We start from the raw sequence: 245,489 nt of genomic DNA, 5'->3' as shown, positions 1-245,489 counted from the left end.
ATGGAGTAATTGAGGCTGGCTGAGGTTAAAAAGACACCCCTAAGGCTACACAACAGTTTGGGGTTGCTACTGACTCACTTTTAGGCTCCTTAGGCCATGCTGGAAGTTTTCCAACGCTAATAAGACTATAACAGGAAGGGGGGGGGGGTATAATCAGTCTCAACAACTTTCTCAGAAACCTTTCCCCCTGGGGAGGGGGGGTGGAATTGGAGGCAGGTTCTGATCTTCCCAACCATTTAATTCTGAAGTCCTGGGTGGGCCAATGCCTGGAAAGAGGTGAGTAAACACTCCTGGGTTCTTGGCTTCCTAACCATTTCTCCTGTGAACTATCCCAGAAGCACAATCTCAGACTAAGCCACAGTTCCTGTTGTCCACCGAGCGCTTGTTCACCCTAAGTAAAAACCCAAACTTCCAGAATGACTTCAATCTGTTGTGATCTGTTTCCTCCAACCTTGGTCACACAGGCCTCCGACTCAAAGCCTTGCCACCAGGCCTTCAGCAGGGCTACCCTTCCCCCAAAGATCCCCCCCCTTTTTTTTTTTACAGATATCTTCTTAATAAGGCCATTTCTGAGATCCATTTAGACATCCTCTATCTATCCTGCCTTAGTTTTCTTCCTGTCACTGTCTAATCTGCTTGTTTGTTTGTTCCACTCACATTCCTAAGCACTAGTTTCAAGACCGGAAGGGTTCTTATCGGGGAAACTGCGTGCAAACTGCTGTGTTCCCCGGCTAGAACCACCACTTGATGGATAGGCCAACCTCAGACCCACTGAGTCCCTCTGGACACCACAATTTTCCTGGTTCCCATTCTTTCTGAAAGCTGGACCCAGGCTGAATGAATTTGTAAAATAAACGGCTCCCCGTGTTCTTGTCATTCAGGCCATCCTTCTGTGGAGCTCTGCCCACAAACTTACACAGGAAAGGATCATCTGGTCTCTCACCCAGCACAACCGCCTATGTCCGGGAAGAGCGTGCTCATACATACTGCACCCACGCATATATATCCCCACACAGGAACAGACACACACAAATCTTTTAAAGCTATTCTTTGGTATACACATAATTTTACTACGTATTAATGACAAAAACAAATTTACCTGCTACCTATGAGACAGATGTGCTTGTTGACTTTTACATAAATAATTAAACCCCTGCTGAACATCTGATATGATAGGACGTAGGGTAGCTTCATCATTTTCCAGAGTTGATTGATATTTTGATTTTATAATTGTCAGGGCCAAGAATGCCACATTGCATCATGGCATTGGACAAAATGACAGGAATGTGTGTCTTGGGACACTTAAGCAATTGTTGGGGATTCTGTCCTAATCCCAACCTAACATTAATTGCACAATTTTTTATGAAACTCAAGTCAACCACTCAAACAGCAATTTATTATGATTTTATATTGTGTGTGTGTGTGTGTGTGTGTGTGTAATCATGTACATATCACAGCCTGTCTGTGGAGATCACAAGGCAATTTATGGGAGTCCGTTCTCTCCTTCCCCTTGTAGATTTTGGGGTTCAAACTCAGTAGTCAGGTGTGGTGACAAAAGCCTAAATCTACCCAATGGATCCATCTTCCTGGCCCTTGGTTTTCGTTTTTGGAGAGAGGGTCTCACTGTATATCAAGGCTAGCCTTGAATTTGCAGACATTTGCCTGCCTCTGCCCCGCAAGAACTGAGATTACAGGCATAAGTCACCATACCTGGCTCTGCATAACCATGTTTCTATGTAAGAGTAACTGCATTCAATGCCCAATATTGAAAAAACAAGCAAACAGTAAGGCGCTAGTGCTTTGTTTCTATGCAGAATGTGGTAGCATCAGCAAATGTCACCAATTTAGCAGTCTTGAATATACCGTGTCCTAGTGAGAGGAGGCTGAAAAGCCACAGCTCCTGTGCTCCCCAAGGGCAGGGCAAGCCTCTTACTCACCCCAGGTTTCCTGCCAGCGTGGATCTGCTGCACAGTAGGTGTCGAGGATATGTTTTCACTCCACACAGCTTTGTTTGTATGCAGATAGAGAGTGGGTGCACTAGCGAGATATCTGTGAGGGCTGTCCCCGTTTGCTTTGTTATTGTATGTCCCCAGTTGTTGTCTAGGTCTACAGAGCAATGCCTACACAACACCAATGCTTTCAACCTCTCGGGGCACTGATTCCAAAGGCATGATTTAAAAGAAGAAAAGTTCTATGCATACAGCTACTTATGGCAAAATGCTCGGGCCGGCGAGTAACAAAAATGAGACTGTGTATTATGACCACATGATAAAATAGTGTGCAACATGAAAATGCTAGCCCTGAAGACTACCAAGAAAGTGTCCTCAAACTCTAGGGAGTGGTGGCTCTAGAGCACTTACCCAGCGCACAGGAGATCTCATAGTCACTCCTCAAAAAAAGTTTAAAGTATGTGAAATGAGTGGAATAAAATTATTTGTATACCATGAGTTTAAAAAAAAAAAAACCAAACCTGTATCTAGCTGGGGAAAAAAAAAAAAACTATGAGAAAACCCAGAAGAAAACTTTGCATTAGGGAGAATTTTCAAAGCTGGTTCCCTGGAGTGGTGATGCAGTTTTCAGGATCAACCAAATGGCTCCAGCTCCCAGGGTGTAGGACAAATGCTAGTCTTCCTCAGGATGAGGACTTACAATTTGATCTCCCCTTCCCTCCCTAAGCATCCACCGCTGAGCAAGAGGCACACATCAGAAAACATGGCTAGCTCTAAACTTGAGCCTTACCTTGGAAGCCATTACTTATTTATCCACAATTAACAGTTGCCTCAGACTGTTGTCTCCTGCCCCCAACACGGCCTCAAACAACCTCCGAACTTTAACCGCCTTGTTAATATAAAGCATTCCATAGAGTTTGTTGTCCTAAACACCCTTCAACAAACATCTGGGTATTGGGAAAAGAGGAGACTGCGGGAGGAATGGAATGAGGGGGAAGAGGAGGGCCAAAAGATTGTGCCCCAGGAACCCGAGTGAGGAAGGGAGCACAGTGGATCTTCCCACCCAAGCAGATTGGGCGGCTAGCAGAGGTTGTCGATTCTGCAGCCCTGGCCTCTGTTGAACTGGCCACGCCCACACTCGGGCGTGGGACAACACTTGAGTCAAAAGTCTCCGGGTAGACAGACAGAGGTTGTGTAGGGCTGTGCTTGGCTACAATCTATGCATAGTCTTTTCCTCTCCACAAGTTCTGGACTGGCCCAGGGAACTTGGCTAAGGTCAGGCTGTTTGTGACTAAACCAGGATTGACCCCGGAGCTCCGCGAGACTGTTGCTTGATCCCCTCCAGCCGAGCTGAGCACTTCCAGCCCAGAGGCGGGAGAAACGTATGGTCCGGGCTGGACCTGCGAGTCAACTCGGATACTAGCGAGGCCAGAGCAACCTGGGCAGCGACAGAACTCGTGGAAAGTCTGGACTTGGCTACGCACGGTGCCGGGTGCCCATATCTCCCTGGCCCAATACAAGTGCCACTACCTGTCACGGGACTCAGTCAAATAACATCTGAGGGACTGAAACATAAATTCCGAGTCTTGCAAAACCAACACAACTTTGCCCACTGGTCCTAACCCGCGCGAGTCAACACTGCTCCTTGGTTTACGTGGCTTTTGCTGGTACCCCACCAGCCGCTTGTCCTTCAGCCCCGCTGCTGACAGGCTTAGTTGACAGACAAAAGGGTGCGGATTCCGCGGGAGACCGAGCTCCAGATTTGTCTGTTCACTTGCTTCCTGTTCTCCTTAGGAGGGAATCTTGAAGTGGCCATTCAGGATTGGGCACCTCTCAGATTTCAATTGCATAGAGCATGCTCCTGGCACCTCTAACCATAAGGATACCTGCGAACCAAACCTGACTGCCACATCTTCCGGGCTGGTGAGGGTGTGAGCCTGTGAATTGGAAGGTCAGAGGACAGTGGCCATTTATACCTAGGAGAGGAAGAATTAAGCAGCCAGCCCCAAGGGCTCTGAGTGTGCTGTCCACCGGTCTTTTGGCCATCATCACACCCAGAGAGTTGTTTCATGAGGGAGAGAAAGGCGTGTGCCAAAAAGAAAGCAGGAAGGAAAAAAAGGAAGAAAAGAATGGAAGAAATTTAAGAAAAGATCACATTACTATTGTTCAGTCAAGTATGTGGTGGTACAAGCTTGTAATCCCAGCTGGTGAGAGATGAAGGCAGGAGGATTAGAAGTTCAAAACCAGTCTCCGATACATAATTCTAGGCTAGCCTAGGCTACATAAGACCCTGTCTCAAAAAATTAAGCAAAAACAAATCCCACAGTAAACAACAAAAGCACATTTTTCATATCTTGTATAAGTATTTCTGTGGCCACAAACAAATATACACACATACATTTATTGTGAAATATTAGTTGAAGACATGTTACATTCATTTATGCTGTAGAATATTTGTTTAATGATGCAAAGATGTGTTGCATTTGTTTAACTTTGTGAAGCTGTGTTACTTTGCCTGTCTTTATTTAGATTTTTAGATTGATCTAATAAAGAGTTGAATAGCCAATGGCAAGGCAGGAGAAAAGATAGGCAGGGCTGTCAGGCAGAAAGAATAAACAGAAGGGGAAATCTGGGAAGAAAGATCTAGGAGGAAGAACAAGAAAAAAAGGAGAGGAGGACCCAGTTACACAGCAAACCATGAAGAAGTAAAGAAAGAAATATATAATAGAGAGAGACAAAAGCCCAGAGGCAAAAGGTGGATAGAATAATTTAAGAAAAGCTGTCTAGAAACAAGCCAGGCTAAGGCCAGGCATTCTTAAGAAAGAATAAGCCCCAGTGTATTTATTTGGGAGCTGGGTGATCCCCCTCACCGAAAGAGTAAAGATCAAAGAAAAAAAAAAAACAAAATAAAACAACCAACTACACGTACATACATCCTTCACATCTCTTTGTATCTAGAGAAACTCCAGAACTCTAAACATGGACTTTATCAAACACGGAGCCACACGCTGACAGCCTCTCCAAGGAAGGGAAGATGCTTGGGGTCCGGGTTTCCCTTCAGGCTCTAGTCTAATGCTCAGGTAATAACAGCCCTCCTGCCGTAAAGCAGTGTCCTGAGCTGGAGCAGATGCTGGATGCTCGGCATATGCCAATACACTTCACGAAGGTTAGGACCCAGGAATGGAGGGGCAGAGGAGCTACAGAGTCCAGAGGAGGCAAAAGGTTACTCAGAGCACCCAGGGTCCCAGATAACCCCTCAAGCCCTCTTGTAACAGAGGGGAAAATGACTAGATCTCCCTGTGCCACTGGCAGAAACACAGGAGCGGCTGTTAAGGAACTTTGGCTTTTGAAGGCCGCTAGGGCAGGGACATGTCCCCTGATAGCTTGTCCGTGTTCCAGTGAACAACCCTACATTTTGGGGCCCCACTGATTGAATCCGTGGGTGCAGAAAAAGGACATGCGATGGAGGGGATGTGGCATGTGGTGTGTCTGGGAGGAGCTGGAGTGTTGGGCTGATTTGACAAAAATACACTGTGTATATGGATGAAGTCCTCAAATAATAATTTTGTTTTAAATATAAGCAAAAGCACCAGGTAATGATGATGCATGTCTTTAGTCCTGGTACTCAGTAAGGAGAAGCAGGCGTATCTCTGTGAGTTCAAAGCCAGTATCCTGATTCTAGGACAGCCAGGGATACACAAAGAAACCCATATCAAACACACATACACACATACATACATGCACACATACATCCGTACACACATACATATGTACATATGTATGAGCAAAAGTATGGAATGGGAGAGATGGCTCAGTGGTTAAGATCACCTGTTGTTCTACCAGATGGCTTGATTTCCAGCACCCACATGGCAGCTCACAACCATCTGTAACTCCAGATCCAGGAGATCCAGCACCCTCTTCTGGACTCTGTCAACACTAAACACACATAGACATACATGCAAGCCAAACATACTTACACATAAAATAAAAATAAATCTAAAATTTAAAAAATTTGAATCTCTTAAAGTATAAGCAAAAGCAAACAGGCCATTCTAGGGAACAGACAGAATAAGCAAGGTCATAAACAAGAGGGGTCGGAAGGGTCTTCTCAAATGGCACTGCTGGAGCAGGCTAGATATTTCAGCAGGAGGGCTCCAAGTGCCAGTGAGCCAATGGGCCATGAAGTGGGAACACGCAATGGCTTTCCTTTATTCTCTTCTCTGTGAATCCATTTTTCCCAGCCAAGTCCACTTCCTTTCAGTGTTGGCCTCTGCTGCTGGCCTGGTCTGGCTGTAGCTGATACTGAAGCTACCTATTTATAGAGTTTGAGGACAGACAGGGGACACTAGGGCAGTTTCCATGAGGTCAGGGCTCCTAGGAGTGGTTTCCAGTCTGCTGTGACCTACCTACTCTCTGTGGGTCTACCTTTTTTCTGTTCCTTCCAAAACTCGGTTCCTTTGTGCCTGGCCACGTTCAGGGAGATCAGAGCCAGAGGCCAGCTGGCAGTGACAATATTGATCCCAGGTACTGAGGCCTATTTCCCTCGTGTGAACCACATCCAGGAAGGAGAGAAGCTCATAGCTGTTGTTAAGCAATGTGCCCTTAAGGTTGTCTACTCTCACCTGCAGTCCTAGCCACTTAACCTTTAACACTTACCCACTGGCTAACCCAGTGAATTTATGAAGACCACAGGTAAGGAGAGAGGACTCAGACAGAGGTCTGGAGGTAAAGAGGACAGAAAAAAATATGGTGGGATAAGGACTGTGAAGATAGTCCCGGCTAAACATCAGCTCCCTGAGAACACAGAATAAAGACAATTGTGCCGTGGCCATGCACGTGGCATAGGCTTGTGATTCCAACACGTGGAATGTGGAGACAAAAGGATTTAAAGGCCAGCCTGGGCTAGAAGAACTTGAAAAAAAGGCGGGGGAGGCAAGGAAAAAGGGGGAAGATGTGGGTACTATCCAGGCTATTTTTCTTTTTTGTCTCAGTCAATACCTATTTATTTAATGATTCTCATTTTTTAAGTTTTTTTTAATATGTTCTGAGTTTCAAACCAAGACAAGAGTGGGAATTACTATGTTCTTAAAGCAGCAATGTCATAAAATAAAGAAATATTAAGAATAAACAGAGCAGCTGGGCTGTGGTGGCACACGCCTTTAATCCAAGCACTTGGGAGGCCAACAGACAGATCACTGAGAGCTCAAGGCCTCCTGGTCTACAAAGCAGTTCCAAAACTGCCAAGGCTACACACACACACAGAAACTTTGTCTCAAAAAAAAAAAAGAAAAGAAAAGAAACAAAATAACAAGTGGAAAAAGTCAAAAAAGATTAAAGAGAGTAGAGACAACCCATATGGGATAGCCGGTGCTAAACTCAAACTGTACTGGAAGCGAAAGCTGCCGACGAGGATGTCACTGAATCCATTGACAAAATCAGGTTCATCTGGTAGGTTAAAGGCATCAGTATCTAATTTGTTGGTTGACAGGAGTGACGAGAAAAGCCGTCTCCAGGAGACTGATGTGAGCCAAGACCTGTGCAAGGTGGGCGGTGACACCCTCTAGCATCTGGAGAGAGAGAGAACACTCCAGGTGAGTGGGTTAAAGGAGAAAACAAGGTTGGCCTGGTCACCAGCAAAGAAGCCAAGGGGCTTGGGCTGAGTCGGGGGGAAAAGCAGAGGGAACTGAAGTCAGAGAGATGGTAAGCCAGGTGGACAATCCAGGGAAAGAAGCATCTGAGAGCCACGGAGAAAGACAGGGCTTTGTGTAGAGGATGAATAAGATGGATGTGTTCTCCAGGGTCTGATTACTAAACTGAAAACAGATGGAAGGGCTCAGGTAGGTCAGTGTATAAGTGATTGACTTGCAAGCATGAAGACCTGAGTTCAAGCCCCAGAATCCATGTGAAAAAGCCAGGGGCAGTGGCATACATACCCTTGTAATCCCAGGTCTGGAGAGACAGAGGCAGGTCGATCCCTGGCTCACTCAAAAGTCAGCCTAACCTACTCGAGTAAGGGACCATGTCAAAAACTGAGCTAGATAGCTCCTGAGGAAAGACACCTGAAGTTGTCTTGACCGTCGTACATAAGCACGCACATGTTCACCTGTGCATACACACATATACACACACAAAAGCAAAAGCAAAGAAAATGGATGGATGAGCATCAAGACGCCAAGGGATCAATAAGTAAGCTGCTACAGTGGTTCTTAACATGCGGGTTGTGATCCCCTTGGAGCTGAACTGTAAGACTTTAAGACAATTCTGAAGCCATTTTTGACAATTCTGAATCCTCTCAGCCTCCGTGTCATAGTGCTTCCCCTCCTCCCCTGGGAACCAAGGACCTAACAGCTAAACTCACACGTACTCGGTTCCTGAACAATTACCCATATACGTATGTTTTGGTTTGGTCCCCTGGGAAATGGGTCAAAATGACCTCTTACCTCATCTGATCTGGCAACAGCTCTCCAGCCAATTATTGATAATAGCCCATTCGAATAAGCCAATCAGAATTGTCAAAGAACAACCCCCCTTGCTTCTGTGGCCCCTTTAAAAGTAGACTGTACCAGCTATTTGAGGTCTCTCGGCTTCCCAAATGCTGAGGGACCCTGTCATGACAGAATTAATAAAATCCTCATGCTTTTGCATCGGCTGTGGTGTGAGAGATGGTCTCTGGGGGCGACTCCTCCTCGGTGTTTGGACGCTAGAGTCCAACAGAACAACCCTTTCACAGAGCTCAACTAAAACCATCAGGAAACACAGATATTTACATTATGACTCATAACCATAGCAAAATTACAGTTAGGAGGTAGCAACGAAGATAATCTTATGGTTGGGGATCACCACAATGTGAGGAACAATGAGGGTCACAGCATTAGGAAGGTTGAGAACCTCAGTGTTAGAGTAACCGGGTGAGAGACTATCATTGGCTTGGACCCAGATCAGGGGCAGAGGCATCCGAATAGCGCCTAGATTCTGCCTTTATTTTAAAGTACTTCCTGATGGACAGGAGGTAAGGTGCAGGAGGCTCGGCAAGGGTGACTCAGTCCTTGGCCTGAATACCAGCTACAGGACGGAACTGCCATTCATTAGAAGGGTGGGTGGGTGGGAGGATGTGAGAGATGCAGCTTTTGAGAATCTATATTCTGAGGGAGATTTAGTTGCAGAGATATTGAAGTCTCAGACGCTCGTTAAATACTTCAGTTGAGATGCGGAGCAAAAAGTTAGAAGTAGGAGTTTGGACTTTCAAGGGAGAGGCCCGGGCAAGGGACCAGCACGTAGGGGAAATTGAAAGACCAGAGATAAGAAGGGCTCCAGGGAGAAGAGAAAGACTGCAGAGAGTGGGTGTGGGAAATGAGGAGCAGCTAACAAGAGGGCTGAGAAGGAACCAAGGAAGTACAGTAAGGTCAAGAGAGGGGTGGCCTGGACGGCAGTGAAGAGCATGCGTGGTGGACGAAGGAACCATGGCGTGTTCAGTGCTGCCCAAAGATAGACACAAAGATAGATAAGATTTAATGCTATGACAGTCACTGGGGTCTTAAAGAGAATCCTGACTGCACAGGGTTCAAGAGGGAGTGAGAAGGAAGAACTGTAGAAAACAAATGTAGACTGCTCTTTGGGAGACGTTTTTCGTAAAGGAATTAACAAAACGAGGAGAATGAGGTTAATAGATGTGGAGAACAGGTTTATATTTTGTTGCCCCTTCAAGTGAAAAGGGGGCTCAGCCACCTCTGTAGGGTCATGCAAGGTTGCTTTAATTGTCCAGGGGCCACTTCATTGTTCCTAGGCAAACAGGACACCATTGTTACTCTTCTTTCTCGGTCTGACCTTGCCCTGGGTTGACCCTTTAATGTCCCTGTGTTGGAGCCTAACTTCCTGTCTATCACATTTTAAAGCAACTGCCTTGAAAGCTCTATTCTATCTCCTGGGAGTCCTTTCTGCTCCTCTCATCTGACCTTCTTTTCCTTTAATTTCCTAGATGTCCTTTTCAGTTCAGTATCTACTGTGAACTCGCCCTCTCTCCCTCCCTCCTTTCTTCACTGACTCTCTCTCTCTCTCTCTCTCTCTCTCTCTCGTGCACACACACACACACACACACACACACACACACACGCACACACACTCATCCCATGGTTCCATCCTTGATTCTTGAACACTTTCTTCTTGATACTTTGGAAACTCTCAAAACCATACTCAAGCTCATTCAGCTACAACCAGCCTTCCAGGCTGAAGGTGAGGAAGACACCTCTCTAAACCCACAGTAATTTTATAGGTTGGAAACATTTTATCATAGGAAAGTCTAGAGGATGCATTCGGTTAAAGCAGGGCAGAGGGTCTTCCAGAGAGCAAGGAACAAAGCAAAGGTAATTCTGAAAGACTGACAGGTCCCGTATTGACTGACAGGAATGTGTTTCAAAATCCTCAACTTCACCTTAGGCTTTGATCTAGCGACTCTATTTCCAGGAATTTAGGGGAATGTAGTCATTCAGGAACTAACAGTATGTCAAAGGTGTTTATCACAGTTTCCCATAATTACAAAATCCTGGAAACATAGCAAATGTCGTTAATAGAGAATTGTTTAATAAATTCCAAGGAATTTCAGTCCTTATCAACCTGGTGACACAGAGACCAGAGATTGAATAGTGTCAAAAAGGAGCTTATTGTAGCACAAATAATAAAAGCCCTGACAATATTGGGATTCAAGATGAAGACCAGAAAAGCAAAAGAGCCAAGCCACTAGAGAAGTCTTAGCTCTACCAAGGCTGGGTGACTGCAGACTGAGCCTCTGTCTTCTGTCTTCTAGTCCCTCTAGTGCTGGGATTAAAGGCGTGAGCCACCACCACCTGGATCTGTTTCACCATTGATCTTGTGTAGCCCAGGGTGGCCTTGCTCTCACAGAGATCTGTCTGCCTCTGTCTCCCGAGTCCTGGGATTAAAAGTTTGTGCCACCACTGCCTGGCCTCTAGTGGCTTAGTTTTGCCCTCTTGTTTTCAGGCAAGCTTTATCTCTTAAAACATAAATAAAATGTCACTATGGTTGATGACACAGATGGTGAATAAAGATCACAGAATACAGGTATTGCATCTCTATAAAACACATAATTGAGGCATTATCAGAATTTTAATTGCATACACTTTCCATTTACTTCTTAAAGATGTTAACTAATACTTTGTACTCTTTAATTTTTATTTCTTTGTTTTTCATCAGGATCTCTTATATAGTCCTGGCTTGTCTCAGACTCACTACTTTTTACATTTTTGTTTGCTTTGGTTCAGTTTTAGGTTTTTTTTTTTTTTGTTGTTGTTGTTGTTGTTTTTTTTTAAACAGTCTCATATGACCCAGGCTGGCCTTGAACTCCTAATCCTCTGGTTTCTACCTCCTTCATGCTGGGATTAGAAGCCAGTGCTACCACCCTTGGTTTATTTTATTATTTTCTTTTATCCAGTGTTTTAGTCTATAGCTTAGACTAACCAGGAACTCACTATATAACCCAAGTTGGTCTTGAACTTATAGCAATCCTCTACATTTATAGATTACAGGACTGAGCTGTATTGTTTAACTTAGAAAGTACAAACAAGTAATTTGCCAAGGAGTACAGTGCAAACAAACAGATTAGATAGAGTTGCCCAGGCAACAGATGGAGGAAGGGGATCCCAAGCCTCTCACATTGTTTACCTCCAGGAAGCAACTTCTTGGCAACGCGGAGCAGGCACAGGATCGCTTCCAGCCAGTGAGGTGCCGGGGGGACTTCTGGAAACGATTTTCCTTCCTCAGACGGGGGAAGCACACAAAGAAAAATTGTATGTTCCATGTTGTATCCTACTTCATCATCTAGATGTCAGTATATCTGATGTGATGCTTAGAATTGCCGTGGCAACCAGATTGTCATCATGAGAAAATGGCCAAATGAATCAGAAATTTTAGCCAGAGTCCTGCCATCTGTGAAGTAATGATACCCATTGGGGTCACATGAGCTACCATTTGTTGGGTCATTTATCACTGGTTATTACAGCTAAGGTCTTTTTTGGTTTTTCAAGATAGGGTATCTCAGTAGCTGTAGAGCCAGTCCTGAAACTGTAGACCAGGCTGGCCTTGAACTCACAAAGACTGTGCCTCCTGAGTGCTGGGATTATAGGTGTGCACCACCACTGCCCAGCTAACAGCTAAGGTCGTTTTTAAAAACACAAATCTTTGGGACTTTCATATCATGTACCCCAATTCTTCTCACCTCCCAGTTCCTCCATATCTGCACTCACCCCTACATCATGTCTCCCACAAAATTAAATTAAAAACTAAACAACAAAGAAAAATCACCTCATTCCCTTTTTTTTTTTTTTTTTTGCAACACCTCTTCACTCATCCTAGTGGCATTGGGAGCTGCGGTGTGCCACACAGTGTACCCTGGTGTCCAATCGGCCACCTACAAAATGTCCATTGCAATGAGTCATTGGTCTGGCTCAAGGCCTCTGGCACACCACCATCATTGGACCCTCATCAAAATTCCTCTTGGATATCATGCTGTTGCCCCGAGTCACGGAGGTTCTGTGGGTATCATTCCTCAGGACTGGTCCCTTCACACACTCCATCAGGTCATAGATGGGGTAGATGCTAGGGCAGGCCAACTCAAGGCCCAAGATGTGGGTCTGGGCAGTCCAGGCCATTGGGACCGCCCCATCAGGCAAAGGACAGAGCAAGCTCTCCTAGGTCCATGACATCAGGGCCAGCTCTCCTACAACCATGGTGAGGGGTGAGACCATCTCTCTCAAGTGGTGGGGTGGGGGTGGGGCAGCCCTCCTGTGGCAGTGTCCAGCGAGGGGCAGGGCCAGCTATCCCAGGGCCAGTGAAGGGCAAGGGCTAGATCTGCTCAGATGGCCCCTTGATTTCAACATACATGGTTTCTAGTGCCCCTTGTGGTAAAATGGACCATGGAAATCATCACCGAGCCAGTGCAGTGGGAACATGGACCCAGGCATGCCCTCAGCAGCAGCTTGGGCACAGACATCATGGCCACCCAGATCAGTATGGCCCCAGCAGCAGCAAGGTCTTCAGAGACCAACAAGGTCTCAGGTGGCTGTCTAGACCCTGGGCATCTGCTCAGCCCTGGTGACAATAGAAGCCATGGACATCAGTCTAGACCCTGGCTGCTGCTGGGTAACGGACCCAGACATGGCCCACAGCAGCAACCTGGGCCTGGAAGCCACCATGGGCCCTTGTGGCAGTACAGCCCACCCAGATTGTTATGGCCTTGGGGATAGCACGGCCCTCAGACACCAATAGGTTGTGGCCCACACCCTGGATATCTATGTAGCCTTTGTTGGTACGATGGGCCACAGACATCAACACAGAACCCGTTTGTGCTAGGACCATGGACCCAGATATGGTCCTTGGGAGCAGCTAGGGCTTGGATGTCATCATGGCCACAGGTGGCATGCAGGCCACTCATATTGGCATGGCTCTCATGGCAGTGTGGCCCTTGAATACCATCATGGCCCCGGGGCAATAAAAGGCATTTTGTTTGTTTTTATTTTATGTGCATGAGTGTTTTGCCTGCATTATGTAAGTGTACTATGTGTGTGCTGTCTTTACAGAGGCCAGAAGAAGGCATCCAACCCCTTGGGATTGCAGTTATAGATGGTTGTGAGCCACCATGCGGGTACTGGGACCCAGGTCCTCTGGAAAAGCAGCCAGAGTTCTTAACCACTAAACCATATCTCCAGCACCTAAAGTCACTTTTACCTAAGAAAATAAGGGCAAAAGTTCTTGGTGACCTTAAACTATAGCACTGCACAAGGGGACCCAGCAAGAGGTGATAAAGAGTTAGTGTGGTAACAATGAAGAAGAGGCGTGAAGCTGAACCAAACTCGCAAGAGGCTGTGATGACAAAGATGGCATAGACTCAGTGGAGGTACAGAAGATTTCTTCTGTGCCATTACATTACTGTTGTGCCAGCCCTAGCAGGGGGTGACAGGGACCTTTCATCAAACTCTCAATGCTTAAGCATGGTAGGTGCTCAGCAAAGTGTTGTCCGTGTTATGCGTGTTTCATGATGTACTGGAGATGCTGTAGTCTTCTGGAAAACGTTAGATGATGCAGGTGCATGCCGCTCTATGCTCTGGTCTCAGCTGTCCTACGGAGGCAGCAGAATGTGCTCAAAGGAAAAGATGCCAGCTCTGGAGTCCAACAGAATCTACGTATTTTTTACATATCATATTCCACTGGTCTGCAGTTCTGGGAGTCTGACAGATATAAGGACACTTCCCTACAATACTGCAGCGGGAGGTAGGTGGTGTGTGGAATGCATGGTAGGCACCTGAAAGACTGCTGGGCTGATGTGGACCTTCCAAGTTGACTTCTAGATATCCTCTTTTCCCTCCTGCCTAAGAAGCTCACTTACTTGGATCCAGCCATTTTTGGCCCCCTCATGAGGAAATCAGGTCCAGAATGCTGAGTGGCATTCTGAGGTCTCCTAACAAGTGAGGCTCAGAGACACTCGTCATTTGAACTCAACATTTCATCTGATTGCTAGTGGATGACTTTTTTTTCTTTTTTGAGACAGATTTTCTCTGTGTATCCCTGGATGTCCTAGAACTAGTTCTGTAGAATAGGCTGGCCTCAAACTCACAGGGATCTGCTTGCCTCTGCCTCCCAAGTTCTAGGATTAAAGGTTTGTGCCACCATCACCTGGCTGTAGATGACTTTTTCCCCCCAAGACTTTTTTGTGGAGGTGTGTAGCACACTTATCTATCACAGAAAGATACCTGGAATCCTGAAGTTCTGAACTGTCTGCTTCCCCTCGAGGGGAGTGCTCCAAAAGACAGTAACTGCAAGTTTTTATGATCTTACCTCAGAAGTCACCTATCATCATTCCTACTACATTCTGTTAGTCACACAGACAACTGATGGGACAGAGGATCCACACCATTGAGGAGATGGTCTTGGAGGCTGAAGCACCTTACCATTAATGTGTAAATCACCCGATATTATGCATCCCTCAAAAGTGGGCTTTGTAGACAGAAGTTTCTGTCCCTCCTGGTCCCACAGACAGCCCAAAGAAACACACAGAGGTTTATATTAAGTATACATTGTTTGGCCTCTTAGTTGTGACTAGCTCTTACAACTTAAATTAACCCATAATTCTTATCCATGTTTAGCCAGATGGCTTGGTACCTTTTTCCAGTAAAGCATTTTCATCTTGCTTCCTTTGCGTCTGGTTGGTGACTGCATCTCTGCCTTTCCTCTTCCCAGAATTCTCTTATTCTGGTTGCCCCAACTACCCTTCCTGCCTGGCTACTGGCCAATTAGCATCTTACTAAACCAACAGAAGTGACAGATGTTTACAGAGTACAAGAGCAGATCCCACAGCAGGGCTTGGGGACTTTGATGTTAGTTTTGTCAAGCAGACACAACCTAGATTCACAAGGAATTTCAATGGGGGATTATCTTGCTAATGTTAATTGAGGTGGGGAAACCTCCTCACTGTGGGTGCCACCATTCTCTATGCCAGCTTTTGAAGGGTTTAAAAGAAAGGGAACTGAGCACTAACATACACACATCAAGTCACCGCTCTTTGCTCTTGACTGGATGTGAAGATGCGACAGTAACTTCAATTTCCTGCCATCTTGACTTCCCTGAAATGATGTAAATGACCAATAGGAGACAAATAAACCCTTCCTCTGCATGTTGCTTCTGTCAGAATGTCTTATCACAGGGACTGGAAACGAAGCTAAGTCAAGGGCCTAAGGGGACCAGGGATCTTGCTTCAAGGTCACCACAGCACACAATCTACACTGCCATTTGGAGCTGATTCATGGACCTACCTCCCTTCTGCACTTCTGCCTGTCAGATCTCTTTAGAGACAAGTCAGGAGGGGCCAGGCTATCTGCACCTACTCACTCTTTCGGGCCTGATGATGTCCTAAGAGAAGATGTGCATGAGGACAGACTCACCAGGAGCTGTGTGGCCACTCAGATCTGCTTATCATTTTGGCTTCTATCACTTTCTTCTAAAAACTGTTTGAATATAGTTATCTGTGGTTTCCCTTTCCACTGTTTCAGCTGCTTTTGGTTAAGAAGGGAGAGTAGAAGATATTCTGAGACTACACTCACATAACTTTATTCTTGACATGGGTACTGCTACGTAGCCAAAACTGGCCTTGAATTTTCCTGCCTGCAATTGTTCTGTTTGTGTTACCCACTATTATTTACTCACTGTACCTAACTTATAAATTAAACTTTATCATATGCATGGGCATATAAGTAATAACACTGACAATGTAGGGCTGTGGAATATTCCTTTACACTATATGTCATTGTGATTGGTTTAATAAAGAAGCTGACTGGCCAATAGCCAGACAGAAAGAAATTGGGCAGGAGAGCCAGACAAGGAGAATGCTGGAAAGAAGGGCAGAGAGAGAAGTCACCAGCTAGACAGAGAATAAGTAGGACACACAAAATGAGATAGAGGTAAAAGTCATAAACCTCAGGGCAGCACAAAGATTAATAGAAATAGGTTAAGTTGTAAGAGCTAGTCAGTGACAAGCCTGAGCATTTATAATTAATATTAAATCTCCGAGTCGGTTATTTGGGAAGTAGTTGCTAGGACAACAGTGTACAGCCTAAAGCGTAGAACTTCTTTTAATCCAAACCATTTTCTCACTAATTCATTTAGCAAATTACCTGAATCAAGTAGTTACTGTCTTTCATTTGTCCTGAAATCATTGACTCTACATGCTAAGACTTGGCAAATAAACCCATTTCTAGCTCATCCAAACATTTCTGCTTCCTTCCAGAGAGTGCTTTCACTTTTAGCAGGCATGCACTTTCTGCTGTGCCTTCATGGTCACATTGACTTCATCTACTGGGCGGATGTCATCCTCCACTGGGTTCCTCCCAAGGTCTGGATCTTCAGTATATTGTTTCCACTCATCCACACTGAAACTCTCATTGGGACAAGATAGTGGTGTTTCTTTCCAAAACATGCTGAATAATTCTCCAAGGCTAGATGCCATGAACTCCATGACCTAGGGACTGACCTACGTGGGGTGACTGAGAATGAAGAATATTCTGGCAGATACACATACAGAAAAGCTGGGATTGGGTGGGCCACGTGCACTGATGGAGATGCACCGGAAGTAGCCTGGAACTTGGTGTATTTGTTTTATACAGCACAGTTCAGGAGTCTGTTGAGCTAATCTCAATATGGGGTCTTTGTAAGGACACAATCTCAGGCTGAAGTCTCAGGGATGAGCAAGCTGTGGTTGGTCTTTATACACACACACATGCACACACACACACACACACACACACACACACACACACACATCAGTGGTTGGACCAGGGAATGGCCTTGACATTTTCGTGGTTCTGAGACATTGGAATCCTTCATGGCTATGCTGAGGTCAACAAAACACATTCACTCAGGACTTCCTCTACTCCCCATACCTAGGGGCCCGTTGACATCCAGTTCCTCCCCCTTTTTAGTTGTTATTGTTGTTGTTTTGAGCCTGGGTCTGTTATGTAGCCCTGGTTGTCCCAGAACTCTCTAGACCAGGCAGGCTTTGAAGTCACAGAAATTGGCTTGCCTCTGCCTCCCAGGTGCTGGGATTAAAGAAATCCTTTCTTAATGCAGTACACCAGTCTAACCTGTCCTGTCTCTTTCCACGGGAGGTTTCAGTGGTGCTGCCAATGTTTTTTGGTCAGTGACTACTTCAGAGAGGAATAAAACCCAGGAAGTAGGCTAGAGATGTAGCTCAGTTGATAGAGTACTTGCTCTGAGCATGCAGAAATAAGCCAGCACAGCATAGATGGCATGGTGGCGCACCACTATACTCCCAGAACTCCAAAGTTGGAGGAAGGAGGATTGGAAACTCAAGGTCATCCTCTGCTAATATAGGAAAGCTTGGGATACATGGGACCAGGTACCAAAATAAAATCCAGGAGGAATCTACCAAAGAGTCTGGAAATGTTTTCAGGAAAAGCCAGACAGAAGCACTTCTGCACCTAGAGTCGGAAAACTAAAAACGACGCTGCCCGCACCCCATAGCTGTAGTCAGTAATAGAAAATGCAGTCAAACAAGACCACAGAGCCAAGAATAAGATAAATACAGCAGAGACAGTTTGAGTTCCTGGATCCACTCCTGCCTGAGGCTACTTTGAATTCTTTTTGGTATGTCTCCACACAAGCCAATAGTGTTGGGTTTCTCACTCAAAGGGCCTTCATAGTGACTCTCTGGCTCATACTTGTACTGCGAAGAATCAGTCCCTGGGGTAGCAAGTGCTGAGAGAAAGCAATCAAGGGATGAGAAACACAGTGAAGATCTCTGAGTGCTGAGGAGCTGCTGCCCAAAGCCAGGCAACAGCCCTTCGGGGAGGCTGGCTGCGGTTTTAACTGAAAGGTGAGAAACACACTCTCTTGGACTTGGCAGGAGTAGAAGTTGGTACCTCAGGAAGGGAATGACATTCTCCAAAGGTCTGAAATATTCCTTCTCAGAATCAATAGCTCCTCTGAACAACATCGTTCTTTCACTGTGGTAAACAGCTGGCAAGAATCCCACACGTCTATCAACAATAGAGAACTGGATACACATCTTTTGGAGCTATGCGCAAGCTCTATTAAAGGAAAATCCTAAGACTGTAGGAAGCCACGCATGTTTAGTATGTAAGGAGAAACGAACCTACAACCATCAACAAAGAGGACAGAATGCTTGAGTGGGGACAATAGTTTCCATCCTATATAAGGTGATCAGAGGAAGCCTTAAGCAGAACAAAACGAAGGCCCAAAGAAAGAGAGGGAGTCAACAGCTTTCAGGGAAGGAGTCTTCTAAGCACAAGGCATGGCGAGCATGATGCTCTCGGAGTGCTGACCTTAGGGATACAGGTGAGAACAAGTCACCAGAAATCAGCAGATGGGATTGCGGGTCACCATGGAGAGGTAAGGGCAGGGCTTATGGATTCAGTCCACAACCAATAGAGTATATGGTCAATCTCACCATGAAGGCGTTGGCTGCCCTGTCATGGCTGGGGGGCAGGAGGCAAGGGAGAAACCAGCAGGCCAGCTACAGTTATTACAATGGTCTGGGCAAGAGAAAATGGCTTGGTTCACAAAAGTAAAAGCGGCCAGGCTCTAAATGGAGCTTGAAGAGACGGACAGAGGTACAAGAGGAAGGTTGGCAGTGCCTGTGAAACTGGACCAGGCTGGAGACCAGCAGACCCCAGAAATCAACCCTCTCCTGACCTGGCTGAGGCCCCACCTCACTGTCTTAGCAGTTGCAAACTACTACTTAGAGAAGGCAGAGGTCAGGGCAAGGGAGAGGAGGTCTGGACGAAGGCCATCGCCTGAGTGAGGTGGCAGCTCCGTCATGGAGTGGAGTGGCTGCAGGGGTGGTCGCAGAAGGGGGAAGGGGACTTGGATAGGGTGGAGTGTTTTAATATACTTGATGTGGGGAGAAAAGCCAAGCAACTCAGCACACCAGAAGAGTCACAGCCCACTTGAGAGTCGAAAACTAAACAGCCTATTTCCCCATGTTTTGAGGAGAAAACCGAGACATATATATTTCATAAGGTTTCATTTAAGACACCGTCTTAAGTCATTATTGTTGTTATCAGAACAAATAACGTACTTGTATCAATGTATCGATGATCAGAGTTATGCTACAGAGAAAAAGTAAGGGGAGGAGAAGAAATCTGGCGGTCAGGGACTAGGAACCGAGAGGCGGGCACGAGAATCTGAAGCAGCAGTGGGGCCTCCCTCACAGGAAGAAAGAACCAAGGAAGGACAAAAACACAGAGGTGCCACATAATTCTGAATAAAGTTTATTAAATAGTATGTACAGCAAAGTTGTAATTCAACATGTCTATCAAATCAATCCACTGCAATAAAGAAAAATAAATGAACAGAAAAATCTGTGTCTGCATAGTACATGCGCTTGGTGTGGAATTTAGATGCAACACCTTCGTAGGTTACATATGTCAGTTATTGTTTTCTGAATATAATCTTCTGTTTTTGTAGTAACCTTTTCCAGCAATAGGATTTAATACTACTGCAGAAAAACAGAACTGCAAAACGAAAACTGTAAATGATATTCTAGTTGTCATCTTTTCCCCAAAGAACAACTGTATATGTTAACAATTTCCAATGACTATTTTTTGTGCTAAAAGTCTGCAGGTGAATTATTTGAAATTCCTTCATTTAAATAAAAGTGGGAAAAAAACCAACCCTTCATGACTTCCTTATTTTACTCCATTTCTGCTCAAGTTTTAAAAATTATTTTCTATACAAGGTAGGTACATGGGCTACACAAAGTTAAATATACATTACATATTTACAGTCCCACTTCTCAAACGTGATGTTTTTTTTCTTTTACTGATTCCAGAGAGACTGCAAAAGGTGAGTAGTTTGGGGCGTGCATTTACCTGGGAAGCATGGCTAATATATCAAAACCGTGTTGTGAGGCATGCCGCCAGTTAGCTGCGCTTGCTGTTAGTAAACCTGTATAAACATTTCAGCATAAAAATAGGTACTTTATATTACTAAATGTCTGAAGACAAAGGATTAATTGGAAACCTTTGCTCTTTTCATTTCTTCTCATACACAGGAAGCTGGAAAGATTTTTATTAAAGATGGGCATACCTGGATTTTGGGAGATCATCTGTGTGACGCTGGCATTGGGTGCAAATGTGGCTTTTACAAAATGTTTTTTTTTTTTCTAGCTGTATTTAAAGGGGTGTTTGAAGTTACCTACTTAATCAAAAAGCACCCCTCAGGAAATTTAGATACAATTGCACTGTTCATGTTTGGCATCTAGGATAGAGCAAGGACTACATTCCAAACGAGTTAAAAAATGCACATATGCGTTTATTTATTTTTATTATTATATTTGTTGCTATATTCCCTTGAGAGGGGCAAAGAAAAAAAGAAAGAAAGCAGTGCTACCGACCAGTGAAGCAAAGCTTCCAAAGCAACAGGTCATGGAGTCACCAGGGCTTTTCTGCCCTCAGTTCCACACCCTTCGCCCTTGGGATTAAAGGCTCTGCTCTGTCAGTGAAAAACCACGCCCCCTGAAGGAGGCAACGCATTCCTCCTATCACCCACTTATTTTTCAGTGTGAATCAATCAGAGGCAGTGTCTTTCCTGAGAGCCTCCTTGGAGAACTGTGGCAGATGGATGGTGGGGGGAAGTGAGTGGGATCCTAGGCTATCTGGGACAGCCACTGAAAACAAATGTTTCCAACTTGTAAAGACTCCAGACTTTGGGATAGTGGTTAGCATGATTCTCAACTACATGCAGAGAGCCAGGGGTTCCAGTATATACCCCCATCACCTACAATTCCTGCTATCTGTGACCCTGTCCATGTATTTGGGGGTAGAATAAGAGGCTGAGAGTCTGGGGAAATTCCAAGTATCCCCAGACATAAATACCCTCAGACAAAGGTTCTCCCAGCATCCTCAGTGAGCTGAGGGAGATGCAAACCTGGCAATGTTTTCTAGGGTACCCACCCCAGGAGAAACTCATCCCTTCTCACACCCTCTGCACATATCACAGTCTCTCTAGATTGGGTTCCTTTTCCTATGTCGTCCACTCAGCTGAAACCCTGGCAAGTTGAGCTCTGGGGACAGGCCATACCTAGCTTTGTGTCAATTAGGGATCTAACAATTAGTGTGGTGACAGCACCCAGGGGTCCCTCTTCACGGCCAGGACCCACAGAGGACAGACTCCTGGTGGCCATCAGAAGGAGCGGAACTGCTGCTTCATACCAGTGTATGTATGACTTCGGCTCTGAATGGATGTTTCCCTATGTGCATCAGGACTCCCTGGCCTGGGGTGCTGTGGAGGAGGGGGACAAGGATCGGGAGAGACAACATTCCGAGTGGCCTTTGAACCCCTCCACGGGCAAAGCCGGGATCCCTCCAGGTCTGAGGGTGCCTTAGCATGGTGGCCCAGCAGCCAGCTTGTTCCTACACATGCTAAGAGAACTACTAGAGCCCCATCTGGATTCTGTGGGCTCAGGGGTATCGAGCTCATACTAAGCCAGAGAAGAAAGGCACATGCCATCCTGCCCAGCCAGTGGTGGTGACCAGGAAAGGAGTATACTCCGAGTGACCTCCAGAGCCGCAAGGTGACTGCCTCAGTCACGTGGAAACACAAATGTAACCCATCTGCCTGGCCACCTGCTCCCAAGCTCAGGACAAATATGGCATGCTTTCTGTCTGAATATCAGAGCAGTCAAGAGCAATGTCACCCAGCTGACTGAATGCCAGGGTACCCGGTCTGCCTCCATGTCTTTACCTAGACCTCATCAAGTCGAGGTGCTGAAGGAGAACCTCAGCAACCCAGACTGGCTTCTAGCAGCACTGGGGTTCTGCTGGCTGTGGGACAGCCAGGGATAGAGGCAGGCGTGGTCAGTGATGCTCAGGCTGGGCCTGTGGGACATGGCTAGGAATTGAGCTATCTGCCCCAGGGGGCCCCTTGGAAATGGGACTGGGCGAAGACTAAGCACAGTTTTGGCTAACGCTGCCCATGGACACTACTCCAGATCAGATTACCCGAACAGTGGGGCTGGAGCAGCTTCCAGAGCAGCCACGTAAATACCAGTTTCCTCAGCACACAGTCAAGCCCTGATACACAGTGGGTTTTAACACACTTCCTCGTTCCTCTCTTTGAATTCTTTACCAACTGCATTAAATTTCCTGCTGACTCAATATTTAAATAAAGAGACCAGTTCATGAATGATGCTTCATCCTCCGAGAAAAATAATCTCTGTGATTTTCAGTCTTCTTACAGATATAAAGGTTTTACATAGTTGCCCGGAAAAGTACCAAACTGCCTTGTCCTTCTTGAAGTGCCTGCAAGAAACATAACAAGGAAACAAAAACAGACGCAACATGAGAAGACATGCTGAGCTCAGAGAGAATTCTGGAGATTCTGCATGGTCCCTCGGTAACGATTTCACTCAGTGGTTTCCATAGCTACATCATTTGGGCTACAAAATGAAGAAGCAGGGTGGGGAGAGAGGGCAAGCAAGATACATTTTTTAGATGGAGGGACCCAGAGTGTAAGTATTACTTCTCAGGTCCCTGGGCTTCACCAATGTTGGAGGCCGAATCTGAACACAGGTCTACTGATGCCCACACCAGCCCCACTGGTCTTCCCAGCACTCTGTCCTCACTGACTAGAAATACTGGGCTGCTAAATGTGTACTCGGTTGTGCAAGGAAGATATTCATCCCAATGTATTCCCATCAACCAGGGCGCCTGCCTTCATGGGAGAACTGGTGTCCCTTCCCTATGGGTTGGAAATGGAAGCACTCCTAGAGGAACTTAGCAGCAACCCCATTCTCAACTTCTCCCTCTTTCTCTCAGTCCCCCTCCTGCCCCGCCATACCACCACACACACTTTTGGAGACACAGACTTGTGGTACAGCTCAAACTTGCCTAGAATATGACATTCTCCTGCCTCAGCCTCACTCTTTAGTAGGAAATCCACACACAGTAAGTAAGGATTGTGCTTCCAAAGACTTAGAATGAAAACAACATAAAATATACCACTAACATTGTTAATGTGTTCAAAAGATAGATCTGAATACTTCAGGCTTATAAAACATCAGAACTAATTTTATGTGTTCCTCTTTATTTTTTCAGTGTGACCTCTCTAAAAATCTTAAATTTTACACTTGGCATGCCTACTGCTACTGTGAAACTGTTGTTATATGCCTCTGGCTAACTGATAAGACTCTCTTTTGTAAAGAACCCCACAGGGAAGCCTGACTTCTGGGAGGACAAAGCGCTCTCTAGGAAGTGGTTCCCTGTCCTCCAACCTGTCTTCCCAGAGTTTCATGTTCTGACCACTCCAGTCCCAACACTGCTTTAGGAAGCTTCTTCCGGAGAGTCAGACAAGGGCTGGTGTTAGAAAGGAGGAAACTGAGGCCCAGAGTGAACCAGTGGCTCCCACTGTACTGACAGCCCAACAGACAGGATGCATGCTGGGAAGTAATGGGCGGTCTGGCATTTGCTATTGGAGAAACCTGCCCCTCACTTTTTGAATTTGTCAAGAGAGGCTAATTTTTGTCTTGCAGGGGTCCTTGTGAGAGAAGGCAGTGAAAGCGTAGCAAGCACACTGGGTTTGCAGTGGAATCTCTATGGATGTTGGCCTTTCTCTCCCTTTCCTGAAAAGGTAAATCTGGTATTGTCCCCCCCCCCCCCCCGTGTGTGTGTGGTCTGTGGTACTAAGGAACAAATCCGGGACCCCATGCTTTGAGCAAATGTTCTACCCCACTGAGCTTTATGCCCTTTTTTATTATTTGAGCTGATTGGTTTTGCTCAAGTTATTAATAGTCTAGAGTAAATAAAAGGGTGTTAGGACCATCCACACATGTGCTTCACGGTGGAGACCTAGTTTCAGTCAGATGTTTCTTATGTTGTTTCTTAAGAGCTTTAAAAATACAGTCTGTGAATGCTAAACATATACACAACAGAAATACAAACTGAACCCAATTAATAGCAATGATGAATTTGACACCCGCAGCCTGTGTCACAGACCCCAGCCTAGAGGGGCTTTAGGCTCCACTTAGTAACATTCATACCGCCCTGAGAATGAGAGGCCCGCATTCCTGCAGGGGCTGAGAGATCACGCTCTGTGCAAAGAAGACTGCTTTTGGCATGTCCCACCATCCCTCGCCCTTCCCTCCATACACCGCTGGGAAAACAGAATGACGGGGGTCTTACCAACAAACCATCCGTCGTCACATTTTTCCATGACGTCAACAATATCTCCATCTCGGAGTTCCAACTCATCATCATTCTGCGGCACATAGCTATACAGTGCTTGGTAGCTACATCAACAAATCAGAAAGAGGACCAGTGAGCGGCTCCGTTGCTGGCAGGATTTCACAACCATTTATAAATCCCGACATTTACATAATGTTTCCCGTCAGACGATAAAAACATTGTACTGATTATTACTCTAGCAGCTTAGCACTTGAAAAATGAAGACTGACAAGGGTGGGGAGTTACTGCATATCACGAATGATTAATCATTAACCTTAGTTTTCTTTCATTACAATGGCAGACCTTTATTGTCTTCATCCCTCTCTGTCCACTTTACTGCCTTTAAAGTTAACTACTCCCTTTTTGATAACAGGATGATACAGGTAAATTATTAAGAATAATTGACAGTTATTTAGCTCCATGGGCATTAAATTCTGGTCATATACATTAGTGAGCAAAAGGGAACTGTAAAGCCAGGTAACAGACATAGGCAGGTGGGAAGATGTTTTAATGGCTCATGTCTGTGATCTGAGCACGTAGGAGGTTAGGGCAGGAAGACTGTCATTGAGTTCATGCATACTCCGTGCTACGTGCTGAGCTCCTGGCCTACGGAGTGAGACTTTGTCTAAAAACAAAACAAAAGAACAATAATAATAAATCACATTTCCACTGTCACGCTGTTTAACACTGTCACGCTGTCTCAAGCGTTTGAAACCGTAGGGTTCCTTTTCAGGAGACCCCAAAAGCTTTCTAATTCTGCTCCACCCCAACGATAGCCGCAGATAAGGTTTTTATTGACTTGCTCTTTGGCCTAGGACATCTGGCTTGCACTGCTGTGTCCTGATAACAGTGAAGCTTGTTGTGAAACTGACATCAGCTTCGGCATCAAGGGCCAGCTTTGTTCTCACTCATTCCCTTAGCAAATGCTTCCAGGGACTCTCATGGGCACCAATGCCACAGCTCACTATTCATCGTTTCCAAACGCCACAGTAGCACCAGACTCTTGTAAATGAGCCCATCAAATGCCATTTCCAGTAATGTCAGTGAGTCCCAATGTGAGGGGAAGAGCGGCTAGAAACAATCCTGTGGCAATGTCTTCCAGAACCGAGAAGTTTGCTCTGAGTGGCACATCCTAAGACACCTGTTTCCGCTACCTTTCCCCGGCTGTGGAGACTTTGGTGGAAGGATCTGGCTGCCAGAGCAAAGGTCTCTGGTGAGGAATTAAAAGATGGAGGCAGATTTACAGTGGGTAAGTGAATACCTTTTCTCACGTTTCTGTCTTTATTTCCTACCTAACTTACATTCCTACAGCTAACTATCTAATGCATACCTGCACAAACACTTACACTGACCGTCCCCTGAATTTCCACCACGGCCACTTTGCTAGTCCACATTCTGGAAAATAACTCTGCTTGTTTGTAGGCAAACGGTGGAGATAGACTGGAGAAAATCTATACCCTTGTGGCCTTGGTCCCACTTAGGCCTAACGTCCCCAGCAGCTCAGAAACCCTCCAACTGAGATTCTCGGCTGGTGCTGGCACCCCGCTCTCAACAGAGTGCTTCAGATTCTTGTCCCCACTTTCCAAGATGGAAACTTGCTGTGACTAGACTTTAATCGTCCTCCCTGCCAGACCAGAGTCTGTCCCGACTTGCTGTCCTGCCCCTGTTACCCTGTGCAAGCACCCTGTCTCCTGGCCAGGCTGAACCCTCTTCTTCCACTTACAGCTTCTTACTTGTATCTTTTAGTTTTCTCAGCTCTTTCTTTGGCACAAATATGCCTAAGACTCTGCCCTGTCTCCAGTGTCCCTTGATCTCCAGTCCCTCACTCCACCCCATGCATCGTCAAACTTCCTCTTCAGCCTTTCTAAAGGAACATTCCTTATTGTTACACAATTGCCAGTCATTTTTCAAGTTGCCAGAGAGAATGCCGGGTGAGCCTTCTCAATTTGACTCCTGGTCTCGCAGAGGCGGGCAGCATGGCTGACCAGATGCTATGGGCTCTGCTCTATGAAAGGGAGCATTCCTAAGCCTAAGCCTGTTCCTGCTGCCCTTTCTTGTTCTCCTTCACCGTCGATCACTCTTTAGCCCGGCTCTGGGTTGGTCATCTTATAAATTTCCAAGGTTACAAAAAGCTCACTCTGTTCTAGCTAAGACCACATTGACCGACTTCATACCTCCTAACCAGCATCCCTGTCCCTTGTTTCTGAATCCCATCCTCCTCCTGTTACCAGAGTTATTTCCCTAGAATAAAGATGATCAACACACACCTCACTTTAAAGCCTTCAGCGGCTTCCTGGTGTCTGGAGAAGAAAATCCAAACCGATTTCAGCTGCAATCTAGAATCTGGTCCCACCCTAACATCCTAACTTTCATCTCTATCCTCAGCTCCATGAACCATCTGCTAGTCACACAGGCCTTCTTCAGGCTCTCCCATCCACTCCATGCCTTTTACTCAGAGCTGAGCTCAAATTATTTTTCATCTTCTATGGACAGAATTTTCTCCCATTTGTATAAACGATAAGATGTATCCAATATTTTTTTGGATGAATGAGTAAATAAATCAACACTGTTAATTCATTTCAGCTTAGAATTAACTGTTCCTTTTTCTTTGTTCTCCATAGCATTGACATTGAAATTCATTAGCACAACTCTCATTTCCCCTTGTATTAATTCTTTTTTTTCTTTTCTAAGGTTTTGCGAGACAGGGTTTCTCTGTAGCTTTGGAACCTGTCCTGGAACTAGCTCTTGTAGATCAGGCTGGCCTCAAACTCACAGAGATTCACCTGCTTCTGCCTCCCCAGTGCTGGGACTAAAGGCATGAGCCACCACTACCCAGCATGGTCATTAATTCTTTACCCATCTCTCTCCCAGTTGCTCGTGACCTCTTTCATTCACCTACCACCTGTCTTCATTGGCTGACAGGAAATATGGTCTTCCCTAGAAATCCCCAAAGAGGCGGGAATCAATTAGCTCATTTCCCCCAAAGAGCTGCTACGGAGTTGGCCAACCATTTTCCAAAGCAGACAGTCCAACAAGATAAGAACCAAAGTTCTCAGACTGTACTTACAAATCCTGTGAGGGCTGACTCCTGTCTGGGGTGACTCTCCGCTGCTGGGCTTGAGGTTGCTGAGAAACGATTAAAGATGATTTACTGTCAGAGGGGGGTACCTTGTGATGGAAGTCAAGGGGATGAGAGACAGTGCTGCAGTAATGGACAGATTTCTCGGCAATGTTTATGATCTCATTGCAAACTGCTTCCTGTGAGGTGGCCCCGCGATATCCAGAAACCCCCATAAAACAGTCAATGTGGGGACACAAAAAAAAAAAAAAAGAGAAAGGAAGAGATGTGACATTCCAGACGAAGCACGTAAGTCCAGGGAGAAAAACAGAGTTGAAGATCCAGGTTAAAAAAAACAACAACAGAGATTCCAGTAGCGGAGTGCAGGAGGGATCCAGGTAAGCATGGAAAGACAGGTAAGACAGGAATTCGGCATTTAGTATGACTGTTTCTAGGGAAGAGCAGCATAAAAGCCTGTCATTAGTGAGTAACTGCTACAGCTGGAATAATCTCAGGCTAGAAATACAGGAATGAACCCCCGAGTCATGCACTAGAACATTCCTGAATCCCATCTGCAGGCAGAGTGCGACTGTCTCTAAATTCCTCCGCTCCTTTAGAGGCGGAGAGGGTGGCCGAATCCCTGGCTCTACGACAGCAGTGGTGGGCTCTTGAAAACCACAGCGGGATGTTTACCAGGCGTTACTCTGGTCTACACGCTGCAGTCAGTAAGGGTTCTCTTTAGGAAAGCCGCAGTCTTATTCAACAGGCATCTTACCACATAGTTCTTTTCAGATTCTGTGAGATCAGGTCCTGCGCTCAGTGAATGATGAGAAGGCTGTGATCACCAAGCAAATCATAAGGGAGACATTTTAGCAGATGTCACATTGGAAAGGATTCAAAATAAAAGCGTGAGCAAATACACGTACCACACCACCACATTCAGATGACACCAGGAATTTGTGGCCCGTGGCCACTGAGTTTCCATGACAACGTGGAAGATGCACAGGAGAAAATGCAGATGTACAGAGTTAGAAGCAAGCATCCAGCAATGAGATGGGAAATGGGACACATGAGGTGAAAAGGAAAACACAGGGTCCTTAGACTGGCAGGAGAGACACTGAGAAGGGCTGCCTTTAAAAACAGACCTGCTGCCCCCCCCCCTTTGAACCCTTTGATCTTAGTGAGCACGTTTCAAGGGGTGGGGCTGCTGTGTCAAAGGTGGATTCCGATTTTGGGTGACAGGACCGTGAGGGAACCATCAGGACCCACATTGGGGCATTCACAAGGACTACAGTGCTACTGAGATATCCCTGCGTAACTGATGAAGTCTCAAACAAGATCATATGCCTCCAAAGAATCTGCACATGACACAGTCAGGTGAGCTATGGAATGAATCCCAGCTTGTTTCTAGATGCAGAGCAAAGTGTCATCGCCAGCCCAGGTGACATGTGGTGTTGCTATGGAATTGAGGCCACGCAGACCTTTCTTTGAAGCTGGGCTCTCACAAAGAGGTCAAGTCTCTGTTGGAAGACAGATAGGAAACACTTTCTCCAGAGAGGGTTCAATTCTAAGCTCTAGGAAGTCTCTCTGAATAAACACTTGGAAGTCCACCTCTGGAGATGCCCTCCAGGTAACGTTTAATAACCGCAGCAGCTGACTGCAGCCCCACAATCTTTCAGAAGGGCACCCGGAAATCTTCTGTGCAGCACACACTTGCTTCAGAGAGACAGTGGGGTCACACGGGCCATGCAGCGTCTCCTGGCCTCGGCCTCTATCCTGCTTGGCCTCTTCCACCTTCACACCGCCACCCTCCCCTATCCTGGTAAAGGTGTGCCAAATGACATAGTCACCCGTGACTGCACCCCCAAACCAGGAGGCAGCAGGGTGTGCTAACCATACTGCTCTCTAGAAAAGCATGCTCAGAGAGAAACAGGGCAGCCCAGCCTCAGGACCACAGCTGGGGAGAGGTGAACTGCTTAGCTGCTCTATCGGTTCTACCACACCACCTCTCTTGCTCATCTCCGCCGTAGATGTCTTCACCCTGCAGTGGGCCCAGCAGAACGACAGCTATACCAGGCATCACTCTCTTACACTTGGTGTTGTTTGTTTTAGCGTCAGATTTTTTTTTTAGCTTTATTTACTTTTATGGTATATGCATGCATGTTTTGCCTGCATGTATGTCTGTTTACCATGTACATTCGATGGACATGGCAGCCGGAAAAGGTCATCAGATTTCCTTGGAATTGGAGTTAGAGACAGCTGTTAGCCATGATCTGGGCGCTGGCAACTGAGTCAAGGTCCTTTGGAAGAGCAGTCAGTGTTCTTAACTGCTGAGTCATGTCTCTAGCCACCCCCCACCCCACGCCTGTTTTTGAGAAGCCCTACAACTTCTCTAAAATCCTTCCTAGCCTCAACCATTCAAACCTCCTCCTTGGACTCTACTCCAGCAGCACAGAAATGGCAGACAAAACTACAGGGCCCTTCAGGCTGCTCCTTTGATGTCTCGGGACCTGCTGGCCTTTGCCAGGGGCTGGAGTCGACTTTGTGCTTCAATCACCATCCCCCTGCCTCTGCACCAAGGCTTCCAGGTCACAGGAAAGGAATGGACATTTCCAAACACTTGCTATGTGGGCATTCAGAACAATGCCGCTAACTCTGGGCGCCTTGTGTGGGGGATACTGATAGATTGTGACTTGACAGAAGGGGCAGGTTTTTAAAGTGAGCGTCATCCAACCACAGAAATGACTGTCTGAGAGACGGTGGCATCATCTCCATGAGCTAGCCAGGGTGTTGATGAGCAGTTTGTCTAAAATCCCGCTGGATGTTGGTTTCCCCCAGGACCCTACTGAAGCACAGACTCTGACTTTGTCATCTGGCTGTGTCAGGCACTGGCCACTGCTAGCTGCTGGTGCGGATCGTTCTGGTTCTCAGCCTGACTTTGCAAAGCAAGGTTGTAGAGGACCTCAAGTGAGATTCTCTGGCCTCGGTGTGACAAGACTGGTCTGGGTCATACCTCATGAAAAACAAAAGTTCTCATTAAAACCAAAAGTCCAAAATCCTGTTAGTGGTCTGATAACCTCAGGCCAGACGCAGAGAACTCTTGGGTTGGTGACCACAGCTTAGAAAAGCCCCTAGCATCTTTCGGTCAACCCAGTCCCAAAGCTGTAGCTGGAATCAATCACCTGGCCAACAGTGCTGCTCCAAAGAGGATCTTGGAACCAAATGCCAACAGAGCTGCTCTTTTATAAACACATGGAGGTCCAACAGCTCACACCTCACTTCTTACCTTTACTAACTTTTGACTAGGAGGGAATTTTACGACCCAGTGAAGACTGGGGCCTTATACAAAGCCTGTGAACACAAGAGCTGAGCCCCTGTATGGCTCACATGCCACCCCCTCATTCAGGCTGAGAAGGCTGACATTACCTTATCAACACCCAAATCCTACCTTTTCTCAAAATGGACACTGACCTCTCTCCCCGCTTGTGTAAAGCGATCTGGGCACCATAAAAGACAGCATCTGACAGTAACCCAAGGGACCACAGTACGAGAGGGCTATCAGTATCTCAGTTAGCAGCTCCTCTCGTCTCTAGCCATACCCAAAGCAGAGCATAGTCACCATCTGAGCTTTAACATCCGGAGAGTAGAGACAACACCATTCCCGAGAGGTAGGGAGGACGGGGCTCCCCACTTAGTGTTGGATAAATGAAGGAAGTAGTCAAGGTAAACACGATCAGGTTCGGTTTCCCTGTTTAGATTTAATGGAGCATCTCACACAGCTGGAATGTAAACGGCTGGGGAGAGAGGGAGCTCTCACGGAGCTGGAAACCACTGATACCCATTACCTGGACCAGCCCTTCACTTGGAAAGCTGTTTATCCTCAGAGGACATTTTCCCCTCTAGGTACAAGGTCGTACCTTTCCTGTTCCACCTCCCACAGTCCTCCTCAGCCTGGGCTGTCAGTGAGGCACCAACAGTCGGAAGTGGCTGTGAGCGCAGGAGACACAGTGGGAGGGAAAATGCTACGGATGCAAAAGTAGACACTGGCTTCCAAAAATCTTGTGAATATACTGGGTTAAAGGGTATAGGCTATTAAACTAACTCGTTCACTGCGTTTCACTACGGCTGCTAGGAAATCTTGGACTGCATATGAGCTTCACATTCCTTCCGCTGGCAGCGCCCTCCCTCAGGGCGTCAGTCTGGCCTTCCGTAAGCCTAAGAGTAGATACATGTTCTCATCAGGACCCAGCCGGTGCTAAGAATAAAGAGAGCATTAGCTCATGCTATGTACATCTTGGATTCTGAAGTCACATTCCGGCTTTCCATCTGCTTGGAAAAACAGCAACCAGTCCAACGTGCAAGGTGTGTGCGTGCACACACTCAAGCAGGCACACACTGCACTCCTTCCACCTCCTCACCAAGCATAAGCAGGAACTAGTTGCTGAGCCAGAAACTGCTTTCTCTGGACTCCCATAAGCTGCCTCCAAGCTAGGGTGCTCTTTCCGTTCTCCCCAAGAATGTTGTGTGTGGCCTTGCTCTGCTTCCCTGTTGTCTGTCTTTAGCCGGTAGTCTGTCAGAAACCTGACCTTAGCTTCTCTGGAGCTGATAATCCCCTGTGGACCCAGAAAGCACCTGGTGCTCGGGCAGTTACTTAGCATCCTGTTCCAGCTCTGGGGTGTGTGCCAAAGACTAAAGTCCAAAATAAGCTACACACACACTAGAGAACCCTGAAGGAATAGATGGGAGAGACACGCATCTGCTGTGTGGCCTGGGTCCCCACACGAACATTAGGAATCTGCTGTTCTGTTGACCGGCCACTGGACCTGAGTCTCTGAGATGGCACTGCTCTATTATGCCCTGTGTCTCCTCAGATTCCACCCTACATCATGACAACCTACACTGGCCTCCTAATGGGACAGCAAACAACCTGAGCTCGCAGACACTGACCATCTTTTGAGTAAAGACTTCAAATTCCAAAATAAAACAATAGGGCTGTGCATGATTCATAGTGTTGGTTTGGGCTCTAGCTCTGTGACTGGGGTGTGCCCATCGCATCAATTAATAATTAGGAATGGGCAGCAGTACTGGCATGCTCAGAGGAGGCAGTCCTTTTATTAGATCACAGCCTCTAGACCTAGATCAAGAGCTCACGTCTGTAAATGCGGAAGGTGAGGTGTTGACCCAGGAATGCGATACAAGACTCATGGAACATGGGCAACTCTGTCAGCGGAGTGGGGAGGCCTGCCAGACTCAAGCTCCTGGGTTTCTGTCCCAGGAAACCTCCAGAGAACCAGCCAAGAGGCTTCTGGCTTCACGGAGTCCTCCTACAACATCACACGAGAAAAAGATGGTAATTTCACTATAAATTGACAATTTATAGCTAGCTATTGACAATTACTGGGGCTCCTCACGGCTTAGACAATCTCCTTGCAGACTACCCATGGGACAGCACACCGACTTCTTGGAATCTGAATCTGTTTCTAAGGCTCAGCGGTACTCAGTCTTCTCAGCCAAACTTAGTCTGCCTTCCCCATTTCTGTCATATGAGGGGAGATGGCAGGCATATAGCTCAGGTATGAGGAACTGGAAGGCAGTCCCAAAACACCTCATGCCTTTTCCTTCACCACACAAGAGAATAGAGGGAGGCATTAATGTGCCAAGTACAAACCCCATGTTTTCTAACTCTTTTTTTTTAATTAAAATTACACGGTGTTATGTGAAAGAGGGCAAGTGTCAAGAGCCAGTTCTCTTTCCACCCCATGGTCCAGGGGATCGAACTTAGCTTATCGGGCTGAGTGAGTCAAAGAAAAACATTTCCCATCTTTGTGTGGTGTGTGTGCGCGTATGTGTGTGTGTGAGCATGATCTTAATGTTTCTAACTGCCCTTTGATCTTACAAGTCACATCTCGAGTTTCCCGTCCGTTTCTGATTTCCATTCTCCAGCCAGGCCCCTGCCTTTGTTCTTAGCCTTCTGGGGACAGACTTAGTTCCCAGTGGTTACCATTGCACATCTTTCTGTCTCCAGCTAAGTTGGTACTCTCCTTTCTGTAATCCTCCTGCCTCTACTTCCTGAGTTCTGGGATCACAGGGATGTGGGGATTGATTTAGAGATTCGGTGAGGTTTTTCAGAAACATCAAGCACTCTTATACACAAATCCAGATTCCAGTCACCAAACTGCTTCTCGCGTGGGGATGGCCGAGATTTCCCACATGACCTCCACCTTGACTTTCTAGACTGGTTGTTCTACACGATAATTAGCCAAAATTACACTGAACAGAATTCAAGAACATGCCAGTTAAGGCTGAGCTGCTGGGTGTTTTCTGTGTGTACCTATGTGTGTGTACCTTTGAGTGACAAAGTTGTCACTCAAAAACCAATAAAAGGAAAGTATTTCCCGGTGGTGAAGCCATACAGATCTATAATGAAGCCCAGACGTAGCATTTTATATGGTCTTTCTCATTTCAACTGAGATTCACTTGGGATCCCATCACAGAATACCAGCTGAAAGGAAGTTCAGTTCCCACGCTGCATCTTTTGTTTATAGACAGGGAAGTTGTCCGGGAAGGAGGTGTGACTCACCCACAGACACTCAGCCGACTAATGGCAGAGCCAGAACCAGAGCCTGGAGACCAATGCTCTTCCCTGCTTCCCCTGAAGTCCCTGGCACTGATTTATCCCTTCTGTTGCTCAGAGACAACAAACCTAAAACATAAGTAGCCAGCCCAAAGAGAAAACATTCTGACAGTATAAACGACCAAGACGTCAGAGCACCTTCCGCAAGAGTACACACATCCGGACAGTTGGGATGGGGGCAGGTGACCCAGGGGAAGGAAAGCAGCAGAACAGGGACTGACTGGCAATGGTCAAGGGACAGCAAGGAAGATGGCTTCTGTACTATTCAGAGTGTGGTGACTGCTGGAGGCACAGACAGACATAGGCCAAGCTACGGTCACAGTCTCCTTGGCAAGATCCCATTGATCTATTACCTGCAGGTACACCCAAAGCTTGCTGAATCTAGGAACATACCCTTCTTTATATATACTTTGTACTTCCCACCTCTGGGCCTTTGGCCGTCAATCATCATCCCATTGTATCTATGGGAAAACTCCCTATTCTTTAAAGCCCACAACCAATGCTACTTACAATCACCTGGCTCCTCCTAAGCTTATCATGTCTACCCATCTTGAGCTTCCGGGTTAGACCTCTGCGTCTCTCTCTTCTGCAGTGTAAGTACTTGTGAGCAGGGCTGAGTCCCAGTCAACAGCATAAACTCTTCTAGTTCTGCTCAACTAGTTTTTAATCTGTTCTTTCATTTAACGAATATTAACTGAGCACATTCCCTATATCAAGTGTCGTGGTCCCTGGCTGTAGGGCCTTAATGCTCACAGGGACACAGGCCTGCAAGGGCATTTGAGCAACGGCATGCTCACGGGGATAAGGCTCAGCGCTCTTTAGCCAGCCGTGCTCACGGGGATAAGGCTCAGCACTCTTTAGCCAGCCGTGCAGAAGTAGCCAGAAAAGCTTCCTGGGAAAGGTAGGGTCTCTAGGAAGCTGAGAAGGACAAGCAGGAACACATCCAGGCACTAAAGCTGGGGAGACTTTGGAAGATGAGGCTGCCTTGTGGTCTAAACGGCCATTTCACGAGGGAGCCTTCCAAGCCTGGGAGGAAAGACTTCCCTGAGGGGATGTCTGCAGTGACGTCCAAGGCTTTCAGCTCCCGTGGCACTCAGCACACTGCTGGATACCAGACAGTTAAAGAAAGAGTAAATGACCACAACACCTTGGGCTGCCTTTTCACTTATCGCTCTGTTTACTGGTCAGATGCTCAGTCAAGTCCCTTAGTCCAATAAAAGTGCAAACGGAACCCAGGGCTCATTAAGGGGAAGAACGGCTGGCAAGTTTCTCGATACTGGAATGTATTTACCCAAACAAGTAACACAGACTGAGGTCATGTCCTGACAGGGCCACCAGAGAACAGATGATGAAGTCATCTTTAGCATGCCTGTCAGTCAAACAGGCCCCAAGAGGATGGAGTCTCTTATGAAGGACCCATCCCCAGAGCTGCCTTGCGTGAAGTGAGGCTGAAAAGAACTTGCCTACATAACTGTCCTTTGTGAGTCCATCAGTTCTGAAAAGGAGCCAACCAGACCATGGCTCCCACACACCCAGAGGGAAAGGGCTTGTGCCAGGATGCAGGAGGAAGGGAGGGAGCAGGAAGTGATACACCTGGTGTCCAGAGACTCGCCAGGAAGGGAGAACCAGTCCTCAACAAGCCTGGCCTTCCAATCAACACAATCTTTGGTGTTGCCGGCAACTCCATTCCTGCCCTTGGTAGGAAGCAGGAAGTGTGCACCCTGAACCTTATTGGTGCTTCAGGACTGTGCGCACTTCCTGTACACACTGAGTCCTGGACCAGGCTGCGGTGATGACTCACCCCTGGCAACCAGGAGGGCTCCACACACCTTAGGTTGATCTGGGGCCCACTCCTCTGTCAACATTTCATTCTTTATAGCCAGTGACTTCACAACCTCTTCCAGTGAGCTAGTCGTTTCTCTGAATCAGACAGACACTTTTCTTTAGGGTACACAGCTCAGGAACACCTGCCCCAGAGCCCTGTGCTTACTAAGAGATGGAGCGATCATGTACAGCAGCCATAGCAGGAAACCCTTGTCCAAGAGACTGACCATATGCCAAGTACCCTATTGATGGTCGCTATTTTATTAATCATCATAACAGCCTTTCAGGGAGGGATGGACTGTCTGTTTCTACCCCTACTTTATACATGAGCAACTATGGCAAGGGCAGGGTGGGGGTGCAGTGTTAACTTTCTGTAGTCTAAGTCCAGTCCATATAAAAGCTAGCACACACTTGATTACCCTTGATGATCTCCACTCCAGACACACCGGCACATGGAGGTCTGACCTGGTATGTCTTATGCCTCTGTGTTTCCATTATTAGTCTGGTAACAGAACTATGTCTGCCACTGTCGCTGGGTATGTGCTCCACAGGAAAGGGATTTAACAACCTCTGAACCCTACCCATAAACCATACAATTCAAGTAGCTCAATAAGCAAACAGAGCTACAAGGGGAAACAGGACCGAAGGTGTGAAGGAGCAGCACAGTCAGCTGTAGATACTATATACAACAGATGATCAACAGCTTGCAGACAGCTTTAGGACAGCACTTAGTTCTATTGAGCGTCTATAATGCCCAGTCTTAGATCACCTAAGACAGTAGTTCTCTCTTCTTTTTACAAAGTTCTTGTGCTTAACTTGTATGCATTATTTCAAGGAATTTTCTGGACCAAGCTAGGAGAGGTTATCTTCATATCAGAAGTCAGAAACTGAGTCTCTAAGAGGGTGAACAATTTCCATAATGGTAATTAGATGGAGCTGATACTCAAATCTGGTTACTATGGAAATGTTGTTCAAAGTCCTTGACTCTCTGGGCACTAAAAAACATAAGCAAAAATGAATAATGATCTGTCTAGTTATCAAATTAATGTCCCTTCAAAACACTCTAAGTCTCCCTCAGCTTATATGCTGAAATCTTTGTAGTTCACTTAGAAGAACCATCATTCAATCAAAACCTCAGTGACCCCCCAGCACATCAGAAGCCCCTCCATCCTGCATCCTCCCATCTCTGAAGAACCAAAATGTCCCTGCTCACTGTAAACACGGCCCTTTGGTCCCACACAAACACAAAACGAGACACAGACCTGACAAAACTGAGCACCATGAGTTATGGAAACAGTGCATCTCACAAGAAAAGCACACCACATCACACCGAAGCCTGGTGTTCTCAGCTGTGTTAGTCAAAGCAAACCAACGACAATCTCTAGGACGTGAATGAGACACAAGGAAGGCGTTCCTGCTCGTGGGGCTTTTGTGCCAGGGTAGCAGGTGTCAATGGAGGAATACTTTCAAATCACCTCAAGAAGCTAGACTACGTTTTCCTGAATGATCCCCAACCAACACCCTAGTCCACAGCTCCTCCATTCCCTCTTGGCCATCCCTTTATTTCTAAGGCAAGCAAACAGATCTCTCAAGCACCCACTTGGCCTCGGTTAATGGACCAGGGGTGAGATATCTGGTATGTTCCACCATGCCAAGCAAGAGGCCAAGGCACCAACCGGTCATGCTTCAGGCCTACCTGGCTTACACCACTCTGAGCAGCCTTCCTGTCAGCCTCGACACCTCTGTGAAGCTCTGGTGGCCCAGCCTCCCATGTTGGGAAAGGGCTACCCAGAGGCTTGAAGGATTGGCTGTCACCAGGAGTGTGGAACTCTGAGAGTCTCTGCTCAGAACTCAGGCACCTGACCACGTCTGAAGGTTTCAAGCAGCTCTTCTTAGAGATCTTGGGTCCACCAGGGCATCTCTCACCTGCCTCGCTCTCTGCTTTCCTCTCATAAGGTCCATCTTCTCGCCAGGTCTGTCTCTTGCTCTGGCTGCTAAAGGCATCACTAAGCTCTGAGATGACCCTATCAGAGTTTCCAAGTGGTGGCTGAGAGAAGCCATCTGGGTGGATGTGAATACCACCATCTCCATTGACGTGAAGAGGAGCCTGGGTACTGGGTGCCAGGGAGGAGGCTCTGTGGGGTGGAGGCAGGGCCAGTGGGGAAAGCACTGAGCGCAATGTGGAGTGATCTGACAGACTTGAATAGGGGAGGCTGAGTGGCAAGGAGGGACGGGCCCTTGCTGACAAGGCCAAGTGGTCCGTGTCATATACAGAAGCCTCAGGCAGAGGAGGCAAGGGTGGTGTCATGGCCAGAGAACGCCTGCCCGGGACCCCAACAGTCAGCGAGATCCACTCAGAGGTGATGGCGTGCATCTCAGGGGACAGGGCTCGGCGGGAGTGGGGCAGTGATGAAGGGGCTGGCATGATGAGCTTGCTGTGACTAGTACACTTGAAAAGAAAGAAGCAAAGGTAAGAGTGTCAGCATAAAGGAGAAGGGAGGAACCACAAGCGGCATAAAGAAGAACGAAACAGAGAGGATGAGCAGGACACCCCAGTGTCCAAAACAGAAACCTGGTGAGGCTGGGAGAGAAACCTCCTAGTGGCTGAGTGTGTACATGAGTGCGTGCAAGCAGGGTGGAGAGGAAAGGCAAGTGGCAGAGAGATGGGACAGTTGTGGGTAGTGCTGGCCTGCTTTGCAGAGTCCCATTCCAGAGGAAAGCACTGGAAGTGCCCCACCCCAGCCAACTAAACCATTTCTGCAGCCACCGCCCTGACCCAGAACTGCAGGCTTAGAGGGACAGCCTCTGTCCAGGCCCCTTCTTCAGCTCTGCAGGGTTCTACAGATAGAAGCATGAATTGTGTGGTCATTTTGTATTACAATTACTCTTGGCCACAGTCGAGTGAAAATTCCCCATGCTCTTACAGAGCAGAATGCCCGCTCCAGTCTCACAGTTTCTCATGGGAGAAGGCAGAACGCATTTCCCACCGTTTAGGAAAGCCCCTCTAGTGCTTTAAACCAAGGGCTCTCTGTTGTGTCAGTGACCAGTATGTGGAGGGAAGGAAGTGAGAGAGGACCAGAGAAAAGAGACACCATGGCTTCACCGAGTCCCACAGTTTCCAGCCATCCTCCGATTTCATTCCACAGGATGCCACCCTACCGTATTTCTCTTGAACTCAGAGTTCTTGTTTTCCTTGGTTTGGACAAAGTGGGCATCATTTAGGATTACATTTCCAACCACTATGCTCATAATTAATGTTCAGAAAAAAAACATGCTACTAAGGCTATAAACTACTCACTCCCTTTTGACCTGCAGAGACTGATACATTGAAGGTTTCTTTCTCAACTTGGGTCCAGTGAACGCATGCAAAGGCACTCTGAATCTGGTCTACATGTCTAAGATGAGAACATGGAATTATCTCCCAACCCCTCATCTGTAAGCCAATCCTGATGGTCAGACAACACTGCAAAGAGAAACACGCTGGCCATACAGGGGCAGCCATCCACACCGCCAGCTTCACAGGGATGCACAAAATGATGTCTCTTGTTTTTTGTTTTTTTTTTCCCCCTCTCGCCTCACCCCCACAGTAATTATCTTAAACTCTTCCCTTCCATTCAGATACTTAAGAGTGCTAGGAAAATTTCATAAGCATGTATGAAAATAACCCCCACACTGCCCTGATCAAGGCGGTTCCTTTTTAGAGCCATCTGAGAGTCATCCCCAAGGGGGCGGCTGTGTGCCATCGACACAGCTGAAGATGAAAACTCCAAAGCTGAGGATGTAAGCTTAGATACCTGTGGGCTCGCAGTGGCACTGCGACTTGGGGAGGAAGAATAAGGCAGGTCGATGTAATCCACCGGGTTTTTCACCAACGGCCTCTTAAGCACATCCACATAGGTGATGGGGAAGATGCCTTGGCGGGACGTCCCAGGAATCCTCCCTTCGTACCAGTTCTCATCCACCTGTCGGAGCAGTGTAACCCTCTCACCCTGTAAGACACAGCCAAGCAAGAGTCCCTGCACCACCACACCACAGCCTGGATGAGGTCCCTGCCTGCATCCTACACTACCCTGTATCCTTCATCACACTCTATCCTCAGGAGAGCCATCTCTATTGGCCATGGATGAAGTACTCGGGTGGGAATGCTAACACTGTAGCGCTCCCTTAACCAGGGAGGTTAAGCATTTCAGTAAAGAGCTCAGAAGTATGCCCTCAAGCAGGAAGGCAACTGTAGTGTCTTAGGCTCCTTTAGAACAAAGCAGTCACACACAGTCTTCATCTGCAAGGCAAAGGCTTCAGAGGGTTGTATTTGGGGCTGTTCTTTAGCATTACACAGCTAATATATGATGTCTAAGATACCATAAATACTGGTTTGAATGGGTGAGATCAGTGTGGTTAAACTCTGACTTGTGTTATTTAAAAACACAAAACCAACTGAACAAACAAAAATATGGGAACCAACTGAACAAACAAAAATATGGGGGATGGAGAGATGGCTCAGCAGTTTAGAGCACTGACTGCTCCTCCAGAGGACCTGGGTTTGGTTTTCTCAGAATCCACATGGTGGCTCTCAACCCTGTGTAACTCCAGTTCTAGAGAAACCAATAGCCTCTTCTAGCCTTCACAGGGACTTCACCTATGTGGTACACATGCAGGCAAAACACCCATATACTTAAAATAAAAATAAATAAAACCTCATCTCAGAAGAGCTTCTGATTCCCCTTATTACAAATTTTGATCAATTCACTGTGTTCTTAAGGCTACAGATTGGCACTCTATAGCAACACCATATTCCCTAGATAACAGCACCATTCAAAGGCCCCAAAGCCAGGATGAAACATGTAGCTTACCTTTCGGAAGGACATTTCTACTTGTGTATCACCATTAAAATTAAACTTAGCAATGGCTTCTCCATATTCCAAAACCTGCACAGGTGCCAACTTCCTGGGCTGAGCCTTCTCAGCTGGAGGAAGAAGCTGAGAACAGAAAGAAAGCGAAAAAGAAGGGCAAGGAGAGGAATGGAAGGGAAGAAAACACAAGGGCACGGTGAGAAAATGGCATCTTAGCTGTGGCTGGGCTCTTTGTGAGAATGGAGCTGCAGGCTACAATACCTCGATGTAGGTGCGTGGGAAGATTCCCACCCGGCCATGGTGTTCACCTTCGTACCAGTTCTGATCAATCTGTTTGTAGATGTAAACAATGTCTCCCTTCTGCAGAGGCAGCTCCCTGTTGACAGAAGGTCATTGCCTTTTAGCAGGTGTTTCAAAATGTGCACTTGGTGAAGATACTTCAGTTTTACTGAGTAAAATAAGACTTGGCAAAGAGTCAAAGGGGATGTGGTGATTTGAATAGAAATGGCTCCCCATAGACTCATGTGTTTGAATGCCTGTTCCATAGGGAGTGGTACTATCAGGAGGTGTGGCCTTGTTGGAGGAAGTGTGTCACTACTGAAACAGGCTTTGAGGTCTCATATGCTCAAGCTACGCCTAGTGTTGTTCATAGTCTCCTGCTGCTTGTGGATCAAGATGTAGAACTCTAAGCTCCTTTTCTAGCACCATGTCTGCCTGCATGCTGCCATGTTTCTCACCACGACAACAATGAACTAAACCTCTGGAACTGTAAGCCAGCCCCAATTAAATATTTTCCTTTATAAAAGCTGCCATGGTCATGGTGTCTCTTTACAGCACTAAAACTCTAACTAAGGCAAGGGATAAAGTTACAGAAGGTGGAAGGCTCCATACTTGGAAGTGAGAACTCCAATTGTCAAGAAATTATATCATACTGGGCATTTTTCTAATCTTTTGTGGGATGAGTGTCAACATACAAACTTACTAGCACTAGAAAGTGCTCAGAGGCCTTATTAGTTTGCTGTAATTTTCTTAATACATTTTTTTTGGGGGGGGGGATTCTGGAGCCCAGCAGTCTTGACTGACATTTATTCAATAGTGAAATGTCTGCCTTTGGATACTTTCACTGCCTCAGCTAGACGCGCCTGAACCATTTCAGGCTATGACATTCTGGCATCCAATCACTCACCCATTCAGCCTTCTGGCCCCTACTTCACCATCCCATCTCCATCAGCCTACGCTAGACAGCTCTGAAGTCAGGCAGAGCTGAGTTCAAAGATCTACTAGTTCTGGGACAAGAGGCTCGAGCTCTCAGTGACACTGCTCCTTTGTCTGACCACAGCACCTAAACCAAAGCTGGAGACTGCAACTGTAAACTGTAGACGGAACACCCAACACAGTGCATGTTCTGTAGTCATGCCTTCCTTCTCAACGTGGAAAACGGGAAATAAAAATGGATGCCCTTTTCAAAAGCTGTCTGTATCTTTCCCAACTAGTTCCCACACATCTCCTCATTTGCCTCAGCTGTGATAGTATTCATATCTAATAAAGACTTCTTTTGTTTCCCGGAGGAAAAAAATAAAATTATATCATTATATATTATATCAATATATATTATCATTATAAACAAAATGAAACAACAAAATTATAACTTGACATTTTCTTGAATTAAAAAGAAAAATGTCTAAATAATTTTCATTTTTGCACCACGCCAACATCACGAGAAGGTCTCTCACTGGAACTGGAGGGGACGTGCCAGTTTTGCAGTATGACAGGGAGCCAGCCCCACATGAGGGATGCTACCTAAACATTTGGGAAACCTATAAAATGTTGGCTGTGATCTGGAGAAAAGCATCTGAGGAGGCTTTTGTGGATCTTGTGTTGGAAGACTGGTTCTAATCCTGAATAAGTCCACGAAAAGGATTTCATCTTCGTGAAAAGGAATGGCTCTGGATGCACTTTGTCAAAGCCTTCTCCCTGTCTAAGTATCCTGCAGTGTGGCAGAGGCGAGATCTGATGGCCCCGCTGTTAAGCAGAGAACCACCACCCTGAGACAGATGAACATAGGTAAGTCTGTACTTGTGACCGACAGAGACAACAGGGCTCCTGTGGCTCATGTCCTCCCTATCCTACCTGCAAGGTGACAGATTCAGGCTTCAAACCCGGCACCTTGGTACCCAGGTACCTATTGCACCTGACCTCTTCCCACAGAAGGGCTCTGTTTGCTTATTTAGGTGGAGCTTGGTCTGATGCAGCTCTTCGATGGAAAGAACCAGGCACTCGTCCCTAGGAAAGTGGTTCACCAGTGCCTTCCCTCGGCTCCCACAGATCCACATGCTAGTGAAGAGTGCTGGGATTAGCAGCACAAGACGCTTTCAAACATGTACAATCTTTTGTTGCTGCAGTGCAACCTCGTCACCTGCAAACTTCCAGGTCCTCCCCCATCATACAACCGTCTCATAATGTCTTATGCTTATGGATGGGAACATATTCATAACTATCTATCCTGGGCTATACACAAAACACTACAGATGGGACATAAAGATGTTTTCTAGAAGGTTGTCATATGTGTGGCCCCAAGTATAGGGAGACAAAACCTGGTTGACTTTGTTGAATCAAATAGCCCCAGAGCAGAGTTTGTTTTTTAAAGGAACACACTGAAAATAATCCTGTCTGTGAATCTGGAATTTACTCTTTCTACTAAGTTCTATTGATTTTATTATAAAAACAGCATATCATGATGAGAACACGAGCCGGGAGAAAGGAACTGCTCTCTGGCATTAGCAGTATTAATAAATGGTGACAATCTTGTGGACCTCAAGTCTTCTTACATCTTCTATCTAATAGGGGGGACACCAAACTTTTAAAATGGAATCTATGAAACAATATCACCCAAAGTCTCAATCTAAAGAAAAAATATTATCTCTTTGATTAATCTGCAAATTAATTCATATATCTTCATCATTCCCTTTGGCTGAAAAATGAGGATGGAGAACAATCTACACTGAGTATTGACTTCTGCTTCATTGTGTAAAACATCTTACTGGTCTTACCCTGGCTAGTCTCTTGGCAGGGGAGGAATTTCTAGTCTCATCTTAGCAATGAGAGAAGCTGAGGGTGAAAACCTGTATAACTTCGCCACGGTTACAGAGATGTGAGTGGCAGAGCCAGGACTTCCTGAATCTAAAGCCCTCAAGGCTGTCTCTCTTAGTAAACTCAGGGAATGGAGTAATACAATCAAATCCAACCACATCAGATTCATGTCTGCATTCTTGAGACTTGGTCTGGCCACTCCTTTTGTGTTGAAGGAAATGGAAAACAGGGTTGAGGAGCCTTGAGGCAGAGTTTGCCATCACTCATGAATGGAAGCTCTCCTCCTATCCCCTGGTGTCTCCTGTCAGCCAGACAAGGGGATGTGGCTGGCCACGTTATCCTCAGCTGCCAAGGAAAACTCATGGTCTGTTTTCATCCATACTTAGCTATAAGGCTCGCAAGACCTTCTGGAATCTGTTTTTGGTAGCATTTCCCAAACTGTGTTCCATAGAAAACAGAAAGGTTTCCAGGTCACCTAAATTTAGAGAACACTTGGGCCAAATAAGCAGATGAAGTTTTGTCTCTGAGAGAGTTCCACGGCCACAAACATGCCAACAACAGCTCATCTCCCCCAGGGGTCGGGGCCTAAATATAGTGGTTTTCTGACTCATTTCCACTACACTAGTTTTTTGGTTTTGTTTTTTAGAACACCTTGCAGGATGAACATTCCGAGGAACACACTCAGATAAATGCTAGCTAGCATCCTGTAGACATTCTCTTTAGGGAATGCCATAGTAAAATGGGCCAAGTTCTATTCCTAGACACTGGTTCTGATTGCTTCCACAAAAGGCTGGGTCAGAACATGCTGCAATCTAATCAAGCAGAGCACCGAGTCAGGCAAGAGGTAGCTTCAGACACCAAGTTGCTGGGTTTGAACGCTGGCTCTATAACCTCTCAAGTGGGCTAAGCTCCTTCATATTGGTTCCCTAATTTTGGAAGTGGGAATGATAGCACTCACCCCACAGGACACAGGCCTTTTTCACGAGAGCCGAATGAGTTAATATAGGCAGTGTAACAGTGCCTGGCATCGAGTCTACACTTTATTATTTTCATTTCTGTCTTAGTTGTTTCTCCCAACTCTTTGCCCTAAGCCAACAGTATTTTCAAAGCGCAGCGAAGAAGACAAACATGGCAGGACTTACTTCAGTGTCTGTGCTTTAAAGTCGAACTTGGCTCGGGCAGGTCTCATCTAAACACAAGAAACAATGCGGCGTTAAAAGTTGTGAAAGTGGAACAATGAAAAGGAGACATGTTCACGAGGTTCTAGGAAGCAAAGCAGAGAAACCCAATCTAACCAGTTCATTTCGGTTTAGAAATCTGGACCAAATCGCAGCACCTGACCTCATCAGAATGACAGACGGATGTTTAGTCAGCTGCGTCATGCATGAAAATTCCCCTTCAAGAAGGCCACACTTAGGTAAGAGATGGTTTGCAAAGCCCCTCAGGCATGCTGTCAGCCAGCAGGCTTCAGACAACCCTTTCCTACTGTCTTCTCCTTGTGGGTCAGCTCCTGTTTGCCTAGTGTAAGCTACGAATTGAAAGCAGACCAAACTCTTATCACTTATCACGACATCTGCTATTCCACATGCCCCTACGGTCTGTGACATCATTCGAAAAGCCAGCTAGGGGAACCCTGACTCTATCTCTACATCCTGGAACTCCACCCTGGCTGTGGCAACCCCTTTCTCCTAGACACTCGAGCCTGGAAAGCCAGACCTAGCCGTCTCCACGTTCTCATTAAGTTTGTCAGCAGTCACGCCTGCGTCTGCATGCCCTCAGTGGAGAACCCTGTTGCTCTGGGTCTGACCTCTGGTTCCCACAGACACAGAGCTTCCTTTGATTTTTACCTTCTCCTCACTCTAATCTACTGTCACCCAGGAGCACAAATAACATTCTTCAAATTCTTCCTCACATGGGGTGGGGTGGGGGTGTTGCTTTGATGTTGGCTTGGGCTCTGGACTGTGGAGCAGATCAAATCTCTATCTCTAACCTGGGTGGAGGCTTGTGGGTCACAACCCCCTCACACTTAAATGTCTCTCTGCGTCATAGTCTCCTGTGCACGTGCTAAGCCTCAGTCTCGAATTCTTTGGCCCCATCTCCAAAGAATTTATCTGCTTGCAAATCTTTCTCCTCTGCCCTTAAACATTCTTTAAAAAGGGACGTGTGAAATTGCTAGAATCATGTGCACAAGCTATTTCTACAGGCGTAGCTCTGACCTTGTCAGCAGCTGTGGCCTCTGTCTAAGGGAACAGCAAGAAGGAAAGGAATGGTAGGCCCTCTACCAGTCTGGAAGACAAGGGCAGAGGAGAAGGGGGAAGTAGAGCCCTTGAGGTGAGAAAAGGCACCTAAAAGCATCATTGGGCTATTCTAGTTGCTGTCCTTTGGTCATATGTCCTACATTTTCAGGCTTCTCGAGTTGGCTTTCACAGAGATCTTCTAGGGTTCATATTGCACCACAGGAGTTTCTGTGTCTTTACTGGCGCCCAGGCTGGCCTTGAGCTTTGGATCATCTTCCCTCGTCCTCCCAAGCTGAGATCACAGGCACGTGTTGAGACTGGTTCTCCATAGGAATTTTTCATCCTGTATTTTCATGCTCCTGTTCCCTTCTATCTGTATACATATGCATTAGGGGACAACCGAACAACCACCTGATAATCAAGAAAATATCATATAATCCTAATGCCTATATTTATGGCATACTTTAACAGTTGTAGGTAAACATGAGCAGAATGGATGTGAGAATAAGACCCGAAGACCAAACTGTAAGAATAAAAACTTCATAGAAATCACAATGAAAAAGGTGTCGGGAGAGAGATGGCTCACCCATGACATCCAGCTAGTGGCCGTGTGAGCATTATAAAATGTTTAAGACAGCAGCACATAGCCGTTGTTTGGATAACTTTGAACTCTGATTTTCCTAACTCCATATCCCAGGTGCTGGGATTAAGGTATGTGCCACCTTACCTGCCTGACATAATGATGTATGAAGGTGATTTCTGCATAAGACAGGAATTGTGTTGTTTCTGCTCTACACGGAGAGAGTGCTATACAGAATTAGCAGCTGCTGACTCTGCCATCTACAGGGCACAGGGCAAGCATTTGCTGATGTCACTGTCTCAACTGTCCATCAACTAAAGGACAGTGATTCTTTAAACGTGGACCTTAATACATCAAAGCACCATACCACTTGCAAATTCTTAGACCCCACCCCAGATCAAAACATCAGTGGTGGGATGCAGGAGTCTGCATTTTGGTTTCTGCATTTAGCAGTTCTCACACGATTTGGGAAATACCACTTGGGAGGGGATTCAGGTCCAGCAAGAAGAGTGCGCCTGCCTGTCACAGCTCCTCCAGTTGAGCCGCCCTGGCAAGCCCATGTATCCCTACGGCAGTTCTGTGGCTCCTTCCTCACACACAGGCAGGCCTGCTCTTGGGTCCAAATCGTCAGCAGAGCCTTCGGAGCAGGGCTGTGCTGAGAAGGATTCCTCACACCAAGCGCCACGAGGCTGCCTGTCACTCACAAGTGAACAGAGACTCGCCACCATTTGCTTCCTCTACATTTCTTCTTTTTCTCCATACTTTAGAATCTACCTTGTCCCCCAAATTTCCTTCAAGTCAGATTCTCTCTCTTTTTTCCTTTATCACTTCTTCCCAGGATCCTTTCATTTCTTAAAAAAAAAAAATAAGCTAACGATGCCCATTACTGGAAAGACAGAAACGTCAGTTATACCAAAAGGTAATAAAACTAGGTCTAGTGTCACTTTCTCTGGACCCACTAAGCTCAACCCATACACTTTTTGGAGAAGACCTGAGCCTCAGCGGGACCACATAAGGTTATACAGCAGGGCATAAACTCCCATTCAAGAAGCAGCCGTTGATCTACCACACTGGCCTTGTGAGAAGCAAGACCTGGGTAAAATCACTACACTCTTGCTTCTCATTCCTGGCATAGTATTAAACTCCTGAAGTCTAAGCTTAGAAATGAGAAACTTAAGGTGGCAGATGAAGTGTCTCTTTGCAGGGCTCTTATCACCTCCACGGTTTATCCTTGCTGCAGAAGTCAGAGTTCCAAACTTCAGTGCAATCCTTCAGCACCACTGAGCAATCGGTACTGCTCTCTGAGTTTTCAGCAGCAATGTCACTAAGTTTGTTGCCAATGCTATAAAAGGTCATTAGGGAACTTTAATCAGGAAAGCTTCATTAACCATCTCTTTACAGAAGACTCTTGGGTTGTTCATACCCGAGCTTCTGAGACACATGGCCAAAGGGACACAGCTTCTAAGCAGAACACAATGCAACATGGTACCACGGTCAAATGCAAGATGGAGAGAACTGGACTCATGAGGCAGCCAATGCTCTAAGCATGCAGCAGGAGTGTGCACCAGCAGATCCCAGTCCCACAGCCAGGCATGCTTAACATATAGGGCACAGGACATAGTGGGGCTCATTCATGTCTATTCACCAGCCACAAGAGAGCCAAAGCAAGGCTAGGGAAGCCAGGATGACAGACGCTGTTTGGAGAACTAAATAGGCCTATGGAGAGCAATGCCAAAGGAAGGCAAATATTGCTTTGGGTCAAGCAGCAGTTGGCGGCGACCAGAACAGACCTCTAACCCAGATTTCCTTTTTGCAGTATCATCTATATTGAGGAGGTCCCCAAAGCGCTCATTAGTGATAAACTGATGATGCGTCGGGATGACACCCGTGTGGCGTCGAGCTGCAATATCGGCCTCTTCTTGCTCACGCTTAAGTCGTCTCTGGTCCGCTAAAAGTTTCTGCCATGAAATTGTATAAAATGGGCAGTAAATTATCTAGTCCAGCTTAATGGGAAAATAGCCATAGAAGCAACAAAGGAATAAGGTATGGGTGAATAGGGAGAAGACATTAAGGGTCGGTGCCAAAAGGATTCATGACTATAACTTTTATGTTCCCTTGGTAATTATCTACTGTGTATTTTGTAGGAAGGAGAGAGTACTTCCCAGAAGAAAGTGGGGACATTGGGATATGGGGACAAGTGATTCTATATTCTATAGTGTCTGACTATCCTTGGGCTCAGCCCAAAGCCTGCGCCTTCTGGCAACGAAGGCCAGGTGACCCAAGGGTACATATATAGCCTAGGCACTATTATCATGTTGAGTAGGTAGCTGCCATCTCTATCTGCCTTAGGCAATTATACAGTCATACAGTGTTTCTAAGACTGTTATTTTCCCTTAACTATACCAGGCCTCTCAGGCTATGGGTCTGGACTATCCAGTAATTAGGTTATTTTTTGCTTCTTTTATCAGTTACACTATCATCTTCTGCACATAGCTGCGCCACCCCTTTCACGGAATGTGGCACCTCTTCTCCTAGGTCAGCCACCTCTTCCCCTGGGCGTAAGCTTCAGGAGGCCTCAGGATATACAGAGAAGGTTCTCCATGTGGCTGACGGGGAGTCTTGTTACTGTCTCACTGGCTTGTTTCTACACTAGGTGAAATGAAGTTGAGTTTCAGGAATGCTGTAGACACAGTAGAGAAAACAATGGCATCTGGGGTTAGAAGAAAACAGATACCCCTACTAAGGAAATAAAGGTTGGGAGGGAGAGTTGGGGGAGGGGTATGGGATGAATTAGAGTAGAGGGAGTGGGGGAGGGATTTGATTCAAACATTTGTATATTTGCATGAAATTCTCAAATAGTAAATAATAAAAGTATTTTTAAAAGAAATAACCATCTATTTTTCTTCAAGACTTTTTCAAATAATCCATGTTGCTTTTCACCAAATACCATTCATGGCCTATTCCAATGGCCCAATAGAAAAGAATGTTAATGCCTTTTCTTATACCACTGCAATTTTCATTCCTGGATTAATACTCCTTGTGGGAAAGTATTTATTAGAACCAGTACTTCTTAACATGCTCAGTTAGACATAAGTCTTCGTCCAGCAAACAATGAAATGACTCATGTGACATTCAGCTCCAAAAGATAATGGCCCAGTGTTCCTCTGGGATCTACAAAAACAACTCAGCAAATGGCTATGGGTCATCCAGCACTCCAAAAACTATCATAAAGAGTAAGCAAGATGACAGCGTGGTTTGCAAAGCATGGTGTCATAGAAAAAGTGCTGTTATAGGAAGGCAGGGCTTTAGTTCCTGGCTAAGTACTTTCCAGGTGTCCCTGTTCAAGCCACACCCTTGTTGAATAAAACAAGAGGGTTGGCTTGAAGGACCTTCAAGAACAGATAAGTTCTCCTTTTCTGAAAGGCTGTTATCATCAGTATCAACCATAACAGATTTGCATAAAAGGGTGCAGACTAACACCCTCCTGACTGTTTCTACAGCAGTGGATTAGACATGCTCAAGGCCGTGTTCAAGAGCCCTGGTGCTTTGGCTGGTGGGTCATTATCTGTGGGGCAAATATCAAAGGGAAAAGGTTTAAACCAGGTACTTAAACCCGACTCAGGAAATCCACCAGGTCTGTGGTTCAACTACATGAGCCCATGTCCATGAAGAAAGACAAACCATTTCAAGATCTGTCCATCAACATCTCCAAGGATGCAAACCTCTCACGTTGAGTGTGCAGCTTTCAAGGGATTAAACCAAGTCAGGAAACTATGCCTCTTAGTAAGACTCACCCACCGAACCTTCCACATTGAATACTAACGTTTTATTACTAAAATAGATTTTTAACTTTCCTCTCATGGCATGAGAACTTTGTCTCGCTGATAGAACAAGTACAGAAAAGCCTGGAAAGGAACCTGCTCTAAGTCCTGACAGATACTCATCATTTATGAGTCTTAGATGTGGTAATTTAAACAATTCTAGGCACCAAACACCTCCCCTGGCTTCTGAGAGATAAGCACAGAGTCTACAGGAGAGACATGTTGGTTTTACACCACCCAACAGCAACGGTTATCATCAGAGCCCTCAAAGTCAGCCTTGCCTTAAACCCTTAAGGAAACTCCACCTAAACTCTGGGACCACTCAAGCCGGACTGACAGAGAAAAGGGGGATGGGAACAGATGTGATATTTGAACACCATCCTGCACCGCTAGCAGTTCAGAGTATCCACGCATCTCTTAACAAAAGGCAGGAAAGTGGACACTGGACTTATCTAATCTACGAGACTCCCTTTTCCTTGGGATGTGCAGCCGGAACAAGTATATTGTAAGGCTTTATCACAGCAGAAGTGAAGATGCTGCCCTCTCAGGCGATCTACGGGATGGCTTTTTCATTCACTCCCAGGACAGCTCTATTCCAGGCCCTGAAAGTCATCCCACACGGAGACATTTCAGTGGACCCAAGGAAACGTCCAGACTCTGACAGTCTCGTGTGGAGCTTGCCAGCACTAAACTAACATCTCCTTTCTGCGGTAAAGCCAGCAGAATTACAAGCAACTTCTTCAAATTGCTTCTAAAGTGTAATGTGGTCAGTACTGCCATTCTATTTTTCCGATGGCAATCCTCTCCCATTTGAGGTATGCTCTGTGCTGATTCTGAGTACCCGAGAAACAGAAGGGTGGATTTCCTTAAATAACAACACGGGGTGTATTGTTTGGGGGAAGGATGAGAAACCTGAGCTCTCGCTTCTAAGCCTCCAAGGCATTAAGTACAATACAGGCCACGTCATCTACCTGCAACAGACTGGAGGGAGGTGGCACTTAGAAGCCAGTGGCCATAGTGGACAGTCGGTCCTGCTGTCCGGGAGAGCAGACTACAGAAGAATGAATGGAGCCCTTATCTTAAAGCCACCACTGCTCTTGGTCAATGCACCATAACCTTTCTGACAGATGTCTAGAAAGTTCAGTTCCTTCACTTTTCTTTTACCCCCAAACAAGAGCAAAAAGGTTAAGATAGGAGAATTACCTCTTTATCATCATGCCGTCTCCGGATAAATTCTTCCGCAGACTCCAAGTAATCAGCTGGTATAAAATGTCTTGGTGACTCTGAATCTTCAAAACAATAGAGCAGAGTTAAAACGGGCCAAGGTTTGGTGGGAAGCCAGGTTTTTTCTATTATTAAGGTCAAGTTTATAAACATTGTTGAAAAAACACTTAATGACAAATTCTGAAGAAAAAACCCTAAGCCCCAACCCCACCGGCTTTTTTGATTTACTTACAAACCAGTTTAATACAAAGACAACTCACCAGAAGGCCAAAGGTGAGCAAAGAAAGGGACATTCTCTTAAGCGTCCCCACAAAGAGGCGTGCAGGCTCTAACAGGGACAGACCATACACTCACACACATGGGGCCACGGAGAGAGGCTGCCTCTCAAAAAACCACAGGGAGACTGGGGATTGATGCCAACAGGGGTTTGAGAGTTCAAATGAACCCAGTTCTTGGATATAAGCTAAACGGCCAATTTTTCTTTCGAAACAGTTTGGTGGTTAGTCTAAATGAAGTGGGGGGTTTGTTTTTTAAAGAAGTGCAGCCACTACAAGCCATGGTTAATTGCCAAGCAAAACAAACAGAAGCAAAAGACAAGGCAAAAGATGAGCATTGAGGGCACACAGAGGGAGGGACAGAGCAAGCCAAGTGGAGACAGGGGAGGTGAGACCGGTCAAACACACAAAATGCCACCTCCATGGGCCGCTGCCAGTTCCCTTTGTGGATTGTTGTTCCTGTCCATGCCATGGTCTGAGTAGGGCACGGGGTTCCCGTTATTAACGGCCCCTGTGCAATCCTCCAGGCCTGCAGATCTGTCCAGAGAGGGCTCTGAGTTGTGGCTAAGCCTTGCCATGGTGTGTCGGGAAGATAGGCGGGTGGGGACCATGGGTTTCCCCTCAGAGTGGGGCTGGTCTTGAGGGCCCTGACTGGGGACATCTGCCTTCTGGCTGGCAGGGGGGCCTGAGGAGTCATTGGGGGGAGGCTGTCTGGGGTGGTGTTGCAGGGGCTTTTTCAACCGAAAAGGGAGGGGGCTCATCAGGTAGATGTTTCTGAGGAGACTGTTCCTGTCGCCCCTGGAATCGGAGCGCCAGTCTGGCTGCCTGGAGGACTGCTGCTGCTCGTGCTTCCGGATCGTGGTGAAGCGGGTGTACGAGGCCGGGCAGGTGCCCTTGCACTTGTTGAGGCGATGCTTGGGGAAGTCTCCATGGACACTGCCCCCGCTGCCCTCCCTGCTGTCATTAGAAACATTGGAACAGTGGTCTAGCTCATCTGAACAGATAGAAAGGGGCTCAGAAGGCTCAAGGCTCCTGAAGCTCAAGGCATGGTCCGCCATATTGCTACACGTGGGGGATGCATAGACCCCTCCAGAGTTCATCCCATCCATCTCTCTTGGACGGAGCTTGGTAGACTCGAGGAGGGACTCGGCTGAACGAGCTGAAGTCAGGCCGCTTCTAGACAGCACGGGTGTGGGGGACTTGCTGAGCCTGCCAGAGAAGTCCAGGGATGGCATGGACCGGGACCGCTGAATGAGTTGCTCAAAGGCTGTGATACGGGAAGACACAGTGTGCTTGGGGATATGCTCTGAGCCTTCCTGGCTAGCACCCAGCTCACCCCTGGCTAATGCCAGGCTGCTCCTTTCAAAGTGGGAGGCGAGATCCCGCACACTTGAGGAGGAGATGGAGCCTAAGGAGAGGCCAGCTCGATTGATCTGGTGCATGTCCCGGTAGAACATGGAGAAGTGCAGTCCGGCCTTTCTGGAAAGAGGGCAGGGCCTCCTGGCGCTGGTGCCGTACTCCTGGAGGCTCATGGTGCTACTGGACCTGCTGTCGTAATCCCGCCGCGAGCGCATCAGCAGGTTCTCGATGCTCCCCCCAACTCGGAGTGGGAGGCCTCTTTTGGGATCATTCAAAGAAACACAAAGGTTCTCACAGCTCTGAGCCTTCTCTGAGGGCAACAGGACACTCTTCTGTTCCTGCAAGAGAGCGCTGGGAGCAGAGAGCCTGGGTTTGAATTTAGAAGGAAGGATCTCCGAAATGCAGGCTTTCGCAGCCGACAGGGGTTTCTTGGGCTTACACCCAGGGCCTAAGGCATTGCTAGTGTGAAACGTTCGGCTATGGACTGATGATGAAGAAATCATGTGAGCATTCCCGCCTTTACGATCCACTGGTAAGCATGCAGAATAAAATAAACACACCCATTAGGTTAAAGCTGAAAGCTGCCTTAAAGAAGAAGAAAAAAAAAAGGGAGAGGAAAAAAAAAGGAGAGGTAACATGCTCATTTGTCATAAGGGCTTTAAAAAGTCTCCAGTTGATGTCCAGAAGCAAAATAATTTGTGCTGCAAAGCAGGTGCGAAGATGCAACGAAAGAAATGGCTACCCCACGAGTTAAGGAAGGCTAAAGCTCGGCTAACTCTAGGAAAACAGTATTAGAACAACAAAAAAGAGAGAGATGTTTCAGAGAGAACAAGGTTGGGGTTGGTGGTGGGGACCGTTAATACCAGAAAGAAAAATGGCCGGCAAGGAAATAGGTGAGGGGGCACAAGAAGACTCCAAGGCCTGGACGTGGACCTGAACAGGCAGAGCTGTCCCCTGCTGCTGGAGGTCCATCCGCTGCCAACACTCAGGTGACAGGCATGTAGGAGACAGACGCCTGCAGTCTTCAGCCTATCCGTTACCTTTAGTGGAAGCTGAGCTGGAGGGTCGTTTGAGCCCACTCAGGCCCTGAAGAGGGATGTCGCCACCTTCCAAGACACTTTTATAAATCTGCCTCTCGTTCTCCAAGCTAGCAAGAACCCCGGGGGTCCCATCTGATTCTCTCTTCACTGCATGGAAGTTGGAAGAATATATACTACAAACAAAGTCATTTTAAAAGAGAAAAGGAGAGGGAGGAAAAACATATAAAGTTAGTTTGTTCAGCATTCTTCTAGAAAGCCCCTTTGTCACCAGCTGAGAAGAAAGCTAATCTTTCTGGCTTCCTCCTCAGGCCCTGGGCTTTCTCAGGGCTTGTTCATTTAGACATAGATTTCTGTGGACAGGTAGGCCACCATGGCTTGGGAGCACAGGAACACTACCTAAGCAACAAAGCTCCCGAAGTTGTAATGTCTACATTTGTCTAAATTATAAATAAGGAGCCGAGGGGTGGTGATGCACACCTTTAATCCCAGCACTCAGGAGGCAGAGGCAGGTGGATCTCTAAGTTTGAGGCCAGCCTAGTCTACGAGAGCTAGTTCTAGGACAGGCTCCAAAGCTATACAGAGAAACCCTGTCTCAGACCCTTCCCCATCCCCCCAAAAAAGAATAAAAGAAATAAATAAGGGTTGTGATTCCAGTACCTGGGAGACTGGGGCACGAGGAGTTTAAGTTTGGGGCCAACCTGATCTACACAGTGAGATCCTATCTTAAAAAAATGGGGGTGGATAGGATAACAAGGAGCCAAGTGGCCAGACACAAGATGGTACATCCAGGGATGTGAGCAGAGGATGCAGAGGCCAGAGGTATGGCCAGCACATTCAAGCCCATGGCCCAGATCATGTTTTTCTAGGTTACCTTGCATGAGAGCTTTGGCTGACAGAACCATCAAAATCACCAGCTAAAGGAAGACAGCCCTAGCATTCTGTGGCCTCGGGGAAATGAACAACCGAGCCAAGTCAGAACCTGGAACTCTAGGTGCCCTTATCACAGCTAGAGTTTTGGTTTGAGATTTTGGCTCAGGTGATCTGGTCTCAGCCTCATAGTGGCATAAACCACCACACCCAATATCAGAGCCACATCTTGCATTCATTTCCTTCAAAGCTGTTGTCAGAACCTGACACCGTTTCTCATCTACACACCATTGCCCACTTATTTGCTTCATTTGTTATTTTTAAAGTATAAACTTTATTCTGATTATATATATATATATATATATATATATATATATATATATATGTGAATGCTTTGCCCACAAGTATGCATGTACCACATATATGTCCGGTATCTACACAGGTTAAAAGAAGGCACTGGACACCTAAGAACTACAGTTATATTTGGTTGTGAGCCATCATGTGGGTGCTGAGGACTGAACTTGGATCCTCTACAAGCCCTACAAGTGGTCTTAACTGCTGAGCCATCATTCCAACCTCTGATTCATTTATGTGTTTAAAGGTCTATTTATTTTTATTTTATGTGTATGAGTGTGTGCCTGCGTGTGCATATATGTGCACCACATGGCTGAAGTGCCCAGAGAATGCAGAAGAAGGCATCAGATCCCCTGGAGTTAAAGTCACAGACAATCGTGAGCTGCTAGAAACCAACCTGGTTCCCCTGCAAGACCAGTAAGAGCTCCCAAGCACTGAGCCATTTCTCTAGGCCTTCATTTATTTTTATCTTCTTTGAAATCTAGGTATTTTTCAAGTTATTACAAATTCTTTTTGGAATGAGGTGTGGTACAGGAAAAAAACCCCAAAGTATTTACTCACTGAGCTGCCTTTGCATATCTGCTTTTCCTGTGCTCTAACCTGCTGAAGCATTAACATGACACATATTTGGTCTCGTTCTACCTCTACTCCATATACCTCCTCATTCTTCCAGAAGAGAACAATGTCTTTCTCATAAAAGTATATAGGCTTCTGTTATATACTTTTGATCCTAATGAGATCATTTTCCTGTTATCATAAGATTTGTCAACTTTAAAGACCAACAGCCTCATGGAATTCATTCACTCTAATATTTTATTGTATTATCAGATATATAGAAAAGTTTAAAGAATGGGAAGAGTGGCCACTCATATCAATCCCACCGAGGTTCTCCAGGGAACATAGAAAGGTACTTACTAATCATATGTCTATCCATTTGTCTTTGTGTCTACCCACTGATGGAACTTTCCATAGTCCACAAACCCAGCCCTTCATTCAGCTTGAGTCCCAATAATTACAGATAACAATGGCAAAAAAAAGTATGACATAAAAGGCACACACACACACGCACACACACACACCTCTCTTCCTTTGGTTTTTAGATAAGGAAATGAAGCCCTGATAGATTAGATAGCCTGTCAAGGTAGGCAAGATCAGCAGATTGCAGAGCCAGAACCCTAGCTGGATGGAGGTTGCATTCTCTGATGGTGTCTTAGACTATTTCCATCTGGCCAATGAGGCAGTGCTTCACACACTGCCCGAGTCAAGGGTATCTGAGTTTCATTTTCATTATCACCAAGCATCATCTGCCAAGACTCCAGCCTGGGAACAAGTGGTACCCGAACGCAGGACTCAAGGAAGAGAGGAGCCCCGGAGATGCAGTGGTGCCTACACCTTACAGGCCCTAAGTGCCTCCAGCACGAGCATCAGCCCTCATAGCTGTTGCCACTAACTAGCCGTACCTCATGCTCACTGAAGGCTCAGAGCTTTACCACCATTGCAGAGGACCTGCCCGAGGCTACACGGGCTTCTTACTCCCTAGAGCCTGGATGAAGGGATTTTTTTTCCTATTATCTGAAATGGGGGGAAAAGACTGGAACCCCAAAGACAAGAAAATTAAGTCTCAAAGCTGAAAACCATGCGAACAAAGTAAGCACCAAGCGGTATTCTCGGTTCATCTCTCACGCGGATAAAAATGAAGCAAGCACCAAGCAATTCATCTCTCACTTGGGAGGAAACGCAAAATCAGGATGGGCTGACCTTTTCCTCAAGGCTTTGCCTTGTTTCCCACAGCCCCCTAGACCACACTGCCCATGAGGGCACCAGGTGAAGATTCTGAATGAATAAAAGGCTACATAGTTTCTAAGTGTAAAACTTGGCAAACTTGGGCTGAGGTATGTAAAACCATGAATTGAGATATTCTTCCTTTAAAAAAAAGTGATTTAGAGATGCTGACCCCTGGTATCTGTCATCACAGGTATCCCGCAAATCTGCCTGAAAGTACCACCCATACCTCAGAGAAAGGGGTTTGGCTTTCCTGGGCTCAGAGGTCAGCCTGAAGACACTGGCTCTGCCCATGTAGCTTCTGACCTATAGGGTTTGCAAAAAAAAAAAAAAAAAAACAAACCTCCACCCTTCCATCCCAAGATTATGATAAAAAAAATCATAGACTCCTGTTTAAAAAGGGGGACCCTAGGATGGGTCTATAGATCCTGCCTCCAGAAAGTACAAGTTCATCTAAAGCAGTTTTTTCACTTGATTGGGTTTCCTAATTAAAGATCAACACAACACCGTATTCAACTGCAAAACTATCCACATATCTGGTCCTTTGACTTTGTCAACCCCCAGCTAGGGGGACTTAGGGCTCTGATATGAGGGTCCTGTCCAGCCCGTGGTGCTGGAGAGTAGCTCGGACAACTTCTACCAGCCACCTTTTCGTTCTGAATGACCTCAGGCTCAGTCAGACCTCCTACCTACCTTTCCTTTCCTTTCTCACAGCTGCCTGACCTAGGGCCTCTACCTCAGCAGCCCTCGGTACTCCCCCACCCAGCCTGCCTTTCGGTGTCCCACTCATTTCTTCCTGCTTCTCACAGAATGACAAGCCAGCACTCGGGAAACCTCTGGGAATGCAGTTGCTACGGCCAAATGTTTTCTTTCTGATACCAAAGTTAACAAAAGAATGTTTTTCCCAGGTGCCCGAGGTACAACCGAGGCACCTTATTTAAGAGCAGTGTGTAAGGGTCTCAGGACATGTTTTTAAACACACCATCTTCAACGGCCTTCCTAATGTAGGGTCATTTGTTCCATTGCTCAAAAGAGGAAACTGAGGACCAGAGTGGTGCCTGCCTTTGCTTAAGGTCACAGAGTTGCTAGGACTTTGCTATATCCAAAAAGATGAGAGCTGAGAGAAGTCACGCTGGCCTGCAGGCTGAGTGAAGGAGCTACAGCCAGAGTAAGCAGCTACTGACATTAAACAAAACCAGGCAAGTTCGGAAGCTCAGCTCTGTCTGAGAAGCCGGTACTGAGTCAGATCTGGGTTCCGACTGAGAGAGCCGGGAGACAGGGCAGAGAACTGAGACTCTGGCTGAGATGCAGAGCTGGCCATGGGATTTAAAGAGGTTTCAACAGAAACACACTCACTGGAAGAATAAAGTGAGAGAGCAGAGTGACCACTCTGTGTCTCTTGCGTCACGTGCAGCGACCACTCTGCGTCAGCTGCGTCCACTCTGCGTCAGCTGCGTCCAGGTGCACTAACAGAGCGGTCTGGGGCAGTGGACAGGGTGTGAAAAGCCAGATTCCAACAAGGAATTCCAGCTGAGAAGTGCTGATGCTTAGGTTGTTTGAAAGCTTGCAAACAAGATGGTTTTCTTGGCTTCAGTTTCTTTCATTTGCTAAACTAACACTGATAGTGAGGTTGTCTAGCAAATCCACCAGCGAACCTGTAAGCCCTTCTTTCAGACTCCACGCTGACTGCCAGACACATCAGCTGGATGCTCTTGAGACATCTCCAGCCCAGCACATCCCACCCCATACCTGGCTTGTTCCACCACCTGCCCATACTCAAGCAGAAAGCCTAGGGAATCAGCCCCTTCCTCTCTTTCCTCCCCAAACCCTATCAGCCACCACGTCCAGCTTTCAAGCTAGCCTACATTAACCGCCTTCCTCTCTTCTACCAAGCTGTCGTTTCACTATCATTATCTATGATCCTGCTACATGAAACCCCTCCCAGCCTCCAGTCCCAACTCCCTGCAATCACTGTTGGTATTATCTCCAGGAAAGATGTGTGGCAACACAGCATGTGCTAATTTACTAAACAAGTACTTATCGAACACCTTCTACCTATCAGTCACTCTCCAAGGTGCAAGAGATAACAAAACTGACCAAAGTTTCTAGCCTAGGAGAGATGGCTTGGCAGTTACGAACACACCCTGCTCTTACAGAAGACAAGTTCAGCTCCCAGCACTTCAGCCTGCTCACAACTGCCTCTAACTCCAGCTCCAGGGGATCCAACACCCTCTTCTCATCTTCAAGAACACTGAACTCTGGTGCACATGCCCTCACACAGACATATGTACACATACATAATTTAAAAGAAAATAAACCTTAAATCCTTCTTGTTCAAAAACAACTGACAACTTCAGAAAGAATACCAGGCAATTGTGGTTAATGTAGTTTTGTGGGAGGCGGTCCATACAGTCTTCTAAGTCATTTATTTTTTGATTTTCATTATTGTTTTGTTCTCCCCCCCTGCCCCCCCCAGCTCTAAAAAGCCTTCCTTTGATCTCTTACCCTCTGCACAGTAAGAGGTGCCCACTCCCTTCTGGATCCCAGCATTACACCAGCCTCGCTGGATTCAAGTCACTGCTAAGCAATCTGTTTCCCATTACACAGTGAGCCCTGGCAGACTGTTGACTGCATTAATCTTCCTAAACCTGGTGCCATGTAGGCCTTCTAACAAATGCTGATGGAATGAATGATGCCAAACTCAAATACCTACACACAGAGAAGCTTCTAGTGTATGGCCAGGAACCGGGGAATCATCAGTGTTTTATACAGTTCTTTAGCGTGTGTTTTGCTTTCAGATTAAGGAAACTGCTCTCTCTGCTGGTTCAGAAAGAGCAGCTTTTCCTCGACTGCCACCTTCTGGCTAAATAGCGCAAAGAGTTTTTGGTTAAGCAAAGACAGTTTTAATAGGCTGAAAAGATAAGCAATGGTTAGATGAAAATTACAAACTTAAAGATCCAGAAACACTTGGGGAATAAAATATAAAGCCAGGCATATGCTATGACAGTAACTATAACAAAAGGAATTGGGGGAAAGGACTGGTCAGTTAGAATGCTGGGACATTGACTGACCATGAACACAAGATGGTTGACACTGTTCCCACCCCCCCGCCCCCCCGACCCCCTGCCCTGTCGCCGCCGCCATCATCATCATCATCATCATCATCATCATCATCACCATCATTTGCTTATTTGCTTGTCTTTTGAGTCAATGTTTCCCATTCCCCCAGGCTGGCTTTGAACTGTCAGTCATCTGGCGTGCTGCCGAATCCAGCTCTGTTAAAATTGTGAGATAACAAGTGCTCATGAACAAAATTCTGAATTTCAGTCTGCCCAAGAAAGTGTGGCTTTAAAACTAATTCTGTAGGCTCCACAAAGCTGCAAGCCTCTCCTCATCCCTTGGCAATGCTCCCCTCAACGTGTCACCCCAGTACCTCCATCAAGAGCTCCAGGTTCAGTGTGCAAACGGCCTGCCTCTGTGCTTAGCAAGCTGGGGTCCGGTAAATTGTGATTTATGGGCCCAATAAATGCATGCTTCCCTTTATTTCAGGTACCATGCTTGGGCTGGTTCCCCGCCAGCTCCAGATAGCTTACGTATTTGATCCAGTTTGTCCTACTAAGTATTTCAGATGAGCTACCCCCCACACACACCAAAACAAAAGTGAGGTCTTTGGAGACTTATTTCAGTAATATAAATAAGACTGGAAGCCTGGTGTGGTGTGGTGCACACTGTCAACCCCAGCACTCAGGAAGTAGAGGCAGGCAGATCTCTGTGAGTTTTGAGATCAGTCTGATCTACAAAGAGAGATCCAGGAAAGCCAAGGCTAAACAGTGAGACCTCATCAAAAGAAAAACGAGAGGGAGGCCAGGAGGGAGAAAGGGAGGAAGACTGGCTGGGATAACATCACATCAAGTATCATCACAAAGGCTCAGGGGGTCTGAGAAAAGGGGACTCTGTGAAGCACTTTAGATTCGCCACCTCTAATCCTGCTAGGCCAGTGCTGCAAAGAGTTGCTTACAATGAATTTAACAGCTCAAAATTCAGCTACATTCTTACCAAGTTAGAATCAGTACAGTTTAGATGAGGTTCTGCTATCAACATCTGGTCCAGAGCATCACTACTTCTCCTCTGGGCAGAACACTCCCACAGCAGCTGTGGAACTGTAGGCAGGACACGGTCCTAGAGCGCCCATTTCCTCACCAGGACACTGGAGACTGATGGTTACACCTGCTCCTGGGGTGCTCAGTGAACAGCAACGAAGTATGGGGAGACCTGTGTTCTTAGCCCTGACTGAGCACAGTAGTGATGTCCACTTTTAACCCTTATACACGTTATTCCTCTGCCGTTCTGTCTCTCATTTGTTATGCTCATTTTGTGGGGGTGAGGGAATCTCCCAGATAATCAAGGAACCATTCCAAAATTCCTACTGTGATAAGCAGCATAGTGCCAGCTGACCTAAGGAATTTACTGAGCTGGGCACTCAGTGCAGCAGGCTTCTCTGTCCGTTGTAGTTCAAGATGAGAGGCAGCGAGCAGGCCAGGCAGCACCATTAACTCCAGCCAACCCTGAAGCAAGGCGGGCAGAGAGTCCTGGTTAAAATGCTCACTGCAATCAAAACCAGCATCTCAATTCTTGGCAGGTCTACCTGGCACCCTGGAGGTGGAAGGCCTTGCCCTCAGGGGGTTTATAATCAGCAATTAGGAAAGTCTACACAAATAACTCAAGATAGCTGGCAGTGAAGGCGGAGGCCAGAAGCACTAATATAGCCTGGGCATAAGCAAGTTCAGTTAGTACGTGTTTACATAGCAGAAGAGTTTGCTATCTACTACAGATCTACTGGGGTAAGATAAGGGGAGCCCTGGAAATACTCAGCCAGGATAACAGCTGCATGGAAAAGCCCTGGGAAAAGCATGCTGGGAGAGGAGTTAGGTCTCTGATTATGTGAAGAATGGGATCGACCTGTAGGTGGAGACATGCCCTTGTCTGCTCCTATAAAGATGAATCCAATGGGGCTGGTCAGTGGCTTGGGTCATCTCTAGTTAGACAGGTTTATCTTACGATAATGTACTTTTCCTTTCCAGAATTCCCACCTCCACGTGCAGTCCTTGTGAATCTAGCCAGCACGAGGTTCAGCTAGATGTGCAAGTCTTTCTGAAGCCTGATGCAGAAAAATGTAACTATTTTTTTCTCCTTTTCTTTTTTTTTTTTTTCCCCCCCAGCTGCTGGCCAGAACTTAAGAATGCCTTTAAGCTCCCTAATTCACATTTTGGGCTTCCTTACTTTTTCAAAATCTCCCATACCGACCACGGGCTGCCTGCTGCCAGGTGACTGTCCTGTAAAGGCCTATCTCAAGCAAGGTGGCTTTTGTTCATTCTCCATCCTCTTCCTTCCTTCCAGGCAGCTAAGGGACTGACGCCTTGGGGTTCTCCTTTTCCATTCTAGTAAGATGTCCTCAAGCTTTTATGTATACCCATTCTTAAATTCTTGAATTAATAAAACTAAAAAACAAAAGGGGACCCCAATTTCCCACATATCATATGGTAGCTCTGTTGGGACACCCCAAGATTTCCATTTCTCTCCTGTCTTTCAATTAATTGTCGGAGAAAATAAAACCATTCCTGCACCCCTAGACAGTATCAGTTACTTCATGAAGAAGTGAATGAGAGGTACATGTTATTGTGCAGCCAAAATATTAAAAACTGACAGAAGGGGGAAAATCCATGTCCATATGAAAATCTAGGCTCTAGCTTTTCATCCTACAAGCCAGGACTGGCCATAGGACCTAATCCCACTATCTGCCCCTCTATCTTTATTCCAGGTCTGGTACATCCTAGCTACACGCCCTTCCCTCAAAGATCCACTAAGGGCAATTTTGACTCGAATGTAGACAAACAGGTCAATAAGACGGCTCAGCAGAGAGAAGCAACTGGTATGTAAGCCTGGTGACCCAGTTAGATTCCCAGAGTTCACAGTAAAAAGAGAAGTGACTCCAAAAGCTTGTCCTCTGACTTCCACAGCCACACCAACACACACACACACACACCCCACACACCCACACCCAAAGCCACACCCACACACACACACATGTACACGCACACACACCCACACCAACACAGCCACACACAGCCACAGCCACACCCTCACACCCCCCACATCCACATTCACACACACATACACGCATACCCTCAAACACACGTGAAATAAATAAAATTAAAATAAACATAGACAAATAATTTCACATTCCTGAGGTAAAGGTATCAACCTGGGGAAAAGCTAGTAGAAGGCAACATGAGTCATTGTAACAATAATTCCGAGAAAAAGAGAACAAAATAAAACTAATTTGAAAACTACAATACCATCAAACTACTGAATGACAAGGTCCAAAGCACAGGACTCCCACTGCCCTGAGCCCTTCTCAGGACCGAAGCCTTTGTTGCTTCCCACCAGACACCACCAGACAGACACAGATGAACACCGTGTCCAAACCACCAGGCTTTCTCACCCTGTCTAGCCCTGAAAACACCGAGTGGCTACTTACTATCCAGGAGGCTCTGAGGTAACGTCTGGAGTCGGGCTGACTGCTGAGCTCTGTAAAAGTCAAACAGAAAAAGGAATAATGTAAAAAGGAACCGTGATTTGGGTGGACTTACAGGTTGCAAAGCAAAGGAAAGGAGACAAGCCACTTCAGTTCGGTCAAGTAGATGGTGCCCCTGAGGGACAAGAGGCTTGGACACAAAGACTGGGGGGTGCCGGGCTCTCGTCTTTTGCCTCAAAGGAGATGAAGCCACCAACACAGATGGGCCTGGAGGTGGACTTCAGCTCACATTTATCCTCAGCCGCAACCCCAGGAAGCAGAAGCCCCTTCATCTGTGCCTCCCCAGTCCTCAGACACCCCGCCAAGTCCACCGTGGGTCCTTTCATGCACCCCAAATGCCACCACATCCAGGAGGGTCACACAACACTCTAGGTAGAGACTGCATTTTAAATGCATTTAAGATGATCACACCATGTTTACACAATCCATTTATGCCTGGAGACTGAGAAGTGTGAAGACGAGACACAGTTTCACAAAATCCAGTAACAGCACTGTCAGTATGGGTTGGGGGGATGCTTCATAAAACTACAGGCCACTAACAAAAGGAAGAAGTCAGCCAAGAGCTCCTAGAAAGTGAAAGCAACCGAATCTGTAATTTAGAGGTGCTTTGGTTGTATTGGAGAAAAAAAAAATGCCAAGGGTTCAATATATTTGTATGAAGTAAATCAATGGAGAAGCCAACATTCACAGCTATTCCTATTTAATAACGACTATCATCATCCTGTCTGCTAATAACCGTCTGAAGGAAAACAAACTGCCTGGAGAGAGACACTCAGAGAAAAGGAGGGTACAGAAAGGGGAGGAAGGGACTGTGGGTCAGAGGAGACTACAGGGAGGAGCGGTGGCTTCATTGGTGGTTCCTCACTCAAGTCTTCAGCTCCAGCCTGTCAGTCTGGGTCCTTTTCCCTTCGAGGCACTGCTGTGAGGTTTGCCTCTCCTCCCCCACAGCCATTACTTCCCAGAGCTCTGCTCATCCCCCTCCCCCATCATCCTCTAACCCTTCCGGCTATATTGATGCCACCTGTCCACCTCCTGCCACAAAGGGCCTACTTCTTGGCATTTGCCCCATTCGGGATTATACTTTCGAAGACCTTGTCAGTATGTCCATCATGAAAAACTTTGACATGGCCCTGTTAAGTCCTTCGGGGTCATTACCACCCCTCCCTGTCTTCTCCCTCCCCGATCCACATGTTTCTTCCCCACATGTCCTCAATAATGACATCCCTGCAGGACTCCGGTTCCTTTCCACAAACTCTAATACCCAGAAACCAAAGTCTATAAATTTCTACAACCCATTCCACGGACCTATCCTGGGGGTTTATCTTTTTTAACTTGTTTGTTTATTACTGTGTTGGGGAAGGTATGTGTGCCACGGTGCATTCACGGAGGCCAGGGAGCAACTCTCAGTTCTTTCCTTCCACCTGCTCCATCCAGTTTCAGGAAGGGGACCCAGTTGTCAAACTTAAGACAGCAAGCAACTGCACTCGTCATCTTGCTACTCAGAATTCCTTTTGATCTCTCTGAGCAGCTGGGTAGTTCTGTCTCTCTCCTCTTGCTCCATCATACAACCCGCCATCTCTCTGAACTGTCCTTCCTGTCCCTTGTCTTGTCAATGCCATCCAACATCTGAGTGGTAGCTGTTGGTCCCTACCTCTTTCAGTCTTTCACTTGCTGACTGGTGGACATCTTCACTGACTCCCAAGACCCCCCCCCCCCCCCCCACAGGCAACTCCGATAGGCCTTTTAAGCCCTTGCCTGCTTCCTAAGATCTAGTATTATAGTTCCTATCACCTTCTGGATATCTCTACCTGATCTCCAGCCAGCACCCCAGAAGCCAAATGCCTGAAGCCAACACCATAACGTTACCTCTGCATTGATTCTCTTTCTGGCTTCTTCAACATATTGATATCCGTACTTTACCAGCTTTCTGACCCAAACCCTAAGGTTATCCATCTCTTCCCTTTCCTCAGCTCACCATCCTCATGCCAGCTACACAAACTAGCCCACTGCAACTCCCTTGGCAGCCTCTCTCCATCTAGCCTTCCCTCCTCCCTCTCGGTGCCTCCACTGTGTGGACTCCTACCGCTGTCTACTTGGACCATTGCAGCTGCCTCCTCACTGAGCCTCTGACATTCCCATGTCCTGCCTTCAATTCGACTTCTAAGGGAATGGTGCTCTCACTCAAACACCTCTTTCGCTACATCAATGGTCTGAAGGAACCCCAACATCTCCTCAGTCACACACCTGAGTCTATAATCTTTCCCAAACCTGTCCAGTCCCCCCATTCCCACCAGAGATTTCTCATCTAGCTGGTTTGTGTATAGAGCCCCTGCAAGCATGCCTCACATATGTTCAAGACTAACAGCACCAAATAACCAATGGAAATGGTTTGTGGATACGTCAGACACCACGGTTTCCCTGGCAGGGTTTGTGCCCTCACAGAGGTAGCTATTGGCTATAGCTGTGCCCCCATCTCTGCATGAGTTGCAGGAGTTCCTTGTTACATTTGACTACTCTGAAAGCGTCTCTTGATTCACTTGGGCCAGCCTATTACTATAGACCTCTCACCCAGCATGTCAGTCATTGTTATTATTACCCACAGCCAGAACGCATCAGAGAACAAGCTGGATAATACTTCCTTGAATCTTCAACCCCACAGTAATTATACCAGGTCCCAGCTTCCACCGTATTAGAAACCCAGAATCCCACTCTATCTTCACCTCAATTACCTGCCTGTCTCAACTGAGTGTGTGACAGCTTAACTCTCTGCCTCTTACAGTTCTGATGGAGGAGAAGGGCCTAGCGACCACTGTCTTCTTCATCCACTGGTGTCTCAACGGACCCCAAGGAAGCAGCCATGACTGCCACAGCTCACTGGCTTCCCACTCTTTTACCCCAGACTCACAGGGAGGCCACCATCAAACAGTGGTTTCTCTGCCCCTTCCTGGGTTTGAGCCTCTAGCCTTCACCTGACTTTCGTGCCCAACTCCCTCGCACTGGTGTTCCGACTCTTCTCAACAATGCCTACATGTGGTACAGGTCCATTATCAACTGCACTTTTCCTCCTTCCTGGCCACTGCAGCAGTGTCTGTCTACGTTACTTTTTTTATAAATTTCTTCTAAAGCCATTATTTTCTCCTATGAATCTCTTCAATTTTGTCAGGGAACCTAAAGCCCACTTCAGCAAACATTCAGCTTCTCCCTACAAGTCTGTTTACCTTGGACTGGCTCTCTCCTTACCCCTTCCTACCTCTTAACACAGACATTTTATCACAGGCCCAGTTTCAAACGTGTGTTTCTGGGCTATTTGATATCTGGAGTGTGTTTTCTATTGGGAACTTGCTGACCTCCACAATGACAAACACCATTGCTATTTCTGTTGCCTTGAACCCAGTTACTGCTGCCGTGTCTCTCAAAATGACCTCTGAGGTTGGCATCTCCCAGGGCTACAAAGAGAAAAAAAAACTGCCCCCCCCCCCCAATAGCACTCTGGAAACGCAAAGAAGACAAAGGAAATCACTTTAAAAGGTCATCAAAGAAGTAGTCCGGGGCATGGTGAGTAGGGGAGAAGCCAAATTATCAGCTATCCTGTATTTGAAAAGCCCCTTTAAGGAAGATGCCAAGCTCTAAAGGAATCCAAACAAAAACTGACTCTGTGTGTGTGTATGTGTGTGTGTATTTGTGTGTGAGTGTGTGTGTATGAGTGTGCATATGTATGTGAGTGTGTTTGTGTGTATGTATGTGTGTGTGAGTGTGCATGTGTGTGTGTGAGTGTGTATGAGTGTGCATGTGTGTGAGTGTATGTTTGTGTGTATGTTTGAGTGTGTGTTTGTGTGTATGTGTGTGAGTGTGTGTATGAGTGTGCATGTGTGTGTGTTTGTGTGTATGTGTGTGAGTGTGTGTTTGTGTGTATGTGTATGAGTGTGCATGTGTGTGTGTGTTTGTGTGTATGTGTGTGAGTGTGTGTATGTGTGTGAGTGTGTGTGTGTATGTGTGAGTGTGTGTATGAGTGTGCATGTGTGTGTGTTTGTGTGTATGTGTGTGTTTGTGTGTATGTGAGTGTGTGTTTGTGTGTGTGAGTGTGTTTGTGTGTGAGAGTGTGTGCGTGTGAGTATGTGAACAGCATTCAGAAAGCCATGCATTTAAAGCTAGCAGCATCGCCCCCTATCATCTCCACAACATAAAGCCAAAGGACAGAGAACAAAGCAAAGCAGGGCTTGAAAAGGAACCGACATGGAGAGAAAAACTGGGAAATACCTGTGGCGAGTTTGCACTGGGTGACTTATTAACCGTCTCCACTTTGTCTAAATCTGCCTCTAACTCTGCTTGGCAGAAGTTGAGATCTTTTTCTAGATTAGTCTGGTTCAAGAAAGAAAAGATGAGAAAGAAGGTTTTAGTTTAGAGAAAAGGAAAAGGAATGGAAGGTTAAGTTTGAAAATGAGGTATGTTTCTTTTAAAGAGTCATATTTTAATAGGGTCACGAAGACCTAACGCAATCACAAGAGCTCACTAGAAATTAGTCTAAAGACGTGTAAACAGAGAAAGCAACATTAGGCATGTTCAGTGAAATCCCGAGTCTCAGAGCTTCGGACATCTATTCTACTTGGAATGAGAACTACAAATGCCACAAAAAACCTACCTGTGAGGAAAGGCCTGCTTCCTCTGTGTCAGAGTACAGCGACCATGACAAGGGTTGTTTAAAAAACCTCTAAACATTAGTATGTCTCACAGACTTTGTTAAATAGTTTCATCACCAGGCCAAACAAGTTACTAAGTTAAAAAAAAGAAAGATTTAAGAAAAGAGCAGAAACCCACAGCACACTCACGGCACCCAAAGCTAGAGGTCTAGCGCACAGTCCGCGGAGAAGCACGGGATTACCTTTCTATCCTCTCTAGGAAGGATAGAGCAGTCTCCAGGAGTATAGTCCCATATCTTTTTGGGAGGCTGACGGGAAGCAGAGGAGGAAATGTAGAAATGAGCATAAAGACATAAAGACAAACATGGGGGCTCAAACAAAGAGGGGCACGCTAGGAACCGACCGACACAGAGAGGTGAGCTCAAAGCAAAGGGCTGGGGTCCTGCCCGAGGACACACAGCTGTCTGTCCTGGGGCGGGGATGGGACAGAAAGCACTAAGTAGGCAATGTATTTAAGTCTCAAGAGTATATCAACCCAGATCCTCAGCAATGAAAATTTAAAATTAAAAGGGGGAGAAAAGCATCAATACCAATTTGAACAAATTAGAAACTTTTTTTTCCCAAAGACTGACACTGGAGAGTTTATATTTTGGAAATAGTCTCACCTACTGTAAAAACAAAATTATTTCATGTCAATAGATGTATAAATCTACAGATCTGACCCATGGGAGGGTGGCCTGAACTAAAGGGGAGTCCGGTTTGTAGCGAGAGCATCCAGAGTGGGGGTTCACACCAGCAGCTTAACTGGTAAGTGAGCAGAATTCACTGTTAACACTACCACTAGAGGTACACCCACCCTCCTCAGCAGATCGGAGGTACTCTGCTTGCTCCTGCACGCTTCATAGACAATCAGAGAGGTAGGAATCTGCGAGGAGGATGCTGTAGGCTTAACAAGAGTGTGTGTGGATGAGAGCTGAGCACACTTCCAGAGACTGCTAACTCTGAACTTCTCTCACAGACGGGGTTTTCTGACTGTGTCTATGCACATGTGAGATCTCCCATACTATGACCTCTGGGGAGATCAGAAACGGAGATGGTCAAGAACTCCTAAGATAGCCCACAAGCTTCATGTCAATTCGCCCTACAAAAACATTTCGAAGGCCTTAACACTGAGAAACAGTGTCCTGAATTTGTGGACAGAGATCAAATCGATTTCTGTAGAAATTGGAGGGGCAGGGAGAAGAAAGGCAGGCCCTCATGTTTCTGGTAAGGCCTCTCCAAGAGAAAAGCAAACTGACTCTGGCTGTTTTGCCGACAGCAGCAGTGCCTGTGTGTGGGCCCTGTGCTGAGGTCAGTGATAAGGCAGCTACCATTCCTTCTCAGTGCTTTCCACACTCGGGGGCTGTCTGGGCAGGTGGCCTTTCTACATGTGCTATCCTGTACCTTTCGACTTTCTCTGTCACGAACGGCCATAAGCAAGTGTCTAGAAATCACCAGCCCACCCTACCCCAGCCGGCCCTGGAGCCTTGAATTATCCATCATTTCGGGGCAACTTATTGAGGTCAACAATCAGGATCTTGTTGCAATTTTCAGTTCTTCTTGAGTGGCTTTAGGGGAGGCTGGGAAAGAAAAAGCAGCCCAGCAACTGTCGGCAGCCAAGTTCTAGTGGGTTTTTACCCGGGAGTAATGGCCCTAAGTTGGCGTGAGAGCAACAAAAAGAGTAGAGAGGATGCCTTCCTCTCATGAATGGCTAATGCATCTTCCAAAGCAGCATCCACGGTGCATGCCCGCATCACAGTGGTGCACCCTGTGCTTCATCATAATGCAACAAGGAGAAGGAAAACGTCCTCGCCCTCCTGCTCCTTTCTCAACTCTGCTGGCTCACCTAGATAACAAGTCCACCCTAAGGACGGCTCGAACCACATGTAAATGTTCTCTTGCTGGGGCTCCTGGGGATCATGGCCCGTGTTCTTAGGACAAGTCTTTGAAAGTTAAGGCTACATGAAAAGGACCCCTCCTCCCTACCCTGCCAAAGAGAAGGCATTATTTGACGAATGGCCTGTATCCTCCATGTTTATATGAGGTAAGTTACAGTTTTTGGTAGAACTGTTAATTTATCAAGTTATTCTCAGGACCTGTTTACTAAAGGCTGGGGTTGAACTACTACTGTCTAATATCAATGAAAGTCGTCTGCAATGATAGACTTATAAAAACATATTACTAGTATTAATTTAGTAAAGAAAGTTCCCCTAGCTTTTGCTAGAAAGTAATATTTCAGATTAAACTAGTTCAGTTATTTGGTAGATGGGGAGATGGTAGCTCCTGAAAGGGATTTCAAAAATCACTGGCAATGGATTCTGGAAAAAGTAATTGAAAATGAATATCTCCTGTCTTCTGCCAGTACAGCATGACACCGCTGCTCTGTACATCAATCATAGTGTTTTGGAGTGGACTACACCTAACTGAGCAGCTTTTAAGGAAGAGGATTAGGATACTGCTCAGTATTTGCAAGTGGAAAAGACTGTGTGCATTAAATTTAGTGTCCAAATGGTGGGCAGCAGAAAAGAAGAGAGAGAAAGGAGAAGAAATGAGCTGTGCACTCAGCACAGCAGCTCTGAGGAGGGGAAAGCTCAGTGCAGTTGGGCTAGATGCTTCCTCTCCACTGTCCCTAGGTGGCGCTCTTCATCAACAACAGGTGAAGGTAGGGGCATGCATGGAGGAAGGTCCAGAAGAGAGGACTACTGGCTACTACAAGCAGAATGTTGGAAACTGGGCACTCCTAACTCAGAAGATAACCTGAACTTTCAAGTTCAGCATCTTTAAGCCAAACCAGCAACTCCAAAGCACAGCCTGACTTGCCGTTGTCTTCTTCATGAAAAATACACAGCATGGAATTTAACATTTTACTGAACTACAAAATCAGTTCCTCTCTGCAAACAAAGCAATCATCCAAGACCGAAACCAATGGTTAGAGTCTTGTCCATATGTCTAATGTTTCATTTTTATATGCTCAACTCTTCCACCTATAAATTCCTTTTACAGTTCTCATTGGGAAATCAAAGTAGACTACAGGTTAAAAGTCCATCACCCTGAGTGGAGGGATGAGCTCAGATTATCCTCGTGCTCAAAACTCATCTGGGCGCAGGACTAAGGAACTCCCTCCCTAAGGGCCAGACTCAATTTGCACTGCCAAGTCAGAAATACCTCAGGGAAGCCGCCAAACACTAAATTTTCTAGAATTCTACCCTCCATTCCAAATCCTGGAAAATGCTAGCACAACTCAGAGAAACCATTCCCTAAAAGCTGCCTTTCACTGGGCTGGACTGAAGTTGTACCTACAAAGAGAAGCACCTTTTTTTTGGGTGGGGGAGGAGCCGCTCAGACACATGTCTCCTGCACATGCTTCAGAAACACGATTTGAAGCACCGTAGCGCTGGCCTTCTCGGTGATGCATTCCCATGCCTGTCTTCAGTGTACCTTAAAGGTTGCTTCAAGTAGTGACTGGATGGCAGAAAAAAATGCCACCCACCAGCTGACATCTGTTGGGTGTGGCAGAGGGATGGTCCTAGGACAAGCGATGCCTCGGTCATGCTTTCTGGATGTTCTAGGAAGTGTATCCCGGAGCTCAGTGTCCTTTCTGGTGGGAAAGCCTACTGGCTGCTGTAAGATAAGACTACCCGACTACTGCCGACTGTCATGGCTGCTCCCACTCCTGAACCCCTCACGCAGACCTGACTCTGCAGCAGCGACCGTGCACCAACAGCATTATCTCACAAGGAGTAGAACCACGGGAGCTATCGCACTTACCGGTTTCCCAAACTCCAATTCCGAAAAGAATTTATACCAAGGTTCATTCTTTAAATCTATCTCTTCTGGGCTTATATCCCGACTCTATAAGGGTTGGTGACAGGGAAATGGAAGAAAGAGAAGGATAACATTATGCAAAAGATTACATAGGAACAGGCCAGTAGAGATGCAGCGATTCTGGGCGACACAGCACCTGCTTTTGTCAGGGACCGTCCGGTTTTACCGACACCAGCAAAAATCAGGGCACTGAAACTGGAGGGAGAGGATGTGTTCATAAAAGCAGGGACACTGAGGTTGGGAGCAGTGAGGGTTTTGTTTTCAGTCCTGCAGCAGAGGCAGAAGGACTGGAGCTGGAGGACTCGGCACCGCACTGCGACTCTTCACCACAAAACAATACGGGCAGAACGCTATTCCCAGTCATTTCAGCACTGGAGAAAAGATGGCCCTTATTTCCTCTTGTAAAGATACATTAGCTGCGAGCATATAAACTGGTGAGCGCACACCAAACATTCAGCGTCTACGTCAGAGTAAAACAAACGGTTTTTAGGGGATGGGACAAGTTTAGTACTTATTTGCAAGGCTGCTTTGAGGTTTTCCAAAATAAATGCAAGTAATGACGCTTTAGAAAAGCCAACTGGTTAATGCTGCATCTTTAATGGCACATGAACAGGTGAGGTGCCATGTGTCATACACGGCAAAGCGAAAAGTGATGTAAGTCAAAGTAGAGGACACAAGCATCCGTGGGGAATGGGTACAGACAGGATATACTCTGTGTTCTAACAAATAAATGTTAAAGGACCGAGAAAAAAAAATTAAGTGACAGGAAAGCTGGACAAGACAGAGAACAGAACGGGGGAGAAACCTCTGGGTTATATGCGTTCCAAAGTTAGAGTCCTCGCTTCGCATGACACTAAGAAGTATCACATAGATCGATAATTTGATTCTATGATTTAATATTTCATCAAATACGTATTAAAGTTCTGGCACTTCATCTAGGGAATGCCAACTGCTTATTGAAAACACTAACGATGGATGATCAGAAATCACATCAAGTTTTCCAATAAAAGGAGTTTAATCATATGAGGCAGACGTGTTTGATGGTGAACATTTGCTTAAGCTCTTACGTTCCTAATAACTCTGAAAGTGACAAAAGGCTGAGATGCGCTTTTTCTATAACAATCTGAAATACAAAAATGCACACGGTTTCTGAAGAGGTTGAAGATGTCCCACGAGAAACTGGGCTGCCCCCTGGCCACAATGCCGATGGCACGGGAGAACACGCTGCCCAGCCCCACCTACAGCTGCACTGACACCTCTGGATAGCCCTTGGCTGCTTGCAGACAAGTCTGGAAGCTGTCTTAGTGACTTCTACCAAGCGCTTCTTCCAAAAGCCCGGGAAACATCTACACCATTCGTTTATTCTTGCTGTTACAGGTGGAAGACATGGGCACCGGTCAGAGACTTTCTTTAACTGAAATGTAATTTGAAACTAGAGGGGAATCTATGCAGAATTCCACCCTCTTGCATCTAGATCAGTTTCCTCTAGAGTTTCCATCTTGAAGGAAAAGGCCTGCCCCTCCAGACATTAATAGTCCCTGGTGTGTGTGTGGCCACATGTATGTACAGGTGTGTTTACATAGCTCTGCACATGTATGTAGATATCAGAGGATAACTTTAGGTGCTGTTCCTTAGGGGCCGGTTACTTTGTTTTCTGAACCAGGGACTCATTGGCTTAGGGCTTGCCAGTCGGGCAAGGCTGGCTGGCCACTAAGTCCTGAGAGATCTGCCTGGGCTCCGCCTCTCCAGTGCTGGGACTGTAAGCACAAGCAACCAAGCCTGGCTTTTTTACTCTTCTCCTGGGAACTGAACTCGGGTCTCCAGCACTTTACCAACTGAGCCATCTTCCCGGCATAGTCTGCCTTTATTTGGTGAAATGAAGCACAATGCCCACGAAGATCAAACCACTAGAGAATGATGGCTTAACCATGGGGACCTTCTACAACCTAGAATGATGGATTTCCATGAAACCTACTTCATATTTGTTATTTTTACAAAGACTATTTATAAACCATTCCCTGGGAATAGGTTAGGATTTTTTTTTTTATAAAATGTACTAACATACCAACCCTTTTGGGAAACTGCCTAAGAGTAGTTATGATACTTACAGCCCTGAAAGAATTAACTAATTTTATTCTTGAACGCTGCCTGCATAATAGTTGACTGCCAAGGTTGATGCAGAGTAAAAACAGGTTACGTTAAATAACTTGGGTCCAAAGCCTCAAGTTGCCCAGACATAAAGGTAAGTACTGCCAACAGCACGCATGTCCGCATTCGTCTGCCGGGTATAAATGGCAGTGCATCCAATCAAGGAACAGACTAACAGGGAACATCCTTCTGGAAGCAGAGGAGCCCTGTTCCCATACCCACGGCACTTCCACAATGCCGGGCTCTGGTCTTCCCTGCTGTGATCTGCTCTCTTTCCAGCTTGATAAAATCCATGGAAAGAGCAAGTAGCTTGCCAGGAAAATGTCGTCTCCTCAAAGACAATGTTGTTGCTTGAACAGGAGCCAAAGACCGGCTTCAGATTTCAATTAGTAAATCATGTGAACACGGGGTTCACTTCCATCATGTTTTACAGTTTTGGTGGCTCTTCGACCCCATCACCCATGTTGGCCACATCACCTGGCACACCATCAGGTTGGAGGGCCAGATCATATTTCTGTTCACAAAGGAAAACCTTGAGATTCAGAAGGTTAACTGTCTTGCCTGAAGGCATACAGCCAAGTCAGGATTGGAACCCAGAGCTCAGATCTTCGAGGGCTGATCCAGCCAGCACTGCAAACTACACTCATCCCCTTCATGAGGGTGCACATGGCACGAAACTCAAGCAGGGCTAGTAGCTAGCCTGAAATGCCAGGGAAGGAGCTCAAGTGCCAGCTGAGTCAGAAGGAGGCAGGGCTGGGCAAATCCCCTTGTTCACACTTCCATGTTCATTCTGTACCTGCCACGACTATCTCACTGTCCTTGCTGCCACACTCCTACGTAACAGGAACTCCAAAATCTATCCCAAAGCTAGGCACGAAAAAGTTATTTCTTTCTATATTTGGTTAAATGAAGCTCATGTCCTATAGGAGATTTCAGGGGGAAAAGTATAAAAAGGAGTAAAGTCTAGACATTCCTGACAAAGCAGGGACAAACCAATATTGCTCTAAGCCCAAGGCCATGGAGAAAAGGTTGACTTCTACTTGGTTAGTGAGGCAAGAGGCTGTGCCTGGGCCTCTTCCTTGAACTGGCAGAATTAAGTAGCTGTGAGCAACTCAAATGGAAGAAAAAGTGGTGGTTTTTTCTCTATTCACGAAGAGACAAAGCAAATTAAAATAAAATCTAACTTAGATTCTGCATTCGTCACCAGTTTACACATTTAATGGTTAATAAAATGATTCTTTAGTTCTCTTCAAAAAGTATATGAATGAGGGTGCCGCTCAAATCCTAGTCAGCCAGTATTCATACTAAAAGGCACATAGAAATTCACATAGCAGCTTTTCTGTTCACGTGATAAAAATAGCAGGATTAAAAAAGATCAAGCATAATGGACCAATTCAACCACCGTCAGAAAATTAAGATTCAACTGAAATTCCTCTCTAAAAACAACTTCTCTTTGGAAGGACAGAGCTAACTGGGGTAAAGGGCACTGAACTGAGCTGTTGGGCAGGTGCCCACATAGTGCTATGTGGGCCTCAGGCCTGGAACATTTCAGAGGGGCACCTGCACTGAAACACAGATGGTGTTTTGCCGTCCTGGTGGACAGTCTCCATCACTCCCATGGGTCCTCCATGGAGGCATTGTGGGGCACTTCCCAGCATCTGTAAAAATAATGCCAATGAGCCCAAGCACTGTGGTACCAAAGAGGAAAACAAAATAATGTGTTTTCCTAGTTCTGAATAGAGGTAAAATTACTAAGACCAAGGGATGGAAACACAAAGACAAAATTAAGAAAAAGGGTGTGCCTTCAGTAAAAGCAAGGACAATCTATAAATGGCCACTGCCCAAATAAAAGCACCCAAGGGCCTCCAGAATCCCTGAAGTCACTGGACTGTATTAATGCACAATGGAAGCCAGCAGGTTTATTACTAAAGACTGTGGCTTTTTTCCCATCAACCCCTGGATTGAAGGTTGCCATGTGCATTTATTTCCTGCAGGTCGAGAGCCCCCAATGAAGCAAGGACCCAGAAGGAATTCATTCTGCTTGTCTCTTAACTTTCTGCTTAAAATACCCATGGTGCCCAGCAAACACTGAAGAATGACAACTCTGGAAGCGTTTCTGTGAACCGATGACCTTTTCCCTAATTAAAATTACTCCAGCACGTATAAAGACGTCACGTTTTCATTTCAGTAAAAGTCAAATCAATTGAAAGACATGTAGAACAGTGGGGCTAACAGCTCTTAATGAAACCAACATCCAGCATAACCCTTCTATCCCGCTGTCCAGCCAGAAGGCCACATGCTGACGCAGCTCTGGAGAATCTCTTTAACCATTTACCGAAATCTAAACCAGCTTTTTCTAATGGAGGGTGAATGAAAGGAAGCATGATTGGCAGATATGGAACTAATCAATTTGTAAAGCCTTCCTGTTTCACAGAAGTGACTACATTTCCACGTTGGCCTGGAATTTCCACACCATTTTCCCACTCAATTTTCTAGAGATGTAAATTTGTTTAAGGGACAATCAGGTAAACTGATTTCATTAGTGAGTTCTCAGCCATGTGCCAATCAAAGACAGAAGACCTAAAACATAAATTCTAGCAGCCCAGGGCTTTGCCCCAAGCTACAACATTCTATTGCTTATTCATCTTGGAATGATTTTAATGCTAGTCTGGTCATTTCTGTAAATTCTATCCATTTCAAACCAAAGGTGCCTACAAAAAAGAAAAACCTTTAATCAATAAGCCTGAAAAAGTGATAGTTTTTTTCCTAAAAACAAAACAAAAAACCAGAAGATCAATCTTTGTTAGTAGAAAATTAAAATGAGTTAAAACCATAAACCATGCACAATTGGAACAACAGAGCCACAAAAACAAAACAGAACAAAATAAAATAAAACAAAAAACCAGTTGCTCAGAAGCAGACTTGGGACTTATTTTCATCAAGACCTGAAAAATGCAGAGGGTGAGAATACTTCAATTTTCTTCACTGTTCTAAACAAAACAAGCCTATCTCAGCGGGGAAGAATATGGTCCAACTACACAGTGTGTCCAATGTGGACCACGTGGGCAGAGGGGAACAAAGGGCTTTCATATGCACATTACCATCTTCTCATTGGTCAGAACAGAAGACTTGCCAGGCTGATATTCGTAAATGCTTTTGGGCTCTGCTCGGTATTTTCTTGTATCCACTTTCTTATCTGGGGGCTCCCAGTCGTTTCTGTAGAAAGAAAAATCCTATTTTCATGAAAGCGGCACCAGCTTCCCACACAGTCTGAGCCTGGTTGATGGTAGTCTTAAAGAATTTTTATATCCAAGGTATAAAACTGGAATCAAGGGCTAGCAATTTAGGTGTGCTGTTTGCTTCTCCAAACAACCCAATTCAGTCTCCAACTTGGCTTTACAAGGGGCATGGAGATACCCTGTTCCTAAAACCTGGCACCAGTAGGTGGAGAGAGGAAGGGAGAGAAAGAAGGGAGGAAAACGAAGCAAGGCTTGTCCTGGAAAAAACTCTTTCTCCTCGCTCTGCTCTTACGATTTTAACATTCCCCAAACACTCGAACTCCCACACAATTTATGCAAAGCATAAATGCAGGTCCTCAAGCTTCCAGATTGTGGCTCAAACCCTTGTCACCCAGATAATCACAGTACTTTACAAACTCCTGAAACTTTAATTTATCTAACTGGAAGATAGCGACCACTGTATGCCAGGTATACAGCCGCCCTAGGCAAACACCAGCTGTATGCCCGGAGTTCTTTCCTAGTCTGCATCTCAACCTACTACACGCTAACTTCAGCGTGGGTCAAAGTTTTGAGGTTCTTTTTATTAATTTTAATCTGTCTAGGTGTTGGCTAATTTTATGTCAACTAGACACAAGCTAGAGGGAACCTCAATTTAGAAAATACCTCCATAAGATCCAGCTGTAGGGCATTTTCTTAATTAACAATTGATGGAGGAGGGCCAGTCCTTTGTGGGTGGTGCCATCCCTGGGCTGGTGGACCTGGGTTCTATAAGAAAGCAGGCTGAGCAAGACGTGATGAGGAAGCCAGTAAGCAGCATTCTCTGTGGCATCTGCACCAGCTCCTGCCTCCAGGTTCCTGCTCTGCGTGAGTTCCTGTCCTGCTTTTGATGATGAACTGCTAGTGAAATAAACCCTTTCCTTCCACAAGCGTTTTGGTCATGGTGTTTCACCCCAGCAACGGCAGCCCTAACTAAGACTCTGTAAGTGTGGTGTGCGTGCATTCATGCGCCATGCCATGGTGTGCATGTGAAAGTTGAAGGACAGCTCTGTGGAGCCAGTTCTCTTTCCTCCCATCTTTATGTGGTTTCCAGAGATCAAACTCAGGTCAAGCGTTGGTGCCAGGCACCTTTACCCGTTGAGCCTCTTGTCAGCCCTGGTCCCAATTTTTAGTCTGACATGCAGAGATGGATTGCAAAGGATACGTGAGTCTTTGGAAATCGTCTACCAACTTTTATGCAGGAACATTACTGCACTTTGCACTATGGTTATATTTTGCTTTTCATGAATGGCTGGACAATGATTTGTGTATTCTTCTGCAAAGTCTAATTCAATATGCACAGAACGTACCCAGTAGGTGCCTAATAAATATACTTATAAAGAATTTCTGAGTATATCCAGTCTTTCTTTTATATTCATTATCAGATTCATCAGGTAGATGTGTCAGGCACAAGTGGGCTTTTAAAACAGCCATTCACTTGCCTGTAGAGCTAGAGATGCATGAAACTAGATGTGAATTTAAGAAGAAATATAAGTTTACTCTGCACAGAACTTTTAGTTTGTGGAAGTTGGCAAAAATTGAGGTCAGAGGATACATGGGACACCTATCTAGGTGACAAGAGATGATTACTCCATAGGACATCTGTCTCAATAATACATGTTATATTAGTAAGTAGACATGACAGAATATAGCTGTGTTTAGTATTACAGTCTTTATTGTGAATATGTAAATGATGGTTCCAATTTAAGATTTTTCTTATAATAAGTAGAGCCTGGTAGTGTACGCCTGTAATCCCAACTATTTATAGACTAAGGTAGGAAGGTTGACAGTTCAAGCCCTGCTTGGGCTACAGGGCACACCCAAAAACAGCATGAACAACTTACCAAGATGCTGTCTCAAAATAAACAGTGAAAAAGGAGAGCTGCCCAGCTCTGTGGCAGAGTACTTGCCTAGCATTCAGGAAGACTCTGGCTTCAATACCTAATACTGCAAACTTTTCTTCTTGACTAGATAAAAGCCTATACTAATTATAGTCAATAGCAATTATGCTCACACTATGAACCAGGCCCTAATAGCAAGGCCAAGTGCAATCGCTTATTTTATCCTTGCAACACTCTCATGGAGAAGTCATGCTATTTTTATTCTTATTCCACAGATCAGGGTATGGACCGAGAGGTGACAGCACAGAGATTCCGTTTCTTGTTCCTAACAAAAGCTCCTGGGATGCAGATACTGGGGAGACATGGATGAGCATCCAAGGGACCACTTACCTCTCTGGGCTGGACTTCAGTGAAGATGAGCGGGCTGGGAGGGGTAGTGTGGCCGACCTCTTCACTACTTTCTCCCCGTCAATGTAGTTCATCTCACTTTTTGAGCGAGGCACAGAAAGGGGAGACTTTGCTGGAGAGAAAGTACACACAAAATACTTCAGACTCAAATGAAAACTAAACCTCAAGATGTCTCTTCCACCATCCTCCCTTCCTCCCCACAAGAAGGGCTTCACTTACTGTCTTCAGAGAAGGAATATCGAGGAGAGTGCAGATCAGAATCATCATCTAGAGAACAAAAAAGAGGAAGTCAGGCAGGACAGACTCAAGTGAGAGATCCAGGGTGCCCACCACGCCCCCTTCCACAGTCCTGCACAACATCCAGCCACACCAGGGACCCAGAGGGGAAGGGACTCAAGCCTGGGGCTACATCACATAGACTACACTGCAGAGCAGTGAGGCTTGCAGGAGTCCTTCAGATCCAACACAGCCCAGCAGAAACTGGTTTCAGACACCAGGAGATGTACGGAGATAAGACTCCTCACAAGGAGAAGGTCCCCCACCAAAGCTGGAATGCAGAGCTTTGCATCTATCAGAGTGGGAAGTGGGGGCTGAGAAGGATCCAGTCACTCAATGCTCAGTCTCAGGTCTTGCCTGTTGGATGCCATGGCCTCTTTCTAAGCTCATGGCTATTACTGGATAAGGAAAAGAGGTCCAGAGAATGTGGTTCCTAGCTTCCTATTGTAGCTTTGACCTGTTGCGTATGCTCTTCAGACAACACAACCGGTAAAGAGGTCCTACAGCTAAGAAAAGAGTTCAAGAAAACCCGGATTACACCTCAGCTTTGCTCAGTGAGTAGATCTTTCAGGATCTAACACTACCACGGCTGATGTGAGGCTGCTCTGTGAAGGTGCTGCTTGGGATGACGCTCTGTGAAGGTACCACTCAGAGTGATGCTCTGTGAAGGTGCCACTCAGGTGATGCTCTGTGAAGGTACTGCTTGGGATGACACTCTGTAAAGGTACCGGTGGTGCTCTGTGAAGGTACCACTCAGGGTGGTGCTCGGTGAAGGTACTGCTTGGTGTGAGCATCTAAACTGAGTCTGCAACAAGTCAAATTCATATGAATTTCTGTGATGTATGATGGGTTCTATAGGTGTGTGTGTGTACACACCCCTAGATAAACTGAACAGTGGGTTCTGAGATGACCAAGAAAAGATCTGAACCCCTCAAGGGAAGGGGTGCATGTATTAAAGTAGAAATCAGATCACAGGTCATTTACAGGAACAGATCTGTCCCGAGTACAAGCTATGACATCCATGATAATCCTTCCTAAACATTTCTTCTCCAGAGTGCCGGAGAGTCCAATACCTTGCTCATCTGAATTCATGGTACTTGCATCTAGAAAAAAGACCCAATTTCATTCACTAAGATCCATAACACTATTCCAGCAAAACACATGACCTAAGCAGCAAAGTCAAGTCAAGGGATTTGAAATGCTGTATTAATGACAGTATTAATCAAGCCCCTGTGTCTAGGCAAATTAAGTATCAGAGCAAAAAAAGGTCAGAATGTTCTATCAAATGTAAACAAAGCAAACATTACTATTATGTTGAGTACAGCAGCATTCAAAAACAGCTTCTACCTTCTGGCCCTTCCCTTCTTCTCACTATTGTCTGTCCCAGGTGTCCCTCAGCCAAAACAACAGATAGGAATCCAGCACCAGGGTAACTTGTTCTCCTTCCAGCTCCCCTTGTCTTTAAAAGAACTAGTCAACACCAAGGGTTGACAGGGACTATGATTCTTCACCAACACAGCCAAGCCTTTCTTTTTTAGGGTGGGATGGGGAGGCCTTACGATGATGCTCAGGCTGATTTCTAATGCAGTCTTCCTGCCTTAGTCTTCTGCGTGCTAGGACTACAGGCCTGCATCACGACAACCCACTATCCTTTCATTATTATAAACTGAGTATTGGTAAGTTTATTTATGTTAACTTCCAAAAATACGATAGTGGAAGGATGAAATGGAATCAGAAATGTATTTTTGGAAAAAGTATTCTGAAGAATTTTGTGTTACTAGCTTTTCGTTTGTTTGTTTTAGAGTTTTGTTTTGTTTTTTTAAGGAACGTGATGTATTTATAAAGCACTATGGTATCAAAAGACACCAAAACTCAGCTTTAGCTAAGGGCACCTGGCCTGCCCCACCCCAAGTTAACTTTGAAAACAAAACACTGCTTTAAACCAAGCCTAATATTTTAGCTGAAGACCCTAAACCTCTTTGAATCATGGAAGATGGCAGCCTAGCAGCAGGTGGTGGAAAGGCCAGTTCCAACTATCACATGGCTACTAAAGCCCGAACAAAGTAGGAGCGCAGGGACAGCATCAAATGGGTTTTAACGTGAAGATTAATGTTAAGATTTTTCAACACTGTTTCCTCTAGACATTTCTAATGTCAAGTTTTAGAAGGCAGTGAGAAATAGTTCTTATGCGATGGGGAAGAAAACAGCTCAAGGAGCCCGACTCTGGTGAGTTAAAATGCAGAGGAAAGCAAGAAGGGGATGGGACAGGGCAAGGGCAGAAACTGAGTGACTGATTCACTCTCCCCCCTCCTCCTCTCGTCCTCTCTCGCCCATCCTTGCTTCTTCTCTCCCTGAGTCAGAGTCTCACGGTAGAAAACGGAGTCTCATCCACCCTAAGATACACATGGCCAGGGTGTCGCTGTGAGTGAGCTTTTCATTCTCACGGCGGCCACAGGACTCTAGCATGGACATAGGTTTGGGGACTGTATGCAAACACCCCGCTGTCAAACAGGTTAATCTGACAACTTCAACAAGTATGACAAGGTCCACAATTATTTTTGTTATCTCTTTCATAAATCTAATAAAAGCAAATTTTACTTCATTTTATGAATTAAAATAGCAATAAAATCTACCATTAATAATAGCAAAAACTAGCTATACCACTCATTTTATAAACAAGGAGACCAGGGTCCAAGAAGGCAAGAAAAGTTGCCCCCGGTGACTCAGTAAGAAAGAGGTCACTTCAGTCCTGGGACGAAGTGGCTATTATGACCTTTCACTTCACCTTTATAGCTCCAATCCTGGGCAAGGAAACTCCATTTTTTTTTTTTTAAGTCTGGAAGAAGCAATGAAAGGTGTTGTCCTAAAACTGAAGGGCACCACATGCCAAGACATCTCATCTCCAGCCTTGAAGCCTTTGCTCACTCAAGGAGATGCTTAGGCAAGCCTTCAGAGTAACTCTGCCGCACTCACTTTGCCTTCTATTGGCCTCCGGGGATAATATAACATTGCTACATCCTGCACTTGCTGTTGTCTGAAACTTTCTCCTGGTAAGCATCTCCACAATGAGGAAGCTGGGTATACAGTTAGAATAACCAGGGCCTGGAAAGCTGAGTGTAAGGCCATCCTTCAACCCATAGCCAAACAGAGTAATATACATGTGCACTGTTTAACCATAAGTACACAAAGAAAAACCTTTCTCAAGTCTTTTAAGAACTAGCGACGCAGAGTGTGCTGTCACAGCCTCCAAGCGTTCTTGACAACAATGCCAGGGGATTCAGCTGAGCGGGGATCTTGTGATTCCTGCTTGTGATGGAACTATATGCTATCTTTGCCCCTTGGAATAAACACCAAGCAACTGACATCAAACCTTGGCACTAACACTCAGAACTTCCCAAGTCAACCATTCCAGGAAGCTTGAACATTACGCAGCACACACAGGGTGAACTTTGGTGCCTTAAAGGCCCCTGATGGGCTCTGGTGTTGACACACAACATTCTCCCCGGCCTTTGTGGCACAATAGTTAGTCCCAGAGCTGCCAGGAGCTGCATAATTGCCTTTTCAAACACAACAACAACGTTAAATGAATTTCTAAAAGCTTTCCTTCAGGGTTGATTTTGCAGTTGCTGTTTAGAATTTATAGAATTCTGAAAGTCAACTGGAGAGATTGCTGGACCAAACCATTTAAAGCTCTACATAAGTGACAAAATGGGATGCTCAGTCAAAAGCAGCATTCACAGAACCGCAAACTGTGCCATTAAATCTCCAGTTAGTGCTTCATAAGTCTTTAAACCTAAAATTATTTTTGTGATAATAACGGCTCTCACTTTAACACGATCTTATTCCGTCATTCAATATAATTCCTTCTGAGGCTTTACTCCCTGTGCTTAGCAAGAACAAGGATACAAGATGGAAACAGAAAACATCCCACAGAAAACAGCCAAGGAAAAGGAGATAGAGTCTGGGGAGGCAAAGAAAAGGCAAGCAAAGGGGGACAAAGAAGGCAAGTATAGGGGGCTTGTGTGGAAAGTCACAGATTACGTATGTTCTGGTTAAAGACTGCCATATATTAAGTCACAGATTACATATGTTCTGGTTAAAGATTGCCATATATTAAGTCACAGATTACGTATGTTCTGGTTAAAGACTGCCATATATTAAGTCACAGAGTACGTATGTTCTGGTTAAAGACTGCCATATATTAAGGGATGGAAAACAAAGGCCACAAGAGAGTGGAGAGAAGCTGCAGAAGACACACTCCTAAGAAAGAGAATTCTGAGAAGTTATTTGAAAATGGGAAAGGAACAAACTGAGGGAGACAGCCTGGAGGGATCCGTGGGCTAATGAGACCCAGAGTCTGGAGGGACCCACGGGCTAGAGAAGGCTCACCATTCCCATCTTCATCCAGCCTTCTGGGTCCCGAGGTGGAAAGGGGATGTCTGCTTCAGTTCTTAACTATGCTGCAGACCAAAGACTTTTGCACATGCTGGGAGGGGACCTTCTGGGCAGCTCACATAAGGAGAACAAAGGTGACTGCCACAAGCCGCCTGGCCCCTCCCCTGGGCAGGACTAGCAAAAGTTTGGGGCAGGAGGCACAAGTCAGCCAAACATCTTCACAACAGAACAACTTCACTCAAACTCAAGAAAAATGAGGCTATTCATAGAAATCCTGCACAGCTAGGAGAGTTATTTTCACTCAGCTTTATGTGTGCCTGAGAAAACTGCCTCCGGCAAGCTTTGCCTGAGGAAAAGCAGGAGAAGGAGGGAAGGGGAACATAGACGGACCCCTGTGACGATGTTTATAAGTGGCAGCATGAGTCACAGCAACAGAGATGGCAGTTCCAACCTCCAACGAGAAGCGGTGCTAAGGGGAGTCACGAACCAGGAGGAAAGCTGCTCTCTGACCTCACCCCAGTGTGGTTCAATGGGTCCTCATAGGTCGTGGGTCACAGCTACTTGGCTTTGTTGTAGATTTGGGACACTGTGTAAAAATATCTTTTCTTGACAGCGAATGTGCCAAGTCAGCTGTCCTTACAAGGCCAGAGTTCTGAATCTCCAGTCCTCACTCCAGTCCTACCTGCATGTATGTCTGTATGCCAGAAGAGGGCACCAAATCTCATTATAGATGGTTGTGAGCCACCTTGTGGTTGCTGGGAATTGAATTCAGGACCTCTAGAAGAGCAGTCAGTTCTCTTAACCTCTGAGCCATCTCTCCACCGCCCTTAAACTTTCAAACTTTCAAATTAGCACGTTGGTCCTTTGGTGCAAGGAGTGGGGGGAGTTTTGAGGAAGAAATCTTGACATTTCAGTGGGTCTGTCATGCTTGGTCTATGGTGTAGGAGTTCCTTCTGTTTGTGTGTTGCTTTCATTGGATAATGAATAAAGAAACTGCCTTGGCCTAGTTGATAGGACAGAACTTAGGTAGGCAGAGGAGACAGAACTGAATTCTGGGAGAAAGAAGGGCAGAGTGAGAGACGCCATGGATCTCCTGCCTGAGATGGATGCTGGTTAGAATCTTGCCCATAAGCCATAGTCACGTGGCGATAGACAGATTAATAGAAATGGGTTAAATTAAGATGTAAGAATTAGCCAATAAGAAGTCAGAGCTAATGGGCCAGGCAGTGTTTAAATGAATGCAGTTTCTGTGTGATTATTTCGGGTGTAAGCTTGCCGGGCAACCGGGAAAAACAAGCGGGCCCTCTCTCTTTGCAACAGGTCTCATTGCTTGGGGAGCTTTCCTAACTGCATGTTCCCACACAGATCCCAAGAGACACCAGCTCAGCAGCCCAACACAGGATTGACTCAAGAGAAGCTGCCATGAGTTATCAGAGAGCTCTTGGCAAAGGCGGGGGGGCAATCAAGTGCACAAAGTCTATCAGGAGGGGAGGATCAGCAGAACAAAATCCCGTGTTCAGAGTTCCCCAGAATCAGCCATGGTTGAATCCTGACTCAACCACGTCCTGTGTGACTTTGCACATACTACCTAACCGCCCCCTCCAAGCTTCTTCAGGATCATCTCGTGGGTGCTAGGAAGATGAAAATAAGGTTGACAGTAGTGATGTGCTCCGCACACAGCCTCACAGTGGACACCAAAGTCTCCAAATCTGTGGCTGAGTGTGGGCAGTGAAAAAATTGGAATCAGTAAAAAGTTTTAAAACATGGAATGAATGAAAGCGAATTCAAACTCAAAGCAAACAAATCCAAGGCATTTCTGGCTCCCAACTATCAGGCAGCTCCACTGCGTCCATGCTTCTGAGCATACATGTATACTGTGCACTGCACACAGCATCACTCCACATACCCCAACGTTGACCGAAACTCTAGCTCAGTGTTTTGACTGTACAGAGAAAGATTTCTGGTTCTGGTTTTGGGTTTTTTTTGTTTTTTTTTTTTTGTTTTGTTTTTCGAGACAGGGTCTGTGCAGCTTTGGAACCTGTCCTGGAACTCGCTCTGTAGACTAGGCTGGCCTTGAACTCACAGAGATCCCCCTAACTCTGCCTCCCAGGTCCTGGGATAAAAGCCGTGAGCCACCACCATCCAGCTTAGAATAAGTTTCTTTCTGGTTTATTGTCAGTAAATGTTTGATAAGTATATACGTGAAGCAACACATACATTTCTCAGGTGCAGAAGGGCACAACGGAAATGTTGAAGCAGCTTTGGTGTTAGGTGGAATAGCAGTAAGAGCACGGCAGTCACCACACACTGCTGCCCCTTAAATAAAATCCGGGGAGGGGAAAGGAGAGGAGTGTGGGGTTCCGAGCTGTCTTAAGGATTATAAAATGCCCAGACTGCTCTTTGCTGTAACTTACAGAGGATTATTTTCGTCAACACGTAAACTCATTAAGAAATGGCCGTCCCATTTATCTTCCAGCATCTGCCTAGCAGTTTACTTGCTCACTCAGGGAGAAGGAAGGTTTCTAAGCTGGGGCAAGCACGTGCTCACAGGCCCCACTGCTCAGAACAATCAGCTCTGAGATACTTAGAAGTATCTTCTTTCTTAAAAACGACTACAATTTAGACATACCAGCCCTCAGGCAGGCTTTCATAGGCTTCTTACAGATACTCCTACTTCCAAATTCTGAATTACAAGACAACAAAACAACAGTAGCATCAACCAGACTACTCCACCCCCGCATGAGACCCACAGCACCAATTTCTAGGTTCTCTCTCGGCTGAACTCTCCCTTCTTTCCTTCCTCTCTTCCTCTTTAAGGGTCTCACTAAGCAGCCCTAGCTAGTCTGGTACTTACTATGTAGCCCAATATAGCATTGAATTCATAGTAATCCTCCCGCCTCAGCTTCCTGAGCACTGGGATTATATGTATGCACCTCTACCGTCTCTCCTTCTCAGTGCATGTTAGCAACTACGGCAGAGGCTGCATTTGGTGCTGATCTGTCATCAATGTGCAGACAGAGCCCCGGAGCTGCCTGTGAGGAGCGGCACCATGGACAGAGCTAAGGTGGTCCTTTGGCACTCACAGACACATTGCTTATGATGCTCAGACAGGATAAAACCACAGATTCAGAAAGCCAGAAAACCTCCTGAACATTAAAAAAAAATTAAGCCCAACAATTATTAAAATTCCTCACGTGCTTTTCACATTTGTAAAAAGCTTTTATCTAACTGAATATAATCCGCAATATGCTAGGCATGTCATCTAGGCAGGGTGGGGGCGTGAGAGAATTTACCCTATTTTTAAAAGACCTCTTAGGGGAAGACAACGTCTTCAAAATTTGTGTTGAAGCCTAATTATCTTCATTAGTATGGCTTCTTATGCTCAACTTAAAGTTTTTAACCTTTTAATTTTTTAAGGCCATTTTTTCCTTTTTCTGTCTCTGAAAATATTGTGTGTATGCATAGGCATACATAAACATACCCACTTCTAAAAATGTGTGGCAAGCTCTCTTGCCTTCTCTTACTGTTTATATCTCTAGGCAAAACAGCCCTACTTCCTCTTGTGCCAGATTTCCCATGTAACAGAAAGCAGACCCTGCTATCAGCCTGTGTTCCAAGGTGCAGTGACCAATGACCTAAGAACTTGATACTGGGCCATGAAATCCTGCCTTGAGATCACAGCCAAGACAAAGGAAGCCAAGGGCCCTGTCTAGGACAGGCTTTGGGCCATCTCCCAATCCCATGGGAGTAGCAGGGTTTTCTCCAAGATACTTTCCCTCACCCAGCTTTTACAGCCTTCTTTGATACTGTTCTCCCCCACACCGTACCCCCTCCCCCAGCATAAGAAGAATAACTCCAAGGCACAGGCATAGCTGTTCTCCATATCAGGTCATATTCCAATCCAGCTCTTGTATGAAATGCTTCCCAGTTTAGCCCAAATATTCTTTTGAAGAATATCTCACCCAAACTGACACTTAAGCCTACACACCTCTTCAGGAATTCCCAATCAAAGAGAGACACCCTGAGGACCCATGGCCAGAGGGGCCCAGTGACAATCGGGTGCAGTGTGGGAAACTGGTAAGCTTCTAGTGTTGATAGCTGTCAGGTCTCCCTCCTCAGCTTCCTGAAGTCACTGCCCAGCCATCAGAATACACTAAGTGACACCCCAGATACCAGGCCTTGGGTAGTTGGTACAAGCTGCTTTTCTCAGAGCCCCACACATTATGAAAGCTACCCCTAAGGTATGCAAACCCTATAGGGGCAGGGATTAAAATGCCATGAGGAGAGACAACCACACAAAAGGTTAGGGGAAGCAAATAAACAGGAAGATTTCCTCAGCCACCAGCAAAAACCCCACAGTGAGAAGTAAGAGCACCAGTTAGGAGCGAGGCACACGATTTCCTGTAATTACCTTCAGATTTAGGACTAGGAGTAGATGCAGGAAACCGGTAGGTAGGAGTGTAAGGGTTGTCCTCTGCAGCAGAGAAAAGCAGGGGATTGGAAGCTATCCACCATGACGCGGAGGAAATGATTAACCCCCGGCTGACACTCTCCAATGATTATCTATCTTAGTGTTATTAAAGCACACAGGCATCACGCTTAGATTAATGAATTAGAAAGGACTTAGTTATTTTAATATAGCACACCATGCAAATGAGTGAAATAAAATGCTCATGGGACGAAAACGAGTATTAAAAACAAAATCTAAAAGCCAAACTGTACACCTATAATGGGACTCTAAGAACTAACTTAAAGCTATGACAACAGATGCACTGTCTAAACTTATGGTACCTTCAGAATTTTGCAGGATTTCAGGAAGTTCAGGGAATTTGTAGGTAGGGAAATAAGGGTTTTCTTCAGGAGTGTCTAGGCAGTGGGAGCACGTTTGAAAGAGAGAGAGAATAGGAAGATACAAACAGAGAGAGCGAATAAGTAGGAATCCACACAGTTTACACTCCTTGAATTCTGGGATACAATAAGCTTCACTAATGATATAAAATAACCTTAAAATCCAGTCTTTTTGCCTGAATTAGTCATCTCAAAAACATAGAAACTGACTCCAATGGACAGAAGCACTAAACACCAAGTTTCAAATTTCACATTTTTAAGTCAGAGATATGAAATATGATAAATGAAAACACTATCCTAAAGTGATTTTTTTTTTTACAAATCAAAAGCTGGTTTGTACATATCAGAATCCAGCAAACAAGTGAGTGTTAAGTTTTTCAGGTGCCTCTGCCTCCACTAGGGCAGGCAGGTGTGTCGAGAATCTGTAATTTAGCGGTGTTAATCACGAGAGCATAAGAAGACCATGGGTGCCTTGGAGCAGAATAACACATTCTGTGCATATGCATGCATTCATTCCTGCATTTAGCCTTCCAAAGCCAGGTCTGAAGGTGGGGAGTCACCGATGGCTCGAAGAAGTGGGCAGTGACTTTACCATGGAGACCCAGTCTTTAGCACCACCGTGATGGAGCTTAGCAAACATACACCTGACTCAGAGAAGCTGATATTTAGGAAGAGTGTAGATCATTCTGAACCCAGCAAAGCTAATTGACAGTGATGTTTAGCATATACAGTTAGGCAAAGAGAGTGGATATTTGTGACTTAAATGGGAACACTGACGGGAACACTATTTCTTTGGTGTATTTCATGGCAGGCGGCCAGACTGGATTTGGGCACAAAGAAAGACAGGATGCTCTGCTCTCAGGAAGAGTGACTCCCTTCCCACAGTGCAGTGACATCCCTGCCTGTCAACTGACGGGCAGCATAGGTAGCAGTGGGGGCTAAGCTTGTAGGGTTGTGATCTGCCAAAGCACGAGCCTGAGGTCCCGCCATCATGCTGGTTCACGCACTGAAATCCCAGGGTCCTCTGGATCTGTAAGCCCCTCGCTCTAGTGTGTCAGCTCACGACTGATTCTCTACCTGCCAAGCTCTGGTCCCCAGTTGGGGAAGCTTACTTCGCACACTAGCATGGCCTCGGAGATTCACAATAGCATCACACTTCACAGGGTCAAGCGTGTTCCCATTTGAATGGCCACAATACCCTTCAGAGGACTGGAAGCAGGACAGACACAGAAAGATACAAGATCCACCTAAGAGCACATAATCGCCTGAAGGCAGGCTCCAGGGAAGAACAGTTTTCTGAACTCCCAGTCCAGGGCTTTGCTCATTTGATCTCCTCACAAAGCAGTCATGGGCTGACACAAGCTATTCCTAAAGCTGGAAGCAGGTGGGAGATGGAACTGCCTGTTCTCCAGGTGTGGGAGCATGGGCGGAGTGCCGCTCTCAGCCTCCTGCGCGGCACAACAGGTGGAGGGAGGACTTGCAAGCTGACCTCAAGTCCCAAAGCTGAAGCAGGCCCAGGTACAACCCTCCCACCTGTGCTCTGCGGGTGCATGGCCAAAGTCAGGCAGACCGGTACCTAATGGAATCCAATAGACGGAGCACACTCCTGGAGTCAAAATGAACTGAGAACAGGCCCATAACCAATCGACAACAAATTCCCACAGAATCACATGACTTATGTAAGTGAAAATTGGTACCTCTGTTCAGCTTGTGGATCTGTTTAAACATGGTTTTGTACCAGTCTTTCGATCTCTCAGTATTCTGGAGAAAAACAGAAGCAAAGGGTAAAACAATGGGCAATTCAGAAGATCTATGATGACAAAGTCAAAATCAAGCAGGGTGGTACTAGGATCGATCCCAGGGCCTTGCACATGAGGCAAGCGCTCCAGCATGCGCATCCCTAGCTGCAGTATTGAGAACTTCCTTTAAAGGCAAAACTTTTGAGAAAGCAGTCATAATAAAAGACTCAGATATGATTTTGAAAAATGAGATTTGGCCTAAGGATGTAACAGACAAAGGCAGATTTGAAATATGCCATGCTTTCTTTCTTTTAAAAACACATGTTTATTTTTAATTTATGTATCTGAATGCTTTGCCTGTATTAATTTATGTGTACCATGTGCACACAGTGTTGGTGGAGACCAGCAGGGGGCATCAGAACCAGCCATGTGCACCCTGAGTCTTCTATAAGAGCAGAAAGTGCTCTTAACCACTGAACCATCTCCCTAGCCCTGTGCCCCACCTTCCTTAAAATTTCATTTTTAGAGACAGTCTCTCTCCACACACAGACTTCATGAAACTGAAGCTAAGCCCTCCCAGAACCACAAGGCAATAAATCCTTCTTATCACAATCTACCTCTGCTTCTTCTGGATTATTCTGTACAAATGTATGTAAGTCACCTTGCACAAAGCCATGTTTAAAACACATACATTAAAACAGAACCCATATGGCAGCCAATTCCAGGGCTTTCATGCTCACTGGAACCAGGCCTTTTCCAAAGACAGAAATAAAATAAGGTGGCTGAATAAGATAGTATCACCCCCATTTTACAGATGAGGGAAATAAATAGAAAACAAATCAAAGTGCATTGTCCCACATAGAGAAGAGTCAGAAAGTAGAAGGGCCAACTAGCGCAGCATTTGTAGACACTCTGACACCCACGCATCATGAGATCTTGGGAGTGATGTGATCCTGCACATCCCTGCCTTTTTGATGCTGTGTGTGGATGTGTGTCCTCTGTAGTTAATGGCTTCTCTCCCAGGCAGGCAGCACTGGGAGGTGCTGTGGAAGTTTAGGAGGTAGGGCCTAGTGAGAGGTCCTTAGACCACTGGGGATGACTTCTCCATAAGGATGTGGGATGTCACCCTGCCATCCTCTCTGCTCCCCAGCACACTGTACAAACGCTAACTTTGAGTACACCCTTGCCATGATGTGGGGTGTCACCCAGCCATCCTCTCTGCTCCCCAGCACACTGTACGAGCACTAGTATGCCTTTGCCATGATATGCTGTCCTTGTCAGAGGCTCCTGCAGAGCAGGCGGCTCAAATTTAGAATTGAACCTCCCTAACCATGATCCCAGATAGGCCTCTCCTTACTCCATAAGCAGGCTGTGCTGAATATTCCTAACAGCACAGCTAAGCTGACTGATGTAGCAACCTATGAGCTCCACCACTCAAATGGCGATATAAGATAATGTCCAGCATAGGAGCTTTGATCACTCTCTCTGTTATTACATATGGCCAAAGTAGAGTTCTCCAAAGGCTTAGACTACTACTGTTTCTATCTACCCTCTGAAAGGAAAAAAAAAAAAAAGCCCCATTTTCCAAATGGAAACCAAAGACACATATTACAGCCAGTGGTCTGGTGGACATATAAGGAGGAGTGGGTTTAAGTGGGATTAGTATGACCCAGTCACAAGGGGCACGTTTTCCTTCAGGAGCACTGGCACACCTGGCCCAGGAAGAGGCCTGTTGGTCCTGAAGGCCTTGAAGGGCCTCCTTTGCCTGGTGGCCTTGTCCTGCTTACCTTTCATGATGAGGCAACTCTTATCCACGAATCTCCCTCCTGAACCCAGATACACAGCCTCACTTTGCTGGGGATGCCCTTAACTCTGGAACAAGAATTGCTGATGGGCTCCACGCAGTGACAGTCTTGCCTATGGAGCATGGGCAGCCCAAGCCCATTGGCTGCTCTGCTGCAGGAAAGTTCCGCAACTGTGCTCCACCCAGGCGTTCCTTTTCTCACGAGACTTAGTAACACCCTACACCTACTTTGGAGAAGTCTGGATATGCTCACTGGGGTGTGGTTTGTGCTCCCCTCCAAGCCACAGTGACCCCCCCCCCCCCCCAAGGGGGCTCACAGACACATAAGGCCACATTCTTGCCAGTACTTGTTTAAGATGAAGCCCAGAGAGGACCCGAAGACCCACATTCGTACCCGGAGTGGGATGCCCACTTCATCCATAGACACATTGCTTAGGTCCTGTGCGCTCTTCACCACCCGCCTGCTGCTGTCATCTTTTGCTCTCCTTTCCGGGGCCCTGCTGGGCGAGGTGAGTTCTGCTGGGGTTGGCACTGAGTCCTGCTCTCCCACTCTTCTCTCTGAGGCAGAATCTGGAAATGAAAAGCAACCACAGGCTTAAACTCCAAAGCAAAAAACTCTCCCGCCGTCCAGCTAGGGGAAAGGGCCATTTGCTAACTTCCAACTGGAACTAGCCCCACGTAGGTCAGGGGTCCGTGAAGTCCAGCCCACTGCCGGCCACCTGCTTTTGTAAGTAACATTTCACTGGAACACAGCCACGGTGGTTTGTCCACACATTGTTTATGAATGCTTTTGTGTGTTACCATGGCTGAGTATGCTGTGGCCACATGGCCTGCAAAGCATCAAATGTTTGTTATCTAGCTCTTTAAGAGAAGCTTGTAGAGGTATGAAACTGTTCTGAAGATATCAGAAAAGGTGAGGGAGCAGGTAAAACCTCAAGGAAATGGTAATCATTACTGGAAAGTTACTTTTTTTTTTTTAATCTTGGGAGTCACTTAAGTCTCCTCATTTAATGTTCCCATGCCTTAGTTTTCTCATTCAAAAAATATGGGAATGACATTTCCATTGGGAAGCTCACAAAGATGCTGTAAGGCAAAGTACTCAGACAGCTAGGCATTGCTGGGTGCTCGTTACAGTTTATTTAGCCTGGTTTACGACTGGAACTTCCAGAGAGCCAACAAACAAACCAGGAATGGTCCACAGATTACACGGTCACTCGTTACTGACTCTTTTTCCAAGCCAGACTATCCAGTTGATGGAGATGTTCCCTAAGTACTTGCCAGGTGCTATGCCTAGCATTCTGCATGTAGACATGAAGGTGAAACCTCTCAGACTCTTAGTCTTCAGGGGGCTTATACTTTAGAGGACGAGCAACGAGAATCAGAGTAGTGAGGACTGACAGAGGAAGTCAGCACCCAGCTTAGTTGCAGAATTTAGTTTCAGAGCCAACTTCTCTAAGAGGAAGGAGTCAACCAGATGAAAAGAAAGTGGAGGATGTTCCTGGCAGAAGGAACAGCATCATCAACTATGTGCCATCTTGAGCTATTCCAACTTCATTAGGTGCCTGGCATTGCACTAAACTCTTCAATAAGACAAAAAGAATTCATGGCTTTAAATAAATAAATAAAATAAAAAGGCCTTAAGGCATCCAGGAGATGCTGAAGGGCCCAGCTGACATGCCTTGGCAGGATGGAGTTTTACAGCTACCAGCACAAAGATGATGGCAGATCTTTATGGTAGAAGGAAGTAAGCAAGCGGAGCCCAGGGACGAAGTCACACACTGAAAAATATGAAAGAAACAGGCAGAGAAGCAGAGAATCCCCAAGTCTGTGTGGGAGACATTCGAGCAACAGGAAAGGGACAAGAACTCTGTGAGAGTTATTTCAGGAGGCCAACAGGAATGGGCACCAGATTGCAGAGAAAGGGACACGCGTGAAAAAAGAAGCAGGAGTGAACTCATCACAGAGGAAGAACTGTGTCAGATGGAAACAGGTGGAGGGCAAAGGGGCTTAAGCCAAGCAGGGCTGAAGTCTTATCAGTGAAGACTAAAGCAGGTCTCTCCCCCAACCTCCATCAATTAGTAGTTACACCCTGACTGAGAAGCGCAAAGTGCTGGCTGGGGATCAAGTGTCTTCTGGCAGGAAGGTGGGATATGAGGTTCCATGCAAAGCGGTGACAAAGTCAGAGGTGTCCATGTATGAAGAAGCAGCTGAGGGGGTGGGAACAGTGTAGCTCGCATGCTCAGGTTTCTAATGCTTGATCTACTCAACAGAGTCACTTTCCCCTGACCTCAGACAAGCTTCTTATGGCCTTGCTCCACCTATGAGGGCAGAATGGTTTCTAAATTTACTTGTGGATCTAAGGAGGGCTTAGAAAACCCAATCCCCATACCATTACCACAAACCTCCAAGGAGGCCAGGTCAGACTGTCTTCCTAGAATTTCTGGAATTTCTCAGGAAATTCCAATGCAAGGCCAAAGAGCCGTCAGACAACTCCAAATATAAGAGGATTCTGAGTTACCAGTCTACCCTTGACTTGGTCTCCGAACATTCTCCTCCCGCCTGGAAAGGCCTTCCTCAAGTGAAATAAAAAAGGGACCAGTGAACTGATTCAAACTCTACCTTGCTTGGTATTTAGACACTATGAGATGATGTCCATAGACATGTGTTCAAGGCTTCTGGACCAAGTAAATCTTCTTTAAAAAATGCAATTTTCCAGTTACTTTGTTCTAAAAAATCAGTGTGTGTCCCCCGCCCCTTGTTTAAACTTTAGAGGCTTAATGTCATGGGATTCTGACACATGAAAGGCTCAGACCCCAAAGGAAAAAAATGTTACTTGATACAGTAAAACCCTAAAGTGACACAGGTCAAGGAAGGCAACCCTCTGAAATTCACAGTACACATTCTGATCCCTTACATCATATTCTAATCCCTTACAAGTGTTTCTTTCTGGTTTTACAATATGCTTCAAAAAGCCTTGAGTTGGGGGATAGAGAGACGGCTCAGTGGTTAAGAGCACGTGCTAGTCTTGCAGAGAACTGAGGTGTTTCCCAGCATCCACACGGGTAGCTCCCAACTACCTTTAACTCCAGTTCCAAGAGATTCATTGCCCTCTTTAGACTCCAGGGGCCCTAGGCACACACATGGCATTCATATATTCATGCATATAAACACTCATACACATAAAATAAAATCTTTTTTTTAAAAAAAAGTTTTGAATCAGTAAACAAATGATAATAACAACCTCAAATGGGGTCTCTCTCAGGAGGAGGTGGGACAGATTTTCTGTATATCCAAAGCTTCGTGACAGTCTAAAGCAATGCTTATATTTCCCTGGGGGAAGGACAGTGGTCTCTCTACACTCTGTGTCAGTATCTGCAGTCTTTAACCAAGGGGACCACAAACCACACAAGGCCAACACCACTAAGTCTCCATTCCCAGATAACTCTCCACAATGGTTCCTCTTGACTGTCAAGTTGACTGGAGTCATATTAGTGAAGTACATCCCTGGTTATGCCAATGAAGGCATTTTCAAAGATGATTAAATTGTGAGGACTCTGTCCAATCAGTGGTTTAATCTATCTATGAATTCAAGATTTATTATTGGAGGTTGTGAAGTTAAAGCCTAGTTGAAGCCTGGTTGGGGGAAGCATCTCACTGGGCCATCATCTTGTCCTGGCCTCCTTCTGTTGCTGCTTCTCTCTGCTTCATCTTCACCAGGGTGTGAACAGCTCCACCAGGCCCTCTCTGCCATGACAGACTGAATCTCCTAAAACCACCAGCAACCAACAACTTCCTTTCCTTGAGGTGTTCTGCCAAGTATTTGGTAACAGCAATGAAAGGCCAAATACTCTTCGATTAACTGCTGAGCCCCGCAGATGTTCACTAGGACCGTGCTGAAGGGAAAGAGGCTGGCAGTCCTGTGTTTCAGACCTACAGGTAGTAGGTAGATGCTCATGTCCTTTAGAGAATTCTCTAGAAGCTAGAGAATGCCACTCCAGGAAGCTCCTGGAGACCAGTGGATCCGTTCTCAAACTCAAGGAAACCCAGGGCATCGTGTGTTAAGAGCCTGCCTGCATCATGCAGAAGCCACCCATGAACATGGCACTATCCAGTGTGGACAGCATCCTCCTCATTTCAGTCACAGACAATAGCCCCTGAAGGCAGGACCGTAAATTAGCACCCCCTTTCCCACATGAGGAAACTGTGGTACGAGAGGTGATGTCATTTACCCAGGGACAAAAACAAACAAACAAAAAAATCTCTGGGTCTCCCAACATGTAGTTAGATGCTTTTTCCATCAATTTCAACAATCCTTCCAAGCTACCATAGGTAGGAGATGTCTCCCTCTCCCCCACTCGTGTGTGTGTGTGTGTGTGTGTGTGTGTGTGTGTGTGTGTGCGTGTTTTCCATCCACGGCTACCTGGGCTGGCCAGTGGAATAAAGTGTGCTGGAATCTGGTGGTTCAAGGAAGGGCTGTGAAGGGCACCTTGAGATTAACCATAGTTCTGGTCCTGTAGCCAAGTCCTGATAAAGTTGAGAGGGTGTGAGAACCTCATGTCCTCCCCAGTCAGGCTCTGCCCAAATCACAAGAGCAGCGGTATGCTAAAGTCATGCAGAAACCACGTAGCAGCTGCTCAGAAACTGGTGGCTTCAGCTCCTCACTGGATCAGAGGTTCTTATGCTAGAGCTCATGAGCCTTTGCTCCGTGTGCCCTGTGTACACACAGGCTTTGTCTGGACGGCGAAACAACTGCCTTCATTAGCTCCTCCCAGGGAGACCACAAGCAAAGGACAGTACTAAGCCATCATGCCACACCACTAGCTGCTGATGGGCAGTACAGCACCCTTCTGCAGCCCCAGAGCCTGCCTCTGCACCAGGCCCAAGAGTGGAACTCAATACAGACCAAAGTCAATGCGAGCACCTGAAGACCACAGCACTTCATGCCTACTTAGCACTCAGCACAAAGCTTGGGGCAAAGTCACCCATTAGCAGAAACAATCTGGCAGACATGGCCACTTTCCTCCTTCACAGAAGAGAATGGGAGTGTGAAAACCAGGGTTGGAAGCAGCAGGAAATGGTTGAATACCTCCATCCCTGGGTTTCTCCAGGATCTCAGCCTCCCTGGCTTGGCACAGTCTCATCCTGCATACCCTCTTAGGAAGGAGCCCTGACAACTGACTGTATTTGCGGTTACTCCACCATCAGGGACCTTGGTGATTACTTAAAGGTGTAGTCAGCAAGGAAGGAAGCGTCATCTGCTTGGGATCCAGACTGCTACCCTTGTCTATTAAGTATACCCTCTTGAATTGAGTCCCAATGAGTTCAAGTGGCAGCTTTGAGTACTGTGTGGGTCTGGGAGCGCTCATTTAGACTTGTCACAGGGGGCCATCCATCTACTGGCAGAATTTTTTTTTCATTCAGAAAGGAAAGAACTTCCCACATTTCCCAACCCCTGATTCATCTCAGAGAGAGACAGACCAACAGAATGTTCTTTAGAGACCTTCCATTGGACTGGGCACAGTCTGGTCTGGCTACCTGGGTGCACCTCACAGTTCCACAAGGCACGTTTACTACTGTGGTTCATGGCTCTGTCTGCTCCAGGGTATAGAAACTATTCCTGTTTGCATGATCCCTGTGGCCCATCAATCAACACAAGGGAAATTCAGAAGACTGTGCCGATTGGACACTAGCTGGAACAGGATCTGAAGATAGCAGGTAAATAAACAGATGGCTCACCTACCTGAAAGACTACTGAGTCGTTTTTGCTGTTCTGTGATGAAAGAAAAGAACACAATGTAAGTGATACTTATCCAGCACCCGGTAAGGCAGAGAAGTCCCAGCATAACTAATTAAGACCTCACACTCTGGTCCTTGCTGTTTTCTAGGCTTGGGTGTTAAAACACACAGCCCAGCTGAGGCAGCGGTCATTGACGTAGTGAGAGGTTCCCCAGCTCCCCGACCTACAGATCTGCACCAGGACCTGGGCCCACCGAAGTGTTTTACGAGTTCCCTCTTGTTTCAAAGTGATCTCATCACTCATGACCCTTCCAACAACTCTGGGTTCACACAGACCTCGTAACATCCCAGACTCGGTACCTTTTGGTAAATATATTAAGATCAGACATGACAACTGCCATCTCCTGAGCTTGCCCAATGACAGCCCCGTTGTAAGAGCTTTTTTATCTAGCACTTGAAATCTTAGCAACAGCTCTGGCTGTTAGGTACAGCTATTTTCCTCAATGAACGTCCTTAGCACTGTGGCTTAGTCACCGAACATCTGCCCGCTCCCGGGTAATAAAGAAATTCTAAAAATAATCAGTATTAGCTAGGGGCTACAGGGTTAGATTACTCAAGATAACACTGAAGACCATCTGGTTCTAGAACCCAAATCTCCAGCTTCCAGTCTCCAGCTCTTCCCAACCCTCGTGACCCCCCTCTCCCACCGTCCTTCATGCAGTTGCTCACCCTCCTAGGTAATCATGTGGAGGGGAGCCCAAGGTCTCGTTGGCAGCATCCTGTGTGCACTCACTATTCGATAAGCACACAAGTAACCTTTACCCTCTACAGCTGCCAAATATCAAGCAGAGCGATAAAAATAGACCATACTGGTTGGCCCATGCATGCCATTTTCCTACCCCATGGCTGCATTCCTATTCTGATGCTAGAATTGGTATGGGGAAGAAGTAAACAGAGCAGTGTGGGAGCTAAAGGCCAGTGGACATGGCAGCTGGCCACCTAAGCTTTGAGCAAGAGACTCGCACCAGCTGCACGAGAGCCTAGGTGAGTATCAAGCTCAGCTGGGAGGGCGACTTGCAATGTGACAATGACCAATCAAGTAACCACGTGGCCTCAGTTTCCTGATCTGTGATGTCACGGTGCTATGGTATCTAAAGGGATCTATGGGTGCCACATTCTGTTCTGCAAGGTGCCAGCCGGGTCTTCCTTGTCGCTCCTGACTTCGAAGGTGTGCAACAGCTGTTCATTCACAGGATCCTCTGACCGTTCCTGTCCACAGACCTGTCTGGGTACCATAAGGTCTTCCTTTCCAAGGTGGTCCATTGCCAAGCACAATGGCCTGCCTATAAACTTTCGATAACTCTGGAACCTTGTTTTCCTATCCCATCCCCAGAGTTCCTGAATATGAACTGCAGGTTAACTAGACTCTCATGATCCAACACAAAATAGAGGCAGAAAGGTCCTGAGCAGGGGGCCATGTACCTCTTTCAGCCCTTCGGGTTTCTTGAGTCAAATCCCTGATTTGCTGACTGCAGGTAAGCGATGCCCTAAACATGCTGGCCTGAAAGATCAAGAAAGGGTGGAAAGGAGACCGTGCTGTTCACGGCCACCAGAGTCAGGCCAGAGGCTCAGCGCCTGTTTGTCCCTAATGGCAGGAGGCTGGCTGCGGGAGACAGGGTCATTGCCAAACTGTGCTCTGTGACAGTCTAGACAGAAAGAAATGGAATTATTTTAAAAGATGACTAAAGTAGAATTTCAGATACAGAATAAAGTTATCACCCCCTTAGGAAACCTTGCAATAGTTAAGAATCCGTTCTGTGAGGAGAAGCAGAGACGCTAGGCTGGGTACATTCCAAGCAGTACCAAATACATTTGCTCCAGACCCTACTGGTGGAGTTTCCTTCCCACTTCCCTACCTCTCCTGCCTTACCTGGGATGAACCCATGGTTTCTCTCTTTATGGGAAACCATTCATGAGTTTAAAGAAGATCCATCTGCCTGTAGAACCGTTACTCTCATGCTTTTCTGAAGAACAATTCTCATTTTTGAACCCAAAACAGGACTTGGTCAAAATAAAGGCAGGAACCGAAAGTCCTTTTTGATGAATAAGAAAATTTCACTTTATTCAAGGAAGAAACAAAGAGGGAACTCAGGCGTTTTGGTGCCTGAAAACGTCCCTGTAGGTGTTGTCAGAGGGACTTGGCAAAAGCAGCTGACATTACGCTTGGCATTTCCCAAAAACCAAGTTGCCTTGGGAATAAATCCCGATTTTTAAGAAAGTGTCTTTCTTTCTGGGAACCAACTTGCTTTTTAGAACAGTGAGTCATGAAGGAGTTCACAGAGAGGCTTTTGCTTTTTCCTGCATTTTTCTTTGTTCTGCATGACAGACACTGGCAGAGAGGAGCTGCCAGGGAGGGTGGCAAGGCTAGAAGGAGAATGGCCACTTAGACGGAGCACTCTTCTGTTCTTTGAAAGAACACTGGGGCCACACAGTGCAAAAAAAAGACAGACAGAAAGAAAAAGAACTGAAACCACTAAAGCAACCATTTCAGATTTGAGAGAACATATTTTAAGTGAGAGAAAATGCTTTACGCATCGACTTTCCCAGTGAGAAGGAGGAAAGAGAAACTTCTCCTCAGTATGGAAAGCAATGGAAATTAGATTTCAGCCCCATCTTCCCTAAGGGAGAGGCAGGAAGGGGAGGACACTATGATGTGGGTGAGGAAGGTGACAAGAGAAGACTGAAACCAGGATATGCTGTTCCCTGGGTTCCACACAGAAGAGCCCTCTCCGGGGAGATGGCCTCAAAGTGTCCCATGTCATGTGGCAAAAGGACTCTTATAAACTCAGAGTTTATTCCTCTATGCAACTCCAAAGTGGAAAAGTTGGGATTTAGAACCATTGCCTGAATCTTAAAGCAGAATGGTAAAAATATATTATGACTACTTCAAAGCTCGTGGGTTTTTATTGACCCTGAGGCCCCTTCAGAGATGCTGCAGGACTAACTGGAATAGCCAGAGAAACAACAGGAACCAATCAGAACCCCTAAACAGAGCTGTCTGGGCCATGTGGATGGAAGCAGTGCAGACAGACATATGAGTCTCCATCAAGGAGATTGCCACTGAATGGCCACTTACCACAGAGCCTGCTGTGAGAAGAGGACTAGCCAATAACCAGAAGACAGCCTAGGAGCCTCTGTACAGAGCCACAAAGACACGCTCTACATTGTAGACAATCATCTATTCACTGTTTCCTCTTTTGAAACTTGGTATTGAAAACTACGCTTTCTAGAAACTGACTACTTTGAACGAAGTCAGTCCTTTTATGACAGAAATTAAAAGACATATTGCAGGCATGTTTGAGGCAAAGCCCCATCACAAATCATACAGCGAAGAACCAGACACACACACTTTCATTTTAGCACATGAACCGTCTGCAGATAAACATACAAGACGAAAGCACAGCAATGAACTTGAACTAGCCCAGTCTCACAGATACCTGACATCATTCCAGATCAGGAGCCTCTGTCTAGGATTGATCAATTTTGTGGGTCCTACAAGAGCTGGGACGGATGGCCTGGGGCAGGGTTGGGAAGAGTTGCAGACTACATCCTGCAAGAGACTGCCTTACCTCGATTGTGCTGCAAGAGCACTATGGTGGGGTTGACGATTGTGGTGGAGGGGTAGGCAGATGACGGTTTGCTTGTTGGAAGGAAGGCTTGGGAATCAGTTTCAATATGGGAAGAAGAAACTTCATTTAATAAAGGACTGCCCTGAAAAACAAAACATCAGAAAGAAGAGTGAATACAGGACATCGAGAATAAAGACTCTGTAAGAAGAAGGAATAGAAACCTCTACAAAACGTTAACTATAAACAAAAATGTAACCAATGAGTCCATTCCAGTTAGAAGTTTAATCTGGAAATTTATTCTCTTTGTAGGTATTAGTAAGGGGGGAGAGAAGAAAGGTAGGTAAATGTTGCTGAAAGTCTCAGTATCATCCATTATTTTCACCTAGTAATAGTTGTATATCAATCTGGTTACTAAAAAGCAAATTCAAATCAAAATAGTACAACATGCAAAACTCATGCAATTCCAAATGCGATCCAAGAACGAGGACTGGTTAAGTGGGAAAAGTCAGGGAAGTTAAGGCACCCTCTAGGGAGATATCAGACAAATCATGAGAGAAGAACAGAGGAACCCCCTTATAATGGTTCTCAGGAAAGTTATTACAAACTTCAGAATCACTGAGCAAATTCAGCAGCTTTGGCTTTTGAGATCTGAGGAGGATCCTACCCTGCTGGGACGTTTCTTCACTGAGCATCAAAATAACAGTTCTTTGAACCAAGACATGGGAGAATCTTGGCTTTAAAAACTTGAGACCGCCCCCAGAAATATCAACAAATTACTAACACTTTGATAATCTGCTGATGGGGATAATGGCAGCCTTTTGTTTCCTCTACCACACTTATAGATCCTGCAAAGTTTTTATTTTATATCTTTCAAACCTTAAAGCAAAGATGGCAATCCTCATGACCTAGTTCTGGGGACTGAATTTAGGGCTGAGCCTGTGCTAGGCAAACATTCTATATCCTCAGTCCCAGGAGGGCATTCTTTTCCCTTTTTCTTTTGTTAAAGACAGGCTCTCACTATATAGCCCAGGATAGCTTGAAATTCTCTAAGTAGACCAGGTTGGCATCAAATTCAAAGATCCACTTGCCTCTAGGCATGCATCATTATGCTTGGCAAGACGGCATTCTTAAAGGTCTTTAAGAACAAGATATTGGTAGCTATTTTTTTTAAAAAAAAATTAAGCTCAGAAACAGCTACTATATATACACCTGCAAGACAAGGACCCCATGCCTCCCTCTTCTGCCACCATGCAACACAATACCCTGCAAGTAGCAGGTGCTCAGAAAAATACTGTGTGAATGACAGGAGTTATCTGACAGCAAGGAGTGTGTGGGCTAAGCTTTGTGGCAATAGAATGCAGGTTCATCAGGAGAGGTGCGGGTTTCAGCACCCTGGACAGCTCTTGCCACACAGTAGGGGCTTTGTCACCAATGCCTTGGCTGGGCTTTCTTTTAGATGTTCCCTGGATAGGGAACTTCTATGAGCTCAATTTTGTGAGTAAGATCTTTTTCCAAGGCTTGAGGGGTTTGTATCAACTTACAGCCTGGATGCCACCCACGGGGCATCTAGAGGGGAAGTCAAGCAGTCTGCTTTTAATCTCTTACTGTTACCTAAAGCCAAAGTAAACGTTATTAAGTCAACTTCTGGAAAGTCTACTGCAGAACAATTAGGAAAATTGGACAGATTGTGTACACTATCTCAACTAATCTGTCCTGGCACACACACATACAAACAAACCCCAATATGCAAACGTAGAGCTAAACAAATGCCCAAAAGCAGAGTACATACCAGGATGGCTTATAGCAATATCTGAGTGCACTCTGCTAAGACTCACTCTGCTTGCTGCACAGAGAAACACACTAGCAAGATATCTAGCAAGATATCAGTACATCCTAAAGCAGAATGCCTTTAAATTCACCTAGGAGGGGAGGAATACATCAGTCTGCAGCAGAGATGAGCTCCAAAGCTCAAACAGAAGAGCCAAATTCATGGTTACAGCTGCCCTGGTCCTGGTCTAACTGCCCTGGGCTGTATCTGGAGATCTGAGAAGAGGTCCAGCCCATGATGTCATAGTTCTAAGCTTCCTTGTACCTAACACTTCATTACAATTTCCCTATTGAGCCAAATAAGAACTTTTCTTCCTGTTCTCTGATTCAGCTTAACAAGCTATGTAAGCTAGTTTTGTTAGCATCCTTCCTCCAACAAAGGATGCTAGTAAATGTTTAGCTCGATCAGCAAATACTTGGCTCACTGTACATCAGTAAGTGGTGTTTATGGCCTCAACATCAAAACCCTTTAGATACTTGCAACCAAGTGAGAGGCCCTGGCCCCAGCCCCTCCTAGACCTTCCAAATCCATGATATATAAACTCGACTTCTCTAGCCTAGAGAGTGGATGTATTCTACCCCCTCCTCCAGACCATTTAAGAGCAGGAGCTCTGGCTTGTTGTAAGTGTACCTGTGGAACCTAATTGCTTAGAACCCGGTAGGGATGAAGCCATCACTAACTAACCAGTTACTCTAACTTTTTCATTCACTAGTCCTCAGCAATGCAATCAACAGTAACCAAATACTTCACCTATGCTGAACTAAACCATGAGTTCCCATCATGGGAACTGTGACTATTCAACCCCACTGAACCATATGGCCCGTGAGTGTCTTCACATTACACTTTATGACGCCATACATTCAGATTCTCTTATCCTGGGCTCCTGTGGAAGGAGACATACTGTGCTGGAAGCAGCTGGGCCAGCTGCGAAGAGACTCACACTGAACTGTCAAGACCTTCTAACTTCCAACAATTATTGTCGCCAAAATAACAATGACCTCTTCCTCAGGGGCCCTAGTAATTATCTGTCTTGTGAGAGAAGGCCTTGACACACAGGTTTTCAATCCATTTACTCAATTAAACCTCTTCTTCCCGCCTCCCCATCTCTGTACTTCTGTTAAAAAAGAGAGCTCACTTAGGGAATCAGCCCAGAGGGAAACTGTTCCTCACTCACAACCTCTCGCTCCATCATTTCCACACCTGCCTACGGCTCTCCACAGGACCCTGCAGCTTTCCTCAGCCTTCAATGCGATCTCTGTCAGGTCTGAGTAAAGGCCACAGGTGCTTCTCAAAGGAAAGACAAAGTTCCATCAGGAAGACGTGCACTTGCAATAGAGCAGAGAAGAGAAGGTTCTTCAAAGTCAAGAGCGGTCACAGATGGCCCACAGGATGTACGGGGAGGCATGCACTCGGAGACAGCAAACATAGGGCCAGCCATCACACAAGCACAGTGACCAAGGCCTCCTCAGAACTTAGTACTTCAGTGAGAAAGGGAGGGTTTTACTGCCAGAAGCAGACATTCAGGAAGCCGTGGGGAAGGGGGGGTCCAGCAAGCTTACGGTACTTGAGACAGCTCCCGGGAGGTCAGGCTCCAAGCCTCTGTGGAGGTCCTCCGGTATGGGAGGGACCAGCGGAGGTGGTGGTGAGGGTGGTGGCCTCTGGCTAGCAGGGGGGAGGGAGCCACAAGCACTGGCTGGCTGGCTGTGGTGGGGCCGCCTCTGCAGATGAGGGGGAATGAAATCATCTAGTGTGGGGAAGGTCAAAGGTGAGGCAGCAGGGGTGGTCGCCGGGATGGTGTGGACGCAGCCAAGTGGCCCCAGAGATGCCGGAGTAGTGGCAGTGCCTTCTTGCCCTCTGTCAGTATTAACCAGGTAGAGAGGGACAACTATTACCTCAGACGAGGCTTGGCTGGAGGAGGTGGCATCCTGTGGGAAATAAGGGGTCGTTACGCAAAGGGGACTGCAGAGAGGCAGGAATTCCACATTTAAACAGTTGCGCACGGACATGCAGTGATGCACTTGGAGAAATATTTAATCAGTGCCCTTTCCACAGAGTACATGAGACAGCCAGTGCTAGCCAGTGCTAGCCAGCTGGCCTCCTGACACTCTATGACACAGAGGGAGCCCCGTCCAAGTTCACTTTCCATCCATCTATTTTTGAATCCTTTTAACACTTTATGAGGGAGAAAGAGAGCAAACAACAGAATATGCAGGCAGGCAAGCAGACAGTGTCTAACGCCACTAAACGGCCACACAGCCTGCAAGCTTGGGAGTAAACACAGCTTCTTTAGCACCGTCTCATAGGATACAAACACCCGATCTTACCACATCACTAGTCTATGAATTCCACGCTCTGGCATCCTGAGACATTTACAGACAAGAGACAGGGAGACAGAAGAGGCTACGCTGGGCAGTCTAAAGCAAAGAATTCAGGATTCGAGCGCTGTAGCACTAACGAGGAGAGGGACGGTAGGGAAGCCCAGAGAACAAGGGAGCCACTCGAATTGGTTTTGAAAGAGACAGCATAGAAGACACACACACATTCCTAGTTTCTTGCCTTGGCTGGATAACACGGCTGCAAAAGGTAAGTTTCTTTGTTCTTCTGGTTTTCAAGATCAGAGGTAACCTGGGGGCCTACCACGGGAGGTCTCACTGCATCTGGGAACAAAGCCCATGCCCCCAGTGTGGGATTCTCACCAAGGTTACCAGCATCTTTGCGGTGGTCAAAGAATAGCTTGGGAGGGTCAGGAGGAGGAGCAGGGGGTGGTTTTCCTGTGCTAGCTGTGGCTGTGCCAGGGACAAGGCTGGGAGCTGGTGCCTGGGTGCCTGCAGCCTCCGAGGGAGTGTCTTTGGCTGAGTCACGTGCAACAGGAGGGTAGGTTTCCAATGTTGCTCGGCAAATGTTATTGGATAAAGACGGGACATATAAGCTGCTGACCTTTTTATTCCCTGTGGCCTCACGATGTGGGTTAGAGCTCACATTCTTACTGTACACTAATCTGGAGGCTACATAGTGTTTCTGGGGCTGGGAGGAAGCATCAAGGACCATGGACCCCAAAAGCAATGAATCAGGACACGTTGCACCTTTGGGAGCCAATCTAGCTGCCAGGGGAACAGAGATGGGCTGAGGCAGTGAGGGGTCCTGCTGGATGGGGGTGCTGGGTGGGATGTAAGGCTTTGGTGAGCTCATGTAGAGGGAGTCTTTGTGGGTGCCGTGGACGGTGGGGAGCTGCCATGCAGAGCGGTCCTTTTGAGGGAACAGAAGGCGTGGGGGAGACAGAACCTTTAGTAGTGGTTTCAAGACATGACATGAGAACGGGGAGAGAGAAGAGGAGGGGAGATGGAGAGAAGGATCATTAGACACAGCAGCACTGCATGATAAAAGACAAAACAACTCTCAGCAGACCTTTGAGCAAATCCTTCTGGTGCCCACAGCTGTCATCTGGGCAGCTCCAAGGACTGACTCACACTTACCTGCAGGGCTGGCCTGGCTTCCTGGTCAGCTCCAACACCAACGCTTGTTTGGCTGCATCTTTATTGACCCCCTGACTCAAGGACATGCTCAAAGGCTCACCTGCCAGTGAATGATGCCCCAAAGTTGAGTCCTCTTTCCTCCCCAACCCCCTCTTCCTCAAGACTCTCATCAAAGCCTTTGGTTTTAAAAGTTTAAGTTCATTAGACTTGTCTGAGATACTTTAATTCTTTCCCAGTAGGAAAAAGAGAAAGGGAGGCCCTCCTGTGTCTGTGTTCCCAGGAGGCAGATGCCTTCCTTGAGCCTCCGATTCAGCTCTCAATTCTACAAGCACACAAAGTTCACTAAGGGGAGGAGGACACTGAAAACTGAGTCCACGTGTTTTCTTTTCTCAGAAGAAATCATCTGACAGAATTCATCACTAAGAACATAGCTGAGAATGTTGCTCAGTTGGCCTAGCACGTATAAAGCTCTGAATTCGAACTCCAGAACTATAATCAAAGGGCATGGAGACAGTCGAGAGATAAAAGCATGCAGTCTCCCACGTCTGAGGCACAGGGTCAGAAGAAGCCTGCGCCATTTGGCCTATCATTAGCCTATGGGGCTGGGCTGAGTCTGGTTTATTCAGTTGGTCCATCACCATGCACAGGAAATCATTCCTCTACAGCTTTAGTCACAGGGTGAGGGCAAAGCTCTGGTGAGTTACAGTTAAAACCCGTACCTCTCCCCTCTCCTCACAACAGCTTTCGTGCATGGGTCTCAGTAGGCAGAGGGACAGGAGGCACGGTGACCCTCCAGCCTGGTCCTTCTCAGCCAACCTGTGGTTCACCTGGGAACTAGAGTCCAGAGAAGAAGCACCAATGCTCCCCAAGCCCCCCAGACTGTACTTGCTGGCCCTGATCTTCAGACTTCAGCACGAGAACAAAACCAGAACCATCCTTTAAGTGTACACATCTGAAAGTCTAGAAGTTGGTGAATTATGGCAGATGTGTTGTAGTCAAAACCTAGGATGGGGCTGGGAAGATGGCCCCATGAGTAAGCTGGCTTGCTCTGCAAGCATGAGGACATGCGTTGGAATAGCCAGGACTGAAATAAACAGCTTGGTATGTCTGTAAAATCTTGTAACCCTGATGATGTGGGGGAAGAGACAGAGGGATCCCAGAGCTCACTGGCCAGCTGACCTGACTGAAATGGCAAGCTTGTGATTCAGTGAAAAGCCCTGTCTCAAAGGCATAAGACAGAAAACCATTGAGGAAACCACCTAACATCCTTCTGTCTTCGTATATGCACACACACATGAGCACAGCCGCATATGCACATACATGTGCCATACACACTGATTACACTGAGGCTAGTTCTCATTTTATTTGATATTTTGTAGGAGTTATGTGGAGAAGGGAGAAGGCATTAGAAAAGGGGACTAGTTGAGACAGTAAAAAAAATCTTTATGACGCTGGATTAGACTATCATCCAGAAACAATGAACAGCCTACACCTAAAACCAGATCTCTGTTTTGCCCCACATAGTGCCAATGGAGTGTGGCCATTATATGAGCCCCAAATCCACAACCAAGAGGCCCTCCTCAGCTTGATGAACTTAGACTGAGTGCTAGGACCCTCTGCAGTCTAGCTTACAATACCCAGACACAGCAACTGAGCTAGCTTCCACCACTGGGACTGTCAAGTAAGGATGGGGCTGATGAGAAGCGAGCAGAAAATCATTTCGCTCTGGGCTCAGATTTACTTTGACTTTGCACTGGAGTATCTTGCACGTTATTTTTTTTTTTGTCCAAACATAGAAATCTGTTTCTATGAGTTTTAAACTTAATTCAGCCATGGCCATGTATGGTACTAGGACTGCATGACATCAGGCACAAGCCCTCCTAGGGTTGTGACCTTGCAGAGAGGACACTTCCCCAGAGTGTCCACAACACACACAGAGTCAAAGGACTTCCTGTCTCGGGGCTTCTTTTAACTCTAGAGGAGGAGGCAGTGAGGCTAAGCAAGGACACAAAGGAACAGCTTTTTGCTTCAACCTAAGGATTGCAGCCTAATCTGCCCCCTGACCACTAATGAAATTCCACATCTTTTTAGAAGGTGGGCCTATGGGAGAGAGAGGCTATTTGGAAAACGTGAGTTCATAGTTTATATAGTTTCCAGAAACTTTCCAGAAACTGCCAAACCTCATCTCTACTAGGATTACCATGCTGATGATGACATTACAGAAAGGGACACTGTGGTTCCGTGGTCCGGGGAATAGCAAGGAGCAAGCCCAGGTGGGCAAGACATAGGATTCCCACCTAGCCCATCTGTCTTCTGGACCCCAACTCAGTCCTGAAGGGAAGACGTTCTGCCAACAGATCCATAAACTCCACAGGGCTGGAACAAAGCCAAGCAGTTGTCCACCTTGCTTTGCCTTTCTTGAAGCCCAGGTGTAAACAGAGCAAGCACTACACAGTTACGAATTCACGAAACTAAATCTGCAAAGTACTAGCCATCCTTGACGTTCAAATGGCAAATCTTACATTGGATGGGCAGGACAAAATTCTTGGGTCAGCCATTTGCCAGTCTCCCTGAGGGAAGCCCAGGAAACGTGAAGTTGAGTGACAAAGAGATTGAAAACACATGCTGACGTAGAGAGATATCACAGGATGCTCAACCTTACTATCCAGCTTCCCTTATGAACTCCTTGAGGGCAATGTTCAGTCCACTGGTTTGAGGACTAGTACCTAATAAAGTTGTGTTAAATGCAAGTATTTTCAAAGGACTCATTTTTATCTCCCATGTGATATTTTTATTTATTTATTTATTTATATGGTACTGGAAAATGAGTCCTGGGCCTTGTTCGGGGTTAAGATTTTCATTTTCATCCCTGAAATACAACCCTACCCTGGACCATGTTTTTTTTTTTGTTTGTTTGTTTTTGTTGTGTGTGTGTGTGTGTGTGTGTGTGTGTGTGTGAGTGTGTGTGTATCACAAAACCAAGAGGCATTGGAGGGTTAGCCTTTGGGGCTCACTGATGGTAAAAGGCAAGGTACTTCAACTTCTGCTTTGACTAGATCTTGTTGTGTTCGAGTCTGGGTAGAGCAATAGTGCCCATCCTTGAGACAACGTGAAGAAGCACCAATGCCACAGACAACACATTACATGCTCAGAAAACTTTCAGAAATGGGAAAATTCTGGCAAGTCTTTTAACGAACAAGTAATCTCTGAGAGGCCAGGCATATCCACAGCTCCTGGCTCCAACCAGGGCCTAGGTGTACAAAGCTGCAAGTGGGAAGGTAAGTCAAGGCAGGAGGGAGAAAGGCTTTATGGTGCAGCCTTTGGACAAGACAGACGAGGGACAAACTGCAGAATGGGGGGTCAGGTCTGTTCTAGGAACATTAGAACGAGGCAGGGTAGCTTGTACCACCCAGGGATCGTCTGAGCAGTAGCATCCCCTATAAGGAAGATGGCTCCATTCCATGTTAGTGGTTCCTCCTCATACAGCATCCTTCACACACCACTGGAATGATAGGATCTATGCCTTTTAACAAATAACAAAGTATAGAGAGGAGAAGGAAGAAAGGGTAGAAAACCACCCAGCAGCAACAACTAAAGCCAACCCTACTCCAAATTGTAATAGCAGTACACCATGCAAGTACTGGCCATGCCTAACCCGGTTTAGCTTTCAAGATCACACGAGATTGTGCGGGTTCAATACCGTTCATATGGTGGTATGGCTGTAGATGGGGGATTTCCTATTGCAGAGATGAGCTGGATGTTGAGGCCAGGCTGTGTGTGCTGCCATTGTGATTTCTGTCCTCAGGCCCTTGGGCTACTGGGTTTATGGTCTGGTCACAAATACCTGATGTCCCTCTGTGACCACAGTGTTCAGAGTCTCAGCTTTAGAAAGTGAATCGTGTAAATATGAGGGTTTCCTCTGATTATGCTCTAAAGAATCCCTTAAAAATAAGCTCAACCTGCCCAAGGCTAAATGAATTCCTTCTTTTAGAACCCTTCCACGTGTATGTTAATCCTGGAAAACAGCAGGCCTATTTCCAACAGCCACATAGACCAAACCTCACCCCATACTCCTGCTCCCTTTGATCCCAACTCTCCTCCTAAGAAAGCTATTTCAGAGAAGACCAAAGACTGGACTCCTGTTCCACAATCCAGCTGGGTTAGCAGGAAGCCACAAGTTTGGGCTGCCAAATTTGAGAATAGGCACCACTACTGAGTTCCCACCCCATCTGTGGGCACACACCTACCTGGGGCTTGTCAGAAGAAAGGCTGGGATGCACGCTTCTATAGCCCTTGGCAGCAAGTGGGGAGGGCTGGGCGTTGCCATTGGCATCGGCACTGGATGAAAGTCTCCACTCCTCTGTGGCAAGACAAAAAAGAAAAACAAACCCCATTACTCCTAGGTAACACCCGCTGGCTTTCCTCAAATTCAAGGATCCCAGGTGCACCAAGGCACACGAGGAAAGAAGGCATGCAAAGCCATACCTGCTGGAGGGTCCTCTGGCTCCAGGCCTGTGCGAGGAGCAAGAAGGATGAAAACAAAAAGGGAAAAACAGAAACGGTTACGTTTGCGGGAAGCAAGCATGAGACACACTGACCGATGAAAATCAGCAGCCCTGGCCTGACACAAAACACCCTCAGTCACCACGGCCCCATTACCATAGGAACCCACTTGAAACCATGATGTGTTCACAGGCGCTGACCTTTGAGAACACAAGGCTACATTCACAGGAATGAAGAAACAATTGTTCCTTGACATTCTTACTTTACAGACTGAAAGGCAAAAGAACTCGCTGCTGCCCAGCCCTTCGCAGTCTCATTCCCCACCCCAAAGCTTGCCGTAGGCTAAGACTGCACCTTAGCGGGCTGAGTTAATTACTGGACCCTAGCGGTAGCACATGACTGAAGCCTCTATAGCATGGTTTGGGTTTTGTTGGGGGGGGGCTTGTTTGCTTGTTTGTTTTTTGATCCCTGTCTTCATCCCATTACACAAGGCACTAAAACATTCACAATATGGGCTGAAGAGGTGAAACGACTTTGTTACACAATCATGAAGACCAGAGTTCAGATCAGAAATTTCAAAGGCTTTGACATGGTATATAGTATCATTCTTCTTCATATTTTTCTATCAGCCATTTAAAATATAAAAGCCATCTTAGCCAATAAGCTGGATTTTGCTCGTGGCCAGTTTGGCCACCCCTACTCTTGCAATCCTTTAACATCCCATCTCCTATTTCCTAAAGAACCTTCTTTTCTCACTCCTGTAGAGACAAGCAGGGGATTCACTGTCCTTGAAGTCTAAGCCTCTACTTCGGTGTGGGTCTCTCAGACCAACAGTAGACTCCCCAGATGTCAAGTCGAGATGTGCAAACATTTATTAAGCACTTTTCGGGGGCCAGACATGGCTCCACTTTATACCTATTTAGTATTTAATTTAATTAAATGCTTACTGTACTTCATGGATGAGAAAGGAGAGAGGCCAAATGCTTTGCCCAGATCAGAAAGCCTCACACAGAGGGATGAAGCAATACAGTAGCAACACACAAATCTAAGTGGGTAGGGAGGAGGAGTGGATCTGCAAGGGGCCGGGAAGGGGAAGGTGATCAAAACACATTTTAAGATCTTCTCAAAGAATACAGATATTATTTCTAAAATATCCTTATTTAGGAGGAAACAACATATTGTCACACCCCCAAATCCAGAATTTTATGGTGACTCAGTTATATTCCCTTGTATAGGTTGCCTATTACATCTCTGCCACCGCCTTACAGACAGCTCATGGCTAATTGTCTTCTCCAAGAGCACCGTGTTAAACACTCACAGGGTATGTGCTCCATACATGCTGCTATTACTGCACTGGACTGGCTGGGTAACCGGAGCAAGGCTTTAACCACACTAAATTTCACATTTCTTATCTGTAAACCAGGATCCCTCCTCCTTGACCTTCTCTCAAAGTTGCCGAGGAGTCTGAGATCAGGCATGTGAAGGTAACCATTTAATCCTCACTGCTAGCTAGGTGCCTGACCCAGACAACTTCCTGTACCTGGCAGCCCCAAGAATACAGGTGACATTCTGTGACAATGGCCCTTCATCCTCTTTACTCTAACACTTTTAATCTCCCTTCTTTTCCAAGTCGCTATTTCTAGATACCCCTGTTGGACCACTTTTCAGATGCTCTTTATATATACACCAGATAGCAATAGGCTTGTCCCTTGGGGATGGAGGCAAATGCAGCACACAGACTCAGGGACACATTCTTTTGCTGACTTTTCGGCTTCCTGTTGGGTAGGTTCTATTCAAGTCACACTGGAAAACAGACATGTCATGAAAACGGAGGAGTGACTGTTCTAAACTACAGGCATCAGAAGGAAGTCATCCTCATGCAATCAGATCGCTTCCTGTGAGCTCAATCTTCTGCCTTGTTGACTGCATCCTCATGACTCTTTCATGAGTCACAGGACCAAATGAACATATATGGCACAGCGCATGGCTCAGTGGTTCAGAGTATGTGTTGCTCTTGCAGAGGACCCAGGTTCAAGCCCCAACTAGTCAGTTTTCTTTCAGGGTATAAACCCTGACATGTCAGAATGGTGGTTCAACCCTAACTCTAGTTCCAGGGAATCTGATGCCCTTTACTGACCTCTGCAGGCACCAGGCATATGGCATATACATGGTACATGCAGGCAAAACATTCATACACATAAAGTAAATTCAAACATATTAAAATAAAATATATGGCATAAAGTACGGGCTTTATAAAACTGAAATCCAAAACATAGGGAAAGAAATCCCCACAGATATAAATTACAGGGTATGTGTGTATTTATTATGGTTTGGGATTTTGTGTGTTTTATGCCAATGTGTGGAGAATACACACACACACACACACACACACACACACACACACACACGGGTATGCTCGCCTATGCGTGTGCATGTGGAGGTCAGAGGTCAACAACTGAGAATCTTCCAGTCTCTATCCATCCTGCTTTTGGAACAGGGTCTCTCACTAGACTTGGCACTCACTGATTTAATTAGACTGCTCACTAGGAAGCCTGAAGTATGGTCCAGGTTCTCTCCCCCCCACCCCACACACCCAGTACCGGGTTATAGACAAACAGCTAAGTTGGGCTTTTACAGGAGAGCTAGGGATTCAAGGCCAAGCCCCTCGTTCCTGCACTGGCAGTACTGAGTCATCACCATAGCCCTGTCTGCTTTTGAATCAGGGTCTTACTATACAGTCTGGCTGTAGCCCAGGCTGGCCTCAGACTCTTAGCAATTCTCCTGTTTCTGCCTCCCTAGTGGTGAGATTACAGGTGTGTAACACTACATCCAGCTCAAAACATCAGAAAATTCTCAAAGATATAAATTACAGTATATGATCTCTCCATTTAATAAAATCCAAGTCATACTGTCCTTGGAAATGACTCAGGGTTTTTTTTTTTCTTCTTATTTCAAATCTTCAAAACTCCTTCCCTCGCTGTGCCCAGAAGGATAGTTCCCCGGATCTCAATGAGCAGCCTGGCTCCTTACTGAAGGAGAGCGCATCTCTGGCATTTTCTCAGTCCTCATCCATTATCTTTTCTTCTGAATCTCGAAGGTTGGGAGCAGCCCAGTGCCAATTACATCTGAGTGCGCAAGGTGAAGCTTTACATACATAGTCATCAATCACCGGCTGCTGATGGAAGAGACTGTCAAGATGCTTCCTCCAATAAAACGGAAGGTTGGCTCGTAGGTAGATTTGCAGCCTGGAGATGCTCAGCCCTTCAGTAAAAGAGATAATCTACTTTGCCTTGTATCCCATCTGTTCTTTGTGTACCTTTTTGTCCCATGTTTAAAAGCCTCCAGAGAGCTGCTTTTATCTTATTCACTTCTAATTTCATTTTTGGTTTCTTATTTTTTTTTTTTAAAAAAATAGTTCTTCTTGGGATCTTAGGATACTTTTCATTAAGGAGGTTCACAGTGGTCGGGAAAGAGTTCACAAGGTAGGCTCACATGTGCACTAACGCTCACTTCTTCCTTCCTTTTATTTATGTGACATAATGGAGAATTTAATATCATGAATTAAAAAGTCTGGCCTTTACCCTAGGCTTCTGGGAGGTAAATGCCAAGTCCCTAGAATGCTACACCGAATAAGAATGTCTTGTTTACCTGAGGACTTGAATCACACCAATATGATTTGGAGCCAGGACCCTGAGCCAGTAAGAGCTTCATTGCCTACTAGAGTGGAGACGGGCCTTCCAGGAAGACAGTGGCGTACACCTATGTTCAGAGCCCCAGTAGAACTTTAGACACAGAGGCTCACATGCTGACACTAGGAAACCATGTCTGGAATGTTTTGGTATTTCCCCAGACCCTATACCATGCACTTCTCTGGGCTGATTGTAATCTCTATCCTTTCCCTGTAGTAAACAAACAGGACCCTTTGCGCATTAGCACTGAGCCTGAGGTGGTTTGAGAAGTCCCCTATATTTGCAGTGGGGTGTCAGAAGGGACGATGCTGTCTTCTGAGGCTCTTTCCTCGAGCTTTTCAGTGGGCCCTAATTCTTATACATATGCTCATAAAAAGGACGGATTTAATGGGTAAAGAGTACCTAGTTTATGGAACATTTGCTACTGCCAATCAGAAGAGTGTTGCAGGGTATCTGTACACTGTGTGAATATATATTGCTGTGACTTGGTTTAATAAAAAGCTGAATGGCCAATAGCTAGGCAGGAGAGGTTAGACAGGACTTCCGACAGAGAAAGGAACTCAGGATGTTAGAACCTAGAGGCATGAGAGATGCCAGCAAGACACGGAGCAAGTAGGGCATACGAAATGGAAGAGAAGTAAAAAACCACATGCCAGAATGTAGATTAATAGAATTAACAAAAACAGATTAATTTAAGCTATAGGTGCTAGTTGGGAACAAGCCTAAGCTAAAGGCCAAGCTTTCATAATTAAAAATTTAAGTCTCCATGTCATTACTGGGGAGTTGGGGATCCCAAAGAAAGCCCAGCTACAGAAGAGCAAATGTAAGAATCACACAAGAGGAAACGAGTTAACTGTGGCTGCAAGTCATTCTGGCCTAGGGTAACTTTTCAGCAAACACTGGGGCCAATGAACACAGTGCCCAGAATGCAAGGAACTGCTAACCTAGAGCTTGGCGTGTGAGTCGGGACAGCATCTGAGGTTAGCTCTTCGGCCTCTAGACCACACCAGAAAGGAACTGGGAATTGCGCCCATGTCCAGTGCAGACTCCTTAACTATTCTTCCAAAAGAGTAAAAACAAAACAACAAAAAAACCACTGACTAGGACACTGGTGGAGCAAACACCCAGCCATGGCTAGGTAATAAGATCAACAGGAAACAAGGAGAAGAGTAACGAGGCTTCTTCCTGGCTCAGGAAGTCAGTACTGAAATTATTCCCACATTCTCAGGTGCCTCTAATCCCACGGTCCAAGGTCCATAATCAGAGCTGAGGTGTTGGTCAGGGGCTTGGGGTCCAGCTACCACTCAAAAAATATTCTGGGCTACAGAAATGGTTCAGTGGTTAAGTGCCCTTGCTGTTCTTTCAAAGAACCCTGGGGTTCAGTTCTCAGCACCTACATGGGACGGGGAAGCAGCTTGCAACCACCTATAATTCCAGGTCCAACAGCATCTGTCACCTCTGTTTTCCACAGACACCTATACTACAATTGCAACCCACATAATGGCACATGCATACATAATTAAAAATAAAATTAAAAAGTTTTAAATGTATATATCATAAACATTGAGTCTGAACAGTGGATTTAGATGGACCATCTCTGAGGGTCCAGCTTCTTTCTCCCTGGTCTGATGCTCACATGTGTGTGTATTCTATCTTGGTAGCAGCAATCCACGACAGAAGATTCCTCAATTTTCTTCTGGTTCATGTGGACTCACAAGACTCATGTATCTGCACTGTGGACTTTGATTTCCAAATGCCTCCTAGAACTTTCTCCTGAAGCCCTTCTCCTGTCAGGAAACTCAGCATAGCAATGATGGAATAGAACATGTCTTCCCAACATCCTTCACAAATCCCTCATCTCCATGAGAACCATAATCTAGAAAACCACCGGGTCAGCCTGGGGTTCTGGAGTCTCGCATCAAGCCCTGTCATTTCATTCTTTCAAAGACACTTTAACTTGTGCTCCATCTCCACTGCCCTCACTCCTATCCCAGAACATCACGCCTTCAAACTGATAGGATTCAACCTTTAGCAGGCCTCCTGATGTACGGCAACAATGAGGGCTATCAGGATAGGCCTGTGAGGAATGCTTGTTATGAAAGAGCTCATTTAATGCCACCGACTCCAGTATAATAGTGCCCAATTTATAGATGAGAATGAAGCCATCTAAGGTTGATGGATTGGCTCAGATTTTAAAGACAGAAAGTGCCAACACCAAAAACCAGGAGACTCTGTGATAATCTAGCTATACTTTCTCTCTCAAGAGGAGGGAGTTAGAGCAATAGCTGAAAACTGGAGGTATCTCTGCAATGTAGGTGTTGGGAGCCATCTAAAGACTGGCGCTTCTAGATCAGGCCAATAGCCAGCAACACGGAAACTTACAGGGGTTGATGGGGGTGGCAAAGATGGAGAGCACAGGCGGCGAAAGGATCCAACAGCCTCCGTTTACTAGGAGGAAGACACTTATTTACTATAAGATGGATCCTGGAGGAGAAGCTATAACCACAGCTTTACCAAACCAGCAAAGTTTCTAATGAGACTCAAGCATTTGTCGTTATAGCCACAGGCAAAGTATAGTTCCCACCCCTTATCAAGGATGCTTCTCTTTGCAACAAAGACCACTACAGAAAACCACAACCTGTTAAATGCATGGTTGTGAATCCCAGTCCCAACTAATACATCTGCAATACAACTCCTACACTTACGGCTCAGGGATCATTGTGGGAGGGTGGGCAGAAAGATTCTAAGAGGCAGGGGAACAGGAAGCTTGCTGTGAGATTGTGCTGCCTAGCATCGTCAGAGATGCTATATCCATGAAGTCTCACCAAGATGGCTGCCTAAACCTGCACAAGGACAGCACCAGCAGACCTGATAATGTGGAAGGGGGAAGCTCATGAGGCCTCGACCTTAGACAAAGAACTACAGGCAACTGAGGGCGCTGAGTGCGGCAGAAGTAGTCTTCCCCAGGGAAGAGCACATCGTTGGCTATCCAATGCCAAAGGGCCAGCCCAAAAACCAGATACATACAGGTGACAGTATACAGACAGAGCACCCTGCATTCAGACACCACCACCACCACCCAGCCACCACTGCCACCACCACCGGAGCCACCACCACCACCACTGCCATCAATAACGACAAAGAAAAAGAGGCCATGATCTTAATGAGAGTAAGGACTGGGGGGCTTATGGGTGAAGTTGAAGGGAGAAAATGAAATTATACTATAATATTTGTTGCTGTTTTGTTTTTCAAGGCAAAGTTTCTCTTTGGAGCCTTGCCTGTCCTGGAACACATTCTGTAGACCAGGCTGGCCTTGAACTCACAGAGATCCACCTGCCTCTGCTACTCGAGTGCTGCAATTAAAAATGTGCACCACCACCACCTGGCACTATAATCTTTTTTAACAAATAAATTTATTTTTTAAAAAAAGGTGTGTATGACTGATAACTGCCTCTCAGTTCTTCCAAGTACATGTAGCGTTAGAAATTTTTTAAAACTTGCTCAAAAATATTGAATTCTTTCCCACCAAATTCACTGGGATATTTTCATAGGAATTACCATAGGACCACCTCAACTGCACATGTAATTCTGCTAGCATGTGCCACAGTGGAGAGAGCCGAGCTCTGCAGTCGTGCCAATTACAACCACTAGAGGGAGCTCAAGCCTCCCTCTCCGCCGCCTAAGAATTGGTCAGCAAAGGTTGCTTCACTGGCCTTTTCCTTTGGATCATCTCTTCCCCACACACCCTACAGCCTTCTGAAGAAATTATTTTGCCTTTCTTCTCACCCACATCTTTCCCAAAGAAGGGAAAAGCTGCAAACTGCAACAGGTCAAAAGTCAAGAGTGGGCTTAAAAATAAGACCAAAAAGCCCCAGGCCAGTTTTTGGTGCTGAGAACTGCTCAGGCCTTCCCTAGACCTAGGAACAAAGATGACCTCCCAGAGGATGGGTATTATTGCTTCTAGGGAGCTTGTGTTTGAACCCTAGCCTGGCCTCATTCTCAAGCATCAACCTTGGTACCCAAGTCAGGAGATGTGAGCATTACTCATTTGCATCCTACATAATCCCACCGTGTCAACAGCACCCACCTCCCACTGTACCAAAAGTTGCAAACCCTGTTTCCTTTATACACTCTGGTTTCCAAGAGTGTGCTTAGCTTCCCAGTTTCCAGGGAAGAGATAACCCCATTTTCTGTAGCCGTTTTCAAACATGGTCGTTGGACCAGCTCCACAGCATGACCTTAGAACTTGTCAGAAACATAAAATCAAAGACCTCACCTCAGACTTACAAGCAGGCACCACAAGTCTCAAACTCCAGGCTGAGCCCCTCTTGCCTGTCTATTTCTGATGACTGTGAGGCACAAAGAATGACGGCCTGAAGAGTGTTTAGAGACTGAACCACCCTATACTAAAGTAGGGGTCATGAGGCTGTGCCTTCACCCAAAGCACACGGCCACCTATCAGTCCAGAGCTTGACTCACTAAGAATCATCACAGAAGGGACAGAAGTCACTGTCCTGGGGACCCTGGAGAAGAAGGCGCAGCTGATGGACTCACAACACTTCTCCCCAGCCCTGCAGAACCACAGGGATATCTGCCTTCTCTTCTGCGTATCTCCCCTCCCAGTCTCCAGAGTAGCACACCTGACTTGCTCTCATGCTTCGGAGAGTCCTGAGGGCTCACAGGGCTGCTGCTTGGGGTTTCCCTGTAGGAAGGCGAGGCCCGAAGAGTCACTGTTCCTTTTCCAGTGCAGATTTTTGTAGGGTCCATGTCTGAGAAATAAAGATCCAAAGGAGAGAGTTAGATCCAAGGTACCTGAGGGAGTTCATGATAGACCGTTAGCGGATGGTTACAGCAGGGGAATGAGATGACCTGGGTACATCTATGCCTACTCTCTAACCATCTATGGCCAATGAAAATTAATCCATGGCAGCATCATGAGATTAGGGAGGAGAGGCAAGGCACGTGCTGAGTAAATGCATGAATTACAATGTCAGCTGAAACATTTCCCGATGGAAGCTGGCTCATTCCTTCTACGAAATGAAGTTCTAATTGTTAAGCGAATTTTTGGCCAGTTAGTATGGGCTCACAGGAGAGTTCGTGAAAGATCCCTCAAACTTGTGGATCCCCCTTTTCATAGAAAAGGCAGCAGGCAATGAGGCGCATCAGGGATGTCCTGAAGAGAATCGCTGCTGCTTGTGTCTCTCGCTGGTTAAGACCCCTGAACTCTGAGAAAGAGGGGGTGCTATTCACGGATGGGAGCTCTCACACTCTAACGTAATGAGAGAACACACAGCCGGCAGGGTGGCCACAGGCTCAGCCCCCACGCAGCACAAGAGTGTCCTCGGAACCTCTGCTGATCTACATAGAGTCCCAACCATCCACCTTCAGAGTCACCAGGGTCAACAACGGATCCTGGACACCTTTAACAAAGCGTTCAAAGCAGCCACCCATATCCAGGGCTATGTGTCCCCAGTCCCGCGGTGATGTCTTAAACCACAGACAATACTCAGCCTCCAGAAGCAACATCTTTTCCTATGCAATCTAAAGCTTGCGAGGAGCGGTCCGTGTCTAGAAAGTTTCGTTTACTATTTCTGACCGTGGTTCACCATAACTAGCTGACAGTGTGGTTAACAGAAAGGAGGGCTTGCTTTAATAGGCCTGGTGCCATCCTTCAGGAAAACCAGTGATGAGGCAGGAAACTGGGGCAGACCACGCAATTTCACAGAGCGCATGTGCCAAGTGTGTCCTTACGTGCAGCTGAGCTAAGCAACTCCACACTCACTCCCCACACCCCCAAACTGCCCAGAGTCCAGCTTCTACGCTCAGTTCCACACTCACTCCCCACGCCCCAAACTGCTCGGAGACCAGCTTCTGAATTCAAACCCACACTCACTTCCACACCCCCGCACCCCCAACTGCTCCAAGTCCAGCTTCCTGACCACAATGAGGATGTGAGGATGAAGCTCAGGGTGTGTCACTGGGCGGGACTCATACTGCCCATGTCTGTTCCTGGGCGAGGGGGGTGAGGAGTCAAGCCTCCTTCCTCCCTGTTCTCAATCCCTACCCCAGCAGCCCTCTTCCACGGCAAGGAAAGCACAGACCCACAGCACACCACAGACCATGTGGCAAGCTCACAGAGCACCTAACCCCATCAAGAGAGTGAGTGGCTGGTGTAATACAATTATTGGAAAAACCAGACTACAGTCACTTCAAAGGGGTGTGAGGCAAACTGGCAAAGTGACAGTCCATCTGTTTGGTCCTGAACACACATCCAGATCTGCCCAACTTCTGAGCTCCACTTGTCTCTCTGTCTACAGGAAACCCTGAGTCAGAGCCTCAAATGAACCGTACACCCCCGCCTGTTGGAGAGGAGAGGCAGGAAGTAACTGCAGGTGAAGCTGGAGAGGGGCTGGCCGACGTGCTCCTGGGAATGGCCTGAGCATAACACAGGGAACCAACATCCGACATCTATAGGAGCTGCTTCTCATTCACCCTGACTCAGAGGTTCTGTGAGAGGCCAGATTAGCTTTTCTTAGGAGTATTGTATTGTCTTAGGAGTTGCAAACCTCTTAGAAGAGCCCCATCCCAGAGTGAAGGTTGAGCGTCTGCATTAACCCTTCTAAAACAGAGCGGACAAGACTACAGCCTCAGATTCTTCCCTATACCCTGGCTTACAGACTTACAGACAGACCGACCACACACACACACACACACACACACACACACACACACACACACACCACACAAAGACTCCCCTACTTCCTGGCTTACAGACTTACAGATAGAACACACACACACCACACAAAGATTCCCCTACTTCCTGGCTTACAGACTTACAGATAGAACACACACACACCACACAAAGATTCCCCTACTTCCTGGCTTACAGACTTACAGATAGAACACACACACACACACACACACACACACACACACACACGAAGGAAACAACTTAGGGGAAGGAAATGGCTTCCAAACATGCAAGGATTAAGGCTCACAGTGTGGTGTTAGAAGCAAAGAGAAGAACCCATGCACGATCCGACAATTAAAGGAAACAGCCCCAAAGAGAGATACCTGGAGGGAGTACCAGGCCTGAAGGGCTTTTCACTGTCTTCACGGGAATTATTTTAACAGCAGAAATAGAGCGAACACGTAAAGGGTCGGCAGTTGCTGAAAACACAAAAGGGTAAACGGTGCATCCAGAAAGAACATTTGGGAGACACTCAGGCAAGTCGAGGAACTGTGCAGAGACAATGGAAGGAAGTTGCCCACGCTAGGAGAACAATGCAAAGAGCAGTAGATGCAGTCATTAAAAATAGCCTACTTTCTTTCTTTAGGGTTCTGGGCCAAGGCAGCAGAAGTCTTTCTCCAACCATCACTCGCATAGAGTTGGTCGGGGTTTATTGGCGCCTCCTGGCACACCAGGAGCTTGCCAAGGCTCTGGACAAAGAGGTTTACAGAGACACAGATGGCCTGGCAAGTAGAGGAAGGTGGACACAATCAGAGCACAAGGTGTCCCCTGGTGACAGTGGGTCATTTGCTATGCAACGGGGACTTGGAGGACAGGATCATGGCTGCAGGCGAGTACAGCAACAGGAGGAACATTCTCGTAGATTGCTGGTCCCTTCCGCAGTCACAACTGCTTCTCCCAAATCACACCTTTTAGGATCCTGTGCCTGCCCTGATGGTCATCACCCTCTGACCTCAAGCAAATCAGAACCTCCATCTGTTGGGAAACAGATGGTCTTGCTTTTCCTGGGGAGTGGGGAGGTGTCAAGTGTCCAAGTGGATGCCCAAGAGTCCAAGGCTCTGGGCAGCAGCACGGTACACAGTGCTGGATGCTGAGACCCTGTTCCTTGCCTGCCTAGACCACCATCTCAATGGCAGGCCCATCCCCAATCTTCTTGTGAGGCCTCCCTCACTCTTTCCGTTTAATGGCAGTAAAGAAAGATGTGCTTGTGGGGCCAAAGCGACTCCAGTGATTGTGCCCAAGGGGTAGACGGCTTGGAAACCAGAGGCTGTTGACTCAGCATCAGATGACTGGGATTGTCAAGGAGGCAGGAAGGAAGATGGAAGACACCTTCAAAATGGGCAGTGCCCCTCCTGCCCATCACACTACTGTTTTGGAAGGCATTTGGCAGGCATGGAGTATATGTCTGCAATAACTAAGTCAAAAGTGGCAATTCTGCACTTATCTAGATAGATGAACTATCACAGGAATCCTGTTAGCTACCTTAAAATCATTTGGGAGACTGTGTTGGGGTGAGGGCAGATTTGGGGTGCATTTTCAGAAGAAGAAGTAAGAGGCTAAGCCAACCACTCAGTCATTCTGCTCTGAAGTGCTGAGAAAGGAGCTCAGTTATCCTGGCTTGGTGACTTTGACAAGGCTCTCTGATGATCTTTAAACCTGCCTCTTTATTTCCTACCAAAGGCGAGTCTTGCTAAGGCAAGAAGGAAATCATTACTACCTCCTGTGTTCCCTCGACCCCTAAAAACAAAACGAAACAAAACAAAAACTCTTAAGGTTCTTCTATAAACAGATTTATAGAATGGAGCTAGCTGGTAGTCCCAAAATTTCAAAAGCCCCCCCCCCCCCCCCGCTCCTGCTTTAAATACCCATTTGCAGCCATTCCACAGCCCTGTTCCTCCATAGTCTCCAAGTGTAAGATAACCACGGTGGGCCAAGACCCCAAGAACATAACCCACATGAACCCACACAGTGAAAGGAGGAGGGTGGCAAGCCAGCGAGGTGCGGACCAAGACAGCACTGATCTCCTGTCTCCAAGGAGCTCAGCCTCATGCCACCCAGGCTCCCACTCCTGTCTCCTGCCCTCTGCCTTCTCTCTCCAGGGGATCCTTCAGAGTGAACATCTTCCTCTGCATTTGGATGCATTTGATGAAAATTACAAAGGCTAAACATGGCAAACTCTGAAATTATACTTTGGGAATATTTTTTTTAAACTTCAATGCCCCATGCCGGGAGTTTAGCCTTTCCTCACTGATACTGTGGAACACAGATAGATGAGTGTTTGTGGAGTCACTGGAGCCCAGGAGAGGATGCAGAAATAAACACTGAGTTCAAACTCCCTTCTTCTGTAGATAAGGAGCTCGCACCTGCAGAGATGAAAGGGCCCCATACGTGGCTCTGTTTTTCACAGGCAGAACTGGAATTAAGTTTATCAAATGACTCCAACTTGCTTCCTGTCAATCCATTCTGCAACACTGATGTCGGATTGGGGTGAGAGCATCCTGGGCAAACAGGACCTCGAGAGTCTGCTTTGTTCTTTGTAGAAGAGTGAAAGCCCCCAGTTGCTAAGAGGGAGCAGCAGAGGGGGGCCCCCCAAGGTGGGCTGCCTGGCACTCAAATGTCTTCTTACCACATCATTCCGCTCACATTTAGATCTCCCATTTGGAAGAATTTCTAAAGTGAAAATATGAGGACCAAGACAGGCTTAATGGGAAAGTGCCTGTTCACAAATGCAAAGTCTTTCCTGACTGAATGCCCAGCATGGGGTGAAGGGGATGTTAAAAACTTGAGAGGATATACATACAACTAGTACAACTGGTGACAGTGAAGTAATTTCTACCATAGGACTGCGGATGTTCCTAGTTGTGACTAGTGAAGGTGGCATGCCGTATATAGGGAATTCCAGGCCAATGAGAGTCGTAGATACCAGGCGTGGCTCTTACCTGGCACTGTCTATCTAACCTGCCATGCCAGCATCCTTGTGAGCACATCATCTCACAGCTGGAGAAGATAGTTTCCGACCCATGAAGAGCAGGACCACAGCTCAGGTCTCAGAAGCCACCATGGGAGCTAGGCCTCCTAAGATAAGGCCAACGAATGTCTTCCCCAGAAAGGTGGGAATGGCCCCTGCCAAGCATGCCCTGCATCTTCTAGAAATGCTTTCCGATTCCAAGCCAAGCTTCTCTTCCACAGCCTTACCTTTGTCTTGCCCATGGCGGCCGGGCGCCAAGCCATTCACAACAGCTTTAGAGCTTCCGGCATCATATTCTGAAAGAAAGAAGATGGACAGAAGGTTGGTGACCATGCCTACTTGACAATCAGAGTCCCACGTGGCACGAGGTGGGGATAAAGTTGAGGCGTTCTGCCCCGACAGAACAGCTCTATCCACACATATCCTATCAGATTTCTCAGGCCTGGGACAAGTCCCCTAGGGTTCATGGGAGAGTTAAGGCCTGAAGCAAACAGGACACAAAAGTTATCTGGGGATAGGAAGTGTGCTGTGGAGAATGCAAACACTACTGCCTCCCTGGAGGGGCTTCCTTGACATCTGAAAAGTGTCTAAATGGCACCGCAAGTTCTACTCGGCAAAGACAAGCTGTCTTTTCTATAAATTGCCTTCAGATTGCCACCCTTCTCCAGTCTAGAACCTTGTGTTACTGTCCCAGAGACGGCCATGACATCCTAACCAGTCCTTCCATCCCCCTTTCCTATTAAAGTCTCATAACATGCAAGAGTTCAGGGCTTCCTGCATGTTCTCCACTCTGAGTACGTGAGAGATTTTCGTCTGTAGACCTTGGCTACAAAGCCCTCAGCCAGAAGACTGCTTCCCCTTTACTTTTCTTTTCTTTCTTTATTTACTTTTTATTATTTTTGTTTGTTTGTTTTTAGAGACAGTGTTTTTATGTGGTTTTGGAGCCTGTCCTGGAACTAGCTAATATAGACCAGGCTGGTCTCGAACTCATAGAGATCTGCTCGCCTCTGCCTCCAGAGTGCTGGGATTAAAAGCTCTCTTTTCTTACTTTTGGGAAGTCCTATGTGACGATTTTCCTGAGTTCTGCTCAGTAGCAGATAACACTGAGGGAACTTGGAGACAGTCCAGGGAAGAACAGAGGATGGTAAGACCACATTACCCGAGGGTATGCAGTCAGTGTGCTTGGAAGAACCACACAGCAGAATACCCCTGGAGCTGCAGACATGATTATAACTACAGCTCTTTACATGTGTTTTGCCAGGATTGCTCCTTCTACTTTATGTTGAGTAGTCCACAATTACTATTTCATTGTCTCCTTTAGGTCCAGTCCTTGAGAGCTAGAGTTAGGAACACCGACTCGATTGATAAGATAATGGAGGCTCAATGGGCCAAGTCTACCAAAGACCACTAGGCTGAGACTGAACTTCCCACTCACAGCCCATCTTCCTCCCCAACTAAGATAAGAATGTTTGTCTAGGGCTGGAGAGATGGCTCAGTGGTTAAGAGCACTGGCTGCTCTTCCAGAGGTCCTGAGTTCAATTCCCAGCAACCACATGGTGGCTCACAACCATCTGTAATGAGATCTGGTGTCCTCTTCTGGCATGTGGGAATGTTGTATACATAATAAATAAATAAATAAAGTTGTTTTTTTTTTAAAAAAAAAAAAAAGAATGTTTGTTTCCTGACTTGTTATATATTTCCTTAAATGCTGGGCCTACAACCCATACCACTACCAGCAAACCTGGCTAAAACTAAGTCACCTTAATAACTTTTAATAACCAGTCTCTCCAAAGGCTGGGTATCTGATACACCAGTCGCAGGACAACCAGGCTACTGCCTCTACAGAGCCTCCTCCACAGTGGCCCAGGACTGCCCAGGGTGCCTGGGGTTGTGGTTCACATTCACCTGTAGACAAAGGTTTGCTCTCTGGGACCCTCAATTCAGGATGCGTGGAAGAAGGGACTTGTTAAAAGGAAATGCAGCAAGCTCCAGCATCCCATTGCATGCTCTTTCGCTGCCCTATCCCCGCGCACCTGATGGAGTTCCCCTGATCACATCTTTCTGACTGTTGGCCTTGCCTTGAGCCCGCTGGGGAATTGTGGGGTGTGCCTGTGAGCTACTACCTGGCCCGCATTCTTTCTTCTCCCCTTTCTTTTTCCAATTAAACACAACAAGCAAACTGGAATAAGCATTTGGTATTTAGTAATGAACACTCAAAGTTCAGCTTTTTCAGCAAGTATGTCGCTGTGTATGCAGCAGCCCACATTCGCCTCCACTCCACACAGGTGATTAATTCCTTGAAGCTCAGTTTCCCCATCTGCATCTCAGAGGCAGCAAGCCAGGCCCACCCGGGGGTTGGGGGGTGCTGGGTAATAGCTTTCCAGAAGAATGAAACAGGACCCTGCCAGGACAATGATCCCCTCAAAGAGTGGCCGCTCAAGACCAACTGAAATAGTAACAATACACGGTTTTACTGCCATTCTTTCCACTAAAGATACAACCACATATTTTCCATGTAGCTCTCTTCCCAATGATCAATTTCAATAGCAAGTAAACACACAGTATACTGCTGCTCACGCCCCGCCTTCAGGGTAGCATTTTTGTTTCCTTGGAATTAATACAGAAATTCCCAAGACAGGATTATCAGGTCAAAAGGCCTAGGATTTCGGATCCCTGGACAAAGCTCCCTTCCAGTGCCTGCCTGAGAGCGAGTCAGGGGAGGAAGGGCATCTGCTATGCCTTGAGCATTGATGTACCCTCACCTGGCCTCCTCTTCCTCGCTTTAAAACTGCCAGGAGCAGCAAGGCTGGCTTAGAAGAGCAAGAGACTTCAGGCTACAGAGCAAAGTTTCTGTTTGTTTTTAAAAGGAAACAGGAAAAAGGGCCCAGCCTGTTATAAATGACAACAAAAGCCAAAAGGCAGGACTAAGGGCATGGTTCATCTGTCAAAACCACTGTTAACACATGTGAGGCCCTGCCTTCCATCCATGTGGAGTGGGGCATGTGCACACATGTAACAGAGGGAGGACAATTAAGAGTTCCAGGTCATCCTTGTCTACATAGAAAATTTAAATCCAGTCAGAGCTATATGACACTGTCTAAAAACGAAAGAACTAACCAAAAGGCAAATCAGCAATAGAAACTGAGCCAGAATGGGCAGTGGTGGCACATGCCTTTAATCTCAGCACTCGGGAGGCGGATCTCTGTGAGTTCGAGGCCAGCCTGGTCTACAGAGTGAGTTCCAGGACAGGCTCCAAAGCTACAGAGAAACTCTGCCTTGCCTCGAAAGAATAAGAAAAAAGAAGAGAAACTGAGTCAGTAAGCAGTACGCGTGTCTGTTTTGGCACAGAAAAAAAAAATCAAAGGAACCGAAGGCAAACCACAGACCTCACTCTGCAAGGAGGAAGTCTGGGCTAAGAAGAGTAAGATCTACGTGGGGAGGCATGGCACATTAAGAGCTCTGCTACACTCGGGCTAGGAAACTCCCAATGGATCAGCACTATTGCAGTGCGCACTTCACAGAGGAAAAGCAAAGGAACACTCAGCACAGACCCGAGCTGCACAGGAAGTACATTTGGAAGGGTGCAGCCATAGGCTACTCCACTCCACAGCCCTCCCAGGCCTCACCACACACTGTCCTACACAGCTCAGACTTGGCTAAACCAGCGAATATATAAAGAAATGGGAAAGGCCTTTTAATCTACAGGGGTTCCTGAAAATAACCTCAATACGGTGCAGGATTAGAACTCTGAATGAAACACTCACATAGTCCCCTGCCTCCCATCCCCACCTGCAGGTGCAGGAGGCCAAGGTAGGACCAACTGCCGGAAGGAAATGTCTCTAGGCTGGACACTGACAAGCCTCAGCTGCATTGGGCCCAGGGATCTGTCCCAGCTCTCTCTTCCCTGCTCCCAGATTTCAACACCAGTCCAAGACTAAAAATACCTGAAACACTAATTTATTTAGATCTTGGTTCTTAAAAGCGTAAGTTAGCTGTTCTGCAAGCAGGATAAAGGAAGTGCTGGGTTAGCCTCCATCCGGGGAAGATTATGATTAAACTGTGTGTTTTGCATCAATCATCTTGATTGAGAAATGCCGCTAAGGTATAGAAATATGCCAAGTTTTATCAAATGCCTACTGAAAATAACAGCAGCTTATTGTATGTAGATTATATGCCACTAAAAGTGAAGTGGGCTCCTGTCAAGACAGACACGGCATACACAGTGTATGGTAGAGTTCTTCACGTGTGCTGAAAATCGTTTGCACCGTAAGTAGCGATGTTAGTGTTGAGGACCTTGAGGTATCTGGAAATCTCAGTAAACCACAGTTTTGTAGCTTTGTCAAGAGAAAGAGGGTTGAAATGACTTACCAGAACTCATGCTGGTAGTGGGCCAAGTCTTCTAAAGCTGCGGCTTCGGATGGCTCTGCAGAAAAGCACACAGTGGCGTGAATGAATGGCAGCTGCATGGTAAATCCCCACAGTTAGTGTTAAAATGCAAACACTGTAACCCTTGGTCAAACAGAGCTGAACTAGAGCCACGTGGCCAGGCTTCCGGCTCATGGCTGGTCACAGATTTGGGGGATTTGGGCATCTCGCACAGCTTCCTGCTCATGGCCTGTCACAGATTTGGGGACTTTGGGCATCTCGCACAGCTTCCTGCTCATGGCCTGTCACAGATTTGGGGACTTTGGGCATCTCGCACAGCTTCCTGCTCATGGCCTGTCACAGATTTGGGGACTTTGGGCATCTCGCACAGCTTCCTGCTCATGGCCTGTCACAGATTTGGGGACTTTGGGCATCTCGCACAGCTTCCTGCTCATGGCCTGTCACAGATTTGGGGACTTTGGGCATCTCGCACAGCTTCCTGCTCATGGCCTGTCACAGATTTGGGGACTTTGGGCATCTCGCACAGCTTCCTGCTCATGGCCTGTCACAGATTTGGGGACTTTGGGCATCTCGCACAGCTTCCTGCTCATGGCCTGTCACAGATTTGGGGACTTTGGGCATCTCGCACAGCTTCCTGCTCATGGCCTGTCACAGATTTGGGGACTTTGGGCATCTCACACAGCTTCCTTGTTTCGCTTTTGTCACCAACTATGTTTAGACACAATCAAGTCAACCAAAAACTTCAATTTTGTAAATGTAAAAAAAAAAAGGAAAGAAAGAAAACAAACAACTATCATTAGAGGGTAATAAGTAATTAGGGATGTTTACAGATAGCTCACAATGTACCAGGAGATGTTCCGGGTGCTTTAAATAATTTATTTGATTCATGACAGCAAGCACTGATGCAGTGTTAGCTCACGGATGGGACCCAGGGAGGCGAACCAGCACGCCCAACTGTGCTGGAGTTGATCATGGAAACAGGGTAGCCTAAATCGGCCCTGCTCTCCTCACTGACGGGCAGAAACTATCACCAATGACCAAGCGAACAGCCCTCAGAATTAGAAGGTCTCAAACCAAAGGAAACTTACAATGTGCTGTCATTTTATTATCATTCGTCTCCAACAAAAGGTGTCCATCTGTTTTGTTGTTCGGTTTTGATGGTGAAGATCAAACCCAGAGCATCAAGGGTACCTTAATCAAAGACTAATCTCTATGTACATTGATGCTCAAACCAAACATCATGTTTTGACAAATAAATTGGGTATACTGGTGTGGACCTATAATCCCAGGGAAGTGCATGCAGGAGGATCACCAGTTCGAGTTCATCCTCACTATATAGTAAGTTTGAGGCTAGTCTTCACTATATGAGACAGTATGCTGTCTACAACCATACCTAACCTTAAGCACACCCAATCTCATCTGAAGCTAGGAAGGACTGGACCTGATTTGTACTCAGATGGGAGACTATATGTAAACACACACACACGCACACACACACACACACACACACACACACACAACAAACCTGTAACACTTTGACAAATAAATGCACCCTATAAGTACTACCAAAGTCACAACATATAGCATTTCCGTCGCCCCCCAAAAAGGTCCCTGTGTCTCCTCACAGTCAAGTATGTCACCCCAAGCTCCTAGGAACCACTGACTACTTACCATCACTATGGTCCCACTATTTTCTACAGACTGTACCACACATATATGCAACCTTTTGTGCCTGCCTTCTCGTATTTAGTATGACTCTTCTGAAAAACAATGGCTACATATGTGTAAGTGTTCTTCTGGACTCTAGCCACTGTGCTATCTCTAGCTAATAACCCACTTGCTTGATTACTATTTTTACATAACCTTGAAATCAGTTAATATGTTTCCCTACTTCATCCCTATTCAAAATCTTTTTTGGTCATTTTTGGTCCTTTGCATTTTTCATTTTGTTTTATTTATTTGTTCGTTTGTTTGTTTTGTTTTGTTTTTTGAGACAGGGTTTTCTGTAGCTTTGGAGCCTGTCCTGGCCGGCCTCGATTAAAGAAAGAAAAGGTCTGTTGGATTTCTACTTGGGATTTTGTAGACTCTATATTCACTTTGGGGGAAATTAATGTTTTTACAATATTGGATTCTCTGGCCACTGAGCATGGTCTCTCCCTTCAGCCAGGTCTTCTTTCATTTCTTTCACCAATGACTTAACAGGCTTTGGAGTAAAGGCTTTGAGCTCCTTCCACATAGACACCCCATGCTTTCTCCTCCCCAGAGGGAAGTGGCGACTGAACCTTCAAGAGAAGGCTACTCACAAGAACACTCCCATGTAAAAAAAGAAGATAGATCCATTCTAATTGATGTATAATTGCAACACAGAAATACAATGTGAGAAAGTAAGGTCACATGACTCCTTCAACCATCTGTAACCCCAGTAACTGAGTTCAAGTATAATGAAATATGTGAAATGCTAGACAAAAAAATCAAGTCTAGTTTTCAACATCATCGAACCTCAAAGAGGAGTCAAATAAATAGACAGGTGAAATGCAGAAATCAATCAAGGATTTGGGTAAGAAATTAAACAACTTTAATTACAAATGCAGAGACAGATTCTGAAAGAAAAATGTTAGGCAAATCGTGGATATGGGAAGCTTAAAGCAAAAAGAAACACCACAGTGGAAAACATCACCCAATCAGCAGACCACACGTGGAAAGGCTATCAGGGATTGAAAATAAAATTGAAGACCTATGACATTCATAAACAATTTAAAATGTAATTATGACCATAACAACTAAGGCCTCTGGGATACAATTAACAGACCAAATCTATAATCTATAGTGTAGAAAAAGGAAAGAAGACACAGTCAAAACACATAGAAAAGCTGTTCAAGGAGGGGCTAGAGAGATGGGCCTGTGGATAAGAGCACTCGCTACTTTTCCAGAGGCCCAGAGTTTGGTTCCCAGCACCTATCTGTGTTAGGCAGATCACAACCACCTATGATTGCAGCTCCAGGGGATCCAATGGCCTCTTTGGCCTTTGTAGGTGGACATGCACACACTCATACACATAGCATTCAAACACACACATATACATAAATTTTTAAAAATGTTTTTAAAATTATAGCAGAAACATTTGTATACCTGAGGAAAGAAATGGCCATCTAAACACTAGTCCTTTAGAATATCCAAAATATAAAACCAGAAAGATTCCTCCACATCACATAATTAAAACGTCAAGAAAACAGAACAAAGTAAGAACATTGAAAGCCCCTTACAAACATAAGCCCATTCAAACAAGAGCAAACCTCTCCACAAAAATCGCTAAGCCCAACAGAGTATGAACTGGTAGCTTTTAATCCCCCAAACAAAGTAACTGCCAACCAAGATTACTTTATCCAAAATAGTTAGTCTTTACAGCTGAAAAATTGAGGGCTTTTACTGAGAATAAAACCAAAGCAATTCATAACTGTTAAGTTCATGTGTGTCATAAGGAATATTACACCAAGAAGATAAAAAGACAGAAGCATCAGAGCTTATGAAGATCCATCCTCGCAAGGACAGACTCACAAACACAAATCAGGATATGTCCAAACATTGCTAACTTGGTAAAAACATCAAATCTGAGTAAGAATACAACAAAGAAGAAACCAGGTCAACCTTTCAAGAGTCTCCTAAATCTAAAGACGCGAGGAACTGACTGGATGTTTCCCAAAATAAGATTGAGCTGTTTGCTTCCTGCTGGAAACTCACTCCACTGGCAAAGACACACACAGCTGACAGGATGGACAACGATATTCCAACAGAAAGGCTACCATCAAGAATCAAAACCCAAATGCTAGTGGCAATTCAACGTCCCACCGGTGGGAAAGGAAACTAGTAAGGACACTGTGGAAACCACTGTAGAGGCTCTTCCAAAACCCAAGAAGAGAACTCCTATATGACAGCACCTCCCGGAGCCTTGGTTCTCAGGCCACTCTTCATAAGAGTCAGCTTATGGAAGCCTAGGCATGTGTCAATGCGTGAATGAATGACAATTTATGCTGGAGAGTTTGTGGGGTAAAGGAAACACTTCTGCATTGCTGGTGGGAGTGTAAGCTGGTACAGCCTCTTTGGATGTCAGTGTGGCGATTTCTCAGAAAATTAGGAAACAACCTTCCTCAAGACCCAGTAATACCACTTTTGGGTATATATCCAAAGGATGCTCAATCGTTCATAGCAGCATTGTTTGTCATAGCCAGAACCTGGAAACAACCTAAAAGCTCCTCGATCGAAGAATGGATAAGGAAAATGTGGTACATTTACACAATGGAGTTCTACACAGCAAAAAAAAAAAAAAAAATAACATCTTGAATTTTGCAGGAAAATGGATGGAACTAGAAAACATCATATTGATTGAGGGAACTCAGACCCAGAAAGACAATTATTACATGTACTCACTCATAAGTGGTTTTTAAACATAAAGCAAGAAAACCAGCCCACAAATCACAATCTCAGAGAACTTAAACAACAATGAGGACACTAAGAGAGACATACATAGATCTAATCTACATGGGAAGTGGAGAAAGACAAGATCTCCTGAGTAAATTGGGAGCATGGAAACCATGGGGGAGGGCTGAAGGGGATAGGGGAGAGGCAGGGAGGGGAGCAGATAAAAATGTAGAGCTAAATAAAAATTAAAAATAAAAAGAATGAGTTATAAGCCAAAAATGAGGAAGTATTTTGCTACAAAGAATTATGTCCTTTGTAGGAAAACAAAACTAGAGATCATAATAAATGAAATAAACCAGATTCCCCCAAAAAACTGTTTTGTTTCATAGGTAGAATTTAGTGTAGTTTTGTTTCACTTGAAGAAAAAGTGTAAAAGTACAACTGGAAGGAGTTATGGAACCAGGGACAAAGGGCAAAAAAGAATGGGAGTAGCAGTAAACAAGACCAAAGAACATGATATCACAAACATGTCACAAGTGTGAATTGTCTGCTTGACAGAACTGAGGACCGCAGGCCTCTGGGCAAACCTGTGAGATATTATGCTAATTATCTGGTTGGAGTAAGGAGACCTATGCACTGTGGATATCAGCATTCCTAGACTGCATCTTCCCTGACTGTATAAAACAGAGAAAGCCAGCTGCGCACTGGCCATCAGTCCTCTCTGCTATGAAGTGAAGGCTTTTTAAACAATAATAAAGGTAGTATATCAGATGTAGAACTCAAATGCTTATTTTACATAACAAACCTCTGATACTAGCCCTGGGGAAATGGCTCGGTCAGTCAAGTACTTGCCACCTAACACAGGGACTGGAGAGTGGCTCCCCATCACAAGATAAAATGCATGGTACCATAATGCCAGTGCTGGAGAGATGGAGGCAGGAGGATTCCCAAGGTGTGCTAGCCAACTAGACTAGCTCCAGGGTCAGTGAGAGACCCTGTCTCAAAAATAGGGTAGAAAAGTGATTGACAGAGGTACCTCGTGTTGACCTCTGGCCTTCTCATATATGCTCGTGAATACACACACACACACACACACACACACCCTCTGATACTTAATGGTTAAAATTTACTTTCAAGCCGTGCTCTAAAACATGATTTGGCTGAGCAAATGGCACAGTTTCAAAATCTCTAAATAAGCCCTCTCCCAGTCCAGGCACATTTGGGTAAAAGCCAAAAAAGAATAAATGATTGCACGTCGTGGCAAAACCAACCAACTGGTCATTTACATCCTTGTAGTTGCAGGAACCTAGAGTGTCCCAGCTTGGGAAGGCCAGTGAGAGTCAAGCCACCATCCTACACCTGGAGCTGCAGGCCTAACCATACTTGGGCAAAACCCTGCGCATCAACACAGACATTCCACCAAAGGAACAAGCTGTGTGGTAGCCAGAGTTCAGAATGATGATCCAGAGAATCAACGGTTCTCCTGGAGACCTCTCTGCTTCTAAATCCTGTCATTCTAAGACAAGCTTTGAAGACAAAGAAGGAATAATCCGCTAAAAGGCAAAAGTCACACTCACGCTTCCAGCTGAAACGGGACCAAATAACCAACCATGAGCTATTGACTACGAAGGAAAAGCCCATATGTGAACAGTCTGGGGACACACAGTGAGGGCAACTGAATCTGGAGAAATGGATCAGGCACAGATACTATGAGAGACGGAGCCTGGGGTAACCTCTCACACACCACACTCTAGCATCGTGGTGCTTTGCCTGCAGGGTTCTTCTCTGTCCCTAACCCACAAGACTATAAACTGGGAGGGAAGGGATACACCCCCCTCCCAGTGCTGAGTATGCAATCATGGGCTTTGTCCTTGTCCCTGCTCAGACAAGAGGACCTACCTGTAGGATTTTTCCTTCAAATAGACAAGACTCTCTTCTATTTTACTGCGGTTGCTATGTTCAATCTTTGAAATCCAATCTGGGATTGGCTTCATGTCCAGGCAGTTATTTCCAATAAAAAAGAGCAGACAGCTCGCAAAGCCCCAAAATTATGTCTTGCCGTTTCCCTGTACTTGCTTATCCCCCATCTTGAGCGGCCTATCTCTCCAATTTCTCACCGGTACCTTCTCAATCGCTATTAATGTCATTTCTCTTCAAATTCTCTCTCTGCATTATTGGAGGGAGGGCAGAAGGCTCTTCAGAAAGAGCAAAGGACAAACACTAAGCTGCCGGCACTTCCTTTCAAGGGGAAGAAATGAGGAGAGGGTTGGCCTTGACATTAGCTTCGATCTGGAGTCCCAGGACTCGGCTGGAGGCTTGGAACACAACAGGCTGATGGTTTCTGGGGAGGGAGCACTAGGAAAACATGTCAAAGGGGCCACCCCTCTACGTCCTCCCATTTCCTCCTGGAGTCCCTCCAACCCAGTTTCCGTTCTAACCAATTATCTGAAACGGCTTTCAGAAATGTCTCCCGTGAACATGCTCAGCCAAGTCCAACAGCTTCTGTACTAGTCAGGGCCTCTGAGGTCTACCGACCACAGTTAAGACAGCCAACCCCTTCTTCCCACAAACACGGTCTGACTCTGAGTACCACCAAACGCTGTCTTATATTGGGCAACAAGGATCCTCCTGGTAGAACAGGGCTTCTGTGGATCTTCTAGGAGTTCATGGCCTCAGGGTCATGAGCTGGGCCTTGCTCCTTTCCAACTTCACACTCATTTCCTTCAGGGTTCATCCGGAGGGTCAGAACAAGACGGTTCACAGGCCCTCTGGACCAATTCCATGGTTTCCCAACTGTGCTGGGAGGAGGCTTCACGAGCCCCCTTAGGCCACTGGGCAGACACTCGCCCACCCACTCCCCACCTGTCATGTCAACCAGGGCAACTGTGCTCTTGAGCAGTTTCATTAACTTTCACTTCCTGAGCTGCCCTTTGATAGTAGGTTCTGTGGCTACAAATTAAAGGGTTCATAAACCTGGAATTTTATCCACCTCTTTACTGCTAGGGGACAAAAACTGAGTTGTGGTTTTATTTTGTTTTGTTTTAAGCCTCCCTTTCTACCAACGCCTTTGTTTTAGAGATTTATTTTATATTTTTATTTACTTATAGAAGAGGGTGTTGGATTCCCTGAAACTGGAGTTACAGGCAGTTGAGAGCCACCCAGCAAAGAATGTGGCTTAGGACTTCTGGAAATGGAGCAAGAACTCTTGACCACTGCGCCATCTCTCCAGCCATTCTCCACACTTGCCTCCTGTTGCTCATCTACTTCCTCAGGACAGCCTCTGCCTCTAGCGTGCTGAATTCCAGCCCTCCATGGTTACCTAACAAACTGCATCACTTTAGAAGCGTCCAATGGTACCCACCCTCACTACACAATTCAGCTACCTCACAAGAAGCCCACCAGACAGCACTTACCGGGCTGATAGGATGGCCGGTGTTCATCTCTGGTCCCTGATATCTCCTATGAAGCTGAGGCAGCACAAACATCCAATAATGCTGGTAAGGGAATATCTGTCCCTTGAGAGTGACTAAGGGTACCATTCTCTCTTCCTCCTTGGTATCCCCCATACCTGGAAGAGATATTCTTCCTAATTCTTCATTTTCATTGCCAGTGTAGCCTCATGCCCACCAGTCTGCTCACCCTAGAAGTTCTAGACCATGATCTTACCCTAATAAGCCTCAGATTAATCCCAGCACTCACGAGGCAGAGACAGATCTCAAGGCCAGCCTGGTCTACAGAAGGAGTTCCAGGACTGGCTCCAAAGCTACACAGAAAAACAAAAGCAAGCAAACAAACAAAAAGCCTCAGATCCATCCCAGCCCACAACTGCTATGTCCTGACTTGAGCAAGAAAGAGCTCATGTATCTGATCCCAACAAGAGTCCCTCTAGGCCCATAAGTTAGTTAGGCACCACAGAAAAGAAAAAAATTTATCAGCAAAGTCTACTGGTGTAAGACGGTGTTCCTTGAGCACCTCCTATGCACGAGGACAATGTCTGGCTCTACTGTTGTCTCTAAGACTATCACAAGATGTAGGATGAGAGGTGTGCCCAGAAGATGTAACAAAGCCAGACAGTTCTTCTATTGACAATCTGGACAAAGTACAATTAGGAAGAATGAAAGAATGGATAAATGGAAAAAATTTCAATTAACCAATTGCATAATTTCTAAACTTATCCCAAAGGTCCCATTGTAGAAAACAATGATCTTAACATGCCACAGGACCCAGAAGGGCACAGTCGAGTGACTCTTCCAGTTCTGCCCCCTCGCATGTGTTTCCGACACCCTAACTATGTGCAGCATACTTTGACAAGGCGGTCCATTCCCAAGCTTTCAGGGCCCTTGCCTAGGGTTCGGATAGCACTACCCACAGCGGGATAGGCCTTCCTACACCTATCAGAAATCAAGAAAATGCTCATAAGCCAATCTGAGGGGCCCTCTGCCCAGGTGACTCTAGTTTGTGTTAAGTTGACAAAATAAACCAAAAACAAGCAAACAAAACCACCATCAAAACTGTTCACTTGAAATGTGTGAAACTAAAGTACTCTGGATTTTTACATTTTTGAGTGTTTGCAAATAGGATAAATGAGGGATCTAAGGGCTACACGAAATTCACTGGTGTTGCATTGCACCTAATGCCTAAGCCAACTGTAGATATTTTCACCATGTTTACATTTAACTGCAACCCATCACATGAGGCCTTTTGTCATGTTAGCAGTCAAGGAGTTTTAGGTTCTAGAGCATTTCAGCTAGTGCTGCAAGATCAGGGGTGTTCAACCTGAAAGACAATTTTCTTCATCAAAATTCATTTTCTTAGCTCATACTTGATATCTGGTATATAACTGTGTAACTTTAGCACTTTCAAGAGAAAATATTCTAGCAGACACACTGAAAAGTGTTGCTTATAATCTTGTCTCAATACCTTCTTCCAGTGGATTAACAGCAGCGATCTCAAGTTCATAATTCTAACATTAATCAGATCAACTGTCTTTGCTTGTGAGGCCAGGCTCCTCCAGTGTAGTCCCTATGAGGACTCGGGGGCCACAGAATGACTTGAAGGTTCTGCCAGACTTCCTAAAGAAGCAACTGCACCAAATATTTCATTTTAAGAGAGTTACAGGAATTACCAGGTGACAACACACACAGTCCCTCCCTTAGACCCTAACCTTGTCCTCTGCCAATTCCCTGCTCCTCTGCTTGGAGCATTCCAAAGCCCTGAGCAACTTCAAAACCTCTTTGTATGTGCCACTCGGGGCATACAGGGATTCTTAGCCATGCATTGTTAACCAAGACAAGCCCTAAAAGTGAAAACTGGCTCATTTGTGTTTCCCAAATATGGTCACGTCTACAGAACCCAAACAAAGCTGCCTGACTGTGGCATCCAGTGAATTTGGAGCTCTTCCCTTAGACAATCTAGAGAATTCAAAACAGGGCAGATTCCCAAACTCATTAGATAAAAGCAAAGTGTCATTACAAAGATTTATAAATACAGAACCTTGAAAGAAGGGCGAGCCCGGGACAGAGCCACCCCACTCTTTCTGAAGGGGTCACTGTACAGTGTGAACCCACTGAGAAATCACCATGGAAGCATCGTCGTTCCCTGGAGGGTCAGGGCTGGGCCACACGCAGGTAAATGAGACTAAACAGTAAGTACTGTGTGAGGCAGAAAAACAAGCCTAGGAAAGTCTTTGAACAGGGGCCACTGCAGTTCATGAATGGCAGCAGGGTGGGTCCCCACGCAGCAGAGCTGTCTGCTCTCACAGACAGTCCCACACAGCTCCAGCTCCCAAGCTAGGAAATCCCCGAGGCAACTTGTTTGCCACAGCCTACGTTACACAGACCTTTACAGTGTAGGCAACACCATGCTCAGGAATGAGAGAACACAGACTCCATTCACTAAAAAAGACTTTGTGTCTTTTGCAAATACATAATAACCTAAATGCCTCAATTCATAAGACTGGCTTATTAAAAAACTGCTTGTTTTCCTTAAATTTTCAAATTTCACTGCAAGTATACAGACTTACCCCAAAGTCAATACGAAACACTGAAAACATTATCTTTTCTGTGAAGACCTCCCTTCTAAATGTTTAATAACTGAAGTGGAACTTATACACACAGGCCCAAAATCAATAGCCCCTGAATTCATACTATGAAGTCAAGGATCGTTAGTGTGTAACTGTTTTAACCATGAAGCTGCCCCATTCCTACTGCGCACACAGGATAATATTACCTCCTTTTCTCTAATCCCTCCTCCCTTTTTTTTAAAAAAAAAATCAGATATCAAATCTGTATCCAAGCATCTGATAATATAATGTCAATTCCTGAGGTAGATTTTCTTTAAGAATAAAACCTCCAAAAGACTCAAGATAGTACAAAGCTGAAAACAAATAACCAACCAAAGTATTTATTTTAAATTTATGTCATCTATCAAACAAGATTACCTGAAATAGAAGGGCATATAACATCATTAGTTCTTTAATACACATAATTAATACACATGTGTTTATGTACAACAAAAGCAACATCTAGGTTCCGGGCAGCGTGACTCTGGCTTATTTGGTATCTGGGACCCATTCTGACTTGAGCTTCAGACAGTGCTTGGCAGCTGCTGGAAGCTGGCCAGAGCCAGAAGAAACAGATTTGGACCAAACTTAGCCAGGGCTGTTTAAATTAGGAAAGCGTTTAATTTGTCTGCTTCATTTTACTGATTTATAAAGAGATTAATAATACCTAATTTAATAAATTGTTCTCAAGGTTAAATTCAAAAATGTGTATTTGCGTGCTAACTGTGGGGTAATAGGAGAAGTGTTCTAACAGAGAAGGCACTAGGCTGGCCCTTCCAATCCTCTGTTACTGTCTGGACAACAGCTGAGATGGATGTTAGTACTACTATCCACACCCAAAACCAGGCTTTACCAATTACAGGAGCTTCCCAGCTCTTACCCTCCCAAACTGGGCAATCAAAGAGCCCCATGTAACTGTCCTCTCGAAAGGACAGGTCTCAGGAAACCAAACCAATGGCTGGGTGGTGGTGGTGCACGCCTTTAATCCCAGCACTCGGGAGGCAGAGACAGGCAGACCTCTGTGAGTTGGAGCTAGCCTGGTCTACAAGAGCTAGTTTCAGGACAGGCACCAAAGCTACAGAGAAACCCTGTCTCGAAAAATCAATCAATCAATCAATCGATCGATCAATAAAATACCCCACAGGCACCAAAGCTACAAAGAAATCCTGTCTCAAAAAAAAAAACAATAAATAAATAAATAAATAAATAAATAAATAAATAAATGAGATGTCCACCCCCGTAAAAAAGAAGGAAAGAAACCAAGTCATCACTATGGATAGATACATGGTACATGCATGTGAAGTGCTGCACATGCTCACTACTGGACAAACGACAAACTATCTGTTTCCCCAAAGCTGGTTGGGAACCGCCCACGTTACATGTCATTTCTGATCTGAAAACACCTCCTTCCAATGGAAAAAAACTGAGTCTCAGTAACAACTGCAGTACCTGTTGAAGAGTCAAACTGTTGGGGATAGAAAGATGGCTCAGCTGTTAAGAGCACTTGCAGAGGAACTGGGTGCAATCCCCAACACCCACATGGTGGCTCACAACCATCCACAGCTGCAGTTCTAGGGGATCCAAAGCCCTCCTCTAACTTCTGTGGGCACCGAGCATGCACATGATACATATACCTTCACACAAGGAAAATATTTATGTGCATAACAATTTAAAAATATAAAATAAGTAAATGTAAAGTTGTAAAACAGTATCTACCTAAAGCAAGGTGTCCCTCCTACACAAAGACTGCTCAGAGCACATACAGATGGCTTTCGCCAGGGGTTTTTTATCTAGCTGCGGCAGCGAACAGTCACTTTTGTCAACTAAGATTACACATAGGGCCTGGCCTCAGAGAGGAGATATTCTACATGTAAAGAAAGAAAAGACTACTAGCCTAGATATAACTCAGAGGCTTCCATTCCCAGTACCCTCTTCCCCTGCACACACGCGCACACACACACACACACACGCACGCACGCACGCACGCACACACACACACACACACACAAGCTCAGTAACAAATTGCTCTCTTCTCCCTCCCTTATAAGGTAACATGCTCTGCCTTTTCCTAATATGATTCTCTCTGTGAATTAACTTACATAACAAGTGAGGCGCCTGCTCCCCCTCACAGATGTTACTGGCAAGTGTTGCCTGATTTGCAGGTAAACTTGTCTCCTACACCTTCTGGTCCTAACAAGCTGTTCTCGTGGTACCTGAGCCAGAGTTCCCACAGAGGCTTCTAATACAGCTCACAGAGCAGAACACAAGGAAGCAGTACAGAATAGTACACAGAAATTATGTCAGGGAGACATCACAAAATGGCCTTGAACACATTCTATCAGGCCACTAAGTTCAAGATGAGTTCCATGAAAGGTTCCTAATCCAAGATTCAGTGTTGCTGAGAAGCATGCAGAATGCACTCCAGCAGTGGGGACTGAGGGGACAGGAGGGTATGAGGCAGTCACAGGCAGTCACATCGATGCCCGGTGCTTTTTATGAGGTGCATATGAAAATTCCCAAGGGCACAAGCATCCTCTGCCCGGGAGGGAAGCTCCCTGCAATTTGGTTTTGAAAAGCTGCGTAGAAGCCTTGATTACAGCAACCACAAGTGACAATTTCTACATTTGTCTTCTTTTGCTTATTTGTAGCAAAAGCTGTCATTCAAAAAGAATTTCATCATCTGGACATGCTCCCTAAATCTCATTCTGCTATTGCTGCCCTAGGAAGGCTTCCGCCCCCTCTCCCAGCCACACAATTGCTTTGATGACTGGCAAGAAAATCACCAAGAAATAAAAGGTGTTGACAATCCTGTAGAACTTAAAGACGCTAAGTAGAAAAACTGAAAACAGAACAAACTCACCAACACAGAACACAAGGCTAACCGAGTTAGAGATGTTCGCAGGATCAATTTTAAGCTAATAAAAAGTTCAAGAGAATGGTTCTCAACCCCAAATTACCAAGTCTCCACAACTCACACCTTAAGTGAGCATAAAAAATTGGACAAAGCTGGGTGTGGTGGCATGCATCTGTAATCCCAATATTGGGGGGAGTGGGTAGAAGTAGGAAAATCAGAAGCACAAGGGCATTCCTAGCTGCATACCAAGTAGCAGGCCTGCCTGGGCCACATGTGACCCTATCAGTATACAAACATGAGGACTTGAGCTCAGATCCCCAGCACTCACACAAAAGTCAGGTGTGCAGGCACATGCCTGTAACCTCGAGGCTATGGGGCAGACATGAGGAACCCTGAGGTTTGCCATCTAAAGTATGCAAATAATGAATGATATTTTCTCAAATAATAAGGTAGGCGAGAGATCCTTTCTCAAAAATAAGGCAGAACTGGCCAGAGAAGCCTCAGTGACTAAGAGCACTTGCTGCTCTTCCAGAGGATGAGTTCAGTTCCCAACACCATGTCAGGCAACCTCACAACCCTCTGTAACTCCAGCTCCAGAACATTGCACACCTCCGATCTCCAAGGGCACGTGTGCTCATGTGCACATACCCACAAGCAGAGAAACGCATCTACGTATAATTTAAAAATAGTAAAAAAATCATAAAGAATGTGGAGAGTGAAGACACCAGCCTCTATCTAGCTCATGCACGCGCGTGCGCGCGTGCACACACACACACACACACACGCAAGTACATACACACACAGAGAAACTACACACTAAAGACACTGCAGGAGAAGAGCCCTCCCTTCCGCCATAAGCTTTAGAAGAGAGCAGAGGCAGGAGTGCGAGATCTTCACGAAGAGAACAGTAAACTCCACATCAGCTGTACCCAGCAGAGAAGATGCTTCACATTGGCTCTGCCACCACTGTAAACTCTGTCCCCACAAGCCAAACGAGTAAAACAGCAAGCATTAAGGCCCGGGTGGCAAGGATTTGGGTCCATTTATCTGTGCAACACACTGCTAGGCACACAGGAAGCACTTCATAAATGACTGCATGTTAACATGATTGGTTTGTTTTCTTCTTGTCTCCCTCGACCTCCAAAAGCAGAAGAGAGCTGGAGATGAGTGGAAATTCTGGTTAATGAAATGCTTCTTTAGTCACTGTTTAACCGTAAAGCAACTCACTGGGTCCAGCATGAAGAGGAAAAGTCGCTGCCAGGAACGAAGGCTTTTTTGCCTTAGGCAGAGAATATTTAACTCAGGCGTTGTGGTAACTCCAGCCAGAAGCCACATTTGTACAGGAGTTTGCAGGTTAAAGACAGCAAAGTCCTTGGCCTTCTGTGCCAAAGGTTAATCACTGATTTCAATGGGGGCTGGGAGAAACATCCAGCCAACGTTATCTGTCATTTAGGTAGAACTCTGAGCATCTTAGAATTTTAGGTTCCCAAAAGTTGTCCTCTGCTCTCCATATGTACAACAAAATGTGAGTACCTCTTCCAATTAACATACAATTAATTAATCAATCAATCAATCAACTGATTTCTTTTAACAAAGAATTTTGAGATTTAGGAATGCAATGAGCTATTAAGTTCTGAGCCATGTGCTGAGACTTTTTTTTAAAAAAAATGCACCGTTAGGGTCTGGGAAGATGGTTCAGTGTGTAAAGTGTTTGCCACTCAAACCTAGGTGAATTTGGATGCCTAGAATCCATATAATACCAGATAGGATAGTACACGTCTGTAATACCAGCACTCCTACAGGAAGACAGAGACAGGAGAATACAGAAGTGAACAAGGAAGGTCCTTAACTCAAAAGGGGTGGGAGCTGTTCTCTCATCTTCACATGTGCCATGACACATGTGTTTTGCATACATATACATACTACACATACACATTATCATACATACACCCCTCCCTGAAAGAAAACAAAACATCCAAATACACACTCCCCTGAACTGTGGAACCTCCCTCCCCGACAAGCACTTTCCATAGAGCAAGGGGGAGCCAAGTCAACAACATAGACTAGAGGTGATGCTATGTGTGGGGCCAGGCTGTACTTTCTAGACAATGGACCTGAAGACGGGCGCCTGTGTCTGATTGGATCACTGACTGTTCTGAAATCACAAGAGCACTAAAGTCGTTTCTGAATTGTTTCCTAAGTTTCACTGTGGCATTTCTTCTTCCCTAATAAAACTAAATAAACCCAAAATAAATAAAATAAAATAAAAACCACCAACATATATCTGAACATAAAATCTGATATAAGTACTAAAGGAATAAATTACCTTTTCCTGTTTGTAAAAAAGTAAACATTAACTAAGGCGAATCCGTAACCATTGGTGCTTCTGATTTTCAAATCATTCAAATCACATTTTGCTGCCTATAATCCCAGTTCTACAGAACTGGAGGCAGAAAAATTGGGCGGGGGGGGGGCGGGGGGAGGGTCAACATCTTCCTCAGCTACACTGAAGCCAGCCTGGGCTACATGAAATCCTGGATAAAAAATAAGATAAAATAAAAAATCCCACTATATGTCACTGTTAAATTTATAGAATTTATAGTATATCTTGTTTATCTGGAACAAACCATAGAAAAATGTTAACAGTGTTTTTGTAAAGTCTTAGCGATGTGGGAAAGGGTAAAGGTCCTATACGAGAGCTCATTCCCTCTGTAAGCAGGCAGTGAAATTCCTTCAGAAGAATGTCACTTGACATCTCTGGGGCTGGTTCTCTCCTGCTCACAGGGAGCCGCAGGGTGTATGGGCTTTGGTGACTATATGACATTGCTTAAGGAAACCCAGTTCCAGAAGCCTGCAATTGTGGACCTTCTTCTGTTCAATCAAAACAGTGCAAAACCAAGTTCTTCTATAAATATGTAATAAATATTTATACAAATTCTACAAATATGTAATAAATATAAATATTTAGGGGGAACCTAAAATGTGCCTAAAGCCCTCGCTAAACGCAGAAATGAAAACCATCTGAACTCTCAAAGTGGTACTGAAGCCCTTGAGGCTCTCTCCCATCTGCTAAAACCACAGCTCTGCCGTCCAACCAGCAAACTGAAAAGTGGAGAGTCAGACACAGTGGGGCCCTGGGTAACTGGAAATCCAGAAGGACAATGCAGGTTCACCAACAGGCTTGCTCAACTGTCCCCAGTGGACAAGGAACTAAAAAATTCCAGGGACTGAAAAGGTGCATGTGTGTGATTTGAAATACATTCCTTCTTCACTGCTGGTTATCCCCAAACTAAAGAAGAACAGAGCAGGAAGGCTGAGGATTGTGCCCTAGACCCCGATCACAAGGGAAGGCCCTTTCCTGGAGCCACCCAGACACAGGCATTTACTTACTTTACAGGAAACACCGTCAGTCCTTCCAGCGAGGGAAACCCTTCCTTGGCCACTCAAGTCAGCAAGCTCATTAAATCGAAGCCAGCTGCTGGGGAAGGCAAAGGGCACCCCAGCTGGGGCTCTGGAAATTCCTAGCTAAGAAAATAAATAGAGTGCCTGGATCATGGGAACCCAGATCTCGGGGCGGGAAGGCAACTGGCCGAAAGATAAGGATGTCATCCTGGAGTGCGGCCCTTCCATCTAAGGAGCGGGGAAGCAGAAATGTCATCTGGCAAGACACAGGGGATGTACTGGGGGTTCCTACTGCTCCCCTCCCCCCACTGTCATTAGAGAGGATTAAATAAAGAGGAAGACAGGACGGTGGGAGAGGGGCAACAACAAATGAAACAACGAATAAGAAGTGGATCAATGTTTACTCTGGCTCCGATAATCCTTATGGAGGCCGTGGTGAAGACCAATTATTAAATTATTAAAGTTGGAGATTATTACTGACATGTATTTACTGCTTTTTACTGATATGTATTTACATACTGATGAGTTACATAAAGATAATTTATCTCAACTGTACCATATATTTTGGGTACACTTAGAGAGATTTAAATACATATCAAATTATTCACGAACTGATGTTCTAAGTTTAACCTACGCCTTATTTTATTTATTCTCTGCTAGTAAAATCTACACAAGTGACACTATCAAGTTATAGGGCCGGGGGTGTAGTTTAACAGTAGAGTGCTTGCCTAGCATGCACAAGGTCCTGGCTCCATCCCAAAACCAACCAACAAACACCTCCCATTCAAGCTGGGCATGATGGCTCACATATAATGGGACAAGAGACAGGAAGACAAGCCAGTCTGAGCTACATAATGAGATCCTGGCTTTAATGGAGAAGTTTCACTCACACACAGATATGTGATGTGAAACCCTTTTTTATTTTTTTGTTTTTTTGAGTCAAAGATAATCAGAGTGACTGTTTTTCTTCATATATACATCCTGATGTTTCTGTTTCTTAAAGATAAATTATATAACTATAACATCTTAGCCAGGCACGGTGACACAGGCCTTTAATCCCAGCACTCAGGAGGCAAAGACAGGCTGAACTCTGTGAGTTTCAGGCCAGCCTGGTCTATAGAGAGAATTCCAGGACAGCCAGAGCTATGTAGAAAGCCCCTTTCTCAAAAAAACCAATTAAAAAATGAAAAACAAATAAGTAGCAAAAAAAAAAATCCAGTAATATCTTAACACAAAATATGACCAGACTCAAACTTTCCTTTTTGGTTTGGATTTCAGTACAGAAGTCATGCCAAAGGGATGCTTTACGTTAAGTATAGGGTTGGAAGACACTCATAAAGTCATCCCTCCCCCCAGAAATGGACAGCGGCTTAACTTTATGAGATATAAATTATATCATATTGTTACTGAGTTCAGCAGTGGTAATGAGCTTTGCCAAAACACAGGTCTTCATCCCTCCTCTCTAAAGTTAGCAGTCCCCTGCTTTATAAATTCACAGGTAGCTTAATAGTAAATGATTTCTCAAATACAAGGTTTCTAATAGACAGTAAAATGTATTTTAAATTGCTACTTGATAAATTACAGAAGTCAGAAAAACCGCAGTGATTTTTAAAAGTACTCTAATTGTGTCCTTCCACTAAATGTTTAACTTGTTCTTTTAAAAAATCAACTTAATTGCTCAAATTGAGGACACAGTATACATACAATGCCTTGAAGTTTCAAATCTCATTCATATATTAGTAAAATTATGGGCTCAAAATCAGTCAGTTTTGCTCTCAATTTTTTGGCATAAATTTGAACTCTGTAGATTTAAGAAACATTTCCAACTAGAAAACAACTCAATCTGAATTTTTTTGCTGATGTGTCTGTCGGGAAAATGCTCACACTGCAGGCTTGGGAAGCTGCTCTGAAACACTTGTAGGGTCTTCTCCCAGACAGCCAGCTGCAGAGCCCTGCAATCTCCATTCCTGGAAGACACACTTTATAGGCTGCAGTTTGAGAAACACTGATCAATATAACCAAGTATATATACAACACACATTCAATGTCCATGCCCAAACCTGAGCCATCACACAGAGCTGGAGATGTCTAGGAATTGGTCCCTCTGATTTAAATAGTATTTATAAACTGCACTGACTGACTGTGTCAGGCTTTCATTTAAGCAAGGAAACAGTTTTTCCCCTCTTCTCCTGCAAAATGTTTACACCGAATAAAACAGTGTGTGAGCTCAGCTCCACTCCCAGGGCCTGCCAGTCACGACTGCCATCGTATCTGCATGCATCCTGGCACTGGCTGCAAATGAGAAATTAGTAAAAGCACACACATGTTTTATCTCGACATGTCTCAGCTAGATGTTTGGGAAAGCAAAGAATTCAAATGGGACCTTATCGTGAGGCCATTTCACATCATAATCCATAACGACCAAAACTGTTAAAATGTTGATACAACATAAAAAGCAGTGTTCTTTAGTTGGGCAATGGTGGTGCAAGTCTTTAATCCCAGCACTCGGGAGGCAGAGAGAAACAGATCTCTATGATGCCAGCCTGATATAGAGTGAGTTCCAGGACACAGAGAAATCCTGTGTCAAAAAACCAAAAAATAAAAATAAAAGGGCAAATGTTTTGCTTATTTCTAATTCTCCGTTTACATCCTGCCATATAATCCTGTAATAGTGTGAGGGCTATATTCACAAAGCAGCAAATTCTCTCAATCAACTCCTTCAGACATTCATCAATGCATTTTGATCACATTCACCCCGTCTCCCCAAACTCCTCACAGATCCACCCTACTTTCCTACTAGCCCAACTTTGTATTCTCATTTTTTTTTAAACCACTGATTCCAATTTGTGCTGCCCAGATACTCTCGAATGCGTGGCCATCCACTGGAGCATGTAAACCCACTCACATTCTCAAAACCTACTCTTCCTTCCCCATCAGCCACCAAGTACCAACAACTAAGAGTAGGATTTCATGCCTACCTTCCTTGTTCATTGCATCAACTCTTAAAATTCCCAACTTCTCCAATTTTCACTAAACACAGTCCCATTACTCAAAAACAATAGTTTCTTTAGGCTAAGACAGTTAAAACATAAAACCATCTCATGTGATTTTTGCTATAATTTGTTATATTATCTGGTTATGATAATAATGTATGTATAGTATTTTCTCCCTTGCTATGAAAGCCTGCCTTGAACTCCAAAGCTGCAACTTACACTGTATTTTGGGTCCTTCCACATCCCGCTTGTTTTTAAATTCATGTTTTAATGGTGACCTGGAAAATGTTCTAAACAAACTACTCAACACATTTCCACAGTTCCTACAAATCTTGGAGTGGCACCACACCCTGCACTCCGGGGATCACTCGCTGTCCTTGACAGGCCTGCCATCTAAGGCTCAAAGGTCGCTTAATGGCAAGCTGTTGCTTTTTATTTTTAAAGCCATGTGATACCCTCGGAGAGTGACAGTAAACAGAAGCTTCCAATGTGGCCTGAGTAGCTCTGAGTGGCCCCTGTCATCCTGGAAAGGAAATGAGAACCAGTGGAGACCTCTTCCAACTGGTCACCTCTGAGACCCTGTGCAGCACAGATTCTAACGCTGGAAATCTGGGGGCTCTAAATGAAGGCTTCAGTTGAAAGCAAAAATTTAAAAACAAATAAATAAACAGGCCAGATGTGGAAGTACATACCTTTAATCCCAGAACTCAGGATCTCTGAGTTTTAGGCTGGTCTAAAACTGGTCTAAAACCTGGTCTACAAAGTGAGTTCTAGGACAGTCAGGATTACATAGAATAACCTTGTTTCAAAAATAAATAAATAAAAAATAAAATAAAGAAAGAATGTGGGGGCAAAAAAAAATCAAGGTTTGGGGAAAACAGAAAGTGTTTTAAAATTCTGTTCAGTTATACCATGGGCATCACCTTCCAACCCCAAGTACCCTGTGAATCCAGCAGCTTCCTCCTTTAACTTGACTCTGTCAACTCTTGTGGCAGAGACGTTCCCAGTTCCAGTAAGCACAGGGCTCTTTTAGCTCTGGCAGCGGTACGAGTGGGGCTGGCAGTGGGGTGTGGCCATCTTGGGCCAAAGTCTTAAGAGAGGCAATTTTCTTGAGGTACTATCAGGACATCAGGGTTAATCAAGATGGAGGACCCCTAAGTAGATGGGCCCAGAACAGTGCCATAAGAAACGTCCCCTTTTTAGGAGACATGGCCTTTAATAATATGGCTCTTTCCTTTAAAAAGACAAGGCTGCTACTTGTCATGCTGTCTTCTTCCCTTAGAGGCACACACAGAGATTCAGAATATAGGCGGAATAGAGGTGTACGCCTTTAATCCCAATACCCAGGAGACAAAGGGAGAGCGAGTTCCAGGACAGCCAGGGCTACACAGAGAAATCTTGTCTCGCCAAAAAAGAAAAGAAAAGAAGGAGAACATAGGCTATAGGCTATGCTGGTTGTCCATGACATCATGATATGTCTTTAACCCCAGAACTTGGGAGGAAGAAGCAGGCAGAGGGATCTCTGTGAGTTTGAAGCCAGCTTGATCTACACAGTGAGCTCCAGGCCAGGCTACATAGGCTACCCTGTCTCAACACTCACTCACCTACCCACCCCCCAAAAAAAGAATAGAGGCTATGGCTTTATCAGGTAGTGAGGTAGAAACTGAAAGTAATAGAATCGATGTTATAAAGGATTTATTAGTAGGTTTGCTTAGGAGACATTAAACCACACAAGGTAGAACTTAGCTGCCTCCAAAGCACTGCAAAGATTAGTGTGCTAACCAGGCCCGAAAGAGATAAGCAAAGCTTGGATGTAAATGCTTGTTGAACAGGATTGGACATTAGACCCATCTCCAAACGGCATGGCTCTTAACAGGCAACTCGGGGGACAGAACAGGGTTACAACCAATGCTGAGTCCTGACCTGCCAAACAGCACCTGGTTCTCTTCTTGAGAAAAGCATAATTCTGCCAGATGGGCAAGGCGACCCCAGGTAACAACTACTCAAACAGAACAGCACTGTTGTACTTAAGAAATAACCCTGGCAATATCTATGCTGTGTAAACATCCCATCTGCCCAAGTGGCCAGGTTTGCAGTCTCAGGTCTCTGTTCAAATTGTTCAAACTGGAACCTGGAAGAGACTTAAGGGTGATAGTGTTTATGTAAAATGCATGAGCCTAAGGTACATATAAGTTGGTGAAATCTATTCAAGATGGCTCCTCTTTGAGCATTAGTGCGAGCTGGACAAGCACACTGAAGACCTTTTGGGAAGGCATATTACTTTTATAGCAAGATAGCATTTGTCGCACACTTTTGACCTGAGTTCGATTCCCGGATCCTACTTTAAAAGCCCATCACTAACAGCTGTCCTCGTTAGAACACATTAGAAATGGCTCCTCTGGGCATTTTCACTACGTTAATGAAAAAGCAGTCCGAGTAAGAAAGGGGAAACTGCCCACAAGGTCATTAAGTGTGGGACCCAATCAGGACTGAAGCAAAGCTTCTCTTCACCTCTCTCAAGCTCTCACCATTGAGGACATGGTCAGATGCAGAGAAAGAGCTTTTCCAAAAGCTTTACCTCTGTGTTTACACAACAGGTGATAGGGAAAATGCTTTGCTTAAAAAGAACCGAAATTCTTTATTCACTGCAAATATTCTTTCTAAATTTAACACGGATCCTTGGCTGTAGTAAAGGATAATAAAATATGAAGTTGATTTGATTTTACACAAAAAGGAAGTGATACCAGAAAATACTCTGTGTAAATTTCTTCTACATACAAACACCTGCTATCCACAAAGAACTAACAGAATATTCTGGATAAGAAAAAGACCCTCTGGTTAACTGGGAAACCCAGCTTTTATAGTGAGGTATGATAGCATCACTGTGGACATTAATGACCGCTTCCCATGCTACCTCATATAGCCCAGATGTGTTAGCACTATCTTGGGTTCAGTTTCTATCTTCTAGTATCAGTAATTAATTTTCCCCTAAATTCTAATTTTTCAGAACTTGGTATCTGAATGAATCAAGCCAATAAGCCTTACATATATAGATAGAGACAAGTCTGAACCAACTGACAAGCCACAAAAGGCAGCCCCAGTGGCTTATCTGCAGAAGCCTATGGACACAAAATGGAATGTGTATACAGCCACACATGTGACACACTAGATCTCCCCACTGTGCAGCCAATTCCCAGGAGCCACAGCATGACAACGTAAATTCAACCATCAATAGATTAGCCTTATCCATGAGAAATAATTGCAAGAAAGCACATACCACAGATTTCTCTTTTAAAAACAAACAAACCAATACAAAACAAACCGTCTTTCTAGGTGTAAGCTGAGGTCAGAAAACACTGAACTCAAACTCCTTCACATTCTATATTTAGTAGTTCAATCTTTTCACAGCCAGGAAGTCAAATGTTAAAATGTCACACTCTTCAGAGCGACACAGCTCATGATAAAGGAACTTAGGAGCTCCATTTTTCTTCTCCTCCTCCTTCTTTATAACAGCTTTTAGGCAGGGTCTCTCTAAGTAACTCTGGAACTCACTCTACAGATCAGGATGGCCATGAATTCAGAGACTCATCCACTTCTGCCTCCCCAGTGCTGGGATGAAAGACATGTGCCACCACGCCAAGCCAAGACCTCAATTTTCAAAGAAAGCTGCACGCATGGTCTCTGGAAAATCGTCTGTTTTATAAGGATGCCTCTCGATGTGTAGTGGAAAGGAAGAAAGGGGATGTGCTTTGTGGACAGCCCGGGGTTCAGGAGTGAAGCTGCAGTGCACAGTTCTAGCTGTACCTGAGCCTCCTGCAAGGGTGCTTCAAGACAAGAGTGGCTGAAGACGGCACGAGCAGAGAGCACTTACTGCAACCAGCCCCTTTCAATCACAGACCCTTTGGGATTCTTAATAAGGCATAGTAAGACTTTACTAAAATATTGACCAGATTTCTGAAATTCAGATCCATGATTTCAACCATTTTATATGATGTTTAGTGTATGTAAAGAAATGCCAAGAGCAGGAAGAATAATCTTCCCAAGAGCACAATTGGTTACCCCATGCCAAGTGGTTAGCCCTGAAAACATGCATATATATTTAGAAATACATACATGCAAGTATGTAACAACAGCTTATGAAAAAAGAGGCCGTAAGTCTGAAAGAGAGCAAGGAGTATAGAGAGAGAGGAGAAGGAAGGGGGAAACATTATAATTTGTTATAATAAACTGCAGTAGCTTCTGATGTTACTCAACTCCCACTAGAGGGCTGAAGCTTTGCTGCCTAAACAGTTAACTCATTTAGTGATGCTCATGCCTTAGAAATAGGTAAGGTGAGTTCTTGTTCGTTTGAGAAGCTAGGAAAGACTGCACTCTACAGCTTTCTGGAAACACTACCAGCTTGTTTTTTTTTTTTTGTTTTTGTTTTTTTTTGTTTTTTGTTTTTTTTGTTCTTGGCTTTTAATTTGAGAGATTATTTTTATTTAATTGTTTTATTGTTACATTTTATGTCTATGAGTTTCTTGGGTGCATGTATGTCTATACATCACGTACATGCCTGGTGCCCACAGAAACCACAAGTGGGTGTTGAATTCCCCGAAAATGGAGTTACACATGATTGAGAACTGCCATGTGGGTGCTAGTTATAGAACCTGGGTCTTTTGCAGGAGCAGTTAGTGCTCTCAATGGCTGAGCCATCTCTCCAGCCCCTCCTTTAATTTTTTTAATATAATTTTGTTTCTTTCAATGAATTTAAAATAAACTTTTAAAAAGCCCTTTGTAACAATGACTATTTTGCTTTGTTCTGTTTTTTTTAAGAGATTTAAGATGAAAGAATTCCACTGACTAGAATTCTTTTTTTTTAAAAAAAATATTTATTTATTTATTATGTGTACAGCATTCCTTCCATATGTGCCCGCAAGCCAGAAGAGGGCTCCAGGTCTCATTATAGATGGCTGTGAGCCACCATGTGGTTGCTGGGAATTGAACTCAGGACCTCTGGAAGAGCAGTCAGTGCTCTTAACCACTGAGCCATCTCTCCAGCCCCCTAGAATTCTTAATTTCTAAAAATTCCTATTAGATGTATTCTGTGATTTATGAGATTTTTGAGCAGGTTGGTGGGCATAGGGGCTGTTTGACATTTAAGACCATTTAAAAATATGCCTGTCTTTCGAAAGAGCTGGATGTGTGGCAAGTCCTGGCCTTGATGGCACCCGTGGAGAGCTGGATTCTTCAGCACTTTGGGGCGAGGAACTGGCCCAGCTTCAAAGCAGCAAGGCTAGGCTGGCTCCCCATGCACCCTGTATTGGTACAGGGCAAAGACGGGCTCTGCTCCTGTGGGACCTCAGCCCTGCCTGCCCTTCAAAGTTTCCTGCTGCCTGAGAAAACATGTGAAATAGTTCCATGAAGGTCCCGCTGTGTAGAAGCAACAGGAAATAAAGGTTTACTCCAGAGATTCCCTGTGGATGGCGAGGTGGGGGTCCATCTGACAATCGCAGTCTTCCAAACAACTTGTTATTTCTCCCAGATGTTTTCAAAGGCAGGTCTTGTGCACTGCATCTGAGGGTTATTTTACCTTCTTACATTTTAGTTTTGGTATGGATGGTATTTCACTATGAGCAGTACTGTAATTGAGTGCTAAAGACCACCCCAAATCCAGACTGATGTGGAAACCCCACAGAAGAACTATTGAAATTGTCTTAGTGGTTAAGCGAAATGAAGTATTCATATACTCTGGGACTTCCTGGAGGAAGTTTAAAAAAAAAAAAAGAAGAAGAAAAGAAAAACCTCTGTGGCCAAATGATGGCTAAGAGGCAAGGGTGCTTGCCGCAAGGCCTGATTGCTGCAGTTTGATCTCCAGAGAGCACGTGGGAAGGAGAGAACTGACTCCCCCAAGTTGCCCTCCAACCTCCACATAAAAGCACACACTCACACAATAAATAATTTAACATAAAAAGTAAGTTTTATTTTTAAAAAATTTAATCTTTATTCAACTTCTATCAAAGGTCTGCTTGGACTAAATAAACCCGTTCGAAAACACATCCCATAAACCCCCTCTACCAACGCTCTGCCCACCCTTTCTCCAGTTGGCTAAGGCACCAGATGAACAGTAAGCACGTTCATTCTCCTCCAGCTGCCATGCCCTCCCGGGATGGGCCCCAGGTCTTAACCATCCTCCCTCTCCTTCTCCTAGCCCCTCTGCAAGCTAAGCGTCTCGCTCACACCCTTTAACTGTTTCTGTCTGCTCCAAAGAGTTCTAGGATGAGTGACAGCTGTCACAGCCCCAGCCCACCTGGCCATGCAACTGTATATTTATAACTCTCTCCCGCATGTAACCTGCATGCTTTCATTGCTCATGTACATACCTGTCTAAGATACCACTGCTCTCATCTGCTGACGCCCCCTTGTCAGGCATCCAGCTCAGAACATGAGCGTCTGCAAAACTTCAGCACACAGGGGAAGACAGAGGAAGAAAGGATGTACCGGCCACATGCATCCCAGCTATGACTGCAGTTCAATAAGCCCATTTTGCGATGGCAAAAGGTTGGGTACCTCAGGAGAGAGAGCCCGGGTCTACCTGCAGGCCCAGCCGGGCAGAGTGCAAGCCTGGCCCTCCTACTTCAGGTTTCCTTTCCTCATCTGCAAAGTGTGACGTCATCACACCTACTCTGAGTGGTGTTATGATTGAAGTGTGGCACAGAGAAAGCCTTGGGTACAGAGAGAAATCCTGCGTCACCATTACCGCTGCTGCCTTTCCCCCAACTCCTGCCTACACCCTTTAAAAATAGCTCCCTTATTAAAATCTCCTTAAATTACCTGACTTGAATATACCATATGTTTCCTGCCAGGCCTCAGATAAGCTCAGTTGTGACATTTTCCTTTCCTCGTTTTCCCCCACCTCATCCAAATGTACCATTTTCTTCCTTTAAAAAATATAATAAATTTGCTTCTTTTTGAAAAAATAAAACCATGGGGCTGGAGAGATGGCTTCATCATGGGGCTGGAGAGATGGCTTGATGGAGGTGGGTCTTGTATCTTATCTGTTGCTTTCATTGGTTAACTAATAAAGAAAACTGCTTGGCCCCCTAATAGGACAGAAAATTAGGTAGGCGGAGTAGACAGAACAGAATTCTGGGAGAAAGAAGCCGAGTCAGTGAGTTGCCATGATTCTCTCACTCCAGACAGACACAGGTTAAGATCTTTCCTGGTAAGCCAGCTCGTGGTGCTACACAGAATATTAGAAATGGGTTGGATCAATATGTAAGAGCTAGCCAATAAGAGGCTGGAACTAATGGGCCAAGTAGTGTTTAAAAGAATACAGTTTTCATGTAATTATTTCGGGGCATAAGATAGCCATGCAGGCTGCTGGGAGCAGGGCGGCAGGAATGCAACCAGCAGCTCCTTCAACAATGGCTCGTCATGGGGCTGATGGCTCATTATGGGGCTGGAGAGATGGCTCGTCATGAGGCTGGAGAGATGGCTTCATCATGGGCCTGGAGAGATGGCTTCATCATGAGGCTGGAGAGCACCAGTTACTCTTGTTGAGGACCAGGAGTTTGCATCTCAGTATCCATATGATCACTTATGGCAGATCTGGCAGCCAGGTTCTCCCAGAATCCCTCAGTCTCTATCTGGCATACTCTACCCACTACCCTAAACTTCACCAGTCTAGGGACTGGGCTGCCCTTGCCTATATAATCCAGCTACTTTGCTTACCAGTCCTTTCGTCTGTGCTTTACCTTCCTGGCCTCATGGTCTCCTGGTCCCCTGATACTCCCCTTTCTCCTGCTCCACACTTCTCACATGGTCCAGCTCAGGGTCAGGTTCACTCTGGACTCTACCAGATATCCCCACATCTGGCTATGCTCTCCCTCATACCTACAATAAACCTTCTCCTTCACCACACCCAGGGGCAGTCTTGTCCTCCTTTCTTCTCTTTTCATTCACATACCATCTCAACGTCAACTTCTCTGTAAGTCACACGCATGCAATTATAAATGCTAACATCGTGTCTGACTTAATCTGCACTGGAGATCTCATTCTCAATGATTTATAAGGTCATAAAACCTCAAGGTTCAAAACTTTTTTTTTAATTTTTCGAGACAGGGCTTCTCTGTATAACAGCCCTGGCTGTCCTGGAACTCACTTTGTAGACCAGGTTGGCCTCAAACTCACAGAGATCTGCCTGTTTTCGTAAAAGCATTCTTAAGTCATCCTTTGCTAAGTGAATATTTCCCAAAAGTATGTCCTACAATGTCCTGCTCCCAGAGAAGTCTGAGGGAGCACAGCATAGAAACCATGGCAAGGTCACACCATCCCACCTAAGAAACCTTCAAAGACCATCAGTGACACATCTAGACATCTGAAAAGCCCCTTCCATCAAAATCCTGTCTAAGGTGGGCTCAGTGGCACCCATCTACATCCTCCTTCCTAGAGAGGTAGAGGGCAGGAACAGCACTTGAACCCAGGACTTCAAAACTAGTTTGGGCAACATAAGGGGGCCATTCTTCACTCTTAATCTTCAAAACTGTTTAAATTAACTAGAGGAGCACTCCATTTATTTTCCCCAGAATTCCACATGCATCCCTACACATAGAGCATCCATTAGCACCTTATACAACAAAGAACTTCAAGGAGAGAGAAGAAAAACAAACAAACAAATAAAAAACCTTTTCTTAAGTTCAGTCAGACAGTAATGGGGGAGCTGGCTGTACCACCAGATTTCTGGGGCCCTGCACCTGTTCTTCCCTAAATAGAGGCTCTCAAACTTTGACCTACAATAAACCACCCAAGCTTGTTGCACAGCAGGCAGTGGAAAGCACAGCAGACGTTCTAATGTAGTGACTATGGTGTGCACTTCTAGCTAGTGCATTGCTGCTGATGCAACATCCTCTGCAGCAGTGAGTCAGGATGGACAGCAACTGCCCTAGAGAATTAGTGAAGTATAAATGTAAAACATGTGAAAATGACAAAGGCTTCAACAACTCACCGTTCTACTGAAAACATTACATCTAATTGCCAAATGAGTAGTCCTAGTCCACGTCAAAGCACTCCAACAGCTGGACAGTGGGAGCTTTAAGGTAAATTAGATCTTAAAGGACAGAGAGACCCAGGCAAGAAAGAGAAGCCTCCAAGTAACAACAATATTTCTAGGATGCCCAAGACTTCAGAGTGGGAAGGGCCTGAACTGCTTGTCTTTGGAGAACTCCCTGGTTCTTACATTTGCATAAGGGTGTGACCACTATTTCAAAAATTCACAGCAAAGCACTTGTTACGTACAGTAGCTGCTGTCCAAATAAATGATGCTGAGGCCCCGGCAAAGGCCCTTCTGCTCCTTTTCCATCTCTGCCTTCCGTTTCTCTACTCACCCCGTAGGCCTAAGGCCCCATCTCTGAACCAAGCTTTGCTGGCCACAAGATCTCAAAGACAAACAACGTGTGCTTTTCAGGAGAAAAGCAGAGCAAGATCAGAGAGTCAGAGTGGCCCTACACAAGTCCTAAGGCAGCTCTGATGAAACAGTTACTTCCCTGGCACCGCTCTCCTCCAACAGCACAATACTGGCAAAGGGGTTTCCACGGATGTGGCATAGTCAAATCCCTCAGAGGCACCGCCAGAATTCCGTAGGCTACACAAGGCACCAGGCCCCACTCCACTGCTACAGTGCTGCTGCTAGCCACTGCTGTCAAAGAACGAATGCTAACTTGAACGGAGTAGGAGATGCTACACCTCCCGCTCCTCACTCACTAACAGGCACTCATTAAACTTTGGTGGATTCACTAGTGGAGAGGCAACTGGTACAGTGCAAGCCAAACTGTTGCAGCTATTGTCACCACCCTCCCAGATTAAGGCAATGAGGCAGGAGGAGCACGGAGCTGAACACAACAGAAGAGGCTACGGTTGAGGAGGTTACTCCAGGACACTGAGGCAGGGATATGAAGAAGAGGAGATGGAAGGGAAGAACAGATGGCCCACGAGCACCTGCTCCGTGCCACACACTGTAGGGTCCTCTATCTGTTTTTTCTTGCCACTGTCATCCCATCTGTAAAGGGAAAACTAAACCCCTGAAGCTTAAGTGAGTCTCCTAGGTCAAATACCTAACAAACCTCAGCAAGGGGATTGGAGCTCCAGCCCACTGTGAATCCAAAAAGGGATGATCTTTGTTGTTCTAAGACAAAAGACTCTTGAATTCCCACTGCCAAAGACAACTAAATCAGAGTAAGAGCACTTTCTAGACATTTCTAAAGATTTGATAGATTTTTATAATCTAAAACATGCTGAAATCATTCAATAAATGCTTACTCATATATGCACACATGACCTATACAGCTGCCTAAATATAAACGTCTGATTATTCTAAGGCTGTGATTTAGTCATTAGTGGGGAAATCATTTATTAGAAATGCATTTGAGGAGTGTGAACCCATGAGTATGATGACTTAAATTGAAACACCATATTCACCTTTTTCTTCTAGGATGTTAAAGAAAAGCAACAGGAAACAGGAAAGGGTGAACATGGGATCTGAGTTCATCTAAGACACATATAATCCACACACGCAATACTGTGTTACAGCTTCTAAAAGTCACTGAGGTCGTTTCAGAAACATACAGAGGTTAAGTCCATCTTAGGATACTTGTGTTCCTACATCTGTCAGTATGCCCAGCACTGGTCTATCAGCTTTATATAGACTAGTAGGATTTGGGTTTTTGTAATAGAATATCTTTCGTTTATTCTTTGACAATTTCATACATGTAAACAATGCATCTTCATCATATCCCTCCTAACTCCTTCCTCTTGCTTCTTTCCAAGCACCCCAAATACATCCCCCTCCACGCTTCATGCCCTCTGCTCTTTTTTTTTTTTTGGGTGTTTGTTTAGTTGGTTTGGGTTTTTTGTTGTTGCTGCTACTGTTGTTGTTATTGTTATTGTTGCTTTTTGGGATTTTGTTTTGTTTTATCCACAAGTACAATTAATGTTGCCTACTTGAATGATTGGTGTTGTTGGCTTGATCTTAAGGAAGTAACCACAGATATTTATGAGCACGATGGGTAAGACACATCAAGAGAACACATTTCACAACACTGGCCCCAGCCTCAGTTTGGCTCACATTCTTTCTACCTCCTCTTTATCAATCTTCTCGAGCTTTGGAGGGGCAAGGTTAATATAGACGTATCATTTAGGGCTGAGCACTCAATAGAGACTAGTGTTTTTAATCTTCACATCCTGACACTAAGATAAATATCCCTTTGTCAAAGGGAAACTGAGGCACCAAAAGATTAACTGGCTAAAACAACATAGTGCAACAGTAATGGGAGAAAGTAATATTTCAACTCTTGCCTCTGGTTTTAGAGTTCTGCTTATAACACCAAAACAGAGCATTCTTTAGTGGATGGACACCAATAGTCACACTATGCCATGCATGGCTTCATAGGTAAAAAATTGAAATAATCAACAATTGCTTGTATAGTATCATACACCCCACATCTACTTTTTAAAAACAGCTAGTTTCCAGAGACTATGCAACTCAATTTGTCAAACAGAAGGATCTCCAAGATCATGGATCAAAAGCAAAAACCCATCAAGGTTAAAAATACAGTAGAGGGTATGAAGGCATTTGTGCAGGGAATCACACGAGTACTTCTGAACATGGAAGATACCTCCAGGAGAAAACGCAAGAAAGTGGTACCCCGGAGTGCCTCTGAGGAGAGCTGTCCACATACAGAAAGGGAGGAAGATCTACTTTCTACTGCAGCTATTTTTTTAATTTTTAAATTCTGTACATGATCACAATAGCATCTATTTACTTAAAGAAAACTAAATCCAAAGTGAATTAATTTACAGTGAGGTGGATAAAGTCAAGTCAAAGTAATGAGAGGAACGTACGACAAAATCCTTTGAAGAGGTTGGGTCAGCAGTTAAAAGGCATGCTGCTCTTGCAGATGCCCAGGCTCAGTGGCTCACAACTGCCTATAACTTCAGTTCCAAGGGATCAGATGACCTCTTCAGACTTCTGAGGGCACCTGCACACATATGGTGCACATACATACACTTAAGCCTACACACATGCACATAAAATAATAATAAATCCCATTTTTAAAGCATGCTCTAAATCATCCTTTAAGCTTTCCATCAAGAAGAAAACAATTTCCTGCAATTTCATAGAGAGTTTGAATATTGAGCTGAAAAAAAACAAAAACAAATACTTGCTTTCCTCAAACATGACACTATTTCATTATGATGTCATCAACAGGGAAAAGAATATAGCCCAGTCGTGAGCTAGATCCCCAGCACAAACATTAAATAGATAACAGATAAATAAATAAATAAATAAATAAATAAATAAATAAGGAGGGCAGTTAGAAAAAAAAGCCCTGTGTCGATTTGTTCGTGCGAGAAGTACATCATTATTTGTGCATAGAAGGGGTGCCGGAGAGCCCTAAATATTTAAATGAAGACAGCAGTTAATGAACCAGCACAACCACTGAGCAGCTAAAATAGAAAAGTGTATGTCACCTTCATGACACCAAAGGAACAGTCTCTCATGTCCTGAAAAACACGCACGGCATCTTGCCTTGCCAAATTTAAACAGGGGTATTATTTTTAAGCTACTATAATTAGTTCCCATTTGTCTATGAATCAGCCTTTATGAGGCAATAGCATCTAAGCCCATCAGATGAAACACGAGGCCACATCATGTCTGTTTATTATTTTGAAGAGGGAGGGTGCCAAGTTTCCTGCAACACCCAAGTCAAACACTGAAATTCAGAGGACAGAATGTCCTGGTGTCCACGTTTGAAGATAGGAATATATTTTCATCTAATACATCAGGTTCAGCTGGCAACAGGAAAGAATTGAATTCCAGAGGCCCAAAATAGGACTTGAGTGCTAAAGCACCTTTCAGCGCTCATATAGGATAGTGTTTGTGTTTTCATACGTGATGTTAGAGCATTTTTAAAAAGTGCCCATTTTGTCAGCAAACACGATCAGTTTTTAAAGATGTCTAAGTGACAGGAAATGAACTAATGTGTTAAAGCTGTCTTGTTGTGGTGGTTTTGGTTTTAGTTTTTTATTCCTCAACACACTGATTTCCTAAGTCTCTCAGACCTTCAACCCCAAGCATAAAGGCAGGAGGTGAAGAACCCTTTCAATTAGCCTTTTCCCTAAAGGATGTGATACCTGAAGTCAGGTCTCACAATACAATAGCCTTCTTTGGTCTTCAAAGAAGTCCAGCCAGAGAGGGAGGCACTAAGGCTGAACAGCTGGTTACTTTGGTATGACCCCAGAGACCCCATTAGAGGGCACAGGCTCAAAGTCACAGCTGACAGGGACATCAGACAGCAACAGCACCATAGGTAACAGCTCAGGCAAGTTGGGCAGAAGGGAGGTAGTAGAGGTGAGTAGAAGAGAGGGCAGGGTCTTTATTCAATACATTAATGGTAAGAAAGGCTTAGCATTTTCATGGATGGCCATCCGCCTGCATGAAAGCTTACAAGTGTGCCTACAGCCACTTGTAAAGCAAGTTCATGGGTTCTGGGTATCTACTGGCCACCATCCCTTCAGGAAACTGCTTTAACCCATCAGAACATTGGCTATCTCACCAATTCAAAAACAACAAATAGGGGCTAAAAGAGTTGGAGTAATACTTGCCCAGGGCCAAACTTCTCAGGAATTCTAAAAACCAAAACTATAGTGTCTATGAGCACATGTGTATGTGTGTGTATGTATATATGTATGCATGTATGTGTATGTTTAATGAATACTAAATATTTTATCATAATAAGCATGGAGCACTTTATAATTCCGACTTTTAACAACCCTCTGGTAAGAGTACCCTTGGTATTTACTCTTTTTCACAGATAAACTAAGGCCCAGAGAGGTTTAGCAACTTTTCTGGGCTATATACCTAATGGGATTTGAACTTGAGCAGTCTAGCTCCGGGGTATATGCTACTGTGCACCACACTGTGCAGCCTACGGTCGTCATCATTCTACTATAATTACCCTTCCATCAATCCCAACCTCACAAATGAGGATGATCACAGAGCTGGCAAGTGGTCACGATGTGAAACTCAATCCACATGACTACCATGGGCTCTCGACAAGGGAACAAGCTTCAGTCCACAAATTCTACTTTGCACCAGCTGAGCTCCAGACTTGACACTCTGAAAACACTTTTTAAAAAGACAAAGGCAGCCGTTTACTCCAGGAGGCGAAAGGGTTTCCACCTCCCTAGGCTAGATCAGCCCTTCCCACACTCCCGGAGGCAAAGGCCAAACTAGCTGCAAACAGCAGGTGCCAGCATGGATGATGATGATGACAGACATACTTTAAATACTGGCCTATGGCTTCCAAGGGGAACTACACAAGTCAGTTTGGAGGGGCAGAATGCTAGCAATTTCTACAGCACTGTCAACAGGTATGGCCTATCTTAGCAGGTGGGACACTTCTCTTGCTTCATTCCCTAACCCTTCAACTCCCAGGTTCCACTTGGGACTTCCCTGTAGTGTCATACCCCACCCTAGAAGGCTATTAGGTTTGATACCCTTGACAGCCCCCTCGCCCCTCCACACACACAGACACACACAGTGGTTCTAGCATAGCGCCTTGCACAGAAAAGGCCAACAATGTGTCTCGGTTGATGAGACTGATGGAACGAGATGGTTTTGAAAGCGCTCCCTGCCACTGTGCAAGTGTTGCCAGGCAGCAGTCTCCGCACCGCTGAAATGACTATGTGAGAATCATTTTAATCAGCACTCTCATTGTTTGTATGCAAATGCACATTCCGAAAGTGGGTTCCTTTAAAAAGCGCTCCTTAAATCAAACATCCCTCACTGTGATTTGCCTCTTTAAATCCTTTTCCATAGACAGTAAAGAGATCAGTTTCAATAGAGCTGGGAGTCTTAATGATTCCAGATCTCTAACAATAGAGTTGAACTCCTTTTCTCTATTAGGCCAGCCAGCTCAGACTTGCCCCTTGGACTTGGTCATTCCAAAATAAAATGGGTCCCAAGCTGCAGAACAGTGAACTAGTGCCTGGATTGTGGGGATGAGTGTCTTCAGGGTAACTACAGATTTTTCCAACTCCCCTTCCTCCCTTCCTCCCACACTCTGCTTCCCACTCAAGCTACTGAGCTCCCCAGCAGCCCATCCCTAGCCTGTTCTTTCCTTTGGCTTCTGACCTGGGGATTCAGAAGCCCTGGGCCTTGGCCTTGGTTCAGGGAGAGGCCCACATGCCCCAGGAACATTCAACCACAGTGGAGTTGTCAGTGAACTAGTCGGAACCAGCTCAGCCCAGCCCTGGGTGGGAGTCCTAAGGGATGGGTCATCTGGGGAGTGAGGGTGTGATGAGAAGTTCTGGGTGGTCAGCAGGGTTGAATCCTGTAAGAAACCATTGCCTCCGCCCTATATGGCTGAACCAGGTAGCCCAGAAAGCCAGCCACAAAACTGGAGGGCAGAGAAGGGAAGATGCTAAATTCTTGGAAGGGAAATAGGGAACTCATGTTTATCTGAGCTCAGAGGAAAGCCCTTTGGTTCAGTGAGGGTTAGGAGGCTGAGAGGAGCAGAACTCTGGAGTCCTTTAAAAGGCTACAAAGCACTCCTAGCCCTGGAATGTTCTATTTGTGTCTGGGACACAATGAAGGGAACAGAGCACGTTCAAAAGATAAAGCCTTGGATGACTTAAAACAGTGAAGTATGAAAACCCTTCAGGAGATGGGGACTCCATGCGGACCCTAGAGGACAGCTCGGGATATTGTTCCCCAGGCGCTGCCCACAGTTTGTGTTGGATCTCACCAAACAGGTGAGGCTGGCTGGTCAACAAGCCCCTAAATTCTGTCTCTGCGTCTCTATCCCTAGGATTATAAGAATGAGCCACTGCTTGACTTTTTATGTGGGTTCTGGAGCTGTAGCTCAGGTTCTCGTAAGCACTGTACCAGCTGAGCTATCTTCCCAGCCTCCCCCATACACAATTTTAAAGTTGTTCTCTTGGCAAGAAAAAATGCAAAATAGTAACACATCTGTTGAAGTGGCCACTGTAATATGACAAGAGAAATCTGTCGTGCTAGTTCTACCCATTCCAGCTACAGGATCTTTCTGAAAGGGAAAACCGGTGAGAACAACTGGGGAAGAACACAGGTGTGGAGCTAGGACAGCTACAGTTGCCTTAGGAATGGCAGGCTTTTGGGCTCAGGTCCATTAGATCACTGACAAAAAAAATAAAAGACAAAACTGGAAATGATGAATTGTCAATAATCCTTCAAAAACCTCAAGGACGGGAGGATGGAGAATAGTGTTGAAAGAAGGTCCTAGAAGCATACCAAGAAGGCTCACATCAGTATCCAGAAAAGTTCTGACCTAGAAAGTTAAATAAATCAATAGCTAAGAAAAGCTAACAGTTTCCCACGAGCTGACACACGCTCAAAATGAACAAGTACAGAGCTAGTCAGTTGCCTTTTAAGATTAGATTTATTTGGGGCAGGCAGTGGTTGAGCACGCCTTTAATCCCAGCACTTGGGATGTAGAAGTAGGTGAATCTTAGCGAGACTGAGGCCAGGCTGGTCTACAAAGCAAGTTCTAGGATAGCCAGGGCTGTAAAATAGAGAAACCCTGTCTTGAAAAAACTCAAAAACAAACAACAAACGAAAAAGATTAATTAGACTTATTCGATCAATGGTTCAGATGAGTATAATGTCACTTGAACCTGACTTTTTTTTTTGATTTTTCGAGACAGCGTTTCTCTGTAACTTTTTGGTTCCTGTCCTGGAACTAGCTCTTGTAGACCAGGCTGGCCTCGAACTCACAGAGATCCGCCTGCCTCTGCCTCCCGAGTACTGGGATTAAAGGCGTGCGCCACCACCGCCCGGCTTGAACCTGTCTTTTAACAGAGCTCCACAATCTCCCTGCGAACATGATGAAAGTATCTGCCATCCAGCAAACTTACGCACAGATAACTAAGCCACCATCCCCTAAATGTCACCATTTTACTGTGGGCACCTGAATTTGGCCCTGTCCTATACATTTTAATAAATAACATGTGTCTAGAGATGATCAAATGAGGGTCTTAACTACCCTGTTACTATTAGATTGTAAAATGGTACAATTTAAAACACTAAAAATCAAAGATGAATAAATGTAAAGTCTACCTGTAGCAGAAGAATCTGGGAGGGGAAGCACTTTCATGGACCACTGGATTACCGGAGGGAATGGTACTGTCTCAGATACACTGAGATTCTTACCATGGCCCTCAGAGACAGTCACGTCAGCACACAATTCTCAGGATAGTCTTGCCCTCCACCACAACCCCTCACCAACTGCCCCATCCATAACCACGGTTCCCTATTACCATATGGAAAAATTAACACATGCCTGGAAGAGGTCTAGAGCCTGGGCCCAAGAACAGCTGCCAGGTCCTTCAGGTCACAGCCCAGGAAGTTCCTGTGGGGTTGAGCCCTTTTAGAACCAGTGCTGGCTGATCTGTCTCAAGATTTCCGATAGTCATTCTTGACACTAGCCAGTATAGGGGCACCCGTGGGCAGGAGAGGGAAGGGAACGTCAGAAGCTCTTTAAGTTTGGTGACACATTGCTCACACAGTGACCTGTGACTGACAAGTTACGATCCCTGAATGGAAATGCCCGGCTGAACTTCTTAGCCCGTCAGATAGGCATCTTTGGAGCTATTTTTTCCAGGGAAGGGGGTGTCCCCAGAGGAAATAAGCAGATGCCAAGCAGAGAATATAGCAAATCAAAATCCTTCTTGACGCAGCCCAAATCCTCGGCTGATGCACTTCCAGTTCAATGCCTGGAACTCAAGACCAGCCCAGGGAGGATCAGACGCTCCCATGTGGCTGGAAGCCAACAAGGTCCAAAGTGGCTTCAGAAATCCCTAAAACCAAAGACACTGGACTTCTTCCAAGACACGGGATTTCTAAATCCTGTGAGCTAAAAGGTCGTTGTACATTGTGTAGTTCTTACTTGAAAAAAAAGGCAAAAAGGAAATGCATACCAAAGTGCCTGGGGGTGGGGAGAGGGAGACTGCAGAGCTCTGTAAGTGAAAGGTGGCCAGGCTCGGTGGCTCATGCCACCATCCCAGCATGAAGCTGAGGCCGGAGGACTGGAGTCCCCAGCCAGCCTGGACTACAGTCTGAGACCCTATCTCAACAAACCAAAACAAAACAAAAAAGCAAAAGAAGCCAAAGGCCGAAAATCTCTGATCTCTGGAGTACTTTCCCCAAAAGAATAGGCAATTTTAGCCATCTAGTATTTGGTTAGTTACCAAAGGAGCCCAAAAGTTCAAAGTCATGTCACCCCCAGCAGTGATCCTCGGCATTTGGGATCAATGGTGGTGAGGGGCTCACGGGAGCCATGGTGATTTGGAATCAACCACACAAAACTGCATCCTCTGTGGCCAGGCAGTAAATGAAGGAGACACGCCCTGTCCTGAGTCAGGCTGAAGATTCACCCGAGATGGACATGGTAAAATCACTTTGTCCAGAAGCTTCACAATAAGCTTTGAGTTAAAAATACATAAGCGGGCATTTCTAGACACCCCACCTCACATCCCATTTCCAAGGGTGGGTCTGGAAACAAACAGATTCACGTTTTCACTAACAAAAAACGTCCTGCTACCTAATCGCTTATGGCTTCCCTGATCCTATGGGCCGTCGGGTGAAACATACACTGTTGCTGTTGTTTGACACACGTTAGGTCGGGGCATTTTGAAGTGGCAGTGAGAACAGCCAGGACAGGTGAAAGCACAGGCACTGAGTATCTGACACCACGAACCCTGAATGAGCAATTCCTCTATTTACTTAGCAACGGTTGCTGACACTTACCCCGTCCAAAGATAAACCAGGACAAACCCGGAAAAGGAGGGGGAAGCAGTGAGGTAAGGCTGTTGTAAACCTGGCACACGGCAGAGGAAAAGCTCTTAGCGTTGTCAGGACACCGTTTCCCTCCCCAGGAGAAAACTCAGACTCCATCACACACTCAGCAGTCGCCGTGACCAGGCACTAAGCAGAGGCAGAAAGGTACCATCGTCACACACCAACATTGCAATCATCACGGCACGGTGCATTAGGAACAAGAGGAGGGAAAGCTGAATCCTTGCTCTGCCTAGAACAAGCTAGGAGATGCAGGGCTCTGCAAACTATAAAATGAATGAGCCACGGGGCTGGAAAGACGGCTCAGAGGCTGAGAGGTCGCACTGCTCTTGCAGAGGACGTCATTTGGATTGCCAGCATCCAGGTCCAGCTCTAGGTAATTCACCCCTCTTCTAGCCTCCAGGGATACTTGAGCTCATGCACACATTCTCACACAGAGATGCACACGAGCACACATAATTAACAGAACGACTGAGTAGATTCTAATCTCATAGCTTCCTTGTAGTTCTAACATTCGGTTTACTATCAAACTTCAGTGAAGCACACATCCACCCAGCAAGCACATGTCAAACACCATGTGCCAGGCTCTGCTAGGTACAGGGACATTCTTACACTCAAGGAACCTTCCAACCCACAAATTAAGAGGCCGAGGCAAGCCTAGACAATGCACATATGTGTGCACAGGGTGAAAGGTTGCTAGCAGGGAACAGAGAAAGAAACAATTGTCAACAATTTCCTAGGAATGAAGCCTAAGTCAAGACTTGGAGTAGGAATTAAGCAGGCCAAAGGAAAAGAAGAAAAGGGGACCAAGAATAGCTCATGTGGGAGAGCATCAAGCTAAAGAAAGGCAAAAAAGGAACAGCATGACCAAAAGAACTCAGGAATGGCCAGCAACGTATGACTTGATGAGCGGGGACGGGAGAGAGAAAGGGCCTACGTGCCATGCTGGAGAGATCTGTAGCTCATCATTTCCTCATCAGCCTCACCTCTCCTGCTGTTCACCTCCCTAGACAGCCACCTCTCGGAGTCAGAAATAGCTCCACACCAGATCTACTTACACCAACAGCACAGCAAATTCCCAGTCCCTGCCCCCACACCAGGGCTTTCCAAATTCCCAAGTCTCAGTTGACTTCCTGAACACTCACCCCGCACCTGCTAAGGTGGTGGCTTCCTCTGGCGCTTGCAGAAGGCCCGTTTGCACTCTGATGCAGCTCGTGGTGCCTAACCATGTCAGCTGTTCCAAATAGTTTCCCTTCTTCCTAAAGCCACAACTACATCCCACCTACCCACTTCCACACTCAAAAGACAGCCCCTGCTCCTCCATTCTCGGGAATGACTGACCATCAAAATTCTCACAGCAATATTCTTGCTCTGCCCACCCAGACAAAGCCACTGATGTCTCTGTTTACAACTACTGAAAAAAGTAGGGGTAGCTATTCTAAAACAGGAATACCAGACTTGGGGGTTCTTGCCTAGGTGGAGGATCAGGAGTTGAAGGGCATCCGTGGCTACATAGTAGGCTGGCGATCAGCCTAGCATACAAAAGACTCAAAAAGTACAGACAAAACCAAACTAATAAATACAGAAACTTTAGTCAACAAATGCTGTTTCTCACACATGTAACTAGGCTCTAAGACCAGCACACTTAAGTGTGATGCAAATACTTCTTGCTGATCTGTAAATGTTGTTTCAATAAACAAGTAAAGAAACCAACACTTTGATGCTAAGAAGCCATCTATAAAATTGACACACAGTATCACCGGGTAGTGAACCAAGAATGTAGCCTAGAATTCTGCCAAGCAGATCCTTTCTAAAACACAATGGCAGGGCCTTTGCAAGCCTTGACTTCTGGCTTCTCATTTGCTCCACTTAATTAACCCACGCAGGATTGAGTTATTTCAGTGTCTATTACTTTGCAAATGATTTTCTAAAATTAAAACAATATATTTAGTACAAAACATACCCACCATGATACATTTTATATGTGATATTCTAAGTTTTGTGTGAAGTGTATGTATGTGGAGATCAGACAACCTCAGTTGTCTACCTTGTTTTTTGAGTTAGGTTCTCACTCCAGAACTTGACAAGTAGACTAGGCTGGCTGGCCATTAGGCCCCAGTGAGCCACCTGTCTCTCTTTTCCAAGGGTTACAAGCACATGCCATCAGAGCCAGCATTGTTGTACAGGTTTGGGGAGGTAAAATTAGCAATTTTTTTTTATCATGTTTTACCCTCCCCTAATTTTTTCCAGACCCTTCACCTCCTGACCCACCCAACTTTATGTTTTTTCTCTATCTTTCAAAAAAAAAAAGAAAACAACAAAAACAAAAACCAAGAAATACAAACAAACCAAAAAAATTCCACTAAAAAGAAAATCAAAACAAACAAAAGTCCAACAAAGCAAAAAGTATCCAAACAAAGATAATGAAATTTTAAAAAGCAATCCACAAAAATACTACTGAGTTCATTTTGCGTTAAGCAACTATTCCTGGGCATGGGGCACGCCCTAAAGTGTGGCTGATATACCTAATAAGACTCCACTGGCAAAAATGGAGTTTTTCCTTTGGCAGTGCCTATCAATTTTAGATAGCCTCTTGATTAAGGGTGGGATCCTGTGTCTCATTCCTCCTCTCAGTATGGGATCCCATCCGGCCTGGACCTGTGCAGGCCCTGTGCGAGCTACCAGTCCTTGTGAGTTCACATATACATTAGTTCTGTTGTGTCTGGAAGGTAGCATTTCCCTAGAGTCCTCCATTACCTCTGGCTCTCACAATCTTCCCACCCCCTTCCACATACATCCTTGATAAAGACATCCCATTTAGGACTGAGGGCTCCAAAATCTCTCACTCTCTGCACACTGTCCAGTTGTGGATCTCTGTGTAAATTCCCATCAGCTTCAAGAAGAAGCGTCTCCCATGTGGGGTGAGCAAGGCACAGATCTATGGGTTTATCAGTGTGTCAGTAGGAGTCATTTTATTGCTGTGTTCTTTTAGCATAATAGTCTTCATATTACATATACTCTAATAGTAACAGTAGGTTTCCCCATAGTAATAACAGTAATAGGCTTCCCATGACCTATCTAGACTGGTTCCTGGCCACTGTAACACTAACAAGTGTGGGTTCCATTTCATGAAGTGAACCTTAACTCCAATCAAAACATAGTTGAGTACTGCCATAGTATTTGTGCCACTACCCCTCAGTATATCTCGCAGGACAGCCACTGTCGAAGGTCACAGGATTTGTCACTGGTGATATTGGTAATCACCTTTCTCCTCCAAGCTCATGCAGAGTACCGCGAATGTTAGTCAGTAGAGATAAAGCTTCTAGTTAGGCAACAGCTCAATTTTTCTGTAGAACTCACATTCTCATTCACATAAAGTATGCACTTTATTAACTGAGCTATCGCCCAAGCCATACTGTGTGTGTGTGTGTGTGTGTGTGTGTGTGTGTGTGTGTGTATGTACATTTTCCAATATTTTCAGTACTCAGCCCATGACTGGTAACACAGGCCCACTACACAACACCCTAGCAGCCACATTCACTACCTTGTGTTGAACATGTTCTGTTACGTTTAAATTTGCTCTGCTAAAGCATCTTTACCATTTTTTTGTTCTGACCAACCCTTTTGTCTTATGATAGTCAAGAAGCAGTAGACAACTGACTTTGAACCTGTCATAAAGAAATAAAAGAATCATTCTACATTCAAGAACTAGGCGATCCAAATCTTATAAGAACCATGAACGAATGGGGTGAGCACGTAGCTTTGTAGCTCTAACCATAATTCCAGAGAGCTAAAAGCCCTTCTGCCTGGCTCACTCCTGCACCAGACTTTCAGAATTCTGCCACAGAATTCCCTCCCTGGGGAGCTATTAAAGGTCTGCATCATGAGTTGACAGATAGGAACTCACTGCTTGGTTCTTCCTCGTGAGTACTACAGGTAGCCATGCAGAACACATGAGGAAATAGGGGCCTTCCCCAAGACTCTGCTCTTGTAAACCTGCAAATGCGGTCAGACAATTAGAGCCTCGGGCTTTCCAGAACTTACCCCCACCCCTAAGTGTGCGCCACATGAACAAACAGGCATTTTGAACTCCAAGAATCCTAAGTAGAGCACATGCAAGGGAGGGCTGGTGGTCTAAGGGCAGGTGGAAATCAGGGTTTCCACCTGGCCAAAGTGAAGGTTCCAGTTTCTCCAGGCCCTGCCCAGCATACCAAGAGTCTGACAAGCTCTAAATCCCAAACTAGGAGCTAAACATGGTAAGGGCTGAAATGTTGCTTTCATCCTGGCTACTAGTTAGTGTTCAGAGGTTTGTAAAGCCCATTTGGGAGGGGAAAGACAGGAGAAACAAAAACTCTTAACCAGGACAACTCATAAAATGAGAATGGTTTGGAGTCTACATGGTCATTCAAGTTTTAGGCTAGGTCTGCTGTCTTTTCTTATGGTTGTGAACTTCTTTTTATGTTATCTACGAAACATTGTGGAAGTAAACGGTAGCCAAATGCCAGACAACCCTGCATCTTGTTAAAATGTAAGCAGGGACTGGGACTTAGCTCAGAGGTATGGTGTTCACACAGCATACATGTTCATGTAATACACAGATGGATGACAGACAGACAGACAGACAGACAGACAGGGAAATTAAAATGTTGGTAGCAGCAAGAACACAGTTGGATAGAAGGGTAAGTTTTAATGTTCTCTAACAGCAGAATAATCACAGTTGACAACAATTAACTAAATATTTCAAAGCACCGAGATTTTTAATGTTCCCACTGCAAAGAAACATAAATATCCAAAGTAACAGAGAAGCCAATCATCTGGATCCTGATTAGCACATGTCACTCGTTACATGTCCCATAAACACAAAGACATTTTAAATAGAAACAAAACTACATTTTTAAAAAGATGATCACTTCTATTGTTCGGTCTTAAGTTTGTCAGTATCTTATAAAAAGAGAAAAATGCCTTAGGACGTGGTCAGCTGTTTCAAGTTTGGCAGTTTATTATATAAAAGAGAATGCTAAGAATACTTAACAGCAAACAATATAATTAGAAAATTTGTACAAATGTTTCCAACATGGTAACTATATGAGCAAATCAAATTATACAGAGTTCATTACGTCTCAAGACAAATATAATGGCTTCATATTTGTAGAGAATACTAAAAAGTATTACATTATAGCTTTCTTTTTCCTTTCCTGTTAGTTAGATTTCCTTGAAGAAAAAAGCATACAATTTGCCCAACTATTCCAACTGATTTGCTCCTATTGTTTTAAACTGACTTTCCCAATTTTAAAAGCACAGGAAACAAAATGTTTCATTGACCCTAAAGATCCTTTGATTTGTTACAACAGGATTTGAGATAAAACATTAAGTTTGAGGTTACAAAAGCCAAGCAAGGAAATACAAAGCAAATGAGCAACAAACACTGATGCTCATGCAAGATTCGGCCCCGTACTGATAGATGCTCTTGTTTTTCCAAATCAACTAAAAGCCAAAATAAATTAAAAATTTAAAAACTTCTGACTGGCAACATTCTGTCCTCCATTTCAAAACCTTTTAAGACACTGCTACATGTGGCCATTTATCTTGCAAATGCCACAGAGGACAACATGTTGTAAAAATGACAATCTCAGGAATAACACAGTATCTACAGCCATGGCTTTTGTTGACTGTCTCTCCATGTACTGTAAAATACATGCATTTTTTTTAAGCTTTCTTTTTCTTGGCCAAAGAAGGGGCTGAAGAGGGAATAAATGAACCTGGGGTGAAAATTCTGGCAGGCAGAAAATAAAAATGTAGAAGGTGTCTCTGCAACAGCAACTTACATAAGAGAGCATTTCCGGCTTTGAGTCCATATTGGAATAGCTCTGGAAGCTACAAATTGCACTGAAACTAGGCCGCCTTCAGCACAGCTTCATCTAATCAGAAAAGCAATCTTAGAGTGGGTGCCTTCCACTCAGAGCCATCCAGACCTGGCCACATTTAGAACTGTGTGTGACTAAGCATAACTCAGCTGGAGTTGCCACCTCCTGGAAATGTTCAAGGGTTCTATATGCACATCATATACATACATATATACCTTAAAGGAGTTCTTGACTGCTCCCCCAAAGGTCCAAGAACCAACAACACCTAATCAATCACGGCAGTGGAAGTTGGATTTAGTTAATCAACAAGCACAAAGGTGATTTTATATTTTAATCACACCTCTGCAGAAACTACTTTTTATTTAGACAAGCTCTAATGAGCAGAGCAGAGACACTTGTGTTTGAGGGAAACACTGAGTGAGTCATCTCTGTTGACAAGGGGACTATAGGATGAGGGCACTACTGTGCTGTCAGCATCAGACGATGCTTTATCAGTCCCCAGAACAATCAGGATGATTCTGTACTATGATGGGCAGTAATCACTGAACACAATGTCAATCTCCTTGTTCTAATGACAACTTCAAGTACAACCTAATGTTTATGTCCCCAAACCAGGGAAGAAAAAGAAAGTCAAGAAGTAGTTTCTCTTATCTGTAGTTGCAATAGTCACGAGATGGGAGAGAGGAGAAAATATCTTGTTTCTACACATGGCCAGCAAACGTGACATAATTTCCCGTTTGTTTAAAAAGTGTAAAATCAAATGTGTAAATCTCTTGGGAAAACATCAATATCTAAGAACATCAATGCTGCACAAACTGAGTTTTGGCCAGAAAATAGACTTACAAATCTCTGGTAACAGAATAAAGTTGCAGCCCTAAGAAATACTTCTAGACAATGAAGCTACAGAAACAGCACACACTGCCAACGGAACGGCAGGAGGGGGATCGGCACCATCGGTTCCAGACACCAAAGTCTACCTCCACTCTCACGCAGCTCTTATGTCTTTGCATTCAACTCATGCAAACTAAATTCTAACACTTTCCTGTGACCGAGGTGATTGTGGGCATGTTGAGCACACACGTGTGTATAGATGTGTGCACATTTGGGTACATGAAGGTCAGAGGACACTGTCAAGTGTCATCCTCTATCACTCTCCACCTTTTGAGATGGGATTTCTCCCTGAATCTGAAACTTGTGTTTTCTCAGCTAATGTGGTGGCCATCAAGCCCCAGTGATCCTCCTGTCTGGGATCTCAATAGTGTAGTTACATGTACAAGTGACACACAGCCACCTTGTTATGTGGGTTCTGGGATCTGAACTGAGGTTCTGATGGTCATGCAGCAAGAGCTCCTAACCACCTCCAAGTCACCCTTCCAGCCTGGACAGACTTAAAGTACAAAGAAGGAGTTTGGGTTGTGTCTTAGTTTACCTGAATTCTGGGATTAGAAACCATCAACTACGATGGATTCCAGATCTCAAGTTCTATTTTACAGTGGCAGGAAGATTTCACTCCACACTTGCTGCCCTTGCGGAGGTCTTAGGTTCAGTTCCCAGCACCCACACAGTACCTCATTACCATCTGTAACTCCAGCTCCAGGGATCCCATGCCCTCTTCTGACCTACGCAGCCACATGGTGCACAGACGTGCAGGAAAAACGCTTACACATATAAAATAAGTGAATCTATTTTAAAATGTATTTAAAGGTTTCATTCTAAAGGTTGTGGCAAAGTTCAACTGAGACGGCCTCATCTGTGAGCCAGATCATGGTGACTAAACCACACCTAAGGTGCTTATTTGCCTAAAGCAGCAAAATAAAATGTTGACTAGAAATACCCTTCTATCTTTTCAGAAATCAGAACAGAAGAAGGGAAGACACAGGCCTGACTCTCCTATCCCCACGCATGCAAAACTTTGAAACTCAAGTTACGAACCTTGGTTCTTATCAGAAATGAACCTGAAGACCCTCCCCCCAAAAAAGGCACGGGGCACAGTGAACAGGCAATGACTTAAATTAAGATGAATCGAGCAACAACAGTTACAGACCAAGAGATAAATGAAATTAAACTCTTTTAAATAATTAAAATCAAAAGGGATACTTCTTTGGCCCTGCTTAAAGCAATGAAAAGAACATGCTTTTTATGTTAGAACATTGTTTGGTATTTTGAGGATGCCCTAAATGTTACTGTGGTCCTATGAAGCATGCTGTCTTTTACCCTTCTTCATGTAATTTTTTAGATGATTTATTTTTAATCATGTGTGCAGGTGTGTTGTGGAATATTCCTTTATACTGTGTGAAGGTATTTCACTGTGATTGGTTTAATAAAAAGCTAAATGACCAATAGCTAGGCAAGAGTTTGGGGGCAGTGAAAATGCTGGGAGGAAGAAAGGCAGAGTCTTAAGGAGACACCAGGACTCAGAGGGAGCAGCATGGGCGGTACAGAGTAAAGGTACTAAAGCCAGGAGACAAAAAGTAGACTGATAAAAATGGATTAATTTAAGAGCTAGTTAGTAACAAGCCTAATCTATCGGCCAAGCTTTCATAATTAATAAGAAGTCTTCGTATAGCTAGCAGGTGGGACAGAAAAATCCGCCTACACAGATGTGTGTCTGTGTGTGGATATGTGCACATGCGTGGGAGTATTAAAAGGTCAGAGGTATCAAATCCCCCTGCACTGGACTTATGAGCAGTTTTGAACCTCCTAGAGTGCGTTCTGGGAACCGAACTCTGATCCTCTGCAAGAACAGTATGTTTTCTTAACTGCTGAGCCACCTCTCCAGCTCCTCTTCATGGAATTTTGTCACATCTCTCTGTGACAGCTAACTGCTTTTCAGACACAGTTTGCACTCAGTGGGCCTTCAGACTATCACTCTTGCATAACGTAATTATGGGATGAAAGAAATCTTAAGTGTATGAGCAGGGAATTAAAGTCAGCCACAAATCCAGCTTGTCAGAGCTCCAGCCCACATACAGAACACGTAGTTTACAGGTTGTTGGCAAGGGACCCTGGTCTTTCTGCCTGTCAGCCGAAGGCAGGCATGTGCCAAGGGCACAAATGCAACTTATAAATTCTCTCAGCAGACCAGATTTTATATTGAGCAAATCTAGACTGAATTTTCTTGATTTGGAGAAATCACAGTGTTTTAACTTTTTAATTAAGGTGAGGCTTTGTTAAGGATTTCATCTGATTTGCACAGTTCCTAGTTACGAACAGTGAAATCATACCATATTCTCTTGCGTGTATCCTTCATTTACTTCTTTTAAAATTTTTCATTACATTTACTTAGTGTACACATGCATATGTGTGTGCACTTCTCACAGTGTAAGAAGACAGAGAACAACCTGAGGAGAGCTGCTTCTCTCCTTCTACCATGTGGGTCCCGAGAACTGATCTCCGGCTGTCAAGCCTGGCACCAAGTGCCTTCACACTCTGAGTTATCCCACCAGCCCTTGATTTACTTCTTAAGTTTTTATTCAGAAAATCCAGCCTTTGTCTTTCCTTTCTCTGTCAAAATCCTAACATCTTTCTCTCCCTAAATGGCCTCATCCAGTCTTAGCTTTAAATACCATCTAGATTTGATGACCCTCACAGATACTATTTCCAACCTCGGAGAACTTTCTATCTCTATGAGAATGCTGATGGGCATCTCAAAATTAATAAAGCTCAAACAATTTTTTTTCTGAGGATCATATAGTCCAGACTGGCCTCAAATCCACCATGCAGCTCAGACTGACCTAGAATTTATATCCTTTTGCCTCCACCTCCTGAGTGCTGGATTAAGTTTATGCAATGCTGAGGAATCAAACCCAGTGTTATGCACGTCAGCTGAGCACTGTCAACAGAACTACAAAGCCAGCCTCGAAACCAAACTTTTAGGGTCCTTCTTTGTTCCCCGTCGCAATAAATGGTGGCATCATTTACCAAAAATCCCAGCTTAGCTTTGCCTCTTCTCTTTGCTCATATCCCACACTGAACTACAGACTCTATCTTCTAAGCACAATCTGAACCCGACCTCAGGATCCAAAAGGATGACTTTAAAGTCCAAGATCGCATCAACTATTACACTCAGACTTCTTCAGGAAAGCCCCAACTCTATCCTGGCCTATACAATCTGCTTCCCACCTACACAATCATCCCATTTCACACCACTCCCTCCCTAAACCACCTGCAGCCCAAGTTCAGCCAAATTGGGGTCCCTCCTGCTCCACCACCATGCCAAGCACAGCCTACACCAAAGGCTTTGCCTTTCCCTTGCTGTTCCCCCTGCGAATATCCCATCCCACCCACCCCATCCCCAGATTCCTACTCCATTCAGGTCTCTATAGAAAATCAGTCACTCTCTCTCCCTTTCCCACCTTCCCTCGTTTTCTCTCCCCAGTTCTCTCTCCGGCTCTTATTTTTTCATAGCATTTATGATAACCTGAAATTACATTTTCTACTTGGCTTATCTGCTTGCTCTATTCATAACCACATACATAGTAAGTACCCATCAGGATCCAGGATTCTAAGGAGTAGAGACACAGCAGTAAGTGAGGTAAGCAAAGATCTCAGCCCTTTTAAAGTTCCTGTTCTTATCTGCTATCCTTACTCTAGTCTAAACTCCAGAGAGAAGACACACAGTCTACTTTGTGAACAGCAAATCATCAGTGCCATGACACAGAGGAAGCATACACACACATCAACTGACTGAACAGAACAGCCATCTGCTTCCCTGAAGACTCCACTATAAACTCTTCTACCTGACAAAATTCAAGGTGGGACCCTGAGAGCAGTCTAAAAAAAATCCAGCCCCTAACCCTAGGCTGGATTGTCCCAACTTCTAACTGTAGCACCCAGCAAGCTCATCCAGTGGTTGTGTCATTAGGATTTATCTCACTGGATCACAAGAGGACTAGATCCCTCTGATGGACGCTGACCAGGCAGCAACATTAAACAGCTCAGATTTTCTCTACAAACTGGCCAGGATCACACAGCTTCCCTGGCTCCTGGGGTCCTTGCCCTCAGGAGATTATAGGACACTGTCAACTTGAACTAGCCATCACCCGTGTGTGACCATCCCTATTTGAGCAGTGAATACAAGGTGGCTAAGGGTGTGGTTTTAATTCTTACAGCTGCTATGGAGGCAAGACATTTGCCTGCTGTGATGAACAAGTTTCTCCCAAAGAACATTTGGAGCATAAAATGATTTGATCACAAATAACAAACATGAAGGTAATTGTGAAATACAATCCATTCACTTAAGGAAGGAAGGAAGGAAGGAAGGAAGGAAGGAAGGAAGGAAAAAGCACAGATGTACAAGAAAAATTAATTGCTTCACTCAAGGGCAGGCCCCAGGCCAGCAGGAGACGGCCAATACAAAGTGAACTCAATGGTATTTTTGGAAGGTTTTTGTCTCATAATGCTTTATCTGAGTTTTTTTTTTTTAACCTTATAGGTCTCTTGTTTATATAGTATAGTTTCCAACATTGAGCCTTTCTAGGATTTCCGTGTGTGTGAATGTGTTTGTCTCTGTATCTGTATGTCTGTCTTATACCTTTCCTTTGGTTCTTTTTTGTTTGTTCCTATTCTGGTTTGGATTTTTTATTGTTTCATCTTATTTTCTTATTTTTTAGATGCCTGACTATTTTCTAATCGAGGAGGAGTATGGATTTGGGTGGGTCAGGAGGACCTGGAAGAAGTTGAAGGAGGGAAAACTATATTCAGAATATATTGGACAAAAGAAATATTTTCAACTACAAAAAGGAAAGAACTTTAAATATAGCCAGACAGGGTGGCTTTAATCCCAGCACTGGGAAGGCAGAGGCAGGCGGATCTCTGTGAGTTCGAGACCAGCCTGGTCTACAGAAGAGTTCCTGGACAGATGGAAATATTACAGAGAAACCCTGTCTCAAAAAACTAAAAACGGAAAGAAAATACATAGTAAATATTAAACAGAACTAGAGCGGTAGTAACAAATTTAGAAAGAAAAAATGCAAATATCTTAAAGAACTATCCTAGAGGTCTTAGAAAACAAGTATTTCAAACCCACATTACCAGCCTGTACACATGTGAGGGTAATGTCTGTTATTTCAGTTTAATGTACTAGTGAACTCAGATGCGACAGGTTTTAGTGTCCTCTAGCAGGTGAAGGTGGACATGAGCATCACAGGAAAGGCCCTGGGCTGCAGTCATCTGGGCCTAGCAGCTATTTCTTTCAACATCTGGGAAGCCTGGAAAAGCTACTTAAAGTAGCAAATCGTGTGTGAGAGAGAAGAGCTGCAATGTATCTCAGAACCCAAGGCAGTACTCTGTCTCTGCCCAGTGTATCTCAGAACCCAAGGCAGTACTCTGTTTCTGCCCAGTGTATCTCAGAACCCAAGGCAGTACTCTGTCTCTGCCCAGTATAACTCAGAACCCACGGCAGTACTCTGTCTCTGCCCAGTGTATCTCAGAACCCAAGGCAGTACTCTGTCTCTGCCCAGTGTATCTCAGAACCCACGGCAGTACTCTGTCTCTGCCCAGTGTATCTCAGAACCCAAGGCAGTACTCTGTCTCTGCCCAGTGTATCTCAGAACCCACGGCAGTACTCTGTCTCTGCCCAGTGTATCTCAGAACCCAAGGCAGTACTCTGTCTCTGCCCAGTATAACTCAGAACCCACGGCAGTACTCTGTCTCTGCCCAGTGTATCTCAGAACCCAAGGCAGTACTCTGTCTCTGCCCAGTGTATCTCAGAACCCACAGCAGTAAGCTGTCTCTGCCCAGTGTATCTCAGAACCTACGGCAGTAAGCTGTCTCTGCCCAACATCTCACTCTCTCTGAAATGTTTTCACAAACATCCAATCTTCAAAGCAAGCAACCCTTCAAGGTAAACAAAACAGGATCTATTTTGCTGTTTGGAACCCTAGAAACCACACAATTATTCCAGATCCCACTGTAAAAGTGGCAGAACCTCGACATGCCTAAACTCATCTGTGGTGGTTTAAATGAGACTATCCCTCATAGGCTCCAATGTCTGAATACTTGATCCCCAGTTGGTGACATCGTGTGAACAGGTTTAAGTAGTGTGCCCAGTTGGTGGCATTGTGTAGGTTTAAGAAGTGTGCCCAGTTGGTGGCGTTGTGTGAACAGGTTTAAGAAGTGTGCCCTTGCTACAGGAAGGATATCATTGTGGGCAGGCTTTGAAGTTTCAAAGCCACAAGCCATTCCCAGTTCACTCCCTGTTTCCTGCTACCTATGGTTGGAAACAGGCGTTCTCAGCTATTCCTGCTACCATGTCTGCCGCCTGCTGCCACAATTCTCTGCCATGATGTACCCTTATTATGTACCCCAATAATCCCTCCCTTCTAGAAGGTGCTATGGTCATGGTGTTTTATCACAGCAACAGAAAAGTAACTAACAAGAGATGAACATCATTATCTGGAGATCACAGTGCAAGGTCAATATGTCTTCACTGCAACAGAAGGAAAACAGGAAAACACTTAACTCACCAGTGGTTTAAGGCGGTGGGAAGACACATTGGTCCTGGAGCTCTGGGCAGAGAGAGGGTTGCAGGTTCTTCCAGTGGATATCAATTCCTGAAACAACACATAAAATACCATGAGTAAAATACAAACACACTGGACTTACCCCAGGAGGCTTACCTCAACCTAACTGACAGGCACCCCACTCAGACCCAAAGCCTGCTGTTTCTCATCCGGTCTAAATCTCTGGCTTGGTTTTGTTTCCCATAATAGAGCAATAATCTTCAGTTCACACATGGAAATGGCTCCCACAACAGTGACAGGATCTCAGACACAAGGATGATCATCTGCAACAGGGTTGCAAACTGAAAGCAAAGGGTCGTTTATCCTGCAGAGGCACAACACTGTATGTGCTGGAACTCTGTGAGCCTCAAGTTAAAACTCGGGAAAGTCACATAAAAGCTGAGACATCTTAAGCCTACAAGGTGGCTCCATGTGTGCACACTCAGGCACACGTGCACACTCACAATAGTAATAAGTTAAGATGACGATGACTCTGGTGAACCTCACATTTTTTGGGTTCTCTTTGAAAGCCAAACAGATCAGATCTGTAAACACAGCCAACACTCCTGTCAGACAGTGACGACCGGGTAGTAAACAGTAGCCACCCTTCACAAGCAGACTTGCCTGCTCTGAATACCAACCCTAGCAGTCTGTGCTTTCTCGGCACAGCAAACTGCCGCTTTCAGTCCCCAACACCCTCATTTGTCTCTGCTTTTGTAGAGAACCTGGATCAATTCCCAGCACCCACATGACTTAGGACTATCTGAAACTCTAGTTCTAGGGGATCACAGGCCCTCATCTGGACTCGAGGAGCACTGTATGCACGTGGTGCACATATACACATGCAGGCGAACACTCATAAATATAAAAGACAATTTTAAAGGGAGAAACCCAAGGGCTGGGGATGCAGGCCCTTGGGTTCTAGCTCCAGCGGATCCACAAGAAAGACTATATGCACGCTTACATACAAAGACATCAGCACTGCAACACATTGGCTGCACTCAGCTTAAGATGTGAGTTGTTTGCATCATTCTCTCGGAGAATTTATTGATTTGCTCACTGAGCTCTATTACATACCGCACAGCATGAGGTGCTAGAGAGAGATACAAAGTCAGCACAGCCCTTACGTTGTTCTGGGGGAAAGGCAGGACTGGATACTCTAAACGGGCATGCTCAGGTGATCCAGAAACACATAGAGTGGCAGAAGCAGAGACTTCTTCCTAGCAGGAACAGAGGACTGAGCAAATCCCAAAGCCTGGGTGGGAGAGGGGCAGAAAAAGGACAGTGCAGATCCCAGCCCATGGGACAACGCAGGCAAAAGCAAGAGCATCGGAAAAGCCATCTCTTTTAGCTCTGTCCAGTTCTCTTAATACCTTGTAGATTTTAAACAACAACACACACACACAAAGAAAAACAAAAACCCAACCCTTGTCTTCCGTTATGTAACTCAACACTTTAAGGACTTGATGCATAGTGCCGCATGTACCCTCTCATCTGTGCACCTCACAAATGTCCACGAGTACCACCAACTCAGCCCTGTCCCCGGGAATGCCTATTCATGACTTCCTAAGGGACAACTCGATTTCTCAGAGTCTGGAAGCCACAGAAACACTGCGGCAGAAACCTTGGATTTTGGGGGAGAAAAAGACAAAATTAGCATTTTTCTTCACATCAATTTTAGGATTGAGAAACCTATCCCCAACCCGAGGCCCCAAATAACCAGAAACTACTGGCCTTTAGAAGGAATGTTCATATGCAAAAAAAAAAAAAAAAAAAAAATCTCAGAATACCTGTCCATCCAAATCTCCAAGTGGAACTTTCTCATTTGTCAGAAAGAGATGAGTAGCAGCCTGCGCTGAGGCACCAAGAGCAGTTCGAACACCAGCATCGGGGCTGGGGAGATAGGCTACATCAGCAAAGCGTCTGCCGCACAGCTCTGATTACCTGAATTCGGATTCCTGGAACCCACATGTAAAAAACCAGCCTGGCAGCCAGCTTCTATAATCCTAGCACTGGAGGAAGGGTCAGGGGGACAGGAAGATCCCTGGGACTCACTGGCCAGGAAGGTTATCTGAATTGGTGAGCTCCAGGGTCAGTGAGAGATTCCGTATCAGAAACTAAGGGGTGCGGGCCAATGTTGACACACATGTACACACACACACACACACACACACACACACACACACGGTGGGGGACAGGCGTGGAAAAAGGTTTAAAGAGTTAGACGAAAGGCCAAATGTGATGTGAAGGCTTAGGTTGGGGTGGGAACAGATGTGGTTGAGAGCAGTATGAGGACACCAGGCACAGTCCCCCTGAATGGTGGACAGAATTTCACTAGAACCACAAAGGTTTGGCAGGCTTCTATATCTGGCTAAAAATGAAAATCACCTGGAAAACTAAAAAGACTGTAATAAAAATAATCTTATTTTTGGTTTGGCAACACAAAACACTCCCATGGGCGGTTCTGGCAGGCAGCTGGAGATGGGTGTACTTTATCAGGAGTGCAGAAACTCCAAAACAGTCTCTTCAAGGTCATTAATTCAGCATCCTCCAGGAAAGCACCAAGTATCTGCTTGGAGATTTACTCATTCTCAGTATGTCCATCTAATTTCTATTCCATCACGACACCCGTTGCTTAACTCCATTAAGTAGATGACAGAATGCCTGCCGGCAGCGAAAATGGCAACTGAGGGTGAGGCGGGCCTCCCTCCTTTTAGCTGCATACCCCCAGTCTGCCTTGTCCCAGCAGTCCACCTGCATCTCTACATACCCATGCATACCTCTTCCAGCAAGCCAAGGGATCTGCACTCCCCAGCCATCAAATGGCCTTCGAGGAACAGATCCAGGACATAAGCATTCTGACCTGGTCCTCCTGCCCATCAAAGGACAAGCACTGCGGATGAGTGTGGCGTGTGGAAGGCTGCCAAGCCAGCTGAGCACTTCTCAGTGCAGATTTCCACTCTGTGGTCATGTAATGGCTTCAGCCATCCCAAGCCAAAAATGGCAAAGTAAATGTATGTGCCACAAAGATGACAGATTGGAGCAAGCTGCTTCCCTGAATGGACCAGCCTGGAGAGATCTCTTCCTGACGTCACCAGGTGCTGGCAGGTGACCTTCAGAAAGCCAACAGCTGAGAAATTCACAGAGAGTCAAGGTCAACCCTCTTGAACAAAAGGCCAAGCAAGGAGCCTCACTATCCTCCAACAAAACAAGGAGACACTCCCAGAATCCCAAGAAATCCACAGCTAGCCAAGGTCAGCCTTCTTGAACAAGAGGCCAAGCAACAAGCCTCACTATCCTCCAACAAAACACGGAGACACTCCCGGAACCCCACTTCAACTTAAGTATCCTCCACATGAGTCCAAAATCAAGTTTAGAAGGATGTGGAGTAGTGGGGAGTTTGTGGAAAGCAAAAGGACCCCCTCCCCTTCTGGTAACTCTCAATTTAAACAATTCACTCATTTCCCTGAAGTTCTAACATACCCTGGCCTAAAACAAGACACTTCTCTAGTCCAGTGCTTCAAAAGACAGGACAGTTTTTGTTTCAGGCCCCGCCAGACACCTTGGGGCCTCACCTCCTTCATCTGTACCCTCTTCTCTTCTACTCTATGCCAAGACCACGGTACCACCTCAGACATCCTCATTGCTACCGAACATCAACCCATTCCAGCTGACAGGAGCCCTCAGGCCCAGAGTCCTCAGAAGCCTATGCACTTCTCCTTCACGGCACAGATTACGTCTATTTTTACAAAGCATTTTCCCCAACCCCTAGATGAACAAGAATCCATACCATCCTGCTTTGCCTTCTTATTGGTGCTGTTTATTGTTTTCAAGTTTGACTGCAAGTCACGTATCCCAATGTAGTACCTCAAAACTCTGGTTTTTGTCAAGACAGACCCCAAACTTCACACCACCCAGCCAGACTTGGCTGTTCTCTCTTTGTTCTTAATACAAGCCCAAGTTGCTTCCCCAGCTCATGGCGGACGTCTCTCTCCTACCAGCAACAAATCTAAAGACAATCTGCAACCAGCCTTGAAGCTGGCCAACTTGAAATCAGAGGACTTCACCCTCCCAGTTTGTTTTCATATCACACTGAACTATTCTATTTAAGATCACTTTATAACTTAAAAAACTAACCCCTTTTTAACATTGAAAGGGATGTCCTGGAATCACAGAGGCTATCACCAGTGCCAACACCCTAAGGGACTGGACTCCAATGAAACTTTCACAGGCTCCACACTAGTGTGGCCTCTCTCCGCCCTGGTCCCAATTCCAGCGCGGAGATCCTCTTCCTCCTCCTGCACCCATTAAGCCGAGAAAGTAGGTTTTCAGGAGCTTTTTTAAGCTCTCCCACCTACTCCACAAATTTGGTAGGAGGAAGAATGAATGTTTCCAAGTTCTCTGAATGACACAACACTCATAAAATACAACAGAATTAGCTGGAAACTAGCAAAAAAATAATTTTAGCTTCCCTTTAGAAAAGTATAAAAGCACACCTAATTTAAATGATTCAGAGGGACTCTATGCTGTTTCTTCTTCTTAAATACACATTTGTTTCCCCCAAGCTGATGGTCCCCTCTCTGCTCCGCATCCTGGGACAGTGTGTGTAGGACCAGGCTTCCACAGATGCATATTCTGTCTGATCTGGGGCACTTGAGAACATCTCAGCAAAGCTGAGCATTGTCTATAAATGGTCAGAGGCTACCCCCTCAATACACAGCAATACTACTTGCATATACTATTTCTACTGCATAAAATAATCAAATAACAAAAACTCTTTCCTTCTATCTTGCCAAGGATGAGGCATTCTTAGCATTGAGAGCTCAGAGGAAACAGTACCTATTGACCAAGGCCACTTCTGATTCTGAAACCTCTCTTTCACCAGCAAAGACACCTTTCCTAGCAGAATCTGCCATGGTCCACTATCATATTTATCTCCTTCAAAGGAGCAGGGATCTTGTCTGACATGTTCGTTTCTATAACCTCAGGACCACGACAGTTCCTGGCACATAGCATATGCTCAACAAGAGGCACATTACTGACAGGTGGGTGGAAGAGGGCTGAGGGTTGTCTGAAGACACTCCACGGCATGACTCATTATAGTCTCTGGGATGAGTCCCCTAAAGCCTCTACCTGTGATTCTTCAATTCTGCCACTACTTAGATGCTGACTTCAATGTATACCTCTACAGTATACCCTAACTGCTCAGATTGGAGTTCCCATCGAGACTCAGTTACCAAACAGGGCTCTTCTTCCTCTGCCCCCACTCAGCCGTACACCATTTGAGAACTTCAGATCTCCACTACAGTAGCTGACCCGGCCCAAACTCATACCCGGAGCCACACCTTCATAGCCCACATCACCCTCTATCACCACCAATGAACTTACAGAGTATGGCTATGGACTCCCACTCTTGAAGTCTAAGGCTCCTTCTGCCAGCTCATTGTCCACTAGCTTCCTTCCAACCTCAAGCTTCCTAGACATGGTCTGGGCCCAGTGTCCTTCCTCACTACACTATTGTGTCAACACCCAAAAATCATCATTCATATGTCTGTTTTCCTAACTGGGTGTCCCTTAATGGTCAGTACCCAACTTAGCAGATCCCTGTGGACTCTGAGACTGGTGCACAGTAGGTGACCTGAACCACACACTGCTTTATAGTTCCCATATCCACCGTGACTCCTTGAAGAACCTCAACACAACTAACAGCAGTGCCCTATTGCTAAGCACATTTGCTCAAACCTCCCAAAAGAGGTCATGACATGATCATCATACTGAACACTGAATGGGGAGAGGCAGAGGGATCGGCACAAAGGGGTGAGAACCGAGAGCCTTTCCTCCACCATGCAATCGTAGAAATGTAATTTTCCCTCTCTGCCCTCAAATCTCTTCCTTGGTAAGATGAAAACATCCAGTCAGAAACAAAAGAGCATATATTATATGATTCCATTTACATAAACTGTTTAGAGTAGACAAGCCCACAGAAACACAAAGTAGATTACCGGATGCCAGCGGATGGGGAGGAGGGGATTGGAGGTGAATGCTGATGGACAAGGGGCTTCATTAGGGGGTGCTGAAGAAATGTGGCAACTATTGCACACTTGACAAATATGTTGGAAGATGCTGAACTGCTTACTTGAAAATGGTTAAATAGTGAATTTTATGGAGACTGAATTTTATCTGATTAAAAAAGAAAAAAAACAGACAGACTAGAATAGAGGTTGAAAATTAGAGACTCCTCAGGCCTACAGCATGTTCTGTGGACCACAAGGATTTTCAGCTTATTTGCACAAACAACTTAAAAGTCAAACGTGTACATGTGCGCACTGAGTGTGTGTGGGTGTGTGTGTACACACTTTCCTAGTAGAACCTAACATAGTTCCACCAAGCTAGTTAGCACTCACTACGCAGCCCAAGCTATATTGGAACTTTTTATCCCCAAGCTTCTAACATCCATTTACTGGGATTACAAGCATATGCTACTATGTCTGGATCCCAAATATTTTAATTGTAGTTGTTATTATACAAATGGTACACACAATAAAACTGCATGAGACAATACACACACACACAAGCACAAATAAACCCCAGTGGACAGAGGTCTATAACAAAGTCTACATAACAATGTGTATACATTGTAGCAATGTCAACTTCCTGTACTAGACACTCTGCTACAGTTACCCAAAATATTATCACCTGAACAAGTGGTGCACTTTGTCACTTCTTACCAATCTGTAATTATTTCTTTTTCATTATGAAACCAAAGATTTTATAATTTTATAGGGTGGCTTCTCCTTAAAAATAGAAAGATGTGGTGAAGTGGAGTCTCAAGGACCACAACTGTATGGAGCTCAGTAGAAACCACTTCTAGATAGTGAAAGTAAACACCAGTTATCTGCCCAATACCAAGGCCCCGCATCGATGGCTGTTTATCATGGATGCATGCACTGATTTCCTCTTAAAGAGAACTATTTCTCTATCAACTAGAGAAAGAAAGACCAAGAATGTCTCAAGTCCACCACCACCCACCAAAAGAAGGCAAGCACAACTTTCCTGTGAACACGAAGAACATTCCATCCATTTTGATCTTAATCTTCCACCCAAGTTACCTGCCTGGTCTCTGAGGTATCTGAGATTTCAACCCCTTGAGTTGTTGCTCTTTGGGACCAACTTCCTTAGACTGTCAACACATTTTTTAAACAAACCACCAAAGAAGAACACATCTTAAGTACACAGTATCCTGTTCTCCCTAAATATGCTGGTTTCTTGGTCTTTTCTTTCCTGGCAGGCTCCTCTGCCATTAATATGTGATCACAACTAGATAAATAAGAAACTGCAGCTGTGTTAAGCAGGGGAGGGAAAGGGCGCTTGGGGTGATTATGCCCTGCCCTTCCACCACACCACCATTCTCCTCAAAGACGGCGGTGGAATTCAAGAACCCTGGAAAGGGGGTAGGGCACAGTCACAGACAAGTCATGGAAACTGACCAGTGAATGTCTAAGATACAGCCATCCCAACTAGGCTGCAGAGAGGAGCACTTGGGACTCCAACCAGTCATCTGGAAAACTGACCCCGTCACCTGGGTAGCCAGGTAAGACACATCTCTCTAATCTAGAGATGCTAGAGTCAAACTGTCTTTTAGAGAAACTATTAGCTCACATGGCTGCAGAGGGCAAACACAGCTAGTATGTGACTTGAGGCAAGCCTAGCTAATATACACGCTGAACATGAAATGTAGCTCACTGATTGTTTTGTTTTGTTTCATCTTTTTTGTTTTTGCTTTTTGAGACAAGATTTCTCTGTATAGCTCTGGCTGTACTAGAACTCATTCTGTAGACCAGGCTGGCCTCAAACTCACAGAGATCCACCTGACTCTGCCTAGCACTGGGATTAAAGGTGTGAGCCACCACCTCCCAACCCCAACTATGTGAGTCTAAGCAAGGTATTCATCTCCTGTGTAGTTAACTTTCTCCCTAAGTGGCTATTATATAACATCCTGAACCCAGGGCTTGGGTTTGAGGTAGAGCAAGAGAAGCTAACTGAAGGCACTCGCCGTGTACCTTCTCACACACAGCCATCCTTTCTTCCTTACTTTCTTAGGGAGACAAAATTTGATCTCTTAGTCATCACCCAGCTCTACACAGCAGCAGCAGATGGCCCAGTGGTTCTCGAACAACAAGGCACACAGATATCATCTGCACCACACACAGAAGATCAGAGCATCCTGATACTTTCATCCAGGAGTCACTCACAGCTAAGGAATTGGGACCAGTACTATTAGAAGCACCTTGGGCTTCTCTGGCCAATAGGCAGGCAGGCTGGTCTGAACAAGGGAAGTGTGGCCTGTGGAGAGGGAAGAAGACTGTTTGTCAGGATCTTTTAAACCTAGGTCAGAAATAGCTATCTGCTCTGGATATTGTTGCAAATGTAAGAAAGGAACTTGTACTTCCTGTCTTCACACGAGCAGACAAGGTGATCAAACAGTACGGACACAGGGCTGAGTGTCTTGCAAAGTGGCAGAGTGCTTACCTCTCATGTACAAATCCCTGGGTCCAATCACTGGCACGGCAAAAATACACACACACACACACACACATTCTTCACATATATGTAATGTGTATATATACACATATATATATAAACACACACACACATACTACAGACAATGTCATGGCACCTTAAGGCTTTGGTAAGCAGGTTAATAATACTATGCAGTGTGGCCCTCCACCAGCAGCACACCAGGAGGCTCAGAGTACATGTTCTTGCTGCCCTTGCCTGTGACCCAGTGGCACCAGGCCTTGATAAACCTCCATAAAGGCCACTCTTCTGCAGAAGAAGTTCCTGCTATCCCCAAACCAATACAAAGGGTTCAAGGCACAGACCTGCAAGTCTCAGTAGCATCCGGATTCTGGGTCTTTAGCCTCTCGGAGAAGAATCATCATGGAACATGAATGTTGGACAGGCAGCATGCACAAATCAAATGGACCCCAGGAGGCTGGCTGCCAGAAGAAAGCACTCTTTATCTCTTGCCCTAAAAGCACCCCACCTCATCAAACCAGTACAAAAGAGCAATTACTTTGGGAGAAAAAAAATTAAAGTATCCTTCCCCAAGAATATTTTTGTGACTAAAATGTGACCTAGAAACACACGCTTTTCTTCCTGAAAGCAAATGTCTTTTCTATTGATGGGAAGCACACACTCTGAATGAATGAGCACACTCCTCCAACGAAACCCAAACCACATCAAACTGCTTTTGAAGATAGGATATAAAGTGAAGAAGCAACTAAGTCTGAAAATGCCATTTCTGTTGGATTTTGTTTCATATTTGAGCCAGACTTGTGTAGCTCAGGCTGGCATCTCACTCCTTATGTTGCCAAGGATAACCCTGGACTTCTGATCTTCCTCCCTCCAACTACCGCAGGACTAGGATAAGAAGTGTACACCACCAAGCACAGTTTATGACAGACCAAGGATGGAACCAGTCTCGTCATAAACACTAGGAAGACATTCTACCCTCAGCCATATTTCTGAGCTTCAGATTCAGGAAAGTGACCTGCGGTTCTTCAAGGTGTCAGTGACACAAGCTGACTCCAGCAGTCAGCACTGCGACCTCAGGCAGAGCATTTCCCAAACCCGCCCCTCCCTGTCAGCCTCTGCCTTCCAGACTGGGCGTGCTGGAGAAACCACATACAACCAGGCTTCCATGCAGCAGAGTCTAAATTCTTGATTCACAGGAAGGCATCTTTAAAGTCTTTCATGCGTCTCTACCTGTTGATGGCCAGTGCTCCTCCTAGTCCTGTCCTCTGCTCTCCACCCCCACCCCACCCTGCTCCATTTAAAGCCTTTCTCCCTCCTCCTTCCTTTGGCTTCGCTTTGTTCTTCTCACACACAGGACTGAGACTTTCAGATACAAGTACAGCCATTCTTTAACACACATTCACATGCAACTGTGACCCTCTCCAGCCCCTGGTCCTCCACGTTCAGCTTCTACTCATTGCTCTCACTCTGTATGAGGAAGCCCAGATACAGCTAACCAAGACAAAGTTGTCCTTAGAAGGCAGAGTAACCGGGAAAGCTGAGTAATAGGCAATGGAATTCTCCTCAGCAGAGAGAAGTTCAAGAACGTTCATGGAGGTAAGGCACGAGGAGTAGTGAGCTACAGTCTAGGCATGTTAAATATCGGACCTACTCAGACCAGCTCAGGTCCAAGTTCAAGGAAGATGTCCTTCCTATCCAGAATAGATCTCTGCCGAACAGAGGCCCTCAGAGCAGCCACTAATCAACCACAGCACTTTGGCTTCCAATAGCTTCCTGCTTGGCTGTATCCACCACCATACTAAATGGGAGAACACAGTATACGGTGAGAGGTAATTCTGGGTCTCAGTCTGCAGCAGAGATCTACCCGTGTGTCTGAGAAGTTGGCAATGATCACAGCATGAAGAACTGTGAGCCCAACACCAATAGGGACTTTGGAGAAGGGTCTACTTACAAAAGTCTGGTCGTTACACACACTTAGACAGTGGGAGACAGAGGAGAAAGGAGAAACTGCACTGACTCAGCCTCTGCTGTCAAGGAAGAGGCAGAGGGGGATGAGATCCATATAAGGTAAAAGCGACTCCCGGCTGCAGCTCCTCGTAAAGGGAGTAAAGAGATAACGGGTGGGCGCACTGTGCTGGAGAGAGGTGACAATCTGTGTTCTGGCCCTGCTGTGGATTGGCTGTGGAGCCTTGAGCAAGCTTCTGCATCCCTGTATGCTTCTTTCTCCAAAATGGGAGGGCAGACCAGAGGCATTTGAGTTCTTTTGCAGATGATATTCCACAATACTCCAACATTAAGAATACTTGCTGTGGGAATTATGGACAGGTAGGGAGAAGTGATGACAGAAAAGGGAATACCAAGTATGACAAAATCTGTTATTACTGACACTGATCACAGCTCTAAGAAAATATCCACTGTGGTTTCACACCAAAGGCCAGGCACAGTCAGTGAACACAAGTCACTTTTTGGGCCCTTAATCCTAATGGAACTACAGACACACTATAGTTTTTGCTTATGGGTCACACTGAAGGCACAGTGAAGGGCAGGGACTTCCACTCACTTTGGTGAGAATGCCCTCATCCTAACAAGGCCAGAGCCCATTCTCCCTGGCCTTAGTGGTGCCAGAACAGAGAGAAGTCCACGGTGCCAGACTCCCCATCAAATGCAGAATGCCAATTAGGTCACTATGTAGGATCCCTGGCAGACACGGATACTTAGAAACTGACATACAAACTCATCTAACTGTCCTAAGAGGAGAGAAGAATCTGATATGGGAAGGCAAAAGTCACCTTTCTTCCCTCCCTGGGGTAGCTCCCCACATCTTATCTATCCAGGAGACAGGAATTAGGGCTCTCTGTGCTCCCTGAATCTGCAGGGCAGAAGAGAAAGCATTCTGATGAACTGCACGGAGGCAAAGTGGGGTCACTGCTATGGTTGGGAAATGCCTCCCTGGACTGCTTACGGCCTCAGTTCCTAAGAAGAAAACAGCGAAGGAGGAATCCAAATCCAGCTTCAGTTCACATACACACAGTTCCCACCTAGTCTGGCAGAGTGCGAGAGAAAAAGCTCCTGGCACACTGGTGCCCAGTCACCTCATCTGCTGGGGACATGTGCCAACACAGACAACATAGCAGAGTAACAGAAGACACACAGGAAGGTGACATGATGGACTAGGATGTTCCAATGATCCAAAGCTGAGGTCCTGTTCTCCACAACCTGATGCCATGGGGAAAGGATTAAATGTACAGAAGCAGTAAGAAGTGGGAAGAAATTTAAATCTCAGACCCCGAGACCTTGAACAGATCATGCAATGTTTAAGCCTCAATTTCCCTCTCGAGTCAGGCGGTGGTGGGGCACACCTTTAAACCCAGCACTTGAGAAGCAGAGGCAGACAGATCTCAGTTCGAGGCCAGCCTAGGCTACAGAATGAGTTTCAGGACAGCCAGAAAGACAGCAGAGAAATCCTATCTTAAAAAAAGAAAAAAAATCTCTATCAATAAAACTGAGGTGAAGAAATGAACTGTCATCGCCTCGCAGAGACGTTGTAAGGCTCCCACGAGATCGTCTATACAGACACTGAACACGTATCTGACACATGGAAAGGGCTCATTTGACTAATGCCAGCTAACATTACAGTGAAATTGACTGTAAGGACAACGAGAAATGAGGTGGACAAAGGTTAGCATGACCAAAAGACTGTGCTACTGGGTTTTAGGTTGTCAGATGTTGCTGCATTTAAAAAATAAAATAAAATAAAATAAAATAAAGGCAGGTTTATGAGAGAAAACAACAGCATACCAGAATATAGAGACCCAGGTTTCAAAACTGCTTTAACTACAGAACTGTAAACTTGGATCCTTGACCTAGAAAGTTCCTCAGAGGTAGCAATGAAGACACATGAGTGTCTAACAGAAAGGCCAGCTCAAACATTATACATCTGCTCTAGCTAAATCAGCATTAATGCCACTAAATCAAGTCAGGTGACTCAAACAGGCAGTTATATCTATCTTTGACCAGCAAAGGGAGATATATTATTAATAAATACTCTTTAAAGCAAAGGGTATTTTGAAGTAAATAAGCATGAAATAACAACAAAAGGACATTTTTGATGACAGAAAGCTGGAGACACAGTTCCCATGGCAGCCCTGGCTCCCTATGTCCCTGTCTCCATCTGTTATCCCTCCCATATTCTCCACCTTGCTACCCCTTGGACAGATTGAAAATGGATTCAAAAGCATTCATGCTTTTCTCAAAACAAAACATCCCCCCCCAAATATAAAATTAATGCATGTTCATTAGAAAAAGCCAGAAAAACAATGGCGTGTCGGAATAAATGCCCAGATCCACCCATCCACACTAACACGTTAATTTATTGCTGCCCCCGCCCCTCCAGCCCTGGCTTTAAGGTCATTTTTACTGAAAGACTGAATGTCACACTGTGTTCCCTAAGATGGCAAGCAGTTCTGAAGGTTCAATAGAAGCAATAAACACTGGGAACAGTCTAGGACTGGCTGGAGCATGAAGACAATACAAGTGTCCACTCACACCCAGAGCGAGAATGCACACACACGTGTGTCGGGTGTTGCCTCTCAGACCCTTGGAACCCCTCAGAATATGTGAGGGGCACTCTTTATTTAAGAAGTTTAACTCTGGACATCAAGAAAAGAACCCCACCCACTAAAACAATGCTCTTTCAGTATCAAAGTGTCTACCATTTCAAAGGAGCATTCTGGAAAATATTTTTTAAGCTCTAAAACCTCTCCTGTGTACATTGGCACAGAGCTGGGTCAGGTCCTGGTCCGTTCCAAGACGGAATTCTAAATGCTACCTTAATTATTCCTAATGTCACTGATACCGTCCTATCAGACTCCCCGTAAATCAAAATCCCAGTGAGGAAGAAAAACAAAACTGAGCCTTTCTGCAACACACAGTTGCTTAGAAAACAGGAACTTAGGACGATTTCATCTGGGGGTACCTCATAAATCCATTCCCAACACAGTTTATGCCACAGCATAGGAAGAACAATTTTCTCACCATTCCAATGAACTGTGTCCTAGAGAGTTTTCCAGAGGTCCCAAGTACCAGAGGATAAAAAGGCAAAGCTAAATCCTAGGGCGAGCAGGAAACCATGAAACAGCTGTCTATTAGACTTATCTGTTTACGGACAGGCTCTAGAGTTCAGCTAAGACGATCCTCCTGCCTCAACCTCCTAAGTGCTGTTACAGGTGTGTGCCACCACGCAGGCTCAGTTCATCTTTACCACTACGCAGACACACACACAAATACCTGTTCCTAGTATTTACAAAATCTGGTCCCCCAACGCCAGCCTCACAGTTAATGAGGGAGTAGGCGCCCTCAGAAGCCAGAGGTGGCAGACTCTGTGAAGCTGGAGCTACAAGGAGTTGTGAGCTGTAGATGTGGGTGCTGGGGACTAACCTAAGGACCTCTGCAAGAGCAGTGAGTGCTCTTAACTACTGAGCCTTCTCTCTAGTCCCTTTTTAAAAATGTTTCTCCTAAAAAGATTTAAAATTAAACACACACATAGATGGTCACATACAGGGAGATCTGGGAAAATAAAGTGAGACGGAAAGAAATGAAAGGGAACCTAAGCCAAGCAATTGGTGGCCCAGGCTATTATGTATCACTATCTGATACTTTTGTAGAATAAAGGCAGAATGTGGTACTTTTCAACAATGAAATGAAGCTCCAGGAAACGGTTTCCTTAAAATAGGTTAATGCAATGCTCTGGACTAATGGGACAGGAGGTCCTGTAAGTTCCAATCAGACTAGTGAGGTACACAAGGCAGAAGGTTTAAGCCTGACTTATCTAGGTCATACAAGTCCACTGATGTTGCTTGGTACAGTGTAACGCCTGTGACATCTTCTAATGTGCCTGTTGTCCAACTTATACTTCTGCCAGACAAGAAGAACAGTTTCTTAACGATGTTAAGAAGAGCCATCTTGAGCTCCTTGCAATCAGAGGTATTAAAAGCAGAGCTATTCCAACTGCATGGCTTCCAAGTATCCTTACAACTTTAAGACTCCTAGTCTCCAAGTATTTTACAGTGGAAACCACAGGGCATTGCCCCTGTTAGCTTCTCTCATGCCTTAAGAATGAAAAAGATGGTAAGATCACTGACATAGCACCAGTGAAGTCTCCTCCAGAACCCAGAAGGGCCATAAATAGACAAGCAAAGGACAGGCAGTAAGTAGGAGCCACTCAGGAGCCTGGAGGAAACAGGATAAGCCTGGAAGAATGGCCTCTGGAAATGGACAAAGAATTCCGAGATGGCTGGGGGGGCGGGGTGTGGAAACTAAGTGAAACTGTCCATGTCAGATGCTCTACGCTGAAACCTGGACTGTGGCCAGCTCGGGGGCAAAGGACTCCATGCGGACTCTAGCTGGGTCCCCAAAACCCTGGCATCTTCCCACTGCTCAGAAATCCTGGACATTGCCAGCCAAACACAAACAGAAGCTAGCATTTTGCTAGTATCCTGTAGTTGAGAGTTTAGGGAAGGCACCTTCCCTCCTCCCGAGGTTAACCATGTTAGCAAGCACTTCACTGGGGTGGGATATTTCTTCCACCTGCTTTTGAGATAAAAGTCAACACTGATAAACTAAGCTAGTGTTCATAATAATCTGGTCTAGAAAACAACTCCCCTGAAGGTGTTTTAACATCGATCCCAACAAGACAGGCTCTTGTCTCTCTCTGGTTGACAGCCTAGTAACGACACATGGTACAATTCAAACCTGCAACTTAGAATTTTGAAGCAGACTTTAAAACTCTGACAAACTAAATTCCAAGAGACCAAAGGCTATGCATGCTCCACATAAGGCACCCTTGTCCCCTTGGAACAGATGTGACACTCATGACTTTCACAAAAGCAAGACAGAGTTTTTCTTCTTTCAAAAACAAAAGGGGGTGTGGTGTACAGGGAGGAGAAGGAAAGGGACCAAACCCTCAGGCTACACAGTGGGAGACAACATAATGTCCCCAAAGTAGGAAAGCATCAAAGTTATTTTTAAATGCAGAAACAAAAATACAAAATAGATATACTCAGGGAACCAAGGTGTTAGAGGAGAGGAGGCAAGGCACCATGACACTATGAAAGGATTTGATCCCTAAAACTATATGCACATATAATTCCGAGAAAAACTGTGGGAGTGGGGTGAGTGTGCATCCTCATGGAGCCAGCAGAGAGTGTCGGATCTGTCCTGTCACTTTGTTCTCTCCTTGAAACAGGGTTTTTCTTTGAACTTGGGGTTAGGCTGCTGGCCAGTTACCCCAGCAATTCTCTTGTCTCTACCAACCAAGGATAACACATGCTGGGGTTACAGGCTTGTGCACGTAGCCACATCCAGCTTTTCTTGTGGGGGCCAGCATCTGAACTCGGGTCCTTGCGCTCGTACAGCAAGGGCCCGTGACCACTGGACCATCTCTCCAGCTCCAAGGAAAACTTTTGGAGAGAAGACAAGGAGAAGAGCTAAGATGCCACTAATGCAGATGCTTTCTAGCTCCAGCCATTTCAAAGCAACATGCTGGGTGAATGATATCTAAGGACTGTTGGACTCTACTTTTCAGCTACAGCATTATATTTTAACTATCCTCCTGATTAAAGTAATATTTTTTATTGTTTAGAAAACGAGAAAGTAACTCCCTCAATGGAAGAAAGGAGGGGCACTAGTACATGACGCAGAGGGGTTTCCACTTTTATTATGTACATCCATGTACGGAAACACACGATAGTCTTAAGTTTTTTGCCCCCAAAGCAATAAGACTTTTGCTTTTTTGTAGTAAAAGGGGAATTATTTTATTTGGCAGTATATTAAATAAATTGGGCCTTTGCTTCTTACACCCCCAGTCGATATCAAGCATTCAGTCTACAAGGCCAGGCATGGAGAGTTGTACACGGCACAGTCACAAGATGAAAGCTAACAAGCAACAGCCAGAAAACCCTTTCTTCAAAGTGACGGTATAAGGCTATTTTTAGGGGTTTTGTTGTTGTTGGTTGTTTTTTTTTTTTTTTGAGAATTTTCATCTATAAATTGCAGCAGTGAGGTGGAATCTTTCCTGCAAACTGGCTTCATCTCCAGCTGTTCTACTTTCTGTCTCGGCTAAGAAGCCTCTAGTGAATTTTCTGGTCCCTCCCTACAGAAGTCTCCCTATCCTTCACTAGCCTTCCCTCAACTGCACCCTGGTTTCCTGTTTTATTCTCCTCGCCTGTGGGGACCTGTGGCCTACCATTCCACCCTGGCACACTATGGAGCTGAGGGCATTTCTTGGTGCTTTTATATTGCAGAATGGAGTTGGATTTAAAACTGGAATACACTGTACTCTTGGGTCTATCGCTGCCAGCTTGGCTCTGCTTGGCTTTGTTGTTTATCGTTGGGATTTGATCATCTTGGAGCTGAGCAGGGAGGTGGGGGGGGGGGAGATCCTCAGAAAAGCAATTAGAAAGGCCTAACCCCTGTCTGGAGACACCAGCACAGACCTGGAGGAAATCTCTGCATATGTAAGGAACATTTTCCTAGAAGAGAAACCAGAGAAGAAGGGGATTAACTAGTGTCAGCCAAACTTGTACCACTTCTGGGGCCCCAGCCCAGCATCACCCCAGGTGGGGAAAGCATCAGGTCCAGAAGGCGATGTAAACCAAGCACAGAGGGTTTGCCTTTGTTGTTTGGGGAGGGAAAGGTGTGGTGCTGATACTCAGGATCATGACTCTGTTTCTGAGCGCTCCAAATGCCTGGTTCTTTTCTCCCACCAGCTTCTTTCGAAGTCAGGTCATCCTTACACTATACATAGAATTGTTTTACTTTGCTTTGTTTTAACACTGTATCTCACATAACCCATGCTGGCATAGTGAGTTTGAACTCACTATGTAGCAGAGAATGACCTTGAATTCCTCAGCCTCAAGCCTCTACTTACTTTCCAGACAGTATGATTATAGGCATGGGCCACAACATCCAGTTGAGGATATTTGGGTAATCTAGATGCTAGACTCAATATACAAGAGCTTTTTAGATTCTAATGACTCTAAGACTACTCTCTCTCTCTCTCTCTCTCTCTCTCTCTCTCTCCTCCCCTTCTCATTGTCTAACTTGAGAAGTCTGTACAGTTCACACGGCCACTATTCAGAGCTCTAATGTGTCTCATAAAAAGTGTTGACCATGGCAGGTCCAGGAGTGATCCCAAGCCACCACAAGAAGCCTCCATTAGAAGATACAAATCTAATCTACTATTCCTGAACCTACCTGCAATCTTAGCACCCAGACCCCATAGGCTCCTAATAGGGTCTTCTGGTCAGCTGTCACTGTATCAATAAATACACTGTGCTGTACTTACAATACAATTCACAGTCCATGTCAAGAAAGGACTATGAGACAGGCATGGTGGTACTGTCTGTAACTCTAGCACCTGAGAGCCTGAAGCTAGGGGGTCGCAAGTTCAAGGCCACTCTGGGCAAAATGAAAGAAAGAAGGAAAAAAGGGAGAAGGAAAAAAGGGAAGGAAAGAGGGAGGGAGGGAGGGAAGACTAAGCAAGACAAGACAGGACTTGGCAAAGCTCATACTCCAAGGATTTACAATAGAGTGCTCTTCTTGGCAATGACTCTCAGCCCATCTTCTGGTGAAGATATACAAAAAGAAGGAGAGACATGAAGGCATACAACGGCAATTCAATGATTCCAGAGTGTTTCCCCCAAGAAAGCCAAGAGATAGCTCTAGTTGAAAGAAACACCTTTTCAAACAAAGTTTTCCACAGGACCAGAGCTCAGAAAGACCTGTTCTCAAAGAGCACAAGGAAATACGAGTTTTCCTATGGTGGCAAATGTCCCTTTTGGATTTGTTTCAAACCTTAGGGGATGGTTTTTGATAAACAGATTTTCTTGAATTACAGAGGCTATGGGGTGAGTGAGGATTCTGAAGGAAAGAGATTACCCACGATCCACTTTTTCCTGTACAAGGGTCCAGGGCCTTTGCCTGCACCAGGTCTTGACCAGGTATGTTGGGATCCGCATGCACCTGGGTGGAGAGTGCATACTACGGTGAAGTTCAATTGCGCCATGACTGGTACAGCTTTTAAGAGCGTTGAAACACACTGCTCTATCCAGCAAAGGGCTGGAACGCCAATCCTGGCTTAAATCAGCACCCATAAGCCAGAGAGGGAGGCTCTATGTCCTGAACAGCAGTTGGCCGCACACGTGTGAGGGGAGGTGCAGCTGCCAAGCTTTTTCGTGTTTACCAGGAAGGAAGAGTGTTGATTTTGCAGATTTTTGATAATGTTTTCACAGCCAGTGTTATTCCCAGCCCATTTCAAAATGCAATCTGAGAAATGCACCGTTCCTCATCAGTCTACTTGTCCTTCAACGGTTCCATCGACCGGAGGCACAGAAGCCGTTTTCTCTCTGCTGAGCACACCGCCAGGCAGCCGAGAACCAAAGGGAAGCCAGGATTCCTGCCATGGCAGTGCAGGGCAGGGAGAAGATGCAGAACATCACGGCATAGGACCTAAGGCCAGATAAGAGCAGCTGGAGAGTCTCACAGCTCTGTCTTTGAGCCTGAGGTTGTATTTACTGCTCACACTTTTAAGAGAAGCCACTTAAATGCGATAGGCCATGAAAATTAACAAGGAATAGCATGAACTGGGAGGTTGCTTTGGACTATGGGCAAAGACTAGACAAAGCAAGGAGAAATCTTGCCGACTTTGGCCTGGATACTATGACAGAAGCCCCCTAGTCTGGAAAGAACCACTAACAAAAGCATGTTGAGTCTGCCCAGGCCCTTTTGAATAAGGGTTCTTGATTCTTTTCTGGTGGTTTTTGATTGTTTGTGTGTTTCACACAATCTTGAATATTGGCTATTTTGTAAGAGAGAGAGAGAGATTCAAAAGAGAAAAACACCCTACACTTGGGAGATCCAGGAAAAATGCTTTTTAGAGTTAAGACTCCTTTCTGCGTCTCTCTTACACTCACTTAGCTAGGCTTATGAGCAATCCGTTGCCATGGTTTAAGGGCAGCATGTTTTGTCATAGCCAGAAGCCTCTGCCATACACTGATGCGGTGGGGGAGTTGTCTGGTTTGATCCCACCCTGATGCTGCTGTTTTGGCTAATACCCTACTCTGGTCATGACCCAAACCTGCCTGGGGTCTCCTTAGAAGAACTACTAGGAACACTGTTACTCTATCAAGATCATAACTAAAGGGATCAGCTCAGTTTTGATCATGGATTTGAGACGTGTATACAGATCAAATAGAAGTCACTCTATGTTAGAAGCATCATGGTGAACCAATCTATCCATCATCATCGATGAAATATGAATAGATCCAGCACTCTGTGGACTCTATCTCATCTACCATGCTTACAATACATAATTTCAGAAATGAAATCAGCCCAGAGGAAGCTAAACTATCAATCACACAAATCAAAACAAAACCCCAAACCCTACTGATATACCAAAAAGCTGTGAGAATGGATTAAGCGTGGACTACAAAGGCCACCAGACTTCAGATGCACAGCAGGCCCAGAGGCAGAAGTAGAGTTGGATAGCAATGTATTGATAGTAGACACTCCAGCTTTTAACAGACCTTCTTCAAAGTTATAATGGAAACCCTGAGGCTGGCTAGCCACTGTGGACAGCTGTGGCAACTGTGGTACCTACAACATGTCGGCAGACGGAAAGTGAGTCAAATTCTCTTCAGTTACCTCCCTGAGTGTGAATCTCAGAACCTGGCATTAGAATCCCTAAGATCTCTCTAGGCCTGAGAAATCAAAATAGTTGAACATGACAAGAGGACCTGCGCCTTTAGCCAGCCAATCAACATAATTCCCAAAGTGTAAGAACCACTGCCAATAGTTTTTCAATTCTGAAATGGGTTTAAAAATAAAATTATTGTTACTACTTCATAACTGTAATTTTGCTACTGTTATGAACTGTAATGTTAATATCTGTGTTTTCCGATGGTCTAAAGCGATCTTTGTGGGGCTATCCGGACCCACAGGTTGAGAACCGCTGCTCTAGCCAATCTAAACACCTGAGCTGATATCTACACTCACTCAACAATAAGAAAACATGGATTCCACCTGTCACTTCTGAGGTGTACGGCTGTGCTGGACTTCTATAGGTGAAGCCACTTAGCCAGTAATGATGGCCCACACCTATAATCCCATCACCACATAGGCACTCAAATTTGGGGCCACTCTGGGCATACAGGGAAGCAGGCTTCCCTCAATAAACAAAATGAAAGCTGATTACCAGCCCACCATCACCTGAGCACGTGTTTAAAACGCATTGCCTAAGAGCTCTTGGAGGAGGGGGGAGATAATGGAATACAAGTGCTACAGGGGTGGGGGTGGGGAAGCTGTCTAAGGAAGAGAAGGAACCAAGCAAAGAAGGGTGGGACATGAGAAGCATGGTGGCAGTGAGGGCAATTAGAAGAATAATGATACATTTGAAAAAAAAAATCATAATGAAATCCATTACTTTGTATGCTAACCAAAAAGATCACATTTTAAAACTGTGTCCACACTGAACACAAATCCTCTGATTCCACCCTAGACACGCTGAGTTAGAAATTCTGGAAAGAGGTCAGCAACCCAAGTCTTCACAAGCCTTCCGTGTGATTTTGACACGGCTGAAGTCTAGGACCAGTGGGTTATGCTATTGATAGTATGATCCACAATAGTTGATCAACAAATATAGCATCAATTGCACAGGCTTACAAACAATCCCTAATATATTACCTTAGAGATACAGCCCTGGATCCTAGGGCTCTATGATTCACTTTGCACCTCAGAGCAGTGCTGAGATTTAAAAAAAAAAAAAAAGCTTCAGTACTATCTTGCTGTAGAATAATCCTTCTATACACTGTATAAATTATGCTGTTATAGGTTTAATAAACAACCTGACTGGCCAATAGCTGAGCAGGATAAGGTTAGGCAGGAAAGTCAAACTGAGAATGCTGGGAAGAAGAAGGACAGAATCAGGAGTCTCAAGAAGATGCAGAGAGAAGCAAGATGAGCATGACATGCTGAGAAAAGGTACCAAGTCACATGGCAAAACATAGTTTTAAAAATATGGGTTAATTTAAATGTAAGAGTTATCTAGTAACAAGCCTGAGCTATTGGCCAAGCATTTATAACTAATATTTAGCCTCCGTGTGATTACTTGGAAGCAGCCTGAGGGACAGGAACTTCTGCCTTCACTATCCTGCCTATAAATAAGGAGATTCAAGTCGGGGCAGGGCTGGTACAAATTAACCCTACCCAGGGACCTGGAGCCCACTCACTGACAACCTCATGCAATCAGAGACTTAATTCCAAGTAATTAAACATTACCAGCCCACACTATTTTCTTTTCTCCACAACCCAGAGAGACACTGCTGACAGGAGTGAAACTCACTTTCTTTGTATGGAGTCCATTGGTACTCACCTCCAAGTGACTACTTCTAAGACCACCATAAACTGTGGTGATAAACCAACAAAGGGGATTTTAAAATCACTATGAGTCATACTTAGTCTCAAAGCTGCCCAGACACAGACAACTGCCTCAAATTATAAAACAGGCTGAGTGCAAGAAGTTTGCTTACAGGTGAAGGGTTGGAACTCATATTGTGTCTTCCTAGGACTTGGTGTGAAGACAGTGACTAAAAACCCCAGGTCAAGCCACAAAATCCTGTCCGCAAAAGGCAGAGGCAGGAGGACCAGCTTCCTATCAGTTACACAACACGAGAACAAAGCCCACATTAGCATCCTGAACCTCAGTTTCTTTACCCATAGTCACAATACTCACCTTGAAGGATGGGTGGGAGGATCAAATGACAACATACATAGTCTAGATTACCAACAACACTCAATAAATGACTGGTTCCAGAGAGACTAAGGGAAAAGAAGGTGATAAGTTCCCAGGTGGTAGTACGAGCATCCCCTGCTCCCTCTGCTTTGGACTTGTTTCAGCTATGAGCTCATCAGTCACCTCTTTGGGAACTTTCTGTAGTCCCCTGAACGGGGTCAGACATCTCCAGTATGTGCTTCAGTGGTCTCCACTACTTCCTCATCAAGACTCACAGTGATTTTGAATTGACTTTTACTGACTTAATGTCTGTCTTTCCTACAAGCCATAAGACTCGTGAATTACACGAGTAATGTGTTTTCTCTCTGGCACTTTGCCCCATATGCCTGTAACACAGCAGACACTCAAGTGTTTGTCGATTGAATCATACTAGAACAGCTGTGCTAGGAAGGATAAAGGCAAAAGGAAGTCATATGTGCACACAGCTCACAAGTCAGAGGTCTGTGACACAGGGCTACCTGGAGCACACAGAACTTTTTCTGTACCAATAAAATCTGTTTAGAGCTAGGAATATAGCACAGTCCGTGATGAGTTTACTGTGTAGGTATCGAGAGCTGATTTCAGCCCTAGAATCCACATAAAAAAGAAAAGTGGGATCCCTGAGGCTGTGACCAGCCTGTCTGGCCTACTTGGTAAGTTTCAGGCCAATGGGAGACCCTATCACACAAAGCGGATAACACCTGAAGACCAACACCAGAGCCCAAATGGCTGATTAGGAAATGTATGGTGATTAAACCCACAGGCCTCCTCCTCCAGTGGATGCACACCAGCCCAGATCTTGGTCTGCTCACAAGGTTTGTATTAAGTGAAATGAAGATGGTGCAGGGTGCCATAAAAGTTTTAAGATTATTGCAGCCCTCCCTATATCAGTCCTGCCACAGCCAGAAGCCTGCACCAAGCCATGGAAAATAATGCTGTGAAATGTGACTACAAGTGCCGACATGCACCAGAAACAGTCCTAAGAGACCTCCCAAACCTGTTGAGATGGGCGGTCACCATGCTACAGAAAAGGAAACTGAAACTTGGGGAGCTTAAGCCAGTGTTTACAAGCAAAGTAAATAAGCACCACAGTCAGGAACTAGAACCCAAAGGAGCTGAATGCAAAGAACCTGGGACACACTCGGCCACTGATCACCCAGTGGGATTTAAGCTTTTGGGGAAAGGGGACAATTCCAGTTTGGGTTCTTCCACTGCTCTGTGACCCAGGTTAAGTCGCCTCACCACACCAGGTTCTGGGGACATTCCCTCCCCACTGATGTAAGAGCACAGCACACGACCAGTCCGAAAGAGACTCAGCACTGCAGAGCCCACGAAGTGCTTACCAGTCAAAAGCTATCAGGAAATGACATCCACCTGGCCGGGGACCCAGCCACGCAGTTGCTAAGCTCTCACCCAAGCTGCAGGTTATGAGAAGCTCTGAACTTTTTCAAAATGACAGAGGCCAACAAACTGTTTATGGAGACCCCTGAAACTGGCCTGGAGCCTGGAACGAGTCAACAATAAACAACAAGGAAAAGGAGACTGAGTACATACATCTAAATAAATCCAAACCCTCCTTCTACGTTGGGAAGTTGAAGGTAAATGCGGTAAAAGGAACATGTATCCGGCCCCTAACCTCCTTGAGCTGGCACTGATCAGCAATTACCTCTGCAGCACAACCCGCTCTGGGCCATGCCCAACATCTACACAACTGAAGGGCAGTCTTCCACTGCCAGGGCCATCCGACAACTAGGTCTCCCTAGTTTCATCCCCTGCACTCCTGCACAGAGCTGGAATTTACAGTCCCTTTCACAAAGCCTTACAAGGTCAAAAGCGTTCGTGTTGTGTAATTCCTATGATGAAAAGCCTGTGGAGCAGTCCAGACTAAATGGCCAATACAAATGACACTACAGAATCCCAACAGCCAAAACGTAGAGTCAGCAACGGGACGGGCAGCACTGGAGCCTTTGAGCCTGCTGCTGGCCTGACTTCAGCCGCACACACGCCTACTCCTGTACTGGTTCCTACGCCCCGCCAGTTCCCACCAAGAATGTGCATAGCCACCCCCAGCACCCTGCCCTATTGCCCGAGCACCATAACAGGAGACAGAAAAAAGCTGGCAGTTATGTGAGGATGACCCGAGCCTTCGCACTGCACAAAGCCCACGGCAACTTTAATAGGTACAGCAAGGCATGCGGGAAATAGCCAAAGACATCCTGCAAAATGGATCATCAAAAACACGGAGGGAGCCAGGCAGTGGTGGCACACGCCTTTAATCCCAGCACTCAGGAGGCAGAGGCAGGCGGATCTGTGAGTTCGAGGCCAGCCTGGTCTATAAGAGCTAGTTCCAGGACAGGAACCAAAAAGCTACGGAGAAACCCTGTTTCGAAAATCAAAAAAAAAAAAAAAAAGGACTATCCATCTTCATTTTTAAACATCAAACCTAGCAACACACACAACATTCCCGGATCACAGTAGGTTTTTGATCCTACTGCACGTACTGGCTTTGGGGGAGCCTAGGCAGTTTGGATGCTCACCTTACGAGACCTGGATAGAGGTGGGCAGTCCTTGGGCTTCCCACAGGTCAGGGAACCCTGATTGCTCTTCGAGCAGATGAGGGAGGGGGACTTGATCGGGGGAGGGGGAGGGAAATGGGAAGCGGTTGCGGGGAGGAGGCAGAAATCCTTAATAAATAAATAAATTTAAAAAAAAAAGAAAGTAGGGAGAATCAGGACTAATAAGGAGGGAGAGAAGGAAAAGGAAAGAGAGGGAGTGTAAAGAGCAAGGCCCTGCTCAAGGCCCCCCATCTTATACTGTTGCTGCCACACTATTGCTCTGGACCCCTACTCCTAATCAAGGCCCTACAAAAATGAGGCCTGAGCCAGGAGGTGATGGCACACGCCTTTAATCCCAGCACTCAGGAGGCAGAGGCAGAAGGATCTCTGAGTTCAAGGCCAGCCTGGTCTACAGAGTGAGTTCCAGGACAGGCTTCAAAGCTACACAGAGAAACCCTGACTTTAAAAACAAAAGCAAAACAAACGTGAGACCTGAAATTCTACCCTAAATATCAAGCAGAAAAGACACAACAGAGCTGGGCAGTGGTGGCACATGTCTTTAATCCAGCACCCGGTAGCAGAAGCAGGTAGATCACTGAGTTTGAGGTTAGCTTAGTCTATAAGAGTGAATTCTAGGACAGCCGGAGCTACAGTGAGAAACCCTATCTCGAAAAAACAAAAACAAAAAAGCAAGACTGAGAACAAATCTAATCTATTAGATCCAAAGCCACAGATCTCCAAATGAGGAAAGGGGTAGTCACAGCAGCTAAAACAAATCCAACAGGCATTCTTGCTCTAGCTAAAATGGACACTTCTACAAAAAGATACCTCAGTGTCTTTATATAACCAACATCAACATTGAGTCCCACTTAGTCTGCAATAGATGGTTCCTGTTCTCTTAACATCCTGAATTCAATCACCTCGGTGATAACTATTAAAGATAAGAGTGTACACACCTACCACGTGTCATAACCAATGAACTGTGCACCAGATTCCCTTCACTTGGCCCACCGTTTCCCCAGTCCTTAACAGCCATGTGGGTTAAGAACGGAGAAAAATGGCAGAAGAACACACCATCCTTCAGACACAGTGAACAACTGAAGGCAGACGTGACACCAACCCCAATCTAGCTACGACCTCATCATCATGGAGACCTGCAAACTGCCATCATCCTCTCTCAAGTGGCTTTTGAGTGGCTATTCCCAGCCTTCAGGCCTTCCTGATGAAGGCAGAAATCTTTCCCTGAGGTCACCTTGCTTCTCTTCACCAATAAAACAAAAATCTGAAATTAAAGAAGACCTGAGAGGAGTAGGAAAAAGAATGAAATGACATCACTCACTTCCAAACAAATCCCATGAGTCCCCACACTCCGACGACTTCAGGTCAATACTCGAAATCAGGAGGCAAAAGAGACATATACGAAAAGCTAGAGGAACAACTACAGGGCCAGAGTTGTTTCTGCATGACCACCTAGAAGACACACAGGAGCCAATTTACAAAGTCGGCACTACTGTATTGTGCACATGTTTATAGATCAGGCATCTGGTGCTTAAAGACGTGCAAGGTTAAATCAATTTTTACAACAAATTTGAGGCCAATTTTATCAGCCCAACTTAAAGATGGGGAGGGGGAAATTTCACCCCAAGTCACAAAATGAATTAAAGGACAACACAAAAGATATAAATCCAGGACTATTGAACAAGCACACTTCACCTCCTGGTAATGGAAAGGAAGGGGACAAGACCTCAGAATATCTGGACGCCCTATCTTCTGCATGTGGATATGGCAAGTGGAAATGAATCCTGGGGTAGGAAACCTGCATGCCAGAAATAACACGTGAACAGCTTCTCCATGGCTCTGATAAGGGGGCTCACCTCCTACACGGTTACCTCACATTGCTGCTCTTGAACATTCTTAAAGTTAATCCCTTCCTGCTATCTAAGACTTCAGTACAAAGGAGCAAAGTGTGGCCTGATCAGGCTTCAGGGACAAGAAAACAATCTGTGCCATTTTATTCAAGTTCCATCCTAAGATTTAACTAGAATTTTCAGGTTGCAAAGTGAATACCATTAGGCTCCTCTCAGGGCTGGCTTCCCTATTTCATCCTAGCCACCATGGATGAAAATAGCATGGTGGAGATACAGCTCCAAGCAAACTGGTCCAGCAGGAATCTATTATAGCTAAGTTCTGTACCCTAAGCTCCCCACAACTGAGTGCGCATGCATGAGATTTGGAAAAACAGTTACAAGAGGCAATTGACTCTCATTTAGAACAAGAGAAAATAAAACCGCACTTATCAACATTCCTGCCACAGTTTTATTTTGGGACATTTCTTTATAGTTATTCATAAATATTTGGCACATGGTTGTGACCACAGCTTATACATAATTTCATTTGTCTTTCTTCTAACTTCTATTGTGGCTTAAAAAAAAAATCAAGATTTATAGGTCTAATAGCACCTCACCTGCCAGCCACCCCCTGCCCAGATGAAACAGACCCCTTCCTCATCTATGCTGCCACCCCCTCTGAACACATTTAACATACTACTGATTAGGCAAGTCAGCAGGCTCTGAAGCACAGCCTGACTGTAAGCGTGGGTTATTTCCCTGGTAGTACCGAGACGTAAGTCAACACGGGCCAAGGTGGAGCAACAGAGCTCCAGCTAATTTGTTTTAGTCATTCTTCCATTTTCTTTTTAAATGTGGTTTCAGTTTTACTGTAGACAAAATATAATTTCTCTCATGCATATTTAACTGACTATAATCAAAGTTTCTTAGAACTACTATCGACCAACTGTAAAGTCACATAAGCCAGAAAGAACTCTGAGGACCTGCGACACGGATCAATGCACTATTTTAAAACAGGAAAGTGAATGCTCTTGAATTCTACAAATAAATAAGCCCTGACAGCTATAAGCCAATGATGATTCTTGACACAATTACAGAACAAATGATACTGGGGGAATCCAGGATGAGTACACAAAGACAAAACTACTAAAAAAATTCACTTTTTCATATAGTGGTTATCACGGTGATAGACCAGGTGAGGTGTCAGAGATTTATATTTCAGCAGAATCTAAAATATTCTACCATAAGGAGCTAGAATGGTGGCTACTTGGTAAAAGGACTTGCCACGCACACATAGGGACCTGGGTTCAAACACTAGAACTCACATAGAAGCCAGGCATGATTAGTTCATGCTTGAAGTCCCAGCACTGGGGAGGCAGAAATAGCCAGAGCCATGGAGTTTACTCACCCACCAACATAAACTAACCCACAAGCCCCAGGTACCAGAAGGAGACCCTCTCCCAGGAAACAAAGTGGATTGTTCCTGAAGAACACCACACACACACACACACACACACACACACACAACCACATACACAAACATGCATATACACACAACACACATACTTCACCCAGAACTCATTTTTACAAGCTAGAAAAACAAGATAGGGGATCACCACTTTTACTAATTGTCCCTCCTTTGGATCAATCACACTTATACATGCCCCTCATGAACTTAAGTTTGGCTGGGCTACCCATCTGTTTTCCTACAACCAGGAGACTGAACACGATGGCCAAAGTCCAGCCCCAGCCCCTCCCCTGTTTTTGTTAAGTTTTATTCTGTGGCGTGTTGTCTCTGGCTACTTGGGCACAACGGTGGAAGAACTGACTACTTACAACAGAGTACAAGGAACTGAACTTCAAGAGTAAGCTTGCCCATCTCTGTGAGGAGCTGATCCTCATGATTCAGGCAAGAAGGGGGTCTGACTTCCTCTGTTGGTCCTCAGCACTGCCACGGTTCCTGGCACACTGTAAACATCTCGGGAGTGATTAGGTGATCACCGGCGTCACTGTCCGCCAGGTGACCAGCAAGAAAAAAGGCTGCTGGCAGCATGGCACGGGATTTGATTCTTAGCCACACCCTATCCAGTGTCTCTTTAACAATGACTTGGCTAAAGACACAGGAGGTAGACTTATCAAGACCTCAGGTGGCACAAAAAAGGGCAGAGGAGCTCGTGCTTTAGGTAACAGAGTCAAGATTCAGATGATCCTGAGAGTCCAGCCTGTGGGCCAAACACAAAGCCAACTGAGCAAGAATGGGCTGGGATTCAGTCTCAACTTCCCCAAATCCACAGACTCACAGTGTGGCAAGGTCCATCAGAGCCCACAGTGCAGGTAACACAATCTCTTCCTGCAGCGAAAGTAGGACAGTGTGCAGCTCACAAAACCCAGTACCGCTCCCTCACCATCCAGTCACAGATGTGGTCTCTTCTCAGGATACACTTCTTAAAGTATTTTTAATAGACTCCAATCATATGCTTGAAAAGGCACCAAACAGTTCATGATAATTCCCCCTCTCCACTCAGATGCCTAGTTCTCTCTCCTCCTCTTTTTGAGATATGATGTCACTATGTAGCGCAAGTTGGTGTTCTACTTACAGTAATTCTCCTGCATCAGCCTCTCAAGTGCTAGAACTATAGTCATATACCACTATTCTCAGCTAAAATATGTCATAATTCCTAAGTGATAAGCATATATGTGTCATTTTTTCCTTTTTTGTGGTCTAGGGATTGAACCCAGGGCCTTGTACCTGATAGGCCAGCACTCTATCATCGAAATGCAACCCCCTCGTCAAATTCACCCCTTTCTCATGGACCCTTTCAGAGGTGCTATATCTGTCCTCTCCCTTTTGGTACACAGTGTACCAAAATTTTCATTTCCAATCCCACAGAGCCTAAAGCCTCACTGCTTTCTGAGTCTGCACAGTTCTCCACTGTGTGATGGTTTTATGCTGATGGACTTTGGGTTACTCCCGTTTTTTTGCTACACACACACACACACACCCTTTCTCAATTACACACATACTCCTGTAGGAAAAAAGTCCAACAAACGGAACTTTATAATCCAGATAAATATTGTCAAACTGGATGTCACCTTTTAAACAAGAATAAAATAAATGAGTGTTTTTCCAAAAGAGAGGCTAAAAGTTTGGCCCCAGAAGGAAGACCTAAAGTGCAGGGTGGAGAAAAGTGGCTGCGGAGAGGAAGGTGAAGATGGCTGGTGCCAGTGCACTCAGTCCTGCTGCTGGGCTCCATGCAGAGCTGGAAGTGTCCCGACATCATCCCACTGACGTCACAACCGCCCTGGGGAAGGTACCATCAGCCTTTCATTATGCAGGTATGGAACCCAGGTCACAGTCCTCTTGCCAAGGCTCAGGAGCAGAAAGAACCTACACTCAAAACCAAGCCATGTACCTCACCCTACAACCCTGTCCCCTCCTGGTTGGGCCCTGGGGTCAGAGTGGCATTCGCAGACTTGTCTGTATCAATGCTGCCCAGAAACTACCGCAGATTCCCAGTTACCTTATCAGGTGACATCAGGTATACTCTTAACAACTCAACACTCAGGTGACTCCAGTGTGTACAGGTGTTGGTTAACTTTTGTCAACTTGACACAGGCTAGTCAGCTGAGAAGAGGAAACAGCTCCATAAGACTGGCAGGGAGGCAGGTCTGTGGGGCATTTTCTTGATTGGTTATTGACATTGACGGGCCTCGCCCACTGTGGGCAGTGCCATGTCCAGGCAGGTGATCCTGGGGTATGTCAGAAAGCAAACTGAGAATACCACAGTCGGACACAATACAGAGATCACCAGACTGGAGCCCAGCCCCAGATGAATACATCTGCAGCAAAGCTCTTGCATCCACGGCTCAGGGAACATTGTGGAAGATGGGTAGGAAGGCTGTGAGAGCCAGAATACCAAACTGTCTGCTACGAGACTGCCTCGCCTAGAAATGGCTATGTAAACAAGATCTGACCAAGGACAACATCAATAACACGGAAGGGGGAAATTTCTCGGGGTTCCCAGCACTAGACAAAGAACTACAGACAACGAATGACGGCTAGGAGAGGGAAAATTAGCCTCTTCCAGGGATGGACTCCCTAACTGTTTATCCAATACGAAATGATCGTCCCTGAAACCACATATACACAACCAACAGGAACAGACTCATCAAGTTGTATTTCTATGTCGGTGCCTGTATACATAAACAGATGTAACAATAACTATCAAAGAGGCTACTAATTTGAGAGTGAGGGGAGGCAGGAGAGGGGTTGGAGGGAAGAGGCATGGGATGGCGGGGGGTGGGGGAGAAAGAGGAGGGAGAAGTGATGTAATTATACTTTAATTGAAAATGTATTTCAAAAGATCCGCCCTGACTTCTGCTTCAGTTCCTGCCCCAAGTTCCTGCCCAGCCTTCCCTTCATGCTGGACTGTGGGCTGTACGATAAAATAAAGCTTTTCCTCCTCAAGTTGCTTTTGGTCATGGCAACAGAAACCAAACTAAGACAGCTCACAAGGAGGGGAGCTACTGTTCTAACCTACAGCAGTTCTCTAACTAGGCCAGATATCCAAAGCACCTACCAAGAGCTTGTAAAACTGATTGGGGGCCCCGCCCCCTGAGTTTCTGAGTCGGCTGGTCTAGGTGGGGCTGGAGGATCCACACTTCTAATAAGTTCCCAGGTGATACTGATGCTTTGGTCCAGGGACCAGGCTAGACTGTAAGAACTACTCCCTAGAAGACAGCGCTGTCACTACACTTGTAATTAGCACGTAACATTTTACAAGGTGTACTGTGCCAATGAACTTGCACTGCAAGTCCAGAGGGAGAATGTGCTCTATAAAATGAGAGGAAACAGACAGGAACATGCATGCAGGGACACACAGACCTGCCCATGGGTGCGTACGTGCACACACACATTAAAAAAAAAAAAAAAAAAAAACACAGTGAAACTAGGTGCTCAAGAGAAACGGGAACACAGGCTAAATTTAGCTCAGATTAAAGAATTTAGTGAGCTAGGGATACAACTCAGTTGGTAAAGGGCTTGCCTAGCATGCCCAAAGCCTTAGGTTTATCACAGCCCCACAGAGAATCCAAGCATGGTGGTAAATTTATAATCCCAGCACTCTGAAAGTGGAGGTAGATCAGAAGTTCAAAGTTATCCTCAGCAGTGAAGCCAGTTTAAGTCAGCCTGAGCTGCAATAGATCCAAGGATGACCCTGAACTTAATCCTCCTGCCTCCATTTCCCAAGTGCTGGGATTACAGACATATCCAAAACTACGAGGAGAGGCTACAGAGCTAAGTGACAGAAATGTCACAAAGCACCTATGCACTCCAAGCCAGTGGGAAGCTGACGCCCATTGCCTCTAACACTTTCACAAAACTACAATGAGTTTGCTCGTGCTCCAGCAGAGAGCAAGTGCTTTGTAAGTCACCTGCTTCTAGGGAACTAACCGGCCAACAGCTTCATGGCATAACTTACACCAGCTGTACTTCTATGCCTCCGTTTCTCACAGCACAAAAGGAAGATGCTGTTAGCCAGTTCTTGGGCTAATCTGATCAAGTTGTTTACTAGCAAACAGTAAACAACTAAAAGCTGTACCACAGTACCGGAAACGCACACAAGATCTGTCTTTCTCCCGCCGCAGTTCTACGCTGCAACTAATCCTTTATCTAACTGCTATTTCCACGAAAGTCAAACTTGTACAGAACCAAGGGCCAAATTCAAAACCACATTGATCCAACCTTCATGTTCCATGTTTTTACCAGCTAAATAACTGGCATATCATAGAAAAGGCATTCTTGGGCCAACAAGATGATTCCATGGGAAAAGGAACTCGCCACAAAAGCTGGAGACCTGAGTTCAATGCCAGGGACCCACATAAAGACCCACAAGCCATAGTGTGCATATGTGCAAGGGCATGCGCGCACGCGCACACACACACACACACACACACACACACACACACCGTAGTAGTATTTTATTTTAACGTTAAAGCCATATTTCCAACAGCCATTTGCTGTGTACCTCCTCTGAGCAGAGAACCATGCAGAACCCTGGAGGAAAACAGAAAAGGTTCGCCTTCTTGGTGCCTCTTGTCTCTACCACTTTTGCAGCTTAAAGACAGACCCAGGTGACGCCAAGGGGTCATCACAACTGACTAGCTGGACATCTGTACTTACAGAGCAAGGAAAATCACAACACGGAATGACGGAAACAGAGTGAACCAAGACGCATGAGATGGTTCTCAACTGGTAAGGCCTAGGACACAAGGTGTTGAAGGCACTTAGGAGATACCTACAAGTGATGAATAAGAAACTAGGGAATTCCTGGGCAGCTAAGTAAAGCTGCTTTTCACTTTGTACATTAAAACCATTTCTTCTAATAAGGAACCGTTCTAAGGTAAATGGTTTCTAGCTAGCCTTTTGACAAAGACTGAACAGATCCAATTGGCTACTTATATGAATGAGGGGGAAAAAAATAAAAGCCACAGAGGTAAAATGGTTTGCCCAAGTCAAATCTCCTAAGTTCAAACACAGCTATGATTGAGTATGACTTGACTGTCCCCCAAAAGTCCAAGTACTAAAAACTTGGACCCGGGGGTGGCAGTACTGAGGAACTAGAACCCTCAAGAGGTGGAACTCTCAGAAGTGGATTAATCTAAGTCTCACTGGAGCTGGTCATTCCCCAGAGAATGGGCTGTTGTAAAGAGCCAGTCTGGCCCCTCCCTGGCCTCCCGCTTCCCGTCACACCAAATGACTGTTTTCCTCGCGTGCTCCAACCCTTGTGATACCACCACACAGGCCTCTCCTAACCTGAGCACATGCTGGGGGCCATGTTTTGAGCGTCTGGAACTAGGAGCTGAAGAACCCTCTTCAGCTAAAGCACCCAGACTAGACTATTCTGTCACAGTATCAGGAGATGGTATAAGTCGTTAACATCAGATGCATAAAGATGACCCCTCTGTTGCTAGAGAACTCTGTCCACAGCCCAGTCCCACTATTTCCCAGTCACACAACTGAGCACCGGCAGGGCCCCGGCTGGATGCCGGCCATCTCTATCACAGGGCAGGTCTTCATAAACTTCTTTACCACAGGAATGAGTGCTTTACTTCCCTCTGCCTAGAGCGCCTTCCAAGACACTGCTGCACCTGGCACACTTCCCAACCAGTCCAGCTCCAATGCCACCTCCTCCTCCGCCAGGCACAACCAGGCACCCCCCCTCCCTCTCCACGGGACCCTGCACAGGCCTGGTAGCACTTATCACACCTCTCCGTAATCATCTTGTTTACCTACCAGGCAGCTCCTCAAGGGCAATGACTTCCGCCTGAGAAACCTCAGCCCCAAGCTCTGCTTGCCATGGAACCCTAGCAGGACCAATGCTTAGAAGGTGTTAAATGAATGGGACACGGGCAGAAAAACTGAAAGGGAGAGACTAATCCAGAACCTTCCACAGACACAGACTCAAGACCCTACAAGGCTGTGGATGTATTTCACTGGGCAGTGGGAGCAGGGCCTATTACGGTATTTCTTCTGCTCGCATCTGAAAAGTTGAGGTATTTCCTCTCCAGGCCAGGATGATCCAACTGGGACCTGCTGCACTTGGGAAAAGTCTCACTATCTATGTCCCCTCTACACATCTATGAGCCACCCTCCATGCCCAGCTCCCTCCTCCTCACCCTTCCACACCTAGCAAAGGAGTCTCTGGGACTCTGCCGGCCCCGACTGCCTGTACTCTCTCTGTGTGTACTCTGCTCATCACTCTCACTAGCTCCCCGTGGTACCCTGGCAAGGTCTCCATCCAAGACTCCCCAGAGCTCAGGCCGAGGCAGAGATTCCAAACACTCAGGGCTGGAGAGGAAGATTTGAGACAGAGGATCATACTGTGAAGAAAGGCCTAAGCCAGACTGTTGCCCTCAGCCAGGTGCGGAGAGTCCATTCCTCTGGGAAAGTTCCAGCCAGGGAGAGTGCACTAAGCTTAAAACATGGCCGAGCCAAACCGGTGTCAGGCTTTGCATGTGCAGATGGCATGGCTGGCTTCACCTCCACCGCTCTGATCCTGATCCCTCTGCCCACTGCGCTGTCAGTCTGGACCTTGCTTCGTAACCGCGGGCACTGTCTTAAGAGGACAGCCGTGGAACTGGGTTCACAGCGAAGTGTCTAGATGCTCTGCCTGCTGCTGCCACACTGCCTACGTTTATCGCAAGTTTACCCAGTCAGCATGTCTGCTCGTCCTCAGTCAGAACCTTCCGTTTCCAGAGCCGACAACCCTTCAGACCTTTCTGAGGGTTTTCCCCCCTCCCTTCACATTTTAACTGCCATACAGAAACAAGATTTCCTGACTCTCTCTTGTGTTTATTGTGCTCAGGATATGTTTCCTAATGCCCTGAGAATTATTCTCATGGGGAACATTCAGCTCCTTCGGAAACCTGTGACACTGAAACCCCCTTTCCTGAGTGCCTTCCTTCAGGGGCACAACAAGGCTGGCTACCACTGATAAGCTTTGGACTGTATGGAGAAGCAGCATGGCCAGGAGGCAAGCAGTCTGCCTCCTAAACTGTGAGACACCCTCTGGCCACAGCCATTCTGATTCTGTTTCCCCATCCATAAAGCACAGACGATGCACCTAACCTAAAAGGTTACTGTGCAGGTTTGAAACAATGTACGCCGAGCATATGGGGCACAGGGGCTGGCAGGCTGACCTCCCCTAGGAAGCAGGAACACACAGCACTGTCACCGGTTTTCAGACACAGTCGACTTGGAGCTAGGGAAAATGAGGTCGATTTTATTCTTGCCTCCTGCCGTGAATAATTACAGTCATGGAAGAGAAGAAATGAAGGGGACCGCTTCGACATCACAGGTGTTAAATATGTCTGTTGTCCTGGAGCCAATGGCCTCTCTCTCCCAACCCCCACGTCCACACTGTGGGTTATCTGAGACAAGTCACTAAGGCCCAGTGAGCCTCATTTCCTCAGCTGCACAGCAGAGATAACCTTTCCAGCAACCCTGAGGGCACAGGACGTCACAGCAGTTGTCCCTGGGTGTGCTCAGCAAAGCACCTGTGCACTGGGTCCTGGTGGGAGCCTTGCCAGCCTGGGATCCTGATTCCCCCTTCCTGAACAAGCCTCTGTGTGTGAGGGTACTACTCCTCTTTTACCATGGAATAAAGCGCACCCTACATCTGGCTTCAGAAGCCCACCCCTTCTTCTACTCCATAGACAAGAAGGGTAATTCCTTCCCAATAACAATAATTGGCTCAAGAAAGACATGTGACTTAAATCCAGCCTATGATTGATTTAAGAAGGGAAGAGTGTATGGTGTACTTCCAGAAGCTTCCAAACTCCTGACAGAGTGCCAGCATCCATCTGGAGCTTTCAGGCCTGAAGTGCCTGACAGGTTTCTGGAAATGTTGCAACCTCCAGTGCTAATGATGGCAAGATAGGTAGGACCTGGGCACTTGCTGCCCTCTCTCAGGTCAACTCCAAGGCCCAGCCTATGTCTGAAGTCAGGAGGGCACAATTCATATTGCAGGCTGCAAGAAGCCCCTCTTGTCTAAGAAGTAATTGTTTTCCCAGTTGCTAGTCATTCTATCACCTGAAGCTGAAAATATCCAGATATAGCCTGCATAGTCTAGGAAGCATGTGAAAAAAATGCAGGTTTTTAACATTCCAATAGGGAATGATACACACAATAAATAAGAACCACAAAGGGTCCTTCTGTCCCCCCAAATTTAGTAATAGCTGACTTCACAGACCACGGAGACTCCAGATTAGCATCCGGCACACGGGATGCACTTGAAACATCGACTCAGAACAGACTTCCCAGAGAAAGACCATCCCACCTCCCTACTTCCTGGGAAAAGCTATTATGGAAAGAATAGATGCAGGGAATCTGAGCTGTTAAACAAATCTCACCTCTTCCTCCCAGAGGCTGCTTCTGCACAGAATTAGGAAACCAGCTGCTAACATTTGGCCAAAAGCCTTTCCCATGACAACCCAACACTGCTGCTGCTGTATCTGAGCCACCACAGCTGGGAACATCACCTGGACCTGCTTGCCATGCTAACCACGGTCCACAGCACGGAAAAACTGTAGCTGTTCTCGAGGCTATACAACTGGTCATCCCCATTCTCCCACTGGCCTTTTTAACTATATTAAAAGGTCAATTTCCTGGACTTGCTATTTCTTATCCTGGAATGATCAGCCCTGTGGCACCAGGAAGCTACAAAGGAAGCTGAAGTTATCAGACGAAAGGAGGAGTTGCTGGGCCACCAGAGAGGACAGCCCAAAGGGATCACAGCCATATCCCTCACTCCAGAGTGGAGCTGGCCTGTGGCTCCCCTTCCGCACTGTCAGAATGACAGGGAGTGGGTTTTCTCACAACACAGCTAATGTGTGGGAGGGAGAACAGAGACTTGGGTTGATAAAAAAAGAGGCTAAAGGGAGGGGCAGGCACCAACTCAGAGGGAGCCTTCGAGGATGCCAGTTGACCACACAGACCATGAAGGCCAAGAGCAGTGATGAGCATCTCACCTCTGCTTTTCAACGCTAATGCATTTGATTCAAAGTTCATTTAACTAATGTGGACTTTTTTGTAACCGGTTCAAGAAATGCCTGAAAGAGTGCTAAATGCAAGAGCTGTAATGACAAGACAGGGAACAGAGCTGAAGACAACATAAATATCATAGATCTAACAGCAGAGATAAGGCAGATGTATAGAAACCAAAGAGCAAGTGCCATCTTAGGGAGCATCCCCATCCCTACCAAACTCCACAGAGGCCATGCACCCTTTGCTCGGTGCTTCCTCGGCACCCTGGATCTAATGTTATCACCACAGCCACCATGATGAACGGTGCACCGTTCCTGGCTGTTTGCTGACTCTCTGAGCAAAGTTCACGTCGTTTTCGCCACCGGTATATATCTAACAAAGGGCTTGGCACTGGGAAACACTCAACACTAGCTAGTAAAATAGATAGATGATGGAGGAAGGGAAAGAACAAGGAAGGGAGAGAGAAGGAGGGAGGGAGGAAGGAATGAATGAATGACTGGAGATTCCAAGGAACTGTGGCCAGTGAGTCAAGAAAGCTTTGCTGACGGGCTGAGGGAGCCGAGCCACACCAAACGCAGCTAAAGCCCACTTCCTCCAAAGTGCCTAGAACCACGGTACATACAAAGTTGTTGTCTAGTAATCGCTTCGGATATAAGTCTACTACTGAAGTCACTTGTCTTCAAAAAAAGGAATCTTATCATCCCGGCCCTCGGGAGGCAGAGGCAGGCGGATCTCTGTGACTTCGATGCCAGCCTGGTCTACAGAGTGAGTTCCTGGACAGCCAAGGCTACGCAGAGAAACCCTGTCTGGGGGTAGAGGGAGGGGGGCTTCATTTCACTTCCTACAGCCTTTTGCTTCTTAGAGAGACAAACATAACCCCTCAATAGTAATTAGTGAACTAAGGGAAAGATAAGGCCTGCTGGTCTTGGCAAACACTGTTCTGAGACAGTGTAGCAAAATGAGGACACTCCATTTGTCTCGACATGGAGTTTCCAGGACACACTGTTAAGTGATACAAGTAAGTTAGCTCACTTTCCCCCCATATGCGCGAAACTGCCTTCAGACATCTTGGAAGAATATATGAGAAACTAATAAAAAGGATTGCCTATCTGTTGAGTAATATAATTGCTTCTGAGAAAGAGAATGTTACTGACTATTCGCTGGGTCAAAGAACAAACACTGGAATTGTATGGAGAAAAATGGAGGACATGCTCACTCTACCTAAAGGGAGCCTAGAAGGGGAGTAGACCCAGTAGAGACATGGCTACTGCCATCCATGCATTTGACAGTGTTTTGATTGCCAAACTCTGTGCACAACAAATTTATCCCAAAAGTAACAACAGTCTTTTATTAGACAGGGAAAAGCTTAAGAATTTAGCTTCCCAACTTTTTCAGATCAAAGGGTTCATCTGGGAACACTGCTGAATGGTCACCCGAAGAGCTCCCCCAGACAGAAAAGAAAGTCACCCACCACTCACAGCGCCACCACCTCTTCGCAGGGCCCAAGAAAACAGCCTGAGTGGGGAGAGCTGTACATGGCCTAAAAAGGCTGGGAGACCATGTGGGGCTGCTAGGACGGAGGGACAGCGGGGAATATAAACAGTGTGACACAGACAGAGAGCAGTTCAGGTTTTACACAATCATGACAACAAAGTGAGATTGATTCAGGCCTGAATTAAGCTCTTTAGATTGTTTCTACTTAAAAAGGAAATGTATTGACTACAATCCTCCTCACAGATTTATCTTGCCTGACATCAAGTGCATTCATAACCTATTTTAAATTCCAGAGGACAATGGCAGGCTTAAGAAAGTGAATAGCTGAGGGTTTTGCCAGGTCGTTTGAGACACTGGATTGAAGCTTCTCTGACTCTTAATTGTTCAGGAAATGGGCACATGGTAGTATTTCTTTTTCTTATCATCAACTTCCAGTTAAAAGAAGACTTGTTGGATTGCCCAACCCGGAGGCAGGTTTCTCTGGAGTTGCTGTCTGGACCCGTTTTAGAGACTTTGCACAGTGTCACTTTCTAACTACTCCCTTCCTGAACTGCCAGCCTAGAGGGCACCTCGTCACCAGCTTCCAGACTACGGCTGGTACTAGGGCCACTGTCCTTCCTAAGCCTGCTCCACCATCTCCTACGGTGGAACCTTCACAGACCGCTCCATAATGATTCATGGACTGCTGAACCAATCATCCAAACAGGGTCATTTGAAACTGGCAGGGGCACCGTTAGTAATTACACCAGGAGAAATGGTATAACCATCCCCAGAAAACGAGGTGAGGTCATCCTCCTATAGAACTGACACCATCACTGTAGCAGAGCCTGACTTCAAGCTCCCCACCTTCTGACCCACTCTAGCTTCCCGTCTTTGCATCCTGACCATATCATAGGGTCACCACTACAGGCTACAGTTGCTCCGCATGCCTCAGGCCTGCCGTCTCTGGAAGTTTGCCCACTTCATTTCATCTTTCTGCCTCCACCTACTGTCAGACTGTTATACCCCCATACCATCTATGTAGATCTAAGTTCTATCTTTCCCTCAAAATGCAAATTACTCATTACTGCATCAAGTTAACAAATGTTCATCAATTGCTTAGTATGTGTCTGGCAAATGAGAAACAAACCTAAAACACTTCTACATCTTATGAATATCTCCCTCTCTCTCTCTCTCTCTCTCTCTCTCTCTCTCGTGTGTGTGTTTGAGAGAGAGAGAGAGAGAGAGAGAGAGGGTTGCCTACATATGTATATGTGCATACCACTGGAGATGGACAGAGTAATGGACCAGAACCATATTTCTCACTCTACAAAGCCATGAAATTAAGAGATCCACACACACACATGCTGATCACCCCATAAACAAATACTGAGTGAAAAATTAGCATAAAAGAATCCTACTTAGTTAGTCTAAAATGAGTGTGGTTTGTTGGTTTTGTAGTGCTGGGGCTCAAACCCACGGCCCAAGCACTCTGTACATACATTCTACCACTGAACTATCCCTAGCCCTCTCAGACAGCTCTAATGGTGAGTAATAAGGGCATCACGTTAATAAAGGAAAGAAAGTACAGCTAGCTGGATCCAAGTTATTTCCACACTCACAGAGAAGTAGCCCAGTCAATGCTCAGCAGCCTGGACTGAACCCTACCCACCTGTCACCCACTCAGCTCACGTGCAGCCCTGGGCCACACAAGCTCTCATGCCTGGCTGTAACTTTGCTTCCAAGTCTCCAACGACTACCACCATCACACCAGGCCTCCACGGAACAGGGAAAAGCCCAAACTGCACATAACCAGTCCGGTCAGCAGAAGTCCTTGAAGCTAAAGCTTCTCAGACAGGCTGTCGGCTCACCTGTGCAATACATGCTGAAAATCCCAAGCCCCCAGTGGGCCGGGTTTCTTAACCTCCACATGTTCTAGAGAGCTGTCTTATACAATGTAAGAAATTCAGGAACATGCTCAATCACCATGAAATACATGCCAATGGCTCCTCCAAAATTATAATAACCCAAAAGTCTCCAGATACTGTCCCCTAACGTGCAATTACCCCAAGTGGGAGTCACTGAGAAACAGTAACCTCCCTAAATGTGCTGTCCATCCTGAAACGGTCAAACCACTGCAATCTTTAGTCCAGCAGATAGTGTGGGGGTACAGGTAGGTGGAGTATTAGATTGAGCAGGCCCCACTCTATTTCTGATCTTTATTCTCCCTTCCCCCCACTCCTCTGCCCCTACTTTTTTGAGATGGAGTTTCTCTGTGTAGCCCTGGCTGTCCTTGAACAAGCTCTGTAGACCAGGTTGACCTCCAACTCAGAGATCCAGCTGCCTCTGCCCCAAGTTTAAAGGCATGCGCCACCACCTCCCGGCGTGTTGAAGACTTAGTAACCCAGCCTACAGTGCTACTGGAGAATGGTTGAATCCTTGGAGGTAGGGCCTAATGAAAGGGACAAAGGAATATCCTTGAGAAGGATACTGGGCCCTAGACTGTCTTTCTGTCTCGGGCTGCCATAAGCAATTTAGCTTCTCTCTTCCTGTGCCTCCACCATCCTGTGCTCCCTGGCCTTGCTGACAAGGCCACACCGTCATGAAACTCTGAGCTGAACTACGCCTTTCCTCCTTGTAAGTTTATTATCCCAGATATTTTATCCCAATGACAGGAAAGTGACCAGCACACACAGATTGGAGGCCTGGCTCTATCTTACAAATTCTAAGACGACACAATCTCTTAATTTCAGTTCCTTCATCTGAAAAACTATGGGGTGGGGAAGAGGGAAGTACCTACTTTACGGTGAAGCCATGGAAAGTCCAAAAATGACACATGAAGTTTGCCTTGTACAGTGTTCCATCAGTGGAAACTTCCCTTAGCCAAGCCTACAGTTTATTCTTCTATTTCTGGGGCTTTTGATCTCTCCCCTTCTTCCTAGGCGCTTTCCACCTGTTCAAAGCTTCTGGTCTGAAGGAATCCTTCGGGCTGGTTCAAAGGCATCTGAGGTTAGAGCGAAGGAAACACACCGACGCGCGCACACACACACAGGGGACCGCGCAGACAACCCTTGCCCACACCAACTCTCAGGACAAAGGCTTCCATTGTTGTCTAAATACAAACCTTCCCACAGGGAGCCTTAAAATAGCTCTAAGGACCAATCTTCAGACTTCAACCTCTCATCTCCATCCTGCCCCTGACCTCGCCATATCCTCTCTCCTTTTTGTGTCCCAGTTCCCGAGCTGTAAATCACAGGTCTAGCCATGATGAGCTCTGCATGTCCCCAGCAGCGGCAGCTGGGGTTTTGAACTATCCTGGAATGCTGCAGCCATGTTTTAGGTGAGTGCTTAACTTGGGCCTGAGGGTCACAGAGGCAAGTCATTCTCTTTGCCCTACATTTCCGAGGCAGCCAGCAGAATACCAGGTATTTATTGCCACAGGAGTTGGAAATCCAAACAAAACGAAACACCACTAAGACCCTAGACAAACAGGTTCCTCCCTCCAATCCTACAGCCTTCCTCATAGTGGCACAGGATAATCACAGAAGCAGAAATGATGAAAGGATTATTGTCCCAGTTCACTTTCTGTTGCTCGGAGAGAACGCCGTGACCAAATCCTGCTTGGGAAAGAAAGGCTTCCTCTGGCTTACACGTCAGAGTCCATCATGGAGGGAAGCCAAGGCAGGATTCTGAGGCAAGAATGGAAGCAGCAACCGTGAAGGAGTGCTGATTACTGCTTCATTCTCCCTGGCTTGCTCAGCTTCCACCTGCCCAGGGTGGCACCATCCACCATGAGCTAGGTCCTTGATATCAATTAGTAATTAAGAAAATGCTCAACAGAGGTCAACCTGATAAAAGTAATTCTTCAGCTAAGGCCCTCTCATCCCAAGTGTGTCAAGCTAACAACCAAAATTAGCCATCACAATTATAAAAGTAAGACCAGGAAAGCGCTTGAAACAGCTAGTATACACACTGAGTATTCGGAAAGTATGCTGAGCATGGTGGCACATGCCTTTAATCCCAGCACTCCAGAGGATCTCTGAGTTTGAGATCAGCTTGCTCTCCAGGCTAGAAAGCAAGCAAGCAAACAGAAAGCATTGCCTGCCTGCCTGCCTGCCTGCCTGCCTTCTTCCTGGACCCCTACAGTAAGGCCTGCAGAACAGCTCCAACCACCCTTTCCTCTGAAAAGTCTCTCCTCTCTTTCCTTCCACTCCTCATCCTTCGAGGCTCTGCCCACGTCCTCCTATGCCAGAAAGCCTTCTGCACAGATGTTCTCAAGATTGAGGCCATGAGTTTCCCAAGACTGGCCTTGGGGGAGGTGGCAAGTCCAGCAGGTCCTTAACCTAACAATTTCCTTTCTGTGAGTTCAGGAAGATTAACTCCTTCTCTGCTCCACCCCAGAATGCAGCACTTGATTTTCAACACTGTCGTACGTGAGGTTTACAGACCCATTATGTCAGTGTCAAGAGCACCCTGAAATGTAAGATGACTCAAACCTGATCGCCAGAGTGCCTCCCCTGCCTCCTGCCCATTCCAGGAGGACAAGGAAAAGGACTATGTGGTTTCTTCTCTCACCTCCCTGGAGCGGCCCCACAAGTCTCCACCCCAGATCCTCCCCTGCCCAGAGCCCAGGACTGTGATCACTGCAGAGGCTGAAGGAAGCCCAAACCCTAACAGGCTCCGGAAAGGAAGAACTGATCCAAGGTGTCTCCATCGATTCAGAGGCAGGGCTGCAGTGAGAACAGCTTTCCCAGCTCTTTCAACTGCATCCTCTCCTTTTGAAACCATCACTCCCTCCCCTCTCTTACTAGTCCTTCAAAACTCTGAGATCTCTTCACAAGGAAGCCTGCCCTGGTCCCTACACGACTCCTCCACCCAGGAACCACCGCATTACCACCAGCAGCCTCCCAGCCAGCCTTCTGCTGTCACTCTGTGCCAGGGTCACAGAAGCATGACCTCACCAAACCGCAAAATGACCACTGTTAACATTGCTATGTCCCGTCTACCTCCAACCTTGACATGGCATTCATCCCCAAAATATCCAAGTACTTCTTGCCCTTGCACTTGAAATCCTCCTTACCTTTCAAAGAACAACTTAAGGCACCTGCCTTGTAAACCCCCACCCGACCCCTACCGCCACCCCAACTGTCTTGATCTCTTTGCCTAGAATGTCCTAATTGTTCTCAAGCATGTCCCCTCATGTCCTCCCTGAAATCCAGGACTTCTGGTACTGACTCAGCTGGGCCTCCCATAATACCCTGTACCAAAAGGGTGCCACTGAATGGCTTCCACAGTGAACTGAAACAGAATCTGTCCAGCTCTCAGGCCAGTCTGGGCTCCCGGGTAGCCTCAAGCTCCCTACATCCAAATGACCTCTTACTGTTCTTCCAAGATTGGATTTGGGCCCAGACTGAGTCAAATGACCTCTTATCATTCTTCCAAAATTAGGCTTTCTTCTTTAATTACACCTTATCTAGCCACACTCAATGTGGATTCTAATTACGTAATTACTTCAACTCCTGGGCTTAAAAACCAAAAACAAAAAGAGAAGAGAGAGCTTGATTACACAGGTAAGGAAGCACACTAAATATGCATGCTTACATATACTGTATGTCACTTTCTTGTTCATATGCAATGTTGTAGGCCAGAAAAGGGTTCTAAAGTCACATTAAGATAAAAAATTATGCTAGGTACAGAAAAATAAGACCTTCACAGAGTGGTCTGATGCAGGTCTTAGAAAAAAGCAACTCCTCCACCGCATGATGAAGAGAGGGACCCATGTGAGCTTGAGCACATTTGATTTGTACAGCATGGTCCCTCCTACCCTACACTGCCATCCTTGTGAATCCTCGATACTCCTTGTGCTGTGACCTCCAACGCACCTTTGCACAATTCTTCTCTTCCCAACCAGCCCAGGTCTGTCCTGCCCAGCCTTTCCCATCTGGTAATCTGGTATTCCCTATTGCCAAACACTCCCAACCAGAGTAGAGGGCACCTAGCAGGCCTTCCACCCACCCTCCAGCCTCATTATAGTATTTGCCCTCACTCTGAGCCTTCCACACCTCACCATGGCACATGCCAGCTACTGTCTTCTCCTGGGAATGCCTGCTGCTGGGCCAGCTCCCACCCCTTCCTGTGTGTCCATATGTCACCCTTGCCTAGCCCAGTGCCTAGCAGACACTGACGTTAAAATGTCTTCATTTGCCTACCTCTTCCTGAGAGCAATAGTCACCAAAGTTTCCATTAATATTAAATAGATTTAAGCATATTTATTTATGAGCTAATTACAAAATCTGCACTACTATAAATAGGAAATCCATAAATTTCTTTTAAAGAATAAACAGAATTTCAACCGATAACCCTTTTTCCCTGTACTTCAGTGGTTATCTTGAGATGTCAGTTGAGGAAAGCAGGGTTGTTGACTTATTATTGATAGTGGTGGTAGTGGTATCATTCCTCTGTTTTCCTGGGATCTTGTGCAAAACCCAAAACTTAGCAAACAATCAAATGTACTCATTTACACTACAGCAAGCAGAGCACCCTCTGTGAGCCAGACACTTGCGAGGGTGTGATGGTGACAAGACATGGCCCTGCCACTCTCTTCATGGAGCCAACAGACTGGTGGGATGGGCAGCTGAGAGAGCTGCTGTGAAGAACGTTTTGTCCAGAGCTACAGAACCGTGAGAGGCTAAGAAGCTAACTTAGTTTGCAGGGTCAAAGGAGGTCTCCCTCCAGCGCATGTTGCTTCAGGTGAGGTCTGAGGATGAGCGGAGCTACAGGGAAGGGGGAAAAAGTACCTGAGGCCAAGGAGCCTTCGTTGCCAGTCTACTCCCAACCTCCAATCTCTCAAGGAATAGCTCAGCCCTACCCTAACCCCAACTTCAAGGTAAATCAGAGCAGAGAAGCCCTTGGGCACCCATAGACTTCCTACCCCATCTTTTCTGAGCAGCACAGGAGCTCCTAAAAGACCCTGGAAAACTATACAGGTTGTCATAGGTACAACCAATCAAAGGCTCCTGGCAGGTTAATGAAGTGTTTTACATATTCCGACAGCAATCTCTCTGCCTGGCCCGTGGTAAAAAGAAACGCTATATTTCCGAAATTAAAGACTCACTCAAAATAAACTTGAGAGCAGGTGCAGCCCACAAGCTCTGTGCCCTGCAGTCAAGGGTGCCCTGTCCTCCTGGAGGCTTCCTTGCAAGAGCCACCTTCAGAATCCAGAACCACGGGCCACAAAACGCCCTCTCTACTGGAGCCGAGGAAAGGGAAATTATTCACAACGCTGCTTCAGGTGAGCATTGAAATAGCCCAGAACTTTAATAATTAAAGATAAAACCAAGAACGTGGACTGCCATGCAGGCTGGCTGGCAGCCGTGGGGCCTTCTGCAGCAGCTGTCTTGACAAGGCACATATCTTCTATCAGTGCGCTGGGATGACTAATATTTCCCGTTCCCCAAGGGGCCTCGCCCCCTCACACCTGCCAGCGCTGGCTCACTTACGCACCAGGTCCCACAAAGCAAACACGAAACGGTCCGAAAAGGCCTACCACTGCCTTGGTCGGGGTTTGTGGGCCTGGCAATCTTACGTCCAGCAGTCACCACCAAACAGTGCAGAAGCCTGAAGTTCTCCCAGTTTCCTCCAGCGACTCTAAATTCGGTCCCTGTTGGGATTTTGCTTTCTCCAGGGCCTCTATTCTCTTTGTTCTGCTTAAACACAGATCCTACTCTGGCCTTAGCCTCTCTACCCAGATCTCTGCTGACCAGGCCACTGGGGCAGCGATTCAGATCTCCCAGTTCCTGTTGCAGCCCTTCCCTACCTCATCCCTACCCTCAAGATCCTGCCTGTCACGGTCTGCCATGCCCACTGTCTAGGAAGCAAGGCCAAGTGCAGGAGAGCCTGCAGTGTCTGCGCTGTACTGGTCTTGGAAAGATTCCCTAAGAACAACACACTGAGAAGATGTCCTCATTTCTAACTCTACTTGCTAAATCAAATACAAGCCTTGACCAATAAATACCCTGTGCCCACGGGAGGCAGTCACCCAACACTGGCACTGCCCTGACTAAAGACACACTCCAAGCAGAGAAGTGCAACCTGCAAATGAATCACCTATTTGTATACCAGAGAAGGAAACTGTCCGTGCGTACAGGTACCACGCAGACTCTAGGCAATAGGAGACACTGTTTAGATTCTACACTGTATGACCTTTCGTACTGGGAAACCAAGCTCAAAGGTCAGCCTGCAGGCTGCTGTCAATAATCAATGCATGAGGTTCCATATAAATGAGTAATAAGCATTCATATTGACCTGTGAGCAGAAGGGCAATTCCAGAATCTACTAAACACCTATTCCCTTTATAGCTGCCACATATAAGCCAGAGTGCCCACCTCCTACCCAAGGAGAACATGGGAATGGACTGACAGCCAGTCACAGGCTGAGCTTTTAGCACTCAGGCAGCCTGTATGCCTTCCCCACATGGAGAATTCAAGAATTCAGGTTGTCGGGAACAGTCTCCTCACAGGTCAGTGCTGGGTCAGCCACTTACAGACATGTGCTTCAGATACGTCACTGGACCTGCTGTTTGCCCTATGCTCCCAACCTGGGTGAGACATGATGCCACATCCTTCAGGCATGTCTAAAGTGCCCTCCCTGCCTGAATCTCCCCACTTCCACTCAGTGACAGCAAATAAAGCTATCCTCCTTCACTACCAGGAACGCACTGTTAATTGCCTGCCAGGGGAGCCAGGACCCTACTCTAAACTTATGAGGGTGGAGCCCTGCCTAACCTCCTCAACAACACCTGCTTAATGAATGAAACCAGACTGCAGAGCTGCTGGGGTTCATAGCCAGGGCCTACACATGCTAGGCAACTCATCTACATCCCTAACCATATTAGAGGTTTGTTTTTTTTGTTGCGGGAGTAGGGTTTGTTGTTGCTGTTGTTTTATTTTTTGGTGTATATGTGTTTGCTGTTGTTGGTGTGTGTGTGTGTGTGTGTGTGTGTGTGTGTGTGTGTGTGTATTTATGTAGCTAACCTAAACTGCAATCCAGTTCTGGGGTTACGGCTGTGCACTGCCCACCATTTGTAGGACACTTCCTAAACTAAGTTCCATATATAAGCAGGGCTCTCCCTACTATCCCTGAGACCAACATCAGAACTTTCTCTTCATTCTGTGTGCTACTTTAGTTAGGCCTGCTGGCAAGATGAGGCACTCACGAGAATGACATCACCAAGTCCTGAAACCCTGGAGAACAGATCAAACCCCCACAGCTAAATGACCCAACTTCTGTCACTTCTCTCATCTGAACTCCTTTAGTGCGGATTTCTGTTTTAGCGGATGATGTGACCCCACTCTTCCCAGAGGACAAAGACAGAAGGAGGAACCGGCAGGAACAAGAGAAAGGTCAGAATTAGGTGGGGCAAATCAGGAAAAAGGAGACAGAAAAAGATCCAGGGTAGGAGTGACCAACTTGAGGATTCAAAGCAGCCCCTGGCTTTGAAATCTCCAGTTCTGCCCTGCTCCAGGAGGTCAATGGGTCTAGAAACACAGCTTCCCCTGACAATTTCTTTTCCCAGTCTCCAGTCTCCTATTTAGAGAAGCCTTGTGAACTCTATAACTTCTGCCCTTGCTTCATTCTCTGTAAGTGATCAGTGGGTTGAGGATGGTGCTCCCCTCAAAAATGGTTGCCTAGGATACGTGAGCACCACATAAAACTAAACATGAAGGCCTGCCTATAATCCCAGACCTGGGAAGTAGAGACAGGAGGATCAGGAAGTTCAAGGCTAGCCTGGGCTACAGGAGACTCTGTTTCAATAATGACTCTAACCAGTATTTACTGTGACAACTGTGCCCAGGTCCTAACACCTGCATGATTGAATCATCTAACCCTCTTCCCTGAAGTCTTCTTATTCTCACAGCTGAGGAAACTAGGTTGCTCTGGGGCTCCAGCAGGATCTAGGAAGCAGCAGAGCCAAGACCTAAACGAAGTATCCTGGGAACAGAGTCCACACTCCTACTCACGCTCCACCCCTGCATCCCACAAGGAGAGAGCCACGCTCAGCAAGGAGAGACCTGGTCCCAGCTTAGTCCATCCAGCCTCATACCCTTAAGCAAACAACTCTCTGTGCTTCTGTTGTCTTTACTACAGAACAAGCTAGTCACAGACATGGTAGAGAAACTCGAGTCTTAGGGCTGCAGTCCAGTCTGCCTGAAAGAACTGCCTGAAATGAGGCAAGCATTCTTATCCTGGGCTATCCACAGAATGGTCACCAAGCACAGGGGAGACACTGAACATTCAACTCAGGCACATGTGACTGAGAAACTCAATTTATAGAGGTAGTCCATTTAAATGAGTTTACATAGTCACAAACAGCTAGTGGCCACCACGTTGGACAACTGGACTCTAGTCTGTAAGTGCCAGGAGAGCAGGTGTCATTTCCCTTTGACACTGTATTCCTAGAACCCAGTACGTTCCCTGGCGCTCAAGACTATCCACTGAGCAAATAAAAAGCAAAGCTCTTTCCAGGTGCTTCAATAATATTTCATCTCCCTTACAGGTATTGATTCTCGAACATTCCTGTCAGTAGGAGAAGAGCGTTTTCTGAAAAGGTGCCTCAGGTCTCCCCAGGCAATCTGTCAGGGAACCACCCACACCATGAAAAGTCTTCAGTGGAGCCAATCAACCCCTCAAACTTCCACTTACTAATCCTGGCACATAGCTCAAAGGTCTAGGAAAGCCAAAGTAAGTTATAAAAAAGCCCTTAAGTGTTTTTAAACACTTATCTATATGTAATCTCTATCTATATCTAATCTCTATATGTAATTCATTGTCAGAGTTAAGATGATATCCATCTTACATGATAACAATGTGGGCTCATTGAACAAGTCCATGACTACAACTCGGCTAGAGTCCTCTAAGGTCAGGGCTGCCATCCTGAACCGCTATCTCCACCGACCTTAGAATCAACGCATCTGAACTTCTCAGCGGCATGAGTGGCCAGGAAATGAGAAGCAGGACCCCAACATGGAGACCTTTTCTCTGAGAAAACTCTGTAGATTCTGGCAGACAGACTTGTTATTTTCATATTCTCTCAAGAACCCTTGGTGGAAAAATCAAGTTGCTCTAAATCTCCCATGTGCCAAGGACTGTGGAAGACACTAAAGATGAAAAGATGACTATAAAACCTTCCTACAAGGCAGCCACAGTCTAGAAAGAGTAAGAGATAAGATATATGAAGGACTTGCTCTATAAGACATGGAGTTAAGCTTTAGAGAAAGACATAGAGCTTATGATACATCACAAGAGATGAACATACAAAACACTTCATGGCTGCCCAAGCAGTGACCTCTGGAAGAACCCTAACACCGTGCTGTCTTAGTTTAGGATTCTACTGCTGTGACAAAACACCATGACCATAAGACAAGCTGGGGAGGAAGAGGTTTGCTTGACTTACACTTATCACAGCCCATCACTGAAGGAAGTTGGAACAAGAATTCAAACAGGGCAGGAATCTGGAGGCAGGAGATGCAGAGTGCACAGGCCATAAGGAGGTGCTGCTTACTGGCTTGCTCATCATATCTTGCTCAGCCTGCGTTCTTATAAGAACCCAAAGCCGGGCGGTGGTGGCGCACTCCTTTAATCCCAGCACTTGGGAGGCAGAGGCAGGCGGATCTCTGTGAGTTCGAGACCAGCCTGGTCTACAAGAGCTAGTTCCAGGACAGGCTCCAAAACCACAGAGAAACCCTGTCTCGAAAAACCAAAAAAAAAAAAAAAAAAAAAAAAAAAAAAAGAACCCAAGATCACCAAGATTACAACCTAAGGATAGAACCACCCACAAGGGGCACTCCCCTCCCCCATGAATCACTAATTAAGAAAATGCCCTTCGGGACTGACTACAGCCTGATCTTATGAGGTATTTTCTTTTCTTATCTACCCCACCCTACCCTGTGTTACCCCCCCCCCCCCCCCCCCCCCCCCCCCGCCACAAGATACGGCTTTGGCTGCCCAGGAACTCACTTTGTAGACCAGGCTGCCTGAACTCACAGAGATCCCTCTGTCTCTGCCTCCTGCCCTGAAGGCATTTTCTTAATTCCCTCCTCTCAGGTGACTTTAGCTTGTGACAAGCTGGCATCAAACTATCCAACACACAGGCTCTGCACACAGCAGCTCCTCAGCACTGGAACTAAGCCACCACCCGACCAAGTGGGCTGAGTCAACTGAGACCCAGATAGGTTAATAGATTCTCGAGGTAATTCATGTTGCTACTTATAGGGCAAAATACAGCTCCTGAGCCTCGCCATTCATGATGCCAACATTCCATGACCGTGTTTTATGGTACTTTTTCTTTCTATATCATGTGAGAGCAGGCAGTATCTGCTGCCTGTGATCATGTCCATTGCAAAATAAACCATTATTTATTTTTGTAAAATTGCATCTTTGGGTCTGTCTGGAAGTCTAATGTCTACAGTCTTAAAAAAATGCATTAAATTGTTTAGCAACCATCTCAGGCCTGGGGTTACATGGAAGAGCACTTGCTACAATACCCAAAGCCCTTGGTTCACACAAGGTGTGTGTAGGGTGGGTATCTCTTGGACAAATACTCAGTATCAGGCAGCATAAGTTTAACAGCTTGGCTAAAGAGATGAAATAAATTTCTGATAAAATAAAAAAGCCAAACATTTTGTCTTCTATCTTCTCCTCAAATACCACTAAAAGAACAAAAGAGAAGCTTGTTTCTTAATGAAAAGAAAATAACGGCACCACCCAAGCTATGCCAGCAGAATCCAGAGAGACACAGTTGATCACCACACAGCAGCTGACTTGGGATCAGCTATGTCTACTCTAAGTGCCAGCTGGGAAAGGAACCACAAAACAAGTGGCCAACCCCTGGCAGAGAACCTGAGGAGTGCTGGGAAACCAGGGGCATCGGTGATTGGAAGGGAAGAAGCAGGACAGGGATAGAGAACAAAGCTTACTTTCTGAAAGTTCATACAAACAGCAATCAGACCCAGGTTCCTTTCTTGAAGGTACTCAGGTGGTACTGTCAGTCAGCAGAGGACTCAGACCCAGCAAAAGGGAGGTATCTCTTAGAAGACAGTGCGATTGAGTGAAAGCCTTCAGAGAAAACAAGATAACTATAGCCCACCCCACCTGATGTGCATGTGCGCGCGCGCACACACACACACACACACACACACACACACATCAGAGAGAGAGAGAGAGAGTAGGCTGAACCCTCTCCACGAAAACCTTCGGTAGGAAAGCCCCAGAAATATCTATTGTTACCTAGGTTATTTGTGGAGATAAATAAAAAGATTCTCTGAGGGATGACCCCACAAGGAAATTAACAGGTTCCGCTATGTCCCACAGACGCCTGTCCATCTTAAAATATAAATGAACAAACAAGGATCAGCAAACATGGAAAGATGGCTCCAATGGGAAACACTGCAACCAAAAAAGCAGAAACGGGGACTTGGAAGAAACAAAGACGTTGCAAAGATCAGCAGAAATTTTCCGAAAGCAATCAAAAGTAAAAATAAAGGAGCCAGACATTTGAAGAACATCTGTAATGCCAGCAAGGAGACAGGCTGGTGGATGTGAAGTTCAAGTCCAGCCTAGAACATGGAGGGAAGGGAGGGGGAAGAAGGGGGAGAAAAAGAGGGAGGGTAATGTTACAGGAACTAAGGCAGTCTTAGGAAATAAAACATGTACACATACGTCATGTAAAAACATGAATATAGATATTTAAGAACTGAAAAGGGTTGAAGATACAGATACTCTTCAAAATATAAAAATAATAAAAAAGAAAACGAGAAATCAAAGCTTTTTAAATTATGAACTCAATCCTGGAAGTCTAATTAACAGGACTTCCAAAAACAAAATACAGAAAAATGAAGAAAAGAAAACTGAATATTAATATGTGGGAAAATTTTCAGACTTTGAAGGATGTAAGCCTTCACCAAAATAGCATAGTAAAGTGCAGCTTCCTATGTTCCCCTGTGGATCTGAGCCGGGGCTTCTCTAGTCAAGAGGGCCTGGAGCTCATTATGTATCTGAAGATGGCCTTGCACTCCTGATCCCCAGGCCTTTCAAGTGTGGAGATTACAAGCATGCGCTATCATACCTGGCCTAGACCAATAATGTTTAAAACAAGGAAGTTCCAAATACAGGAAATGAGAAAACATCCTAAACATTAACAAGTTCCCCATAAATGATCAAAAATAAGAATGGAATATTAATTTTCAGCCTCAATATTGGCACCCTTTAATTCTATAATGGAGGTGTCGGATGTGGTGGCATACACCTTTAACCCCAGCATTGGTGGGGCGTTGGGGGGCAGAGGCAGGCAGATCCCTGTGAGTTCAAGGCCAGCTAGGTCAACATAGTGAGTTCCAGGCCAGCCAGGGACCTGTCTTTAAAAAAAATAAAAATAAAAAAGAAAGAATAAAAATAAATAAAACTGTAACAGAAAATGCCTTTCAACCAAAAATTCTAGATAAGCTAAACCACCAATCAAGTACTAGAAAAGTATTAAGACTATGTAGTGTATGCAGGTTTGAAGTAATCAGTTCCCTTTCAGAAACTTCTGGAGGAACAAGCCAAAGGTCAAACAGAGGTAGCAACCCATGAACTAATTCCAGCAGGAGTCAGGCCACAGGCCTACAGGTCAGCAATGAAGAACAGTGGAGAAGGGTAGAGGGCTCTCAAAAGGAAGTCTGGTGGGGGGTATGTGACAGATTAAAAACCAACACATGAGAACACAGAGATGTTTTTAAACTGTTGTGTAAGGCTTTGGGGGTTAAAAAAACTAACTTGAAGAGGTAAGGCCATTAAGTCAGTAAATTACATAAGATAGAGCCATTAAAGTATATTATAAGGCTCAACCATAAACACTGTTTGCTCAGTCAAAACAATACAAGTATTAAGTGCCAATGTAACTAAAACCTGTGACGCTGCCATATTGAAAGGATGGGAAAGAAAGGCTGGGGAGAAATATTATCAGGAGAATTAAATAATATCAGGAAAAATAATAAAGGGTATAAAGTAACTATAATGGAAAAAATGATTGTCCCTCAAAGGTGTCCAGATCCTCAGCTCCTATACTAGGAACATGTTTAGTTATGTGGCAAAGGGGAACGGAGGCTGCAAATGGAATCAAGACTGGTAATTAGGGGGGCTGGAGGGGTGGCTCGCCAGTTAAGCACACTTAGTGCTCTTTCAAAATAACCAAAGTTCGGTCCCCAGCACCCATATCAAACAGTTTAGAACTGCCTATAATTGTTATTCCAGGGGATCCAACACCCTCTTCTGGCCAAGGTAGGCACCTGCACACACACGTGCATACGCACAAACTAACATGGATCAGGGGCGGGGGGAGGAGGGGGATGACGGCAGGGATGATAAATAAAGGGAAAGAAATCTGTATTTTTAAAAAATGCTAACCAACTGGTGCTAAAATGGGAGACTGTCCTAGATTATCCAGGCAGCCCACAATAATCACCAAGCTCCTTACAGGCAGAGAGGGAAACAGACATCAATGAGACCCATCAGAGCCAAGCAGTGGCAGAATGGCTCAGACATCACTGGCACTGGCTGGGCTGGCTAGTTTTATGTGAACTTGACACGAGCAAAGTCATCTGAGAAAAGGGAAACTCAATTAAGAATATCTCTCCAAGGCAGTATGCACACCTTTAACCCCAGCACTCTCAGGAGGCAGAGGCAGGCGCATCTCTGAGTTCAAGGCCAGTTTGGTCTACAGAGTGAGTTCCACGACAGTCAGCAATACACAGAAAAACTCTATCTCGAAAAAGAAAGAACAAAAATCCCTCCACAAGATCAGGCTGTAGTTAAGTCTGTAGGGCATTGTCTTAATTAGTGATTGAAATGGGAGAACCCAGCCCATTGTGGCTGCGACCATCCCTCGGCTGGTGGTCCTAAGCTCTGTAAGAAAGTAGGCTGAGCAAATCATGGGGAGTAGGCCAATAAGCAGCACCCCTCCAGGGCCTCTGCATCAGCTTCGGCTTCCAGGTTCCTGCCCTGTTTGAGATCCTGTCCTGACTTCCTTCAGTGATGAACAATGAGGAAATATAAAGCAAATAAAGCCTTTCCTCCCCAACTGGCCTTTTGGTCATGATGTTTCACCGCAGCAACAGAAATCCTAAGACATGGACTTTGAAGACCAGGAAGACAGGCTTGAGTAGAGAATGCAGGCAGCTTCTGAAAGATGGCATCAGTGGGCAAACAGGCTCTTCTCACAGTAAGCACAGTCTTGCTAGCACTGTGATTTTAACCCTGTGAGACCTTCTCAGATTCCTAAAAGAAGCTAACATAAGCCTGGGTTTCTGAACATCACTGAGTTTATGGGGCTTTGTTCCCACAGAAAAGGAAAACCCTACTCAGCAGCTGACTCTAGGGGATGGGTTACCAGGATGATACTGCCTTCTTTATAAACCTTCACATGTTTCTTGTAGATAATACTACAGTGTGTGTGTGTGTGTGTGTGTGTGTGTGTGTGTGTAAAACGTTTAGATGCAATCTCCCCTCTCTTTCCAGAACTCACAATATAGGAGGAAAAGACCAGGAAGCCAGCAAGAATAACAGAAACAGAAGAACAGAGAAAGAAATACATGCCTCTCAGAATGAAGGAGTCAAAAGTAGGAGGCACTACAAAGAAATGCAAAGGCCACTGGAGAGGGAACAAATCTTAGCCTTGAGGATGTAGAAGAACCAGCAGGTAAGGCTGGAGGGTAGTTCTCAATACCAACAGGTTTGAGTCTGCCCTACTTCCGGCTTCTCCAGCTCGGTTATAGACTAGTGTGAGCACTTGGAGCAAGCTCAAGATAAACACAGCATTTTCCTGGTCCATCAGTTGTATTCAACGGCACAGCAATTTAAATATGTTTACACCAAAAACAGCACAGATGTTATAGAGTTGAACGCAAAATTCAGGCAGATTTCTAGTAGAAAAACTGGAGACTTCAAGGTACTTTCTTGCTTTTGAGGATCCCTTTAGATATTGAAGTGCCTGACGACTAAGCCCTAAGACTCAATTTTAAGGCTGGAGAAATGACTCAGTAGTTAAGAGCGCTTCCCAGTCTTGCAGAGGACCTAAGTTCAGTTCCCAGAACCCATGTTATATGACTCACAACTACATACAACTCCAGCTTCCAGGGATCTGACGCCCTCTCCTGGCCTCCAATGGTATCTGCATACACATGTACATATATGCACACAGACACACACATAGATAGATACATACACATATAATAAAATAAATGAAATGTTTAAAAGACTCAGTCTTACAGAAGAACATTATGAAGCTCACCAACACACTTCTATCACAACATCTAGAATTTCCCACCAGCAACCTGCTGGTGTGTGGTTTTGCCCAAGGTGGGCACAGGATACCCCTGAGTTCAACCCAACATTCATGGGAAAGGTGATAGTATCTTATTTTTTTCTAAAGGGTTCTGCATCCTGCTATAGCCAGTAGGGTTGGTGTAGCCTGGGAAACAAGAAACCATCAGACTAAATTCTCCCTGGATGGACTCTCTTGGCAGTAGCCTGCCAGCTTCCTACCCCTAAGCATTACCAGACTCATATCCACCATCAGCACCCATCCAGTCTAAGCCTTCTTATTAAACACATTAATGATAATTCTGCCATTGAAGGAAGTCAAGAAACAGGATACATCTCTTGGGACAGGGTGTCCCTGGTGGTTCACAATATAAGGGTGGAAACTTTTTCTACTGTTGTAGCTAGCTTTGTTTTTAAAACAATAACCACATGACAGAGACCTTGGGGGAATTTTTTTTCTAGAAAGAGCCACTACTGACCACAGACAAGAAGGGGGAGAGGAAAATCAATGGAAGGCCACACAGAAATAAAAAGCAGTTTAATTAGGTTTGCTTTTTGTTTTGTGTGTGAAATACATATACATTCCAAAAGACTAAACTGCTTTTAAATTAAGAACAGAGAACATGAAATTTTAATGAGACAATAATACATTAAATGACACTACAAAGATATATTACTAAGAGGATGAGGGGAGAGAGCAGGAAGAAGGACACAACAGGAAGGGGAAAAAAGGAAAAGGATGGAGGAAGGAGATGCAGGGGGGAAAAAAGCCTGGAAAGCAACAAGATGCAGGGCCTCACAATGAAACAGGAGCGACTGAAGGGGCCACAGGAAGATTTCCCAGGGCCTGAGAGCTGGCCAAGGGAAGACCTGCTACTCGTGGCTGGTGGCTTGGGCCACAGACTTCAAAGTATTACCATCTTTTATCCTTGCCTTTGAATGGTTAATGCTCTGGTTATCCACTGCTCACTGCCCTTTAATTGTTCACTAGAACGCTATGATGCTTAGCACAGTGAAGGTTGCAGGCCAGAGCCTCCCCACCTCCCGAAGATGAGCCCCAAGTCAGGAGCTCAGTTGTCTCCAAGTCGCTCCTCTGAAAAGGCAGTACACGAAATGCTCTCTCATAAAATGTATGAAAGTCAGAGGAAAAAATGCTGCCTGAATTAAAAAGAGATTCATCCCCTGGAAAACTTTAGTTTTGTGCTGAAAGAAAATAAAAACTACACACACATCAAAAAGAAACTGGAATTTCAGCAGAATTGGACCCAAGTTCAGCTCTCCCCAGCACCACCAGCAGCACACCTGACTCTCCGCGTGTTTAAGTTCTGCCTACTCTGGCTAAAGGTCTTGCTAGGCTCTGAACCAAGCAGCTTCAAACTCATTCTACAATCAGAGAGTCAGCAGGGAGAGTCTAAGGCGAGATCAGTATTCAACACCTCCTCAGTACCATACACACACATACATACATATACACACACTCTCACACACACACATATATATATATATATATATACACATACACACATACATACATATACACACACATACACACACACACACACACACGGCTAATCAAACGGGCTCTGTTCCTTACTTCATGCTCCACTCCAACGACACAGGAATGATCTACTCTTGACTCCAAAGGCTGCCGCTAAGGCTTTCTTCTTCATCTCTTGTTTCCTCCTCCTCACTCTTCTCCCTCCCTTCTTAGGCTCCTCTCACAAAAGGGAGAGTTTCCCTCCACAGCATGAGACCCAGACTCACATCCCCATCTGCATCTTCTAGCTGTGACCTCAGACAAATGGTCAAGCCTCCCAACACTCACTCCTCAGTGAATGCTGCTGAATGGAGCAATCATAGGGGGAGTCCCCTCCTCATGTTCCCAACATTTAAATGTTCACCTGCGCAATCATAAATAAAACATAGATGGGGAGAGAATGAATTACAGAAACGCCCTTTCCTGGGCAATCTGTCGTCCCATCCTACCCTCCCCCATACGCCAACTCACTCTGAGGCCTGTGTCTCTCACTCGGGATCATTCTGAATTATTTATGTACTCTAAAACCACATGAATCGTACCAATCAAGAAAAAGGTAGTCTGAATCCAACAGAGGCCCGAGCTTCAAAGTGCTTTTTTAGTCCTGTTGCTAAATCCTGAGAATTTAACATCCAACCACCAAACAGGAAAGGATCTAAAATCGCCATCACAAAATGTACTTGTGAATTTAAATTACGTAGTGCTATGGGGAACCCTAGAAAGTCATTGCTCTAAAGCCGCCCACTTTCCCAAGAACACAGAATAAAGCACAAATCCAAGACCCAGAGGGTGCTGGCCAGAGCCAAAGCTGGCTGTGCCGGTTCTGGTCCAAGCTCTTCCACCAAATCCACCCCCCCCCCCCCCCCGGTCTTCTTCTTCTTTGGGTCATCCATTCCTCCTTCAATGACAGAGCAGTTAAATCCTAAGTTGCCAGTGGGTGCTCTCTGCTTCCACAGCCAGAGAACAGTCCAGAGAGAGTAGAGCTGGGGTGACCAGGTCATTACCAGTGCCACACAGACAAAGCCCTCTTCTCTGGGCCTATCCTTCCACACTCTGCTATCTGTGCCCCACTCTATTTCAGAAAAGAAAAAGAAGAGCTGAACGGGTCTTTGTTCTGCCAGGAAGAAGCAATTTTCTTTTCTTCTTTGCCATCATTCTAACCCCATCCCAATAATCCCAATCTCTTCAAAAAGTTTACAGAAACTCTATTAAGCAGGGAAGAGGAAGACAAAGCCAACAACCCCGGGGGCAGGGAACGGGGGATTCCACAGATAAGGAAGGTGGTCCTTCACCCCACAGGGTCAAAAGTACTTCATTTCAGTTACTAATTGCCTGTAGAGAAGTCACCAGACAGTTATCACAGGTCTCAAGCTGAGAAATATACCATCTTTGACACCCCCCTAAGAACTAACCCTTCCCTAACCTCCAAAGATGACCTGAGGAAGAGTGGCCCAAAAGACCACCCTTTCCCCTCAGGCTCAAGAAGGAGACCACAGGGTAGGGCTGGCATGAAGTTTAAGGCAGTAGCAGGAGGGTGGGGCAGAAAACTGTTGGCAGTATCTTCCTTCTCCACCCCTCCCCCTCACAGTCACACACACCACACACACACACACACACACACACACACACCTCACTCTGTAGACATCTCACTCCCCAAAGGCTGAAGCTACAGAAATCTCCAAACATGTGTCTGTGTGTCTTCTGTCATTGACACCGATGTTCACTTCTGTTGTCCACCCCACTTTTAATCCACCCTTCAGTAACCACCAAGCTATCTTTCCAACCAAAAACACACACTCAAATCTAAACAGAGGCATTCAAAAATCAAAGAAGCATGTGGTCAGACAAGCCACTCCTGGCCTTCACCTAGGAAGGAAAGGGGCACACCAGTATGGGGGGGGGGGGGCTGAAGGGTGGGGAGAAGCAGTCAGAGGCCTAACACGCCAGCCAGGTTCTATGATGTCTCTAGATGGACCTCCCACCTACTGTCAGTGAAATCAATTTGAGCCATTTCAGTAGGCTGGCCCGGTGACAGCAAGGGCATCCCAGAGCTCAGCGATTCAAACAAAAATCTAAAGGCTCATCCAGAACATGCCAGGAAAACCCTCGGACTGGATGAAATGAGCCCGCTCAGAGGAATCCCTTCTGCTTTTATGTAGCAATGCATAATAAATTCTGTCTGCCCGGGAAAAAAAAAAAGCATGCTCTGATGAATTTCAAAGCCGTAGTACGACAAGCAGAGGCACCAGGATACAGAATTCGACAGCACATCGCCCTTCAAAGGACCATAATGACTTTAAGCCTCTTTTTCCTTCTATCTTGAATGTCACTACCGCTTATCAGGGAAACCACGCTGGAAAGCCGGGAAGGACTGCCCGGGAAATAGGAGAATGGAGTAGCCTTCTGTCCCTTTGGCAATGGACTGCCTTCCGAGAGAGAAACTGTCATCCACTGGAAGGATGAAGGGGCCTGGGCGGTGAGTTGAAGTACCTTATCCCCGGACACACACCCACTACATGCGGGTACAGGCGGGTACAGGCCAGCAGCGTAGTCCTTGCGCCCATCCCGCCGCCCTCGGCTTTGGAGATGGGGCGCGGGGGGAGGTGGGGAGTGGTGGCGCTGATGAATGAACACACCTGAGATGCCTCCATCCCGCCGCTCGCTCCCTCCTTCCTCCTCTGGCCGCCGCGGAGGAGACCCTCGGCAGTTTCACTTTCCAGCACAAACCCACCCGCGATCTCCTGTCTCCATCCACCCACACTGCAGCCAGCCCGAAGCGGGCGGACATTCCCTCCTAGCAGAGGCCATGATCGCACTTACCTCCACCTACCCAAACCGAAAAGACATAAAGAAATCTGGAATCCCCCAAGCTCCCTGCGTCCTAGCAACTTTCTTTGAAGGGATGAAGAAGGGTGGGGGGGACACACGGAGCAGCCTGAAGGCACAGCTCGGCAGAGGTCCCCGGTGGCCACCCGGGATGCTCTGGGGGAGGGGGCCCCCCCAGGTCCCTCTAACAGCTGGCCCTTTAAAAGCACCTCCTCCGCGCGCGCGGAACAAAGGCGCCGCTCCGGGGGCCCGCTGCGCCCGCCCGGGAGCCACCTCCGGAGAGCGCAGCCGCCGCCCGCTTACCTCGCGGGTCTCCGGCGAGGGCTGCGCGCGTCCTGCCCGGCTCGCGCTCCACGCTGCAGTCAGCCCCGCTCTGTTTTTCTGCTACTCCGAGCTGACTTCACCGACACTCCGCGGCCGGCCAATGGGCGGCGGCGGCCAGCCCCTCATTAGCATGCCCTGGAACCGTCCACTCCGGCAGCGCCCAGGGGGCGGGGCCTGGCCGGCCGTGACAGGAAGGGGCGTGTGCGCCAATGAGGAGGCGAGGAAGAGCCCGCCGCCAAGTCTGCGTCCCTGGGAGCGGGGCGCGCGCCCGCGGATACTCCGGGGAACGCGCGCGCGCACCCGCTAACCCTTTCAGCCCTGGGCTGGGCGCGAGTGAGTCCTGACTCCCGGTCCTGTGGCCTCTCTAAGGGTTCGCCCACAGGGAGCTTGAAAGGAACAGTAAGCATAAACCAGCAGCCAGTGTGTCCTGGCTATATATAAGTTCTTAAACCCTGTACCCTTTGACGATCTGTAAAATGGCACAATAGTTCTCCTTTGGTGGAATGTAATTATTCACATGGTTAACATATGTAAGACATTTGGATCCATCAAATCTTGCTCATGACGCTGCCACTCTGGTTCTATTCTACCAGACAGGTGCCTAATGCTTCCTATTTTTTCATTCGATCTTCACAGCCTTGCGAGAGAGACCCCTATTACTAATTTTCTTTTTTAAATTATTTTTTAGACAGATGCTCATGTATTCTAGGGTGGTCTCAAACCCGCTGTGTAACCAAGGATGACCCTGAACTTCTCATCTTCCTACCTCCACCTCCTGAACGCTAAGATTACAGGTATGCCCGCACATACACACCCCAGGCTATCCTCCTGACTCAGCCTCTGCGATTATAGGCTGCGCCACTCTGATTGACTGGCACTGAGATTTTATTCTTGCAACCTATCTTCAAGGTTCAATGGGCTGGGCACGAATGCATTAACCCCGGGGGTTACTGAAAAGGACCCTCCCCTTAAGAAGCTAACATTTGAGGGAGGGACAAATAAACCAGATCATCTGTAAATGAGCGAGAGTAACAAACAAGCATGGGCAAGGACAGGCAGGTGTGCAATTTTGCCCTTATGCTTACTGCCTCATGACCTCCAGTTCCCTACAGAATAGCAGAAAGGAATGGGGTGGGGAGATTGTTGTGCAGGTTCACTGAGCCAGCAAGAAATAGTCTGGAACTTGGTTCTTCCATGACCAGCTAGCTTCCCAACATCCCAAGGACATCCGTCAAAGGTAGGTGTCCTAGTCAGGGTTTATATTGCTGTGACAAAAAAAGCACCATGATCAAAGCAACATGGGGAGGAAAGGGTTTACTTGGCTTATATTTTTATATCGTAGTCCCTCATTGAAATAACTCAGGACAGGCATTCAAACAGGGCAGGAACCTGGAGGCTGGAGCTGTTGCAGAGGCTGCTTTCTACCTGCTCTGCTTACCAGCTTGCTCCCTGTGGTTTGCTCAACCTGCTTTCTTATAGAACCCAGGACCACCACCCACAATGGGCTGGGCCCTCCCCTATCAATCAGTAAGAAAATGCCCTACATACTTGCCTATGGCCCCATATTATGAATGTATTCTCTTAATTGAAATTCCCTCTCTCACATGACTTTAGCTTGTGTCAAGTTGATGTGAAACTTTCCAACATAGTAAGATAGTCACCCTTCAGGCTGAGCACAACTAATTCTTTGCAGCTGCCTTTGGCAAGAATTTTCAGCCCAAGCATGTTCTCAGTTAGCGGGCTGTGTGGTAGGGTAAGGGTAGGCCTTGATGAATGCACAGGGGAGGGGATCCCCATCTGTGAAGGGTCTGAGACCAGGGAACAGTGACAAGTCCTTGCTGAGCACCTGCTGTCCTGAACTGTGTTGTCTGTTAACTTATACCACAGTCTGGACAAACAGCTCTCCGGTCTGTAAAACAACAGAACAGTATTTATTTGCCTGTCTGGTCTGCTGTGCACTGCTGTACTTGTGCTAAGAGCTTTATGTGCACTGGTACATCAAGCAACAAACCTGGGGAGGTAGGAAATAAAAGGCAGAGAAACCGAGTCTATTATCTACCTATCAAATCCAGGTATCAGGATTTAGAATAGGGAAAAAAATGATAATAATTCAAATGTTCAGTTTTGGTGGATCGGTTAAGAAAATAACAATACAACCATTTGACAGAGTTCCAGGTAGCTATGAAAAATGGGGAAGTATTTTTGG

The 245,489-nt window shown here is 45.7% G+C and overlaps 1 protein-coding gene across 50 annotated transcripts; it reads right to left on the bottom strand.

Moving 5' to 3' along the window:
• Positions 1 to 19,748: 19,748 nt before the first annotated feature.
• Sorbs1 (sorbin and SH3 domain containing 1) lies at positions 19,749 to 243,410 on the bottom strand. Of its 50 annotated transcripts, XM_041661067.1 has the most exons (36): positions 243,263 to 243,409; positions 182,422 to 182,508; positions 130,477 to 130,531; positions 126,336 to 126,404; positions 123,464 to 123,559; positions 121,030 to 121,158; positions 112,683 to 112,709; positions 112,445 to 112,557; positions 106,617 to 106,649; positions 106,284 to 106,442; positions 102,897 to 103,038; positions 99,272 to 99,301; positions 93,926 to 94,101; positions 91,686 to 91,749; positions 89,932 to 90,006; positions 89,552 to 89,614; positions 80,689 to 80,736; positions 80,452 to 80,581; positions 78,047 to 78,161; positions 72,741 to 72,824; positions 69,176 to 69,241; positions 68,554 to 68,655; positions 64,240 to 64,289; positions 54,699 to 54,871; positions 52,718 to 54,187; positions 52,004 to 52,089; positions 48,770 to 48,937; positions 45,305 to 45,351; positions 41,334 to 41,448; positions 41,073 to 41,198; positions 40,017 to 40,211; positions 37,919 to 38,671; positions 28,540 to 28,599; positions 27,774 to 27,964; positions 24,665 to 24,771; positions 19,749 to 22,786 (listed from the first exon to the last, which is right to left on the bottom strand). In XM_041661067.1, the coding sequence occupies exons 3-36, from the start codon at positions 130,484 to 130,486 to the stop codon at positions 22,719 to 22,721; spliced, it is 5,340 nt and encodes a 1,779-aa protein (XP_041517001.1). In that variant the 5' UTR covers positions 130,487 to 130,531; positions 182,422 to 182,508; positions 243,263 to 243,409; the 3' UTR covers positions 19,749 to 22,718. The 50 variants fall into 50 exon arrangements, with proteins under 50 accessions (XP_041517001.1, XP_041516989.1, XP_041516996.1 ...); XM_041661055.1 differs by having other exon boundaries at positions 106,284 to 106,649; XM_041661062.1 differs by having other exon boundaries at positions 27,774 to 27,832; positions 106,284 to 106,649.
• Positions 243,411 to 245,489: the final 2,079 nt, after the last annotated feature.

Source organism: Microtus oregoni, unplaced genomic scaffold (genome assembly GCF_018167655.1).
Source record: "Microtus oregoni isolate MIOR12 unplaced genomic scaffold, Mior012 000012F_ref0000307, whole genome shotgun sequence".
Taxonomy (NCBI): Eukaryota; Metazoa; Chordata; class Mammalia; order Rodentia; family Cricetidae; genus Microtus; species Microtus oregoni.
The sequence above is the reverse complement of the archived record's forward strand: the minus strand, read 5'-3'. Positions and strand labels throughout refer to the sequence as shown.

What these genes read in the sequence shown, in the direction of transcription:
- Sorbs1 (XM_041661055.1), bottom strand. An exon ending in AAGTGGGCATCCCACTCCGG is followed by an intron (nt 91,750 to 93,925) that starts GTACGAATGTGG and finishes GTTTTTCTCCAG; the next exon opens with AATACTGAGAGATCGAAAGA. An exon ending in TCCTAGTCCTAAATCTGAAG is followed by an intron (nt 80,737 to 89,551) that starts GTAATTACAGGA and finishes TTTGTTCTCTAG; the next exon opens with ATGATGATTCTGATCTGCAC.